This window comes from Amyelois transitella, chromosome 9 (assembly GCF_032362555.1).
Source record: "Amyelois transitella isolate CPQ chromosome 9, ilAmyTran1.1, whole genome shotgun sequence".
NCBI classification, from domain to species: Eukaryota; Metazoa; Arthropoda; class Insecta; order Lepidoptera; family Pyralidae; genus Amyelois; species Amyelois transitella.
Window position 1 is genome coordinate 7,283,243 of NC_083512.1, and position 206,782 is coordinate 7,490,024.

The window sequence follows — 206,782 nt, forward strand, 5'->3', positions numbered from 1 at the left end:
ATTACCTTGTATCGTAATCGCTGGTGATATGTATATAGTTTGAATTAAGCAGTAATTTGGTTCTTAGTGTTCATCTGGTTGAACGAAGTGTAGCTTGTCAATAGTATTGTTCAGCCGATATTAAAAATTATCTACATTATTATGTGTCCACTTTAATAGAAAAGGCATAAAATAAAATCAAACAATCTTCCAAAATGTTATTAAATAACAGTAGATTATAACTTAATAATTTATAGATTATTTGTGAAGTATTAAATTTAAAAATTAAATAATACTTTAAAAAAATTTTGAAAATACATAAGCGATAAACATTGCATTTATTGTACAAATAAATTGTTAATAATTTGTTTTCAAATACCATATAAAGGAATACCAGACCGTAAATTATTTTGATCACTATCCACATAAACCAATGACACAGGTTCTAGTGTACTCGTATCTGTCCTGACTGTACATAAAACATTCGTACAGTATGTGTACGGTACAAAGAAGTTGTAACGTCATAAATACTTACGTATTTATCGACACAGCCATAAACAGTGCACGTTTGTAAACCATACACGCTGTAAAAACATGAATAAAAAATGCATCTCCTTTGTGTTCGCCGCTAAGATTGATAACTAATTTTGAAGGTTAATAGTGACGATAAAAAGACCGAAACAGGAAAACTTCGTGTTTATAGGGAAGCAAGAGTTTATGTGACAGCGATGAGTACGTTATTGAGTACTCTTTGTAAACAAGCAAGTAAATGATTCGTTATTAACTTCCCAGTAATATTTCAGTCTCGGCAGTATATTGTGACGAGGAAGGGATGGTGACGCTAGGGAAAATAACTGGAATGGCTTTATTCTCTGAAGAGTAATTATTTTAATTTTATGAAATACTTATACGATTTAGCCACGCCAGACTAGTATTGCTGGTAAAAGATTTATTTCAATTGCGAAAAGAATATTGACTTTATAGCCCAGAAAAATATACGAAATAAAATAAAGATGTTGGAAAAAAAGGAAAAAGAAGGCAAAGGGCCCGATTGGCTAGGTGGACGTTGCTTTTCTATGTATATACAGTTTTATCGTTCAAGAGTAATTCTATTAACTTATAATTTTTGCCACTATAAGAAAATAAGAAATTTAAGTAGTCCCAATCAATTACTTCCTGCACTCGTACAACTTGTTTACCACCTATCCTATAAAAATATCTCTATCAATATGGTGTATAAAAATACGTTAAATACGTGTAAGTACATAAGTTGTTTAATCAATACTTAGTCGGTAAATTTTTAATAGTTTGTACATAATGATTGATTAAAAACTATTTTCTTTTTGTTTACTCTTAAATAAATAAATAATCTTATTATGATAACTAATTAAGAAAAGTTATGAGGGAAAGATGAATATAAATATAGGTCATATACATACAGTTCAAAATCATAATCCTCCTTTATGCTTCACCGTATTCGGGTAAAAAGAGTCAAATTTTAACCCGGATCTGCTGGCGTTATTATTATGAACCAATGTGCAAATACTTCGGCAAATACTATTTGCCGAAAAAACTTTCTAATCAGCAAAATATTTGTTGTTGGTGTTTAGCACAATTAAAGAGAAATTTTTGGACAAACGCATAATTTATGAATATTTGCTAGTTTCTTTTTTAGGTTGAAAAGGTTGGTATTGTTGAACGTTATAGCATTAAGTATCTATACATTTATATCCGTAGTTACTATAAAAAATAGAATCACAGTTTACTATTTATTTATATTTTTAAAAAACCAAAATTGACTATTTTCAATGATAACTTATTTTGAAGGTTTTAGATTTATCCAAACATGTTTTGTGTCTGTCAGTTTGTCTGTTTCTATAGAAGTGAGACGTCATACGAGTAGTAATGTAATATTTTCAATTTATTATATGTGTACATTAATATAATAATGATTGTTCATCATTATAAAAATTGTACGTATAAATATAAGTATTTTTAACCTAACTACTATTTCTATGAGATTGCAAATATCTGTTTCTTAGAGATACCACATTAAAAGGCACGTAGGTATGTCCTACAGCAGTGTGCCATAAACTTAATTCATTACAGACTATTTAATGATCCATTTTAGAATTAAGCGCGGTGTCTTTAATAGCATGAGTATTTTTATTTACATGCAACTTTAAAGGTCAACACTTACTTGATGCTGTTTGTCTGCTTTACAAATTTGTTTTTTTTTTATTTTAGTAACGTATTTGAAGGTACACAAACAAGATACATACATATTCACACAATCAACATCAATATAAAATGCAAATAATATAAATACGAAATGAAAAATAATTAAAATATTTGAAGATGCTAACCACTGAGCGGCTTAAAACAGTTGTAAATTCAAAGTCAATCATAATGTAAAAAATACTCTCTTAGCGGATTCTTCATAACTTGTTTGTTCTACTATCTTCGCAATTTACCTCTTACATCTAATTTCTGGGTCGTCAAATTCACATTAAGATCTTCATCATGGTTTTGATAGGCAAGTAAAGAGTTGTTCCAGTTTCCTTGAAAATAAAGATGAAACTTAGTAACTAAAAAAGGACAGACATCATTGTTAACACAATCAGTGTTAACAATGATGACGACGCACGCTTCACTATCTTCTCTTGATATAAAAATAATGGAATGCTGTGATGATTCTATATTTATAAAATAGGTACTAAAATATGCATTTTTTGTGAAGAATTTAATATGCGTTGCGTCATTCTAGAATTGTGGAAAAGAAGGATCCAAATAACGGGTTTTTGATTGTGTTGATACAATTTTGCGAGATATTCGCTTATAAAGTAGTAAAAAGTCTATCGTCATCATTTTACTTTGCAGTGAGTACTTAATTATATTTAAATTTTAACAGAATTAATTAAGTAGTTTATGAGATAACATCTATGATATCTTCAAGGAACTCCTCTTCCTTCTTCAAATAAAGGTTATCCTGTTCAATAATGTTACGTCATAATTATTGGTGTTTTTATTAATAAACCAAAATAAAATATTTCTTATAACAGAGTAGAGTCAAACTCTTAACTTCGTAAATTAATTGCTTATATAATTAAGGAGAAAGAATCTACCAGAACAGCACAGTAAGCATCAGTGCAACTTGTTTGTAGTTGTTAAAAACAACTTTCAGATATGTGGCCCATTGGCCAAAATATTTTGATCAAAGAGCTTTATTTGCCTACCATCGTTTATTTTATAGACATCCAAGTAGGTATGTTTGTTGTACATTAGATTGATTACAAACTGATGCAATTACGGTAAGGGAAAACATCTTGAGTTGAGAAGAACTGTAAATGTATAACCGTATGATCCAATTCACCTAATTCCATCAGAGTTAGGGTCTTCTGCAAAGGTTGCGGACGTCGGGCAAGAGTTGCTTCGTATAAAAAACTGACTTACCTAATCCAGACTCGAGGTCATAGGCCTTGCGGGCTCTTTTCCAGAGTAGTGACAACTCAACTGGGACTAAAGCTAGCTTTGGCAAAATATAGACGTATTTTGTCGTTTGACGCCTATTATAAACATTATCATAGATAAATATGTAAAAAATTAGCATGTGACTCGAGGTCAATGTATCCAAACACCTCCTTTAATAAGATTCAAGTAGCCTTTGATGAAAAATGATGTCCATTCAAAACATATTTGTGAAGGCTATTTCGTACTTGATGATTTATTTCACACCAGCAGCAAACACAAAATTTATGATTCTGTTTAACATATCAAGTCTAAATAGGGTAGTATTAGCAAATATAGCTTGTGTAGGTAATATCCGATGCTGTGTAATAATACTTTAAGATCGCTATTCAACAGAGCCTTATTCTGAAAAAAAACTTAGTTCTCGCTATATAAGATACTCAAATGTATTTTCGGAAAACGGTCAAATGAATAATTCTCAGTTTTAACAACTTGACACTAAGCTACTTCCGTACCTGTAGAAAGTTCCTGTAGAAACCCTAGTTTCTCCAATACTATGAAGCCGCTTCTAGGTCAGTTAGGCATCCACGTCAAGGTTTAACGACCCATGCGTCGGTCAAAAGCGATTTAATTGAAACACCATAAACAGCTTCGAGCCTCAGGCCACACCTGCATACAGAAACGCGTTGTAAGTACGTAATAATGATACTCCTACAGTAAGTACCTACTCATAACTGATGAATTTTTGAATATCAAAAAAACTAATTGTATATCGGGAACTTAAACTTCACAAACATAAAATACTTCAAATTTTCACAAAATTCTTAATATCTCAAACAAATGAACCGATTCTGATGCCCCACGAAGTTAAACAGATCCTACAATACTCTTATATTTCTTCAAAATCTGATTAACGGCGGTCCGAAAGTTTATAGCGTTACAACCCATGGTTACAAACATGCATAGGATAGGTACTATAAAAAAAATATTTTTGGCACTAATTTATTTATAGTATTACCCTTTCCTGAAATAATGAAATAAAATCATACATTACAAAAAATAATAGAATTACTATTGTTATTATTTTTAGTAATTTATGATTTTATTTCATTATTCAAAACATATAATAATAATAAATGTTTATTTTCAAAAACTCTTTACATAAGTAACACAGTTGTAGATTGGTGCCTCCTTTTAAGCTTTACGCCTGTGCCAGGAGACGCCGCTCTTCTATTAACTACACTACTTATAGCTATAATATATATATATATATATTAAATTCTACTTTACAATTTACATACATCACATCATCACGTCTATATCCCTTACGGGGTAGACAGAGCCAACAGTCTTGAGAAGACTGAAAGGCCACGTTCAGCTACCTGGCTTAATAATAGAATTGAGATTCAAATAGTGACAGGCTAACCTGTCGCCTAAAAAAGAATCCCCAGTTTGTAAGCCTATCCCTAATATAATTAACATTATGTACCTATGCATTAAATAAACAAATAGTCCTCTAATTTTATGCAACAAAAGTTTAGTTAAGTAATTCGTAAAAGAATCTGAGTTTTGTCACTGATAATTTAGAGCATTTGAGTTAAAATAACAACACTTCTTAAAAATTATGTTTGTTATTTTTATAAAGAAAAAATTATCTGATTATTTTTAATAATTCTCTGCTTTCTTCGAATACTCAGCTCTTTAGGGTATTTCCTTACCTGTAGAATTTTTAAACTGAATTATCATGTACTTTTCCAAAAACAATGGGTGTAAACTTTAACCGTTTTTCATGTTTTCTTGAGACGCCTTCTTAAGTATTTGAAATTTAATTAGCGTCATAAATGCACTCGCACACGCGCCATCTAGAATATTCTCTGCAACTTCGCTTGAAGGCATATATGTTTTGCCGTTTCTCTTGTTTCAGGCTTTCTAATTTATTATGATGATTAGTGAAAGGGTCATAAACTTTTCACAAATTATGATTAATTCCCTTCTTACCATCCCTCGATTTATATAAATTCTTATTTCGGCGTCGTGTACTGTACAACTTTTATTGACGACTGTCTAAAACAATTTCTTAAAAGGATTAGCATTCATTTTAGAAAAACTAAAGTTAGAATGCTTACCCAAATAAAGTGGGTTTTCTTAGTTCTACGTTATTACCATTTGGGAATTTTACTTACTTATAAATATTCAATTGTCAATGCTAATAGAATAGGACCAGTCCATCTTTTTCTCGTCGAAAGAGATGGACTGGTCCTATTCGTCGTAAAACGCGGCTAAAGAAATAAGCACGTTTATCTAATACATGTTTCCACGGTGGACTGACATCGAAGAAAAAATATGTGAGCTGCTTTTATTTCTGCAAGTTTGTAAATTTTATCAAGGTTCATAAAACTTGGGATTCATGTTTTAGGCGACCTGTCCTCAATTCCATCATTAAGCCGTTCGATGAAAATGACCTGAGTATTTTCGAGATTATTCGCTCTGTCTACTCCATAAGGGACAAAGACGTGATATATGTATGTATTGTATATGAGTATGTAATATTCTAATACAATAGTTATGATATCATTATTTTTTATGCAAAGTTCTCATCATTTATGCAAATCTTCTGATTGACCCGCATTGCAAAAAACATTTCCGCGAATTCTTTAATATTGATAATGTTGTACTTATGTATTCGCAACTTGGATTTGTTTTTTGTTCGTTTGTCGGAAGTAATTTGGCTTATTCAATTTGGGTTCGTATTCCTGGCATTTAGTATTCAGTTGCAGCTTCTTTGGGAAGGAGCCTGGCACCTTTATGACTACGATCCAAGGGTCAAAAGGAGACCCTCCTTATATTGTTTTGTGCGTTGTTATGGGTCAGTAGCATTACGTTTTGAAATTAGAACAGTTTCTTTAATTTCGATTAACTTAAAGGACTATAAACTTATGATTCCTAGCGATACACCTTCCTACCTATCGTAAACTTAATCTCAATGTGGCCTTCGAGTGTTTTTGAGACTGTTGTCTTTGTCTACCCCGTAAGGGATAAAGACGTGATATGTGTTTTAACATTTAACCATACTTTAATAACTGTGTTAAAGTTTCAGTTACTAGAAGTATTTCGTGATATTGTGCAAAAGACAAAGGTATTGTCATAATATAATGCATATTAATATCTAATGCGGTCTGCAATGCGTTCACTCTTCTAGAGACCTAGTACAGTGTGTATCACACAGATCACACTACATTCATCAGTCACTTGAAAGTATCACCAACACTATCTAGGTACGTTCAGGGCGAACAAGTATTTCGACCTTGAGGTACGCCGCGGATATTTTACTTGTATTTTACGCTTTTTCCGCAAATACACACTATATTAATTAAACTTGGCGAATCTTTATGATTTTTTTGCAAAAAATAATAACATCAGTGAGAACATAATCACGTCTTTGGTGTTTTATATACTCGGAAAGCAAATGTAAATGTTGCACATAAACTATGAATAAATAAAACAGGTACTAGTTTCGACACAGCACCATTACCTTACCTGGTTACCTAAAGATAGGCCTAAAACAAGTTTTTCAATAAAGAGAAAATAACAAAATGGAAATGTCGACATGATAATGAGAAACGGGCATTGAACGCTGCGTTATCCTCGAGAGGGCAAAAGGTGGCTTGATATGATAGCTTAGGGCTCCGGCAGTGCGGTCGAGGCCGGGTGCTCGGGAGTGGTGGCGGCGCACGCTCAGCCCATTCAGTATACAATCGCGCGCCTCAAGTGCTGCGCGCACGCATCGTTCACTGCAACCGCTCACTTGTCGTCGTTGAACGTCTTATCGACACCTTCCGGTTCTTCCTGAGGAATTTCGATCGACAGATGCAATCGGCCAAATAAATTACGTACCCCGCGGCGTCAGCGCAAGTAATGTCTTGATTGCGTACGCCACAGACTTCGCGGCGCCCAATGAACCAGCTTTTGTATCCCGCTTCTGTGTCCAAGGAGATAACGTGATGTGACAGCGATCCGTGCAGTGTCAGTGGAATAGTTTTGTGAAAGTGTGCATCAACCGTGAGCAGGCGGCCGGTGCGCCCGGCGCCCAGTGACAATGTTGAATTGCACCGATCTGGAATGTATCCTCCACCACCATCATTACTATGCGCATCTGCATCACATACATCATCTGCAAAATGCTCAGGACTCAGGTAAGTGCCACTTACTATGTAATTAGTATTCCCGGCATCGGAACAATGAAAAAAATCGAAAGAACAATGATCTTGTTTGTTTTAAGAGCGGCCGATGAGTGTTAATGATAACAAATGAGACGAGAGAAATGATCAAGCCCCAGACAATAATTATGTGCGATATTTGGTTCGCACTAAACTATTAGATTGCACTGATTTTGACCTTAGCTAACAATAAACCTGAAATGAGTGCGATTGTTCTCAGAGTATGAAATACAAGGTTCGTTGCAGTAACTTGCAGGTGTTAGAATCAGACATCATGCAACGCACGGCTCGTTGCGAACGTTTTCACTCGCAAACTCGCGACTGAGCCGGGCAACTTTAAAACCTGCCGACGAAGCTGTGTGACGCGAAATTTACGAAATATTTCTACAAACAAATGTCTTCGTTTTCTCTTTCAACTCGTGAATATATTTTGCGTCTTGTAATGACGATGCTCGCATAATGAATTGAGTGATATACGTCGTCTAATTTTTAAAATGCGATTGCTAGTGACGTCTTATACATTAGCCGAGGCGGCATATCCATGTCAATTAGTGAAACTGATATAAAGGCAAATGGGTTTGCTAATGAGTTGATGTAATGAGCGGCAGAGTGAGAAAGCCGTCCCGGTGATGGACGATGATGATACCGTACAACACGTAAATAAAGTATCATTGATTCAGTGAAATTGTTTTCTGTACTATTCAAATCAAACAATTGTGTCAACAAGCATTACGTCTTCATTTATGTTTACATTTTAAATTTTCTTGAGTTTGTTCTTCAATACAATTTAAAATAATTATTTTATATTAAAATAGAGCTACAAATTGTTACCCTTTTAAATTTTATAATATTTATATCGATATATTAGTATTTTCAGACACTTCTGTTTATTCAACTTTTAAACAAAAGTTGTTCTTAAATGTCGATTTCGTCTTACACTTTTCCATCAGTTGGCCATTTTCTGAAAATTCAAAAATGATTATTAGTTGGGTTAAGATTTTAGTTAAATTTACTACAGATAGATAATTTTAACAAGGTCATTAACGAATAAATACCAAAGCAGTATTGCCCTAGTCGTGATATTTCAAATCAAATCATAGTGTCGGTAGTACGGCGTTACATGCTTTAGTGATAGATTCATTCTTCTATTCATTGAATGCCATATTATAATATTTATTCTTGTATAATTATTGGACAATGCCCGTCGCGTGCTTGTTCATAACATTCCCTGCAATCCATAGGTGCATATTGATAAAAACAAAACGCGTACCTACCTAGTTAGATCTACGAAGCACGTATAGTGAGAGGGTTTATACACTTTATACTACCGAAACATCGGTCTCAAGTTCCTCCTTCTTGGGCCTTTGACCTAGGAATCATCAAAACAATAAGCAAAAGGATTTTTCAGGCAGCCATTCTGTCCCTAAATGACTTCAGTGTCTCATTTATCTAACTACATCAATGCTAATATTATTCATTTTAGAGTTTGTTTGTGCGTTTGCTTGTTTGTTTTACGTCAAAACCACTGAACCAATATCCATGATATTTTGCATAAATAGGTATAGTGTGTACGGAGAAGAACTTTCCATGCCGGCGAAGCCGCGGGCAAAATCAAGTATGGAATAAATGTATTATTAATTCTAGCAACCTTCTGTCATTTCTGGGAAACTTTACCTAAGATAATACGAGTAACTCTCATTAAAGACAATTGAAATGACCTAGTATTTCAACGGCTTCGACGATTGCCCGAGAATTCCGGTTCCGACATTTAATTACCTACTCTTTATATATGAACAATCATGCATAAAATACCACGCAATTAATTTTGTCATTACAATCTGAAACTAGTTTTCTACTTGCAAATCTTATCAGATGGCAGTAAGATTCATAAAGTGCACTTTGAATGTAAGCGCTTGTTATGCATTTAAAATTTCAGTCTTTATACTTTGCATCAAAGTGATGATAAATTTATGCACTTTTCATGATCCAAATCGTTTAACCTGATTAAAATATTTTATGTGATAATCTGGTTTTGCCATTGCGTAGATTACTTTTGTCTCTTATTTTAATTCGTATATTGTCCAAAGTTTTATATCTTAACCACAACACAGGATACATAAACATATTATCACGTCTATAACCCTTGCGGGGTAGACAGAGCCAACAGTCTTGAAAGGCTGATAGGCCACGTTCAGCTGTTTGGCTTAATGATAGAATTAAGATTCAAATAGTGATAGGTTGCCAGCCTATCGCCTACATAAAGAGAACCGTGTTTATAACAATATGCCTTAGTCGCCTATTACAACATCCATGAGAAAGGGATGAAATGATCCTATTTTATTTTCAATTGAACCAGGAACCACCGGCACAAGACATGGAGGAAACAATTTTTTTTATAAGATGTATTAAAAATTGTTATTTTTTCTTTGTCCAATGTCTTTATTGTTTTTTAGTATTTAAACACGAAATATGTGAGAGAAGCTATTGAATATGTTGAATACAATTATAGGCTTGTTTGTTTAAACCAAGATGATAACAGGCTCTTATTATATTTGGACCAAATTCTACGTCTATAATGAGACTGATTTGATAATTCATTGTTTGGACTGTGGCGCGATAACATTCGCTTTGCCGGGTTATATACTTATAGTTCTGTATTTTGTATATTGTTAAAATTACGTGTTTATGTCAATTGTTTTAACCCAGTTCAACTATCAGATAACCAATGCGAAATAAATGGCGCATTACTGTAAACTCGACAATCATCACCAACTATTTCAAAGGCGTCAAAACCCAAGCTTATTTCATAACCTTGGCAAATTTTAAAGAATATCAAGTATCATTTAAGTGTTGTTTTTAGCGCACCCCAATTTTTAGTTTAAATTAACGAAGCGGCATTCGTTAATTTACATTAATGTCAATGGTGGCAGTTTACCTGCGCTCGCCTATCGATCTCAAGCTTTATTGCTGGAATGCTCCGTTATTTTAACATTTCATTACAAGAAAACAATTAGGTAATTTACTTTATATTACCTACTTTTTCATTGGATTCTCAGTACAATGAGCAAAACTTATTGACAATACGCTACATATTATCATTTAACAATGCTGTACGTTTTACTACTCACAATTTTTTACTAAAAAAATTTTTATTGCTAAAATTATTTATAAAAGATATGGGTGTAGCGCTCTTTAGTTTTATATACTTACATGTGCATAAAAATATGACAAATCTTAAAATATTAACAAAATCATCAAAGACATTGTGTATATGTAAGATAATCGGATTAAAGGGCTTGAAAGTAACATTTTGGTAGCTTATTATGTTTTAATAACTGTTGTTATGTATGCCCAAATTATTTAAAATGCAGAAACTAGGTTTCTTCGTAAGTATTGTTTTGGTTTTTTGTTTAAAATAAAGAAGTAGAAAAAAAAATTATTCCAAAGACTTATTGATTTGCATATAACAGGTATTGAAACCGTGTTCATTAGGTCTTATGACATAATGTTTTATTACTTATTAAAACCATAAATATTTATAGAATAATATGGATACCGGTGTCAAGTGAAGTCAGGAAATTATATAAAAACGATCGGTAATCGATTATACTAAATTCGAGTTGGGAAGCGGAACGTCGAAATCGAAGGCTACTGAAATCGAGTTTAGCGCACATTTATAGGAAGGGATTTAAGTTTTTTTATAACAATTTTAGGAAAATGGACTTAAGTTTGTACTTGTATTTGAAATTAACTTTATCAATTAATTTTCTTGTTAGTAAAAACTTGAAATATGCACTAAATTATGTAAAAGAAACATTAACTAAATTACAGGTAAGCAGTTTAATAATTGTTTTACATACATCAATTTCTATCTATTTTTAAGGTTAACATAATTTTTTTTAAAAAACAATTAAATGAAATATATTATCAGCCAGTTATCAGTTCGTATCAAATGTCCACAGAAATTCATATATATTAATTCGACTTTTGAAAATATCTACGGTATTATATTATCCGTGTCTCTCCGCCTATATCTATTTATCCGGTAGAAATGATTTGTTGGACATACGGTTTTGCATGTGACCGGAGCCAATTAAAATCGCGTGTCAGCCAATAGATCATTTACTTCAAATTAAATAGTGTGACTTCTAACTAGACGGTAATTGCTATTTCTCTCCGATGCTGATTATTGACAGTGACAAAGTATCATTTTCTTTGGATTTAAACGTAAAATATATATTTTTCACACAAGGAACTAAAGTATTAAAAAAAAATAACTAAAGCTGAGTTATTGTAACTTATAATGTTTATTATGCTTGCTATAGGTACCGATATATTTATAAATATTTAATTTCGCAATGAGAAGTTTTCATAAAACGTTTGAATTGTTTGAATTTTCGCTTACAAAGGCTTTCACTATAATCAAATTTGGATGAACTTCCCCTGCAAAGGTTGCTAAGGTGATACCATAGTCGCTTCGTGTAGAAACCTGGATCTTACTCAAACAAGGTTCATGGTCAAAAAGCACGCCCCGGGCTCCTGTCCAGAGAGGTGACGATGTAACCGGGACTAGAGCTTGGAGAAAGCAGACGTACTTTTGCCTGAATTTGCAAAATAAAATTTCACCGTTTTACCAATTCTATATAAGTACTTGAACACATACCTGTACATAAAAATAAAAAGCTGAACGCGGCCATTCAGTCCTTTCGAACCTGTTTGTTCTGTCAACCCTGCAAGGGATATAGACGTTACAATGTAGGCATGTAATTTTCTATTTCGATTGTTATACCGCTACTCCAAATAATATCTATTCTTTTTTTGTTCTCAAAATATATCTTTTTGCAAAATGATAGCAGTTTGAACGGCACAGGGTCACAAACAAATAAAATTGAGGGGATCACGTGATTTACAACTTATATACCTACTCGTATAAGTAGTAGTAATCTAGATTGTACACTACAGTGAAGTGAAATAACAAGGCCATTATCGATTCATAAGTAGTCTAGTCGGTGGATCGAAAATAAACAGTAAATGAAGTTCTTATGTTAGAAAACTTTTTCGTTGCACATCTTACTAAACAATCTACTTTATTTGTTTGAATTAAGAAAAATACAATTTAAAAATGTGTTCACGGTTGCATCCTATGTGATGTTGCTTCAAACCCCTCGGATCATCTGCATATTCTGGTTGATTTGAGAAATATAAAAATAAACCAAAATACAGTTATCTTATAAATATCAAACGAAGACATAGGTTGTGGTAAGTACTAAAATAAACTAACGTTTTATAATTTAAAATATTTGTACTTAAAAACATGCGTTTTAGTACAAATTATGACGTTACAATAACAATGAAGTACCTACTTAATGTGTTTTTTGCAATTTAATATTTTGAAATATTTTGTTGCTCAATAAGATAAAACTTACCAAATTTATACCAAAACTCTATGCGAACACTTTGTAGATAATTAATAAAGATAAAGAGTATATTTAAAAATGTAAATTAAATTCACTATTAAACATTAGTCCCCGATTTTTATTTAAGTGTTGAAAATAAATAGAGTAATAATTGTGCATTAACATTAATGAACACAAAGGTAGGTAATGTTTGACTGCTATAAAGATTTTATAAATCTTATCACCTTTACGTGTCAAAGCATTCATGCCTTTAGCCGTATTTTTCAAGATATAAAGACCATCCATATTAGTATGTCATAATTTAAATTATTGTTGTTAAAAATTATGACTATGTTTATTGCAAAAATTTTATCAATCAATTCATAATCTTTATACGTATATAAAACGCAAAGGTGACTGACTGATCTATCAACGCACAACCCAAACTACTGGACCGATTAAGCTGAAATTTGACATGCAGATAGTTGCTATGATGAAAGCATCCGCTAAGCAAGGAGCCGCGGGCGCACTCTAGTTATTTATTTTGATTCGACGAAAAGTGTACCTTCCTTATGCTTGCAATAGATAAGGTGTCACAGTGTGTATGTTTTATAACCATATTTTACGTAAGATTCCGTAACATTAAGTTATCGAACGTCCTACATACTTTTACTTTATCTAACACTTGGCACTTTTCGATAAACTCCAATGTGCTAGCGATCTATTTTAAGAATAGTATCGGATTATTTAATTATTTTTTTTTCATTTGAATACTAGCTAAAATGTTACATTAAATTCAATGTTACGTATTTTTTTTTATATATATTCTTAACAGGTAGGTACAATAAAGGAAATAATGACTGAATAAAAACTATCAAAACATAATTAAAACAAATTTCAACTTTTACAGATATGACGAAGGTGATCGGTACTACGAGTACTTTCCTTATTTTGTTCATGGTTCAAATTTAAGATCATTTGTAATTTCGGCAGTTTTTTGTTAGTTCCACGGCTTCTACACTTGCGATTGGGACGCGATAGTAGAGTACAGGTTATGTTGACGTCATGAAGTATGTCCTGTTTTGAATTTTACAAATAAATTTATTTATATAGGTACTATTTTAAAGTTAAATCTATTTCTTCTTCAAAGAATTTCGTAAATTCACACAACGTGCAAAAGCCCTAGTAAAACGGCACTTGATTTATATTTTGTTGCACAGTTTATCTATTCAAGGTATCTTTTGATTTTTTGGTCGATTTTTTAATATATTTGGTTTTTTGTTAGTCTGGAGGTCAAGCTTGTTGTTTTTATGGGACATACGGATATTTGCATTTGTTTATGATCTTTGATTTAAGTAAAAAAATTGCGCAATGTCAAGTTATTTAATCCTTGACATACAACTTATGAACATACAGACGACGTTACTGAAAACAGACTCATAACAAAGACAATATGTTAATTCAGATAATACTTTTTTGAACTATGATAGTTTACGAACTTATCTTGGGCTCTTCAAGAGAATTAAGGCCTCAGTCGACACCAATGCTAAGAAGATCCTGTAAATAATTATAAGGGTATATTTGTGCTACATAACCATTTATTTTTAAAAATAAATACCTGCATTAAATAGGGTATTTTCATAAAAGGTCTCATACTTTTTCAATGACGTATAAATAACTATATAATTATTTATACCAAAATTGGCTTTTAAAGCTTCGCAAATAACAGATGAATGTTTAAACTTTTCAACGTAATTTAACCAAAATTATACTTACTTATTTTATCATTGAGTCACAAATAAATGCCTTTATGTCAAAACTTGAACTTTGTGGCATCTGAAGTGTCAATTTATAGTAATAGGCTATTTATATGTATAATCACCCTTTTGTCCCTTACGAGGTAGACAAAGCCAATACTCTCAAATTACTAAACAATTTCCACAATACAAAACAATAACCACGTTCAGCTATTGTAATATTAAAATAGTGACAGCTTGTCAACCCATCGCCTTAACGAAGAATCTTAAGAGTTATTTTTCCTTGATAGATTTTTACAATCTTCATTTAAAGTGAAGCAGTTGGTACACACTTTTTTTATACTTAGTAACCAGACCACCCTTGCGCAGAAATATTAATGCGAAATCTAAACCTAGTTGACTGTTCATCGAGAGAGATTTATACTATTTATTGATTGATACTACGCGAAATAACCACAACACAAGTGTACCCACCGAGGAACGGGAGTCAATTTGCCTTCACGACCAAATAGCTCATATCCTTTCCTGTTAACTGCTTGATCGTTTAGACGAAATTTGCATCGAATTCGTTACATAACAGCACGTCTAGAAAGGCGTACGCTTCATTGGATGCAGTTTTGTGGGACATAATTGTTTTGACACTGTTAGATATGCTACCGTAACAAGAGTTAAAAACTCTGTCAGTGTTTTTTGTAACATTACAAGTTATGACGTTATACGGCACGCTTTACTAAACGCGTCTTTCAATTGTTTATCAATGAAGTAGGTTAATTCAGCTTCTATAAATATGATTAAGAGAAGAAATTGCGTTAATAAGACTTTATGGCATATTGTGATAGCAGCAATATCTACTACATTTCTTTACCATCTATTATTTTGAAAAATTTAGTTTTTGAATAGAAAAAATCAAATACCTAATTGTAAGGAGACCTAACTTCAAAGAGTCTTTTGGTAAGTTATTTAAATTTAGAACCATTGTTGAATTTTAACTATTTACTTGTAGTATGTGCATCAGTGACCTCAACCATCCTCAAGTAGGAGGTACGTGATGCTTACCTGTTTACTTATGCAACCTGACGCTCTTTGCTTGAGAGACAAATATACTACATACAACGAAACTGTGAGATGCACTTGATAATTATTTAAAGTAAAAAGGTGGAGAAAATTTTGAGATACTTTCTTGATTATAATGTTTATTTTTGTGTTGCATACTGCGTTTAACTCCTTCACTGCAAACGAGCAAAGTAAAAGCCTACTGTCGTCTTCTACAATAATATATCAGAAGATAATTTAGGTTAGACTTTAGAGTTGAACCCATTAGTCGGCATGAAAGAGTAATATTCATTATATTATTATTACGGAGTTACATGACAAATTGAAGATAGTCTTATAATTTGCTGTTAAGTATTGAATTATATAAATATAGTAAAATTGAGAATGTTACAGCCCACAGGCAAATCTGTGAGAAAAATGACAGAAAGAGACAGAAGTTATTAAGTGTGACTGAGTTTAGATGAAGATTGAACAGATAGTATCTTACACAAGTAATCAATATCAACATACAGCAAAATGTTAAGAAAATAAATATGTTAAAACTAAACAAGTGTCTGAATATGTTCAATAAAAAGTTTCAGTAGTCATGTATGGATGCACTGTTCTCTCTGACGCAACCAGCGTTTCTCAACATTTGACACCGTTACGATATTCGTATTCATTGTCTTTTTACGATAGATACAATAAAGAGATATTGTAAAGAAATCTGCGATAAAAGTCGGATAAATCTTAAGCAACTTGTTATTATTTAGAAATGTTGTTACCGCGATTGATATTTCAATAGGTCGTAATTGAGACTTGGTTTTATTTTAGTTATTTATTTTGGATTAAAGTTTTGGTTTTCAAAGAAATGAACTAGTTTTTTTATTTGTTTTAATAAATTCATTGATATTATAAGGTGTAAAGATTTAATTTTCCTACCTCACCTACCTACCTATCAATACTTTATATTTATATCAAGAGTTATTAAACTCTTTTAAAGTTTTATAATTAAATTATAAGTGTACAGTGTATTCTATTAAATAAACTATTCAAAAGTTGCGTTGTTGTATTTGGTGATCTATTTGAAGAATTGTTTATATTTATTGATATAAAACCGTCTAAGTGTGATCGGATTCGCTCACGAATGGTTCCGGACCATTATGTTTTCATTGAAATTATCCAAAAAACAACTTGATATTGCCCAATTTTGTAGCGGTTCTTTATATACTTACATTTTCTTTCCAAATTACAACTTTGTACTAAGCACAGCCTCCGAATAAAACAGAGACGTACATGCCGGAACTATAAGGGTTCCGTTTTCGCCATAAGGCTACGGAACCCCAAAAAGGGCATGTGTCCAGACAATGTTAGTAGTGTCGTTCATTCTATAAATATAAATGAGAAAACCGCTGCGATGTGCCACCGACCGGTTGCATAAACGATTCAATTGTGGCGGCCATGTTACATGGAGATCACGCACTTGACCCTGCCAATTGTTACGTACGTGGGAGGCGATGCCGCTAAATTGATTAAAATTTAATTACATTAAAGGCTGGATGCGAAATTGACGTCATGAAGATCATTTATCAGCAAATGTCTAATCAGTAGTTTTATTTTTTACATGTATGTCTTCTTCTCCTACCTGCCGTTATACCGGTAACGCCCTCACTACTTCTCACACTCAAATATTATATACTACTTACTCAAATATTATGTACTACTTCTTTTTATTTATTGCAAAAAACACACATTTTGTAGCAAAATTGGCAAAATTAATTTTAAATTTATTATCCAACAGTCAACATTGGGCCAATTAGAAAGCTTAAATATGTAACCCAAACATATCCTAAAATATGTAAAATTAATAAAAACAAACTTTTAGGCGATGGGCTAGCAACCTGTCACTAGTTGAATCTCAGTTCTATCATTAAGCCAAATAGCTGAACGTGGCCATTCAGTCTTTTCAAGACTGTTGGCTCTGTCTACCCCGCAAGGGATATAGACGTGACCATATGTATGTATGTATGTAATAAAAACAAAAGAAGTACTAACACCAAAGAGATGGAGTGGTTTTATTCTAAAGTGTTAGGAACGTCACCATATGAGGATAGTGTGAGATAATACTCTTGAATATTTGACAGATATTTACATAATAAGTATTTACTAAATAGCAGTTAACCATTTTAAATAAATGAACATATAAGTAACATGTCGTTAAAACACCTCTACTTCATCTTATATTAATTGATAAAACGGCAATGATATTAAAATTGATTGACTGGTGAAAATAAACAATTTTATGTATTTTTACATTTGATTTCCGGCCAGTTGTTCTTGCGGCTTATCAGGATTCTAGCTGTTACCCACGACTTACGCCGCGTATATAAAATAACAAGATTTTTTACCGACTTGAGAGTTATATGTAGAGGGGTATATTATGATCAAACAATAAAAAAATATAGAAATTTCAATTTGTTGTGTTAACTACAAAGTTTCATAAAAAATCAAGTAGTTTTTGCGTGAAACTGTTAAACACACACGCATCCACACATTTCGTTTTATTATTATTAGCAGGATAAAGTAGTAGAATTGCTAAATATATTAAAAAAATATGACTTGTCTACTTAGGTACTGCAGGTAGCGGTAATAAACACCTTATATGAAAAACAAACATGTTACAGTTAACGGCACTTGCGAAGTGCGGTAGTATTTTTCTATTTAGTACAACGTGACAGGTAAAATACAGAAATTATTATGTAAATAAAATGTCAATAACCCTAAGAAGGTTTTTTACTTTACCAAATATTGGGTGGTTCATTGGTTTATAGCTTTTATTTGCTAATTGAAATACTTTCTGAATCATGACTTATGAATTAATGAAAGTATTATTTTGATATTGAAAGTACTAATTATCCAACGTTTTAAGAAAATAATAGGTGTCACACGGGATTTGAACCTTTCAACTTCCTTAAGTAGGTCTCTTTGATAATCAGCATATTGTAAAATACATGCAATATGCGTGCATATGATGAGTGGAAACCCTGTTTGTTGCATCGCATCTATTAATTTAATCAACATGTAATGTCACCTTACGCACCAAATAAAGACAAAAGATTAACCTTCTCCTAATGACAAAAAATATACCACTAGATCACAGAGTCGGTTATTGCTGACAATAAAAATATGTATTACAAATAAAGCTACATTAAAAATCCAATACAGAAACGCTTTTGTACTGACTCTTAAATAACTCTTTTTGATAAGATATTAGATAAGGTACACTTGATTGACAACATTGTGAACTTCATTAACCCAAATAAAGTTAATATAGCGACCAGAATCAATAGATCTTTCAAATCGTAGGTGTTCCTTGTCACGAAATGTCTTTTTAAAACGTATAGGAGGTAAGGTTATATTGGTTTTATGTAAGGTCAATGTTTAGATTGTTTACAGAAAGCCTAATGTAGGTCATGGGTGTTGAATCATGCGTGATACGGTCGTATTCGTAATCAGCTGGGTATAATTGAACGTTGTAAGGGACATTGACATTTTCGGTTCATTGGGCAGTTATGTAAATTATACTGTGGGATATATTGCGCGTGGTGAGCGATAGACCTTAGAGATAGGATTGAGCTGTGTGGTTACTGATTGCCTTATTAATTTGGTAAATAAGATTTCTCAGAACAAAATAAATTGTAAGTTCCATTGCGTGATACAAGTTAATCGACTTTTAATTGAGATAATTTATGTTTCTGGTCGTTGTTCGTTTTTATGAGTACTTCTACAGAAACATGGTTCGTTAAAATAATATTTCATTTAAAATAATTATGTCTTGCTAATGTACATTTGTCACCATTCACAATAGCATGTAGTCAGTTAACAAACCCAAGGTCTTAGCCATCTAAAGTAAATAAGTAACACTTCTTACCTGACTGCGCAGAAGAATAAGTCTTTAGGTATTTGTATAAGAAAAATTGATTACCTAATTGTAAACTTCAAGTAAACTTTAAGTAAGTAGGTATTTGCAAAGTACCTAAAAAATTTGGGATATTCTTTCTCAGCGGACTTTACTTTGACCAAAGCGTTCATATGACCCATTGTTTTTATTTAAAGCTTCGAAAATTAATTTATTTATCGGATATGTAACACTTAAGTGATCCGATTGAGAAAGCGATTCGGACATTTATTCTCTAGATGTCGATATGGATGGCGTATCGGAATTCCGCTACGCCTTATCAAAATTCATTCGTCGATTATAGTGGCTCTATACAACGTGATTTGTAACTGTGCGTATTATCGCAAGATTTAATGTTGAAAAATTCATTAATAATATTAGAGGAAAATAACAGTAAATTAAATGAGGACTAAGAATAATAATTTATGAATTTAGTCAAGTATAAAGGCTATAAAGCGTAAGTACTCAGGTTAATTTTACGAACCGTCTCATATCAGACCTCCGTGAATGCAGTTTGAATTGTAGTTATTCCTTTAATCGCCTCTTACGACATTTATGGGAAGGAGGTGGAATGTATGTGGATGGACATTCTGAAAATGAACATTATTGAATACCCAATAATAATTCTAAAATATATTGGTATGCAGAACACGCAGATGTGGACTATGCATGCTTTTTTATATTTTATGAGGCATTAGCCAATCATCGGATTCTCCTAAGGATAGCTTATTATCATACCTTTGAGGTCCTTGGCAATTCTGCCTGGCATTCACGTTTACAACTGACATTTTGGCCAAAAACCGCGCCTCGCAATATGTCGAAATAACTAGCTAGGTACTACCATATCGAATTCAGTGTTGAAAATTTCCAAGTTATAACAATTAATTTATGTGATTTGTCTATTGATATATTTGTAAGAATTGCCTAAATTTATGGCCAGGTCATTTATAAAGTTTCGAAATTAATATGAAAAATGTACAATTATGTATTTACATTGTTATAGTTATAAAATATAGTTTTTATTGCACACATTCGTATACGTAGTCATGTTAGACGGTCGCAGGTTTCCGGGACCGATTAACGGTTAAGAGGGAAAATGACTTTATTTTTGGAATATGATTGAATCTTTTCGTTATAAAATATAATGTTAGAGTAGTAGGTAATTTGATTTCGGAATCAATCAAAATTTCAACAAACAACATCATAATTTTCTTCTTTTTTGTTGAAAAAAAGGAGGTTTTCTTCTTTTTTGTTGCAAAAACCAATTCAATACAATATTATTTCACTGTTAGGACAATTCAATTTCCAATTTACATAACATATCAAGTAGTCTTTTTCATATATGATATTCGCTAACTGCATAGTTGAATATTGCAGCTAGATGCAGTTATGTAATTACGCTTTATTAATAATGTGATTACAGCCCTATTTTTCTATTACAGTAGTAAATGTAAAAGATAAAAGGAAAATGAAGATAAATGAGAAAGAAATAAAGAGATTCATAATCATTATACATCATCATTATACAACAGCTTAAATTAAAAAAATGCATTTGATAATACTACTCTGTCAAGAAAGTAGCAGGAAAAGATCAATAATACACAAACTGTTTGTTATTCATTCAAATTTATTTTATCACCTTCAAAATATGCTCCTTTAGAAACGATACACTTACGCCAACGAATAATCCAATCATCAAAACATTTTTTAAACGCTGTTTCCGGAATTGAGGTCAGTTCTCGCCGCGAATTCTCTTTTATGTCTTCTACCGATTGAAAACGGGTGCCACGAAGTGGTAATTTGAGTTTAGGAAAAAGAAAAAAGTCGGCTGGAGCCATATCTGGTGAATATGGTGGTTGCTCGATGGTATTTGTTGAGTGTTTGGTTAAAAATTCGTTCACAATGATGGCCTTGTGCGAAGGTGCATTATCATGGTGCAAAATCCAAGAATTTTCTTTTCACAAATCTGGCCATTTTCGTCGGATTTGCTCTCTTAAACGCCGCATAACACTCAAATAATATTCCTTATTTACCGTTTGACCTTCCGGCAAGAATTCCGAGTGCACAACACCGCGATAGTCAAAGAAAACAGTCAACATGACTTTGACTTTTGAACGACTTTGGCGTGGTTTTTTCGGTTTCGGTTCAGTTGGAAGGCGCCACTCCGAAGCTTGTTGACTAGTTTGCATGTCAAACTCGTAAACCCACGTCTCGTCACCAGTAACAATGCGTTTCATGAATGTTGGGTCGGAATTGACTCGTTCTAGCATGTCCTCAGCGACTATCATGCGATTGAGTTTTTGAAAAAAAATCAGGTCTTTTGGGACTAGCCGAGCGGCAACATGTTTCATACCCAAATTATTAGTTAAAATGGTACGGATCGACTCGTGAGATACAGAAAGTTCGGTGGCTATCTCTCTCAAAGTTGAATGAGGATTTTCAGTCACTATTTCCTTCACTTTTGCGATGTTATCTTCAGTTGCAGACGTTGATGGCCTACCAGAGCGAGGCAAATCTTCCATCACATCTCGACCGCTTTTGAACGCTTTGTACCACTCATAAGCACGAGTTTTTGAGAAAGTCGATTCACCGTAAGCCTTCTGTAACATTTTCAGTGACTCCGAACACGATATTCCATTGGCAATGCAAAATTTAAGACAAACTCTTTGTTCGATGTTTTTATCCATTATGAAATTAGCAATACACACTAGATGTGATATAACTAAAAATAGCACTGTATTTAATGTAAACAACAGATGCAACTCAAACTCCGCGCCAAAATGGAAAACAGTTGTGCCAATCTAACAACAACAAAAAAAACAAAAATTTGAATTTGGAACCATAAATAAATAATCCATTCCCGATACTTTTCTGACTGAATGTACCATGCAGATTGTAGAAGTCAATCAAGGGTAAAGCTTATTTAGGATTCTTCTTCTAAGCAACTTGTTCCTTTTTGATCATTGTGAAGCTAAACGTTACCTTTCTGAGGAGACTGTTGGCTCTGTCTGCCCACCCTCTATCAATATACACCCTGTCAATATAAAGATGTGATGACATGTATGTGGTAGAGAGGGCCCGCGGTTCCGCCCGCGTAAATCGAAAAATCAAGTCACCCTTATTCAAGATATTTACTACAAATGAAATCTAGATATTAAATATCCTGTAGTAGTTTACAGTTAACCCTGAGTTAAATGATTAGGTACCGATAACCGCGCAGGTCGGGTTTATCTTGTTTTTCCACGCGGATGTACTTTTGCAGTACTAGCATCTATGTGAGAAATTGCTAATTACTGTATCGTAACAAGACTTATTGGTTTGTTGCATGATTGGTTGTATGTATCTGTTTAGAAAAAAAAAATATTAGAGTGGCAAATTTTGTCTGATTATGAAATAAATGTAGGTATGTAACGTTCGTATTGGGCTTTAATTAGGTACAAATAATAGGTATATTAGAGAAAACATTATGTTTGATTATCTTTTAACGACAAAAAGGAACTACTTACTTTATATAAATTTCATTCTTACTCACCCTACATTTACATGCAGGTACATTTATTTCAATTTCAAACAGCTGCTTTTACTAATTTTTGAGGATGTCAAGTAAATCATGAATTCATAAAACACACGTCGTCATTTGATTCATTTCATAATTTCGTGAAGAATGCAATTTTCAATGAATTGAAAATCGTAATGCAAATACTGTTACAGGCTATAGACGTAATGTAGATATGTTGACTTGCATGCCGCTAGCCAGTCTCCAGCCACGTGCGAAAAGGTACAAACGAACAGACTAGAACACTGAGCTAGATTTTAGAAAATTCTAGCGATACTTAGAAAGTCATACGCTTAAGTTTATGTTACAAATGCATGAGGTAGATACATATTTACGTACCTTCATCCATTCATATAATCACGTCTATATCCCTTGCGGGATAGGCAGAGCCAACTTGAAAAGACTGATAAGACACATTCAGCTGTTTGGCCTAATATAATGGCCTAATAGAATTGAGATTTTATGGGACAGGTTGCTGGGGTGCTAGCAACCTGTCCAGCCCACAAAAAAATCACAACTTTTTTAAGCCTATCCCTTAGTCGCCATTCATGGGAAATAGATGGAGTGGTCCTATTCTTTTTTTATTAGTGCCGGGAACCACACGGCATCAATACTACCGAAAATGTACCTACTAGAAATATATGGGAATAAGATGTTTGGCTATTGAGAATAAAGCAATATAAGCAAATCAAAAATAAATCGAGTTGGCATAGTATTAATTAAAATTCTGTTCAAAATTGTCATATTAATCTTAAGTTGGAGGATAATAAATCTTTCTAAGTAATTTATAATTTTGCAAACTTTTACACATCTGATGATATTTTATACGTTGTTACTTTCTCTGATCTCTCTTTTTTGTGGCCAACTTTAATGCTAAATACAAATAACGTTTATTCTGTACAGCAGTTTGATGTACATTATTTCATACGGTGTAAACAGAGCTTGAGAAACCGAAAGGCCACATAGACAGGTTGAACTCAGCCGACATACAAATGTATAGCAAATTATGTTTTGGTGTTGTTATATTTATTTTAAACTTTTTCAAGTCATCTCATTCAGTAGTACTCTTGACCTGTTAAAACCTGTCAAGCGGGAAGTAGACGGAGGTGAACAAAAAATAGCGCTTAAAGAGATAAGAGGTGATCCAGTCTCGATGATTTTATGATAATGATAATGGGAATATGTCATTATTGATTATTACGTCTTACTCACCGCTGAGGACGGATTTCGGCTATAAAAACGTTTCTTTAAACGCCCTATTGGCTGTAATTGGGTGGCTTAACAAATATGGCCTGACAATGAGTGGTAATAACAATAAATTACATTTGAGATAAAGATCGTGCTTTAATAAAATACATAAACGTTTTGATTGTCCGAGGAAGTTTTTGGCTAAACTTTTAGTACTGGTTGTCCTTTCAGAAATTAATGCAAAAATTATAAGTCCAGTCTATACATTGCTTAAGGAATCAACGTCCTAAATTAAAGTTTACATGGATTCTATCAGATACTAGATAATAAGAAATTTTCCGAATTTATAGGATAATACATATTGATAAAAAAAGAAAAATTACTTACCATATCTATAAAAAACTGAATATTTTCAGTAGATTTCGGAGACATATTAGAATAGTTATAGTTAACGTGAGGAATTTTGAAAACTACCACTGAGGCAAAACCTAGGAATGATCTTTCATTATTAGCATTTACAACAGACTTTGCTTTGTAGTGAGGGTGTCTGTTTTCCAATCAGGTCTATGGCCATGCTGTCATTTACATAATTACCTGCGCCCATGTCGCCTTTGTATTGCTTCATTAACTGCATCGAGGTAGACACAACGGGAAAACATATTTTCCATTTCTAATTCAGACATTACGAGACGGATTGCCTAATAAGCGATGAATTATTCATGTATTGTTTAGTATTATATATTTTGTTAAAGTAAGGGGATTGTTGGCATCACCCTTTGGTATGAAGCTTACTTGATGTTATAAAGATTGAAAATGTACCTCTATTTATTGATTTTATTTATATATTTATAAGAAGGAAGAAATAACGGACACAACTTTAGGTAGAATGAGGGTTCTACTTATTTTCAAATAAATTTAGAGGTGCGTGGTAATTTTTAAGAAAAAAAACAGAGTTTAATCAATACATTTTTATTTTACATAAATATTTGTGTGATAATAATAAAATAATAACACTCAGTTAAACTACACAAAACAATAAAAAGGACATGTAAACTTAATTTTTATTTCATTGTTAAGATAATTAACATACAATGTTTTGAGATACATATTATTAGCTGTTAGAATTATATTTGTGGAATACATAACGTGTTTACTTCAAAAATGTAACTGCGCACAATGTCTCGAATTGCAATAACACATTTTACAATGTACTTATTTGACAAGTTACACTTGATCAATAACGACACTTGACAATAATTTGTTGTGTTACTAAATCAATATTTGTTTAATTAAATTGTTTATGTAGGTGGCAAGAGATGTCTGATATCATTGAAATGGAATGCACTGAATGGGTTATTGTTTGGGCAGAATAAGGCCAATAGAGTATTCTGAAAAGCATCACCCTTCATGCGTTTGACCAGTTTTAGTCTTCTACTCTCCCGTTTACTTGATCCCAGAGTGGGAAAATTAAGAAATGACGCGAAGCGACAATCGTCTTACTCTGCACTAGATGTCAATTCTTCCTTTAGTCTCTTCTTTCGAACTTCACAGAAAAAGAGATGGTTCTATGCTAAAGACACGAACAAATAAAAAATTATTATTTTTTTTTATCAAAAAAGAGGCATTCGTTTTTTTTTTGCTAACTAACGGCTTTATAGTAACCAAACTGTCTTTCATTATAGACCGAAATGGAAGTATGGTTTCAAACATAAATCGCGTGTCTACTATCCATTCCTGAACAATTTAAAGTATTACGTCAACATGTTGAACCATAATGTTATAGAAAAGCAAGTAGCTCACATCAAATTAAAAAAAAACAAAAAATAACTTTTTTCAATGTCGGAAATGTACTCGCCACCAGAGAATCTTGACGCGTTTCGTGTTGATACAACTGATGCGTTTACGATAGCGTTTCCTGATGTTTATAAATTAAACGTGGGAAAATGGAAACCACCGATTTCGATCTGAAGCAATACTAACACGTCCGCGGTACTGATAACATTGTTAAAGATAGGAACCACCCAATTAAAGTGGTTTTTCAATTAACGAGGAATAGATTTTTCATATCTATCCATGTTATTATTGACTCATCACAAGGTACTATTAAAATATCTAATTTATAAATAACAAGTTGAAAAATGGACACGCTCTGGCAAAAGGTCATGACAAGAGTACTCGAAACCGACGAGCTAGCATAAAGCGAGTTATGAATGTGGGCGAAGCTAAATACTCGTAAGTATGCAGAGATCGTGGAAAGTGGAAAGATGTAGTTATTGCCTACCCCTAAAGAGGCGTGATTTATGGATGCACGAGGTATGTATGTAAGTTGAAAACTTCCATGTAGAAGATTTGTGCCTGAACCTAACAAGAATTTCATATGCACAAAGTTGTACATACATTATTTCCATGAGATTTAACTTTTATGATATGGACTTTGGTAATTCCAAGTCTTGTAAAAAATTCTAACTCAATCCTGGGTTAGGTTACAATAGTAGCAATAATATTATAATGATAATTTGTTTTGTCTTAAATCATATTTTTTACCTCAAAAGATTGTTATGGAAGTGAAGACTTTGTTCTGTGAAGCTTGAAACCATTTAAAATTTTCAAGGCTGACACCACTATTGTAATTTGCTATTCTGTAACATTGAATAAACCATCTGAAAAAATATTTGATTGCCTTAGGGTTAATTTATTTTATAGGACTTCGATAACTAACTATCAGTCGTTTTTTGTTGTTCATGATGATTGAAGACGTAGTTTATTATAACATTGATAAGATTGAATATAAAAACATGTAGGAATACGAACCCCAGGCCCCGAAGTACTATGATAGACGGTGCAACTAAGAGATAAGATTGAACATAAACCCGCCTACACAGGAAGAATATACCTACTAGGTTTTTGATTTTCACATGGATAAAATTGGATGTCTGTCTTCCTCCTTTCTTGGTTACACAATAATTAGTCGCTTACGTCATAATTGATGAGCTTGATAAACCAGCTCGCAGTTCCGTACTGGTCTGGTCTCTAGTCTAGTCTATTTATGAAATTGGTAATTAACGTAAAACTGCAAGATTCCATCATTAAATTTGATTAATCATAGTGTTAGTCCCAGTTGAATCCTCTCTAGCCTGTGGTGCGCCAACGACCACAATCGTAGATTGGGTAGTCAGATTTTTACACGAAGCGACTCCCATCTGAACTCCGCAATCTTGGCAGGGGAAACTTACTCATGTTGGGTCACGGTTAATCCAGTTGCCGTGAATTTAGCTAAACTTTGCTCATACGGCAAGGGAAAATTTAAAATAACTTGATTATGAAACCTTTTTATTTCGATCAGACAATTGATTGAGAATCGATGTTCTTACGGCGAGGGCAAACATCGTGAGGAAGCCTGTACATCCGGGATTATACATAATCTATCATAAAAATATCAGAATATAAAATATTGAAAATACCTGCTTAATTATGCATATAGGTTTGGTATTTTTAATACTAGTATATATATATATAGCGTGACGACTCAATAATTTTAAAGTTCACGGCGTTTATTGCGTTATTGACAATACAAATATACCGTACGAAAGTCGTAATAGATATCCATCTGCAAATAGATTGCCGATTGCTAAATTTACATAATAACCCTGCGGATTGTACCGGATATGTTATACCGGATATAAATGTCTATTATATTCGATTGATTTGTTTCCTATTTATCAATACATATAAAAAAATCGTAGAAACAGTGAGGCTGTACAATTAATTATATTTTCTCAAACTCTGAAAAAAGAACAGGACTTATGTAAAGTATTTTCAAAATTTTGTTTTAATGTATATGGAATATCTTAAATTATTGACCTTTTAAAAAAATCTTTTCTTTTTTTACGTATTTAACCCTGGGCACCTGTCGCCATTAGCATTTGTTTTAACTATTTGGTTTAAGTTCAAGTCTAATTGCATGAAATCCGGGAGAGGTCATGAGCACCAGCTAGTTTAAACTAAACAAATAATAATCAACTTGTTAAAAGAAGGTGTAAGAGACGTATATTTTTTATTTTTTAAACAGTGCCGTCAAATCATTCGGCGATTGCGTCAGGGAGGCACAATAGCTGTGAAAGTATAATAGAAAGTGCAAGTCGGGTCAACTCACGTACACATTATATCAGACGGGGATTTACATAACAATTACATTTGTGGGTAACTGGAGCGCTGTTATGGCAAATGTATTATTTAATGTGAAGGTCAGGCTATGATCAATTGGTTGTGGCTCAAAAAGTAAGAAAAGAAAACGTTCGATGTTTAATTTGTTGGTGTTTCTTTATGAGGTAGGAGTATATCGTGTGTTAGTCTAGTAGATATCTTAAATTGTTTCATTTTATAACAATCCTTGAGGGATGTGCTGATAATTACGTAAATACAAAACACAGAGGAAAATGTATGAAAATATAAGAGAAACAATAAATGATTATGTTCATCACACCACCGGAGGGGTAGGAAGACCCCGAGACTACATCTTTCCACTTTCAACCCCTGCATAGTTTTAATGATGTTAATGTCATGTGTTGAAAACATGCTTATGTTATTTTGTAATTTACTTTTATAATAACATTCAGTCCTTGAGAACTATAAATAAAAGAAAATTGCGAACATCACTTCAGTGTTAAGAATAAAGCCAGCAGCTAACTTTTTGTTATGCTAAATAATGAGACCATTATAAATTCTGCGCTACAAAAGGCCGAGTCAAAGTGACAAAACAATGATCTTCCCACAGTCAGTGCGGGCAAGCTGGAGAATGATGTTTGTCATGGTTTGTTAGTTCAGGCTACATTTGAGAAACAACTTACAATTTTTGGTTAACAAATGTTAACCAAGCCTTTTTCTTAAAATGAATTAGCGTCAAATGCAATACTAATCAACATCTAAATCTAATTATGTTCTTTTAGTGCTCCCTTGCGATTCAGAAGAATCGACTACCTACGCCAAATTTTAACTTTGCATTCCTTTTTTTTAGTTCTTTTAGTTGTAAGTTTTTCTGTCAGCCAATTCATTTATTTAATTATTTTAATTAAAAAAGTACTACTTTTTAATCGCAGTAAAAAGATGGAATACTTTAACAAAATAAGACAAAATTTCTAAATTAAGTTTAAATATGGTAATACAATGATGTATATGAGATATGATTAAGATGAGAGGTGATTATGTAACTATATATCCGTACAGAAAGCCCAGTTCAAACACTGTAAAAAGCAGACTGCTTCATAACCTTTGCGGCTGTGTGTCCGTCCACCACTTGACACTAAATGCGAAAAAAGTTGTTAGTTACGTAAAACTATAATGGTTGTATCTGTGACAAACTATAGCACCTCATACTGTAATTAACAGTTATAAACACGATTTTATAGGCCGAAGACACATAAATCGAAGCTTAATAATGAATGGAAGTATAACAGCCAAACTCATAAAAATAAATGAGATGTTTATGTTTTTAATGGCAAGAAACTACATTTTTCAAGTCTTCTTTCATAGCACACGTAAAACGATTAATTCTCTCAATTTCCCTTCCCACGGGAATTTCGAGAATGTTCTCTAACTGAACCCCGAGACCATATTAAAGAAAACATGCAACAAGGCTGATATGTCAGTCAGTCAGTGACCTCTTTACATATTTTGGTTATATCAACGTTTACTAATGTTTGACTTATTTTCTCGAGGATATTCGCGTACATTTGTAAACTTAAAACATAACAACAAGGAGTTATTTAGGATTAACCTTTATTCAACTCAAACGATTATGCGATAAATCAGAACTTCGATGACGTCACTACGTAAATACAATAGCGTGATGTGTAATTAGATGATTTGATAATAAAAACCAAGCCGATTACTGCAAGCAAGAGCTAGTAAAGAGCTATTTGCCTAATATTTAATAATTGTTGAATTGATTTCTTGGTTTTCGTGATTATAGCAATTTGTCATAAAAGTATTTTGAATTTAAAAAGGTATTTTATATTCAATAGAAATGCAGGTTTAAGGCGCACTTAAGGTCAAGTATAATTACTAGGTAACCGAGATACTCGTATGTGGGTCATTTAAAATACCTATAACTTTTACTACTCATCTATTCTTCTGTTGACGGCCTTGTTAACTTGTGACACTCCTAAAGGCCTTGTCTTTCTCTGAACCTCACTTCAATAAAATCTAACCGGTATTTTTTTAATTGTTTCATTACTAAGCGAATACAACTCTTCTACTTCTCTTTTTATAATATAAATAAGAGAAATACTTTGTTTTCGTAATGTTTAATAATAAAATGTCTATTAATATTTGTATCTTAAACTGTAAATCCATATTCTTAGAGCACAACTGGTATTAAACCACATTCAATTAAAATACTTTTAATGTCGGCAAATTTCAACCAGGTGTGCGATTAAAAAGATTTACTTTATATAGCTATATAATGGCTCGATTAGATTATTTAATGTCGTTACTTCTCAATGTCGTTATACTCTGTAAATGTTATACTCTGTTATCGTTGTTAACTGTGGGTTGTAGGAGATTCTAATAATGATTGAGAAATCATGCGCAGTCACGACTTCATATGACAAAGCTTTAGTACTGTTTGTGTTGAATGAAAAGTTCGCAAATAAATGAATATATTATTTATGACGTATAAACTTGCAGATAGATATTAAATGGGTTATTAAAATTTAAGTTAATTAAAATGTTTTTCCGTATGCATGTCGAAATATTATATATTTCAGAAAATATGGCATGGAAGTAAGGATATCTCTGACATCTGCTATGGTTATACATGACGTTTAAATAAATAAAGAAATTAAAATTAAATAGAAATTCCTTCTATACAAAAATAATTATTACTCTTATTATTTTTTACAAAAATTCTAGCTCTTACTTCATCCGATTTAAATCTTAACTAATCTTACTTAAAATCCGTTCATAATTTTTTGCGTGAAAGATACATCCTTACCAAAATTCGCATTTTTAATATTTGTGGTAGGATTTGTAGGAGTATTTGCATTAGGGTTTTTGATAGTAACCGTTTATTGTAGGTCAAGGTATTTTCCGATGTTCTCGAAAGTACGACGCCGTGAACAGGTTTCTAATAAAGAGCGAATGTATATGAATGGTAATGTGTCGATTGTCTTATATCGACGAGTTTATCGATTGTTATCTCAAGGAAGTTGAGTAGACCTTTCAAAGGACAATTATAACTCGTCAGCCATTTTCTGCAGATAGATAAAGATATGAAATGAATTAATGTAATGTAAACGTGCCCGTTTTAAGGTTTGATTCAGGTTACTACTATTTATAAATAATACTCATACAGGTGCTTATTAAACGCGCACTTAACGTACTTTTAGCTAGGACGTTTGGAATCATGGTTTTCAGTCGCTCGGTGACCACGGATAATTGTAACATGATTCGAAACGTCCGAGATAAAATAGAAAAATTAACCTCTTTATTGCACCTTAAGAGTAAAACATACAAAAAATAAATAAAGGTATAAAATAAAGGAACATTACGTGCGTGTTTAATACCTGTATTATTTATAAATAATACAATGCAACGCAAAAGTTTAAAATCAGTTCACGTAACTAGTGTAACCATGATACAATCAGGATTAGGTCCCATGGTTGCATAAAAAAGGCAGACGGGAGTTTACACCCAGTGTGTACGGACCCCGGGTGCTTTTCATCGGCTCTCAGTTCCAAAACTTGGGATATTAGGATCTATCACGACATGTTATCCTATTTTTTTTCCCAAAGTAAATAATTCATGACCCACTGACGTTGTTTGTAATCATTCCATAAAACTTATGTTTTATTTATAGAAATCTAAATGATAGCGTGGATTTATTCATTGTTATACGTGATCTTAAAGTGAATTTTAATAAAATATGGAAAATGACTGAGAGTGGTAAAATTCGTTAGTTTTAAAGGATATCCATTCAGTCTACTATCAGTCATGTTAAGACGCAAAAGTTTAAAATGGCTCTGTTTCCCCCGCGAGGGGTATAGACGTGATTATAATATAATTAAAATCCATGCTTGCATACATAATATGTTTAATCATATATTTTCATGAAAAATATAAAAGAGGCACGGCTAATTTGTAAAAAGCTGTTAGGTTGGTACAACATAAAGAGTAAGAAGCCGGTTTGAAATAGTATCCTCACATTTACACGTTGACATTCATACAGAATGCACATTCTCGTGTCATTGTGCAAAACACATTAGTTACGCTCACTGCACATTTAGATAAATCTAACACCACGCGGCACTTAAGGGGCTGTACACATATGTAAGTTAGGTAGAGTGCAAGAGTGCACATAAATCTGTAGGTATTTTCATTAAAAAAGTATAATGTAATGTACTTAAACACGTGAATAGATATGGTAACCACGTTGTTATTTATTATGGAGTAGCTGTGCCCGCGACTTCGTCCGCGTGGTGTAGTTATTTTGGGCATCATTGAAGCCCTCGAGGATGAATAATTTTCCCCGTGTTTTTCACATTTTCCATTATTTCTTCGCTCCTTATAATTGCAGCGTGATGTTTTATAGCCTAAAGCCTTCCTCGATAAATGGTCTATTCAACACCAAGAGAATTTTTCAATTTGAATAAGTAGTTTCTGAGATTAGCGCGTTCAAACAAACAAACTCTTCAGTTTACTAATATATGTATAGATAAGGTAAAATAAACTAATAATGTAATTTTAATTTAATATTTTCATAAAATTTAACCTCGATTTTCAATCTGTTTATTAAATATATATTTTTTACTACTTCATAACACGCATTCATTGCGTACATAAAAGGCGCAGTGAAGATTGTAGGAGGGATTGTAGTGAATATTGTGCACACAACCTTATCAACAAATGCAAGTGTCGCGGTTACCCGGCATTTATTTATCTTGATTGTGATCCCAAGTTCAATAGACCAAGCTGTACTTACATCATGAACTTGGAGCTTAAAATCAGGTACAGTCATGGAAATTGGCATAATAAAGTCTTATCCGATTTCGATGGAAAGCAGCATATAACTAATGGCGACAAGATCTATAAAATAAATTTATGATATACATGTGCTTGTACCGTATTTTTACCATCCATAAGTTTCCGTTCCGATATTAATTAAAAGCACATTTTGAGCTATTTATGTATTAGCTATTGTAGTCGAAATTGTGTTGTGTTTCTAAATTAAAAAGCTCTTATCACACACTCAGAGCAGAGCATTGACTTAATTCTGCAGGGAATAATGATGATTGAAAATTCTGTGAAACGTTATGAAATACAGGTATTGTTTACAATACAATTACAACATCCAAAAACCGCAGCGCAGTAAATACTGGATTTGAGTTTGACACGGAAATCGAACCTGTACTATAGTAGATCACCTTAAAGACTGCTCACACGACACGGCATGATTAACAACCTGGTCTGGGTAACTACTTGATAATTCGTATCTGCAATCGTAAATTAATTTCTGAATGAATATGCAGATGGAGAAAGATATGATGTTGTTTTTAGTTACATTACAATATTTTAATGAACACGAGGTTTCACCCATGCTCACACAATTTTCCTGTGGTTACTTACAGAGTACAGGCAACACCTCTTCATGCGGATATTATAGGATATCAATTAGGGCCAAAATACAGTATTTACTAGTACTTGCATCAATTATTTATAAAACGCGAGAGGTTAGGGGCCTGAATCTGTTTTTTATTTTTCTCCTTTGTGGTACAGATATTTCCTCATTACCAAAATATTATAACTAAACCTAACTGAATAATAGTGCAGCAATTCGAAAACGCTTATCTGATCGATAATAGTAAACGAATCGAAGCGAGCGGCGTACCGAGTCGAAACATCTTGGTATAAAGTCGTTTATTGTGTAAGTCATGACTCTAGACTATTTTTGAGTAACATGACACATGTCGTCTTTGTGAAAAAGTCTGTGAAATTAAATAGGTCACGGAGGTGCGGATAAACATAATTTTAAATTGTATGTTATTTATAACCAATAGATTCAAATATGTCTAAATTATTTAGAAAAATAAATTTGAACTGTATGTTCATAAAATTTTAATACTTAAATTTATTTATTTTCTTAAATATCATTTTTGGAGCTTGACCTGATAAATATGCCATTATTCAGGAAAATATCACTTAAATTAGAATTATTTTTATATCAAAATCTATTTATGAATGTAAGACTAATAAGACAGAAAACATACCATTGAAGAAAGAACCTCTTCCTTTTTAAACTCGGTTGAAAATAACTACTGTTATTAACGTCAAAATTTTAATGAATTTGGGAGATCTGGTTCGGGTTATATGGCTCGTTCGCATTTTTCGCATGTTGTAAAATTTTCCCCATTCAGAATTTGATCGACAAATTTAGGGTACAGCGGACGTAAGAGCTAATTTAAATTACATTTATATTATACTTATCTTTGAGTCAATTATCATTTCGCAGTTAAGCGCAATAATAAAACAGATCGACGTGACACAAACGTCACAATCATGGTGAGCGAATGATGTGTTGCAGAAAGAACAAAAACAAAGGGTAATAATAAAGCACGTTGGTTTTAATTTTTGTTAATTATTTTCATAATTTTATTTAATTTATAAACTTGTAGCTGAAAAGTACCTAATAAATACGTCCAATTTTTTAAAAGAACGTCGTCAGAGAGTTCCCACAGGACAAAATTCTGGCTAAGTCAATTAAATTGATCGCTACCCATGAGTGGCGTGGCATGGTAAAAAAGGCAATTTGCCGAAGGCTAAGTAAAATGCAAGACAGGTTTTGGCAAGTTGTTGATTTTTACAAAATTACCGTTTTTTTTTGGAGATAGCGGAATCTCGGATGTTAATTTCATGTTGTTTCGTAATGCGATGCCACATGAATAATGTAACGTTCAATACATTAATAAAATATATTATTAAGATGATATACTTTGAATTATTTTTTTTACATTGAATTTATTGAACTTAAACGATCTAGACATGGGGAAGGAGGAAATAAAAAAAAATCGCGATCATCGTTCAGTGGTTAATTCCTAAGACGTCTACAGGAAGAGATAGATTCTATTTTCGTGCAAACTACCTCTCATTAGGTAGCAAGTATTTTCAGTTGTTTGCTACTCTTCATTACTCGTACCAGGGGCCTGGGGTCTGCTTTACTAGTAATTACGTACGCGACGACTTTTTACCAGCCAGGATTTCTTCAGATTATACTCATATGTGTATTGTTATATCTTTATTATATAGGTTCGATTTATATATTACAAGGATAGCATTATGAATTGATTAAAAAAATAAGTAACACTCTTGCTTATTATAAATAATACAAGTCATACTATCTTATATAATGTCCATCCGTGACTCCATACACGGCAAACTTTTGTATTTTCTCGGATGGGTCGACATCAAAAGCGGAGTTCGATGATCTTATGACATCATTAAGAAAGGTATTCGACTAACCCCACAGAAACACTTTAAAAAAAGCTCGGTACTTTATACTTACCACAAAAAAATATATTATCTCTTTTTACCTTATTGTAAACTCAAATTAAATTGAAAGCAAGTTTGTAGGTTTATAACATAAAAAAAATGTTCTTTAAAAGCAAAGTTTATATCAGACGGATTCTGAAGATTATAAGTATCCGTGTTATGCCAAGTAAATACAGAAAACAGACGATCTTCAATAATTTACACTTTCACTGGTTTCTGCTATTTCTACTTGCATATTTTACCAAGACACATATTGATTGGTTGCTCATTGTTGTTGCTTGTTTTACTTTCTAGACAGACAAACTTATTTATGTTTTTTACTTATTTTTTTTAATAGGAGAGAATTTCTCAAAATCATGGCACGGCTATATTCAACAATACATACTTTCACACTCAGGACATAGAATATGACACACGAATATGAGACTCTTAATACGTGATAAAACAAGAAGATGAATTCAGTAGATAGCCCGTGGAGAGATAACAAACAAACAACTAAACTTAATTTGTTTTTTAAGTTAAAATCATTTTTTTCATCTGTTAGAAAAAAAGCAAATAATAAGTACAGAGTACTTAGAAAGAATAATCGCTGTGACAATAAAACATCTGTTGTACGTTACTTCACACATAATTATGCAATTACATACGACAAAATGAATAATAAGTTAGTGTTTACTTGTCATTGTCGATTAATCAGAGTATTGAAGTGTTACGTTATAAATTAGAGATTATTTTTAAATACAGACGTAGGAATTTAGCTTTTTTTGTATTTGGCTAACATAAAAAAAACTATTTTTCAAAGTTTTTTTTTATTGATAAATGCGCGGTGTGCTTTAAACAAAAAATCCTAGCAACAAATATGGATACTAATACCTGGTAAATACTGGTAATGCTACGTTCCTACTTATACGCAAACTAAGTTTCGTGTTATTGTGTCATACTTGTGAAAATGTCATGTTCCACTAATCTTCACTTGTCAAACACTGACATACTTCTTGTCAACGTCTAGACAAGTTACTTGTAAGGTATTTCCACAGATTATGTCATAGCCATAGAATAATAAAACAGTATAGAAGTGGTAAAGGTACTAAAGAATGATTCGTCGCAACTGATGGCAATTACAATCAATAGTCACCATTAAGTTTTGCAACTCGATTCTAGAACGGAATTCAGAAAACTGCGCTCGTTGCAAGATATACATACATATAGTTACTTGTACATCCCTCGCGGGGTAGATAGAGGCAACAGACTTGAAATGACTGAAAGGCCACGTTCGGCTTTTTGGCTCAATGATAGATTTGAGATTTAAATAGTAGTTCTATTCTTTTTTATTGGTGCTGGGAACTTTATGGCACGACAAGGCATAACAAATATAATTTCAAATACAATATAGAATTTGTATTGTCTTCTATTATTCCAATTTCTATGGTCTTAGCTGTACAAACTGCTGTATTGTAAAGTTTTGATAAAGTTATTTCAATACTCATCTAACATAAAATCTTTGTCTGAGAAGCCCTTTTTACTTTAACATCTATATTAACCAAAAGTGTACTTGTAAATAATGTCGAAATTAAAAATAAACTTAACATATACCTAATTTCTTAACATGATGTAATTAATATTAACATTACGTTATGACCATAGCGTTAAGACCATACTATGCTATTATAGTTTGCTTTTATGTAGAGCGTAACGTTCAAACTTGATAACTCAAGCCTTATTAACTGAAATTAGGAAGTTATCATGTACAACTGAATACACTACACTATATAACAGTTATGATAACAAAATATGACAGTTGAAATAACTATTAATAATTCTATGGTTGTAGATATATTAACATTTTTTCACTTTTAACTTTCAATACTGTTATTCAAGGTATACATTATAAAGTCAATTGAATAATGTGATATTTTTCTGTGAACTAACATAAATGGACTATGGCTACGCTTCTGCAGAAGATCTATTTCGATATTTGTATTGGTATACAAATATATGTAAATAAAACAATTAAGGGATGGGCTCATAAACTTGGGATTCCCGTAGGCGATGGGCTGGCAACCTGTCATTATTTGAATCTCAATTCCATCATAAAGTCACGTAGCTGAGGGTGGCCTTTCAGGCTTTTCAAGACTGCTGGCTCTGTTTACGCCACATGAAATATAGACGTGACTATATGTATGTGTATGTTTGGTGAAATTAATAATGATAATTTTTATGATTAATTTAACGTCCACTTTTGTAGAAGTCGAGTATGAATAAATAAAAAATATCTTAGAAACCTAAACAACGCTATTTAATTTTATAATCTGATACTGTTTTAAATGCTATGCATTTATTTGAAATGGAAATAAAATAGAGTCTATTCAAATTTCTTGTAACGGTGCCTTGTCAAGTTATATTCGCAAACAATCATTAAAACATCATTAGTTATGAATATAAAAGGAGATATAATTTAGCATTTTTTATTTTTTGTGACTCTTTATTTCGCAATAAATCCTAACGGAAAATAGTTCACGCTCGTTTTATTTCAAAGAAATGCTAGTTTATAGCTAAAAATATTTTGTTCTAAATACCTACTTCTATTTAAATTATTTTCTTCAATATCTACTTACCTAATTGAAAATTCGTTCGTCTGCAATCTTGATCACTAAATTCTAATACTGGTATTTTCAAATTACTAATTAATACGCAATAGTTAATGTATTTATAAATTCATTTGATGTTTTTTTTATAATGTAGGTAATGTTACGCGATTGACTTGGGAAGTGGATAGCCAATTTTGTTGATCCTTTTTTTGTTTAAAAGAATACCTACATTCCTGAATACCCTAATATCCAGGTCAAAATCTAATAATAAGAGTAATCAAGGTTTCCAGGATTGAATCTATTACGCAATTGGTAGTCATCGAAAATAAATAAAAAATTGTGACTTTATTGACGTCTTTTCCTCTACATATGTTATTACATTATGAGTCGTTGATGTAACCTCAATTTACCGAGAAATCATGTAGACAGGTTATAGAGTAAGATCCCAGAGCCGTAAGACACAACTTATTTTCTAAAGAATGGATCTTTCGATTCTCAGTAGTCTTTCATGTACTTTTAATACCTGCATGTTTGTGAGACTTGCCCAGTGACACCTGCGCAGGTACCAGGCGAGAAAGGTAACTAGAAATCACAGTTACTTAACTTAAATTTTTATGACTGATTTTTATATATATTTTATAGACTATTACTCTGAAGTCATATCAGAGAAGTCAGACGCTTTCCATGCGCCAGAACTTTTGTCAGACGCTTTAAAGCTCTATCAAAAAAAAATTAACTTAATTTATTTTTAAATGTCTGACTTTTATATATGTTACTCAGATAACTATTACAAAGTTGTATTAAATCAGTCAGACAGTTTGTAATGACCAAACACCCCTTAAACACAAGAATTACTCAGCCTCGAGTATGAGCGCGATAGCACAATGCGCATGCGCGTCAGAGTAAAATATCTAATATTTGAAAAGTACTTACTGTTTTCAATTTCATATTTTTACATATCTATTCAAATACGATGAAATTTATAATTAAAATAATAATTAATCATTTTTAAAATAATATAATATATTGCATATAAATAGGGGAAAATGAATTTTTTTGTAGCAATAGCCTTTCAAAAAGAATGATTTTTATTTTATTTAAAAAAATATATCTATTATAATAATTTCAATAAAAAAATAATTAATTATGATTAATCAATTGAATAATTATTTTATTGTCTCTTTATCATCTTCATCATCAAAATAATCATTTGAATTTTCATCATTTATTAAATCTCAATACTGTCCACTCAAGTCATTGTCCTCATCATCAGTTAGATTGTCGTTGCTGGCAGAATTTTGCGTAAAAATAAAATCATAAACAATTAAAAAATAGTATAGTAATAGTAAACCTATAACATATAAATATAAGTGAAAGGCGACTAAGGGATAGGCTTACAAACTTGGGATTCTTTTTTAGGCGATGGGCGAGCAACCTATCACTATTTGAATCTCAATTCTATCATTAAGCCAAATAGCTGAACGTGGCCATTTAGTCTTTTCAAGACTGTTGGCTCTGTCTACCCCGCAAGGGATATAGACGTGACCATATGTATGTAGTCTACTTTAATTTCGACACCACCACAACGGCTTCGATGGTCCAGAGGTTAGCGCGTGAGACTGTGTAGTTGGCGGTCCGAGTTCGAGTCCCAACAATTTTTTTTTTGTGTTGTTTGAGTATTTATTAAAAAAACTGAAAATCAAAATACTACATATAATCATACGGTAAAAATATTTTGTCTGTACATTTAATATTTCACTGAAACAAATAGAGAATTTTTTTTTACATTTTTATTTTTATATACAGTATGCAATATATTATATTATTTTAAAAATGATTAATTATTATTTTAATTATAAATTTCATCGTATTTGAATAGATATGCAAAAATATGAAATTGAAAACAGTAAGTACTTTTCAAATATTAGATATTTTACTCTGACGCGCATGCGCATTGTGCTATCGCGCTCATACTCGAGGCTGAGTAATTCTTGTGTTTAAGGGGTGTTTAGTCATTACAAACTGTCTGACTGATTTAATACAACTTTGTAATAGTTATCTGAATAACATATATAAAAGTCAGACATTTAAAAATAAATTAAGTTAATTTTTTTTTGATAGAGCTTTAAAGCGTCTGACAAAAGTTCTGGCGCATGGAAAGCGTCTGACTTCTCTGATATGACTTCAGAGTAATAGTCTATAAAATATATATAAAAATCAGTCATAAAAATTTAAGTTAAGTAACTGTGATTTCTAGTTACCTTTCTCGCCTGGTACCTGCGCAGGTGTCACTGGGCAAGTCTCACAAACATGCAGGTATTAAAAGTACATGAAAGACTACTGAGAATCGAAAGATCCATTCTTTAGAAAATAAGTTGTGTCTTACGGCTCTGGGATCTTGGACTATTAGAAAACTAGAATACAATAAACTAGTACGCCTTGATCCACAGCTTGGCTATCTGATCATACGAATAAAGGTATTAAAGTCAACATGCGTGTCTGACCTACCCCATTGCTCAATAAAAACAGCACACGCACACGATTTCCATTGCTAATACTTAAGTACAGCGGTTGTGTGAACCCCTACTCCGATGTTTCGATGGAAAGTTAATTTTTTTTTATGAATAATATGTAAACTTTTAGATTTTACAGAAGTTTCGAACTGGAAACATTCGTAAGTACGGCGGTAGTTAAGTCTGTCCGGCCATTACGTAAGACGACCAACAACCTAACTTGAATTTTTTTTCTATATCTGTGCAAAATTTCATCAAAATCGGTCGAAAATACAAATCTTTTCACTTTTATAAATATGGATTTTGGTTGAAGTATGACTAGTCTAGTGGACTATTATGTATTTTATAATGTCCAAACTAGATACCAGCTGACCTACGTAAACCAAAGCTCGGAAACAAGAAATCGATTTGGTAATTCCATTGAATTACGAAATTGACGGTTTGGAGGCTAAAAGCTATAAATGTAGTTTATAGGCAGATTTTAATCACCTTCTACTTCCGAATGTGTGCGGAATGATGCGGATGTTATTTAAATCAATTGGCAATTAGGTACATTCTGATTGATTTTGAAGGTTTCCAGTGAAATAAAAGAACTATTAAATATTTCAATGGCGGTTTGGTATGGAAGAAAGAACAATAAATATTTATTTCATAAACCTATGCATAAATTCATTCTAATCCACGAGTATTTTCTCCTTGTTTTATAGTTGGAGGTGGAAGGTAAAATACAGCATTACCTAAGACTACTATAGAGGAAACATTTATTTTTTAATTGCAAGGAATATTGGCAGACTTCATCTCTTAGTTTACCATCATATTTTTACTCATAAAAAAACCTCATTCTTCCTTTCGAAAGATTTTGTTAAGTATTATTGAACAAAATGGAAACCTATGGTAAGGGAATTAAGATCGCAGCGTTTCGATGTCAATCTAGCACAAGCATAAACATGTCTAGTGTATGCAGACTCTTAACTTACATGATAATAAGACAACGGTATTTCTCTTACAACTTGCTTAGTTTTGACAATGTAGATACATACAGATACATACATTATTCAGCTGTAGCTGTGACTTAATGACGGAATTACGATTCAAATAGTGACAGTTTTCAAGCTCATCGCCTAAAAAGAACAATTTAATTAGTTAAGTTAATTAGCCTGTCTCTCAATCGCCTTTTACGACTTTCATGGGAAAGAGATAGAGAGCTTCATTTTTAAGTGCCGTGAAACATACAACACAATTTTGACAATGTATTTGTTGACAATTCAGTTGCACGGTCCGAAAAAAATCGATTGATTTGGGGTAAAAATTAACCAACAACACGGTAAGAAAAATCTTGGCGATGTCCGGAGATGATATGCGAACCAAGAATGCTGAATTCAAATCTTACTTAAATCTGTTCTCACTCCATTTTGTGGAGCGAAGAACGGTGTCTGCCTAAGACCACGATCTTGAATTGGAAATTCAAATTTTTACAGGTGCGACTCTCGTCTGATCTCTGGAATTTCTGCAACTTACGTAACCTTTATTGGAAACCAGAAGGCCAGAAACAATATTGTATGAAATTTGCGGATAATTCATTTTAATAGAAACGAAATAGCTCTTTTCCTTACTTTATTTTAATTACAATTTTTATTTTATGTTATTAATGATAGTTTTAAAATTGTAACATGAATGTCTGATGCGGGATGACCTCTCGCCAATAAGATAAATAAAAAAAATTATATGTATTGGATCATGGTAAAATTTTTTTGGTTAGAACACATCCTATTCAGTGATAAAAGATGTCTGTTACCTTTTACATTTCCTGTTAAAGGTGAATTTCAAAACTGTTGTACAATTTAGAAAGTGAGTACCTATACAATTACCTACTAGTAATAGCCTTATGTGGACATCGATACTTATAATTGATTATGACTTCTTGTCCCGTTCCACGCATTACGTAGAATTGGAACGTAAGTATCATTCATAAAAGATACGTAATACTTAAAAGGTATAACAGTACTTAGTAGTATACTTATGATATCGAATGATAGCTTAATTCATATAGGTATATCTTTCGGTAAAATAATTTTGGAAACACTGTCCACTTCTTAGATTCATGAACTCCTCGCAACACTGTACCAAAATATTTTGGTATTCTGTCTGGAAATAATAAAAATTCTAGAGAAATAGAACTGTTTCTGTCCACTTATCTAAATATAATTCATAAAATAATGCCGGAACTCCTGCGCATTGGAAGCTAATTCTTGGCATGCATGTTTTTTGGAAAGTCTGTGAGAGTACCTACTAAGAGAGTATTTCCGAAATACTTGCTTTAAGCGTAATATGTTTACTAAAATCGCCTCATCATTGCCACATCTAGATTCACGCAGTATCTTTGACACCTGGCAGTGTGTTCGAGAGGAAAATAACTGACAATCGACTACTTCCTAACCGTTCCTAGGTCAAATGTGTTTAGTACACACGGGTTTGCTCGTAGGAAAATTACTGGATTGAGTTACATTTCGTGTAAGTGCCCAACAATCATCATCACCTTCCTGGCCTTAGTCCCGGTCACGTCGTCATCTTTCTGGAGAGGAATAAAATTAATGTATAACTCAGAGAAAAGTCATTGGTACATGGATGCAGTAGGATATATGAACACTTCAATTCAAAGCACTTTTTTATGTCTATAAATATAAATAAAATAAAAATAGGTAAGTACCTTATACAGAATCTTTGTTTTATAGCAAAACACTGACTAATATAAATAAAAATCTTAAGTTTGAATACAATGTACATAATTTAACAAAAAAATAATAAAGGCATTTTTCGTTTCGCGATAGGCTTGCAAGTTATCACTTCTATAATTATGCCGTTGATCTGTGGGAGGCTGAGAGTCATCTTAAGCCTATTAGCAATGTCTTCCCCGTAAAGAGTAACGACTTGATTTGTGTATGAATTTATATTGTGATCTCGAAGATGCTGGAAATCTTTTATTATGGTAACACACACATTCAATCGCCTTAATGTACAAATTCTACACAGTAAGAATATTGAGGTGAATAGGTATTGAATATGTTATTAACATATAAAATGAGCTGAATGATTACGATTACAGTTGGCTCAAACGCATTAGTAAATAAACATACATTTTATTATTGACATCTTTACAACCGGAAAGTAATAAAACTATTAGATAAAGATTTTATTACATTAAGTTCTTAATAGTATAAATGTAATTTTCCGCGATTATTATGCAGCGATTGCATTTAATTTGTGGATTGGCTAAGTTTCTAAATTATGTTCCTAAGGTTGGAAAATTACTCACCAATTTGAAAATTATTAAAAGTAATTCTTATTCATTAGGCAGTTTCTTGGCAGACGGGAAAATGAATAGACATATACATATGTTTATCATGTATGTATGTATTATAAGTCGCAGGGTAGGTAGAGCCAACAGTCTTAAAGGGACTAAAAGCCCATGTTCAGGTAATGTGGTGACTTTATGATGAAATTGAGATTCAAATCGTGACAGGTTGCTAGCCCATCGCCACAAGAGGAATCCCAAGATTATAAGCTTATCACTTAGTCGCCTTTTACTTTATCCATGGGAAAGATATGGTTGGCGAGCATTGACGACAGCCTCTTATTTTTAGAAATCTGCTTTAATGAAAGAAAGAGACATTAAAAAGCACTTCATAGCTATAATAAAATCTTTTAAACAGATTTTTATTACAAATGTCACACATATGGGAACATGTAACAATGATGTAATGCATAACAACACTACATCAATGATGCCGACGTGTGCAAGGAATGTCAACACTCAACGAGTGTTACTAAGAATTTCTACCGGAAGAGTCATGTAGTGAGACTAGAATCTAGGCTATTTAGAAAAGTTTTCTCCCTTGATGCCAACTGAAATATAAAACTAGTTGCGCATATCAGTAGGTCCAAGCGGAAAACATGAAGTAAACATTGTAAGTTATTGTCTTAATGTTATATTTTTCTTAGATACTAACGGCCCTCCACGGATCCGCCCAAGGTTCATACGCAGCCTCTACCACCCGCAGATAATGAACCTTTTTAGGATAAAAGAAATCAGAAAGGATAGTAACTTTGAATTCATTAGCACGCTTTTATTATACACTGTGTTCATGATTTAAGACTATAGAAAAAACTGTGGGAAGCTTAAAAGTATGTGCCTTCCTTGGAAAGTTTAAAAAAGCTTTAAGAGAGGAAATTTCCTACTCCCTCCCAAAATATCTTGGAGAAACAGGACAATGCACTATTTTTGGTATTTAGTGTTAGTGTTGAGTAAATTTGCAAACGTGTATTGTTAATTCAGGAAACCATTTTATATTTAATCCTGCATTTACATGGCTAAAATTATGGATAAAACGTTAAATTATTTTCCTGTTCGATAACTAGAATAAAAATATTTGCAAACTTCCTACATTCACTAAAAGTCGACGATCTTAGTGAATGGACAGGACACAGCCATTGTCATTTGGTGTCTGAGAGTAACAACCTCGAAGGAACTTAGGTGTTAATCTCAAGAAATATAAATTACACCCATATAAGTTAATATTTCAAATGCGCATTGATTTATTCGGTGTTTCAGAAGATATATTTTATTAAGATAATTCCACAACAGGTATTATCACCAAATGCAAGAAAATTCATACATATAATCACGTTTTTATCCCATATGGGGTAAAAGGCCGATTCACAAAAAATTTAACGGACAAATGTTATTAGCATATCGCCTTAAAAATAAATATCTCAAAATTATCTTGTTTAAAGGTTTAAAGCCTTCGTCGTTAAGTAGTTGTTAGCAAAATTTCAGTTAAATATGTTCAGTGGCATCGGCTGTGATAAAGGTCTCAGTCAGCGATCCTTTGTCCCTCGTACAGCTAAGACATTTTTGATTACGTGAAAAAACAAGTTTTAAAGAAATTACACACAGAGACGAACATATAAGTATCGAACTGACTTTGTTACTTAATTGGACTAAGTTTGTAAGACTTAGTGTAAAATGCATTTCATTAAAGTTTTGGTTTGTGGTTTATTGGTTATGGTTTACGTCATGACAGTGACCATAGCGTGAAAAAAAAATGGTGGAGCTTAAGAGATCAGGTTATTATTGATGATTGTTATAGTTATATGGTGCAACCCACACGTAATGTAGTATAAAAAACCAGCAAAAACAAGTTTATTTTTCTTTTCAAAGCCATAAAACATGATAAACAACATGACTGATGCAAATATAACCCATTATACCAAATATACTGATTTATTTAAGTATATCGACTAAAATTAGCGAAAACTTGTCAGCCGCATACGTCATAGATAAGGTACACAGAGAAACGTGCATCACGTTTTGCGAGTAAAATGATAATTTCCTATACAAATGTTATGTTGAATATCAAAAGGACTCCTGATGCTTTAATTTGAACACTTATTTACGTAGGTTATTGAGTTTATGCGTATTTATCGTTTAAAAGATTGAAATACAGTACTTTATATTTATTTGTTTTATTGTTTTAGGTAAATAATTGAAACTCCAGGTAGTTATTATGAAAGATTTTTACATGACAGTGTATGAAATGGTAAGTCGAAAACAAAAATGTGAATTTAACAACTGTAATAGGATCTCATCGAATGAACACTCTTGATAAATACAAAAATTTCGATATCTTTTCTCTTAACAAAAAAAGAACGTTACGGCGAAGTAAATTTTGTTTTTTTTAAGAATAATGACTCAACGGAATTTTTGTTGTTTTTTTTTTATTAAAACCTAATTAGAATAATTTGGTTTCAAAAACAATGCTAATAGCTCGAGTTCTTAATTTAGAACATTGGGATTCCCAAATTATATAGGTCGACGTTACATTTACATATTCAGTCGTACACGTTTTAATTTTTTGCTCTGATAGATTTAATTGCTGTTTTAGAAATAGATGCAAAATTTGGATTTTTAAAGAATAAATTATAGTATTTTTTTAACAATAAGCAGAATTATATTCAATAGAACATAAACGGAACGTATTTATCGTAATTTTTACTTTTAAGAAAAGTTACCTTTATCTACATATAGAATAATAGGTTTATGATACCTTTTTGTTTCTTTGTAACCGGTGCTCTTACGGTGAGTGAAAACATCGTGAGGAAACCTGGATATTCAGGCAACTGGATGTGTAAACATCTGTGATCAAAGGCATACCCCGGTCCTCTCCCCAGAGTATAGAAGAAGAGCATAGAAAGGATGCAACTGGGACTAAAGCCAGGAGGAAGAAGTTATATTAAGAATCTAAAATCTTTCTTTAAAGTCACGTCGCGTATTACCCTCGCGGGGAAGAAAGAGCCAGTAGTCTTGAAAAGACTAAAAGGCCACGTACAGCTGTATGGTTTACTGATGGAATTGAGATTCAAATAGTGACAGGTTGCTACCCCGTCGCCTACAAGAAGAATCCCAAGCTTTTAAGCTTTCCCTTAATCGCCTTTTACGACATCTATGGGAAAGATATAGAGTGATTCTATTCTAAAGTGCCGGTAACCACATGGCATAATAATAATATTTTATTTGCATGACAATAAAAGAACACGAAATTGCAAATTTTAAGTTCGGTAGCATCTCAGGATGAACAGGCATGTCAAATTTGTGGAAACGTTTGCTCGACAACGTTTCGTTAACTAAATTAGGGGTTTCATGTAAATTGCAGAGTAGGAACCACCGACAATTCTCTGAATCATTTCTCAGTCACGAACCAGAACAATGTTACCTACTTATTTTTTACTTACTAATTTTATTTTATGACAAACTCACAATAAATTTTACTAAAGCTCGGCAATTCTCATGACGGAAACTGATTCAAAGAAAATTGTTACTGCGAACAGTTAAACGTGGCTTTTGGGTGTGTGTGTCAGAGATAATGGGCTCTGTCTAGCTAAGGGATGAAGACGTGATCGTATATGTCTGATGCAACAATAATAGCAAAATATTCTTCTAGAGTTCGAAGCTTTCTTGTTCTTTGGGTAGGATTTTGTAAAGGATACATAAATAGATGTTTGATCCACACGTTAATAATGAATAATAGTAAATAAATACATACGCGACATATCACAGAGATTGAATAAGCCTCGAAGTTAATATCTTAGTTTAATAAACAGTAGATCTTAGTTATCAACAGATACAAGTAATATATTGAGAAAGAATTGATGTGAATATGTATTATATAAACTGAGTATTACTGTGCAAATATTATGACAAATACTACTTATTTTAACCACGTGTGATAATAATTCTTGGCGACATCAGTGATATGATATGTTTTCACGGCAGTAAAAATGCAATGAAATGCGGTCAAATTATAATGATTCACTTATTCTTCATATGTAAGTAGGTAAGTATATGAAGACTTCATCGCACCAGTATAATGAAAAGTCTAGCGTTTAGTACTTTGTTCGTTAATTGATAATTCTAAATTATAAATATAAAAGTGAGTTTGTTTGTTACCTCTCCACGTGTTATCTACTGAAAAAATATTCTTGAAATTTCTCATGTACAATAATTAAGTCTGGAGTTTATCCTTCTCACAAAGGGAACCTTTCATCCCAGTAAAAAACTAGTTTCCGGACTTGCAAAAATCCTGTATTCTTTTGTAGGTGATTCGCACGCGTGAAGCTGCGGTTAAAAGCTAGTAGGTTTAAAATAAAATTTCAAACACTTATTGTCTCTAGAGAATTTTCATTGTCGTGAGACAGGTTGTAGAGTCAAGCGCATAAATGAAGTAAGGACGGGGCGTGCATTCCCAATTTGAATTTTAGATAGATAGATAATTCATTTATTTGATTTGTTACACACGATTTACAATTTCATATGAAATTACAATATTTTACTGACATAATAGTCTTGTGCTCACTCTAGAATAATCTTGTCTACCCCATCGTAAAATTCGTGCATGGAAAAGGAGTTGAAACGACTGGAAAATCTTAGTAAATACGCCCATGGTCACGCGATGCCAATAAAATACTAAGACCAGAACTGTTGCTCCAAGTTGGAGATACCATTATAAAATAAATAATTGTTAAAATTCAGAAATAGTCATACCTATTTTTAATAGAACATGAAATCACAAAGTAAATCATCTCACGTAAAATTTGTTCAACTAAGTACTTGTTTTTAAAACTGTCATATCTGAGATTTTAGTTTCAGCATTCACTGACATTGACTCACTCAAAGACGTGAAATAGAATTAACATAATCTTCATTTGTTCTGGCATGATATTGTCCAGTGCATGACAGTTTTTGTATAACGTCAGAGTTGCTTACCTATGTATTTCACGTAAAACTATTTACATTGAGATTTTACTGTATGTTTACTTTTCGTAACGTTGTTAGTACTTCGATTTAAGAGAGTTTCATTTAATAATAATCAGCACGTGTGGTTTGGGCATAGAAGATGTCGTAGGAGCCGAAAGACCGAAATGCTCTTAGAAATACTTAAATACCAACATCCCTTGTACATGATTATCAAAAGTAAAAATATTGTCAAATCTTTTAACGGCATCAGTTTAAGATCTTTCATAATATAATATATATGCCAACAAGTGCAGAAATGTTGTTTGCTCGTGGTGAAGCTTTCCTTATCACATTTAACGCTGAATTAAAGTCTGAACAAAAAAGCTTAAGCAAAAAATTGTTTGGCTGTTGTTCCGGTCAAAGCACAGATACCATCCTGTCATCCTGCATTTCCGCCGTCAGGCGGAAATGTGGGGTGCTGTTCAGGGCTTGTGGCCCTCTTCAGCGACTTTCATCGCTGCCTGCAGCGGCAGGCAGGTCACTGAGCGTGGCCGTGGCGGCCACTAATTTGGTCTTCCCGCGGGGTCAACAGGCGCTGCGGGTGCGGCGCCTGCAGTGGTGCTCGCTGTGATGACGGCTTCTCTGGGTGATGGCCAGTGTCTTCGGTCCGGCGGGCGAGCGTGCAGTGGCGCGATGCCCACGAGGTGCGGGTGCGCCGACCTGTCCGCCCTGCCGAACATGTCACTGGCCAGACGCGAGATGAATGCGTCCAGGCCCTCCCATTTAAGGTCCCGCTGGATCGTCGCGTTCCTCACGTACCGTGGGGCCCCGACGATGTCGCGGAGACTTTGGTTTTCTTGGGCACGGAGGCGACGCCTGTAGGTCTCCGCGACATAGGCGTACCACGCCGGGGCTGCGTACGTGAGGCGGGATCTGATGTACGTTTTGTAGATCCCGAGCTTCGTCTTCAGCGGGAGGCTGGAGGAGAGCACTGGACGGAGTCTTCCTTTGGCCGTCTTCACTGCTTGCACCACTGAGTCGACGTGGGTCTTCAGGCGAAGACCACGGTCGATCTTGACCCCGAGGTACGTGACGTGTGGCTGCCACGCCACGTCCTTCCCGAAGAGCGTCAGGGGCGGCGGTGGGGCGGCGTTCCCGGAGATCAGAGCCTGCGTTTTCGCCACGTTCACCGACAGTCTCCACTTGTGGAGCCAATCTGGCAGGGCGTCTAGCGCTTTTTGGACTTTCTTGGCGGCGTGCTTCGCGCTCATGGATACCGCGAAGTACGCCGCGTCGTCGGCGTAGAGGGCCAGCTTGGCTCCATCTGCGACCGGAATGTCGTCGGTGTACGCGGCGTAGCAGGCCGGGCTCAGGCAGCTACCCTGAGGAACGCCAGCCCGGACGGGTTTCTCCGAAGATACGGCGTCTTCGACCGCCACCCTGATCTTCCGCTCGTTCAGGAAGGAGGCCACAATCCTGATGATTCTTCTTGGAATGGGGCTCTTCGACAGTTTGTACAGCAACCCCTCGTGCCATACTCTGTCGAAGGCCTTTTCGTTGTCTAGGAGCACAACAGCCACGGTCTCCTTACGGTTGGCGGCGACTGAGATTTCGCCGAGGAGTCTGGCAATCTGGAGCGTCGTAGAATGTTCAGGCCGGAACCCGAACTGCTCGGCGCGCGGTGGAATGTGCGGCAGCATGAGGCCGAGCAGCAGTTTCTCAAACACCTTCGAGAGGGCGCTGAGGAGCGTGATGGGCCGGTAGCTTTCGGGCATGCGGAGGTCCTTCCCCGGCTTGGGCAAGAGGATCACCCTTCCGGTTTTCCATATATTCGGGTAGTGGCCCGAGCGCAGAATGCCGTTGAAGAGGCGCGTCACCGCCGTGATGAATCCCGGCGGTAGGTGGCGAAGCGCCTCGTTCGTGACGTTGTCTGCGCCCGGGGCTTTCCTGGGCTTCAGCTTCAGGATGATCCTCTTGACCTGGCCGGGGGTGAAGAACACCGCGTCTTCATGCTCCGGCACTGGCTCCGCAAGGTACTCCCGAAGGTGCTCGACGACGCTGTCGTGGTGGGCCTGGTCCACGACCGGGTTCGGCGTGAACTGACGCTCCAGATGTTCGGCGAAGATCTCAGCCCTGTCTTCGGCCTTAAATCGTGGGAGGCCATCGGCTGCCAGCAGCGGCCGGACGGGTTGTGGCACACCCGACAACTGCCGGCAGAGGCGGTGAACGGAGGGGATATCACCGCCCACCGATATGAGGTGGTTCTCCCACGATCTGGCTGCGTGCTCCTGTAGTTTGTCCTTTACGGTCTCCACCAGCTTGTTGAGTTCGGCTTTGAGTGTTGGGCAGCGAGTACTCATCCACAGCCTCCGCATTCTTCGCTTCCGCTCCAGTAGCGCGGTGATGTGCGCCGGGAGCGGCTCGGGTTTGGCGGTGGCCGGAACGGGCATCCGTGCGGCATCGAGGGCGTGCTGGATGCTGTGGGTGATAGCACTCGCCGCAAGCTCGACCTCTTCACTGGTGGAGACCCTCTTGAAGGCGACACTGGCCTTGTCGCCTTCGATTTCCTCTCCGTAGTGGTCCCAGTTGATTTTGGACGTTCTCTTCGGCAGCGAGACCCTCGCCGGAAGGTCCCGGAGGATGAGAAGAACCGGCCGGTGATCTGATGGCAAGTCCGGGTAGACGTGCAGTGTTGGCAGCGCTGTCAGCCCTCTGTGGGCCACGATGTCGATGATGTCGGAGCCTCCCCTGGTGTCGGTGTGAGTGGGTTCGTCCGGCCCCAACAGCTCGAAGTCGTGGTCCACAGCGGCCTGGTGAAGGCGTCTTCCGCATTGGTTGATCTTCGTGGAGTTCCAGGCTGTGTGCTTGGCGTTGAAGTCGCCAGCCACAAGCGTTGGCGTGGTGGTGTTCAAGAGGGACCACAGCTCGTTGGTTTTGAGTGTGATCCCTGGCGGAATATAGGTCGCAAACAACCGCAGCTCGCGGCCGGCGACGCTGACGAGCACACCAAGGGCGTACATCGTCTGGAACTCCACGTGTGGGATGGGCTGGTGGATAACGTTGCGCTTCACCAACACTGCAAGTCCCCGGTAGGCTTGTCCATTGACCGGGCTCTTCTCATCCTTCCGGTAAGTGATGAAGTTCGGGATGCCAAATTTTTGGTCATCCCGCAGGTGGGTCTCGCTGACGAGGAGGACATCTATGCGCTGCTCCCGGAGGAAGTTGGCCAGCAGCAATTTTTTCCCCTGGAGCGATCCCGCGTTCCAATACACTATCCTCAGAGACGTACCATCCATAATTAGAGGTTAGGGGTGGGTACGCCTCTGAGGGGGGCCGCGGGGGCGAGGGCGGCCAGTAGTGCCTGCATCTGTTGCACCGACTGCACCAGCGCGTAAAAGTGCTCTGGTGGGATCGGTGCAGCCGGGGCAGGCGCGGGAGTGGGTTGCGGCGCCGGGGGAGTCGGCACGGCCGCTTCTTCTTCCGCCACGGGGGCAGAGCTCACGGCGGCGGCATTCTTCTTCTTCTTCTTCTTCCTTTTCTTTTTCGGGAGCTCTGCTCCCCTGACGGTCGGTGGGTTGGCGGGGGCCATCAAAGAACCCTCCGCTGCCTCGGTTGTGGTGTTACGGGGCGTGGGGGCGGTACCGCTGCGAGCGACTGGGCCAGCCCGTCTGTTCCTTGCTTCGCGCCGCAGCACCGGGCAGGACGAGTGGTTGGCCGGGTGCGGTCCTCCGCAGTTCGCACAGGTGGCGGGCTGGTCCAAGGGCCGCTCGCATTCCGTGGCCTTGTGGGGCCCGCCGCAGCGTACGCAGACGATTGACCGGTGGCAATTGACCGACGAATGCCGGAACAATTGACACCGGTGGCACTGGGCGGGTCCCTGTTTGCCCCTCCACGCCTCAATCTTCAATGTTGGCCAGTGGAGAAGTTCCTTCACGGTGTACACCTCCTGGCAATTTGGAGTCCGTGCCAGGAGGGTGAAGAAAACGCATCCAGGGCGATCTCCCCTGCCCCGGATGGCTTTGATGGCCTCCACCTCATAGCCCTTCTTTTCCAGATCTTCTTTTAATGCGGCCTCCTCGGTGTCTGGCGGCAGCCCGCGGATGGCCACCTTCAACGGTCGGTCTGATGGCAACGAGTATGAGTGCCATTGCACGTCCAGCGTGTTCATGTAGCGCTGGACAACTCGATACTCGTTGCCGTCCCTCGGCGTGAAGTGGACGCCTCTTCCGCGCGCGACGGCGGCCGGCGAGCGTCCCAGAAGGCGGCTTATTTCCTTAAAGTGGGCCACCCAATTGGGTAGGTGGTCCACACAGATACGAGGGTAGCGCGGCTCCCGGGGCGCTTGTGCCGACGGCGGGGCGGCTGAGGCGGCGGCGGCGGCGGTGAAGGCGGCTGCGGTGGCTGCAGTCGTGGTGGAGGCCGCAGCTGTGGCTGAAGTGGAGGCGGCGGGTGCCGAGGTGGTGGGCGGGGCGCGGGGCACTGCTCCCCGTTGTGCCCCTTTCCTTTGAGGCAGCGGGGCTCCGGTGTTGGCCGCTACCCGGGCAAATGATACCGCGGGAGCGGCCAGCGAGGGCGGCGCGCGTTGGGCGGATGCGTGGGCGGGGGCCTGGGCGGGCGCCTGGGCGGGCGCCTGGGCGAGCGCCTGGGCGGGCGGGCGAGCGGCTGCTTGAGCGGGCGCCTGGGCGGACGGGCGAGCGGCCGCTTGGGCGGGCGCCTGGTTGGGCGGGCGGGCGGCTGGTTGGGCGGCCGCTTGGATGGGCGGGCGGGCAGCTGGTTGGGCGGGCGCCTGGTTGGGCGGGCGGGCGGCCGGTTGGGCGGGCGCCTGGTTGGGCGGGCGGGCGGCTGGTTGGGCGGGCGCCTGGTTAGGCGGGCGGGCGTCTGCTTGGGCGGGCGGGCGGGCGGCTGCGTGGGCGGCCGCCTGTGTGGGCGCCTGGGCGGGCGCCTGGGCGGACGCGTGGGCGGGCGCGCGATTTGAGTCCGCCCCCGCTTGGGCGCGGCGCGGGTCCCGGGACTGCCATCTCGGGATCGCCGATCTCCCGGCCGGCGGAGGCTTCATCTTTGCTTCGGCGGCGGCGGCGGCGGCGGCCTCCGAGCCGCGCTCCGACGCCATCGTAGCCGCGCGCTGCAGGGGGCGGCGGCTTGCTTCCGTCACCGTCAGGTCCGCCATAGACCCCGACGACGACGGCTCCTGTGTGGAGGAGCGGGACTCCTCCTCCCCCATGTTGATGGCGCGCGGCTTCTTCTTTTGGCCTTCTTCATCAGGGCTGGCCGGCCTCTTCAGGAGGGAGGTAATTACCCTCCCCCCCGCCTCGCTGAGTCCAGCGCCGTCAGGTCGGCGACCGACGGGGCGACCCCCCGCACCTCATTCTCTTTGAGGCGCAGGTATACGGCCATCCATTGGGCCAGCCCCGGCGACAGCCAGTTCCCCTTCACTAGCCGGACGAGAATCTCCGCGTCCCTCTTCATCCATCCCTTTGGGGACAGGGACGCGAGGGGCGCGGGTGTGGATGCGGCGGCGAGGGCGGCGGTAGCGGCGAAGGCGGTCCTGACTGCCGCGGAGGCGGCGGTGGCCGGGGTGACGGCGCTGGCGGCGGCGGTGGTGGTGGCAGCGGCAGCGGCGGCGGAAGATGTGGCGGCGGCGGCGGCGGCGGCAACGGTGTCGGCCGCGGTGGCGGCAACGGTGGTGGTGGTGGCGGCGGTGACGGTGGTGGTGACGGCGGCGGTGACGGCGGCAGTTACATTATATGCTGCTGCGGTCGTCGTCGTCGCCGTGTTGGTGTTCAAAACTGCGGCGGCGGGAGCCGCGGCGGCGGCATCGGCGGCAGAGAGCGCCGCGGCGACAGCAGCGGCGGAGACGGCGGCGGCGGGCGCGTGAAAAACGCCCGTCGGCGTAGCATACGCCGCTGGTGGCGTATGCGTTTGGGCGATGTCGGGGGAGGGGTGCGGGGGACCCGCACCTACCCCTTCCCGGGGGGGGGGCTCCATTTCGGAGCCCGGACGACGCGCGGGAGTGGAGTCGCTCCCGAGCAGCCGAAGGAACAACGGGGCCGACTACCCAACCCCTTTTCACCGGTGAGACCCGCTGGTGGGAGGCCGGCTACTAGGGGGATGCGAGCAAATCAGTCCCGAAGTCCTGGCAGGGGTTTCCGCCGGGAGCTATCCTCTCCTACGCAAATATTGTTTGCGGGGTGTTGGGGGGGCGTGGCTACGTCTTCCCCAATCGCGGAAACAGAATCGGCTCGTACTCGTAGAAATTTCCTCGAAGCGACTGGCGAATCCAAGCACAGATACTCGCATGGGCTAATGTAAGCAGTAACGTCATTGGTCATTTTTTTTTTTGTTTGACGTATGTTCTGAGTAGGTTTTATTGGTTGACAACTTATTAATGGTTAAACTTATGTTCGGTATGACTACTTGAGTAGAATTTAAAAAACAGTGGAAAATTTTATAATTTTGTTTTCGTGTAATTAAGTTTTGAAAATATACAACAAATGGCTTTTTCTCGGAGCGTTAAGCAAAAAAGCTGAATCTTTCCACATGGAAAAATTATTGTATAGAAACCTATTTCTTTTGCTTCATCCACTTTCATCAATCTTTTTATGTAATATATCGGTGTGTACCTACTAGAGTAATAAAAACTTGGAATTGTAATACTCTAACTGAAACTGTATTTTGAAATGAATAATTCTAAGCGAAGGATTTAAACACTGTTTTTTTTAATCAAACAATTATATGATCAATTTCTTATTCCAATAATAATTAGAAATTTAAAAAAGAAAGTGTAATAAGAAATGTATCAAAAATAAATAACATTTAACAGCTAAAAAAAAAAAAAAACAAAAACGACGCCGCCTTGTCTGCTCATTATTCAATGAACCGGTTCAAACCAGAAAAATTGCTTATTTACTTATTTACCATATTCGTAATAAAGCAGATACACTGTTATTCTGGCGTAGTGTCATTTAATTTAATTTTTGGCCAATTTTGCAGTCAAGTTGATCTTCAAGTTTTATTTTTAATAAATCAACATCTCACACACAACAACACACACTCTGCGTATGTGTTTTATTTTTATTAAACCACAAAAAAAAAAAAAAAAAAAAAAAAAAAAAAAAAAAAAAAAAAAAAAAAAAAACGACCGACCGGGCTCTGTTAAATATCGTTATTTTCAATTGCTGCGGAAATTTCGAAAAATCTCGTACTAGTGCGCCCCTATTTGTAGTCTAGTCTAGGGGTGCACTAAAAAAGGATTTATCCAGTTTGCTCTTCCATTTAAACATATCAGGTCCTAATTTGCCGAGAAGTAAAACAATGGGGCACTCCATCTCTTTCCCGTTTCGTAAAAGCCACTAAGTGACAGACTTATGAATTTAGGATTCTTCTTTTAAGCGATGGGCTAGCAACTTGTCACTATTGTAAGCTCAATTCTATCATTGAGCCAAACATCTGAACGAAGCCTATCAGTTTTTCGAGACTGTTGGCTTGTCTATTCTATGTTACCGGTATTTACGCCAAAAGGAAGAAGATTAAGCCCAGATTAGGAATCTGGCGACCAAAATAAAAAAATGATGGTTAGCCCCAAAACTAAGGATAACATGAGGTAATACAATATTTATTCAATTAAACTTGTTGAGGAAATGTTGTTTAAAACTATTCCCAACACAAAAAAGCAAATGTTTCTTTTGAATGTAAAGGAAAACTTGTCCAAAGACATCGAAATCGATGTATCCAGCGCATATAAGTACGTCAAACTCCGCAATAAATCACAAGGGAGACATTTAAAAAAGTGGTCTTGCTCATGCTTGAATGATAAATAACTACAAAAAGTTCGCTTATGTAAAAACGTCCACCTTCCTCTCTCGACTCGGAACCGCGCACTTGAAATGCAATTCACGCTCGGATATCAATCGGTTAACGCTCACCGATGCATCGATTATGACGCGCTCTGGACACAGGCCAGATTTTCCGTCAACGAAGCCTTCGGCCGCCCTGCAAACTCGATCGAAAACGTAATTATGGTTGTAAACAATGGACGAGACGCAAGGCGGCATTCGTGCGTGGAACACCGTGCTAGTCGCACGCGCGCCTGTCTCGCAAACAGGTACAAGTTATCGCCGGCAATCGTTTATTTGTGCCTTATCGTGTTCATTACCACCTTTTTTCGACATTGTTCTAACGAGATGCACTTATCATAACGCGCCTGGGCGGGAAGTGATATGGAGTGCGTTTATCGCCGGTCTTGAGATTGGATGCTCTTGACATTAGTAGCGAACGATTCCGCGTGAAATTAGTTCGAAAAAGAAGTGAGTTTAGAATCATTATTTCGTGTTAATTTGTCGTGTCATTACAGTGGCTGCTTTTGTTTTGAATATTCATGATTTTGCATTATTTATACGGAAAACGGGTTATCTTTGCTTATTGTTCTGGAAATCATTGTTATGGAGATTTTATATGCGAAGTGCTGAGCTCGTTACACGTAAACAGTACAAAACGAGTAAAGATTAGCGGAAATGACGATTCAATTGCCTTGTCATGTGGTCTCGCTTATTTTTCTTCTAAGTATGACCTATCGGTGGAACTAATTGTATGTTCACTTTTTTCCATCTCAGTAGCATTCAGAAGCCGATACAGTGAATAATTGTATTTTTTTTTGTGTGATATAATATATATTATTCGGGTAACTTCAAGGAGGTTTCTTCTACCTGCGGTGTAAGCGGGCGGGTCACGTGCTTCCGTTTTTGTTGCGATCTCATATCATCATCACCAACTTATAATGGGGGTAGTACTTGCACTAAACAAATAATGTCATTCTACAATGTTCTGACTTTCTTTTTTGACTTGGTGAAGTACATTACCCACATGAAAACCATTTTTTACCTCTCTGACCCAAAAATATTCAAACAGTAGCGGCATTCTTATCATCGAATTAAAATAAGGGCAATGTCGGAATTTTTAATTAAACGAAATAAAATTTTCACATGAGTATGGTAGTTATGTCAAGTTTTATGAAAAGAAAATTTAACAAAAACACTGTGTTATCTTCAACAATCAGATCGAGGTTCTGACGTTAAGTGGCATGTGACAAATCGTCTATCTAAATAAAAGATAAGAACATAGTTTTTCAGTCGACAGTACTGAAAAGAGCAAGAATGCATATAATTTTCAGTCATCAATTTAAAAACATTATCTTTATTGATTGTTACCATATAATAGTTATTTGATATTTGACTATTAGGGCTAAAATGCATTTATTTGGTCTTGAACTTCTTTCCAAAAATATTAGACAAAAAGCGTCATACTGCATTGATGAGAATCATGCATAAGAAATACAATATCAGGGCATGATTTCTATGGTATTCATTCATATTCTTAATATAGCCAACATCATATCGATACGAATTTTACTAGAAATTCCCTCAAAATAAGAATAAAATTAAAAAATTGAGAAAACAATTTGAGAGTAAAATCTATTATTGGGACTAATTAAAAACTAAGACAATATCAATAATCAATTGAATTAAATGTATCAATCACTAATAAATAAAACTATGATATCTAACAAACTGTTGAAATTAGAACAAAATGAGATGAATTTTTATTTATAATAGGTATATAACTATATAATTATAAGGAACAAATAAGCTTGCGTATTCGGCTTCGCGTATATGCGTTTAGCCTTATTAAAAATATGATTTGAACAAAAGTGTACAACAACAAACCTACTATGGTATAAAGTAATAGCTCCATTATGCTCTGTAAATATTTTTTGCAGCAGCCATTTCAAGGTTTTTCTAAGAATATAAACCTTCATCCGTCTAATGCTTGCGATGTTTAAACATCAGATTTGCGATAAATAAACCTGATTCATTACTATGTGAAAATTGTATATTTTTCCGTAAAAACCGTAATAAAGATAGCGACGCAAGGCCAACAAGTTAATTGTAATAATTGTTTTACACGGCGCCGGCGAAGAAGTGTCATTACGTTTTTTTTTGGAAAATCCTTTTGATAACCTGAAATTCGTTTAGATAAATATAACATAATTCATTAAAAGCCGATTAAATACAGTCGTTAATATAAAGAGATAAACATGCATTCAGATTCAACGAAGTAGTTAGTGAGTTTGTTGACAACGGAAAATTACATTGATAATTATTATTTTATAGAAGTCGAAAAGATCGGCTTAGATCCTAGCTGATCTTTGACCGATCAGCGGCGAGAAATAAAACGGAAGAGGAAACGCGGAGTTCCACGCATCAGTGAGCTAAGAGGTGATTTGTCAAGTGACTTCGGAGTGAAGTGACCGTATGAGTGAAAGACTCGGGATGTCACGTGTGCCGTAACCTGTTCGTTTTGAGTATAAGACCTTAGAAGAAAAACTGGAGGTCGACACGTATGAGGTGTCAGTTGTCGTCCAGCTGACAACAGATGTCATCCCGATCGAAGACGGTGAGTTAGCTTTCTTATTTCAAAAATAAATGGGAAAATATAAATTATCTAGAAAATGCCCAAGCTGCAATCGCTGTTATAAGGTTTCATTTCTTCGCCGTAAATCAAGAAACCATTGCAAATGAATTGGTGCATAGCACACATCGTTCAAATTTATTTCAGAAATGAATGCTATTATAAAATTTACTTTAATAAAGTCAAAATGATATAAATTAGTATTACAATAACTCAACACTTTACCCCTCCACAGTCCATTATTTATATTGTACCTCAATGGCATACGTCAAATTAATGTAAAAGTATATAAACAAACTGTATTTACACTTTACTCTTAAAATACGAATAAGTGCACGCTATGCCACGCGCAATGCAATATAATTCAATAAAAAAGGAAGTAATACCAACTTTAATTTCTAAATCAAGGTGTATACATAAAATCTTACAACAAATATAATTAATTTTCCTTGATCAGTCCGTATCCTCAAGACATCGACCTTGCCACTGCAGCTCTAATGTTATCCTGTCAATTATTGTTTACAAAGATAATAAAACAATGGACAAGGATAAATATTTAAGAAGAGATTTATAAGGCCTTTATGTGTTGTACTGTATTCAAGAAATGATTGTTGTTCATTCATATCAGTGATAACACTTCAACTAGAGCCTTAACAAATATTTGTTATCAATCCGTTTGTTTGAATGACCGAAACTGACATTGTGTGCAATGTTCTGTTCCGAAATTGCCTCGATTGTTCTGATAACATCTATAAATTTTTCCTTTATAATTGCATTTTCCAGCAGATTTACACCACGCAAATGAAGTTGTAAAATAATTTTGCAAGAGTCAAAAGAGAGTTCGTTTGTAAAATGATACTTTTACTTTTAATCTTTATACTTAAATGTTGTTGTAGTTTTAACCTTTATGCATCTTTATGGATCCTGGGTCGGCCTGTGACCACGATTTAGAAGTAGATAGTTATAGATTATATATAGAAAAGACGGAAGCTGCGCCATCATAATTAAATCATGTGATCAAAAATATATATTTTTTAAATTTACACACATACGAGTATTGTATCGCATAAGGGGAACACAGAGTCAATAATCGCAAAAATGTTGTTGTTGGCCACGTTTGGCTGTCTTAATGGTTTAATTCTTAATTTTAATCGTCCAAGTAATAGCATAATTATCTCACCTGTGCTTCCATTTAGTTCTGTCCTGGGTCATTTATAATCCATTGAATCAAAATGTGTAGGCAGGTTGTAGGGTCAACGTTTTCTAATCGTAATATTGTAAGTACAATCATTATGAGACTTTTTTTACTAACTGTAAATACAAAATAGTGCCGTGTGGTTAACCAATATAAAAAAGAATACGACTGCTCCAGTCCATCCATGGGAAAGAGACCATGGATGTTGTAAAAGGGATAGGCTGATAAACTTAGGATTCTTCTTTTAAGCGAGTGGCTAGTAACCTTTCACTATTGGAATCTCAATTCTATCATTAAATCTATCCTACGAATAATCCTGAATCTATCCTGCGTTGAACTTGGCCTATCAGTCTTTCAATACTGCTAGCTCCATCTACCCCGTAAGGTATTTACCTTACGGGGTAGACGTAATTATATAAATGAATGACAAAAATACTATGTGAAAAGGATTTATGTACTATTATAGTTTGAACATTCATGATCAATCAGGTGCACTGTTGTAATTATATACATATACATATATATGTCCTATTTTGGTTAATATCAAATTCACGTTAGTTTGTCTATACAATTAATGGACAAGTAACAACACACACGTAGAATCTCGGTACTCATACTTATGGCCTTTTAGACAACACTTACATAACCATACATGCACTTGGCCGCATGATGCGTAGACGCTACAGTTCGTAGAATTTCGTAGCAAAGGCATGAAGAAGACAGCTAATTTTTTTAATTATAGAACAATTATTTTCTTTTTGTTTTGGATCGGTAGCGAAAATAATATTAGTTTCACTTCCCGTGCAGATTGCAAAAGTCTGGGAGGGAGTGGTTTAAAAATTTGGGATTCAATTCCAAGCGATGGACTGTGGTCACCATTTGTGAACACGTTGCCAACACTAAAAGTACCAATTGTAGTCTTGTGACTATTAGTTATGTCTACACCGTACTTAAAACGATGTACCACGTCTAATTCTTTTCTCAAATTTATGAATATTTTAAACTTACTACTAGTACCAATAACTAACTGAGTTCAGTGAAAGATATTTTAAATTAGCTCTTATATATGTACATATATACAACAACCCTTGGTGACGTTAATGCGATCTTATAACGCAAATTGAGATTTTTTCTTTTTCTTGACCATTTATTGAAGTAAAAAAAAGTTTGTAAAGAAAAAAAAATTTATCGGGTATCATTGGATGGGACGGTAAACTTGATGTTGGGAAAATTTGTTTTAGAGTAGAAGAAAAATTAAAATGCATCTATTTAACTAAATAAACTAACAAAAAATACTTTGAATAAAATCGATTAAGTCATTTTTAGATATGGGATAGCTTAGTTAATAATATAGTAGTACATCATTATCGCCTCTTACAATTATCTCTGGTATCTTTTTGTCTTAATGCAAAAAAATCTGCTTTCTCCTAGATATTTTAAATAAATAACTTGATTACTATGCATATTGACACTGCGTCGTGTGGTGACGAACTACTCCATCTTTTTCACATGGATGTCATAAAAGGCGACTAAGGGATTTTACACACTTCTAAGCTGCAGCAAGCTTTCATGCTGATCGGGCAATGAAAAATAACATAGCGTGTGCCTGTTGCTTTTCTTCCCGTGTAGATTGTAGAAGTCAATCAAGGTAAAGGCTAAAGGTATACTTGGTATTCTTCTTTTTTGGCTACCAATCTGTTACTCTATGAGTCTAGATTCCGTCATTGATCCATGCGGCTGGGCGTGGCCTTTCAGTCTTTTCGAGACTGTTGTCCACCCAGTAAGGGATAAAGATGTGATTATATGTATGTATGAACTGAGCACTACACCTGCGTTGTGATCGCAGGTGTCGCCGGAGCCGTCACGCTCAATTCGTTTGACCTTCGCAGGAACGATATATCATGCCGACTGGTTAACTTGCGAGTATGAACATATACGAACTTTTATGCTATGTTACACTTACTGGGAATAATACATATTCTTTTAAATGTAAGAGTTTCTTTACCAGTAAATATGAAGAGAAGTCTTGGCTTCAAATTGTATGTCAACTTTGTTTTAAACAGCCACAGGTTTCCAGTCACAGAGTAGGTTCGAGTCTTGTGTCGTGAGACGCTTACTCAAAGATACTTATTTTTTAATACTTTTATAGATAAATGCCTAAGATATTATATCTTAATACAGGGCTTATAAGAACTGTGCTTGCGTGTGAAAAACACTTTTTACTAAAGAAACTAACAAACAAAAGGATTTTTGTTTTCTTTGTCCCACGTAAAAAGTCTGACCGTCCATGTTACCTTGCCAAGAATTGATAACTGAGGATCATATCATATCGAAACAACCTTGTTTCAAAAGCAAATAAAATAAAAAGTACGCAGGGAACACGCATTGGTATAAATAAAATAAACGAAATTATTAAGTATCTTTATACTTTTAAAAAACTTAGGAAATTAAGTAACAGGCTAATAATATATGTGTATGTATCTATCATAATATTATGTAAGTTTGTTCGTTAGTTTGTTTGTAAACTTTTTATTGCATACAAAAAGAAATTAACAAATTATAAAACAGTCATTGGATTTAAAAGATTACGTAGAATGGCGGGCTTAATTTGGATTTTTCCAGTCAAAATAGGTTTGTAAGATATTTATTCTGAAAAAAGACAAAATATAACTACAAGAGAAAATATTTTAAAAGTAAAAAGTATTTACATTCGCCTTGTTCGCATACACACAGTTTCCACCCTAGTAATGCATTCACTGTTTTTATCTTAGCCACTTTATGTACGTACTTACTATTAAACATTTTAGCTAATAATGTTTCATAATATATTGTACAAGTTTAATCTTGAATGCATTAAATGGGTTTACATTTTTTAAGTCAGAAGGTAGTTTGTTATAGAATCAAGGGTGTAATTATAAACTTTTAATATTGGTTGGACCAATACTACTACGGACCACATCAATATCGAAGAAAATAATAACAACATGATTATTGGAAAGTTTAAGATGTAATCCTAACTGTTAATAGCTCTACTCTCGAAAGATATTTGGGAAATCCATTTTGTGACGTCCAGCAGAAAACGCTGAACGACTTTCGCTAAACTTTAGTATAAAAATAGCTATAATATTTTAATGAAGACGTGAACTAAGGCAGTATTTTCAGAAACACTATAAGATCTATACGTAAACACAATTAGTCGTACATGATGTTCCTGGTTGCACTTTGATGTATACCTCAAGTTTGTTGGCTGACTATAATAAGAAAAATTACAATGCCCTCCGCGTCATACTTTCTCAATAGTAGATTTAAAAGCATCGGTAGTGAAATTACAAGAAAAATACATAATCAAAAAATTGAATAGAATATATCCAGTATAATAGGAAATAGTGGAAAACGCGGTTAAAAAGTGACGGTTCGTCTGGCCGAGGTCATAGTTTAATGAATGAATCTTAAATAATCCTCATAACCTGTTCTATATGATTGATCCGTAGAACTTTCGAGATATTGTCGATGTACAAAAAATAAAAATTACAATCTCAGCTTGGTGTAAAGGTTCCATTCCTAGAGAATATCACCTATTGTATATTATTTATAACAAAAAATAATTATAATACTGGCGAAAGTAATGAATACATTGTAATCACGTCTATATCCCTTACAGGGTAGATAGAGCCATCAGTCTTGAAAAGACTTGAAGGCCACGTCCTGCTGTATGACTTAATGAATTTAGATTCAAATAAAAAGAGGTGCTAGCCCATCGCATTAAAGAAAAATTTCAAGCTTATTAGCTTTTTTATTAGTCGCCTTTTACGACACCCATGGGAAAGATATGGCACGGCAAAAAAATATTTTAATAATAATCATATTATTTTTGGTAGCCCTGGTTATCACTGGGAATTTAAGTCAAGTGTACTTTTGTCCCTTTGTTCTATTTTTAAACAGAGATAAATTTGATAAGATGTATATATATAAATTGTTGACTTATTTAATTGTGTGAAGGTTGAATAGTACTTAACATTTTTCTCTTACTAGTTTTGATTAAAAAATTAAAACCTAAGGAAAATAATTAAGAGAAATAGCTTATTTGTTTTACAATAACATCGATTCAATTATTTATCGATCAAATTCGCAAATCTGGCATATTTTTAATCGGTTTATCAGTTTCTCAAGGTTGACTGGCAAATAATGATATATGTATAGTGCCATACTACAACAAAGTTTTCATCTAATTAAACAAAAAGTTTATATCAGTAGACGAAACGCAATCGCAAAACGCGTATATCGCCAGTCCGTCTTAGTCAGATTTAAATGCCAAGCCCAAAATGTCAGCCCTTAATAAATGAGTATGCATGCAAACATTATGATGCTGTAGATGTACATTACAAGTTATGGGGACCTTCAAACGTCAGGCATGGGTGTAGTCAGGTTGGATTATATTTCACGTAAATTATTACACACTCTGCAAATTATTAATTTGTACGCCATTTAAGGTCAAATTTACTTTAACACGCTTCTTTCCCGTGATTTAGGCAAACTAAAGTGCAGAAGGTAAAATTATATCAAATAGTGTTTATGTAATGATGTTGATAAGTTGAAAATTGTAGAAGTATGATATATTTATTATTTGACCCTGTCTCTAATAAAAAATAAAACAAAAGTTTTTTCTAGATGTGTAAAAACATGTGTTATTTGCCATTACTTAATACTTGTCAATTGTGTTGATTCTTTTTATTAGCCGTTTAAAGAAAAATTATATAAGAAAAAAGACTGTAATACATCAAGTGCTGAAGATAACAACATAATTATGTATGTTTACCGAAATGACAATAGCTTAACACGTGTAACAGGGAAAGAACACAATTGAATATCTTTCAATCGAGATTTACATAATTTTATATGAGAATATCAGACAATAGAAAACTAAGCTTCGGAATAACTAATTGAATTGTCCCGTTGAATAAAATCGCTCCGGCGAGCACTTCTATACTACTTAAAAAAAGAACGAATCCTACTACTATTATAAAGGCGAAAGTTTGTATGGATGTATGGATGTTTGTTACTCTTTCACGCAAAAACTACTGAACCGATTACCATGAAATTTGGTATGTAGGTAGCTGAAGACCCAGAATAACACATAGGCTACTTTTTATCCCAGAGTTCCCGCGGGATTGATAGGGTTTCCATGCGGACGAAGTCGCGGGCGGCCTCTAGTAACTCAATAATTTTCGTTAAAATGAAATTTAGTACAGATATTGAATAAACTGGAATATTCTTCTGTTTTTGTAAATTCACAATGGAACGAAGCCCAGGGCAAAAAATAATGTGATGTTAATTTAAAACACTTGATGAATCGTTATATATTATCTTAAGCAATTAATCCAAGTAAATTGTTTGGTTAAGCTTAGCTGGGCGTGCTAGTGACACACCCTAAACGTCAAGTGATTGTTATGGTGCCACCCACGGTGATAGGACTCGGCCTTCGTTCCTCGACGTCAGAACCTCTCCCATGGGCCATTTCGCCGACCTTGCCAAGGCCATATTGACACAACTAGAGTAACGATTCAGATAATTGAAACAAGATCTCCTTGATTTTTTTTCTGTGGTCGACTTATGACTGAGACTTTTTAGTTAGCAGGCCTCTGCTCAGTGATTAACGCGCCATTAATCCAAGGGTCGATTCTAGTTAAAAAATTAAGTTCTGTGACGTGATCTGTTTACAATCCTGGTTACGAGTAATACGTTAAAGCATAGTATGAAGTAACCAGGATTGTTGACAGTTTTATATAAATTTTATTTATTTATTATGGAACTGGCGCATAAACTATCTAACAAATAACAAATTTTTAATGGACGGGTTTGAATCAATGCTACCACTAGTATACATGAAAGCTTCCTGATTTTATTGGTCAAAAGTGACAGTAAAAGTTTTATGCTCCAACAAGTCAAAACCCATAATCGAGACCGAGGATTTCTTAAGGCTTAGTCATAGTGATAAAGTTAAGTAGTAAAGATTTATGTTATTTTGCTGTAATTAGTGTAGTTTTAATAGAAACCGCAGTCACTTCCAGGTTTCGATGTAAGAACGACTCGTGCAATGAGTCGCACTTTAATATCTAGGTATAATATGCGGGTTGATTTCCTCATAATATAAATTAAACAGGACTTTGCTATTTCGAATATAAAGTTTGGAGTAAGTGTAGCTCATTTCAAGTTACATATATACAAGTTCAAGTTTTGAAAGAAATGTAATGTGATTTTTTTGCCATCTACATATAACATATATGTAATTATAATAAAAATTTCTCAGACGTTGACATTTTTTTAAACTCATTGCAGTCCACAAAAAATTTAGTTCGTAATAAGCTGTTATCAATACAAAACTAAGGTATAATACTACATATACATACTTGTAATCGTTTGACGTCTACTCGTATTTTTGTTTGTATTTGTTTTTCTACGCAACTCAATGTCCTCCTCCTACTTTATATAATTGCCTTTATCTGGTACTACCAAATTAGTTTTTCTTTTACCATCTCTTGCTGTTTGTTATAAGCACGCAATTTTTATTGTATTATTGCTCGACACTGTTTGGTCTATCTTTTTAAAACTGTATTATTGTACTTTTTGTTTCTTATGACTGTTTGTCAAAATAAATTTAAAAAAAAAAATAACAAAATTTTAATAAGTTAGTAAGATATAAAATATATTCAAAACAACTTTTTACAATTATTAGGAGTGTTACAATGATAATAAAAAGCGAAAACAAGGCTTTATAACAGCTGTACCTTTTTCAATTAGTATAAGTGGTCTCTTTTAGAACAGAAATAAAACTTGCGTAAATAACTTGGGTAAATAAATATGATACGTCACTGTGGTTTAATTTAAGTAACTGGATAAGGTTGTTAGGGAATGCTGTGACGTGAGAGAGTATAGTCACCAGAATAGAAAAGAGAATGCTATGAAAGGATTAATAAAAGTTATACAAGCCAAATCTAGATGGAATTGAAATGAAAAAAAGTCCCTTAAATCCGACAAACTTGCATGACAAAATAAAAGTTTATTCTTTAAGCAAAGAAGTAATTGACAATCTTTACAAAACATAAACCACCAAAACAATTTTTAAATACATCCAAATGATTTCTAGACTTTGGAGCAGTTCCTATAAATGACACGGGCAATAATAATACAAAAAGTGCGATAAAAAATAATTGATCTTGTAGGAAATTTCCTTGAGACCAGTGCAGTAAACATGTCAAATGTCGCGGAGTAATCCATCACAATGAATTCGCATTGTACTTGTCATATTTTACAATAAAGATAGCGAATAGATTAGGGCATTATCTCTCCTTTTTTTCAAAACCAGGGCCATTGTCACGGGTAGTAATTTATGTAATAAGCTCTTTCGTTACGCAATGTAAATTTGTAGGACCGGTTCCGTCTTACAGTTCGGTCTTTCCACCTATTGGTGGTAAATGAATATTTTCCAATAGGATTAAAAAGAAATAAAGGAGGTTTTTACTGTTAATTCAATGTTGATGCCAAAGTGAAGATCATATGTATGGTCTATGAAGTACTTAGTAAAGTTTTAGTAAATGTACCTATGGATGATATGAACCGCTGATAAAATAGCGTCGATACGATTGATTAGTCAAGTGTATTAAATTCTACGATTTTGTTGCAAATAAAATTAGATTGATTACGAAATAGATTAAAAAGTGCAAGTACACATATAATCTAAATTTAATTAGCCTTTATCAAAGGTTAGTTAAGAAATTCTGTGCCTGTTTTTTAGGAAGTTTCCTCTCTGCTTGTAAACTATGTATGTACACGATCATCATCGAAAAACTTTAAAATTGTTGTCGTGCTGAAATTTTTGTAGTCTTGTAGCAAGCTGAGATCACCGATCTAAAACTTACAACCCCAAACTGCTCTGAAGCTGTCATCATAATGAGCCATTTAGTTCATATGGAAGTGAATAATTCGTTATGATTGCTATAATTCGATACGTGCCTCGCATCGAGACTGCAATGCAAGGTCCCATAAAACCACATAATAACTCCACACTATTTCCCAACTTATTCTTCTAAATATTAGGTTGATTTTCCTTTGAGGGAAATCGCACGTGTAATTTTGCTCGCGATTATTTGGCCCACCACGTAAGGATAAACAGGAAGGTTTCTATTGGGCTGACCTTGATCTCTTGAACCTTGCTATCAAGTTCACTGATTCACCGCGACAAGGTATAGGTCGCTCCACGTGATGCTGCGATTTTTATCTAAAACTGTTATTACTAGTTATCTTGTTTGTACTGTTGACTGACAAGTATCAAACATACTCGTAGTGTCACAATGTGGTTATACTGATTTGTTTGTACTCGTACGATGATTTAAAAATTAAGTTAAAAAAATAAATATAACAAAATATCAAAAAGAACATATACAAGATCAACGAACAATGAGATAATGATACGAAAGAAAAGTAACATTTAAATAAATTTATAAACAGACTTAACACAGGTAGGTACCTTATATTGGCCGGCATATAGGTTGTCTTTAGATACCATAAAAAGATCTGAAAAAGGCGAAATTATTTAGGTACTTACTTAGGTATCCGCATTGTACTTATTTACACAGACGGAAAAAATGGCCGCACGAGTAGCGTGACCTTACCAAATGAAATTATACCTCAACAATACTGAATTTTAGAGACTATAAATAATTTACCTATTTACCATGTTTACGTAATATAATAAATTATTGATGTAAAGTTCCAATACGTAGCCGTGCGTAGATAATTATGTATATTCAAGATCACTAGTAATGTTGTATGCTAAAACACGTGAATGTATAATGTCTATAATCACTATTGCAGATGCGCCAACCGGTTTGTGATCGAGTGCTACGTCATACTTACTCGTCTGTATAACTATTCTATAAGGAATTACAAATATGATTTCTTTATAGTACTCGTATTTTGGTAGTATTAGCAGAATTTATTGCACGGATTCTTTAAATTTTAAACTGATTTTTGGATATAATTAATTTATATTTAAATGTTTTTAAGGTTATAGTTGTGGAAACGAAATACGGCAATCGGAAGAATGCCCACCTCATTGAGAAAGAGCTTTTCTGGACTCCTTTTATCAGGGTAAAATAGGTCTGACAGTATCTTAAATCTTGGCGTAAATTTGTTCGAGTCAAATACAAGGCGAATTGTTCAATGCAAATTAAAACTAGCAGAGTTATAGTAAGTAGTTATGTGTTCGCAAAGTTTGAACGTTTTGTTAGTACCGAGTACTTTCTTATCAACTCATAGACGAATTTGATCAAGGAGCTGAAATTACTGAGTTTTGAAATTGAAATCCCAAGAAGAGATTCTGCATGTAAAAACAATTGCCTGTGTAACAATTCCGACGGTTGAAAATGTTGAAATACATCGCAATCAAACTGTCATTTGAGAGATCAGCGACCAGCAAATGAAGACGAATGGTCCACACAACAAGATTCGGGTAAAAAAGCCTACAGTCCGAAATTCTCGTCCTCTCTTTCACTATCGTATGTCGTTCGTAGTTCGTTGACCGCAGCCATTGCCAGTTTCAATAACTCATTTGCCGTCGCTTTGATCTTTGAAGTGATGTATAACACACAGCACACAGGTGCAAACCTTAAGTTGGTTTTTGCACGCAGGACGATTAGAATAAGAGAAATTTTTTATTTTATTGTGGAAAATTGACGCTAACTATAAAGGTTTAACCTTGTTATTTATGTTTTTTGTAAATCTTTTAGTCATTGGCTATAGATTTATGTATATACAAATTAAAGTTGGTTTGTCCTTTGTGTGTAATCATAGAAAAAATGCATTTTTGGTTGGATAAGAAAATCGATCGAAATAAGAATATTTCATTTTAACGATGTCCTATTGTCGCAGTTCCTATAAAAGAGCAAGTATTTAAATTCATTTCTTTTGCTAGGTATTATTGTTGTTTAGGATTAGGTATCTTCAATCTCGCTTTTAAAACTGTGGGTTTATGATACACGACCATCAAACCATATAGAATAACAATGGCAACTCTTTACTAATTCTAAGTGTTTCGGATAATTTGTCATCCGCAAAAAAGACGCAGAGGCGTCGACCTTGGAGTCATCAATGATCGAGTAGTTGAATATGATACCGAGCTAAAAATAATTATAAAAAATATGGCTATGTGGTCTTTTGTTTAAACCGTAAGTATCAATTGAACCCTAGCCTTGGCCATAGTTTAGGTCAAATTTATGTTATAAAAGTTTATAAAAATTACAGTTGATAATATTTATAAAAACGACTTTCAACGGTAACAATAACGCTGTTAATAGTATGAAAAATGTCAATCATGCAGCTTAAATTTGACATCTTAATATGGTTCAATTTATGGTGCAAGTGCAACCCACAGAGCGTTTTCAATGTGTAGTTGATAAAAAAATATCATACATACTAACATACATTATATAATTATAATCACGTCTGTTGCTAGCCCGTGTTCTAAAGAAGGTTTCCAAATTTTAATAGCCTAGATAATAAGATAGGTACATAGTTAATATAAAAAATTAGTTTAAGTAGTCCAAGTATCAGTACTTCACTTTTGAGGTGAATTAAATGAAAATCATTGTAAAAACCTACTTTAGGATATTCTCGTATATTTCTCAAAAGTGTACGATTATAAGTGTTCGTATATGTATGAATTTAATTTAAATTTTCTCTCAGGTCAAACAAAAAATTGCCTTTATACATTACCTTGTTCTTCCTTTAAAAACTTTTTTTCAACATATTATAAGAGTTAAGGTCGATGTCTACATTTACCAAATTGCAAAAAACTTGCTAAGTAAATCCATAATTTCCATACAAAGACTGCATCATATAACCGCATTAAACTCTTGAAGGGTAAAGTTTATATGATACAACAAGAGTATCTACAAGGATTTTCCTGCACCATTGAAAGTTTTCCGGCTGCTTTGAATTGTGTGATAGGGAAAGTTAATAAAAATGACTAATTACAAACAATTTTTAATAAATAGTTTATCAGAACTATTTTTTTGGTCATGAGATGATGTTAATTGTAAAACACATCTGATAAATAAAATTATTCTTACCGTCACACTCGCACGCGGGGATCAAATATGTGTTTTTAATTGTTGTGCTTGGCGGAGACTCTAGACATCTTTGGTTTCCACTTTTCCCTCCTTTGGCCTTTATAATTATGGGCATGTCATTGTACTGTTTATAATTCGTGCTAGCCAGATTTTTGGAATTTGTCTGAATTATTTTGTCATATTACTTCTTTTATTATGGTTTTGTTTTTGTTTTTGGTTGAAAACAAAATTTAACTTATCATAATAAAGTTATTTACATTATTGTCAATAAGGTCCTGACGTCAAGCGCATACAAAGAATACTTGCATGGTAATCAACATATTAATGCAGTTGCCAAGCGTGTTTTGTCTTCGGTGGATGCACCAGGTTTTGTTCACACTACTCAGAATAAGATTGACTTTGATTCCTTATGCGTCAGGAATATTAAATAGTTTTATACATACACAATCACGCCTCTTTCCCGGAGGGATAGGTTAAGGCTTAAGTTTTCAACTTGTCACTATTCCTGCATACAACTTTCGCTTTATCTACTCTACTCTCTCCGGTTTGCTTTCCTTCTTTTCTCATTCCACTTCTTTCGGTCATTAGTTCTAAGACACGCTTGATAGTAGTTTTAATATCAAGTTTTATTGCCTGATGGGTTTATCGTAAAACATTTGTTTATATGATGTAATAAGCTGTCTTCATAAAGATCGGATAAAGAAGGGACGCTTTATTTTGTGTATCAGAAGTGCATTCTTCATTTCCTTTTTTGCATTTAGTTTTTCGGAAAAATATGATGATTTTAAAACAACTCTAAATACAAGAGTTTTAAATTTATTTTAGCGCTTCCAATCGATTACTTCAAACCAGTCCCAGCGTGGTGGTCGCCAAACCACATTTTTGCGAACAAAAAATTCAATGTTCATTTGACTCTACGATTCGTTTGAGTGATGGCAAAAAGTTCAAACTAATATTGACCCAGTCCAGTGATGATCCTGCGGTCCGCAGTCGAAATAATACAAATAATGGAAGTTTTGTGAATAAATAATAATGAAATAAACAAACATGAGGGCACAAAAATCAATTAAGTAGGTATAAAGTATTTATTGACAAAATTCTTCAATTTATGGTGCTGGTGATTTTTGATTGCTTGTAAAATAGTGGTCATGTTTTAAACATTTTATTATTGGTCACCGCAAATACTTACTGTACTTGTGTGAAAACCTGTGAAATAGGTTTTGGATGAACGAGTAATAAGCCAGAAACATTTGCACTAGTAAAATTTCCCAATTTTATTAGCCGAATGTATAAAATATATGTATTTATAAAAAAGCTCAGTATAACAAATGTAAATTATTACCATTTTGGTTCAATATTTTGGACAGAGTTAATTTAGGTTATATATTATGTAAAAACATGAAAATCTTTCAAATAAGAATGTGAAAGTTTGTTTCCAAAATAAATATTAAATAATTCTAAATCGCGAACATTTCTATACATCCTGTAGATTATGGTAACGTATAATTCGCACCTTTAGTTGCTATATACCTTCAACCTTCTTAAGATTTTTTTATGAGTCATATAACAAGCTCTTGTCAAACAATAGTTCAGTAGTTAAGTAATGAAAAAAAAACTTTGTACGTTCGTTACTTAATAAGTAACTGTATGATATTTATTTTAGATGCCGTTCTTATTTGACCTCTCGTTGACCCAAGAGCAAATACTTCAATACTTAGATGCTTATTATAATAGGTAGTTGAACCCTCGCATGTTACAGCACAGTTTATAGATTTGAGCAGAACATAAGGTAGCATTTAGTTTTGTAACATTCAGTTGTTTGACCTTGAACTCCAACAAAGCCTATAGCGTAATACTTGTATAAATATGTGTGCCATTATTTAGTTTTATTCCGAATTCAAAAGGCTAATTAAAACTAAATCACAAACAGAAAATTATTTTTTATCACACATTCCATACATCTGAGGTTTTAACATAAAAACTTTAAGTTTAGCAGTCGAAAGCTTGCTTGATGGTCTTAGAGATGGGACCTCCATCCTTGGAGACGATAATGATGACGATTACAAAAACAAATTGAAATATCCTTTTTTAAACTGTCAGTGCCATATAGTTATTACACTGCCTTATTAATATATAACCGTTATATTTGAATATGAAATTAAAGTCGTACAACTTATTTATTTACATTACAGGTAAATTTGACATCCGATCATATTTTAACCTGGACCTTAATACTCGTATTATGTGTTCGGAATACAAATAACGTCTTATTCACAACGTTTTAAAGACAATGAATTGCTTTATAACTGAGATAAAATAAACTTTATTTTATTAGCAATAAGGATTGCTCCTTATAATTAAGGTGTTATATTTCTTTGGTACTATGTCCATTGTACAGAAATAAATGGAAGTATCAATGATTTTTCTTAATGGATGTCCAATTAGAGACTGTATGGGTAAAGAGTTGAATACTAATCATGGATTCTTTATTATTGGGAATCACTTAATTACAGGTATGTGCCTAAGTTTCATAAACTAATGATTGTTTACTTTTTTTAAATAATATAAGGAACAAAGAAGAGTTTATTACCGTTAACTTTCCCAAATATTCTATGGTGTATATAAAAGCACAATAATCACGACTCTAATCTCGAAAGCTTAGACTACGTATTTTTTCTTGCTCATTATTTTTCTTCGTCCACATATCCGCAAATTTTTCTTCTTATAAAAATTACAACATATTATAGAAATTCAACAAAAGGTACCCTTATGCATGCATACCTAGTACTTATCAAATCATAATATAGGCAACAAATTTTTAATGCATGGTTATATCATAGAACATTGAAGTCATCTCTTGCGTACACAATTACCTACTTATGCGTAAAGCGCTAATTTATAACATTAATTTAGTATGAAATATTATTATACTTTACCTATAACGTTACATAATATCCATTTACGTTTGTTGACATGTTCAAAAGTAGTCCAAATATATATTTTCCGTGAAATTCAGATTTTTCTGAAAAAAATGTATGAGAAGCGTTTGAAATAATTTGATTTCTTTACTGTTTATGTTACAAATAAGTTGACGTTAAAAAATGTGTCTTTGTTTATTATTCATATTTAATGAAATATAAAGAATAAATATTCATTTACTGAGAATAATGCATACTGCCTTCACAAATGAAATTATTCAATACTCATGTTATCTTGATGCTGGCAATTAGTATAATTTACATATATATCATCCAACGGTTATGAAATGTATTTTTTTATTGACGACCAACATTGTTTTTAAAATAGTAACTCTCATTATCATATAAGTAATTTTCATTTTGTCGTTAAACTTTGTGTAAATTAAAAAGAGAAGATTTCTGTAGTTCAAAGCTGATTTATTTGAAAAACAAATATTCGTACATACTTGTTTGTAATATCTTTGCTGTACTTAATTACTATATATTATTATTACACTTACTTTCATGGTCAAATTTATCAAAAATGACTAAATATAACGCGACATACGAGTAAAACGCCCTAAGCCACGTGTGAATTGGCGAACTATTTTATTGACTAACAGGTGGGCCTCGAATAACCAGTTCTTCGGAGAATTTACGAGTTCGTTACATCAGAGGCAATTGACGGGGTTACCTATAGTCTGGTAGATAGTGCGATAGATTTTTATTTATTTTTTTATGTACAAATTGAAATAATACTGAGTTACTATTTAAAAGTAACTGCTGAGCGTGGACGCTACTTATTTCACATTAGACTGGTGAGAAGCGATATAAATGTTGGTTCACTCAACCAGACGTATAAAAATGAAGAAACACGTAGATTTATGTAGTTTTCTTTATGGAATACATACTTGTTTACTGCCTAAACTTATATACATTATAGTGAAATTGTAGTAGGTACTTTTTGATAGTTAAGTAATTAATTTGACGTCAACCAATGTTGGGGAATCAAAAAATATGATTTATTAAGTTATATTGAAATGTACAATAATAACGAATAAAAGTCTTGAATTTGAGTAACAAAATCGAAAAATATAACAACTGAGTACTTGAAGTGTTATATTTTATTTAATATTTGACAAAATTATTTTTTGTTTCAGGTAAGCATCTCCATTTGATTGATTGTTGCTGAAATTCAGGTTACATAAGTGTATTTTTATACTCTAAATACATACATATTTTTATTACTCTAAATAAGAACCTCTTTTTAACATTCTGTAATTTTGATATATAGATTAATAGAATATCACAATATAGATAGGTATATAAAATAGGTACATTTGCAAAGATAATTTGTTCTATTTTATTTTACGTCATCTTAAACTATTGTGTATGAATACACTGACTGAATATTTTTATAAATTATTATTAAGTTAAAATAATAAGCTAACGCTACGCTCAGCTTTAGAGCGCTTAGTATACTTGACAGGGTTTAACTGACTATTTATTGGAATGATTAGTATGATCATGCTTGTCGATTTATCGATACAACTGCTAAATAAATTTGTATTCACTTTCGCGATTCTTCCTCGCGTTTTCATTTGCTATCAGCGGTCTAACAGGCAATTTCCAAAACACGCGAAGGTCACAGGGTTGGTCATTTTATTATTACGAGGTCACGGTCAAATAGTTTTAGGCACCACCCCTAATGAACAAACCTTTTGACAATGATTTATTTTTGCTTTATAATTTTCGTGAAAGTTATGTGCTATAATTAAATTTCTATACAATTTCTGACACGTGCCCATATACATATTTAAAAAAAATTACCACTAAGTCAGACGTTTCATTTTACCTTTTTTTTACTTTTTAAGCAATATCAAAAATTACTTTTATCTATCTATACTTTATTTACAAAAATGCAGTCAAAAGTGAACTTTGACATTGAATTTATTATGTCACTCTGCTCTAGCAAATATTTCTTCCCTAACGGATCTTCTGGAAGAGATTTCTTTTTAAATTAGTAGCATCCTTGTACTGTAAAGTTAAATGTCTACTGAAATAGACGGAGTGGTCCTAAATATAAAAAATATAGGACCACGCCTATGGATGTCGTAAAAGGCGACTAAAGGAAAGGCTTTTACTTGGGATTCTTTTTTTAGGTGATGGGCTAGCAACATTTCATTATTCAGCCAAACAGCTGACAGTTGCCTTTCAGTCTTTTGAATACTGTTGGCTCTGCCTTCCCGGCAGAGGATATAGACGTGAATATACGTTATGTGATTATTTATCAAGATTTATACGATGGCCTAGCAACCTGTCAGCACCGGACTCTTAATTCCACATCTATCTTAACGTGCACTTTTAGTATTTCTCGAGACTGTTGGCTTTGTCTACCACGTAAAGGATAAAGACGAACGATTGGCCATATATTGTATGTATTTCCGTTCTCATTCGCTTACGATCAAATGAATGAATCATTTAATCCAAAAAGAATCATCATAATCCTCTAAAAGTTTGCGTTCGTCCCACGGATAAATAGTTTTACTTTGTGGAACAAGGTTATCTGTAACCACGTAATGGTATAATAGTCAGGCACAATGAAATCACCGCCGCTTCGTGAAAATCACGAAAAATGTTTCCAATACCATTTATTTGAGATAATTTCACGCCATGTATCAAAATAACAAATGCAAAACGCGGGGTTCACAGTATGAGTTGAATAAGATCAGTAACACGTTATTAAGGAAAAGATAGAGCATCGGTGGTCGAATGGACTACCTACGCCTCTTTTCATGACTTAGACAGGCACTACATCTTTTTCTTGCCACATTTGCTTATCCACTTTCATTAAGCTTTTTAAACAAGCTCATCGGTTTAGAGCACTTTTGACCTAGCATTTCATGAGAACGATTCCAGATTTGATAATGGTAAGTTGCTCCTGTTGTTGTTGTAGTGGTCTATGTAAGAGCTGAATAAAGAAAAATATTTAAACTTTGAAGAATAAAATCACCTACGTGTTTTGTTCCAGACTAGCGGGAAAGGTATAGGTATGAAGTAAATATGTAGTATTTCAGCTATAGGGCGTAAATAATTGAAGGGTTGACTCACCCTCCAGACAGGACGGAAACGTCGATAGGGAATAACTTAGTATTTCGCGAATGTAAGTAATTCTACCGAAGTCAGCTTTTTTTATTATCAGTTCGGTATCGTTGAGTTGGTATTTTATAACACAAGTCACACAATTACTTTACGCCTATTTTTACACGTGATCCTTTCCTGGCCTACATGAAATCAAATTTTGTACTTAGAAAAAATGAAGTACTTATATTGCACGGCTTTATCCATGTTTTGTTATTTTAATCATGAAATAAATAAATAAAACATAAAGTGATTAACTTCAGACTAGGTACATAGATACTAGAGTTATCGTTATAAAATAATTTTATACTAATAAGGTTTTTATCTTTAGAGCGGGTATTACTATACACTTAAGAAAGCACTTATGACTATTGTAATTGTTTATTTACTGAACAATTAGGGTACGTATTTCTTCTGGGTATTTTTATTTATAAGATATTACCTATTCTGTAGATATTATTTATTTCTTATCTATATTGTGACGACAACTTAAAGTTCCTACCTACTTAATAATAGAGATAATTCATTACAAAAGAGAGAGTAACGGTGGTCGGATCAGTAAGGTGCCCGGTTAAAATGCGTGATGCGCAGAAAGGCACAGGTTCAAATCCCACCTCGGTCAATGTACCCAACGACTATTTTTAAAGTTATGTACATTAATCATCATACGTCGTAAATGAACTGTAGTTCACCCTTGCCTCAATTTTGTATGCGATCCTCTTATTGTCAGTTTGGCTGGGAGATATCCCACTTGGGGATAAACCCGCCTTTGTACTGTATTACTGTTATATGTTTGTAATTGTAAGTCGCCTCGTGTAAAAACATGACTCACCCAGTCCAGGATCCATGGTCAAAGGCATAGGCTCTTCTCCAGAGAAGTAAGGATGCAACCGGAACTAAAGCCAGGAGGAAGAAGAATAATTTATCACGAAAAATCATACTTAATTTTACCGCAAATGTAAAAATGCACACTGACTGCCTAAACTTTATATAGAAGAAAGAGAATGAAAAGAAGTGTCATTCATAAACTGAACTCCTGTACGAAAGGAAACCCAAGTTTTGGAAACTTAGGTTTCCTTTCGTAGCTACAAAATAGTGGAAATGACTAATCTGTGTCTTACATTGAATAACGTAGTGTGAATTTATTTCCGTTAAATCTTTTTAAAGCGTAAGTAAAATACCACTTTTATACTGCCTTTAACGGCTCTGAAGCTAACAGCTAAGAATGAGATTGGACATACACTCTATCGGAGTTGCATTCTTATCTCATCCTCCAACCTCACTTTTAGAGGCTGGATAGCCCATAATTCGCCTATGACCAAGATATTCAACTAGGTTATTCAGATTTTAAAACGAAAGTTTACCTCTCTGAGCCCCGCATCTTGTGCAGGAACTTATCCCATATTGGATCTTGGTTGCACATCCAGTCATTTGAGATTAAGAGGTTTCCTCTAGAGAGTTTCGGTTAACCATTAAAGAACCTTTGGTAGGCTGCGCATTTTAACTTGTACATGGCGCTTTTCTATTCAGTGTTTGACCACATACTGTAATAGATATGTTAAGAGTTTTCAAACAACTCATGCAAGTGCTTGTAAATCTCTTACTGAAATTACTTTAGAACTCTTTGAATCTTATACAATACAAACTATTACAGCAGATCAACGTCAGCCACAATTATGCATGATGTAACCTTGACTGTGAACATGCAACAGCACGAGAAACTATAAAAAAAACTATATCATGCTTCACTAGGTAATAAAAAAGTATGACTCAGTTTACTAGATAGAGGAATAAGTATCGATGGAATACTTTGATTTGACTAAATATGAATAAAGAAAACAGGTTAACTAAGCAAATATACTTATAAGAAGAGTGTGAATAGAAAGGTTTGAAGGCCTACATGAACCTTGATCAAATTAAAACATTTACGAGCTGCTCGATGACCACTGATCATTGTAACTTGATTCGAAACGTCAGAGATAAAATAAAAGTGCGTTATTATTTATAAAAGAACAAATTAAAGATGTCCTGGCGACATGTCAGGTCTAGAGTACCCGGAACCACCGAGCTTGCGTGAAGAGAGTTAAAAATGTCGAAGTATGCTGAGATCGTGGTAAGTCGAAAGATATAGTCTCTGCCTTTCCTCCGGGATAGGCGTTATTTTACGTACGTATGTTGAATAAAGTCACTTATCTATGCGTTTGCATCATGGAATTGCATACAGAAGCGAGATTGAATCAGATTGCAATTTATACTTACCATTAACGTCTACTACAAGATTTACAAAAGTTTACCAATAATAATAAAAAAAGACACCACAAAAATTGGCAGGGGCAAAATGGTAGTGATCAAAGTATAGGCACACAAAATACAATAAATAAATACATTGGTTAAAAAGATAATAACCGCAATGTTTGCTTGGACTAAACTTGCCAATTCTAATAAATTGCACAAAAGAAAACAAGGATTTTCCTCCAAAGAAATATTTAGATGTTGAGTGTTTGAACAAGTTGGTCGCATCGTACTTTGTAGGTACTCAACTTTTTTCTTCAGAATTCACACAAATATAATCGATTATGCATATTGGATAGACAGAGCCAATAGTCATAATCATAAAACATAAAACACAAAAGCCAACTGTAACTGGATGGCCATCCATACTGTTAGAATTGGAGTTCAGAAATATACAAATGTCTACTCCATTGCCTTAAAGAAAAATGGCTAGCCTTAGCGTTTTCTTTGATTACCTTCTACAATTTGCGCAAGGAAAGAAACAGATGGCATATTTTAGCTACCAAAATAGAAGTTTCAGTTTAATACTTAGTTGAAGTTAATTATGATTTGTGAGAAATATTCGAGTTATTCAATGAACATAACATGCGTCGATTGCGTGATTACCGAGAGATAATGTAGTCATGTTAATTTTATAAGAATCATTTAATTATCATGTTTAACGGCATCACAGTTTCTCAAAAGTAGTAAGCGCTTGTGACCATGGGTCTTGGGCTTTCGTGCTCGTATTGACAAACTGATTAAATCATATTGTTGTAGTAAGTAGATGGCCTGTAATCTACTTTTTATTTATCACAATATAAGCACTTTTTATTTCAGTTTAAAAGTGACCTTCACTCTTGGCTTTGAAGAGACCTTTTTAACCTGCAAGGGTTATAGACGTGATTATACTTAGGTATGTATGGAAATGCTTCAGCTTCCTTTATTAAAAGTTTGTATATGCTAGGGATTGGTATAACCTACAAAATTTTGTCTTTCCTGTGGTGACGGAGCCACACAATAAACACGACATTTTAAGTACTTAACATGTATTCATACCTATTACCTTTATTGTTTCCTACGACTTTTCTCATGCTTCCATTAGGATGCGTTGTGCAGCGCCTGCGCATGGCAAGCTGCGGTTTTCCCTCACGATTAATATCTATTCAGGTATAATCTCTGATTCTTCGCTCACGTTGGATTTGAACCCGGACTTTACTCACATGCATACAGAAACTTTCCGACCTTTATAAGTAACCTCATGGTAACACTATGACTACTTCACAAACATATTAAATAAATATATACCGGAAAAATCACACAAATTCATTTAGTTCCAAAGTGAGTTATATCCTGCTCTTCTTATAAAGGTAGGAAAATACTAAACATATAAGTCTACTTAATATCCAAGATAAAGAAAATGAGAAAGAGTTCGTTTAAAAGCGAGGTTCTTGCCTCCAAGGTTCGATCCCCGGTTACGACCGGCACACTAACACCGCCCCAAACTGGCTGTCATAAAGATATTATAATCTAGATATTGAAACTACATAATTGCCTTCGATCATTGTAGGTAAGTCAATTTATAATTCTTTTGATTTCTCATATCATAGAATATTTCCTACCAATTTCTAAACTTATTGTCATTCAAATTCGGAACACTGAGGAAAAGTGAATGTTACATTATTGTATCTGTCTCAGCGCTTTTCAGTTTAAATCGCAATATGCAGAAAATAGGGTTAATCCTTTTTCCGCTTACTTGTATAAACTTTAATTTTTTATTCGGTCGGTATTATTTACAAATTAATATGCGAGGTGCGTTATAATTAAACAGTACGTGAAGTGTTTAAAGATCATCATCACGTTTCTACTTTTTCATATGGTTATAGGTACGCATGATGTGATCTTTGTGTCCGATTGTTTTACAACTCTTAAAGAGTTTGCACGTTAAGATATTAGATTCGTAAATGAGATATAGCGGCGAACGACAAAGTCAAAAGGATCGCAAAAATTCGACGGGAGTCACTCCATTGTAATACTCTGACGTTTCTTCTCCTGAAATATCATAGTTCACAAAAAACATTACCAACTCATGGACTAACGTCAATGTAACATAACAGTGCCAACAATCTTGAATTAGACTAAAAGGCGATTACGATACTAAGTAATAATTTTAAATTCTTACTTGAACAGTCACTAAATATAATGCTAATAACAAAAACGCCAATCAATCGTGTAAAACAGTAGGAAATTTTCGGAAGTCACGACTCTGAAAAACAATGTCAAATAAGTGCGTATTTTTACACGAAATAATATAGTGGTCCGCATATATTAATGTCTATATTATGATTGAACCTTTGTTGTGACACGTGAGATGCCCGCCCAAACACTACTAATGATGCTCCATTGATTTGCACGTGTTTCGACCACGTGGGGTGTCTATTAGTGGAAATTTTAACCAATTAAACATTAAATGACCCATATCCTTTGGAAATACTAAAACGTGTTGTTATAATTAAGTTATTTTTAGTCTTGGTACAGGTAAATTAATTTTACCACATTATCTTTGTTTATTTTATTTTATTAACTGTTAACCGCAGTTCCGTTCGCATCATTTATAGTATGTATCTTTATAACACTGAATCTGGCAGTTCTTAGAATATTAGTACTGATGGATTTCAATTTATTATTTAATTATGTAAAGGTTTGTTTATTTATGTTTATTATAATTATATTTTTTTTTTATTTTGAGTAGGTGTAAATATATTTATGTAGTTTGACCTCACCAAAAGTTTTCTGTCAGACACAATGGTAGACTCCGCCAATTGTGCTATATATTGTATTTTGTAAAATAAAGTTTTAATAAATATTAACTATACCTAATAAATTGTAAATTTTATAAAATGATTTTAAATATTATCATACATCATTGAATAATTAATTATTAGCATCGAAAGCTTGAATAATTTAGTCTAAGAAAACCGAGATATAATGAACAAACATTGCACTCATAATCGTATATCTTCGTACGTTGGTTTTAAAATAGTATTATTATTTTAACGTAACGAACTGACTCAAAGTTAGAATACAAATTATTTAATAACCGAAGTTTCGATTTGGATTACAAAAATTTTGGGTTTTTACTTAATTTTGCGAGGAACCAGTTACAACCGGCTTTGGACGACAGGTGTAAAGTATTTTTAGCATTGGGATATTAAAAAAAAGAAACTTTGTCCATGTCAATTTGTCGGGGTAAGTCCACTTTTTTATTTTGCATCAAAAGAAATCCGAAGTGCTCCGGGCAAGGTCCAAGGTTCATACTTTGGACTTCTTTTTTGCTGTTGATGATACGATGAAAATTACTGTTTTCAATCCAAAATCTGACGCACTTATCCAAATTCTGATAATTTTGACTATTACGATAAAAAATTAATAATGAGTAGAACAAGTAGAACCCTAAAAATATATACGATTACAATAAGGATCAAATGTCATGTATTATGAATATCAAAATATTTTTAAGCAACGACATAGACAAATAGTAGATACTTAACTTTGAACTGTGGTCTGGTTTTTATAAAAGTACTAGTATTTATATCCATACGAGTACCTCTATACTCCATACTATCCATACCTACCTTCTTAGTGTTCTTATAAATGGTAAACAATATGTGTTTGCCATATTTACTAATCTTTATGAAAATCCACGTTGAATCGAACTAACGTTAGTACTACATACAAACATACTTATGTTTATAATCCCTTGCGGGGTAGAGAGAGCCAACCGCCTTGAAAAAACTGAGAGGCCATGTTCAGCTTGATAGAATTGAGATTTATATTCAGGTTGCAAGCCTTAAAGAAGAATGCCAAGTTTATAAGCCTATTTCTTAGTCGCATTTGACGACATTCATGGAAAAGAGACGGAGTGGTCCAGTTATTTTTTCTATAGCTATCGAAAACTACAGAAGTATCATCAGTATATCAGCATTATTACGATAAATTATTTATAGACAAACAACTACGTACAAAAAAGTTTCCCAGAGCTATGTTTATATTAGAAGCACCCTTCACGTATCTAAGTATATCAATAATTTTTATACGAATTTAAAAAAGAATTAGCTAAATCGTGAACTATTAAACTGGTTTTCTTAATGTTCGTTAAAGACACCTGTTACGAAATAAATGAAGAGAAATTTATTAGAGCGTTTTATACCTACTATTTTTATAAATAAAAATTTATGAAATACGACTTACTTTTCTATACTGAGTCAAAATTTTCAAGTATTGAATGACAACTACGTTTCACTGAAAAACAATCTTAGATTTCAACTTGATACAATGCTAATGAAATGTTAGATTATGTCCGCCAATTTTGCTATTCAATTGTATTTTGTACAATAAAGTTTAAATAAATAGATGCTGTATTTGAATGCAGAACTGAACTCTAAACAAAACAAAAGTGTAAATTATATGGCTTTTAATACAAAGGTGATCATAAGAATATATAGGCTTCAAGCTACATGTGACCAAAGCCGCGGTGAACACTTAGTTGCAAATTATACCGTTCCTGTAGAAATCCATGTACAATATTATATTTCCTTGATATGTCCTTAATTAACTTAGTACGGGAGACGCCTATGTTGGCCTACCTGTTTTATGATTATATAAGTGAGATAAATATCTTATTGGTGGTTTCTTATTCGTCACTCGGCTAATTATTATTAATAAGAGTCACGCTCCGGCTCTCCTTGGATTGAGGTATCTGTCTAGACGACATAGCGTACATTGCGACAATTTGATATTTAGAATATTGTGTGATGATGAATGATTGATTTCATACTGGTGGCGAAAAAAAATTAGGCCCAATTTTTACAGCATAAAAAACATCACAGGCTAAAACCTGTATTAGAATATGCTTTTGAATGCATAAATTGAACACCAAAATGAAACAGAAATTAGTAAACCTTTCAATTGTACATTTGTCAATATTTTCATACAGAAAATCTCTTTTATACGCGTCAACCTGTGCTCACAAACAACATAAATTTCTTATTGACGCGACTTTGGTATTTTGTTTCATCTTTATTTTATGCAAAATATGTGTACTTGAGAGATAAATTGCATTTTTTAAATTGTTTAATTCGATTATAGTAGTGAGAAATGTGAAGTATTTACCATGATGAGATGTGCACGCGAGGGCTCACGTGACTTACGTATGTTAAGCAATACGACTGTTTTTCTCTATTTATAGGAAAAAATATGTCACACAATAATTGCGTAATGTCACATATTGTTACGAAATCTCTCTTTTTAAAATCACAAACAACCGTGCCTCTAAAAAGAGAAATTTAGACAAGGATCACTACATCTTATTCCCCTGAGTGACTAGGAGACTATCTGACGCATGTGCGTAGGGAAAAATCTCAATAATGCGTTCAAGTGTTCTGCATTTTTACACAAATGTTAGACCAAACTCGCAGGGAGATAAACCGAAAGAAGTATGCAGGGATCGTAGCAAGTGTAAAGATGTTGTCGCTGCCTACACCTCCGGGAATTATGTATGTATGTAAACTCGCAGGTCTGGTCGGCAATTAAGTAGGGCGATCTGGCAATCCTGCTTTTGCATGTTTCCCTAACCATAAAAGCTTAGCCAGCTGTTTAACTTATGAACAAAACACAGATGATTCATTTGTAAAAGGTTGCAATGTATGCAAAATAAAACCTTAATCATTCGACTTACTAGGTACGGTGATAGAATACTCATGTGTATGTGAAACATATATCTCAAAGTACTTTGAACTCGTCATTGATACAATGTGTAAATACGGAAGCAAAGTAATTGAGAATATAAGATCGTGTGATCGTGATCCTAAACTTTCTTGTGTTTTCCTCAAAGGGCTACCTAGAGTTCAGACAATAGACGCCGTGACCTCACGCACTGGTATGCGCTGTATTTGGCCGGCTCGGTGTAACCACTACGGTTTGAATACAAATGAAATGGGATGACCTCCAGCTTGATTCAATTTGTACTTCCGATGTTCTTAGGTACTCTTTTTTGTTTGATTTCCTTTTTTAGTGCATTTTATTAAGAACTAAATAAATTTTGGATAAAAACCGCATTTATCCAAACCAAGATCGAGGTAATAGCCGCACCTCGGACTCCTGTCCGGAGAGGTGAGGACGCTGCCGCTTCTTACGATAACGATGAATATAAAACATAAATTAAATAATTAATTTATTTATATGGAACTAATAATATATTGAACTAAGCTAGTAAAGTAAATTGATGATTTTATCTCAAGGGTACAATATTTTAAGACCAAAAAGTCAACATACAGGATTTGTTTTTTATGTGCTAATTGCACATAATTTATTTTAAACCTTATTTTTGTAATTGTGGATATACTAAGTTTACCCACAATTTAATTCAGTAATCTGTTTATATTACAATTACGAGTAATTGTGTAAGTATACTTAAATCTACTTTTTACATAAATACATACAAGAAATGTGTGAAAAGAGGATTCATCCCCATTCATCAGTCTCTTCGTTCATGTTCGCGTATTTGCGTACTGTTGACCTGACCTTTGACCAGATCGTTCATGATTTCATCAAGGATTTTACTATTTCAAAGTAAATTTAATTTTAAGTAGTAGGGTCGTGTGCTGAGTTCACTCCATAAAGGCATCACATACTCGTACTTGCACACGATTCTTCTTCATACAGAGCCCAAATATGACACTGAAAAGGTAACCGCTAGCAAAATGTTATTGCTTTATACCGAAGTGTTTTTTGTACTTTACAATATAGTCTTGTAATCGACACGTAATAGCTGCCTTATCGCCTCATAACAAAAACTGTAACGTTGCATAAAAATAAAATTTGTGCATAAAAAAATAATGAGCCCAACTTACCAACTCGAGGAAAAATATCGGTTCTATTGAAAATTTTTCCTAAAACAAATAAATTAGAAAGACAACTTTGCACCTATTCAAAGATGTATAAAAACTAAATTTTTAAAGATCTCATAATACCAAAGTCATAATGGAACAACGTATTATTCTCGACAATCGCCAATTCTTTACTTGATTGACACATTACATATCATACAAAACTTGACACATTTTTCATTCTTTACATAACTTTACAGAGTTATAATATTATGGCATGTAATATCTATATATTCAGAATGATGATTTTTGTACCCACTTTAATTTCCTATTATGTAGGTTTAGCTACAATTTTATGCTACAGATTTTAAAAAGTCATTTAGACAAATTATTTTCAAACGTAGAACTAAACTGACATTCAGCATTCGAATAAGTTTAATAAATACCAATATCAGGAAATATCATAATATCAGGAATTTTTGGCTAATGGGTCATTTTTTTTAAATTATACCAAGACATTCCAAAAGAACGCTCGCGGTTTCACCTTGTCACATGTAAAATCCCGTTAATTTCTGCTCCCGCAGGGAATCTGGGAATTTCAGTAGCTTAGGCTGTGCGTTGTTTAAGTCTGTTTCTTTTTATACAACCTTTTAACAAATAAAACTTTAGGTGCCGTGTGGTTCCCGGCACTATTACAAGTGCCGTGTGGTTCCCGGCACTATTACAAAAAAGAATAGGACCACTCCATCTCTTTCCCATGGATGTCGTAAAAGGCGACTAAGGGATAGGCTTATAAACTTAGGATTCCTCTTTTAGGCGATGGGCTAGCAACCTGTCACTATTTGAATCTCGGTTCTATCATTAAGCCAAATAGCTGAACGTGGCCATTCAGTCTTTTCAAGACTGTTGGCTCTGTCTACCCCGCAAGGGATATAGACGTGATCATATGTATGTATGTATGTAAAACTTTAGGTAGGTAGGTACTGTCAAATTATATTTTTCCTATTCTTAAAACTTTTGAAAAAGAAAAGAGAATTGTCTAAATGACTAATAAATACTTATGAATATGGTTCCTATTATTTATTAATTAATAATAAATGATATCATCGGCAGTAATACTACTTTGCACATAGTAACAAAGTAAGTAAGTACTAATAGTTACTTCCTGATACCTTTGTTATGATATTGAAGTAGCGATTAATCATTATCTTCATATTATTGTAATGTTGTTCCACCTTCGTCCCTGCGAATTAATTGATCTAATGAAAAATCTAATGATGGGCAAAAACTCGACATATAAATCTTCTATCTACTGTTATTGGTGTAGATAAAATTGTTTGTTTGAAATAAGTCATTGAACATATTTACATAAATTTACAGTACGAAGTCATATAACTATGTATTTGTAAATGCCAATTCACGTCTCAATTAGCAGGGGCGGTGTCAACGTCTTCATCATGGGATGATGATCTGGTACAGTCAGGTGGTATTTTATTCAGAATATTGGCCTTTGCAGGCTCTTTTTCGCGACATTTTACGTTTAAGTATATTAAATTTAAGTTATATCTAAAATATTAATATTTATTTGTCAAAAAGTTACAAGCTTCTAACTACGTAAGCACTTAACCCCCTTGAGGCTAGCGTCGTTCAAAGAACAGAACGGAACGCTTTTCAAAACTGATACAGAATCCCTTTAAAGACCAAGTTGGTACTAAACGATCCTTAAAACGAAAGCCATCCCCAAAAGAGTCCTTGTTATAAATTGATGTCGTAGGTGCGTAAAATACTTACTTTCAAGGTTGTTATCAGGAGGCAGACCATTTGGTCACAAGTAATTGGCATACTAAAATAAAGAGCAGAATCAACGAATCATTGCATGATCGACAACCGTGTCGCGCCAGGCCGTCACGCTCGCCCGGCGGCCTTCCTCGGCGATGGAATTTAATAATTATATAATGTAAACAAATGGGATGTTTTGTTATGACTTTTTTTGATATAACAACGCGTCACTGGCATGCATGCCACATAGAAAGAGAAATAATCAGGTGCTCAATGTTTTTTGTTCTTGACGCACTAGGCGCAAAGGAATGTTTTACCAGCAAATAATTCTTAAAGTTTTTAATATGTGGATTGGGATATGGGACGGAATAGAATGGATCATAATTGACCCGAGCTGTAAATTTTAACTTTCTGATATCCGAATGATAGGTACCTACATACGACAGTGCGACTTGATGGCAAAAATAAGGCTAGGTTTAAAATGAACGGCACACGTGCCGGTAGAACACTATGGGAATCATTGAAATTGATATTATAGTACCTAACAATAATCGTCAAATTTTAGGGTTAGTTTATTCAAGTTATTTAATGTTACCACAATGGGCCACATGGAGAAGCAAACCTCTTCTGTAAAGTATTTCGGAGATGAAAAACTTTTTACAAGGCCCACGGTACAAAATTTTTTTGTTTTACCATTTGATGCTTACACGTTACTTTAAGCTATAGAGCAAGTACTGAAATTGCTTATATCGTTGTTTCAGGGATGTCGACCGATGGGTCGACGACGGATATCAATGTCTTACTCAACGACACCGGTAAGTAAAATAACTTTTTAAAACAATTTTAATTCCTACAAGCAAAAAATATTAACAACACATACATAATTTTTTTATTTATTTTTATACATTTTTCTCTTTACGTTCAGAAAAAGTTTGCGTCAGTCTGTGGACAATTTAAATTGTTTTTTGTTTTAACGCCATCTAGGATAATATCATTATACTACAAAGTACTTTTAGCGCCATCTAGGATAATATCATTACACTACAAAGTAATTGTGTATTAAATAGTTTTAATGTAAATTCATAGATAGCGCTACTACATTAGAAGTAGTTAGTAGTTCACATATAACTTAACAGATGACGCTATTACTACGCTTTTTTTTAATAAATAATATCGCTAAAACCGCATAGATGGCGTTACTTTATCTCTTTGCTTCTTAGATTTAATAATCACCAACAGATGGCGCAGTTTGTAACGTTTGTTTACGGAATAGTTACACACATCAAGTATAGATGGCAGATTTATTTTGATGTATGTAGTTTCATTACAGATAGCAATTATATACTATAACTTCACAATTGAAACACAAGATGGCGTCCTTAGGAGCTTCCACGTGAATATTAATGTATCTAACGCAATCCCTTACTTTTATGTTTTATCTGGGAGGAGAGGAAGTAACATTTTTATAGTCGTCAATCAGAAATCGGGCAACCTTGCTCACGAATGGCCAAATAAGTGACAAAAATACTGAAGTGTATTCAAATACGGTGGGATTTATTAATAAAAATGAAGAGCTGTATAAAATCATGAAACAAGGAATAGGTACATTTACCGGATTGGAGACTCCATAAAAAAAACAATGCTTACTTAGACCATTTTTAACTTATGTAAGAAGCACGTAGGTATCAGACACCTACATATGTATTAAATGAGGTGATCATATGGGATTTTGCACCAAAAGACGTCAGTATGATGTCATACTGCCTCGGTAGGTAGGTATAACGTGAAATCCGATTAAGATAGGTATACAGATGTTCCTCATAGGTATAGATCGTTGGTAGACTTCATTCATATGGGTTTCTAACCAAGGTTGCCGCGTAAGATTTTTTTTTGTTCTCGTTTATACATAGGCGATACTTCGAAGTTTAATACTAGACACTACATCTTACCATTTGCGTCGATTCCTGCATACTTCTTTTATTTATATTAGTATTTATTACTCTCTTCATGCTAGCTCGTTTGTTTATTGTAGTACTAAACTCATAGCCTCGATTGCGGTCGTCTAGGCCTTTCCCTTTCATACTTATCAATCACATCCTTCTTGTATTTTATCATTTTTATTAATTTGCTTTCATTCATTCTCTCCGTATGACCAATTGATCAAATCATCTAAATATTACCTTCGAAATATTTATTCTATAATAAGAATTTTCAACAAAATTAATCAAAAAGTAAGTATTTGTTATTCTAGATTATAAATGTTTCAAAAATATATTTTCGTTACTTAATATCATTTACGTATATTTATGAGTAGCTGTTGCCCGTGACTGCTAAAGGGGATTTTTGTTAGGATGACAGGTATAACGGTACTTACGCACACCCTTTTTCACACACTGACCCTTTCTTTTGCTCACGTGGAAGTGGATGACTGAGACTGAGATTTTATGTAAAAAATCAAACAATATTTATATGAAGTGTATTATTCCAATTTCTACCTGGTACTTGCTGTTGTTTATCTTTCCACAACCTACACCTACTACCCATGATTCACCATGATTTAAACCTAGAATTATGTCAGCATTATTCAATCTGTGCTACAATAAGTATGAGGTACTATCATAACCTTATCATTTTAAATTATATTCATAAATTCTGAAAAATTTATCTGGAAACCCTACTGACGTTATTGTGTTCACATAATTACAGCTATAGTGAGTCAGTGCAGTGACCATTCATTGACCAAAGAATCAGTAATAAATCAAGATGATAATTGATAGTGACTTACCTGTTACTGATGAATGACGCACTGTGATGTCACCTTGATTTACACCAATATTTCATCTGCGTAACAGCAATGCTTACGAACTTTTTTGTACGTATTTATATTAATCCGTACTTCCATTATTATAACCGCGATGATAGTCAGTCTTTCTGTCTGCTAATCCGCTTTACAAATTTTGATAAAATTTCGTATGAATACCTAGTTATGTCTGACGTCAAACTTCTTGTTACGGAAAATGGCTCGGGTACAGGCAAATGGGTGTTTAGATTAAGCGAACCCTAAATAGGAAATATAAGAGAAAATATTTTTTTCCCCCCATCTATGCTTGTTATTTGGTTTACCCGTTTTAACTGTATTATTATGAATTTATAATAACTGTGCCGTGTGGTTCCCGGTACCATTACAAAAAAGAATAGGACCACTCCATCTCTTTCCCACGGATGTCGTAAAAGGCGACTAAGGGATATCGCCTAAAAGAGGAATCCCAAGTTTATAAGCCAAACTTGGGATTCCTCTTTTAGGCGATGGGCTAGCAACCTGTCACTATTTGAATCTCAATTCTATCACTAAGCCAAACAGCTGAGCGTGGCTTATCAGTCTTTTCGAGACTGGTGGCTTTGTCTACCCCGCTAGGGATATAGACGGGATCATAGTTATGTATGTATTGATAATAACTGTATGATACCACAATAGTAGGTATAATATTACGTGTGAGACTAGTAGGCAAGTAGGTATGTTTGTTGCAACATTATTATCTGCAATGATGTGACCCAAAGAGGCGAAGGAGAAACAGTATGACATTGCTTTATTCTTGTACATAGTAAATAGCTTTAATCATTAAATATATTTACTATGAAGGTAAATATAAATTGCCGGCTGAAGGTATATCTTTACCTTTTTCCGCCGCGGCCTGGCCTGCGTGCGAAAAGAAATAGTAAAACGAATAAAAAAAACACACAAACACACTTTCATATTTTTAGTATTAGTATTGATAAGGGGTTTTTTTTTCTATTCTCTGTTGCATCTTCTTCTTCTTCTTTGCATAAAGCTCTGTGTGAGAGGTGAGGATGTAACCGAAGAGTAGAGGTGCGACTTTTTCACTCACGTCTTTTTCCATATACTTACGTATGTAGATACCTACTTATAATGTTAAAATTTTCAAGTCAAATAAACATTTCAGCACATTAAAACGAAATTAAAGCCCCCACTGTTTACATTACAATTCAGGTGAGAGTCTAAGGAGGGCGCCAAAGCAGATATACAACTTTTATGAGGTCGTAGTAAAAATAGTAGTTTTTATCTCCAAAATATAGCAACAGCTAACATTTTGCGTCATCTCTTGTCTAGAATTAAAATAGACTCGTGCAACTCTCTCAAGTCCTTGGTAACATTTTTTATTGTAGTTTTCTATATTCAAAGGTTTAAAAATGAAACATTAAACCTACTGATTGGTTATTTTCTTTAATGGAATTGAAGTGGATTGTACTTTTAGTAAGCGAAGTTATTTCAACTTATACTTAATTACTTTTTTAGCAAAATCATCAATGTTCAGTAGTAATTTCGGATTTCTACTTAGAAGTGTATTTATCTTTAATTTTTGTCTTTAATGTAGGTATGTTGTGTCAATGGACAATTTACACTTCGTATTTTACACGAGTATGGTTAATTTTGTATTAGAGTTATTAACATGACGTAGATATTGTTACATGATATGAAAACAATACGTACGTCTTCGGTAGTATCAGACGTTTTTTATTTATTCAATATTGGATTGGGCATTTGTCTTCCATCTTATATTCAGCAAGTTTCACCAAGGGTAGAAATAGTCATAAGTTTCAAAATTAATGATTTTGCTATGTATATGTCACCCCGAAAAAAAACATAAATGAAAATTATGTTTGGTTTTTTTCACATAAAGGTTTCCATCGATGACTCATATGCTTTAATCCTGAACAACGTAAATCACAGAGGAAGCAATGGCCTTTGACTCATTGTGAAGTTGGCCTTACATAACCACTTGTAATAGGTATTTTCCTTGACTGCATTTTATTTACACATCTGCATTTTAAACTTGGTATGATTATAGTCACAAGAAGCTATGATAATTATTTAGATAACTATTAATGTGTACTATCGCAATAACTGTTTACTAGGAAGGAATTATTGATTACATAATAAGGAAGTTTAATAATAAGAACAAGTTAATAAATGAATACAGCAGATGCTAAATCTATTACGAATGGAGTAAACAACGCCTTGAACTAAGAAAATGTTAAATCACTATAAATTGTATTTGAATAAAATTGCGCTCAAATGATTAACAGAAAACCATATTTTGAAGTTGTTTCACGCGTAAAACACTAGATTTACCTATGTGATCACACAACTGACAAAATTTCATTTCGTGTAGATTGATAGCAACCTGTGACTATGTGAATCTCAATTCCATTGTTGCCATACAGTTGAATGTGACCTTTCAGTCTTGTTGACATATCGGCTCTGTTCACCCACTAAGGAATAACGACTTAATTATATGTATACTAGAGGCCGCCCGCGACTTCGTCCGCATGGAAACCCTATCAATCCCGCGGGAACTCTGGGATAAAAAGTAGCCTATGTGTTATTCTGGGTCTTCAGCTACCTACATACCAAATTTCATGGTAATCGGTTCAGTAGTTTTTGCGTGAAAGAGTAACAAACATCCATACATCCATACAAACTTTCGCCTTTATAATAGTAGTAGGATAAAATAGTAATTTTAGGGTAATTTACCTGTAAAAGTCACAATAGAAGCTAAAAACATAGTCAAAGTAAATCCCCGTTTTCCGCATCCGTGCCAGTGTCTCATTAGATTGATTTTTGAGGAAAAGCCATAGAATTAAATATAATTCGCTCATTTTGTTGTTTGTGGAAAAACAATTTAAAGTTAATTGGGATGTTTGTCGACGTTAATATAAATACTTTTTGTTTTTGTTCATTGTTTTTTAGTCCACAAAATAATTTGTGTTTTTACAATGTCCAAGGCTTATGATTTATTGTTGAACATGTACCTACCAACTTATTCAGTTTATTTACAGGTTCCTTAACAAAAATAATTTTGTTCATTTTACTCTAAAAGGAATCAGAATATCCCTATATACGTACATTACATACATTTTCAGTGATTGATAAAAATCCCAAATTTTTAAATGTAGCCTCCTATTCCTTGATAGACATTTATTATTTGCGCGGCAAAAGAAGCAACTAATACACACTTATGTTTTTTTTTCACTCTTACAATAATTGCATAGGAGTCAAAGTAGTAATATCCTCCAAGTGTAAGTCCCGGTTGCGACTTCCATTTCTCTGGAGAGGAGCCTAGGGTCCGAACCACAATCAGTTTTTTACACGAAAGAGTTTAGTTCGTCTTGACAGGGGAACCTATTACTTAATGGTTGCACATTGTTTGAATGTGCAGGTTTCTTTACGTTCTCTCGCCGTAGGAGCATCGATTAGCAATTACAGTAATTTACTTTTCTCGGAAAATCTTTGGTACGTGGCCGGGGTAGGATTTGTTCCCTTTAAAACCGCTAGATCACCGACGCTCTCACAGACATACATAAAAAACACGTCATTTTCCCTTGTACACATAGCCAAAAGTTTCGAAACGCCACGTTTTCACGTACGGCAAAATGATGGAATTGAGATTAAAATAGTGTTACAGGTTGCTAGCCCATTACCTAAAGGAAATATTACGAACGCTCTCACAAAGAATGATATTGATAATGAGTATAAATTAGCGCGAGAATGAACTAAAAATCACGACAATCACCACATGACAGAATGTGTAAAATAAGTATTTGTTTACAAAAACGCAAATACGTGCGACGTGCGTCGGTTGTGGTTTGACTGCGACATATCAAATGCAGACAGGCGACACACCTAGTATATATCCGTATACTAAATATAAGTATAACGTTTAACAAACACGTCAGTCCAGTACAACGACTCGGGGAAATTACTGTGTTCAAAAGGATATGACGTACCTTAGTGCATTAACTCTATCTTATACAATAGTAATGAGCACTTTTAGTAAAATGATTGTAAGATTAATATGATGTGAAATATATGTGAAAAGCCGTGTGGTTCCCTGCATTAATAGGAAAAGAATAGGGCCACTCCATCTCTTTCCCATGGATGTCATAAAAGGCGACTAAGGGATAGGCTTATAAACTTGGCGACTTCTTGTAGGCGATGGACTAGTAACCTGGCACTATTTGAATTTCAATTCTATCATTAAGCCGAACAGCTCCGCGTGGCCATTAAGTCTTTTCGAGTCTATTGGCTCTATCAACCCCGCAGGGGGTATAGACGTGTATGTATGTCCGCCTTTGAACCTCATACCCTATCTTTTTTCTTTTTCTTATTCTTAAAGTTTATACTATCTCTCTATCTATGTGAAAAGTGGACTTGAAAATACTGAACAAAGCTTGCCATAGCATTTTGTTTCTCAACAGTAGTCATGCAATGGCCCAGTCAAATTTAAGTTCAACAACACGGCAAAGAAGATACAAGTGACACTTGTTTGCTGTTCAGTTAGTGACATCAAAACAAATGATTTAATGAAAAATGATTTGCAAATGCGTATTGCTGATTTTAAACATTTACCCTATATTGCATAAACGTACCTAGACAATTGCAAATCGACCTATAACCCTGACTTAAAACTATAAGGTCCTCAGTAAAAGTGTCACTGTTTCTCTTTAACCTTGTTTCCATCATTAGTGTTTATGCAGTTTCCTACCTCATTTGTCGCGTACCGTTCCTCTATACTGAATGCCGTTAATTGTCCACTGATTTGACGTTATGCCTGTGCGCAGCTCTGCAAGCGTCAGACGATAAATCCTGTTAATTTTTCTTGTCAAGGAACATAGTAACATGATGCTAAATTTCATCTTGTCAGTCTTACTACCTATGCTTCACTGACAAATTTGTTGCAACGTTTAGGAAAAAACGTTGCAACAAGTTTGTCAGTGAAGCAAGAGTTTCATACCTAACTAGCTTTCGTCTGCGGCTCAGTCCGTGTGAGGAAGTACTCAATGTCCTTTTCTGTACGAAATGAAAAATTTCATGGAGATCGGTTCAGTGGTTTTGATGCCTTTCACATCAAAAAGACAAACAAACACACAAACATGTTTACCATTTATTATATTACTATGGAATATCTAAGAATAACCTTCATTAAACTTTACTGCAACATACCCAAAAATATCCTTATCATGGCACTCTTGTTTTTTAAGAGCATTGATCCAAATAACTTCAATGATGCAAGTAAGACGGGCAGTTGCGCATGATCATACAAACAAGTTATCACGGATCAGATCAAGGAACAGCGTAACGGCGCGGGAGTATTCCACATCACAACACAAAGATAAGCAAAGGTTACGTGTCAGCAGATTAGCTATTATTGGCCCGATAGTGTTATCAAACCCCCCGGACATTTTAATTACAGCTCAGTGATAGTTATCGGATTATATGAATATAAAACTGTGTCAGTGACTCATCCTTAGTTAATAAAGGTGAGTACTTAGTAATCTCAAAGGTTTTTTGTAAACAAAATTAGCCTGACTCATGAGAGATTAGTAATATTTTAAGGTTTGATACCTGAATAGAGGATTCTACCACTTTTTAGTGATATAACCACTTAAGTATGACTCAACATATCACATAGTCAAATCTGTATCCCCTGCGGGGTAGACCACGCCAAGCCGCAAAGAAGAGTGATAAAAAGAAGGCAAAAAAATATATCTTTTGAATTCGTCCAAGAAAAAGTAAACGTTAGATTTCTTCAAGCATCTTCATCATTCCCTGTTTTCATTAAAGTTTCATATTATTATTATAATCAATAAAGTTACGTACAAACTGATAAAATTTCTATACCCAAGAAAATATTTACATATACAATTATAATAAACTTAACAAAAATAGACATAGTTTATAATTATGATCGCCTTACTTTTATTGCATGTTATGAACCGATAAGCTGTATTGACCATTGTTGGATGCTATTACTGTGTTCATGACATCTCATGCGTCATCATTGACCTTTATTGTAATACAATCGTCGAAATATCTAATAATCAGTGCGTCACACCAAATATCACCCCATATTTTAGGCGGTAATTTTGTGTAAACATGTATGTGTTTTTCATGTTCGAGAAATCCAACTCTAAATAAACTTATCAAAAACTAGCTATTTTTGGGAACCAATACATAATTTAATGGGCTTGGCTACTTAAATAAATACTGAACAGAGAGATGCAAAAAGTGCAGTCCATAAATTGATAAAACATACACGCACAGAGATATCTCCTAAACAATGTAAATAGTCACAAGGCTCGAAGGCTGGATGCGTTGCGACCATTCCTTTTTTACGAGTACTGGCCGCGGACTTTGACGTGATGGCTGGCAATGTAGTATAAAATCTTTGTTTAATATTTTGCAACTGTATTTATACTAGTACTTTATAATATTTCCCATTAACCTACGCACTTCGCATTCGAAACGATTTCTGGATCTTTTGAATTCGGATAATTTTTGAAGTTCCTCTCACGTAATGCTACATCATCGGCCGTGCATACAAATGTGACACTAACATTTCCTGATACAAATGTGAGCAAGGAATGTAACAGTAATATTTAATAGTTTTATAGGAATAAACTGATATTAAAAGCCACGTACGAGTGAGGAAGTTAAATAGAATTAACAAATTGAATGAAATTAGTTTTAGTAAAGATAAAAAGAATTTTCGTAAGTTGACAAATAAATGGAATACTCGTACTCCTCAAATTGCCTTATGTTTACGCTTTGCAAAATATGACATTTTCCAATGATGAAAGATATGAAGCGAACTTGCGTTATCAGCATATTTTGACAATTCTAGATATCTTCTACCAATTAAATGTTTTTCATCCTTATTACATAATATTACCGATTAAGATATAACTTTCATACAGTTGTTATATTCATTTAGTATCTATAATTGCATGTTCTATGTTGCACTATGTTCATTACATTGTTTTGTGCACGGCATTGTATTCACGCGTTTTTTTCTTTCTTTCAGAGTCTGATCTCACCAGCTTATCGCATGTTGGTAAGTGGACCATCTTTTTAATCAGCATTATAAATGTCTTCGTCTTCATCAATTGGTGGTTGAAATTTATCGTTGTGTGTTTTATCATTGGCACTATAATAGTATTTTTATATAAAGCTGACTTAAGCAAATATATATTATTTAAAATATAAAAATATGAATTTTATTTAGGCCTTATCTGGATGGAATACATACCTACATATCTGAGACAAGAGACAGCATTTCAAAGTTGACTATAAGTTCTGTTGTCTTCTGAGTTTACAAAAGAAAAAGATCTCTGGTTCCTCTCTTAAAAACCAAATTCATTCAGTTGATTATTTTAATTTCATATAACGATATTAATAAACATGGTTTGAAAAACATTGTATCAATTAAATATGGTTGTAGGTAAAGATAGGATGTTTCTGTATCATATACAAGTGAAGATGATAAAAAATAAGATAAGAGAAAGTTTGAAAGAAAGAAATAAAATGACGGGGAAAGTAAGAAAATCTATAGAAAAACTAAATAACTGCCAAAAGAAAGTAGAAAACGAGGTAACAGAAGTAGGGTATGTAAATCAGTGTTGCTCTCAGGATGTTTTCAAGAATCGTACACGAGGCAATAACCAAAACATTCGTCTATTCGCGTGGAACAGGTATCAGCGCATTACCGCATTGAAATTGAGTGATTTGTTGTGGTGTTGTCGAATTACGACTTCCGGCGATACATCTCGAATAGTGACCGCGACATGACATACTTCCGGTCATGGCATTCTATGACTTATCTTATTATCTATTATTGATGCATATATACATACATTAGGAGTTTAAAAGTCAATATTTCTAACAGTACAGTATTTATTTCCTTAGAAAGTTTAGGTACAATTAGAACAGAAATGTTAACTGAAATGCTGGCTAATATTGGTACCGATTGAACTATTAACAGAGTATATATCATAGTTACTATAATTTCTAAGAAGAAAGAGAATCATTCATGCGATACAATTTGCTAGAAATACTGGCCATTAAAATGTACAAATTGCTTCGATACGTGATAGAGTAGACAGTGGCCTTATTGTTATATGAGCAATATGAGCATGCATTTCAATTAAGGTTCATAATGGTAATTGGTGTCGTGTATATTAGATACTACTTGTAGGTTCTAAACACATGAATTATTTACACTTGAAAAAATTTAATTGTCAAATTAAACTGCTGTTGAAATAAAATATCCGGCCGTATTAAAGAATGAAATAAAGTAGTACCTATCTGCAGTGGTATACGTAGAAAATTTCATATCATGTCAACTTTTAATGTGTTTTACAATAAAAAAATTATCATGAAGTTCAGGGATAACGTATAATAACAATACTATTTGAAATTCTATATTTTAACAGTTGCTCTACTGAAATAGAAATGACTGACGCAGAAACTGTTGCCGGGAATAACATTAATTCGAGTATTCTCATTATTGGGTCGATTGGAGTTGAAGGTCAAGTATACTTGTAATTCGAAATTTATATATTTTGGCGTTTCATCTTGAGTGCTAACCGATGCTCTTACGATGAGGGACAACTACTAGACGCTAGGAAACTTGCACATTTAAGCCATTGTATATGGTTAGGTTTCCCTGTCAAGGTTGTGGAGGTCAGATGGGAGTCGAAATCCTTTTTATACTACTTATTTAGATAAAATACGTTTACAAAATAGTTAAGCTGAATAAAATCGACAACGTTTAACGTATAAATTTTCCACTTAAATTTATATAAAGGATAAATTGCACCTTGGATATGTGCCAAACTTATAAACGACTACATAAAGAAAATGTGTTTTTTTAACAATGGAGACAAAAGACTGTCAAAATTTACTGTCCGTTAACATTTATAAAATAAAATTTAAACGAATCGATTATGTACTTGTTTTGTTTTATTCCAAGTGGAACTTATTATTATATGCAATATTTCAAAGATTTCGAATAGATTTTGTTTGTATAAAATAACTACTATTACTGGGGTTTCGAAATACTCGATTTTTCAAAATAAATGATTAAGTATGTGCGTACAGTGGATGATTACATTTTAATTAATTTATTTATTAAAAGTAATTTACTAACATCGAAAGTTGATATTTAGTGATCTGTAAGTTACCTAATTTAACGATATTGGTGGTTGATTGTGCATCGAAATTGTCCAATTCCTTTGGTTACAGACTTCCGTTATTATTTGCAGCAACTTCGATACGACATTGCTAATTTATTATTTACGATAAGTACGTTTGTAGGTTTCTTTGATTTTATTACAGGCACGTTTTCTGCATGTTGCTTTGCACGATTTGTTTATACTTTAGTCACATTGCTAGGCACATGTTGCTTACCGCAATAAGTTTTCATCTTATAATTGATGATTATTAGTAACACAATGATGGGAGTTGCATTAATTAAATGCATTTAATTCTCTTCGTTCTGTAGATTATCTTGCGTGAGATTATGATTATCTATTTATAGATATGCGTTCATTCATTACCGGTTAAAGTGCAAAATCTTTGCGTAAGTGCACGTGGAGACTGAGTGTCTAATGATTGTTTAAATTTAATTTTGGAAAACACAAGTTTCATGATGAATAAATGGAAATGGCAACTGATAGGTATAATATATCACAAAACTTAGTTGTCGTTTCTGTAGAATCAAAGTGTTGGTAATTTTAATTTGCCTATTCGCCTCTTCACAACCATATAATTAAACATAAAAATAATACCAATCAACGCGGATTAATGTAAACTTCCTGCAACACAACTAATTGTGATGTACAATTCTGGGAACACGGTCATGTTTATAGAGACTATTTTTGATTCCCGATGCGCAAATTGTTTTGTTCTTGCTGATGCCGACCAGATGATTTTTAATGAACAATTAAAACCTCCTGATTGTTTGCGCAGTCGAAAAAGATCAATGCCTGCAATATCTTTTGGTGTAACAATCTTTATTTTCTGTGGAAACATGTACAAATTTTCAATGTATCCAGATATTTCAGTTAAAAGTAAAGGAGAACTAAAATTTGGAATTGTTAGTATTTTGAAATGTTCACTGTGTCATCATGTACACACCCACTACTATTAGATAACGATATCTTATCATAAAGGACAAAGCAATTTCCCATAAGAGACTTGTTAGAAGGTCTTTGTATGACCGTACATTTATCTTTTGACATGTTGTAATGCCAGGAAAATTACTTGGGAATCACGATATCCAGTCTTGTGATCGATTCCAATTCATGTTTTAACATTATAGGAAAGTACATGTATGATGTGCTGCTAAGTACCGTGTGCCCTTGTCACGGCATCACGGCCTAGTAACCTACATTTAAGGTTGCAGGCAGTTGTATTTGATTTTATAATCGAAATACGCAGCTGCATTGATTGATAGTAAACATTACATACATAAAATGACGTCTCTTTCCCGGAGGATAGTAAATATTACTATTCTTAATAGTAAATATTACTTATTCTTAATCATGTAGAAATTGCATAGGTGCCTGACATTTATTAATGTGCCAAAACCACTCTTTTAAAATTATAATTATCGTAATATAAACTTCGACGTTGGTATCTGCTAAATCTAAATGTTAGTGTATATTGATATCGTTGGAGATCTGGATTTTGTATACAAAACTGTGTCGACCGTGCGAGTTTAAGCCAAAAAGCAGAGTCTACATTTAGGGGGAAGTAAACACTATCAAATTGTTTACACAGTGTAAAATTATACTCAATAGTAAACAGAGAATTAGTCAGCAATTGTTTACGTCGGCTGGCCATTACAGACACTAACCATAAATCGAAGGATTTGTTTGATTCTGAAAACATTACTCACTTTACATACACTGAATGGTGAGGTGAACCGAAAAGATTGCAAGTAAATTTGGAGTTAATAGGCGGTTGAAATTTGTCTTTAGTAATACTCTTGACTTTCAGCGAGTAATTTATTGAAAATTTTTGCATAACAATTGGCAAAATTAGCGGAATAATTTAAATGGATGTTGCTTTCAACGATGTAAGACTCGGAGCATGTCCAGGACTAATGCTCACTTCAAAGACCGTATTGATGAAGTTGTAAACATTATTCATAGTCATTGTAAAACGTTCTACAATATTTCAGGAAAATTGGCTATTAAGTTTGTAAAGCTTTGGTTGAACAATAAAGGTATTGTTAATAATTATGGACATACGTTTATTCCATTTTTTTGTTACCATAAAAAATTAATTGATTTGTCGAGCTTTGGAAAATATTTATACTTACCTGTAAAATGTTGATCGAAACCAAATTGTGCATGAGTAGGTAAACTGGTGGTTGTACTAGATCTCCACAAGGAAATTGATTGATTTTGAGATAACATGTCCCGGGAAATGATGGGAGAACGGCATTATTTTGCTCAGCAGTGCCGATATCAGCCATTTATGATGATGATGAGATAAGTGACGTTGTTTGTGACAATATTAAGGAAAACACGAAAACTACGTTTACATCATAGACACATTGGTTACAGTTAAAAAAAAAGTTACGTATCGGATGGCGTGTGCGTAGGTGTACAGACGCCGCGAGCAATGTCACCGGCGAGACGCATTTAGACGAATTTTCACGTGTCATCGATTTCGACAAAAATAAAAAAACAGTCCTTATTGTAACACACTTAGAGTCTTAAGTATTGTATACTATAACAGTATTTAAAGTTAATGCGCAATCGTCGTCGGCAGATCGGAATGTTGTAGGAACAAGACAACATTTTACATTTTACCCAAACAAAGTGTGGTGACGATATTGTTTCACAAGCTTGTAACATTGTCGCGATATCTACGTTTTGAATGGTAATTTGTAGGTACAACTATAACTATAAGTAGATTATAGAGATTATTTTAACACCGTAAGTAATACCTAGTCTGTGAATATGAGTATACCAAAGAGAACGTGATGGTCTTGACTATAACAACGAATAGTAAACATGAAGCGCATGTTGCGTTGATTGTTTCCTTATCATGTGACAACATTGGTTGGTTTTCAGGAATAACACAAAACGTGTTCAGCGTCACATGTTGCAGCAGCTGTTATTATTAATTTCATGTTTCTATCTTCAAAGAAAATACGTACAAATATAAGTACCTAGGTATGTAGTACTGGAAACAAGTTGTTTATTGAGTGTGTTTGTAATTTTGACGTTTTCTAACCATGAAGTCTTAAACAAACTTATGAACATAATTTCCAAATACCTTTCTTTCATCTTTGCGTGATTCCTGCACCCCATATATATTTAGATTAGATCAATATCCATTTAGATTTTAAATATCGATATCTAAATGATTTTATTAGTAAAGTTATATAAATTGGTGAGAGAAAGTCACGTGAAATATTAAAAATTCATTCGGTCAAGTTAGACATATTCTAGAGAATCAATAGCACGTGAGTGACGCAGGGTTGCTACGTCAAATGGTTAACCTTGACACCACTTGACCTTGTAAAATTATCATAGTCATACCACCGTTTCTAGATTTAGAAGCGAGGAATCTAGAAAACAATATCTTTAATAGAGGCTCATACGGTTTAACGTATCCTCCGTCTATCTTCAATTATCTCCAATGCTTTTATCCTGACTACTGATTCAAAGTACTGCTTTTCCATAGGTTTATTATATGTCGTATGTATGTCTTTTAAGTTTTTTTATCTATGAAGTTTAAGAGATAAATTCCGATTTCATAACGTTTATAGCCTGAAGGTGAGCTAATAGAATGATTGACATATAAAAATTCATCTATTTTCGTTACCAGAGGGTTGGCCCGTACGTGACTACCATTGACGTCACTCTAAACCTTCGTTTATATTTTAGTAGTCTCTAAATTACCTGTTTCTTTATGTCAGTTAGTAGCTTCGATGCTAGTGACCTGGATTCCAAGGAAGTTTTAATATCAGTTACATTTGATCGTGATATTTGGACCAAAATATTACAGCAGTATGAGAAATAAAAAAATAATTGCGGAAAAATTTTAATATTCTGGGATTAAACTGAATTAGAGTCTAATTATTTTGTACATACAATGACTTTCTACTTATTACCAAAATATTTTGTTTTAAAGGGAATATAGATTACGAAACAGTTATTAATTTTCCAATTACGTAAGAACTATTTAATTTAGTGTTAATACTACTTAATCATTTTTATCTTGAACAGCCAACATTAGAAAGAATTTGAAACTGACATCAAAGCAATTTTTGTTTGTAAATAAACATGTTTTCGGTTTTGTTCAAAATAAAATATAGAAACCAACGTAATGTGTTTAGTAAAATTCCATTAGGACGATTAAGTTTGTTTATTTACCAATAAAAAATCCAACATAATCGGTTTTGTTTTTTGTTGTGTTTTTTTCTTGATAACATTCCAACGGACATTATTAGTGTCGCCATCATTAATCGCTGGCTATCAAAAGATAGTTAATGTTTCTTCATTATAAGTACCTTTTTTAATTTTAATTAAACGTCTTACATTTTGTTAAACTGAAATCGATGCATAAACTACTAGTAATGTAAAAATAACAAATGGCGGAGGTGGCGTGATGCTATCAAGGCAACAAATGAAGAAACAATAGTCAAGAATACAATTCCGGGTTCAGATTGATAGGTTCTAAAAACCAACGTTCGTTTACGATTAAGCAGACAAATAACAGATATTGAAACCGATTCATCGAACTATTAATTCGCCAGACAGGTAGCAACCAACCATGCTATCACTGAAAGTTTCCTATTCCACTAGTGAGATTATAACGGATCAAATTATGAGACTTTTATGGGATTTGTAACATGAAGCCAGCAACAAAACTTCAGTGGATGCCACTTGTCACTGGCGTGGTTCGTGATCCGATAGATGACTGAATTACGTAGTTTTATATCATTGCCTAATTAGAATATAAAAAGATTTAGATAATTTCATGGAAATTCACTGACTTTGCAGCTGAACCATGTTTTATCAAAGTTTTTAATGAATAACTTTTGTATTTAGTTAGAATCTTTAAGTTTTCGTCAATTATTCTTAAGTTTTAATCTAGTAAAGAAGAATACAAGCTAATGCACAGCAATTTTAATGTGTGTAACTAAATAATATCTATTCAATTGAATAAAGATCGCAGACCGCTAGTTTCAACACATACATATTTCGATCAAGAAATCATTTCTCAGACGATTTGCAAGCATCGACTAGTAGTAACCTTATGGGCAAAAAACAATATACATGCCCCATTAAAAAGATGTCACACTTATGAGATTAAAGGCCCAGCTAAAATAATAAACTTATCTAAAATAAAACTGGATAGACTTAACAAATATACATACTACTACGTAGTGTAACTGTAACGTTCAAACTCAAAAATACTCGTATCTTTGAAGACGCAGGTGCAGTTTGAGACAGTGGCGTACGTCCAAAATACGCAAACCGGACTTTTGAAGACGAGTTTAATGACAAATCACGGTCTTTGGGTGACGTGAACGAAATAAACCGTCGTTTCTACTAACCCGAACGTTTGCCAAAATAAATACAGAATTTTTAATTCTTTATCTTAAAAAAAATGGCATAAATAGTCTGTGTAAAAATGGATTTACTTTATTTTTTATTATCCTTAAAATAACTTAATAATCTTTTATAACATAACAAATAGCAACAAATACAATATATTTTTTTTACATTAGTATTAGTATTAAAATTAGTGACCATAATTCAAATTACTTTTATGTGGCTGCGTATATCTAGTATAACAGTATTGTTCATTCTTATTTATTAAATAGTTACAAATACTGTAGTTACTTTCCAAACATCCCTGGCATCAATCAGTCTGCGAGGTTATGCAAAGAATCAGGCCGCACGTGGTTCGAAAGGGTTACCGTTCAACGCTAATGACGTCAAAACTGCCCTACAAATCCGACGGTCTATTTTCGTGTGGTTTTTTTATAGAACGCATTGAGATGCAGTCTCGACTATTACGAAATAGGTTGATGTATAGTTTGTTTTCAATCTAGGTCTATTTACGTTTCCATTATGGTTTTCTGGGCGCATTTGGGGTTACCTATGACGCAACTGATATCAAAGAAAGGCAATTTATTTGAATGTTTCGTAGAATGCTTTTATTTTAGTTTGTTTTCGTTCTATTTGTGTTGTAGGTTATTTACCGCATCAAAAGCAGGGTATTTACCTATTTTATTTTGTATCAATATCAAAGTATTTTTTTATTAGTTTTTTCTTGTATTAGTTATTTATGTATTTGTCAATCGGGCGGAATTGGAATAAACCTGAATAAAAGTAAATACTTTCTCAGACACAGTTTTCCTTTATATGTTTGCAATTTTTCGATTTTTTTATGAATCTGTTTCCAATACAATTTTTAATAGAGATTTTATCTGTTTTGAATTTCCACTGAATTCCTTAAAGACCACTATCTTAATGACTAGTGTCTGAAAATTAAAAGTGTTTGCAGAGTTAATATTGCGGTGGACACGCCATCAATACTTAGTTAAATAAGTTAATGATAAACTAGAATCTATAAACATTTCAACACCGCTAAACCGGCACGACAATACACGCGGAAGCATGACTCAAAGCCAAGTATTAATACATCTGGATTCGCAAGCAACTGCGCAACCCGATGTCATTGCAGTGGTTCCTGTAGTGTGTTTGCCTCAATCTATATTATATAGAGCAAAAGTTTGTGACGAAGTTTGTTTTAAAGGTTTATCTTTAAGAAATACCGAACCGATCACGAAAATTCTTTTACTTTCAAAGAGGTAAATTATAGTAAATTACTCTTATCTGCGGGTGTCAAACGTTACATAGGTTTATTTATAAGAAGTAAAAAAAAACATTGCTGTCTTTAAAATATATTTGACACACATTTTGCTGTCACTTAACTCCTAAACCACTAGGCTAGTGGTTTTGAAGTTAAGTCTCTTCACGACTAGACAAGCAACAACATACACTGTAATGGGACAATAAGAACTACATTAATGTAATCACGTCTTTCTCGGGGAAGACACGGCCACATTCAGTTGTATGGCTTATTGATGGAAATGAGAATAGGAGGACAATAATTATGAAACAGCACAAAAACTTTATCGCATTATGTAATCTCTTCTAGGTAATGTTAAGAATCATTTGTTATTGATCAGATGTCATAACATGTGTTATTTTTGTGTAGAACCACACATAGTTTTAAAACTTTGAAACTAGTCTGTAAATATAACATTGGCAGTTATTTTGTTGTCAAAGAAAGAAAGATTTAGCTCAAGTTTCATCACCTGTTTTAATTTGCACATGTATATTTTTGTCTACGGTAACTGTGTTTCGTAACACTGTATATTCTCTAGGAAAATTTTTGTATCTACCTATCAGAGATTTCTATTATATAACCTATAACGTCTTAATACTTTCATAATTCCAATCTAATGATACCTATCTAGTTATTTTAGAAGATAAATTCTCTGACTATTGCGTGTTCACCCTTATGTTTCAGAATCCCAGGATCTATTTTCTGTCATCTAGTTCTCCACTTTTTTCGGTCTTCAGCATTCTTATTTTAGTCCATTGACTCCCAAATATTTTCTGCGAAGCACTTAAGTAAATATAGTCTTTAATTATAATCAAGACCCGCTATTTCTCGGTTAACGAAAACAAGCGTATTAAAGTCAGTGACCTTACAGTTTTTAATCCATTAGCTTTAACTTTGTGAATATTTCATTACATTAGCTCCGCTTGCCTGCAAAGGTCACACACGACAACCTTTTCGACCTTCCTTTAGCGATGTTACAGGTCAATTATGTTACATCAGGCGTGTGGCTTTAAAATGGTTAAATTGAATTCAGAAGCTTACCTTCAGTGCACCTTTACTTGTCATGTTTAAGTATATGAAAATTACAAAATCAATTGACGTTGTTCTTTATCAATATCATCTTAATAAAAAAAGTAATCTTGCTTAAACTTGGATAAATTTTAATAAAGTGAACAAACTTTAACATTTATTAATTTATCACTATCATAATCTATCACAAACCGGCTCTTTTTCATCACTTCCTTGTATATTTTATTCAGATACTTAGATAGGTAAGATCATAATCAGTAAGTACATAAATGCTATGTATGAAACATTTATAAGATTAGATATAACAGTGATGTATAGCTTGCCTCAAAATAAAAGATTTTGTAGTTATATAAGCTATGTTTCTTAAAATATTCAGCATTATATCCTTCATGATATATTTCATGATAATAAGAACCTTTAATTTTGTTTCTGAAGTTGGTGTTACTCTATATGCGTAAAACTGTATTATTTCGACTTTTAATATTTTACGAGCGTTTTTCATGTATTTAAAAATATTATCTCTTTTTAATCTATGTCGTTCTGGGGTGTAATCTTTAGAGATATTTATATATTGCCAGCGTACATCAAACTTCGCCACTTCACACGTTATTCCTGTGACGTCACATATGAGGACGTCATCCTCTACACATCTGACACCCCCATAGTCATAGTATCGATCTTTAGTTTCCACGTGTACTAGCCCCTTAGTTGTAGCTCGGTGGTAGTTTATATTTAGAACGCCCGCCCTCTTGACGTCAATCCTGGCATTTGGGCTTTCAGAGGTGTGGCAACGGTTGCGCCCTAATGAACAGTAAGGGTCATAGCACACACACGCAACTTCTAGCATTGGATACTGGAATTAATATAACTGCATCTCATTAGTGATGGAATACTGAGTTTGAAATACCAATGCCATGTAACTAGACCAAAACCTAAGTAAAAGTTAAGGTTATGCCAAATTTTTGCTTCAATCTAGTACTTTTAACTATATTTTGTCTGTTAAGTCTTCGGCTTTGATTAATTGGAAATAAACATGGAATTATAAAAATCAATAATTACCTACTCCTTCCTATTGATTATTATTTAAACAGAAAATTCATGAACAAAAAGAAGAAGAATTGCACAGAGCAATGGAGAGCGCGTCAATAGATCATAAGTGCTTTGTGGAGTGGGAAACGCCGTCTTCATCAAAATAATAACTATAAATTAGATTGAGTTATTTATTACGCAGAAAGATCACAGACTGATCTCGATCGTTCTTCTAGTATTATTTCCGATGCCAATAACAAAGTCCATACACTTTAATAAAAACAAGACGAATGAAACAGTTTTAATTTAAGACGCGACATTTATAATTTGGTCATTGAACTTAAAAGCAAACAAATGTTGTTTATTAGGAGAACATTAACATATTCAAGTCAATAAGTTGCATTCAGTGCAATTTCATCGACCTTTCGTCTGCCTTCCATTTGACTTTAGTTTTTACTCCATACCATATAAATAAACAAACGTTTCAATTGAGTATCATTGAAACAGTCTTTTAAATATCACATCATTGTTGTTTTATAAAGTTTAAAATTTATACTTCCATTGTGCCGGAATTTATGTTGATTGAAATCTTTAGGGGAAGTTGCTTGTAGTCTTTTGATAGAAAACGGAGTAAGAGGGGTAATTCACAAAATTTTCTACAAAAGCATAATGTTCAGTCCGGGCTCTCCATTAGAACTAAAAGATGCAAGAGAGAAGTAGGAAGGTGAATTATCAAAGTGAGTGTTTGCTCCAAAGGTGAGTTGAAGAAATATGAACAAGTGGCGTAAATATCAACGAGCGATAGTGATTAGACACTTAGAAGAAGCTAAGCAAGTAAGAAATAAGTATCTACTTCTTTTTGTAAATATAAACTTGATGTAAGAGAAATCTTTAAATACAGATAACCTCGATTAGGCTTTAATTTACGTCGTATAAACTTTTGGTTTAGACGTACTTACGACTAATATTTTGAAGAAGTATTAAAAATAAATGTGTTAAAGCGTAGTCTAAATTTGCTGTAATTTTTTTGGAGAAACCAGAAAATACGAAAGAAAGCATAACCAAATTTAATAAGAAAGTGATACGGTTATATTATCAAACATGACAGTTCAATATTGTCAATACAATATGTTATATAATCATGTCGAAGAAAAAAAGCCATTAAAAATCCTTTATATATATTAAAAAGTAATGGCAAGGTTGAGCGTGAGCACGTTTCTGGCTAGTGTCTGCATATAAAATTTGACTGATTGATTTTGTGATTGCATTGGTGCAATACAAAATTAATATTTGCGCAATTTTCATAAAGATGATTCCAGATGAGTCATTTATATCGCCAATTCATTAACGTCGAAAAATAAGCTTGCTAGATTGAGCGCTATTTCCACTGCTATAAGAGACATGAACTAGGTACTAAAATAAACGTTTTGCTTTTAGACGTGATGATACATACGCCATATATCGATAAATCAGACATCAAAGTAAACACTTTGCCGCAAATAAAATGATACCAGACTTGCTGTCTGAAGAGTTTTATAAATGTATCGTATTTATAACTTTCGGGCGTACTATATTCGTAACATGGGATTCTCCAACATTTCCTTACTTGTCTGGTATTATTCCAGTTGTAAACCGTTAAGTTTTTGTACTGTTTAATACGAGGTCTTAATCTATCGACATAAAACAATAAGATTGGTCCATTTCCATCCCTTTCTATGGTTACTTTATGAGAGTATCAATACTTTATCTCAATACTTTTACTAATCGGTGTGAGAAAAGTATCGACGTAGCGTAGTACGCAAAAAGACAATCATTAATTACTTGAGATATTTTTATCAGTGTTTCAAATAATTACCCTTGTTATATTATAATTACTTTGTCATTTCTCCCTTTAGTTAAGTTGGCTCTAGGTGTGATTACCAATTTGGTTTTAATTATTAAGTCAAAGATTTTAATCAATGTTCATCCTTATTTGATAATACTATTACCGAGGGCCTCCTACCACTTTATTTCTGTAATTAAATTCTTGTGTATAATTTCAGAAACAGTGTATATAAATATAATTCATTTCAAGTTCTCAGACAAATGTTTCCGAGAACAATCGTATATTCGTTTAATTCCCAATATCTTATAACGATGGCACTTTATTTGCCTACCTCCCACTGCTTCGGGGAACTGAACATTGGCTCGACGGACAGTCTGCTAACGGCTTGTCAGAAATAAACAGGGCTCGGATTATGTCAAAATATTTAAAACTCTTTTACTTGCTGATAGACTGACAGACAATACATCTGAAATAATTGACCTGAAGTTTTCTGAATTGAACACATACAAATGTTCCTTGACATGTATAGGCTATTAATACATGATATTCCGAAATGTCCACGGGAAATGGAAATGAATAGAGATATTTTAATTGTATGTTAGAAGTAAGTAAGTTGTAAGCCGCAGACAATCTAGTTCATTATAAGAACTGTTTATCTATCATCAGATTCAAGAGCTGTGACATCTAAAATTTGTATGCCGTTAAAATCATCATCATGTCAGCCCACTTTTGCTATCTACTATTTTTATAGTACATTTCTGCAATAAAATCTACTCTTAGTTAGAAAAGCCGTTTTATTTTTACTCATTTATTTCCAATCTCTGAGATAAATTTATTATCTTTTTTTAATGTGGTAAAACATTCTATTTCTAACGAAATTTGATTTTTCTTGGCTCTGAAGTAAATTACAGGAAAACTTCCATAATTATTAATAAATTTTATTTATTTTAAAAAGTTCTATCCAGTAATTTTCTACAAATAAAAAGTAACCGAAGTACAAAACTACTAAGTAGTTAGTATTCTGGTTCAAGTTCAAGGCGTGTTATAAAATAACATGAGAATGAGGACAAAAGGCCGTTTTCATCCGACCTCTTTAATAATATATAGCGTCGAGCGTCGTAGTTGTGGCTATCATAAATTATTATTAAACAAAACGTCCGCTTTTGTGTCATTTTCTATTTTAACTACTTTTAGTTTAAAATGTATAAGCTTAAAAATTAAGCTTATACATCTTAAACTAAAAGTAGTAATTTTCTGGGCATGAGTATAGTTATTTGCCATTATTAATTACAATAAAAAAACAGTTTTTTTTTAAATTATATCTACTTTATTAAGGTATAACAGACAAAGAAATACATATCCAATCCAACATAAAACTTTTGTGTTAAGTCAATGTCAAGATGACATTATCTAACCAATATTGATATTTTTTAAGTTTCTTGAGCCTTATTTCGAAACTAATCATTAGTATGGTAAGTTTAACTATACTATGTCTATATTCAGATATTCTCAGTTGCCTCGAACGTGTTGTGAATAGAGGAAATGATAAATTGAATTAATTGCGTTGTAATTGTAGTAAAATAGCGGATCACAAGGCGTCGCGTGCTAGGTGTTGTGACATGTATACACAAGGCCCTTTAGATATACGATGCAATACTGATGCAAGCTAGACGAAGCTGTGATTACATTATAATCTTAGTGGGTTAATTGAATATATATGAATGTAAAAGATTTAGTACAAGACAAAAACATTTTATGAAGATATAAGTATTACGACTTCGCCACAGAAATAAAGAGCGAGTAATTATATAAAATTTACGTATGTTATATTTATTTCAATTATTTACTTCTTCTTTTTACACACGTGAATGAAGCGAAATATAACCCCCTATTTGCGAGCAAGTGAAAAGATGTAGTTCGCGTCCTTTCGAACAAGAAGCGTAACGCATTGTATGTTTTTATTTCTTTATTGGGATTCTTTTTTTAGGCGATTGGCTAGCATCTTGTTACCACCATTTGAATCTCAATTGTATAATTAAGCCAAACAGCTGAACGTGGCCAATCAGTTGTTTCACTGACTGTTAGCTCTGTCTACCCCGCAAGGGTTATAGACGAGATTGTTTGTATGAATGTATTAATAACATTTAAATTTCACACCCCACATGACAACCAAATCACTTACAGTTTACACTCTTAACCTTCGCTTCAGAAACATCTGTTCATACTGAAGAACATTCACACTGTAGAGACAATAGCTATAATTTCATCAGGCTATGACGTCCGAAATTTAATAAACAGACATACCTACCTTTATTGTTGCTTATATACGTGCCGATCTATACCAGAACATTCAGTCGGATACTTGAAACTAATTAATGTTTTTGTCACGCACGAAATATGATTGTTATATAATGATATCGGCGGTTTCTCGTCACATCTCACACGTGTACTAAAACTATCTTTAACCCGCGATTTTGTACGTAAACAACTCATAAGTGTTTCCCTACTTTCAGTGCTACTTTAAATTTCTAATATAACCTAAACAAAATTCCAGCTTTGTCTACTAGTGTCAGCTGTTTGCACTTATGTACCGTACATCCTCTCTAATATAGTTCTGCATTATACCTATTATACTTCAAATTGTCAGATTGCTCCTGAATTAAAATTCAAACAATGCCTCATTAAGCTTCATGTTTTGTATGATATTATTCTTAACCATGTAAATAATGTCACAATGTCGCAAATTACTTAAAATAAATGATTTTCATGCATATAGCAACAGCGACGTAGCAACAAAAAAAAATATTCGATAAGAATTATTTTAATCCGAGTCAAATTGGCGATCTGTTGCGCTATATTATGAGTTTAAGAATCGGTATTTTCTATTCAAATATATCTTTGCGCCCGCTGTGAAAGATTTACAAAAGATTTTTGGCACATAATTATATACAAACTTACATAATGTATCCAGTAATATTCTGACAACTAACGTATTAATGGAATCGAAATTTTTTTTGGCTTCCAATTCAACTGCAAATCAAGGAGGTTTTTTAATCAGTAAGAATGCCTTTTTCTTGAAAATATCTTACGGTTGTTTAATTTTCAGAATTATTTAAGTAGTCCGTTTCAATGCCAATTTCTGCTTATGACATTAAAAACAATTGTAATACATAGTAGCAATACGTTGCTACTGAAATGTGTTAGCCTTTGCATAAGTAGGAGGGAAGAAGAATAAGTTTGTGTATGAAATAATAAAGGTAGTTATCAGAAGTAATGAACATTTACGATCTATGTCGGAAAAGTGTAACATTGAAGGAGTTTTCCACCCTTGCCTAAAATAGATCAGAGCAGCTTATTATAGTAAAGGTCTACTATATACGTTTATTGAGATAACGTGGCGACTCTATTTCGGTCGCGTTATCACAAAGTAACACGCCTTCGCATTGTAACGGCCTAGTGACATAGATAACAGGACATGAAATAGTAAATCATGCACTTTGTATAATACTGTGCTGGAGAGATGAATTTCCTAAATGCCCTAAAACTTACGACCTTCGGCTTTCGAGCCCTAAGAAGATTTTTATTGTATGCACAACGTGAGCAATACGCGTGCAAATCCTCATTTGCCAATAAAGTAGACGAATATTGTTAGAAGGACCTATGAAGGCTCAAACCTAATGACTAACGACAGATAGTTTTGTCAGAGAACAAATAAGATAAGCTATATATTCTTTTCCGTATTCATTAATGCATTGTGATGGTTCCTATTACTTTAGTATAGAAATATTTCATCTCATTTCCTAGTAACAAGACTAGGAAATTCTCGCAGGAATCGGCCTGACTTCTGGATCTTGAAAAGAGTGTAATCTAGACTCCGGGATTCTGGTGCAGGAGGCTATACAGAAACAAATACTACAATTATCAGGATAATTTTCAATGTAGAATAAATTTTTAAAAGTCTGCAATAAATTCTGGTAACGGATTTCTTGCGAAATTTGGGCTTCAGTTCCTGCTGCGTACATCAATTAAAAGCTTTAAAAAGAATTCGGATATGTTCGAATTAAGAACCGGTACACTTTTCGATTCCGCGAAATATAAATTCGGAACACGTCGGTCGTATTCTGTTACCTTTATAATAACCCCGTGAAATCGAGGTGACCTACTAGCTATTAATTTAGCAGCCAAGGACCTCGCTCCGTAAACTGAATCACTAGTTCGCGATATTGGTGACATTTATTAAATATCAATAATCAATCTCAATAATCAAAAAAGAAAAAAAAACATTGCCCGTCACATTAATTAAACCCAATTACCCAGGTGATATCACCTGGTGTTCAAAGTGGAATCAACCATTTATACTATATTCGTTAAGAGTATTGCCATAGCCATGTGATTTTAACTAAAGATAATACTAATAATGTTATGTATGATCAAATGAAATCTCCTAATGAAAGGATTTTTGGGGGTCTAGTCAATAGCTTAAAACAAAGTAACGTGTAACTTATTATAACGTAAACAAAATACCTTTTCTTTTGGTTAATATTTCTGTCATTAAAAGCATAATACGAGTATGCCAGGCAAAATAACCAAGTAAATTTGTTAGTATTTCAACGTTGCCGTTTGACGTAATTTCTTCAAAAAGAACTGACCTATTTGTTCTGAGGGTTCCCCAATGCTTTGACGTCAATATGATACATAAAGTTTGATTAAAAATCCAACTATACATAACGTTGAGCCTGATATGATATTGCGCAATAAAAAAGATTTATTGAATTCTATTAAATAGATCAATTTATCAAGTAGGAAATTTATTTTTATAAACATTATTAAAAACTGATTGATTTACGATGGGGTAGTGAGTTTATCTACTTGATTTAAAGATAAGGATAATACTCGTATCGTAATAAATACGTAATTAGTATGTGTAATATTGATACTGTCTGTAAATGATTCAATAACAATAAAAATATATGTAAAAATTACTTGAATGTCATTTTCTCTAATTAACTGTATCTCACTTACTGTAGAGAAATCAAAGATTCATTATGAAACTGTTTATAGTGAAAGTAGTCGAGTGGTTTTTCGGTAGAATAAAACAGGATGGGATAACAACAGTGGCCTCCAGACATATGACTACTGGCTCTGCCTACTCCATAAGGGGGTCGTGTTATGTGTATGTGACGCGATTAGGGCGGGTTAAGATATTCATCGTTTTTGGCAAACGGCGCTGCTTTATTTTTAGTGTCAGACTTTAGAATGGCAACACAAGCGGTTGAAGTAGGATCATATAGCCAATGTCTGGGTAGTTAATTTGGCAGAATGTGCATTTGGCTGGATTTCAAACAGTCGCACGCGCTGGAGCCAAGTAGTCAACCAAATGTTTTGTCTCGAACTTTGAGGTAAACAAAACAAAAACGTGGACAATTAGTCAGTATCCTTGTTTATGTTTAACTTGTCTTTACAAAGAAGGTATATAGTTTTCTTCAAAACTGGAATCAAATCGTAGGTTAACAAACTTCTGTTGCCATAACACGCCACAATTATTGGAGTTTAGTAACGGGATTCGAATAAAAATAGATATCATAATTATGGACTAGTAAAATGAGATATCTTTCTATATGTTATGTTATTTATTGACCTTTTCTTTGAATTCTTATCTGATAAAATTGACATCATAGATTTCATCAAAATTAGGTATGTTGGTATTGATTAACCTAAAATGTGTGTATAATAATAACAACCAATAGGGGTAATTTATAAAAAAAGTATAATTCCAATATTTACCTATTTCAAATTATTATCGTTTTCTTATCATTTGTTTATAATTGCTGTGACTACTACCGTTACTATTGTTATGACAAGTTCATTCAACTTAACAACTCGTAATTTTAGTTTTTTTTTTATTTTTCCATTATTCATATTAAGTTACTAATTTAAATAGTAACAATTTTTTTATGTACCGCCAAAATCTTTGACGTACTTATATTAAGATGCTAATGCCTTGTAGGTATTTAGCAAAGCAAAAATTTTGAAACTCCTACGGGAATGGAGCTAAAGGAAATATTTTGAAAACATTTTATTGGAAAAAATACCTAACTAAATATATTTATGAACTTTTAATTACGACCATTATCCATATCGATACGATAATCATGATGATGAAATATTTTCAATAAAATACTACAAAGTCGTTTCCTTTGTGACGACAAAGTTAACAAACCTTCACTTCACGTGGACAAAGGCTGGCCATTTTGTCGTTTGTTTTTCTATAAATAGATTTCTCGTCATTATCTAGATTGTCATTTATTGAAGATAACGATGTATTTATTTAATATATTATTTCTTACCTAGTTATGTAGCTTTCGACTGAGTTCAAGGTAAGGTAATTTCGAATTTAATCAAGTAAAATACCCCTATAAGCCGATATAACCTAAAACCTTTTTAATGCGTAAGTGCGGAAGAAGATAGATAATGTTTTAGAAACTAAGATTTTTAGGTTAGAATAATTGCGTAGATACCAAACTCATTTTAGACATGACAAAGCTTACACAAATTTGAATCTAATTAACAAGCTAATGGAACAAAAAGTGGCCTTCTATCGGTCGTTTTCCTTATCGCTCGTATGGCATGTGCTATTAATTTGGGTTTCCGTGAACGTTGGTTCACTCACGCCGTCTGCGGGGGTCAAGAATCGAGGGGTCCCTGACTGCAAATGTTGCCCTTGAATTTTTTTACAAATCCAACGGTTACGAGGCACGCAGCCGCCGGATGTCTCACGGTAGTATCGTCATACAAAAAACGTATATTCTGACGTTAAAATATCCAAAGAATGAGCTCAGATTATAGTTTTTAACTAGTGCAGACCTCGAATAATACAATACCGTTTACAGTTTTTTATATACTTTAAAATCGCACATATTGAAAAAGCCTTATCTACACTAATATAATATTATAAAGAGGAAAACTTTGTTTGTTTGTTTGTTTGGTTGTAAGGCTCAAAAACTACTGGACCGATTTTAAAAATTCTTTCACCATTCGAAAGCTACATTATCCACGAGTAACATAGACTATATTTTATTTTGGAAAAAAATAGGGTTCCGTAATATATTTGGATTTTTCGGACACAAACTGAAAAAAATCAACCAAAAAGTTACTTATTTTGCGTACGCTGCCTAAACTACAAAAGATAGAACCATAAAATGTTTTAATTAATTGTAGATCTTATAAATATCTACAAAAAAGTCCGCGACACACTATACCTATCTATGTCGAGTGAGGCACAACAACCACATTTTTATTTAAAAATCTTGATTTTTTTTGGTCTACATTAAACGCGCTTTTTTTTACTCATACTATTAATCCTTATCAAAATAAATAATTTCATCAATAAGTACAGTTTATGTAGATAATATTTGGTCTTTGAATGATTAAAATTGGACGTTTGGTTTTAAAGTTGTGGTGAAATTAAAATATTACGATTTCTGCTGCACGGCCCGTTGCGAAGTGAGCAAGACTTACCGCTTTGCGGGCGGTCCTTTAGTTAGTTCTAATAGAGATATATTTAGTATCGGCTGTGCATCCGTGCGACGCCGGGGCGGGTCGCTAGTAGTTTAATACTTGTAGAAGAACTTGTTTTATATTGCAATAAATATATCTATTTAAACACAAAACGTAAAGTAGACTTAGACCATTAAGTGATCTTTTGACACCATAATATCTTTCAACTTCAAGTCGTTGATAATTTTTTTTTGATGAAAGTGTCTCAAGGTTTTTTAAAAACGGTTTTTAATTAGTTCGTAAACAAACATAAGTTAAATTAAAAAAATAAATGTACTTTTTATAAGAACGTAAACTAGGAAAAAGGTGTTTGTTATTTATGATATAAACTTAAACTACCGACTATAGTGGATCGGGATTTTTCATGATCATAAAACTGAACATTAAAATACCTACCAATAGCGGTCATTACGATGTATCTTCTGCTTTTCCTCATTATTAACTATTATTAAAATTTGCTACAACATTTACCTGCTCTGCTATATAAACATTTAAATAAATATTTAACGTTTTATAATCGATTTCCAGTTTCAAGTGAATGTGCTTTGATTTTTCATAAATGAACTGAATAATATCTGCTATTGTCTTCATTTTCTATGGGACAGCTGAAAAAAGACCAAAATTCTGTGTGAAAGCATTGGTTACATTAGCATCGCGTTCCAAAGCACACAATATTGAAGTATAAGTACACAATTACGTAACAAATGACATACATAAATAAACAAAATAAAACAGACCTATCATAAAAGTCGGTGAAATCGACCTTATCATTTAAATATCAGTACCAGACGTTATAAATGTTAAGGTCACACTTATCACTGCTGAGAGCAAAGTCCTGATTTCTAGTAAGTAGGAGAGCAATAAAACAAAAGACGATAACATTCCCCTCAGTCTTCATCATTGATAAAAGAGATAAAATAATCAGCGATAACCATGCTGCCAATCACGACTTCATCAAATGCCTTGGAAAAATACTGAAGTAATCTTCATTGTATTTTTCCAAAGCACGATCCATGGATCTGTTTTGTTAATGTAATTCCCAATGATAAAAAATACCCATTAGGTAATGAAAATAAAGTGATATGTTATCAAAATAAATTTCGGTTGAATAATTGTGTAATATCTAACTAAGTATATGTAGTTTCAACAGATGGCAAAATTTGAAGTGTATTAAAATAAAACTATGGTGTTTAAGGGATTGACTTAACGACTTCTTTTAAATAAAACGAAAAAAAAAATTCTTTGCTTTATTGAAATTTCTGATTTGGTATATTATGTTGTAAGTACATATTGTCTATTACACAGCTCATACAGTGCTAGCAGCTCTTTTCTAGTATAGAGACATTACATTCTACTATCGTCAATTGAAAATTGATTAAAAGCAAAAGTATCCATAGGACTATCAATAGTATACCTACATAAATTGTAGACATACGGATTTTTTTACTGCGTATATACAATATACATCAATCACCTGTGACACAAATATGCCTAATTAATGATTTAGTGCAAAGATAATTGGATATAGTAGATAGAGTGACTGTGGAAGTTTTTATATTTAATATATATAATTTGAGTGCAATATATATAATTTTATACACAAAAATCGCATGTTTAAAAATGAAAGAAATACGGCTACGTTTTTGTTCGTTCTCAGAATTTTTTCATGTTCTTTCCTTCTCGGCTAAATTGATAATATTGTTTACAGCCATCGACACACTAAAGAAAAATATCTATAATAAACAAAATAGATGACGTGCGTTATAATATTTTATCCAAAAATTTTCGCGTAACAGAATGATAGCCTAAATGCTATAGTTTGAAATCTAGTCCAGGTGAAGATACGCCCGCCATAACACTCCACCAAGTGGGTCCCGTTTGTTAATCAAACAAACAATGCCCGATAACGGGGGCGCTAAAATGAGCTGAAAAAATGGGTGACTGTAACATGATCATTGACCCGAGGAAACCAGGACGTTCAACTTACTTAATAACAAAAAATGATAGTCCCAGTTAACATTCGCCAGCTGGCCTATCAAATCAGGTACATCAGAGGAACTTAACCCAGCTTGGATTATGATCTGAAACTCTAGGTGAATGTGCTTTAGTGTGCCCTGCACTTTTTAATGAGAATAAGATATTACATCCTTTTTACCTAAATAACGATTGCAAGTTTTGCCTCGTGTTAAGTATCGTGATGAAAATGTCAATAACATTAATTAACCGAAAATTAAAATATATATTTTTTTCTAATTAAAGTGTAGAAGACGTAAAGAAAACAATAAACAGACGTTTGGTTTCAGATGAAAAATACACGTGTAACGGAAAGATCGTGTTACTTACACGTAACCAATGCGGATTTGAATGTAAAATTTCCTTAACAATCGAAGAGCAGACAAGTATTATAAACGGATAATATTTAGGTAAACCTTATTGTTTTCTTTTAAATAGTTTTAAATGTATTATTTATTTTAAATATCTATAAAAACTTTGACTCTCTCAGTCTTTCCATGACGAAATGAAACATAAACAACACAAACCTATAAAAATTCAAAAATTCATAATCCAGGCAACATTTTACGTAAGTGGTAGATAGATAATATAAGGTTTAAATTTTTCTTGATGTGCTTTATTCTCATTTCTCTTGAATAGGCATCTAACCCAATAAAAGTAATTGATTGTCATACCATTATTATAATTTGCTTAAGAATAAGACCGAGCAAGTAAAAAGGAGAAAAAAAAAAGAATACAATATTTGTTTATGCAGTAGGTATTGAGGATTGGCGTGTAGGTAACAAATAACGGTACCTGCATTCATGTTAGCCTTCTATTCACATACTAAGTATTCTATGACACTACCACGTTCGTGTCACGTGCGTGTCATACAATCATACAGCAGACGCGTGTGGCCTTTCTAGTCTGGCTTTGTAGGGTTTGGTGATTGCATTAGCAATATGGAATTTACATGGTCGGCTTCTCACGAAATGTACATATGTGTTATATGTAGGTTTTAATTTCTATAAATATCATACATTTTGCACTGATTCTAGGTACCTTTTCTTGGGAATGTCGGATTTTGTAAATGTAAGATCATGCTTTTTAAATTCAAATTCAAATTTCTTTATTTTTCTCTACACAAACTTAAATCAAAACCTCATGCTTAACGTTCTAAATATTTTAGTAAATTAAATAAATTCGCTTTGGGTCTTGGGATCATCAACCCCAAGACCCAAATCGCAAATACCAGAGGAAGATGGTCATATATGATCGATACTATATTTAGACTATTACAGGCTTATTTTACAATATGAACCTTAGTCATAAGTTAGAATGATAACTATTTTCTAGTGGAATCAGTCATCGGCGCCTAGTTTCGATAAATCCTTAAGTACTTTTCGGTTACATTTATACAACAATAGAAAACTTTCTGATGAGTTAACAACAATTGAAATGGAGAGCTCTTCAATTTAATAACCATTAGTCATGAATCCATGTCCATCCATGATTACTAATTTAGTGCGGTGAATAGGTCATTAGGTCGCTCATCATTTTCTGTTTTATAAAAACAAATCCAACTAACATTTTGAAAATGGTTACAATTTTATCTTTATCTCTTACATTACCAACTGAAAAATGACAACTTGGTATTTGGCATGATGTTCATAAAGAGCGAAGCACTAAGAAAGGATTTGTCCTATAATTCACTGAACAGGATTTTTTGTTATAAGTAAGTACTTACTCAAGATCAATTTTTTTAAGAATCGTATAAGTACAAGAATTTTGTAGCAAGTGCCCGAGCCTTATTGCAACTGTTTTATCGATAAAAAACATGAAAATAATATGGCAGATACTGCAATCTGCTTAATACGTTACGCTTGAACGAATTCATGGGGATTGCGACGCCATACTACTGTATCTAACTGCGCAAAAAGTTTTAATAAACATTCTGCAATCACCGATCCTATGACGTAGACTCATATACTACACTAAAATTAATTTGATAACAATCAATTGGAGTTAAACAAAATCTGAGTTACAGTTATTATTATAGATAGGTACTGTTTTCACCTGCATTTATTCGTATTCTTTTTTTCCCGCATTATAATTATACCTATATTGCTTCCCGTGAATTTAGGTAAGTTAAGTGGGTACTTAAATTACTGTTTACAATAATTTTTGTTAATTTGCAAAAGTTCCATTTTGTACAATGCGTATTTTATTTTAAATAAAACACAAGATACAGGACAGTTTTGTCCCTCAATAATTTAGTAAGGTTTTATATTGATTTTAAATAAATGTTACCACGATCTATGAGAGTTAAGGTTGCGGAGGGTAAACGGAAGTCGCTTCGAACGAAAAGCAATCTCGCCAGGATCGTGGTTACAGGCGGACCACACGATCCTCCCCAGTAGTTAGGATGAGGACGCAACCAAAACTAAGCCAGGTGAATGCTTACTATGTTATATCTATTATACTTGTTTTTTGTCCTTTGTATTTGAAATGAATACTGTCAAGATTATATTTTGTTATATAGGAGTTCTTTGCCAAATACTTTTAGTGGTGTATTACTATCGTTGTATTATTGGCATAACTAAATAAATCTAATCCAAGTTGTCAATCTTGTTGTATTTCTACCAATCAACTTGGGGGCGAAAAGACATTTTTGTATGTATGTTTGTACTGCGATAACAATCGAACTGGTTTGTCTGATGAAATAAAATATCTGTTATAGGTAATGATGTGAATAGTTAGATTTTTAAGTTAGTAGGGAAATCTAGTTTTTGTAATATTCACTATTTCGTAAAATAATTAAAGTGATCGCTAGGTTTAAGTTCGTTACGAACGACTAATTATGCGTTTGCATTCTCACCACTCTGGATAGGAGCCTAGGGTATGCCTTTGACCATGGATCCTGAATTGGGCGAGTCAGGTTTTTACACGAAGCGACACCCATCTCACCTCACATGTTACATATCCAGTTGCCTGAATGTGCAGGTTTCCCCGCACGATGTTTTCCCTCGCCGTAAGAGCATCGGTTAGTATTTAAACTAATGTACATAACTTAGAAAATCGTTACTGGTACATGGCCAAAGTGAGATTTGAACCAGTGCCTTTTATGCGCATCACGCTTTTAACCTTACCGATTTGACCACCGCTCTTGACCGTTTAGTAACAACTAGCGCTTAACTAAAGTGACTACTTATATTCTAATAAAAAATAATAACGTTTATTTTTAAAATCGGCTTTATTTTGAAGCTTATAGGTAAATAATTAATATACCTAACCTACACATAACTATATTATTATTGAATGGATTCAAATCACATGTCATCCAAAATCGGGCTGTAAAACGGAAATCCTTCTTCATCGAAAATAATATGAATTTCGCTTTGCATTTTCCGAGCTGAATCAATTGTCATATTTCTTAGTTGCTCAGCGATGTGGTCAGCGAACATCTGAAACTCATCTGTGGCACCTTTCAAGGGACTATCTAATTTACGTGTTTTGCTCATATTTTTCTTTACGTATGCAATCTTTCTCGGCTTCGGAGGCGGGATAAACTCTAATTGGTCAATAGGTTCGACTGATTTTGGTTCCTCAAAATCAACATCCCAGTTATTCTTCTTTACTGCATCAATACATTCTTGTTTAATTGATACGACTATTGTATCGGATATAGGTTGATCTGATGTCGAAGTGTCTTCGTCTTCCAAAAACAATTCTTGCTCCGATTCAATACTTTCCCCTTGGGGAGAATCCTCCTGTGAAAATAATACCAATTCTGTAATTATTTGAAGTCTTTTATCTAAATGAATTATTTATAAAATGCTGGTAGGTACTTACCATTTCTTTCATATTATCGCTGGCGCTAACAACTTCTTTGCTCACTGGCAGATAATCATTACCTTTTCGTTTAATAGATTCAAATTTTTCCATAACTTCTTTATACTCGTTGAACCAATGCAAAGTAGGTCTATAGAAGAATCCTTGTTTTTTGGCTGCTTCTATCTTTTTAACTTCTGTGTTGTAAGCATTATTTATATTAAAATATTTATGTCTTAAATCATCGACTGAAATGTTTAATTGCTCAGCTATTTTCTTTATTGTATTTTTATTTAACTTCCTGTGCGAATTTGTGCTGGAGCTATCAAATAAACCCTCGTAGTTTTCTGACAACAGTGCAAATAACTGTTGAAGTCTTTGAGGGGTCCAGTTAGGCGCCATTTTATTAAAATTCGTTAAAATACGTCGACACCGTACTAATAAAATAAGCGTACTAACTACAACACCCGCCGTGAACTAAACTAAGAAAAGGACAGGGCTATTCGATCGAAAGAAAGAACGTAAAAATTTCATAAGAAGAAAAGAGATAAATAATATCACGAAGCACCGCCTGCGGTTGAACCAGCCAAGCGAACCGCTGGCGGCTAGTGTAGCTATCTCTGTCTTTTTGACTGCGGCGGGCATATGGATGGGGACTGGGGTCGACTCGATCTTTCACGTAGATGAGTAGGTACTAAATATGCACTCAAATGGAGTGTGCCGTTTATAAAAAGATATAAGTATATTTTAAAAATGATTTCTGTATATTTATTTTTAATACCTATATTCGATTCACAGAGTCGACTTATCCATTATTATTACCTATATATGACTTATTTATTTATATTAAAAATTATCATTTTATATTTGATAGTAGGTAAGTAGGTAGATAATTATTATCTTCGGAAGTATAAAATTACCAGAGACCAGACAGATCGAAGAAAAAACCTAGTGTGTGTCAACTGCTTCTCTTCCTTTGCAAATTTCTAAAGTCAACCAAAGGAAAGTCTAATTTATACTAACACACAGGAATATTTACCATACAGTCTTTTCGAGACTGATGACTTGGTCTACCCCGTAAGCCAACAGTCTTCAAAAGGCTCTCAAAATTCCAAACAAATCAAATCGCAGGCAAGGGAAAGTTTCGAATACTTACTTATTTAAATCTAACGAATAGATGTAGTACCTACTTACTTATCACTTATTATTTTTTGTTTCAGGTATGTTTACAAATGACATTACAGTATGTATGCAATAACTTAGGTATGAGTACCTGTAATTACATAACATTGTTCGCAGATATAATATAACTGGAAAGGATAGGTATATAGGTTAAAAAAGACCGAAAATAATTCGTTCCGTGGTATTTTCGAAAAACCACAACCTCAACACACAAAGTGACCTTTTAAACAAGTCCCATCCCATACCGTTGGTTTACGTTGCCGCGTGACCAAGGCGCGTGATTGTAACCGTTTGCCCCCAATATTGTGAACTTGACACCCATCCAGAAATATTCAAAGCTAACGGTCGTTTTAATTTTCTTAGAGCCAACTGCATTATAATGTTCATGTGAGCCTTTCTGTGTTAATTTTAGTGGTAGTAACAATGGTAACAAAGATTTATAAAAACGCACGTATAGAAACTTGACTCCCTATGAATTAAGTTGGTGTATTATTATATGCAGACGACTGCAGGTACTTACTGAAAAATCAAATACTTTATCCCAATTTCCCTTCTAATATCATAAATGCAAAAGTAACTCTGCATACGTCTGTCTGTTACGCTTTCACGCCTAAACAATTAAACCGATTTTGATAAAATTTGGTGCAGTGATAGAGTTGACCCTGAGGAAAAACATAAGCGTACATTTTATTGCGATAAAAGGGGAGAAGACCGCGTGGACTAAATAATGAATAAAACGATAAGAAACATATATGTATATTTTTATTCTACTAGTTCTTCATCGTCATCTTCAGAATTTTTGAGGGCATCAATTCGTTCCTTTGCGATTAACGCTTGCACCTCGACTTGTAAATTTAAGGCTTTATCTAAAGGCATATTCCTAAGTTGCTCTGCCATACTATTGACAAACGACTGAAATTCATCGATGTCTTCTCGAATTGTTTCCCGCTTATTAACCTTTTTTTTCTTCTTAACTGGTTCGTCGGTAACCTCTATAGGCTCCAAATATTGACTGACTATTGGACAGTAACTCACTTCTCTGTTTTCCATCTGGTCTAGAAACTCTTGTTTGATTGACACTACGAGCGTATCGTTTTCGGATTGTATTTGTATGCTATCATCATCGTCGGATTCATATTCTTCTTCAGCCTCTGTAGTCTCGCGCTGTAGTGTCTATAAGTAAATAATAAATAATAGTAGGAAAAATTATCAATTCAAACGTAAATTGAGCGGTTTGTAACTCATTTTGTTCAGTTGTACGTAGGTTCTAGCCATAAAATCAACAGACACCTACAGTGGTTATGATGCAAGTAAGATTCAAATAATGACAGTTTGCTAGCCCATTGACAAAATATGCATGGGAAGAGAAGCACACTGTTTTGGTTTAGCTAACACACCAGCATTGAAGCTTTCATTACATGAATGTGCTCCTAATCCCTTACTGGCCTTAAGTCATCCACAGGAAAGAGATAGAGTGCACCGTTTCTAAAGTGCCTGTAGTAAAATGAAATTTTACAAGCTGGGAGGAAAACTCGACGCCGCTTGTCAAAACTACTCATAGATGGCGCTTTAACGCTTTTGTTAAAATGCTCTGATGATACGTCAATAATAAAATGTAATTCAATAATAATTGTAATTATTTATGAATAACTTATTTAAAAAAAAAAAGGGTAAACTATAAGACTTACCATTTTATTTTTGTTAATGACCTCCATAATTCCATGTAAACTAGTAAACCACGGCAAGTTACTTTTGTATTTTTTGCCAAGACTTTCGAAAGTAGACTTTTTCTTTAGATCTTGATAATAAGCCGTCCTTAAGTTCTTTACTTTGCATCGAATATCTTTTATGGTGAGGTTTGGTTTATTCATACCCCTTATAATCTGTTCATATGCTAACTTTCTGGCTCGTGTTTGTGTATACATTTTATCACTACTGTCCCATAGAAACGGATATTTCTTGTACAAATTTATGAGTTTCTTGGTTTCCTCTTCACTCCAACGCATAGGCATAATGCGATTTTTGTTATTAACAAATGTTTAAATCGAAATAACCGTAAAAAAAAGCAACGAGCACGCGTGTATCTTTTTACATAAGCATGCTTTTACTGGAGTGCTTGGTGCGTTTATGACAGGGCTGTGTCGGCCATTACCTGGGTGACAAAACGAGATACATTATACGCGCGGATCCGTTATCTGAAAGAGACGGAAACATAGTCGGAGCGGCAACAAGGCTATATTCGGAGAACCTATTATGTAGTCTCTCTCGCACTCGCACAGAACACCGAGACCGCCAGACCGCCAGTTGTGACGGCTGGCGCGGGGTGAGATCTTTTCAACCGACTTTAAAAAAGGAGGACATTCCAGTTGATTCCAGACTGCATAATTTTAGTATCGAGATTATTTCAAATTTTCTTGCTGTACAGCTTAAAATCATAACGACATAAGTTGATTTTAATAAAAATAACTTTGTATTTTTCCTGTAAAATAAAGGTAAGTAAATAATAGGGAAAACTGTAGACTGTTTGATTTTTTTTCCCTATTATTTACACTCACTCAAAATCAATAAAGTCAATCATTAGAAAAGTATACCGTATTAAACAAATATGATATAGGTATTGATTGTTTATTTTTTCAGACGAACCTCAAATTTGTCATTTTCGAAAATTACATTTATTTTACAGGAAAAATTCAACAAAGTTATAGTATTTCATTGGAAAATGCAGGGGTCGGTTGAAAGATACTGATATGTATTGTACTTATATGTATATGTACATGTCATTCTGAACATCATCAATCATCCTATGAGTTTGTTTTGATTCCGTCCTCTGGTGTCGCTTATGAACATGATTACTTTTTAAAAAAGTGTGAATACGATGTTCCCACCTTAGATCTTGTCTTGCTGATACAATATAGCATACCTACATATCATACAATCATATCTTTGTTGCTTATGCGGTACACATCAAAGGTGGACAGAGCCTACAGTCTCCTAAACAGCTATATGGCTTTGTTAATCAAATGCAATTCATAGTATATTATATTATAATAATCTTTAGTACCTACGGGACTACTCTTCCGAAGAATTCCCTAAAATAAGACCTTCTGGAAGGTCGAGGTAACCTAAATTTCAAACGAAAGTCGTCTTTGAAATTTTTTATTTACTTACAGATAAAAGTTAAATAATCTTGTCTTTATTATGTAGGTAACTTGAGATTCTTTTTTTAGGCGATAGGCTAGCAACTTGTCACTATTCGAATCTCAATTCTATCTTAAAGCCAAGTAGCTGAACGTGGCCTATCAGTCCGCTCAGGACTGTTGGCTCTGTCTACCCCGCAAGGGATATAGACGTGATTATATGTATGTATGTATGTATGTTTATTATGTAGGTATTGTTTGTAAGTAGCAGCCTTACGTATATGTATATATTTTATGCTTCATGCACGTCTGGTGTAGTGAGTGACCCGGCGCTTGCGCATGACATCTGCGCCGGAAGTATGAGTCTTAGGGCTGTCAATCTTATATTATCATATGTCCCACTTATCGATAAAGCTGACGATAATGGCTAGCGTAGTGAAGTTTGTAGTGGGTACAGTTTTTAAATCAGAGAAGTAAGTGTATATTATAGTATACATTAAACTTGTTAAGCCATGCGAGGTGGACTGAACATAAAGTCATAAGGTTTTTGAGCCTTTTGTATGTTGTGTTTTAACTGTTGTAACTTTATGTTCAGATTTTATGACATCTTTTGGGAATGTAATTGATATTCAGAGTAAAAATATTCTAGCCCATCGGCTAAATGATTTATATCTAATAATAATAGATATTATGACTTTCCTTTTCAATCTTTTTCTTGATTCACTTTTACGTTATACGTGTATCATCGTACTATGTATATCATAATTAGAACATTTTGAACGAGTTCACGTTCCAAAAAGTTCTAATTATGATATACATTACATATATAAACTTTAAATATGAATTTCAAGTAGACAGCCTCATCTATTGCTATCTGTTAAATATATGTAGGTACCTACATATGTCTGCTCATGGCTCAACGTTTGCTAGGCGGACACGTCATGTTATTTGCTGCGAAAGTGTGTCTGTTGTCAAGTCCTTTTTAAAAAGGACAGAGAGAGATTAATTTTAAAATTTTGTAACGATAAACTTACAAATGAATAGAACCAGTTTGACGATTTTTGGGATTATTCCCAGTAGTCCTTTTTAGCACTTACCCGATGACAAATTTTCCCAACTTTACTTGCCCATACATACATACTTACATACCACCATGCCTAAATAGCATTGGGGTAGGCAGAGTCTATGGATTTCCGCTTACAACTCCAAGCTCACTTTTACCTACAACATTACATATTGGATGCTTCTTATTAATTTTCTCATTATCGATTCAAAACAAAATTAATTTTTTTGGAAGGTGTGATTTAAAATTCAAAAATGAAGAAAAACCTGTTATCATTAATTATTTTACCAATTCATTACTTCCAATCGAACTTTAAATTCATGGTTACTCTGTTTAAATATTTAATTTTATTTGAAGGTCTGACCTATTTGCAGAAATCTTAAATAGCAAATAAGGCAAATTCAGATTTCTAAGGACTACATATTGTATTTGACTTATTATATTGAACTTCATTTATTTGCCGTATGTATGTATACATAATTATCATCATCATAATATCAGACGTCCACTGCTGAATATAGACCTCCCCAATGATTCCCATCCCACCTCGCTCTATTGGAAGCAACCTGTATCCAACGTTTCCCCGCGGACTTTATCAGATCGTCGGTCCGTCTCGCCTGTCCCTATTTAATACATTTTTATTTTTATTTTTATGATAATTTGTTTTAAAAATACATATGTATAGCACATATGAAAGCGAAAGTACAACTTATCATTAATCACTACTTGATATTTTTACTCTCATTTCTAAGTCACATGGTATGTATGTGTGAGAGCGGTACGACTTGAGGATTTGTTTGTTTTCACTTTCGAATTAGCATGTTAGTATTGTAATATTGTCTCACTCTTACATATCTACTTTCTAATTAATCAAGTCTTCTCTCATTTACATCGAGAGCTGATTGAATTTTTCCCTCTTACACTTAGTGTCAATCCCATTCATTCACCTCTCTTCAGAGGAGACCGGGGTGCGTTTTTGACCATGATTCTGGATTGGATACGTCAATTGTTTAGGCGAAGCGATTCCCACCTTACTTGACTTTAATGTTAATACAGTAGGTGCCTACCTCGGATATTTTATCAAATCAATCAGTCAATGACCTAGTTCGTCTCAGAATGACTCTGTGTCGTTGTGTCATGTGTTGAATACAAACACTTAATTCACTTTCGAACTCAAACTTTAAGTAGGTAGGTACGACTAACTTACAAGTACTTTCATATTGTCTTTGTGCTGTGACTTTTATAATCATCTGGCTAACACGAGTGTCCCTTTTTACTAAATATTGTATTGCCTCTACTTCATAATATTCGGGGTTTTGGAGCTTTTTATCAGGTACTTACTAATGTCCCCTTTTGAAGTTACTTAGAATTTTTGTCGGTACATAATAGAGGAGACCAAACTATTACTAACAGATGCATTTAAATGAATCACCGATACACATTTACACAAAAAAAAAAGGATTGTGATATCTTTAAACCTATGGAGTGATTAGATGAACGTAATTAAATACGAGATTTGTCACGCTCGGTATTTATTGGATAGCGATGATTTAAACGTGATTGTCGTGATATGATAAGGTTAATACACCACATTACACTAAGCTACAACTGGGCTGATGATCACGAATACAATCTGTGAATATCAGAAGAGAAAATACTGTGATGTAATATCATTTTAAATATAAAGAAGATAAACTATACTTTTTTAGATAAAATAGTAATAAATAAATAATAGTTTAAAAAAAACTAAAAAACTACGCTTTATTGCTAATCAAACTAAAAAATAGAAAATAAAATTTAAAGACAAAGGAATTATAAAACAGTAGTAGCAAGTCGAACAATCGGTTATAGTCAATTACCTCCGATTAAAATTATAACAAAATTAAATTTATAAACAAAACAATTGAAATCTGAGTAAAAAGCGTGGGGTGCCTGATGTAGTAAATATTAAAATCATTCTATTAGCATATATTTATGACAAGAGAGTTATGAAAATGAAGTAAAATGCACCCCACGCTTTTTACTCTGATTTAAATTGTTTTGTTTATAAATTTAATTTTGTTATAATTTTAATCGGAGGTAATTGACTATAACCGATTGTTCGACTTGCTACTACTGTTTTATAATTCCTTTGTCTTTAAATTTTATTTTCTATTTTTTAGTTTGATTAGCAATAAAGCGTAGTTTTTTAGTTTTTTTTAAACTATTATTTATTTTCTATTTTTTAGTTTGATTAGCAATAAAACGCCTAGTTTTTTAGTTTTTTTTATACAATTATTTTTTGGTAGAAGTGTTAACTTCCTACTACTTCTACTACGCTGTATAACTATCTTACTAGAAATGACTTTCGCAACCATGCGCCCATCGCCGGAGGTTTTCACAACTAACTTTCTTAAAGTTATATGTGGCCTGATTGGATTAAATCTCATAATATTCTCATCATCATGATTCTTTTTTAGGCGATGGGCTAGCAACCTGTCACTATTTGAATCTCAATTCTATCTTAAAGCCCAATAGCTGAAGGTGGCCTATCAGTCTTTACAAGACTGTTGGGTCTGTCTACCCCGCAAGGGATATAGACGTGATTATATGTATGCATGTATGTATGATGATTGTTAAACCCAGTTGAAAAGAATTTTATAGTGATAAATCACTGTTAATAATATTTTTGACTATCCAGCAAACATAACAATTTTCGATTGTGGCCTTGCCAGGAATCAAACCACAAGATTAAGAGGCAGATTGATACAGGAACAAAAATATTTCAAACATACCTCCACTGCCTTTACAACCAGGAACGCAACAATGTTTATCTGAAGACATCGTGGCACTTTTGTAGTAAAATCTGTCTTTCACAAAAACAAACACAAACTTGGGACTCCTATCTCAAATAATCAGGTACTTTTTACAGGAGTCCTATCTCAAAATATCTGCACAACACAGTGAACACAGTCAGAGTCCAATCTCAGATGATAAAATCACACGAATATCCGGAAGAACAAAGCTCGACTCAACGGAAGATTCCAAACTCCAAATAACGACAAGTTATCAGCACAAAACAAAGTGCAAATAGGTAAATACACAGGCACCGGTAAAAAAACAGAAAGAAAGTTTACAGGTGTTAGAATCGAATTCAAAACTTACTGCAAAACTTATTTTACATAAATAAACAAACTGTCACTCATTTTCCAAGCGAGTATTACAGTGTTGCTATTATAAATATGCAAAAGTTACATAATGTTAATTCAAGAATCGCATTAATATGTTAAATACGTATTAAATATCGCAAAGTTCTGTAGGTAGTAACTTTATTCTTGTATTGTTGTAAATTTAGTTGTTCAATTTTCATTTATTACTTTTGTTTTATTACTTATATATTTTTTATTGTTTTAAAATATTCTACTAATTCTACTATTGTTTCTAATGGTAATTCTAAATGGAGCGATGCGATGAAATAAAAAAGCCTCAGGTTAATAGTAACATTATATGGAAATATATTACATCTCTTTTTGGACTCCTTATACGTCAGAACTTCTTGGTTTCTTGTATGGAGATTACTGGCACTGGTGCTATCTCTGTCTCTCTTACTCTCATACGAAGGATCTAAAAATGAATTTATTAATCCTGGCAGTTTTAATAAGGATAATGAGAAACTCTTATCAAATTATTGCATTGTCATCGGTCCTTGATACGTGTGCAAAGTTTCAAGTTGATCAGACGTTTAGAAATCAGTGAAAATTAAGCTCAAAGATTCCGTTACATACATACATACATACATACATACATACATACATACAACCCAAGCTAATAAAAGCGTAGTAAAAATTAGATTGCCACAGTAGGTAATTTGTTTTTTGACAACTCGTTCTTTCTTATTTGGTTGCTGTCGGTGTAGGTGTTAAATCACATTAACCTAGACATTTAAAACGTGACACATACAAAGAAAGTTGTGGGCAATAGGCATAGGTAGGTAAGTTTGTTTTGATTGTTATTAAAAAAATAACAGATAGGTACTAATAACTGAATAGCGTGCGTAACTGCTACCGTATCAGTTGTTGATCATTAAAATGCCATATATCATGGAACTGTACTTGGCAACACAGTTTGTAGAGGTCAAGGCTACTGTTTAATTATTTTTTATTTGGTTTTGTTATTGATCTAAAATGGGTACAGTTCTCCATACAAGAAGAAAATAATTCTGTTTCAAGTTTGTCCTTTTACCTAGGATTTTATTAAGTTACTAGCTGTCCCGGCAAACGATGTCTTGCCATATAAATAATGTTAAATGACGATTGATCTGTTATCGACCGGTGATGAAAAATGATTATATCACTTAAATGGCTATTAAAAAATAGGAGTTGGTGATAAAAGGGTATAAATTTAGGGTTGAATGTTTTTTTTAATGCGACATAATAAAAAAAATAAAGAAATAAAAATTTGTATAGATTTATAAAAAAAATGTTAAGGGTGGGCAACCCTTAACACATAGGGGTATGAAAAATAGATGTTAGCCGATTCTCAGACCTACTGAATATGCATGCAAAATTTGGTTAAAATCGGTTTCGGAGGAGTACGGAGACAAACATTGTGACACGAGAATTTTATATATAAGATAATCCAGGCATATATGATTTTTTTCTCACTGGAACATACGATTACTTCTTTATATTTTTTACTTATTTTAATTACTTATTATTTGATCTTAAAAATTATTGAGTAAAAAATTTGAGAAAGATTCGTCAAAAATATGTCAAAGTCTTGCTCAATCCTCAAAAGTTTTTAATGATGGAAGAAATAGTGACTGTAGTCATTGCAGTCAGTACGGTTGTCTGTTTGTTAATCTGCTACATATAGTTAGTTGCTACTATTTTAGTCTATTTTGGCTAGCTATGAGACACCAGGGCTGAGTAACCTTGATTCATAACCGTCTCCATGTTGACGCCGTCATAATGAGGCCAGTCTGGAGTATCAGTGTGAACCACCGTTTATTTTAGATAACCATGACTAAGTCAGCTTTGTAGTCACTTCAAGTATTCAAACGAAGTTTAGTTTGTCATGACACTTGTTATTACATGGTGTTTGCCCATCCTAGCCCTGATGACTTAAAATCTAAAAAAATTACATCAATATGTTAAAAAATAATAGTTTTTTAACGAAAAATCGATTCGGAGAAGAGCCGAGCCATATGCTTTTACATAAAATCACAATTATAGTAACTACGTCTGCCTTTCTTGATTAATTTGGGATTGCGCAATGCGCATGTGCATAGAAAGTGGTAGTCCTAAAATATATATATTTTTTCTTTACAAAATACACCTTACAAAAAATAAAAGGTAATACCAAACCAAGAATGTCATTATTTGCATTTTGGATTTCACGGGTCTATACACCCCTGATTTTTGAGAGGCTTGCGTGGGGATATAAATCCAACACGTAGAGGCCCTTTGGAGAAGTTGATGTAATGTTGTTCTCCTGCCAAAACCCGTCCCCAGCCATATCAATAGACGATATGTCCATGAACAGGTCTCGGCAGGAGGTGGAGCTATTACAAAATAAGGAAAAGGATGATGGGTTATGGAGTTGACGTTTGGATGGACCTAAACTGGGCTATTGCTGGAGAAGTTCGGACACCTGCCATAATCATGAATACGTGACTATTATGTGGCAGGTGGTGACTCGCCACTCATTAAATGGGCCCCTCAAATCAGTCACCATGATTGGCAACAAAGGGGCAACATCGGCGTGGGTGGCTAAGGATGTCGAGAGGTGAGACTGCGGGGCGTGAAATCGTGGTGATCCAGTCAGGCACCCCCGGCGTTATGACATTTTACACTTCCATCCTTCGAGCGTATAGCTCTCGCGACTCCACTCTGACCGGCCGGTTAAGGCAAGCCAGAGGTAGGGGTCCTGTCCCTCATCGGTTTCCACTCCGACCTTGGCGAAGGAAGATCGGAGGCGAGGAACAGGGGCCTCCCCTGGAAGCACTCAGGTCCGTGGGGTCGCTACTCCCCAACAGCTCGCCACAAGCTGCCCTGCGGAGACTGATTGCACTGGGAAGGTGACCCAGGGGGCGATGGGGTCGTCACGTCCCGACGCCTTATTATTATTAGACTTGTTAACATTGGGCGTAGCAACAAGGAGAGTGTTTTGGAATACCAAGGGTCGGAGTAAAGTGTCATTGATAAAGAATTCACGCGGAACAAATTTTATGTAACATTTACTGTTACCCTTTGCTCTTACCTTAAAAAAAGTAACGTTGAATAAACTTTAGTAATGTTTTATTTCATTTTCACCATAAAAGTAAACATACCTATTTATATTCTATGATAATAGCACATGGATATACACGTTATGTAAAGCACAAATAATATTTATTCATTTCTATATGCAATTTTAGATGATACGCAAAAAACAAAATAAGTATTTTATTAATATGTTTCTTGGTTTGTACAGATTAAAGGCACAATTTGCAATAAGTTACCTTTGCGGACTCTTTTGCGTTACCACTCTAAACGTAAGTTAAAGTACTTACTTACAAAATGGAAGTATTTTTCTGAAATTCTGGAGACCATTAGTGCATTCCCCGACAGCAACAGCCGCCACCCTGGTCTTATTTTTATTTTATTCCTTGCCCGGCCCAACAGGGATTAAATAAAACTTATTATTTACTCTATAGACATCGACATCTTTGTGCATAGCTTCAGGTACCTATAAATAAAAAAATAATAGTTTAAAAAAACTAAAAAACTACGCTTTTATTGCTAATCAAACTAAAAAATAGAAAATAAAAATTTATGACAAAGGAATTCAGTAGTAGCAAGTCGAACAATCAGTTATAGTCAGTTGTAGTAGTAATTACCTCGGATTAAAATTATAACAAAATTAAATTTATAAACAAAACAATTTAAATCAGAGTAAAAAGCGTGGGGTGCCTGATGTAGTAAATATTAAAATCATTCTATTAGCATATATTTATGACAAGAGAGTTATGAAAATGAAGTAAAATGCACCCCACGCTTTTTACTCTGATTTAAATTGTTTTGTTTATAAATTTAATTTTGTTATAATTTTAATCCGAGGTAATTACTACTACAACTGACTATAACTGATTGTTCGACTTGCTACTACTGAATTCCTTTGTCATAAATTTTTATTTTCTATTTTTTAGTTTGATTAGCAATAAAAGCGTAGTTTTTTAGTTTTTTTTAAACTATTATTTATTTTCTATTTTTTAGTTCGATTTGCAATAAAACGGGTAGTTTTTTAGTTTTTTTATACAATTATTTTTTGGAAGTTAACACTTCTGGTATAACTATCTTACTAGAAAAGACTTTCGCAACCATGCGCCCATCGCCGGAGGTTTTCACAACTAACTTGCTTAAAGTTATATGTGGCCTGATTGGATTAAATCTCATAATATTCTCATCATCATGATTCTTTTTAAGGCGATGGGCTTGCAACCTGTCACTATTTGAATCTCAATTCTATCTTAAAGCCAAATAGCTGAACGTGGCCTATCAGTCTTTACAAGACTGTTGGCTCTGTCTACCCCGCAAGGGATATAGACGTGATTATATGTATGTATGATGATTGTTAAACCCAGTTGAAAAGAATTTTATAGTGATAAATCACTGTTAATAATATTTTTGACTATCCAGCAAACGTAATAATTTTCGATTGTGGCCTTGCCAGGAATCAAACCACAAGATTAAGAGGCAGATTGATACAGGAACAAAAATATTTCAAACATACCTCCACTGCCTTTACAACCAGGAACGCAACAAAGTTTATCTGAAGACATCGTGGCACTTTTGTTGTAAAATCTGTCTTTCACAAAAACAAACACAAACTTGGGACTCCTATCTCAAATAATAAGGTACTTTTTACAGGAGTCCTATCTCAAAATATCTGCACAACACAGTAAACACAGTCAGAGTCCAATCTCAGATGATAAAATCACACGAATATCCGGAAGAACAAAGCTCGACTCAACGGAAGATTCCAAACTCCAAATAACGACAAGTTACAGCACAAAACAAAGTGCAAATAGGTAAATACACAGGCACCGGTAAAAAACAACAGAAAGAAAGTTTACAGGTGTTCGAATCGAATTCTTGATTGAATTCTGCAAAACTTATTTGACATAAATAAACTGTCACTCATTGTCCAAACGAGTATTACAGTGTTGCTATTATAAATAGGCAAAAGATACCTAATGTTAATTCAAGAATTGCATTAATATGTTAAATACGTATTAAATATCGAAAAGTTCTGTAGGTAGTAACTTTATTCTTGTATTATTGTAAATTTAGTTGTTCAATTTTCATTTATTACTTTTGTTTTATTACTTATATATTTTTTATTGTTTTAAAATATTCTACTAATTCTACTATTGTTTCTAATGGTAATTCTAAATGGAGCAATGCGATGAAATAAAGAAGCCTCAGGTTAATAGTGACATTATATGGAAATATATTACATCTCTTTTTGACTCATTATACGTCAGAACTTCTTGGTTTCTTGTATGGAGATTACTGGCACTGGTGCTATCTCTGTCTCTCTTACTCTCATACGAAGGATCTAAAAATGAATTTATTAATCCTGGCAGTTTTAATAAGGATAATGAGAAACTCTTATCAAAATATTGCATTGTCATCGGTCCCTGATACGTGTGCAAAGTTCCAAGTTGATCAGACGTTTAGAAATCAGTGAAAATTAAGCTCAAAGATTCCGTTACATACATACATACCTACATACATACATACAACCCAAGCTAATAAAAGCGTAGTAAAAAAATGTGATTCAACTTGTAATGATTTTCTGGTAATTCATAAGTACGAAATTTTCGACGAGTATAAGGAATATTTTTTTAATACTTAATTCGAGATCCTAATTTCAAAAATCTTCAATGGACTATCAATAAGGTATCGGCAGCTTTCTCCGAAACTGGACCGAACTTTGAAGATAAAAGACGAACACGGGCAGTGAAAGTTACTTCAAAATAATGAGTAACTAAGTATTACCTGATCGAGAATTTGTAAGTGATTTCTTTTGTGTTAACTCTAAGTTTACACTAAAAAAAAACTCATTTGAATACCAAGATAATACTTCACGTCAGAAAACCATTTAGGTACCTTATTTGTTACCTTCTAACTCATAGACACAAAAAGATAAAACATTCAAAAACGGTGAGCAGACGAGGGTCGTTCCTTCAACAAAAGATTATGTCGGTTACTTAGATTGCAAACCTACTCGGAATTTTCATACGACGAGCATTTAAAGTAGGTAGGTACTTTAGATTTCTTTTTATACAGACCTTAAACGAAAACAAAGACAGCTAAGTAAAGTTCTGAAATAATTTAGAATACACTCATTATTAATATTTTCTGACGCACTAGCCTGTTTGTCTTTAAATACCAGAATATGATTATATGGCCACTGACGCAATGCGAATAGTGACACTTCTTTCATACGTGATGTTTTGAAACGTAGGGTTCTAGCTTTTATTGTAAAAAAAAAACAAGTAAAGATGTCTTTACACTCTAGTACTTATAATAATAGTTGTTTTTATTATCAAGAACGTGCCCTATCGAACCACGTGTATTGTTCTTTTATTTAAATAACTCGTGATTTACACTGTATCTGTTCAATCACGTGTTGTCATTGTTAATGGCTGTGAAATAGTAAAGGAAAGGCAAGACCAGGAAAATGACTTTTTCCTGAAGTAACTGACGTTGGTAATTTAGATATTAAAATATAGAGGAAAACACAGGATGCGAATAAAATTTAATTTATCTATTTCCCCATTGGCATCGTACGACATTTGTTTAAATAAATTGGTTTTCGTGGTTTTTCTCTGAATTTATTTTAAATTTTCCTGTTGACTGAAACTATAATACAATTAACGAAAAAATTCAATACTTCTTGTATTGCCTTTCAAATTACTGCTTGCGCAATGCATTAAACCACACAATTTTCTGAAAAAACATATAAAATCTCAATTTTATATGTTTTTATTAATTGTCAATTCGAAACAACTATCAACAAACTTTCAAAAGAATAAACACATACCCACCAGTTATACGATAAAAAGAAACAAATGCATTGCTATCAATAAAAATGTCACATTAGCTTCCTTATAGATAGATACCTGCATACATACAACAGGTTACACTGACTATGTGTAATATGATAGTGATTATAAAACGCATACTATACGCATCGACCAAGGGCGTATCGCACCTTTTTTAGAATTAAAGGTTACACGTGTAGCATAATGTGTATTTCGCGTAATGGTGGCGCCAGTGTCTAGCCAGGTTGGTATTCAGGAGGGTTGAAAATAATATTTTATGTCATTTGTGTGTTATGTGTTGTACGCAAGCAGTTTTCAACTCGATCAAAACAACAATAGATTAGAACCAACTATTTATAGGTTTGTTTTTAATTTGCTTCTTGTCTCAGCTTAGGCTTCAAACGTTGTCTAATGGTGGAAACGAAATACACTGAAGCGATTTTATTCGCCAATTTCCTTCGTTCATAAGTATATCAAAATTCTGAGCTTACAGAACTTAGTACTACTATTAAGTGAAATCAAAGTAAGTATCTAGAAATGAAATAAATAAAAGTAAGTATATTCTAATCTTAACGGTTGTTACGCGTTACGTTCGTCAGTGAATCAGCTGTTAGTTTAAAAACAAAACAGCTCGTAAGAATATTGTGTCGTAAAGATTGAAGTATTTTTATAAACATAAAACAATATGTAAGTGTGTTTTAGCAAATAAGTATAAATCTAATAATATCTCTCTTTTGAATTACAAGAGGTGATTCTAATAAAAATTTTTTTTCATTACCTGAGTAGGTACCTGTCTGTCCCGATGCTACTGTTAAACTAGATACCATTACGAGTTGTTTTTTAATGGCGCCGACTTTTTACCATCTACGTAAATGATGCATTTTATGCAATGTACTCGTATCTGATCTAATGTAGCAGGGACCAGCCTTCAAGTAAGTTAATAGAAATTTTTTATATATATATAGGTTATAATATATTGGTTTATATATATATATTTACATTTAAAATGTAAATATATATATATAAACCAATATATTCCCGCTGTTGCTGCAGTAGAAACCTTCCTGGCGCCAATTAATTTCTGCTCATTAATTTGGAAATAGATTAATGTTAAAAATAGGTCACAAAGCATCACTTTACGTCGTCAACATACTTTAAGTATAGGTATTTAAAACTAATAGCAAGTGTTAAAAAATAACCCGCCCGAAAAAACTTAGCAAAGCCCTGTCCACAAGACATTCACCCCGTTCGGAGTGCGATGCACTTGGTTCAACGTTCAACATCAGACGCCATGGAGTAAGCTATATTATACATATATTTATAATATATTTGTTTGTTTGTATGAATAGTTTCCCTGACTTAGCTTCCTCGAACTTCCTTTACTGAAATTATTTTGGTCGAAGGAACAAACCAAATTATACATAATGAAAAAGGGGATAAAAAATCAGAAATAAAGACAGCGGTGGAGGGCTGCTTACTTACTGCTACGTTACGGCGAGTGGCTTTATACTATTATTTCACATTTCGGTTGATAAATTATCTAAAAGGAATTTCCTTTGTGCGTTCAGTCTAGATTCTTGATTTGATCATATTAAAACATAGAAACTTCACTTCTATGTTTTATTTGTTCTTGAATCTTGTTCACAAAGCAGCGCGTCTTACCAAAACTCATTAATAAAATGAAATAAAAATACACGCGTTCTGAGAACGTGATTATTTGATATCGGTATAACGATCTTTATTTTATTGTTGCTTAATCAATGCAAATGTTTTGGTGAATAACACCGACACAACGGTTTCTCCCAACGTTTCCGTTTCGAGGAAATGCACATCTTATACCTACCGACAACAGTTCAGCGTAACTTGATAACACGATCATAAGTTATAATAGCTAAATTTATAAGTTATTTGTAAATTAAGTTTTAGTAGAAAATGAGATTAATTTGTACTTTTTAAATTACATAATATATGTAGGTATAGTGCCTTTCTATAACCTTTCTATATCAAATTTTGTTACGTCATTAAGGTACTTAAATAGTTGGGTTTTTTTGGGATAATTTTCAACAATCTTACCCATTGTGAAAATAGTTTTGGATCAAAATATATAAGATTTAGAGAATGGCTAATAGTCACATCAGCGACATCGTTTTTCATAATTACATATGGTGGAGGTATTTAGAACTGAATGTTGTTGCTTTGAACTTATTCCTGGAATTATTTTGTGGAATATTAACGTCATATATTTACGTAATTTAAAAATATATGAGTTACTTTGATCTTTGTTTTAATTATAGGACTTTATTATTCCAAAATGGAATAGCTCACGAATAAAGTTATACTACTCATGGTTATTTTTATTTTATATCTCTCTTTTAAATGGAGCGAAGCCGCAGACGAAAGCTAATTTAAAATATTAATTGGCTGAATGTAATAAACATTGTAGACGGAAACTTGGAATTTTGGTATTGAACAGTATTCCCACTCGCCGATTTGTGCCGTCCGCAAATAAGGTAGTATATCAAAGCATGAAAGGGCTTGGGCATTTGTAGATAGAAAAATATAATGGGAAATAATTATAGTACGTTACCAGTTATTATTTATCACTTCATCAAAAATAGATAGTAGATATCGACGTCTTATCTACGTAAGTACTGACACCACTAGGTATGATTTCGCTGAAATTTGTGTTATTAACAATATCTACTGATATAAATATTACCACTTAGAGAAATATTCGCTACCATGGGGGTAGGGATAGGCTAATAAACTTGGGATTCTTCTTTTAGGCGATGGGTTTGCAACCTGTCACTATGTATTTGAATCTCAATTCTAAATACTGAAAGGCAACATTCAAATAAAATAAAACTGGAATTGAAATTTAAATAGTATCAGGTTGTCAGCACATAGCTTAAAAGAAGAATCCCATGTTCATTATAGATGATACGATGCCTTAATTTTTTATTATGTTTATACAATGGCAACGAAATCCAGTTCGGCTTATATTTCAATTGGAGCGAGTGATAGGCGATCGGAAACCGGTGCGGTGCGGTTCGAAAGCCAAAAACCGTTTTATTGCAGACGTGCGATACTGCCGTTACTATACGAATTTATTATGCAATTAATGATGTAATTTAAATTATTTGTTTTTTTTTGTAGTCGTTTAACAATTGGTTATTTTTGTAATTATGTTAAGTTTATTAGATACGTACTTAGGTACTTTTTGATAAATCAAATCGGTACTGGTCAAATTTATATTTCATCAAATATGCAAAAAATTTACTTTAAGAAATATTCTAAGGCAGCTATCAAATTCATACGATTTGTCTCAATGGACAAAAGACTGTAAGAACTGGGCTTTACTTATCCTTTCATAATTTTACAAAGTATCGAACTAAGTAAAGATCTAGTACCATGTGACCTAAAATTCAGCTGCTATGGATAATAACTTTTACAGTAAAAAGAAATCGGTAGATCACTTGAGTATATTTTCCTCAAATGTCTTCTTATAACGTCAATCCATTTATCTCATAAGATTACATAAAATAGATATATAATTACCTCAAAGAAAAATATTTTTATGCGATAAGATGAGTTGTACTCTCAAAGGTTAAACAAGTATCATGAAGCATATATTGCATAATATATTTAAATTATCTGAATCCTAAGTACAGATAAGTGTAGAGAAGCTAGTCCCAGGCTCCAAATCTTAGTAACTAAGGGAATTGAAATTAGGGAATTAAAATATAAGGGAACGTTGGTTGAATTAAAAATATACCTAGCAGTACCTGCTAATTACCTTATTATCGTTGTATTGTTTTTGTGTTACTTCTTTTTATTTTATCGCTCCCTTATTTAGTCGAGTATTGGTCCATAAGATCGACTTCGAAAGTTCTGCATTTAGTCTACTTTTTTAAGTGCGATAAAGAAAAACTAATTAAAAGTAACTTAGTAATAGTAAGTAATAATGTGAAATTGTATTTGTTTCAGATGCGCCGAGTGATGCGAATTACATGATATGCGGTGTCGTTATAGCCATGGCACTAGTCGGGCTCATCATAGTTCTACTTGCCCTCACAATAAAGTAAGTTGTCTATAGTGTTTTCATTTTTGAATTTTGCAACTGACAGCATGAGTGATCTAGAGAGAGAGTTATTAGGTTATTAGAAAAAATCAACTCGACTCCTAGATTTTGTTAGAATTATAAAAAAATTATAATAGATCACCATATCTAAGGAACTTATTCAATTTTATCAATACTCTCTATGGTTTACAAACGTACATATACACATTAGACGAACTATTCATATTGAGAATTACTTATTTGGTAATCGATAGATACCTAATTTGACTTTTTCTTAATACAAAAATCTCGTCTTTTTCCCTTACGTGGTATAGTGATCAACAGAGCAGTGATAATTTTTATATAGTTTCAGATAGATTTTACTACGTAGTATTAGTTGTATTCATCGACGCTTTTACTATAGTAACGCCATTTGCACCATTTTCATACATCGTCATAAATACATCATGAAATCGGTTTATAGCTGATACTCTCTTAGATAAACAGACATTGAAAAATGATTATTTTGATCGATAACGGTTTAAAAGTGATGGATAGATATATAAATCAAAAGTTATTGTTCATGAAGTATGTGCCAAGCGGCACTTTAATGATGATTTTGAAACTGCGCCATATCCATATCATACTGTGTGTATTTGTGACGAGTTTCAATAAGATAGCTTAACAAAAAATGTTCATAAAGTCAAACTATGTATGTCTATTGCATTAACTTCTATCAAACTATGGGATAGGAATTATTTTAACACATTGGTGTATTGATAATGCTATAGTTGTACCCTAAACTTTTAATTAAGCATATTCGTTCCAGTTGACGGACATCATAAATGATATCATCAGATAAATGTGGTTGAAGCTGCTAGACATTCAAAATATTTGGTAAACAGCCCGATGAAATGTCTGTGTAATCAGTGTGAGCTGTTGGCAGTGTGTCAGTATTTGCTGCACAATTCTTTACATTCTCAGTCAGGTGTTAGCGAGCGCTGATCGCTTAGGAATTCCAAACATATTGACAGATCATGGTATTACGTAATTAGTATTTACCATTAATAACTAAGCAATTCACTGACGAGCTTGCACGAAGAGAGATTGTGATTGTGTATGAAGCGAAAGAAAGTATGCAGAAATCTTGGCAAGTGGAAAGATGTAAGTAGTCTCTGCCAACTCATTATCAAGAGACATGATTTTTTGTATGTATATATTTATATACTACAGAAAATTGAGAATTTTCTGAAAAATGCAAATTACTGGAAATTCTGCATAGTTTCCTTTCGTTCGAATTATGCAACAAATTAAAAAAAAAAAACAATAGTAATATGTAAGGACATATATTAGAAAAAAGATAAGGGCTTATCGACGTTATTGCACTCCTTAGTGACATTGCTCTGCCTGGTCCAATAGTGTATCCCTTTAACAAGCACGAATCGGCACAACAAGCATAAGCTTTGAAAAGCTTTCTTTTAATGTTTAATTTCCATCGTTACGAAGGTTATTTTGCTATGAATTCTCAATACAGTATTTTATTTTCCCTTCTCTTTATAGAACCTGTACTAAAAAAAATCTATTTTGGTATTCAAACAAAAGTGACCCGGACGTTAGACGGGCTTTGTTGTATCGTGTTACCATGGCTTATGTCTGTAGCCTTCTAATATAGTTCCGTCTATTGCTATTACAGTAATTTATAGCAAGTAGGCCACCCCGCCTAAGGCCCTGCTGATAATTCCTATTACAAAAGTCCTTCCATTCCGTTGATCTTGCCTAACAGCTGTGCGATGACGTCATCTTACTCAAAGCTTTGCACTCACTATCGTATAGTTAATTTCTTTGGTACTAAATTAAAGATAATTGAATTTATCATGGCATCTCTTAGCTAGTTTTCTGATGTTGCTTACTGAAAAGTCAGTTGCTGTAATATCTGAACCTATAGGTTTTCGTACCGCTTACACTAGAATCGACTAACTTAAAGGAAGACGTACAATTTTAACCAATAGATAAGTATAATTAATTGATATTGCATAATTGAGATAATAACTGAAAATAAATAATTAGACTTTGAGACTTTGATTTACGGCGCACTCTGAACAGTCCTCAAAAGAGATAAAACACAGCCGGTTAAAACTGCTAAATATTTGATTTGTTCTCGTAACAATTTCTAAATTTGCATGGTTTACAGATGTATGTGATATTTGTAATTTAAGAGTTTCACAATTTTCACTTTCAAGATAATAGAAATCCAAAAAATTCGACATATCTACACTTAGTTTTTCTTTCTTATCTTTGCCGATGGATCGATCTATTGACTAGATTTAAATAGTAGATCGATGTTTACATATTTAAATTAATTTTACAATTAGTATTTATAGTAATTTTTGATAGTTCATTTTTCATCAATTTTGTTTTGGCTTGGATTATGTTAAGATTAAAACTTGGAGTAAGCTTTACTAAATCGGTGCCTTATGCTCATATTTTGCTGGAATTTAGTACGATTATCAAACTACAATAGAACGGCTACGCAATGATCAAAGCATCTGATTATTAGTCATACTCTTCAAGGATTTCTTATAAAAGATATATGTATTTAAAAAAGTAAGCCACTACATTATTGCACTTCTAGATACAGTATAAAAATCACTTAAGAGTGAAAATATCAAATTAATAAGTTTCTATCCCCAATATCTAGTTTTTAGGTCTGTACCAAGCAAACATCCAAAATATTTCTCTGGTGATACCGAGAAATATTATATATTTTTCCTGAAGGTAGTCACTAAAATATAAAATCGTAAACTACCCTTACCTGACTTCATTTCTGAGCAGTCTCAGTTTGTCCGTGGGTCTCTGTATTTAAACTGTGCTCGTTTGATTTTACTACCTTTAAAAAATTGACCGTTTATTTTATAAATTATTTGTTGACGAAAACGTATAGGTTTTACTTAAAAATGCTTCTGACTTTGATATATAAATCAGTTCGGAAATTGGTGAAGAAACTGTAAGTACCTACCTACCTTTTTATTAGAGTACATAGTTAAAAAAGTTATTAGTATTTTGTGGAAAATACTTATTACTTACATGTAAATTTGTTTAATTTTTGTAGTAAAGTAATTTTTACCTTAACTATTTCAATTGAGTATGTTATTTATTAACATATATACATGCGACTTTGGCGTGGGTGTTTAACTCCATGTTATGCTGAAGATAGTATTTATTTAACTTTTTCGCACAGTCAAACGAATTGAAATACAAAATTTATTTATGCCATAATGGTACAAGTAGGTAATTCGTAATATGGGGATGTCAATGTCAAATTTAAGTAAGAACCGACGACTATCTTATAAAATACTAAACCAGTGCACAGTTGCATACAAAGTAACATAGGTAACTTGTTATGAACAGATATTTCGAATTTTATAGGAGGTTTTATATACATACACATATGTGTATGCCAATAATATAAAACCTCCAATAAAATTCGATATCTGCTTTAAAACTTTTGGATCGTTTGAAAATATTTGCCCTATTTTTATGATCAATTTTAAAAATCCTTAATTTCTCGTGTTTATATAACAATATAGACAATTTATAAAGACAATTTCGGGTAAAGTCACATTGTATTTAAAAGAAATCTATTTGGAAGAAGAAAAGTAGAAGAAGAATAAGAATTAAGGAAGTAAAGAATAAAAATATCGAATAAGTAACAACTTTAAAAGATTTACATACTTTTACGAAGATGAGTGCCCTCCATAATTACTTGAGCGAATGTTGGCTGAAGCCCTGTAAGGCAAACTCTTGTTTGTTTGAAACTGGTTCGCTCTGCTTTGAACTACACATTTTCAGTTTCAATTCGCTATGTCCTGTCCTGTATGCTCTGTTATTGCTATATCCGCGTTGGCATACGTTATATGCTTATGTAATTAACACTATGGAAATGGAAATTTTCATGGCATAAATAATTCTCAATTACTAAGACAACCTAATACATGTCCCGGATATATGAATTGTAAGTGTTGATGATAATAATTTCTTCAAATATGAACCACAATATTTCATTCACCAATTATTTTGATATTGTATGCAATTTCGTTGGAATTGTTGTACAATAACAATGTGCGTTTCTAAATAGGTCGTATTACAATAATGTAGTTTTTTCAATAGCAGTTTTTTTAGTTTGTAATACTACCGCGGCTATTACATGATTCTGATAGTAACGCAATAACTAGGTTTATTTTAAACATAAATATATACTTGGACAATAAGCAGGCCTAATTTGACGTCTATTTGAGGAACCTATACCCTCAAAAGTCAAACTTCTCGTAAACCGCACCTATCTTACATAAATATTTAGGTTTAATTGTCATAATAGACAAAATTATTACGTTTCGTGAGTTAATACTTGCAATGAAACTTCAAGGCCTACTATGAAACAGTCGTTGGAGAGATGCCAAATTTCTAAACTGGACATTTAACAATCGGGTATTTTAGACAACTTGCGAATTTGAGCCTGCAGACGGGTTTGAAATCGTTTATCTTTATAGTTACTTGGTTGCGTGCTTTTCGGATAGGTCTATCTGATCAATATACCTGGAACTCGATGCCCCGATGTCCTGAGCCTGAGACCCACTCTGATGACCAAAATCTAGGTAGGTATTTTACACTTTGTTCTGTTTCTGTCATCTTTGCGTATTCCTGGTTGCATCCACTGCCGCTATTCTGCGTTCCGTCATTTCGCTCTCTCCACTTTGTTTATTCTTCAGCATTCTCAATTCTTCATGTATTTGCTGTCAGATAATTTTTGAACCCACCTTATTTCTGGGGTTTTTCATCACGACCACCAAGTGATAAAAAGGCGGAACGCCGCAATTTGGTTTCGATCGTTGTAACACAAATTTTACATAATCGTTTGTTATTTTTATGATGTAATATTTTTGCAATAGTGTTGGCTATTTGCATAAGTGGCTTTCAAGATAACCGTTGGTAACAGGTTGGTTAATTGTCGGCCTGATATCACTGATAGCTAATAATGTTCATTGTCAATTTTACTAATCAAAGGTTACTTACTAATCTGCAGATTCTTATTTTGGTTTTCTAGTCGAATGATGTAGTCCATTGGACAAATTGGACTAGTCTTAAAACGAAAACTGTTAAAGTAGACTTAAATGACGCACATAAATAACTTTTCCGCTAAACAATTATATTTCTTACTTCTAGCGAAGACTTTTTGGAAAAGAAAATATCTTCGTATAGTATTAGTAGCATATCATACTATTTTTATTGGCCTTATGCGAGTTGTAGTTTATAGAAATCGAGGCCAGCTATTGTGACTGAGCCCACTGCTCGTTCCCACGTTAGAGGAGTTCCATCAATAAAGTTTACATCCAATTGAATAGTTACTAACAATGTTGTTAGTGTTAATGAAGTTTATACTGTGGATAAATATCGAAATATAAATAACCAGTATTTTGCACGTGGCTTGGTTGGGAATTTCTGGGAATATCAGTGCCCCATGTTGTCAAATTACATCAAAATGGTCTAAACAAGTAGGTACTTACTTATTTGTTACAAACAAAAATAACGGCAAGTCGTTTTTTTATTGACTAACGAATAAAGGTATATATTTGAGATTTTCAGTCACAACTTCATTTTGTTATTTATCAGTTTCGTGCGTAGTGATGACGACTGTAATTTTTTTTTTAAAAAGTTTTTTAAAACATTATTCTGTGAATTTATGGCAGGCAATATCTGCTGTTCCCTCCTTTTCGACTATTTAACTATCATTTTTCAAAATTGAATAAAATTACCACGTTGTCAGTAATTATTCATACACAATGAGGCAGTTTGAATTTCATAGTAATCTGACCTGTTTTTGAAAGTAATCTTATCTAGTACAAGGGGGGGTACGAGTATTATCAGTTCATACATATTGGTTTGCTAGTGATTTGGCAATGTGACGTAAATTCTTCGGTTTTATGTCAAAGATTAACAATTTCATTGTAAGTTAAATAGTTTGTGCGAAATCATCTTAATTGTTCAGAATGATTTTTATATTTTTTATTGATTTGTAGATTATACAACTTCTATACATACTAATTTTATAGAATTAACCACAAGGCACTCCTAGATATGTTAAACTGTAATTCCATCATCATGCATTTTGTATGAGTAGTAAAACTACTTGTGTGATTTGTATTACTATTGGCTTGTGCTCTGATGTAAATCGAGAGTAATCACAATGCAAACATCTTAACGTATTCCTCCGTGCGTGATACATATATTTAATGTTTAAATGTATAACTACAATGGCCATTCCATTGTTCCCGGCCTATTTGTTATGTATGAGCAGCACAGGTACTGACATCCGTTGACGTCCAAGTGTTTTCAGTTAACCCATTGCAAGCGTATAACAAAGACGTATGCTTATTTCCATTTGAAAGACATTCTCGCCTTCAGAAACAATGCTCAAATTAGCAACACCTGTCGCTTACGGACCGTGTTATCCGCGGCGAATCTCTTTGCCAGGGATTCCTGCAGCAATTTTATTGTTGTCACTGATCATCAGTGAGTTAGAATTAAAATGAGTGATTGTAACATGCAGTAACGATTACGAAGAGCTTTATTGAAGTGCGGGGTCGAGTCCCCATAACATAGCAATAAGGTAACGGGAGAGTGCGTTCAGTTGCCTGCCACCCACCGCTGCGCGAGGCGTGGTGGCCGACCGACGGCGCCGGCAGACCGCTGCGGCAGTCAAACAGTCACCGCCGCCGGGTCGACCGTATGTATTGAAACTTCGGTAAGGCGGCAGTGTGGCCGCCTGCGCCAAATAACGCGTTCGCGCGACGCGGCTTGGCGCCCACCACAAACCTTGTGAAGTGTCAGTGCACGCCTTTCGATGCTCTTCTCTCCGATCGCCGTCGAGGCGATGAAGTGCAAAGAGGAAAATTGCGAAGTTGGCGTGGTCCTGGAGCACAATTCTCTGATCGTTCTGTCTGTCAACAAAACTATCGTATGCTTATGCGGAAGGGATAGGAACAATCCGTTCGAGCGAGGGTAATTCCCATTAATTTGTATCTAGCACGATGATAGCTTATCACACTACACACCATCCTACATACGAAACTTTCTAATTCTTCTCTCTTTAAAGTTAAAAACTTTGTCTCTCTATTAATTTTATCTTCATTCACTCTTTATTTTCATACATATCCAGAAAGTTTGGGTATAGCTCGTTATGCGTTATAGTCAAGCCTTTATCATGTGCAGGTAAAATTTTGTTCGTGGCCCACTATACTGTAATAGCAGCGACAGACTTGTTTGCTATCATTCTGACACTTGCCAAGGTTGTTATATCTGGTCAAGGCAAATTCCTCTCCATTGGTCATACCGTAGTCTTGCAATTTGCCTTTATTTTTGTGGTTAAATACAAAAATAGTCTGCTCCAAAGTTTCACCTTTGTCTGTTAGTTCTATGAATATAGTCTATTTAAGAGAACCTACTTAGTTCTGAGTGAGTCAGAATTATAAAAAGTTCGAATGTGCGAACCAGTTAGGAAATAAATGGGCACCAAAAGACTTGAGAAGGTCGTGGCCGGTCGTACAACGGCTTTCAGTCCGTTGAATGTAATTTCAATAGACGAATAACAATTCAATAGAAGTTTATATACATTATACATTGACATTTTCGGCAAAAATGACAAAATAGCATACATCACGGTTGTTCGTATCCAATCAGAAAAATCTACTTAATTAGAATTTAGCGCTGTGCGAAATCAATTAACAAATAGCTGACGCAAAAGGCGAGAGTAACTCAAGGAAGTGAACCAGGAAATGATAAAATAGCAAATTAATTTACTATTATTGGAGGCATTTGTTAATAAGGTTAAGTTCTTGAAGTCAAGCAGATGCTAACCTTCTGTCTATATTGGTAACATGTTAACCTACACAGATGTGGAACAGGTGTGGGTAAAACGCAGGTGTGTGCGCGACTTTCTTCCAACGTTTATATAACCATTTTGCCGACAGATTCATAAACACTGACATAAACCTTATAAACAAAAGCTTGCTGAGCAACGTGCAAGAACACCGGCTATGAACCGTTTCTTTAACTAAACAGCAAGTCAAAATAAACATTAATATTTGGGAATTCTAATCACCACGAGTTTGAGTTTTCGTCTCGCAAATCGTTCTCTTTGTTAACCTTGTCTTAATCTAAGGTGTGCAGCATTCGCTTTGCACTACCTATTGATAATTCTTAATAAAAATGCGATTTTCAATCAGAATAATTCTACGTCACGTAATACGTATAGGTACGTCATTTCTTATGGTATTTATATAAAAAATCATTCAACGAAATGCTTTCTAGCCTTGTTCGGAAATATGGCCTTACAGCAATGCGGGTAAATCGATACCTATCTACCTACTCACAAAGTTTTAATAGCTTTCCACCAGATTGCAATTACCAAGTACAAACTGCAGTTTGTATATTCAAAGTCTAGTTACAAAAAGTTACTTCTAAAGAAACCCGAAGATATATAGATGAATAATTATATTTCTATCATTGTCAAAATTGTATCTAGATTAACATTCCGTGAACAGATTTGGCAATGTTTTTTGTCAGCCTGACAACTTGCTTTAACGAATTAATGCTTTTTTTTTATTATCGTCGATGACATCTACACGTAAAGATAAAGCATTTCAATTTTTGGCTGTTTGTAACCACATGATGGACAAACCCGATTTTCTGAACTCTTTTCTTTAGATATCGAAATAGATAAAACAGATAAGTACTGACTGACTAAATAACGTACCTATCTGGGCATAGCCTAAACCGTTGGGTCTAGAGATTAGAAATTGGACATTTATGGTTCTTATCTAGTGTAGAAATGCTATAAGATTAGATTTGCCGAAATTCCCGTGGGAACAAATATTAGCGGGATGCACGCCGAGCCGCAAGTGTTCTGTATATAATCTTCTAAATAGGTATATAAAAGAGGACTAATACGTTTTATAATGGTATCTAAATGCTACTCTGTCATTTTAAATATGCACCCCTGTTAACTCCCATCATGTGACGTCAATGGCAATCGGTCTACGACTACGAGTCAGTTGATAACTGTTTCATCAACAATCTGTCCAGCTGAACTGCATGGTGACAATTCAATATTATTTTATTTTTTAAATTACGTAACTAATCAACTGTTTTATTGTATGTTCCTGGAATGTAATCGGGGTTGTTCCGATGAACCAAACCTTCTTACTTCGGCGTACTCAAAGGGATAATAAAGTTAGGAAAAAATATAACTTTTTGAGATAGGTACCCGCATTCATTAACTTTAAATACCCAACATGTCATTCGAAATAAATGTAAGTACTTACCTGCTAACTTAAATATGGTGGAAGTGGAAAATTACAAAAATGTCATAATGATGATGAGAATGAGATGACATTGTAATCTCAGGTCATGCCATAAAAGTATGTATTTACAAGTCATGCACAAAAAGTTTTTTTTAATAAAGTTTAATTTAAATGTAGGTAGGTATACGTAATACGGCTTACATGCTTTTATGTATCTAATCTACCTATTATTAACTCTTCAAGGGTTTGTAAGTTGTGTGTGTTTGTTATGATTTCACGTAAAATCTAATTTTGATTACATTTTGTACACGAGAAGTAGTAAGTACCTGGAGTAATATATGGGATACTTTTAATCCCGAAATTTTAATGGCAGCAGAGCCCCGGGGCGCAGCTCTTGCGATTTTATAAAAAGAAGAGCGAGCAATAAGAATTTTCCTCAATGGTAGAATAAAATTGACCCCAAAATACCATATGGTTTGATAGCCTATATTGACGTAAGCAAAAGGTCAATCAATTGTTTGGGTGTAGTATCTTAATTGTATGTTATGAAAAATAAAACACGCGTTGGTATAATGGAATTCGACATTACGCAATTTACGCATAGTAACATAATATTTTATAATTATTTACAAAGAAAAAATGAAAACTCAGGTTAATTATAGTTAAATAAAATAAAATGAAATAAATTTATTTACAAAGTAAATTTTGTTGTAGGTATATGTAGTTTATATAGTCATAACTAGCTGACATCGAAGTATAATTAATGTTTTTTAAGCATTATTTCAAAAGATCCGATAGAAATATATTTTTTTGCAAAACACATTTGATCATTTGTGTAAGATACAAAAGTTTAAAAAATTGTTTGTTGATAAATATGAAACTGCACCAAGTAAGTAACTTGCTGTCTCACAGTTACTTTTCAAAATCATCACGTTGCTGAACAACTTCACTCGATATATTTTAGATAAAACTGCTTCAATCGTGACTTAAAAACAATAACAAAGAAAATCGTTTTATTATGTAACGTTTTTACGTAAATTCTTACACGTCATTTAATCTAATACATACGTATTCTCAAATTTTCACTGCTATTTTAATTTAAAAATAACATCATAAGAACTAAGCTATCCAATTAAATTAAAAATATAGTTTTTGTCTCTTTTTTTGTGATTTGTCATCATAATTTTCTTATATTGGGTCTAAAACTTCATGAGAGGCAATAGAGAGATTGATATAATTTTTTTTGCCGATATCCTCTAGACGCGTCTCAAGGTTAACGACACATAAAGGCTCAACTACCTGTGTTTTTATGGCATAGGGCTCCATTCAAGTTCCCCGGGTTCGCTTGACTTAGGAGCGGGTATAAGGGCATTGCACCTTCCCGCTCTCCCTTGCCCTCCAGCCCTACTTTGCCATTAGGAACCGTCGAAGCCAAGTACACACCTCCCTTTTTAAACCCATATGCGTGAGGCTGGTGAAAAGAGATGCAACGTCAGCGTCAACTACGACTTTTATCTATAGGCTCAGCTGAACGTATAGTATAATTGGATATACGAGTATTTATAGTGTGGACTGAACTCTGTTGAAATGGTCAATGTACTAAGTTATTCTTATAGTATCACTGAGATCTAAGTAGGTATTTGGTTCGATAGTCTAGTGTTAATTCTTTATTTATTATCCTCAGTTTGTCATGTTTTAGTAAGCACAAAGACCCATGCACTGCGGTAGATATACACAACAAAATACACAAACACTTTATGCTATGCATTTTTAAATTTTCAATCTCATTAACTTCTTAACTATTTATGGAGTTTTATAAGCAATAAAATTTTTTTTCAAATAGGGTAGGTACATACATATGTATATTCATTAAACAACATCTATAAGTTTAATTTGTTCTTAAGATTTGGTGGTGATCTTTTATATTCGGTGTGTTGTGTTCCTTGTAAGAGAAATTTTAATGGCATTTTTTAAATGTAATAATAATATTTTAAATTAGGTAGGTACTTAACGGTATCTCATGTGAATGAGAAATCTTTAAAAAATATGTATGTTTAGTAGATAGGTACTTAGTTTTTATTTTGTTTTGAACGATGTCAACGCAAGATTAACATGTGAATACGGAATAACCAACAGCGACAGGACTCACAGCCGTTATTGCGATATGGTTTTACCATATGACCGATATATTGTAAGGATATCTATATAGCAATATACATGGGACAAACCAACGGTCAAATAAATATCTGCATGCGTCATTTATACAGTGACCTGAACGTTATCATCGATGGCGGCGCCTCGGCCACCATCGTCCAGGTTTCGTTTCGCGGAAAACGGCAACATCTGACGAAGCCCCCCTCCCTCCCCACTTGTCCCCACTATTCGCTCTGGCGCCGCGTCACACGCGTATCTATAAAAGCCATGGCCGCCCCTCCACTTCAACTCACACGCATGGAGTACTCCGTAGAGGTCGTTTGGCACGAGCGAGCGCTTTGCTAGGCACCTGCCGGCCTATCTTCACGAAATATTCTAGTCAAGTCACCGCGCAGCTGAAGCTCGCGTAACGCGGTTTTGCTTGCCGCGCGTTCCTACGCAGTGATATGTGCAATAGCCTAATTACAAAAAAAATGTGATAATTTATTTAAATTAGTTATTAGTTTATGAGCGTTGATAAGACCGCGATACGGCTGTGAGTGAAAACTGTGAAATTGAGAGAAATGTTGTGACTGCCCGACTGGAACTTGTTACCTGTGATCCAGCCCAGTGTGTGTTATTCTTGCGTTGACGGACCGTTTTTCAACATGGTTGGAAATAATGGAACTATGATGGCGATTCGTATCGTCCACAGCAAGCTGCGCAAGCGGGAGGAGCATTCTGCTTCGGTGCATCCTGCTGAAGTGATCCAAGCTACCCCGGCGCCTACTACGGAACCCCTCGCCTTCCGTCAGCAGCCGCTGTGGCAGTTCCCGCCACCGCTGCCTCCGCCTTACGTCTATCATCACGATCAGGTCAGTACACTCTATGAACAATTTAAGTAAAATCACCTTTACTTACTCAAAAGAAATGAAACAAGTTCAAATCGTTCTTGACCTCAATGTTATTTTGATGCGTAGCGTTTAGCTGCATTCGCGTTCCATTTTAGTCTCCCGCGATTACCTTGATAATAGAAACAATATGGAAAGTTGATGCAGACGTTATGACACGAAAGAAATCGTGACTGGTTCGACCCACGTCCCCGCCATCAGAAGAGAGAGTTGGTTTTGTATCGAAGCAAAGTCCACGATATCTTAGCGTGAAATACATTTAAATGACGGGACACGCTTGCAAAATAGAAAGCTGCGCAAGGCGAGTAGGTATGTTGTAACTCTGTCTGCGACCTTCTTTCTTTGTGATTGTTTGAACAAAAGAGGCTAATGCAAATACACCGAATAATTTTACAATCTCATAAAATGCTTTGGCCTCAATATCATGCTCCAGTACGTTCCCCGAGGCCTACCTATAAAACAGTTTCGTTTCATTCATTGTTTATCGAACATGACCGATGCTTATAAATCATGTGCCTGACTATATGAGACGCCACACCAGGAAGCAGAGAATGCTAATGCGTCTTTGAATAGTGTATTCAAGGCTTGTCTTATTCTCGTATGGCCTCAACATTTACTTTGCAATATTAGTTACGGAATCATGTAGGTACACATTAAACCATTGTTTCAGAAGTACATATGGATTTTATTTCAACATTCATCTTAGTTTTTGCTACTTGGCATTTTAAAAGAACAAGGTACTTACCTACCTAGTCTAACTGAATCACAATTATCAAATCCGGTCGGTGACAAAAGGAAGTGTTTTATTGTATCATTATACAAAGAAACTTGCCAGTTTTTTCCATGGTTGTTTTCATGGCAACCATCTAAAAATAGCGTATTGTCATCTGGAAGTAGTTTTACCGGTGTGAATGCAGCAAATGCATCGGGAACATTAACGGAACCGCTAAATCGGGCTTCGTTCGTTTTAGGTCAATAAACTTTGTGAACTCTGCAATGCTTGAAGATGTTCTGATGACAGATTTTCTTCTTTTCAGGACAACTTAATGCAACCTATTGGAAATGAGCGAGCGAGTTTCCGCAGCCTTCGCAAGAACATCGGTGGCCGTTGGAAGCGGCTTGTGAAAAAGAAGCCTGAACAAGAGGTGTACACTATCCCGCCAGAGCTCAAGCCTCAGCTCAAGCAAATATACGTGTATTAAACTTGTGGAATCAACACAAATACTTAGTTGTTTAAATAACTGAAGCTGGCCTTTTCAATCGCTATGTAGTTGACTTCAACACCTCGTTGGTTGTAATCTTGTTGATTACATTGTTCTCGAATATCAAAATTTTAAACTTAACATCTGTAGGGCTCTCAACAGCCATATCTTTGAACATATCGTTTCGACCAATTATTTGTAATAATCATTTTGTTGTATTCCTTCATACAGCACCATTGTGATGTAAAGCCTAGGTTTGTATTATTAAGTATTAGAACACTGATGTTTGTTAGTGCTGATTCGCTGCTGAGTTCTGAATGTAGAGTGAAGTGTTCGTGATAGTCAAATGAATTAGTTTAATTATTAATTTAATGTTATGAATGAGATACCTATTAGGAAAATGCGGTCGCGCATACTAGTAACGAGAATCCAATAATTATGATATAAAATATGATGCCTTGTTATATAATTTTGACTAATTAGGGCATTTTGTAGTTCATTAACTTATTGTAGACATGATCGTAATGTTAAGCAGACATCGATCAAATAGTTTGTGAAGAATATTGTACACATGGATGTATTTATCTAAGAACTGCATTGATATTGTATAACAGCTTATGGTTTGCTACAGTATTTTTATATCATTCGTGTTGTGAGTGAGCATGAACAATGGTACAATTTAACGTAACATGACTCAAAAGAAATCTAATATTTTCTGATATTATTGACTTTAAAAAAAATCTGTTTAATTGCACAAGTTTCACAATTTGAATTATGAATGACCTACTTAGTTGTTAAAAGTTACGTTACTTGCATGCTAGTAGAGTAATTTCAGATTTTCGCCCGGTCCTTGCTGTGATGAAAGACCATTTTGATGTAACATATCGAATTTTGAATTTGCCTTAAACCTTGTCAATTAAATCGTAGGAGGACCGTTGGTCGAGAATTTAGATAGCTCATATTGAGCCTGATATTTTGAAGAAATAAGTTGATAGCTAATAGGTACAAGCCAGCCATTACTTTCTTAAATTCTAACTGTTGACAGTAAAATGGACCATGTTTAACTGTAATTTCAAACAGCATGAAACGTTACTTTTGTTAAGAAAAATGTAATCTTTCGTTGAAATAATGAAAATAAATTCCATCGTGATATATTTTTGTGGTTTTCTCTTACCCTTATTTTGAGTGAATGATAATGTAGTCTTTCCTCTAGTTGAAGGAATTTATGAGCCATGTGATCAAATGCGTACCTTAAACCAACGAGCTTGTACGATAGTGATGAACATGGATAAACGAAAACAAATATGCAGGAATAGTGGCAAAAATTAAAAATACATATTGTCTCTGTCTTCCCTTTGAAAAAGAAGCTATTTAAGCTTCTTTCATTAAATTATATGAAATTTAGTAATAAAAAGTTAGGATGAACTTTAATGCATCTTAAAATATAAGTAACGGGCTAAAAGTATGCAAGGAAGCGGAATTATTCTGTTCTTTGTAGTTTTGGCCCTGAAAAGAGGCGTCAGTATTTTTGAACTATTACGATAAACCGGATGAAATGAAAGCAAGATGATAATAAAATAGAGGGTAATAATATGATCAATCATATAGATAACTCCTTCCTCAACGAGATTAGATTTTACTTTAAAATTAACTGACAACGCCATCTCTGTAATTTTTCTATAAACTTCGTTTCGAGTGCTAAGGCGCCATCTACATTTAGTTCATTAAGGGCCATATGTTTAACAGTGCGCATAACTAATGTTTAGTGCAGCTGTAGGTCATGTAGGTGGCGTCAGTAAACTAATGAAAGTAACTGCATTTGCATGAATAGTGACATCTTGTAACAATTAGTATAATTATTTAGTTATCGGAACTTTTATGTATGCTGCTATGCAGAGAATACCTAAAAATTAACTCAAATTACAAAAGAGGGGTCTGAAAATTTAATCACAGAATTGTTAAAAAGTACTTCGGATTCGCTTCTGCCTATTGTCATTGTTACGAACTCAGAGTGTTCCGAACTCCTCTGTAAAGGGGAAACATTTTGTAATTTAAAATAAGAAAAATAAATGATAGTCTGTTCTGAGCGTGCATCATCTTTTCTTTACCAGCGTAAATATTTTATTATTTTCAGCTTATTTCCTATAGTCATTGTTGGTTTAAATAACGACTAGAATATAGAAATAGAGATTCATTATAAATCCAATTGGAAGCTGTTTTTTTCTTGTTTGTGTCATTTTTAGCAGAACAAACAAGCTGTTTATTTTTATTTTATTTTAAGTTTCCATTGAAAACCAGCGTCATAACCATATCATGACATAAAGCATAAAGCATATAGATAAGTTACAATGAGATTTTTAAGTAGTGTTTGCTTGTATTTTATGCTCCAATAAATAATTTATTTCTCTAAATGTTTGATGTTGTTATTTCCCCACATCTATTCAACTATAGTTCTATAAAATATTTATTAAACAACATACAATGACCACGTGATTGCACCACGTAGGTACATTAGAGGTTATGCGTAGCTATCTTTACTAACGCAAAGTCTCAGAGATCAAGCCTTTTTCCAAGCAAAGGAATACGTTCCGCTACGAGTGTTTTGTATCTCTCAACCATGACCCACACAGGCTAAATGCGAAAAGCACTAGCCAAACCTAAATCATAACCTTATATACGTACATATACCTACCAACAGTCTTGAAAAGACTGAAAGGCAACGTTTAACTTTTAAGGCATTATGATGGAATTGGAATTTAAATAGTGACAGGTTGCTAGCTGTAGGTATATATTCATGTTATAAGTACGAGTACATTCATATTGTACAAAGTATCTTCACACCACCATGAGTCAAGATATTCTCTCACAATCACAATGATTCACCGCTTAATTTCACAGAACAACGGTAGTTATACATAAATAAAGCTCTACCTCATGAGTACTAATTTTCTACACGAATTAAGTAAATTAAGTTACAATTAATAACTTATCTTCTGCTGGAAATACCTACCATCTGTTAAATCTGTCATCCGTCTGCGATTATGGTCACAATTCGGTCAAAAACTTATATTAAATTTCTTAAATTATTACAGTAAATAAAAAAAAATTTAGTTATCTACCAGCAGCGAAATCCACACAACTGAGCGTGGCATTTTAGTCTTTTAGAGACTGTAAGAGGTGCTTTACTTATACAACAAAAATGACCAATATATTTAACATTCCCAAGCACCACACTGTCGATAAATGTTATTTTATAACTCAGTTATACGACCGCAGAAGGAAAACCCGCAGCGATAAAAGTATCTCAAAGCTCCATCAACCTCATTATCATATAATATTGTTCCGCATTTCCTTACAAAGTCACATAGTAACAAATCATAAAGCATCTTGGCCAGATCATCGCATCGTAATGGTGGCTTTTACGACACTTGTAACAACATTCTCGAATGAGTTACTTGTATTCGATTGGAATATGGAGTGGAAAATTAAGCAAGTTACACTGCTTGTTTTGTATTCTGTTGTTAACATATTGTGTAGACTAAAAACAAATTAGGCTTTTCAACATAGGATTACTCTTGTAATCGAAAGGCTAGCAACCTGTTACTAGTTGAATCTCAATCAATCATCAAACCATATAACTGAACGTGGTCTTTCAATCTTTTCGAGACTGTTGTTTGTTACCTTTAACTAGGTTTTGTCGGGTTAGAATAAATCCACTCCATCTCTTTCTGTGGAGACCATAGAATGTGCAAAACTTAGGTATAATAACAAAAAATCCAAAAAATACGCTGTTCTCATTGTAAGATTGAATGCCACTTTTCATGGGAAGAAGTAAGTATTAGGTTCTAATACATAAAATGGAAGTTGTTCTTGATTTTCTTAATTTCAGCCTGTTATCGTGTAACATAATCGTAGCCTTCTTCCTGATGGATTTATACAATCTGCAGGAAAACTAGCCTACCAACATGGAAGCTAATGTAAATACACGTATTTATATGTAAGTACTTATTTTACTAACGTTGTCATAACTTGGATAATACTACGCCTATGTGCAGATGTCCAGGTATTAAAATTAAAACCGTAAATCCACCCTTTGCTGAAGTAAAGTATAATTACAACAGCTATTCCGAATTCATGGCTGGACTGGGTCACCGAGCCATTAAGCGAGACCTCTTTGCCACATAATGAGTACAAGTATGCGGTAATACCTGTCTATAAAATAACTAGATAAGCCTTAAATAATAATAATTGAGAAATGTACATGCATACATACATACATATAATCACGTCTATATCCCTTGCGGGGTAGACAGAGCCAACAGTCCTGAGCGGACTGATAGGCCACGTTCTGCTATTTGGCTTTAAGATAGAATTGAGAAATGTACTTGAATTAATATACATTATATTTCTAGCTTGTCCCGGTGGCATCCCAGAATCCAGGAATGATTGATTCAAATATTTAGAATAAAATAGATTTATTATATTATAAAATTGGATATAAGGTATCACTTATTGACGTCACATTACTTAAATCTACTACCGCTTCCCAAGCGCATGTGTAGAAAAAGCGGCGGAACAAACTACAACATATTCACCGGACGTCAATTGATAAATATAGATCTTGGACGAATGCTCATTGTCTACATTAAAAGACTTATTAATTACTTGAAGTGACTAAGAGAGGTATAAACTAGTAGGTGTATGAAAATATTATTGGATGTTTGTCCGGTTTTGCATAATTTTCATTTTGGTATTTCCAGTCATTCTAAACACCTGTTCTTATTCACGTCCAAAAGAGCGAGTGGCCAACAATCGTCGTTTGAATGAACAAGGGACTTTCAGAGCCTCTTAGTGCGAATTAAATAGGTTTAAGTGAGGGCGTAGTGCAAATTGAACGTGACTACTCTCACTGGGGTGGAATAAGGTGGACTACGACTGTTTGTTAACTATAAATTATTATTTTATGGTATTGTTATTATGGTTATGTTACTGCACTAAGTTTTCTTCTAGAATATTTGGGATATGTAATGAGAAACCACAGGACTGACTGCTAATCATAATCCAAGACAAGATTAAATATTCCACATCGATTTTAATAGTGCAGGTGACTTTGAACATAACTTTGTAAGAACATAATAAAAAAATATATATTCAGGAAGCGCTGTGGATTTTTGTGGGCCAAAAGTGGACATCATAAAACGCAAGTCAGAGAATTAATTTCACCTAGTCCAACAATTCCAATGCAAGCTGGGTTAGGTTCTTCAACATTTTCACCGCGGAGATCAGATGCGTTAATACCGAGTCTTCCTTTTCTTGGTCGTGGTCACAGGCGAACTGTTCTTACTATATCTTAGAAAGGAGGGCTTCTGTCTAATGATATTGCTTGCATTTTTTCAATAAAGGCACATTTACAATGTCGCTCTTTTTGAACACTTTTCGACTCTTTAACAAGTCTTATATTTATTTCTCCGAGATCTTCACAATTAGGACAAGTAAAACTTTCATCAAAAGTTGAGTGCACGGCTTTGAACAAAGTATTTTTAAGGAATTCATACATCCGATGTTGTTTATAAGGGTCTTATCGACTTTCCTACAGTATGCGAGTTGTAAAAAGTTTAGCCCCTTCATGTACTTCTGCACGGCTTGTCACAGCCTTAAATGCGGTTAGATCACCTTGTATTTCGACATTTTATCTCTTATTATTCAGCATTAAGGTCCTAAATTGCACGAAAGTCTTCTGCCTGTACGTCATAAAGCCGTGGCGTTAGAAGTTCGCTTCATATCTTGTCATAACGTTTTACTGTCGCATTACGTATACATACGTAAGTTAAAGTACGGGAATGTTCGCCGGAAATTGGCTTTACTGTAATCTGTACCAGCTTATGATACATTTTAATGTGCAGACATCTCAACTCTCATTGATACTTTAGAGATTTTATTTATGTTTGACTGACACACATATAAAGACCTGATACAAACATCGCGTCATTATCCCTTATGTATAAAATATATGTTTCCTATAAGCCCATCGCGTGAAATAATAATTCCAAATTATTAGCCATAATTTATTTTTAATGTTTTCATTTTACGGAGAAGAGGAGGTGCTGGCATACAATATTCACTAGATATGTATGCAAAAAAAAACCTATTATAATTCTCGAAAACAAATACAAAATGATTAAAGATTATTAAGAATTCACGAAATAAATAAATAGTAAACTGTCTAACCCTATTTTTAGTGTCAAACAATTTTCCAAGTAATTTTTCATAAATTCACGATACGAAACGCTTATAAGCAGAAAGCTCGTACTAAATTTGCAACCCAGATGCGCCTTCAATCTCCTTACCAAACGAAGCGCGAAAAATAATATTCTATCCTATGTATGGAGTTATCTTGATGTTAACAAAAGGATATCTTTCCGATTGACTTGCTGATATCAAAGGGAAGCATTAACGCGATTTTTACTGCAACAAATACATTTCATCCTTTTAAAATGTAAACACTGAATTTGTTCATTTTTGCATTTCGAATTCCATGTTCGATATATTGTTGTTTAACATGCAAATTCAGTTTAATTCTGTCTGTCTTTCAAATGTTGCTTCTTGTAAGGCGACGGGCTATCAACCCGTCACTATTAAATTCTCAATTCCATCATGAAGCTACAGCTTAACGTGGCCTTTTGGACTTTTCAAGACTGTTGACTCTATCTACCCCGTAAAGGATAAAGACGTAATAGTATATATGTATGTATGTTTGTCAATCTCATCATTCACTAAGGAATTTATAGCTAAGAAAAATAAAGTTACCAGAAAAATTAACTCAATGGGAGTTTACTTTATCGACCTTTTGTAAAAGTGGCTAATGTAGGTTTAAATAAGTAGTTAAAGAACACATTTATTCTAACAGCATGGTATGTTGTTGTAATTTATTATGCTCTTGTATACACCTTTTATTATTTTTGCTCAGAACAATGGCAAATAATTTCCTTTGGAATCACCACCAATTTTATATCCGGCTGCGCAAACGGGCTTCATTCAAAATACGAGTATCAATGCATCAAGCCATCAGATGAATCGTAAATTCCTTTAATATTTTTAAATTTTGTTTCGGGGCCCGAGGTCTAGCCGCCTAACGGTATTGGGTATAATTTTTTTATATATAATTGCAAGATGAAAATATGCAACAGTAATGGACATGAGTCCATATTCCCTTTATAAAAGCCCTTATAACTAGTGCATGGTCAGTAAAAGTTTTATTTGATTTAAAAGCTTTGCTTTGTATTGTTACAAACAGCATTTTATCATGCTGCATGATTTATGTAAAAGAAAATGCCATTTATATTTTATATAAAATTAAAACAATTTTAATTTAATTCGAATAAAATCACTGATCTTAAATGATAAGCAATCTAAATACACTAATAAAAGCCAATCACCTTTTTTAAAAAAGAACAATCAATTATTATATCCAACACCAAAAAAGCAGAAAATAAACGCCGAACGAAATCAATTCCTTTGTTCGCGAAATCCTAAAAACACTTTCTTATTCGGCAATTACTTAAAATATACGCTATTGGGGACTTTTCATTTGTGATGTTTAACCAAGAGATCGACTTTTCGATTGACTTGAGCAGTTCAAAGGGCGAAGGGCTGGCGAAATTAACGCCATGTAGGGTGCTCAATGAAGGAGCAATGGATTCAAAGGGAACATGATTTCCCTATTTTCTTTATTTAAAAAAAAATATAGTTTGCAAAATTGTTTTTAATTCGATGCAAATATACTATTTATTGTACAATATGAAAAAAAATACACATGTTGACTACTTGAGTGACCAAACAGGTTTTCAATATTTTACGGCATAAAATAAATGTTAATAGTGAATTTTATGGTAAGAAATACGGGAAAATAACGTTTTTACTAAAAAAATCCTAGGTTTTCTTTTGTCCTCTTAAATATTTTCAACCGTGTGAAATGTTTTATACGATGGTCTAGTGAAGTAACTCGATAAACTGTGAAAAATGAACAAAAAACAAATAAAGTCACTCTTACATCTATAGCATAAGTAATGGATGATTAAGATGGATTACCTGAACGTGAGATAGTAATTAAAAGGTAGCTTAATCAAAAATTCAATATAAATATTCACGAAAATAATGTTAGTAAATTCCTTAATAGAGTCCTGTTCAATTTAACCGAGTAACATTTTCAAGGCGTACCATTGTCCAATTTATTCGTTCAGGCGTTTAGGACTAATTGAGTGCATGACAATACTTCGGCACTGAAACACTTCCACTTGGGTGGAGTCGATTCTGTGAATAAATAAATAGCATCAGATTTAGCTGTTCTATTTTCTTGTATTGATTTAAAAATAAATAAGTATGTTTTCTTAGTTTCAAGATACATTGGGAATACTTCTTTTAGGTGCCGTGTGGTTCCCGCCACTAAACAATAGGACCACTCCATCTTTTGCCCATGGATGTCGTGAAAGGCACCTAGTAAACTTGGGATTCTTCTTGTAGGCGATGAGCTATCAACCTGTCACTGTTTGAATCTGAATTCCATTATAAAACCAAACAGCTGAATGTGACCTTTCAGTCTTTTCAAGGCTGTTGGCTCTGTCTACTCCGCAAGGGAATTAGACGGGTTAATATATATGTATTCTTTTAGGTCATGGTCTAACCGTGACATAACCTGTCACTTTCCGAATTTCATCTGTCCATCATTACGGCATCCAGCTATGAACTTGGCATTTCAGTTTTTTAAAGACTATTGGCTCTGAGTATCTATAAGGGATTAACACGTGATATATGTATGAAAGAGGTCGTATAATTAGCGTGATTTGTCTGGCCTATATTTATTTATTTAAAGAGCTAGTTTTTAATTGATTCTAAATATTAGTTTATAATGTGAGCAACAGCTATCCGCTCGCAACTTCACTCGCGTGTAACTTGTGTTTTAATAGTGTATTTATAATACTCACATTTCACGTCTATAACCTTTACGGGGTAGACTGAGCTAACAGTCACACGATTCTAAAGCCACGATTGACTGGAAACCTAATGACGGAATTGAGATTGGAAAGTGAAAAGTTTACTAGCCGATCGCCAATAAGAATAAAAACCCCTAGCATTTCGGTCGGCTGTTTGCATGTTTATGTAAAGAAGAATATGCAAATAAAAAAAATATTGACTTCTACATTCCTATGACTAGTGAGAAGAAGTTAAATGAAACTTTTGGATTCCGACCGTATTACTGAACCTAGTTTATAGCTTGTTTCGTACAATAAAAATGTTATGGCATACTTTATTATATAAAAACAAGGTAGAATGCTAATAAAGTTGACAAGCTGTGCTTTATGGCGGGGCGCGCCGTACGGATACTAAAAGTGTTTTAGGCATTTATGTTAAACAGGGGTTATCAAGCCATCGATTTCTATATTTAGGTCAAATGGAGAAATGTGTTATACATGTTGCTGGTATAAAGTAATGAACTTAAAAATGTGATTTTAATGGATGTGAATTATTACCATGATGATAATGGCTGTAGATTTTTTTGAAACATTAACCGCATATTGTTTCAATATACACAAATGTTAAAACTAATGTTAACACATTAATTTAATTTATTCCGTATACCAAACAGCCAAAAATAAGTTCTCTCCCGAAGAGGTAGGCAGATACTAACTACAACTTTCCATACGAGTACCTATATTCGTAAAACTCTATTTTAGCAACCGCACGTGTTCTGCTCCCCATAGAACTTATTACTATCGCCAGAATATCCGCAGCCTCGTAGATCCTGCTACGCGTCTACGGGCTACGCCGTAGCACGCTACGAAAGATATAAATATTTCAGTACAGGAAATTATGCTCCCGCCAATATTGAACCGTGCAGCTTCTATGGAAGCTTTCTCAGGTGAAATAGATCTTGAATTATTAATAATATTTGATTCGGAAATTTTCTGATTTCATGAAAGTGACTTTAACATCGTTATATGAAGATAAGCGCTATTCCACTTGATTAAATTCAGACGACCTAAATCTTCCTTCCTCTGGCAAATTCTGGATACACCTTCGCTGCTCTGAAGATAAGCCCGGGGTGCGCTAGGGGTAGAAAGAGTCACCTGAATGGAAAGACTGAAAGGCCACGTTCAGCTGGTGGTTGGCTTAAGATGGAATTGAGCTTCAATTAGAGACAGGTAGCTAGCCTATCGCCTATAAGAAGAAACCCAAGTTTATTAGCCTTTCCCGTAGTCGCCTTTACGACATCCATGGAAATAATCTTCGTGAATAATAAAAGCAAAAGTCCGCTTGTTTCAATCAATTTTCTATTAACAGCTTGTATCTAAAATACAGTTTCGCAGGTTATTACGCAGCGGGATCATCATAGATTTACATACATAATCGCATATTAGCCTGCACCTGTCAGATGCATGGGGCGTGAATGGAGAATGCGTTTGGACCGTTATTTATTTATAGCTGTTTGATACGGAAATTGCACTTTTGTAATATTAACGACGAAAACAGATTAATTCTTGGTTTTAAGGTAATCAACTGAAGCGGTTTCATCCGGTAATTACTTAAATATTTCAGTTTGAATTTTATGTGAAAGAGTCCACACTAATAGTGAAGAGAAAATACTTGTAATTAAGTATCTTTGTAACGAATAAACTCACTAACTAACTACTTAAGCGATTTTGATGAAATTTGCTACACAAATAGAATATATACCGTTAAACTTCAGAGCTGATGGCAAGCTTTAGCTTGGGACCGCAAGACATGTACATCTTTCCTCGGAGGTCAAGGTTCACTTCGGCTTACTGCTCTCTAGTAGTACTCGATGGATTTTGATGAAGTAGAATATGTAATAACCTGTAATAACACGTACTTTTTATTCCAAAACTCTGCCGAGGCGCAGCTAGTATATAAATATATACGGAACCAATTACAAAATTCAGCTATCTACAAAGTATGATCATTGTTAGGGAATCCTTACTCTATATTTTCATTAATAATATCTTTAGATCCAAATTAATATTCAAAATAAATATTGTTGAATATATTTAACATTAGCTATAATTCATAACTTGCGCCATGCCCAAAACGGGTGCATCGTACCCCCGGGATAGAGTTAGCGGGCTCGTTCGAATGATTCGACACCTCCTTAGGGATTTAACCCTTTACTGGAGATGAAATGTTAACTTTGTTGCATTTTAAGTTGCCAAGTTAGTTAAAAGTCCAATAAGCAAATGGCTAATGTTTAATTAAAAATGTATAGAATTCTTTGTTATAGTTAGTTTATTGTTTCTTTTGTTATGCGTCCATGCAAAAAAATGTATAATTTCTCGTCCTTTTTGATCAGGACTTAAAAGGTAGGATTATTGTTGGAATTAGAGTGGTATGTTTATAAAGTGTTTGAAGAGAACGAAGTATGCAGTGATCGTGGCAAGTGGAAAGATGTAGTCTCTGTCTACCCCTCCGGGGGAGAGGCGTGATTTTGTGTATGTATATTATATACTTAGTTGGGAATGCAATGAATATTGCAGTATAGAATTACTTTTTTTTTGGTACAGAATAAAAAGTTATTAAACTCTTTTACTTACTTGATAAATTATTAATAAAACACAAAAAGATCCCTTAGCACTAATTAAATAAATTCTAGGCTACTAGTAGGAAAAAGAGATCTGGAATTTGGCAAGTAAGTTAATTAACTAAAGTGGCAAGTCCTTAAAAAAAAAGAAAAAGAAAACACAACCCCATCAATTTCATTAACATTTTTTAATGACATAAATTCGGCATGTAAGTAAAATAAATTTTAAGTTGTACTTATCTTGTTCACGTAATAAAGTCACCAAAAATCAATCACAATTAACTGAAAAAAAAATTTAAGCACAAAAATCTGGTGTTTTAACCCATGATGGGCATATATTGAAGAGTAAAGGACACGACGAGCTCAAAGCCTCAAGGGACCTCGAGCCATACCTGACACTTTCTAGAGGTTTCGATCAAAGAACCGCTTAAATATTAAAAGGTCGTTACGTTAATGAATCGTATCAGATTTCGCTGGAGTCTGCAAGCCTTTCTTAATGTCTTTCGGCGCTGTATACTGTCTTAGACGGCGGCTTTTGTCGGAAGTTCAAGTTTCTCGCTTGCATATATGAAAACGCTGAGACACGTTGCCAAGGGATTGGAGTTTTGAAACCAGATTTATGTGTTTTACAACGTTGTCAATAACTTTTGAATGCTCCATCATTCGAAAGTTGGTGCAGTTTTAGGTTCCAAAAAGAGAAAAAAAATTTACAGTTGGCATTTTTCTTCCTAAATATATCTTATTTATTTTGATAACTCGAAGGATCACAATATTTATTGGAACATCAACATTTATGTAGAACCAGAATTTAAAATTGTATCTTTTATTTCACCAAAAATGTATCCTCGCTCAAATAAGTGGCAAGAATAAATATGTACATATATATACATACAAAAGACTGAAATGCTAAGTATGGTTGTAATGTATGGTTTTATGAAGGAATTGAGATTCAATTAGTGTCTGGTTGCTAGCCCATCGCCTTTAGGAGAAATCCTAAGTTTATAAACCTACTTTTAGTCGCCTTTTACGACATTAATTGAAAATATATAAACTGGTTATATTCTAAAATGCGGGAAACCCCACTGCATAATAAATCAGCATTAAGATGACAGAAGCCCATATATATCTGTGTTATAAATTAAAAGACTATGTTTTTCATAAATAAAAAATAAGCAACAAATATAAAACAATAGGTAGTTTTACTTAACAAGTTACCTTTGCAGCAAAAAACACATTTACATAGATAGAGCCATTTGCAGCCGAGTACCGCTTATAACTCATTTGAAATGCGACACGACAGTAACAAACCGGCAGTTAGATATGATTTTATAGTTTTCTTTCCTTTAATCAAGCGTTTGTGATACTGGCTGAAATAATACGCAAGTTTCTACTTTTGCATTTGAATTTACTTCAAGTAATGTATTTTTAAGATATTTCGCTACAGAATTTTATCACCAGTGGTTTTATATAAATTTTAGAGAAGTTACTTAAGAATTTTTTACATACATACATAAATCACGCCTGTTTCCCGGAGGAGTAGTTAAGACCACATCTTTCCACTTGCCAAGATCCCTGCATACTTCTTTTGTTTCATCCACATTTCGGGTAGGTACTCTTGATCTAACCTTTTGCTAGAACGTCTCCGATTTGATCAAGAATTTCCTCATATCGATTTTTAGTGTTTTCTTAAGGTTTACCCGTTAAAAGAAAAAATGTCAGACGCACAAATAATTAACAATTATTATTTTTATTTATTATTTTATTTATGTAAACTTTATGCACGTAAAATGTCGGTCTTAACTATGTTTGTGGGCTTTGAACTTAAGTCTTACGGTTTATAAAGCATTTTAAAAACACTTCAAATATCTAGATTGAGTACATACCTACTCACGTTGAGTTAATATTGGAAAATATCTAGACCATCAGATAACTACGGTACCCTTTTGTACGACGAAAAATGGGACATCGGACTGCAACGGAGAAAATCAATTTACGATGTTTGTCGGTGCTGTTCGTTTATTGTTACAGGAATAGCTTCAATGACACAATTGTTTTGAAAAAAAAAGTATGCTCCTATTTATGTTTTAAAATACATCAAAAGATACATACATACATAAAATCACGCCTCTTTCCCGAAGGGGTAGGCAGAGACTACCTCTTTCCACTTGCTACGATCTCGGCATACTTCTCTCTTCATGCAAGCTCGGCGGTTTCGGATACTTTTGACCTGACCCTTTACTGGCTATGCACCGCAATGAAAAGACCTGATCAGTACATCCCATCCCAAGGCATGAAGACGTGATTATATGTATGTATTAAAAAAAAAACTGACTCATTGACTGACTGTCATATCAACGCATAGCCTACTGTGAGTTTTAGAGATTTGGCATGTAGGTTCCTTATTTGGTTTAAGAACCTGAGACAGAAAAAAAGATTTTCCGAAATTCCTACTTGAACGGAAATTAACGGAAATTTATATCTTACGCCAGGGGAGCCGTGGGCCTATTCTAGTAATTTACTTATAAACATTAACGTATATAAAATGTAGTTTTCCTAGCTGCGTGAGTCAGATTATTCTTGCCACAATTGAGAACTCGGCATAAACCAAACTTACACGAGCAAGTTGTAACTACTTAACACGTTTAATGTCACTCCGAAGTTTTATTGAAAACTGTTTGCATAATGTGCGTGTCAAGATGTGAAGTTTAAATTATAATGTAATTATTTTAGAACACATTTTGTTTTGCTTCTGGTTTTGCATTTTATCAATTCACTAGCTGACCCGCGCAACTTCGTTTGCGTGTATCCCGCTACTTCGACAAATACAGTCAACGCACCAACACATATTGGATACTAATTTTCAATTCACAATAACTTCTCTTTCCCTTAACCGCGTTTAAAATATTAAAATGTTTTTTGGTTTCTGTGACTCTTCTTTGATCGCCCCCCCTATCAGTTTTTGAAAAAAATATTTAAGTAATGTACAGATTTTTTTTTGTCTTATATGTATAGATCAAAGTCGTAGTACCTACTTTTTAATATTATTTATTTTTTATGTACCGTTTTTATAGGGACGCTGCCCCCGCCGCCGCGGCCGGCCCGTACCGTGCCGCAATACTAATATCGTGATATCTCCTAAACTATATGTCTAAATAACACACTGTAAACTGCAAAAATAATCTAAATTAAATGCTCGTGATGATGAACTTACTTATTTTGATAAGGATATATGTATTATTGGTTATATCACCAGTTAAACATCACCCAACGAATTAAATGTTTTTTTAATACAGAAAAGTAGTTTTTGTGACTTAAATAAAAAAGCTGGATATATGTCATCGCGGACTTTTCTGTAGATCTAATAAAGACCAATGTTTTTGCTATACATTGTTCTTACTTGTATCCAACGGTATAAGCGGCGCACGCACAAATGCAATCTTCAATTAGATTTTTTTTCTGACTTCTTGGACATAAATCGCTATAACTCAGCTAATATAGTTTCAATGTATTTCAATTATATATAAAAACCTGTCGGAGAAAATACTCTTTCTATTAGTGAAAACCGCATCAAAATCCGTTGTGTAATTTTAAAGTTTTATGCATACGAAGGGACTACAGACAAAATGGGCGACTTTGTTTTATACTATGTAGTGATTACTTATCTTGGGAATTTTTTTGCGAATGCGAATGCGAAAATGCGAATTCAAGCTGTTTTAATTGAATTTCGATATTTGTAACTTTAGGTACAGTCAACAATAATTAAGCAACTGTTATTCGTTACCATTAATTACGTTGATATTAGCGTGCTTGGAAAAGAGTCTTGGGATGTTATTGAAGAATTTTATGAAGGGTTTTGGTAACTTCTTGGTGCTATAAAATATAAAACAGTTAAATATATATTTTATATCTATAAATAAAATACCTATTATACAGGTTTTGCCATTATCTTACTTCCGACTGATAAAACATATCTATGCATGCAATTTATGTAACAATGTATCCGTATTGGCACGGCTCTGCGGCACCGTAACACATCCATCGATAGTCATAATCGAACTATGCAATCGAAACGCATCGACTCGAAAAATATTGGAATCCGTCCAATAAGTTTGGAGTAATGAAAAGTTTACAGTGGGGCTAAGACGTCTGCAATTTCCGAACAAAAATGTTCGTACGTTTTACGAGGAAGACAATGGGTGTTTACATCGGGTGTTGGCAGAGGGCCGGAGCAGCGATGCGAACAACTCATTTTACGGTTCATGTCGTCAATTCGATCAGTCGGGCCGGTCCGACTCGAATTGAGAATCGGCACTTGATACTTACGAATAGTTGGTTGTATTGAAAATATAAACCGCCACAGAGTACCTAATAGTCTAGCATGAATGAGACAGCTTTTATTTGCCATACTGGCACGCGTAACGTGATATTTTGAACCATTCTCTTTCTTCGCGGCGTATTCTCAATGACATTTCAACTACTGACCTTAATTATTTGGAATCCGCTAATCATAGGTTAGGGATGCTTCAGATATTGTTTCAAAGCTTTTACAATCAGCTACTTTATGACACCAAACCCGATTAGGGATTTTTGATACATTTATTATTAGTGTTTTTGTTGTTCAGTCGTATTTTTAAGGGTTCCTTCTCGCAAATATTAAAGTAATAACATAGCCAATAATTCATGAAATACTTAGTATTTTTGGTAATCGACAATATTAGAATATAATTTCGTTTCGCGTTTCCAGTTGGATACAATTACCATAATTTTGTTTTGTGAAAATCCTCGATCATTTATGAGAGTATTGTGGAACTACATAATAATATTATGATAACTCTATTTTGATAAAATCACATACCAAAATTAAGAATTGAAGGATAATTCTCATCAAAATGAAAACAAAACATTTCATTTGCATTTTCTTAGAAAACTGTCACAAAGTTGTATGTTAATTCTCGGAGTCACCTTTTGCAAGGATAATTTTATTTTCTGACTTAAAATGTATGTATTCTGTCTCTTTGTATTGCTCTGTTCGTAATGAAATTTTAACTTTGTGTTGTAAAAGTTAACACTAGTTTATCATTTTAAATTAAGTTAAAACTTTAAGCATTTTAGCCATCTCGTGTATCTTTGCTAATTACTTGAAAATACTGCAACGAAACAGTTATTTATAAAAAGATGCATTAACGGTGAAAGGTCATTGACTGCAATAATTTATCTGTAAAGTTTTGTATGATGTTAATAGTTGCTCATATAACTTTGATTGACTTGACAAATTTAATGTAACGTTATTTTGTGAAAAGGTATCGGTAGCAAGCATCTGTGGTACAGTGGTTTAGCTATCTGACACAAAAACTTGCTTGTTCCAAGGTGCACAGATTCAAAACCTATATTTACAGTCAGGTGCACAAGAATAGATGCTCCTTCGATGAGAAAAAATATCGTAACTATGATCCAAGCTTAGTCGCAGTGGTCAGACGGGAGTCGCATCGTGTAAAATCCTGTCTTATCAGACTCACAATCATAGGCCTTGGGCTCTTTTTTCTACGTAGGTGAGAACGTGACTGGTACTAACACTAGGAGAATGAAAATTTTGTTCTAAATCGCTAATATCGTGAACTGCCTTTCCCACAGAAAACCTTCTCATGTCATTTTACTGTATCCTGCAGAATTTTCCTTTTCGTCACAAATGATAATCGTAATAGAACATAAAATCATTACGGTCTCTTAATACTATTAAGATGTTTCCCCAACAAAACACCCCTCTTACAAAGAGATGGACAGGAAATATAGAAAATAACTTATCAATATTGTGTTGTCGACGAACATTCGCAGATTGATTCATTTTATTTGTCTCACTATTATTGATGAAAATAGAATTACAAAAAGTTTCTGATGTATGGAAATAGATAATAGGATTATTTCTTGTTATAAGAGTACGTAAGTATGTACATTTAAAAGTATTGTCATTTAAGAATTGTATTTTTACTTTTTACGATAGATTTAAAAAAAACTCCACTTGTCAGATGACGAAATGTTACTTTACTTCGAGGCTAATCTCAATCAGTGTGAATTGTTAAGAAATAATTTTAAATAACTGTATCAATAATTTGAAATTGAGAATTTGCCTTACTTTAAATATTAATGAGATGTGTTATAAATTTATATCCGTTAATAGCCACTACTATGGTGTTTACATTTACTGGCGATAGTTAAATTAACCATTATCGATGTAGTAATCTTTGCCGACAGAGTTACTACCAAACAAAGCGGGTTGTTTTGTTACAAAAAATAGAATGCTAAACAATTAGAGAGTCATATAAAAAAGTTTTGTAGTAAAATTTTTTTTATTAAATGGTTTGGTAATCCAATATCCATTTTTAGGTTACGGATAATATACACGACACGTTAAATTATTAAAAACCATCAATTTTTAAATCGTACATATACATATATTCCTGAAATGTAGAATAAAATGTCCGAGTTCTCTCCAAGACCTATAACTCCAGATAAAAGACGTCATATTTCATAACAGCTTATAAATTTAAACCTGCACTTCACAATGATTCTTCAACAATAAGGCACTCTCACACTATCTGGCTCACAATGGCACAATGCGACGAGTCAGTCAGTTCCATGTTACCACTAATTAATCTGCGTATTCACCACGGAAAATATTCTTTGCCACTGAAGCCAACGGTAATTGCATTTTGTGTATTTTTAATGAATTGTACCAAAGACATCCGTGTAACTTTTTTATTTTCAGCGGTTGGAAATAATAGGCTCTGTGTAGGTTTGAGTGAAAAGGTGGATGTTTTAAAAATAGTGGAAGCAACACCAATTGCTAATTCCGACTAGTGCTGATCTATTTTTAGAGCTGGTAAGAAATCTTTCGTAAGTTTATTTCTATTCATCCACATTTCTTTTCTAAGTTTATATATTTGTGAAGTTGACGCAATTGAAACAAAAGCTGCAAAATCAGTTTGTTACCGCTTCTTCTGCACTGATGATTTAGAAGCGGCAGTAAACTTAGTCGTAAGTAATTTATTTGATGTCATCATATACAATACAATACAATACAAATTATCTTTATTGCCCATAATAGAGTACATATGTAGTAGAAACATACATTGTGAATAGGCAAAGGCGGACTATAATCGCTAAGATTTAACAATTATTAATTAATTCATTCATTCGTATAGGCACGTCTTTATCCCTTTCGGGGAAGACAGAGCCAACAATCTTGAAGAGACTGATTGGCCACGTCCAGCTGTTTGGCTTTATGATAGAATTGAGATTAAAATAGTGACAGGTTGCAAGCCAATCGCCTAAAATAAGAATTCCAAGATTATAAGCCTGTCTTTTAGTCGCCTCTTACGATATCTCTGGGAAATGAGATGGAGTGGTCCTATTCTTTTTATATTGGTGCCGGGAACCACACGGAACAACAATTATTAAATATATAATGAATAAAAAATATTGAATTTGAATATTCTGCTCTAGCTACCGACCTACCCTTTCTACCCTAGAACATAGTAAAGATCTTGAAAACTTGCCTGGCACGTCGGGCTGCAAAATGCACTTAAAAAAAAAAACATCGTCTTTTAGCAAGACTATCGCAGTTGGGTCCTCCCGTAGCTCGGTTCTTCTGCAGGTATAATCCTGGATAATTCCCTTCACCACAGACCACAATCCTGGAAAATGAATTACACGTATTTAATTCTCTTAACTCTTAAGTTCTCGGACACCATAGATCTGATCTGAAATCATACATTACGCATGGCAAAGCATCTTATAGCACATATCATTAAAGTAATACCTACAATAGAGTTGAGAATGTACTCAAGCAATCATTTTATCAACTAGAGCAATAATCCTATTTTACAAGATGTAGCAACGTAACGTTCAATGCTCCCAGATGGGTATCTAGTGAGTCTCTTGTGTTTGGTTTCAAGCATTATAGAGTGTGCATTGAGCTTAATGGACTTTGGTTTGGGTTTGGGATTGGGTTATAAAATAGTGTGATCAGTGGTGTGTTCGTTTGTGATGAGTAACCTGTATTTTTGTTCTTTAAATAATTATTTCAAAAATTTGTATCATAAATCATATCAAAACGTAATCGCCATAGATTTTTGCTAAATCTTTTCCATGGATGTCGTGAAATGTGACTTAGGAAATAAGTAGAAAACTAGTGCTTTCTTGCTAGTCTGGTAGCAAAGAGAAAAATATTGGTAGCACCTGCTTCTCGCAGACTGGAAATTCCTTAAGGGAAAGGCTTTTATAAGTTGGGATTCTTCTATTATACGATGGGTTAGCAACCTGCCTCTGACAACTACACAATCTATCCAGCTCAATACTTTACCAAGACTGAAAACTCTGCCTTCTCCGTAAGGGGGAAGATGTCATTTTCTTGGTGTATGCATTTATATAAATACTAAATTAGAATCAATTAAATTCCTCGCACTTGGCATTGCGCGCTCTAGTTGCAACCAAAACCGTTCCGTACCAGTTCTATGACTTCAACTCTAACCTACCTACACAATACGCAGCCAATAAGTACCCCGAAGCACATTTCAGTGTTTGCCATTGACAAGACACAGAATACAAGACAATGTCGTGATATATTAATTATCTGTTTGCTGTTTGACTGGTAGTATTTGCTTCTATCTTAATTAACATTCTCGTACATTGTACTAAATATATTCGACGTATGTCACAAATTGTTCGAGCAGTGAGCCATTTCCTGCTATTTTTATTTCAATCGAGTCTGTATTTTTAAATTTAATTATTTATTGTTTTTAATATCATTATTGCACAGAAATTTACACAGATGCTAGAAATAGTATAGAATAAGAAAATAAATAAATCACTTGTAATGGCTGACTTATCTATCACCTTCCAGTCAACCGGCATACCTATTAGCTGATAGATTTATATGTATTTTCACGAATGATAACTCGTGAGTCGCCTAATATATAATATGCCAGTGTCGTTAAATTGTCTAAGAATTTTTCTTTGACTTGGTGAAATTTGACTTGTTGAATGCGTAGCGACTCATCGCATACTTTCACCCATCATTTTTATCAGATTTAAAAGTTTCATTGACTTCATCAAGCCATTACTAATTGAGTGAATCCAATTCGAAGGCTAGACGGCGGTGGGCGAGTTAAAAATACATTTTCTTTACTATTCAATTCCGGATGAGAGAGTACAGACATAGCATGGATTTTCCTCGCTTCGTTTCTGTTGTTTCGAGACGTTAATGTTGAGCTGCATTGTGTTTAAACTTATTGTGTCGAAAAAAAGATAATGGTAGTGGTGCCTGTAGTTATAAGTACAGTAGGACTGATACAAGAAAGAACAATTTACTGCCACGGTTCGAAAAAATATTATATTTTTATATTAAATTTTCAGGATCATTTCCTTATGATATCGTGTATTGAGTGGAAACTGGTTAATTAATTTTATTACTTACACGAGTAAGTTTAAATAGGAAAATATTTTCTCCTTTCTTAGCCTTTTTGAACCATCTTGGTGGAGACCTTCTTCAAACAATGAAAACCCAATAAACAATTTCGTAACATGCAAATCCCTTGCAAACACATTGCGGAAATAAAACAATTCAAACCACTTCATTTAGATCTGACAAGTGATACTAATTTGGCATCTCCAAACAACGGAAGCTCATAGTGTTGTAAATAGTATTTTTCCGCTATAAATCTCCCGGAGCGGTCAAATCTGGTACATTAATCAGGCGTGTCGTATCGGCCGATCCCGCAATACCAAGTGGCCGTGATTTATCGGCGCCCGAGTTACGTCTGCCACCTGTCTCACGTACACAAATGTTTTAGAAATAAAATGTGAGCGGAATTTCCCCTTTTTCGAGGAACAAAAGATGTGTCGATAATGGTAAAACGTTGCTTAAGATCAGCTTGATCATGCTTTCAGTTACAACTGATTGCTATTGGTCGACCAGGGCTTCGATGGGGGCCTTCCAGGGCAAAGGTTCAAATCCTACCACGGCTATGTACCCATGTCTCTTTTATAAGCAATTTACTTTAGTTTGAGTGCAAATTTATAGTTTTAAAGTGAGGAACCTGCACATTTAGCATGGATGTAACACACAATTTTAACATAATGATCTTATATCAGTTAGCCCCCTCGAAAGGTTGCGGAGGTTAGAGAGGTGAGGTATATAACCCATGCAAGAACGCAAGAAGGTACTTGTTGACCATGCAATGTTGCTGAAAAAGAGATAAGTATAGGTTGGAATGTAACTAGTTGCCCAATCTTAGCTATCTCAGTATCAATTATCAAGATTAGGTTGCTTGTGTTTTTCTTCACTATTCATTGGTATTATTCCGCAATTAGCACAGATTAGATTTAGCCTTTTATTAGCTATTAGGGTCTGATTGAGTTCTTTAAATTTTTTATATTAGATTCTTAGGTGGTCAGCAAAATTACCTTACTAGTGCCTAGGATTTCAAAGTACGACTTTAACAAATTCCATCGTATTGGAACCATAAGTGTTTTAATGATGCTTAAAAAATAAAGAGATAAAAATAACTCACATGTTTGTTTACATTATAGAACTAAGTGAATATAAAGAATTTATACTGCTACAGTTTCCGTTTAGATTTTCAGAAGCGTAACATAACTAAATTAATAATATTAAATGTTCGCATTCTTTACTTAACTTCAAGCTATGTATGTATATTACGAACAAGTATAACCACTATGCCAAGAATATCTCTGCGAAACAAATAAGAACAGCGTCTTAGACTATAACTAGCAACTGTGAGGAGTCCCGAAGATACAAGACGAGGTATTTCTTCAAAAGGAAACTTGTAAAAACAAACTAGGAGCCAGTATCCCCCTGCTTCTCGCATAAACGCACTCTTGTATGCTTACCAACGACAAAGGGAAAGTTTGAGCTCAAGCGCCTGAAAAATATTACCCAACTTAAGTTTAATCTCTTGAAAGAACCGTTGTAAATAGAAGAGCTCTTAGACATCAAAATGTTTGCTAAGATATGACTGTTCTTTTCGCCAATTTATTTTTATTAATACCTACAAAGAAATTGGCGTTATTTTGAAGTAAATAGTATATGGTGCCAAATGAAGTAATAATATTTATCTGGTTCGGTAGGAGGTAAAGAAATCAAAGAAAACACAAGTTACAATTTGTGTAATGAATACCTTCCCATTACATGTAACATAAATATATTTAGTTCACAAACTACATGTATTCTTCATTAGAAAAGTAGACTATTATCAACACAATTTACTTCATTTCTTTCGCCTCCGGACAAAGCGAAAGAAATGAAGTAAAACAAAAATCAACTCCAAAGAATGCTTTATCCTTGAATTTTATTTGACAACAACCAGTTTTATATAAAAAACTGATAGTTTTATTTCTACTTTATAATTACAAAATAAATTAAAATTATATCACGTTTCGAAGAAATTAATCCACTATCGCTGTTCTTTGAAATGTTAAGCGAGTAAATACCCAACAGATAAAAGAGTGTTTTGTTGTGTCTCGACTTACCATTAACGTTGAACAAAGTTAAAATATTTCTCAGTTGTTATAAGGATGGAACGGTCTTTGTTATGAGAGAAGAAAGTAAGAGCGTCATTTCTCTTCCACCAAGTGATGCATTTCGCATAATCCCACTGATAAATTTAAATGTGAAAGTTCGTGGGGTGTGTATGTTTGTTACTCTTTCACTCAAAGCAATGGTGGATGCTAGTTTATTTCACGAGTAAAATTAATTAAAAAAAACCGAGCAAAAACCCAACTCACTTTAAATAGGTACATAAAACTAAATTAACAAATATAATTAAAATAAAATTTTTCAATGTACTTACATTTTCATCTTAATTTATTTTAAGGGAATGCAAATCAACTTTAATAATTAAATTATAATTTATGACACACTACTTCCTATTGACTGTAATTAGAGATGCCACAACGAACTGCTACAAGGGTGAAAAGTACCACAATAGAAAAGAGGTCGTTGCAACTATGATTAAAGACCTGCGATGCGATTCACTTATAAATAAATTGTTACCTATACATACATAATAGTCACGTCTTTGACAGTGGACAGAGCCAGAGTAATCTTGAAAAGACTGAAAGGTCACGTTCAGCTATTCAGACATAATCATTTGTATTTATTTTTACATAATATCTGCCTACCATAGTCACCTTACTTAACTATTTTATATCTTCACTTGCCACGATCCTTGTGTACCTATATGTATACGAAAAAAACTCCGAAGTGTTTTTTTATGTAAGAGTAACAAACTATATATATCGTGATATTAATATATCGCTCCTGTCGTAGAAGCCCCTAACCATCAACTATCATTCATATAAGTGCTTACTAGTTAGGCATTGTATTACCACAAGGCCTCAATTAGGCAGGCGATGTGAATGGACGTCAGGTACCTATAAAGTGAGAGCACTCCCAATAATCCACCACTATCAGTAATACCACTCCGTCGAGAGGCTTCTATTGTATGATACCTATATTTTAGAAAATCTTGATGATATTGTTCGTCTATATTTTTTGTCGGCCATATTGTTTTACATAAAGTACCTTTAAATATAAGAGTTGTAGCTTTACTATAAAAAGTGAATGTAAATATGTAATGGAAAATTTTATGAATCTACTTATTCAGGCAACTGAACGTGTAACCATGATCCGGGCAGGGTGAGGTTCGAACATGGTCAAAAGGGAGACGTTTCGTGTGATTAACTGACCTACCCACTTTATAATCGTAGCCCGGATTCCTCAGGGAAAATGCAACCGGGACTTACGTTACGATCATGATGACTGTCAGAAATATTTCGCTACTCTGTTATCATTGTTCAACTTCTTTGTTCAATGGACTTGTAGTATCGTTTCTGGTGAATGGTGAAAACTAAAGTATTATACAATTTATGGATTGGTTCTACAAATTATTTTTTGGAGAGCCACTATATAAAAAAATATTTAAGACTATTTTAAGAAGTGGTATATTTAAATTTTTATTGTACCTGCCCATACTATTTATATTATAAAGTATTACTACAAAATAACAAAGCCGTGACAAAGTTCTAAAGTGAAATTTCAGGCATGTTTGCAATCCTTAAAAGTATTGTGTTAATTTCGTCCTCGATATGGCGCGCCCGGAATGCTTTTGACTTGGAAACCCTTGCAACGCACCCTTTGCCAAATTTTATTAATTTCTGACGAGATACTGATGTAGATTTTGTTTGAAGATTAAAATCAGTGCATCTATGTATGCGTGGTTTAACATGTGGCGAAATGTGTAGGTAAAAAACTAGATTTTTTTCGTTTAACACAGTAATGTAACGATAATTGTACAATATTTTTAACTGATAGTAACTATGAACACAACAAACAATTCTTTTTCTTCGAATTTGTATCAAACATTAATTTATTAAAACACCTAATTTATTAATTATTAGTGTAAGTTTAAATGTAACTAATGTTTTATGTTGAACGATAAAATTAGTAGATAAATGAGGATCTGTGCCAATAAAAGTAAGAGCAGGGTACTGTAAGACAACCAAATTTGCATGGGTGAGCATTTATAGCTTGCCATATTTTTATGTCAATGAATTGAGGTTCGGTGTGTGATTAAGTAAATTGGACAAGAATTTTTTGATGTGTAATATAAATTGGATAACGTTTGTTGTTTCTAAGCTATTGTTAAAATCTTACAACAGATTTGATTATAATATTGCATGCATTAGAAGAATAAATAAACAAACTAAAAACTTATAACAAGGTCAATGATAAATATACCTAATTCTATTAAATACATTTTTATCAAAAACGCGTAGTGTTCTCAGTAGGTGTGTGATAAATTTATGTTAAAGGTCAAATATATATAGATATAAAGCTGTTAATTCAATAATACATAAATACTATACAGGTCGTCACAAAAATATATACGTTAAACTTACAACCAGTCTCAAATTTATTCATTAGAAATTTTCCAAAATTGCATAATAATAATTAAAAAGTGTATTTGACTATGTCTTTAAAAGATTTTGAAGTCGGTTACATAAACTACACTTCCAAAATAATTTTGTACTTTTTGGATAAGCTAAAAGTTTATCAACTGGTTCACAACGGGTCTACGTGGGAACTGCATTTTGCTATTTCAGTTATTTGAGTAACGTATGCAGGTACATGAGTATGGCACATTAAGTCCAGTCACGGAGCGTTTGAGAGCACCGCCTCCGTTGACCAGTGTACACAAACACAGACTTATTCATGGATTAGCTTGTTCAAGATTTTGATATTTGTAAATTATAGCTGAACATGTACAGTGTACAAATATTTAAGGGTGTAAGGACTTACTTAGCTTAGTTACGTACCGTATCACAGGTTACTCAAGGGATTTGCTTCAAGAATTTGTCTCTAGGATTATACACGTGTGAACGTTCTGCGGCTATTTGTGTATTAAATACTTTATTTTTATAAAAAGAGAAAAGGGGTTATTTGTATTATATTTTTTTGTGTTCCAGGACATAATTATCAGACCATTTTGTTCATTTTTACTTTTTAGTTCTTAATTTCACAAATATTGTCACTATTTGAATCTCAATTCCATCATTTAGCCATACAGTTGAACGTGGCCTCTTTGTCAAGACTGTGGGCTCTGTCTACCCCGCAAGGGATATAGGCGTGACTTCATGTATGTTTTTTCACAAATATCTTTCATACAGTAGGAAATATTAATCACGGCTATGTATGATTTATAAATACCGATACATGTTTTCACTTGTGTTTATTTAGGTTTTTTCAGGTCAGCGCACTAATATCTGGGCTACCTACGAATGTAGCGTTGTTTGCAGTATTATAAATTCTTTGTCATTCATGACTAATTTACAATAAAGTGTTCTAATTCGCACTTATTATATTTGTACAAGGAATATTTTAACGTAATATCTGTATTAATTATTACAATTGAGTCACAAAAACTTTCACTTAAAAGGAGCTGTTTTCAAATAACCACAATCATTTTCCGCGTTATGCTCAATTTGAATTGTGTTTTTTGAACAACTTGTATAAAGATAAGTTGTTTTTGTTTTCATGTTGTCAGTTTAGAGATAAAAATTGAGCATAAATTTAGTTACTGAAGTGCGTTTGGATAAACTGGTGTATTTAAAAATATGAACAATATAATGAAATGTTTACCGTGGCTATTATATTTGATAGTAAATGTTACAGCTATGTCTATTAATGGTTCTGCATTAATGAGATACGATCCCTGTGGATTAGGGGTCATATATTTTGATAAGATAGCCGATCGGTTGTGGATGGGTGCTATGAATTTTGGTCTCTATAGTAATTTACCAGACACGCTGGTTGAAATAAGTTTTGGAAAAGAAGTATCTATATTTTCGGTAAGTTTAGAATTGATACATTTTAATTTTTATTAATTAAGTTGTTAAAATATTAAACGTACCACTGATATTTTTAATTGAGATTTTAAAATAATAGTTATGTCTTATTCTAACATTTCTTTCAGGATAAATCTATCACTGTCTTTAATGATATAAGCAACAAAAATAAATTTAAACTTATACCTCATGACAGCAGCGTAAAAAACTACAATTTCTATGCAGCAATTCTGAGCAACAGCGACAACACAGATACAGATTTTCCTCTTGTAACTGAGTTCAAGTTGAATAATGTTTCTTTGTGCAATGAAGAAATAAAGGTGAGTAAACATATTCTTGTGTTTAATCTGTAGCGGGAGCGATGTTTCGGCTTGACCACCACCAAAGGGAAGATCATCCGCCAGGCTAGCTGTTATGACTGGGGCACCGCGGCTTCTACGATGTTGAGTCGGAGGTTGTATGTATGCTCCAATCCTTGAAATCTTGAGCGAGCGAGAGTTAAATATTGGATGAGCGCGTCAATTTCTCCGCGATGATTGACAGTTGGGGTGTGACATTAGGGATGTCGCCGCAAACCAAAAAACTAATCTTATTCTTTAAACATTTTAAATAAATCAAAGCTGTTTGGAAACCTTAAATACATCTCTTAACTTATAGGTAGATTGGGGTATACACGTAGTGTCCTCGAATTACAACCTAATTATTACATACATATGGTCACGTCTATATCACTTGTAGGGTAGACAGAGCAAACAGTCTTGAAAAGACTGATAGGCCACGTTCAGCTATTAGGTTAAATGATAGAATTCAAATAGTGATAGGTTGCTAGCCCATCGTCTAAAAAAAGAATCCCAAATTTGTAAGCCTATCCCTTAGTCACATTTTACGACACTTTAAATTATTTCTTAAATCGAATACAATACTTATTATTATATTTTCTTTCTCTATATCAGTTTGTTGCTTCAAAGATATTTTGTTATATAATATCATACTAACTTATGGTACTTTGAAGCACGCGTTGAAAAAGCATCCACTGAGTGAGGGTCGCTTCTGTCAAATATTTCCCTTTTGGTCGGTTACATCCATTGTTCTATGAGTATCCAGAGTCTATGTAATTAAATTATGTGGTTTTAGAAAAACCAAGTCAAAACCATGTCAAAAACCGAGTCAAAAAAAGTACCAAGAAATTATAAAACAATCCTTATTTCAGAACTCAATGACAATCGAGTCTTTAAATGTAACCGAAAACGAGGACAATAACTACCAACATGTGTGTGGGAGAAGATCGTTAGACCATACCGAATTGGTATCGGTGAGGACCGAAGCCGACGCTGGAGATTGGCCATGGCATGTTGCGATATTCATAAGGGACCTTAACACAACCGAGGAAGAATATTATTGCGGAGGCAATATCATATCTAGGACAGCTATCTTAACAGGTTTGTTCTCCTAAACATTTTATTGGGATATCGACATTGATGTTGATATAAAATAGATGATACATATATACCATGGTTTAGTTTCTTATCAAAGCTACTGATGGTTTATTGTCTTTTTTTTAAGTTTGGGAAGTCTGTGGAAACTTCCTTACAGTAAAAATAATTGGTAGTTTCTATAGGTATAGATTGGTACTGAATTTCCGTTTGCTGTGCCCGCAAGAATCTCTTTCCATTTCCTGTGGGTATGTTGAAATATACTCTCTTAGTTTTTTATTTTTTCTTCCCAATATATGGGAAATTTCAGCTTCAATCAATTTACTCTCAACAGTTTCGGCTGTACTTGTCTGTCAGTCAATCATTCATTCACCCACCTAGTTCTTTTATTCCCAAAAAAGAACTGTCTCATAGGAGTCATGATTCAATTTTTTTTTACTTTTCGAGTTTTAATGAAGTTTGGCACAAAGATAAGATAAACCTTTAATCCATACATATAATAAAACTGTAACTGAACTTTGTCTGTACATTGAAGATATTTAAAAAAAAATTATAAGGGGTCTTTTTAGGATCAATAGAAGCCAAAACAATTTTTTTTAGAATTTTTGTCTGTCTGTCTGTCCCTCTGTCTGTCCGTCTGTCTGTCTGTATGTATGTTTGTACGCGTATCACGCAAAATCTACCAAACGGATCTGAACGAAATTCGGCACAGATATAGTTAGTAACCTGGATTAGAATATAGCCTACTTTTTATCCTGAAATTCTATCCCAAGGGGATGAAATAGGGGGTGCAAGATTGTATGGAACTTCGTCATTTTTGAATCGATATAAAAAGCTATAAATAATTAATTATTATATTTAATACTAATACTAATATTATAAAGCTGAAGATTTTGTTTGAACGCGCTAATCCCAGGAACTACTGGTTCGAATTGAAAAATTCTTTTCGTGTTGAATAGACCAATTATCGAGGTAGGCTTTAGGCTATATAACATCACGCTGCAACTATAAGGAGCAAATAAATAATGGAAAATGTGAAAAATACGGGGAAAATTATTCACACTTGAGGGCTTCAACAATGCCCAAAATAACTATTCCATGCGGACGAAGAAGCGGGCACAGCTAGTATTAATATAAATCTACTTTTATCTTGGCATTTTCTACAGCAGCTAATAAGGTAAAATTAATGAAACAACAAAAAGTCAACAATAATGCGTCTAACATTCTTTGCCTATTGCATAGTTGCTCCGCGGACACGATATTGTCTTAGTGGCAATAAGCACGAACCTATCAACGTTTATCGTAAGCGTTGACTGTTGTTGCGTGTTGGATCTGTTTTACTAGTCTCCTTCACGACCGCATACTTTGTATACCTATTGAAATAGACAATAAATAAGTTAACAATCTGATACAAAACAATGTCATGTTACTGTTACACTTCCAAGATTTCCTTTGGTTTACGAATGTCTCATAAGGAATTCTCAATACTATACTTGATACATCGATTTTACAATTGAGACTGATACAAGTAATATTATTTAGGTATTCAAGCTGAACTACAGCATCTGCGACAAAGAATTTTTAGATATAAGAAATAACCATAAATTGTTTTCTAGATGGTGTTTTTGTGTTTTTATTTCATGGTCATTTGTAATTTATTTCTTTTCAGCTGGACATTGTATGCGGAAAGACGGGAAAACTATTGAAACGAATAGAATCAAAGTAGTCGCTGGGGTTAGCAATCGTAATGATCTCAATCAGATTGGAAGGCAGACTTATTTTGTAAGTAAAACATTTTAAAAGAATAAGAATGCACAAAGAACATTGATATACATATAAATACATACGTAAGCCGGCCGTCATACGTAAGTCACAAAACTTGAACGCCTTTAGCAGGATGGTTTAATGTTGGAAGTGAGGTTTGAAAATAGAGGCAGGTTGGTAGCTAATCGCCAAAAGAAATTAATTTTATAAGCTCTTGTCTTGATTAACTTTTACAAATAAGCGATAAGTGAAAGCCGTCGGCATACACTACCTTTGGTTTTTTTGGCTACCCGACTAGCACGTAAGCTGAATGAATCTGCTTATTGTTTTCTAATATACTCCATCCCTTTCCCGTGAATTTCGTGAAAGCTAACCACCAATCATAAACAACCATGATCTAAGCTGGGATTTACGGGGCCATGCAAGAGGGCAGATGTCAGTAACTTTGTTTTATACCGTTCCGAGATCCATTAAGGATCTTTTCTTAGTTATGCTGATTAGTTTCAAGGCTAACTAATGCTTTTAGTTTGGGGAAAAAACATCGCGATCTAATGTGGGTGAGGTTCCCGTGCAATGGTTGCGGAGGGCAGGCGAGAGTCGATTTACCCAATTAACGATCGTGATCAAAGGCCGAGCTCGGACTCTTCCCTAAATAGGAAATCAGTACAAAAAAGGCTTGAAGGATGATGAAACTATCTAACACCTATCATGTTTCTATTTCCAGGCTGAAGAGGCAATACTGCATCCAAGTTACTCTGATAGGCTTGCCGTTGCAGATTTAGCTGTGATCAAAGTGAATCGCTTGCAGTACACAAAATATGTGCAACCGATTTGCTTGTGGGGACCAGTCTATGATAAGGAAAAATTATTTGGAGTTCAGGCTACGGTGTGTAAAATTAAACTGCATCTTTATAAACAACTATGATAATTTTAACGACTTTTGTGTCTAAATTTCAAGTAAAAACTCGTATAAAATCTTCTTTACTTTCGTAGAAACGTTCTTTTCGGGGCAAATAAAAGATTAGTAGCAAAATGAAATTTTATGTTTTTAGAAATATGATGCATTCGTTAGAGAAAAAAAAACATCACTGACCCAGTAAAATGTAATAATTTCAGGTTGTCGGATTTGGCCAAACAGAGACCAACGAGCCTTCAAAAGTTTTAAGGTCAACTTACACCATGATCCAGAATGACACAACGTGTCTCAACTTCTCATACAACGTGTACCGGGAACTCCTCAATGAATTCACATTCTGCGCAGGATATGGGCCTTCGTCCAGTAAGTATTACTCCCGAAACTTAAAACTATTTTTTTATACAATAATAAAACTATCCACTAGGGGTAGATAGATAGATAATTCATTTATTTGATTTGCTACAAACAATTTACAATTTCATATGGAATACAAATTAATTAGGGTATGAGTTGGAGCAATACAAAAAAGTCACAACTCAACGAATTTATTGCTAGGGTAGACGTACTCGTACATAACAATCTTGATAATACTCAAAGGCCATGTTCAGCTGTATGTCTTAATGAAATTGAGATTCAAATAGATTTTTTTTTAAACAATGGTGAAAATAACAATACCACTGACATTGTTGCTTAGTATATACCTGTGTTATATTTTAACGTGAGGGCTATTTATAGAATTGTAGTTATGAACTTACTTTTGCTTAACATTTCTGAGTGAGTGAGTATGTATAACGATACTATATTTTACAATAAATACTTGCATAGATAAATATCTAAGACCCAAATTATATATAGGTTTATTCAATTTACAGATATCAACCCCAGAAATGGTGACAGTGGTGGTGGTTTAGTGCTTGGGGTCCTGCAGCCGGACCACCGAATCAGCTGGTTCCTTCGAGGGGTTCTCTCAAAGTGCGGGGTATCCCCAGGGCACAGGGATTGCGATCCCACATATTACGTTGTTTATACAGATGTGGGTCCATATTATGGCTGGGTTTACCATCATTCAGGGTTAAAGTTTACTGTTAATATTCCTAATTAGCTTTTTGGGTGGCTCAATGATTGTGATATTATGAAAAATAATCTAAGGGGCGTTTTTGCCGAGGCCATATATAGTTTTAAAATATGATTAAAGAAAAAAAAATAGAAGCTCAATAAAAATATTATACAAAGAGATGAATTATTGAGGAAATGCGTATTAGAGAAGAGATATAATCTTATCTGAGTAAATTTTGATAAAAATAATTGATTCGCATTTTAAATGGGGATAGAACAAATAATCAAATGCCTAGTGATAAATAATTTAAATTTAGTTAAACTTGTGATAATAATTTCTAGCTTTTTAAACTTCACAAAATACTTATAAGATGGTAATCTCTATTTTGTACTACCAACACAACTTTTTGTACGTATATCTTTATAATAATGTAAGGAAAGATCATACGAGTATGTCAACTTGTTTATTTAATATTGGTTTCATATGCACTCGTGACAACACACAACAACAACAACAACAATGTGCAACAACGTGTGAAACTCTTATGGAGTGAGCACATAAATAAAACATTAAAACTATTGAATCTCATTTTTCTTTTTCTTTAGTTGTGTCACCTTTTGAGTATGTGACTGAACGTCATCATTTAGTAGAAAATGTAAGATCAAGTTAGTTAGTCGTTAGTTACATTAAAAAAATATAGTATATTTCGTAAGGATATGATTTGAGCAACAACGTTTAGACGCAACTCAAGTAAAAAGAATGTAATACCTCAAGTAGTTAATTAAAACTTGATACAACAATCTAAAGATAAGGGAGCATAATGGAGACTTTTATAATACGAAGCCTTCTTTTTGTTCGGTGACACTTTTTAATAAGATTTTAATAAATTATTCAGGAGCGTCGAGTCGTATCACAAAATAATAAGTTTACAGATTGATAAAGCGCAAGCCGTTCAAGCAGTGTAAAAAGAGAACCTATATGTTTTACCTGTCACTATTTAAATCTCAATTATCAATAAGCTTCCAAGACTGCTGGCTCTGTGTACCCTGCAAGGGATATTGACGTGATTATATGAATAAAAGAATGAATGTTTTTACGCTTTGCTTTGAAGCCCAGAGTTGAATAGCGGCGTTTAGGCGATAAAAAGAAACCTATAGAAACAAAAAATAACAGTAACAAACAAACAGTACAATAGGCGGACTTAACATTAAGTCCGCCTATTGTACTTTTCAAATTGTAATTGTTACAATAAAGAATAAATAAATAAACACACCATGATTAAATGTAGGTACCTAACGGATATATTGATTGATTACGGCGCTAGATTTTTTACTGCATTCGTTTAATGATAGAATTTGGAGAATCTATAAATTGATAATCATTTTGTATCTTGAACATTGCTTCAGCTCACTGAATTTCACTTCACTCACAACTCACAATCTGTCTTTTCTGAATTCTTTTTAATTTTCATGACGTTGCCTCGGTATAATGTTGCCTTTTTTCATTTCCTTGGAAGACACTCCGCTCTACCTTCTTATAGACTAATTTACTTACCAACAAAATGTTAAATCAAATACAATACTAGATTTTTGATATTTAATATTCTAACATTATGAAATGCTTATGAATATAATATAAATATATAAGGGACAAATAAAATTAACTCTATTTAAAAAATAAATTAAGTAAAACATTAGTTCCGTCGCGGTGTTCCAAAATTATAAATTTATTTTAAACAGCAGTACTTATGTTTTACTTGTAAAATATAATTATTTGTTTGTAAACAGTTGATTGTAGATAACAGAATATGTATTATACAAAGTATGTAATGTATTATAAGGAATACTTTAAGGGTATGACAAAAACAATAATACACAACAGCGGACTTCTATCTATGAACCAGTTATCTGAAAGTGCTAGTTATATTTAATCCCGGGCTCTGAAATTACGCAACTGGATAAACGACCTACAAAAGTTATCCTATTTTATGTAGGAATAATATATAGGAAATATTAGTTTTATTAAAAACAAATTTTGTGATATTTTCAGCCGTGAGAGAATATTCGGTGGCTTTTAAAAAAAGGTGGTAGTTTGCTAATAAACTAGGGTGAGAGGATAGGCTAGCAACCTAGTCACTATCTGAATCTGAATTTCGTCACTAAGCCATTCAATTACATGTAGGCTTTCAGCCTTTTAAACACTGTTGTCTCTGTCTATCCTTCAAGGCAAAAAGTCGTTAAGAACGGTGATAAGCTCGGCCATGAATATCATAACGTGACGGTGAAGCCGCAGGCAACGTTTAGTGTATTATAAAATAGGTTCTAGGAGCTCACAATGAGGCGATGGCGTGTAATTGGATTTCTGAGACGCAACACGTCCTCAGTCTTCACTGGAATAAGGGGTATCTACTTTAATAATAAATTGCTCTTATGCGGCACTGCTTGGCTAGAAATTGAGATGCGGGAAATAAAATATGCAAATTCAGGTACTTAATGTATACAATGTCTAGTAAATATGAATCCCAAGTTCTTAATCGAACGTTTGCGAATTTAATGGGTAAAAGAGACTTTTTATTAAAGCAACAAGATGCAAAAAGTCCACTTGTTGCTAGCGATGATTTTCAAAGAGATAATAGTAAAAGAAAGACTTCCCATGGAAGATGCATATGTGTCAATTACAGCTATGCCTTTCAGTACTTTCAGTTCTAAATTGACTATCACTCAGTTGGTGTAGTGATTCATTTATAATTATAATTTTTTTGAAAGCCAGAATTCCAACTGACGCGTAATTAATGTCCCTAATCGTCTCACCATAACCGACTATGTAACGGCCCAACCCGTTGCAGAAAACGTCGTAAACACCAGAGTTTGTGGCCTCCAGCGACCCTGCAGTGGCATAAACCATTAGTGTTGATTGTTATTCGGACGCCGATTGGCAGTCGACAAACTAGGTTTCTCACTAACAGTTTATGCTTCGTAGAAACGTTTCATTGGAACTAAAAGAATGGTGTTGCAATTTTCAAAGAATCAATATTTGAAAATAGTTTGCAGTGTGACCTGGGTGTTTTGTTAAAAGCAATATTGGCACAATCTGAAACTGACGAGCTAGCATGAAGAATTATATCAATGTGCATATAGCGAAAGAAGTATGTACGGAACGTAGCAAGTGGAAAGATGTACCTAGTCTCTGCCTACCCCTCCGGGAAGAAGTCGTAATTTTAGATAAGTCTGTATATGTGTTGTTAGAACATAACGTTTTTGTATCCACCTCTTTCTCGCATTCAGGGCAGTAAAAAATATTTTTATATGAATATCAGTTATTCACTTGGATCCAGTTTTAGACTCGACAAGTACCATGAAAATTGATGTCTATGGGTGAAAGGAATCATCTCGACATACAAATTATTCTTACATATTGTAATGAGATGACGTATTGTAAAATCTCAATGGAAAAAGAGACGTAGTTATAAGCAAGTAATAATGATAATATGTATCTTAGGAATTGTTAAGGTAATGCTTTAGTTTGATAGCATTAATTGTGGTTCTCACAAGCGGATGAAGATTTGCATTGCACATTAGGCAATCGATCGCTACTGTTGTCATAAGATAAGGTACTTAGTCGTGAAGACAGCCATTTCATGTTAAGTCAATAGCGTTAATTGTAAACAATAGTTAATAATATATGCCTTATTTGTGATACTCTAACGATAACCACAATAGCAATGATTAAAGCTGGCACTGATATTCCGGGTAAGTTTTTTACTAATTTACCTACTAGATACTCATCACTCTGGTTCTTAAAACAAAGATTATTTTCCAAAATTCTTGCCAGATTGTTAGTCTTCAGCAAAAGCTAGTTATTAAAATATCTTGGTGCCAACCTAATAAATAAATTGTAAGACATAAAATGAAACAAAATTTATCTTTGGTTCATCTCAGTTAGGTATTTTACAACAGCAGTTAAAATACGTTATTTATAACCGCAGACAGTCGCTTTTATTTCTGCGACACAAAACAATGTTTAGTTTTCATTCTCCATAGGTATAACATCAGAAAGCTAACCAAATACAATTTCGTTTGGTACACGTTGCATATGTTCTAGAAAGAGCGATCCCATTCGGTACATTTAATTTTATTGTTAATTTTGTTGTGAAGAAGCGTGTCATTAAATTTTGCAAGGATCGAGTGAAACTATGCACTTTCGATTCTAGAGGTAATGCAATTCAGGAATGAGAACGGCAAGTGGATAATGAGCTCAGTTCTACATTTATCGTAAAACTGATTTGTGAAAAATGTTGGTTACTGTCTTAAATATAAATGTGCCTGTGTTAAAAAGAGAACTTTTTATATTAATCTTCTAGCAAAATGTTTCCTTTTGGTCATAAGAATACGGAGAGCTGATAATTTTGAATATTTGTATCACGAATTATTTACAATCAAGTAGATGCTACAAAGAGTGACGGAATTTTTCTTATAAATAATGAAAAAGATTGAGTTAGCCCCAGAGTAAGGTCAAGAATTGTGTTTTCAAATACTAACTCAACGTAACTTTTTTAAGACCAAACTGAGGTATATTTTTCAAAATTTTACTGAGTAATTTATTCATATTTTTTTGAGAGGGCCAATAGTATTAACTAGTAGACACAAGTACCCCACATGCAATAAATCAACTAACCTGAGGCGTAAGAGAACCCTTCTACAGAGTACCTTTTATAAATATTGAAATTGCTGCAACAACGGTTATGCACAAAATTACTTTGAAACAAAAATTGTTCTCTTCTGTTTACTTAGTTGTGCTCTTGCGAGTTCAATTACTAAAATAAATATCTGCGAGGGAGTTTTGCTAAAGTATTTCATTTCAGGAAAGAAATAGATTCAGACTATCGATTTTCGCTCAAACATTGGGATTCAAAACAATTGTTTTTATTGAATGGTATCTTTACATATCCATTAACAAAATGTTTAAGTCAACTGTGATTTTACAAAAGCTGGAAAAGGGAGGCAAGAAAATTAAATATATCTGTTAAATGTAATCACTACTAGTGAGACTAAGAAAAAGAAGCGATAAAAACTCTTGGTCTAAGCAAAAATCTGGGATTAAAAATACCATTCAATGTAATTAGACATACAACTTTAAACTCGAATACAATAAAGGAATTCTAGAAAAAATATATACAAGTATTTAGAAAAGCAATATTCAAATACAAAGAATTTACGTAATTCAGTAGGTATTAGAAAAATCCCGGGTCCACCAATTCCAATAGGAACATAACTCGAATGTAAACTTAGAACATTTTCCGTTCCAGTCGGTCCAAGACATTACCCACATCATTTGCGTACATTCTAGCTTCTCTGGATTTAATGGAGCAAAAGACAATTTCCTCCACAGTCACTGCTATGCTCGTAAGCTGTTGTGTTACTCTATTGTAAATATTTTTGCTAAATGTTTTAAAGTCGTCAATGTTGTATTGAATACACAAGTATTTTTTCATAAGATATTGCTAAATGTTACAACTTACTTTTTTTTGTAGCAAACACTTTTTTTTCAAATTACTGTGATGCTTACTCGTAGGTATAATAGTCATGTTGAAATTCAGCTAAATAGTTTTAAGTACAAACAACTCTATCTCTCATAATCTCATATCGTAATAACTCATAAGAACAGTAACATAGAGAACACTTTGGGGAAAATAAACCTAAAACAGCAGAAACCTTCTAGCATTTTACAGCGTTGGTTTAAACAGGTAGACACGGAGTCAGGTTATCCTGCCACATTTTAGGCATTAACTAACACTAGAACCTAACGTTTTAATACATGGAGTTTTACCCACGGCTTTGTCCAACTTAGAAAAGCAACTGGCATTTACTGTTTAGACTGATTCTAGTAAACTGAACACTGAATAGCAGGCAGAACTAACCGAGCTTTACGACTGAACCGCTGGTGCATGCCTGTGCATTAAATTAGTGGAAATAAATTGTGCAGTTCGAACATATGGACCGTTAACTCAACATTTGATTGGAACTTTACGGTTCAAAATTCAAATCCAAAAGCAAATTCTGTCATCGTAACTTTACTCTATTTCAAATTTGATTTACATTTGATATATCAAGTCTAATCTTTTACCTAATCTTTTACCTATCGAATTTATCTTTATGATGTAACGAGAGTGAATTACCAAAGCGAAGATTTTCCGCCAGTGATTGGATGTAGCCTGAAGAACTTGTGATTAGTTGTGATGGACACTCAACTGGTGATATTGACATGATTGGACTTCACTTCACCATCACTAGCTTCAAACCTCTTCATTACTGTCATCGACTGCTGCGACCGATACAGTTGCAATGTGTATAACTATAGCAGAGTATGTATAATCCACTATATTGGAGTTCATTGACACGACTATGAAAAAAAAAAACCAAAATTGACTGACATTTATAGAATACCCATACCAATAAGCTTTTGACTTCATAATCTGTCTCTTACATGTTAACCTTAAGACAACAAAAATAGATGTCCAATTTCCTTTGTCACGACCCGTGAAGGACAAAATGCTTTCTCAATCGTTCCGCAGTCCTTTCACAAATAAACTGCTTGAAGTTGGAAAAGAAATCGACGTATATTCACCTGACGGGCACGGAAATAAGGCATCTCGCGTTTGTCGCCGAGACACCTGCGTACGAATTGGCCATTCTTCAAAATGACCGTGTTTCGATTGAGATGTTAGTTAGGTATTTCAATTCAAATCGTACATGGATAGAAGTAAAATATTTTGGCAATATCAGGAATTTAATATGATTTTGAACAAAACTTTTTTTGTGGTCATTATTAGACAGATATAAGTCATACTTAGACCTTAAAAATAGAAAAAAGTTCATCAGAGGTGGAACTTATTGGTGCAACCCAAGCGTTGCATTGCTTGCTTTGCTTAAAACGATAGAAGTTTTCTACTTATTTATCTTTTAAAATTGTGATACATACATACATACATCAAATCACGCCTTTTCCCGGAGGGATAGGCAGAGACTACATCTTTCCACATGTGATGACAACTAAATTAAACTTAAATCTAATTTAATGATAATTTATTTTAATTTATTTGTGCAATTGTTTTTTATCAATGATAATTCTAGTAATCAAGCTACCTTACTAAAAATAACTAAACATTTGGTGATAATGATGAAATTTATGTTAATAGGCACTTATGGTTTCTTTAAACGACACGAAATTAGGTTTTACTTGAACAACATCGATTCTAAAATTTCACTCGAAAGCAGCTGTGTGCAAAGAAACTTTAAAAATGACTCACATTGTGGACCACACATTGACTTTTCCCAGTTGACTGACTCCGAGCATGACTGAGCCATGACATTATAAAATGTTAGCTTACCGCTTCACTGGGTGTTTAACACCTGGCGGATATTAAACTAACGATGTATCAGTACTCGGCAATATTGTGTACATTTTTAATTGATAGTAAACTTCTAGCTGTAAGTACCTAACCTACAGCCATGGTTGTCGGTGAGGGATTAATTTTACATTTAGGGTAGCCCTACAGTAGAAATAAATTAATGATACACATATAAAAAAGCAAGCTCGTCGGTTTCGGGTTCTCTAGACCTGACCTATCGTTAGGACGTCCCTGATCGATGATCAAGGTACGAAGAGAGTTATTAACGTGGTTGAATCGAAAGAAGTATGCAGGGGTCATGGCAAGTGGAAAGATGTTGCTCTGCCTACCCCTCCGGGTAAGTAGTGTCATTTTATATTTTTTAAAGGCCAAGAACCCGTCACTATTTGAATCTCAAGAGAGATTGTTAGTCCTATCTATCCCGTAATGGATATAGCCGTAATTATATGTACATACGTATAATAACGTAATTTTTCAACTATTGTCGGTACACTCTCTCAATCGTATTTGTGTTCCCAGTGGCACTCTCCGCCTTATCTAGGGCCTGGGATCCGCTTCAAATTGTCGCATACAAATACTTACAATACAGACTTATTATTTATTTGGCAATACGTCTTTAGAATATTAGGTATTTCAATGGAAGGCTAAAACCTTTCTAAATAGTTTAATACCGTGCTACGATCGATCAATGCGTTGTCGTGGTTTTATTTAGTTATTTACTAAAAATGTGTAAATTAAAATTCAAATGGTGAAAATAAAAGTTCAGTTACAATTTATGCGGTGTAAGTTACAATCGGAACGATTTAATTAAGTAATTAACTCAAGAACTTCTTAATCGCATGTCCGAGTGTCGTTTCACAGACTAATCCTTGATAAAAATACGTGGTGCAGCCAACACTTAAAAATTAAAGCGCTATACAATTTTTGTGACTTTACGGTGGAAAAGATAAGGTTCATGATCGAGTAAAAACGAAAAAAAAAAACTATGTTGGCGTATTATGTTTCCTTTTTTTGGTATTACAAGCGTCAAGCAATCCTCTGTTTCCCATGTAAAAGCATTCCACACCTGGGTTCGTTACGTGACATTCAGCAATAAACGCCTCAGAGTTTCCCTTTTGGAAGAACCACTATTTTCAACCCTATTTGTATCATATTAAGGGCAAAACATAGTTAAAAACGAATAGTGATATATGGCAGCAAATAAGGTTAGTGGAGTTAGAGGCTGCGAATATATAAATTGGGTAACACGCAAATGCGTGTTAGTGGGTTATAGGCCAGATTTCATGATGGTAAGGGCGCTTGAAACTCTTTATACATACAAACATATTACCACGTTTATATCCCGGACAGAGCACAGAACACAGAGCCAACAGTCTTGAAAAGATCGAAAGGCGTTCATCGTTCAGCTGTATGACTTTATAATTTTATTGAGATGCATACAAACTCAATATTAATAAAGTCAATATTAATAAAGTTCGTGCACGCACAATGTAAGTCTAATTGTAGTACACATTGTGGTAATTTAAAAAAACTATTTATATTTTCGGATTTCGGTTATCGCAACGAATGAGAAGAACTATCCATTGCCTTTATTGAAATTCTGCTACTTTACTTTAATTCAGTTGAAGCTATTTCATCGTTTTTCTTATCTCAAGCCATCATGAACGTGACCTTTGAATATTTTGATAACATACATACATACATACATAAAATCACGCCTCTTTCCCGGAGGGGTAGGCAGAGACTACCTCTTTCCACTTGCCACGATCTCTGCATACTTCTTTCGCTTCGTCCACATTCATAACTCTCTTCATACAAGCTCGGCGGTTTCGGGTACTTTTGACCTGACCCTTTACCAGGACGTCCTTAATTTGATCAAGATACGTTCGTCTAGGTCTTCCCACTCCGACCTTTCCCTCCACACTCTCCTTGTATATCTGCTTAGTCAACCTGCTTTCATTCATCCTCTCCACATGACCGAACCATCTTAACATACCCTTTTCTATTCCTGTAACTACATCTTCTTTCACATCACAACATTCCCTTATCACGCTGTTCCTTATCCTGTCACTCAATTTCACACCCATCATACTCCTTAACGCTCTCATTTCCACTGCATTTATTCTGCTTTCATGCTTTATTTTGATAACTGTAGTACTTAATTGAATTGACACTGAACTTTAGGCTTATTAATGATTTACGTATCTATATTTACTAGATAGGTAGTTATTCGTTGTAGAATAACTAGCCATTTTTCAGTAGATATGGCTTTATTCAATAAAATTATACAGTATGACTTTGAGCATGTGACAGAAATGAAATGTTCCTTTTATGATAAAAGGTGTCAAAGCTAATTTGGAGGTTGCATATCACCACATTCTCCCCAGGTTTTAAGAAAGATCGTAATCTTGAAGATGAGACGGTGGACGTCGGTCTCTAGTAGAACGTCGCAGTTCAGGGTTTTGTGTTGAAGTAGCATCTGTCAAATTAACTGGTTCCTGTTCTTCAGTTGTTGTCTCTTCGTTTGACTCTGCTGAATCCCAATTAGATGAATCAGAATCAGCCTCCTCAGTAGAAGTACCCATTGGGGCTAAGTGCCTGTTTGAAACTACTAATTCTTGTTCATTCTGTAATCTTATGTATGAATGAAGGTTGTTAGCTTCTAATAATTGTACTTCTTCTACAAGAGGAATATATAAGCTAATGTGGAGGTTGCATATCACCACATTCGTCGTAACATTTCTGTTAAGCGTAAATTTGTGTAATTGCATTTTATAAAACATCAGGCGTATAAATTAAGAACCAAATATACAGCTATTAAAATTTTCGTATAAAATTATTTGAAAATTAATCATTTCAAGGTCCAAATTTTTTCTCATTATACAAATATGGCAATGAATGTGAGATTGCCTACTTGTTTCCCCACTTTCCCCATAAAACAGATAGGGCGTTACGTACGAAAAGAAAATTTATTCTTCAGCGATAACAAGAACACTTTTTATATCAAAATCAAAGCGTTGTTCGCGTTTCTTTGATGTGCCACATTTTCTTCGGCTCGACTTCTATTCCAAGCACGTACAGTTATAATCATGTTCGACTCCGACAATGTTTGATAAAGTCTCGTGTCTTTCACGAAAAATGACGTACAATTTGCTAGCGTACCAAAATACTGCGATAGTATGCGTTCGTGAATTTTCATTATTTTTATACTGATTCCACGCAGGAACGTTTGAATAATGATAATAATTTTTAAGCAAAGTTGATAAATTAAAATCATTTTTGTTAAGAAAAAAAAACAGTCTTTTATCTATAGGAATCGAAACTTATAGATACCATTCTTAATTTTATGCTTTTATAATAATATATCCTATAAACCTAATATTAAGAATAGCATTTTTTACAAAGTGTTTGCAGCAGCACCTTAATACTTTAATCCTTCTTATTCAAAATTTCACACACTTTTCGGTCCTCCCGTTTTGTCCAGGTTTCCATTCCATAAGTTCCAACTCAACAGTTTAAAGTCAAGTATTTATTGGAGCGCTGGAAGCAGTTAAAGCCGAGAGCATCCGATTGGGCAGGATTTAGTCGAAAATTGGCCAAATGAAAGCTCAATGAACGTGTCACGGCGAGTCGCTGGGCACATTTATCCACGTCCGAATAGTCCGCATTGCCGTACCTTAGTGCTGAGAAGAGTCGATTGTTGTAAATGTCTATTTTTGTCTTTGTCTACTTTTGTAAGTAAACTTAAATAACAAGAGAAGATTTTTCTTTCGCTATTCGGTAAATATTTGGAAAAGCAGGTTTATTATATATTTTCGTCATTTGTCAAACGGTTAAGGCGCCCCATTTTAAAAATGCGTTGTAACATAGAATGGAAGGCAGTTTTAAACTCTTCTGACTAACTGAACATATTGTTCCTTTTTTATTGGTCTTCTTGACATATTAATTAAGGGTTCGTTAACACTTGACTTAGCTAAAAGCCCACTGTCAATTTTGTCTTTCTAATTTTGTGAATTTGTGTTTTCAGATAATTTTGGCTTTATATTTTTTGTTTTGTAATGTGATATGAAATATTAAGTACTATCTGACCTAACTTAAACCAGCTTTAAAGGTATGAAACTATTGAATTAAGTTTGGAAGTTTTGCAGATCACAATGGGTTCCATCGATAATGTAACAACACTAGTTCGTACACGTCACTCGCCCTAGGGGTTGGACGGAGGTCATCAGTGAGAACGATCCTGAGCTATCCGTGCCTATGACGCGGCGCACTGCGCTGTCATTCACTTCTTTGCATAATAATTACTTACGCTATTCTACATTCATTCATAAAAACTACCTGAGGAGTAGGCAGAGATAACATCTTTCTACTTGCCACGATCTCTGCATACATCTTTTATATACTTTATCTAGGTACGTTTATTACTCTCTGCAAGCAAGATCGCAGGTTTAGGCTACTCTTTACTAGGACGTCTTAGATTTGATCAAGTTATACGTTAATTTAGGCCTTCCACTTCCAATCTTCCTATTCACACTCCCCTTGCATATTTGCTTTTTCAACAACCTCTTGGCATGACCAAACTATCTAAGCATTCTCTTTCCTGTTCCTTTCACTATTTCTTATCCTATTAATTTTATTCTAAAAAAAAATATGATACGAAAAATGCAATCGGTTTTTTTATTAGCGTGGCAGTGATAAAGGGATGGAGTGCGGTAAGATCGAGGTGACACATTCAATTATACATTTATTTAATGAAGTAAATAAAATGACACTTTTAATGACAATTTTACTTAAACATTAAACCTTCGCAATGGAATTTCAACGTTAAATGGAATATACTTAAATATTTAATGTCAGGTACAATTTTTATTACCAAATGTTTATCCTTATATTCTGTTATTTGAGCACCTTCCAGTGTTTTGAGTATAACCTCAAACATTTTCCGTATAAGAGGCGATTAAATTAAATGTGTGCCTCTGAGGGAAACGCCATATTTGTGGAATAAACGGGATATTTCTTGATCCCATGTCTTCCTGTATTGCATGCAACGCTCTGCGAAGCTCAGCTTAGTGTAAATACCTTTATTTCGGAAAAACCTTTATTTTAGATCTTGTAATGTTCCTTTTTAATTTTATTTTAAGTGAAAAGTCCCTCAGGGAATAAGTTTTGGTCTTTATTTTATGAAACAGTCAGTCAACCTGGCTAACCCAATTCTGGATCGTGGATGGGCAATCTTTAGACTCCTTCTCGGGAAAAGACAACTAAAATAAAAGCAACGATTATGATATACTTACGAACATTTTCTCGATTTTGTCTAAACTGATTTTTTTTTTACATACATACATACATACATAAAATCACGCCTCTTTCCCGGAGGGGTAGGCAGAGACTACCTCTTTCCACTTGCCACGATCTCTGCATACTTCTTTCGCTTCGTCCACATTCATAACTCTCTTCATACAAGCTCGGCGGTTTCGGGTACTTTTGACCTGACCCTTTACCAGGACGTCCTTAATTTGATCAAGATACGTTCGTCTAGGTCTTCCCACTCCGACCTTTCCCTCCACACTCTCCTTGTATATCTGCTTAGTCAACCTGCTTTCATTCATCCTCTCCACATGACCGAACCATCTTAACATACCCTTTTCTATTCCTGTAACTACATCTTCTTTCACATCACAACATTCCCTTATCACGCTGTTCCTTATCCTGTCACTCAATTTCACACCCATCATACTCCTTAACGCTCTCATTTCCACTGCATTTATTCTGCTTTCATGCTTCTTTTGCCATACCCAACTTTCACTCCCATACATTAATGTCGGGACCAACACGCCCCTGTGCACAGCCAGTCGAGCCTTTTTGGATAGTTTCTGACTGCTCATAAAGGCATGCAAAGCTCCATTCACCATGTTCCCCGCGTTCACTCTCCTTTCAATATCACTATCATACTTGCCATCTGATGTAAACTTTGATCCTAGATATACAAACTCTTTCACTTGCTCCACTTTTTCTCCTCCAATCAAAATATTACATGCTGTCATTTCTTTCTCCATTTCAAAAACCAGTGTTTTAGTTTTACTTACGTTCACTTTCATTCCTTTCTCTTTTAAAGCTTCATGCATACAGTTTACCATCTCCTGTAACTCCTCCGCTGATGACGCCAGTATAACCTGATCGTCGGCATAGAGCAGACATTTGACGAGTAACTCATTCATCCTTAATCCACTTTTAGACTCTTTCAAATCTGTCAAACAGCTATCCATAAATAGGTTGAACAGCCACGGTGACGCAACACATCCTTGCCTAACGCCTTTCTCAATCTTAAACCACTCAGTGTGCGCTCCGTTTATCCTGACACAAGCACTCGAATCCTCATATAAGGATTTCAGTGCTCGTATTAAGAGACTGCTCACCCCATGCATAGAAAGTGCTGACCACAATTCATTCCTCTCAACTCTGTCATAGGCCTTTTCCAGATCTACGAATGTGCAATAGACTTTTTGACTCTTGGCCAAAAACTTTTCGGCTATGCACCGCAAGGAAAAGACCTGATCAGTACATCCCATTCCCTTTCGAAATCCCGCTTGAGCATCCCATATTTTTTCATCAGTTTCATTCCTGACTCTATTAATCAATACCTTAGCATACAATTTGCCGACGACGCTAAGCAGGCTTATACCACGATAATTTTGCAGTCCAGCTGTGACCCTTTTCCTTTGTAAAGTGGCACGATAACAGCCTTACACCAATCTTTTGGTACTCGGCCGCTTCTCCAACACAAATTGAAAAGGCAGTACAACTGACTAGCTACTACGCCTTTTCCTGCTTTAAGCATCTCGACCGACACTATCACACCCAGCAGCCTTTCCCGCTTTCATACTCTTAAGTGCTTCCACAATTTCGCCTTCCATCTCATTCTCTTTTTCTTCGCTATAGCAGAAATCTTTCTTATTTCCTTCCTTTTTTTCAAATAAACTTTCAAAATAGTCCTTCCATATCTTTAGTACACATTCTTTTCCTTTCACAACGCTACCATCCTGGCATCTGATCCTAGTCAGCTCTCTGGTTATAGTATTTCCTCGGGCTGACCTTACGGATTTCCAGAATACTTTCAGATGGCCGTGTGGTTCCCGGCACCATTACAAAAGAATAGGACCACTCCATCTCTTTCCCACGGATGTCGTAAGAGCCGACTAAGGGATAGACTTGGGATTCCTCTTTAATGTAAATCCCTGCCAATCTAAGGTCTGCCGCGCCGATGGATGCATGGCTAGGGGCGAGCCTAGTCTCGAGCGTGCCACTTCCGCCATGGGGTTGGGCGACCCCCAGGTAATGGCTAGCCTTACCCTGGCATGCGGGGCTCTGCTGGGGCGGACAAAATTTTTCCCTAGCGTCTCGTGGGAATCGCATTATGAACCTTAAAAAGCATATAAATGGCGGCGATGGTGTCCGCACCCCATCACGTCTCGTTCCCGGCGGGAGCGGTATGCGGTCTGCTGAAAGCCGCTTTGCGACGATGAATGTAAGAGGAGGAATGAAGGATAAGATTGAGGAAGTATGCCAGATGATGGATGAAAGACGTTTGGATGTGTTGTGCGTGAATGAAACGAAGCGGAAAGGATGCGACGCGACGCAGCACGGCCCTTACACGGCGTATTGGTCTGGAATGTCCAGTACCAGCCGAGGCTGTCAAGGGGTCGGTCTAATTCTTTCTGCACGAATGGCTGAGTGCGTGAATGAGTATGAGTGTGTCAGCCCTCGTCTTCTATGGATTAGGCTGAAAGTTGGAATCACTCAGATCTTCGTTCTAGGTGTTTATGCACCTTGGGATGTGGGTTCGAGGGGTACAACATCAGCAAAAAGCGAAAACGAGGAGTTCTGGAATAGTGTAAGAGAAGTATTGAAAGTTACCAAGCCAAATGAGAAGATTATTATGTTAGGTGATTTTAATGGATGGGTGGGTGTAAAGCGTGATGGATATGAAAAGGTGCTTGGTGCGTTTGGTGACGAAAAGGTGAATGATAATGGAAGAAGTGTATTAGAAATTTGTCTAGAGTGGGATCTTTTTGTGTCGAACTCAATGTTTCAACATAAAGAGATCCACACCTACACAAGAGTGGAAGGTATTTTAAAAAGTATGATAGACTTTGTGATTGTTGATGAAAGATTGAAGAACAAAGTGCTGGATACCCGTGCATATCGCGGTGCTGGCATTGACTCGGACCATTTACTGGTGATATCCCGGATAAGGGGTATCTTCAATCGCTGGCGGCACAGGGTAAGGGAGCAAACCAGCGCTTTGGAAAGAGTAAAAGTAGAAAATTTGCAAGATATGGATGTAGGTAAGAAGTATATTAATAGACTGAAGGATGAATTTGAAGATTTAGAGGAAATGAGCGATATTGAAGATGGATGGAAGGAATTTAAAGAAAGAATTGTGAAAGTAGCTGTTGAAGTGTGTGGTGTAAGTAGAAGAAGGAAAGGAAAAAATCACAAAAATGCGTGGATGAGTAAAGATGTGCAAGAACTTGTGCGATTAAAGAAGAAAGCATGGCTGGATTTGTTAGCAGCAAAAGCTAACTTAAGAATGCAAGAGGTTATAGATGAAGATGTGAATGAAGCACGTAAGGAATATAAGAAAATGAAAGATTTGGTTAAGAAAGCTGTGATTAGAAAGAAAGAAGAGTATAAAGAGGATTTTGATAAAAGGCTATCAGAAGATTTTTTTTTAATACTTACAAAGGAATTATGAACATCTGAG

General features: G+C 34.2%; 3 protein-coding genes across 8 annotated transcripts; 2 read left to right on the plus strand and 1 right to left on the minus strand.

Moving 5' to 3' along the window:
• The first annotated feature begins 7,209 nt into the window (after nt 1–7,209).
• LOC106143241 (uncharacterized) lies at nt 7,210–159,581 on the plus strand. 6 transcript variants are annotated; one of them, XM_013345268.2, is made up of 7 exons: nt 57,529–57,584; nt 59,650–59,932; nt 90,065–90,118; nt 99,188–99,217; nt 144,753–144,846; nt 157,030–157,189; nt 158,263–159,581. In XM_013345268.2, the coding sequence occupies exons 3-7, from the start codon at nt 90,067–90,069 to the stop codon at nt 158,425–158,427; spliced, it is 501 nt and encodes a 166-aa protein (XP_013200722.1). In that variant the 5' UTR covers nt 57,529–57,584; nt 59,650–59,932; nt 90,065–90,066; the 3' UTR covers nt 158,428–159,581. The 6 variants fall into 6 exon arrangements, with proteins under 6 accessions (XP_013200720.1, XP_013200718.1, XP_013200722.1 ...); XM_013345267.2 differs by having other exon boundaries at nt 57,534–57,786; XM_013345264.2 differs by lacking the exons at nt 57,529–57,584; nt 59,650–59,932 and adding an exon at nt 7,211–7,640.
• On the minus strand, nt 124,775–128,625 carry LOC132902084 (uncharacterized). The gene is made up of 4 exons (XM_060945891.1): nt 128,182–128,625; nt 127,258–127,666; nt 125,333–125,769; nt 124,775–125,250 (listed from the first exon to the last, which is right to left on the minus strand). The coding sequence occupies exons 1-4, from the start codon at nt 128,503–128,505 to the stop codon at nt 124,810–124,812; spliced, it is 1,611 nt and encodes a 536-aa protein (XP_060801874.1). The 5' UTR covers nt 128,506–128,625; the 3' UTR covers nt 124,775–124,809.
• Nucleotides 159,582–185,183: 25,602 nt separating the features above from the next.
• Nucleotides 185,184–191,198, plus strand: LOC106143230 (serine protease gd). The gene is made up of 7 exons (XM_013345254.2): nt 185,184–185,443; nt 185,569–185,760; nt 186,651–186,879; nt 188,543–188,655; nt 189,362–189,523; nt 189,754–189,916; nt 190,426–191,198. The coding sequence occupies exons 1-7, from the start codon at nt 185,210–185,212 to the stop codon at nt 190,653–190,655; spliced, it is 1,323 nt and encodes a 440-aa protein (XP_013200708.2). The 5' UTR covers nt 185,184–185,209; the 3' UTR covers nt 190,656–191,198.
• Nucleotides 191,199–206,782: the final 15,584 nt, after the last annotated feature.

What these genes read in the sequence shown, in the direction of transcription:
- LOC132902084 (XM_060945891.1), bottom strand. Translation starts at nt 128,505, where the DNA reads ATGCCTATGCGTTGGAGTGAAGAGGAAACCAAGAAACTCATAAATTTG. An exon ending in TCATTAACAAAAATAAAATG is followed by an intron (nt 127,667 to 128,181) that starts GTAAGTCTTATA and finishes ATTTACTTATAG; the next exon opens with ACACTACAGCGCGAGACTAC. An exon ending in CGATGAAGAACTAGTAGAAT is followed by an intron (nt 125,770 to 127,257) that starts AAAAATATACAT and finishes CGGGTGTTGTAG; the next exon opens with TTAGTACGCTTATTTTATTA.
- LOC106143241 (XM_013345264.2), top strand. Translation starts at nt 7,544, where the DNA reads ATGTTGAATTGCACCGATCTGGAATGTATCCTCCACCACCATCATTAC. An exon ending in CACCAGCTTATCGCATGTTG is followed by an intron (nt 99,218 to 144,752) that starts GTAAGTGGACCA and finishes TATTTGTTTCAG; the next exon opens with ATGCGCCGAGTGATGCGAAT. An exon ending in CTACTTGCCCTCACAATAAA is followed by an intron (nt 144,847 to 157,029) that starts GTAAGTTGTCTA and finishes TATCGTCCACAG; the next exon opens with CAAGCTGCGCAAGCGGGAGG.
- LOC106143230 (XM_013345254.2), top strand. Translation starts at nt 185,210, where the DNA reads ATGAACAATATAATGAAATGTTTACCGTGGCTATTATATTTGATAGTA. An exon ending in TTGGAAGGCAGACTTATTTT is followed by an intron (nt 188,656 to 189,361) that starts GTAAGTAAAACA and finishes TTCTATTTCCAG; the next exon opens with GCTGAAGAGGCAATACTGCA. An exon ending in AGGATATGGGCCTTCGTCCA is followed by an intron (nt 189,917 to 190,425) that starts GTAAGTATTACT and finishes TTCAATTTACAG; the next exon opens with ATATCAACCCCAGAAATGGT.